Source organism: Diceros bicornis, chromosome 2 (genome assembly GCF_020826845.1).
Source record: "Diceros bicornis minor isolate mBicDic1 chromosome 2, mDicBic1.mat.cur, whole genome shotgun sequence".
Taxonomy (NCBI): Eukaryota; Metazoa; Chordata; class Mammalia; order Perissodactyla; family Rhinocerotidae; genus Diceros; species Diceros bicornis.
Window position 1 is genome coordinate 90,841,585 of NC_080741.1, and position 250,517 is coordinate 91,092,101.

At 44.8% G+C, this 250,517-nt stretch overlaps 3 protein-coding genes and 1 long non-coding RNA gene across 4 annotated transcripts; 3 read left to right on the forward strand and 1 right to left on the reverse strand.

Annotated features, from left to right (window-relative positions):
* The first annotated feature begins 33,335 nt into the window (after window positions 1-33,335).
* Window positions 33,336-34,125, forward strand: LOC131411283 (platelet glycoprotein IX-like). Its single transcript, XM_058549975.1, has one exon. It carries the CDS (start codon window positions 33,336-33,338, stop codon window positions 33,864-33,866), a length of 531 nt encoding a protein of 176 aa, XP_058405958.1. The 3' UTR covers window positions 33,867-34,125.
* Window positions 34,126-50,045: 15,920 nt separating this feature from the next.
* On the forward strand, window positions 50,046-68,808 carry LOC131421459 (complex I assembly factor ACAD9, mitochondrial-like). The gene is made up of 14 exons (XM_058568099.1): window positions 50,046-50,167; window positions 50,651-50,824; window positions 51,865-52,039; window positions 54,277-54,350; window positions 58,820-58,895; window positions 60,551-60,621; window positions 60,885-61,004; window positions 62,223-62,351; window positions 64,541-64,620; window positions 65,394-65,520; window positions 65,768-65,845; window positions 66,384-66,512; window positions 67,216-67,288; window positions 68,218-68,808. Exons 1-14 carry the CDS (start codon window positions 50,090-50,092, stop codon window positions 68,316-68,318), a joined length of 1,485 nt encoding a protein of 494 aa, XP_058424082.1. The 5' UTR covers window positions 50,046-50,089; the 3' UTR covers window positions 68,319-68,808.
* Window positions 68,809-70,592: 1,784 nt separating this feature from the next.
* Window positions 70,593-170,569, reverse strand: LOC131420529 (uncharacterized protein FLJ43738-like). The gene is made up of 12 exons (XM_058566630.1): window positions 170,252-170,569; window positions 167,413-167,603; window positions 166,621-166,825; window positions 163,380-163,466; window positions 162,384-162,459; window positions 160,868-160,992; window positions 157,800-157,946; window positions 153,699-153,883; window positions 118,243-119,129; window positions 104,453-104,647; window positions 102,393-102,690; window positions 70,593-70,943 (listed from the first exon to the last, which is right to left on the reverse strand). Exons 1-12 carry the CDS (start codon window positions 170,508-170,510, stop codon window positions 70,776-70,778), a joined length of 2,823 nt encoding a protein of 940 aa, XP_058422613.1. The 5' UTR covers window positions 170,511-170,569; the 3' UTR covers window positions 70,593-70,775.
* Window positions 170,570-188,866: 18,297 nt separating this feature from the next.
* On the forward strand, window positions 188,867-221,006 carry LOC131420534 (uncharacterized). Its single transcript, XR_009223562.1, has 3 exons — window positions 188,867-189,013; window positions 213,348-213,488; window positions 219,954-221,006. It is a non-coding gene; the product is annotated as an uncharacterized LOC131420534 (long non-coding RNA).
* Window positions 221,007-250,517: the final 29,511 nt, after the last annotated feature.

A 250,517-nucleotide genomic window follows, 5' to 3' on the forward strand; every position in this document is an offset into this window, starting at 1 on the left:
TCAGATGTTTCCTAAGCCCTTCGTGGTGGGAGGACATGGGAGTGGAGGCGCAGGGATCAATCAGACACGGTCCCAGCCCTCAGGATGCAGGTTGCAGTGAGAGGGTGACGTGCATGGAGAATAGGACCCCCCGAGATTCCTCATTCCCTGTCGGTTTATTAGTATGACTGTGTTTTGAAAAGTCCATATGAGGGCATGGAGAACAATACCTGAACTTGACAAGAGGCTGTAGGGTCAATCTCCTTCCCACCCCCAGGCTATTGTTATTGTGTAAAAAGGTAACATATCCATGAGGAGGTATAAAAAATCCAGAGGCACCCACTTTCAGCATTGTCTGGAGTGTATCCCCCTGGAAATCCATAGTCTGTACGTATTCAAGCACACAGTTCTGCATATTCCCTCATATTCTTACCATGTTAGGAACATCCACACCTGCCATTTCTGTGCCTGACTTTTGCCACTTCCTTTATCCTGAGGGTCACCTTTGTCAATCGATAGAGAGCCACGCAACCTCATCTAAGGCTGCAGAGGTTCCATATGATTCCTCTGAGCACGTGAGTGAGTTTATTGTGGAATAAATTCCTAAGATTGGAATTGTCGGGTCAAAGGGTGCGTGCATTTGAAATCTGGAGGATTCTCCAGTTGTCCTGTGAGGAGCTTGTGCCAGCTGTCACTGCAGCAGGGACTGAGAGTTAGTGCTTATTTCCCCGCGGCCCCACCCAAGTGGTGAAGACTGTCTTTCAAAAACAACAAGAAGAAGAGCTAAAAGGAGCCTCAAGTGGGCTGGGGGAGTCAGGGAGGGATCCTGGAGGGAGGTGCCACTTGGATTGGGTCTTGTAGGATGGGTAGGAGTTTGCCAGTCTGGGGAGCGTGGAGAAGGAATATCTGGAAGAAGGAGCAGCACATACAAAAGTGCAGAGGTGTGACAGCATATGATGTGTCCAAGGTAAGAAGACGCAGAGTGGGGGGGGAGGGGAGGGAACGCAGATGCCCAATCACAAGGGGCACTGGCAGCTGTACCTCGCACCCCTTTCTTCTCTGCACCCTCCATGGTAGGGTGTGAAAGCTGCCTTCGCTTCGGGGTGAGGCTTTGTGGAAAAATCAGTAAACCACTGGAAAGGATGCGGGATGGGAGAAGCAGCACACCGAGTCTGGAATTGAAGGTCAGGATCCCCTGCCTCTGGGTGGCTGAGTGGCCTTGGGCGGGTCACTCCCCTCTTTGGTCTCACCTTCCTCACCGGTACGGTGCGTCCGGCCATACACAGCTGGCTTGTTGGGAGGGGCCCCTGCCCGGGTGAGGGAAAGATGGCTGATGCCATCCAGGGGCCTAGCGGGCCATTATTGTCCCAGCACGTGGGGACTTCAGCTCTCACCTCGATCGTCTCATCTCCCACCCACCTCTGGGCCTTTCTGCTTCCTGCCGAGGCCCCTCCACGGCATCGTGGCTCTGTGTTCTACAGCGAGACTCAATTTACCAAGCAGACGCCGTGTGTTTCAACGAGGCCCGCTTGCCGGGAGTGGGAAGATGGGGCAGGAGCTCCGTGGCACCGTGTCCTCCTGGGTACGTAGGTGTGGCCACAGAAACACTAACAGCGGCAGCAGTGACAATGGAGGGCATCTGATGGTGCACGAAGGGTGGAGGGACAATGACAGCTGGGGAGACTGGTGCCTGCTGAGGGGGCTGGCTCTATGCTGCGTCCAAGGGGCCCTGGCAGCTGGGGTGTCCTGAGGATGAACCCCGTCCCTCATCCCTCCATCCCCCTGGCTCCCAGCCCTGCTAGGAGGTGGGGGGCTGTGGAGGTGATGGATGTGACCCTGAAATACAAGTCATTGCTCCCTGAGCCCCTCTCGTGAGCCTGGGACAACGTAAGCCATGATGACAAAAATGGCCCCGATTCTCCCCTTCCTCTCCTCACACCCTGTGCAATGTGGCTTGGCAGCACCTCCATCCAGAGGTGGAGTCTATTACCCGGTTTGAGCCTGAATGGCCTCACGACTTGCATTGGCCAACCGAACATGGCAGAAGTGACGATGCCGGGCCAGTTCTGCACCTGGGCCTCAGACAGCCTTGCGCCCCCCACTCCCACAGTGAGAACGGACAGTCGGCTGACCAAGTGCCAGGATCATTCTGGAGCCCCAGCAGCAGGCTCGTGGGAAACCAGGCTGGGGAACCCAGCTTCTCCTGGCACAGGGGGTGATGTGAAGGTGTGGAGGGGACCCGGCTGGCTGGGGCGGACTGGAGCGTCTATGTGCTCGTCTAACGGGAGGCAGCCCCCATCCTCCCGAGACAACTGCCACCAGGAGGGGCCTGTCCAAGGGGAGCCCCAAATTCAATTCTTTGTATGAAATCTCCTGCCCGTAAAATGTTGGCAACTGATATGCGTTATTTTCAACCCCTGCCCGTCTTGGGCTGGAAGGGCCAGCTGCCCCGTTTGCACCCTTTGTCCTGGGGTTCAGCTCAGTCATGAGGACTCAGAGCCGTGTCTCAACTGCCCCCATGGCAGTGATTCACACAGTTGCTCCTTCCACAAGAGCACGGTGATCTGTAGCTTCTCCGGGCCAGGCCCTTGGCTGGAGGCTGCGGAGAGGACCGTGGAGGCGAGGGGCAGGCCAGGCTCTCCCTGGCAGTTACATCGAGGGCCCCGACCCGGCACAGGGCTCCTGGGAGGGCTTCACGCTGAGCCTGGAGGAGTTGCTTATGCATCTCCTCACTCTCCCACCCCATCACCCCGCTCCGGACGAGCCCTGGTGGGGACACTGGAAGAAGAATGGTCAGTCTTCTTAGTTGAAGCTATTCTAGTACGTATCATAGTTTTTTATTTTAGTAGCTTTATTGAGATGTAATTAACATACCACACAATTCACTCTTTAAAAGTGTACAGTTCAATGACTTTCAGCATATTCACAGTTTTACAACCATCACCACAATCCATTTTAGAACATTTCCAGTACCCCATAAAGAAATACTCACCCTCCAATCCCAGTCGCCCAGCCACCTCAGCCTCCCAGCCCTAAGCAACCACTAATCTGCTTTCCTTCTCCATAGATTTGCCTATTCTGGACATTTCATGTGAATGGAGTGATACAATATGTGGTCCTTTGTGACTGACTTCCTCCACTTAGCGTAACATTTTCGAGATTCAACCATGTTGTAGCCGGTGTGAGTATTTTATTCCTTTTTATTACCAAATAACAGTCATTGTATGGAGATACCACATTTTATTTATCCATTGATCAATTGATGGACATTTGGGTTGTTTCTTCTTTTTGGCTATTATGAATAATGTTGCTACAAACATTCATGTACAAGTGTCTGTGTGGACACAGGTTTTCAATTCTCTTGCCCCTATACCTAGGAGTGGAATTTCTGCATCATATGGCTTAAATGTTTCAATGTTTGGGGAATTGCCAGACTATTTGCCAAAGCAGCTGCACCATTTTACGTTCCCCCCAGCAACGTAGGAGCATCCAATTTCTTTATATCTTTGCCAACACTTAATATTGTCCGTTTTTCTTGTTTGTTTGTTTTTTTTGGTGAGGAAGATCATTCCTGAGGTAACATCTGTGTCCATCTTCCTCTACTTTATATGGGACGCCACCACAGCATGGCTTGACAAGTGCTGCGTCAATGCGCGCCTGGGATATGACCCTGTGAACCCTGGGCTGCTGAAGTGGAGCGCTCACACTTACCTGCTGCACCACTGGACCAGCCCCTCCTCTTTTTATTTATGTGAGCCATCGCTACAGCACGGCCGCTGACAGAGGAGTGGTATGGTTCCATGCCCGGGAATTGAACCTGGGCCCTCGAAGTGGAGCGTGCTGAACTTTAACCACTAGGTCATCAGGGCTGGCCCTCTGTATTTTTAATTTTAGCCAACCTAGTGGGTGTGAAGTGGTAGCTCACCATGGTTTGGATTTACAGTTCCCTGATGGTTAGTGTGGTTGAGTCTCTTTCCGTGTGCTTTTATATCTTCTTTGGAGAAATGTCCATTCAGATCATTTGCCCATCTTACATTGAGTTGTTTTTTTAATTATTGAGTTGTAAGAGTTCTTTAAATATTCTAGATACAAATCTCTAGTCAAGTATAAGATTAGCAAAGACGTTTTCCCATTCTGTGGTTGCCATTTCAGTCTCTTGCTTGGTGTCTTTGAAGCACAAGCATTTTTAATTGCGGTGATGTCCAATATTCTAGTTTTTCTTTTGTTGCTTGTGGTTTTGGTGTCATGTATCAGTCACTGTGGCTTTACCTGCATTTCCCTAATGACTAATGATGTCGAGCACCTTTTTATGTGTTTGTTTGCCAATTGTATATCTTCTTTGGTAAAACGTCTGTTCAAATCTTTTGCTCATTTTTAATTGGGTTATTCGCCTTATTATGATTAAGTTGTAAGAGGTCTTTATATAGTCTACACACAAGTCCTTTGTTGAATATATTTTGCAAATACTTTCTCCTATACTCTGGTTTGCCTTTTCTTTTTCTTAACAGTATCTTTTGAAGAGCAATTTTTTGATTGTGATGAAGTCCAGTGTATTGATTTTTTTCTTTTAGTGTTCATGCTTTTGGTGTCATTCTCAAGACATCTTTGCCAAACTCAGGGCCATTAAGATTTTCTCCTTAGAAGTTTTATATATTTAGCTCACATTTAGGTCTATGATCTGTTCCAAGTTGATTTTTATAGATGCTGTGAGGTTAAGGTTTGTTCTCTTGCAGGTGGATATCCAGTTTTTCCAGCAACATTTGTTGAAAGACTATCCTTTCCCTCATTAGGCTGCCTGGGCATCTTTGTTAAACTCAGTTGACCATACATGTGTGGGTCTATTTCTGGACTCTCTTCTGTTCCATTGTCTCTCTTTACACCAGTACCACTTGTTTTGATTACTCTTGCTTTAAAATAAGTCTTGAAATCAGGTAGTGGTGAGTCCCCCAACTTTGTTCTTCTTTTCGGCAATTTGAGTGGGACAGTTTTTATTGGATGGGACTTCCCTGCACATTGTATCCCAGGCGCCTGCCCGTTGAATACCAGAGTGTCCCCAGTCATTGTGATAAGCAAAAATGCCCCCTCACCATGTTTCCAAATGTCCTGATGGGGTGCAGTACCACCTTCCCCCAAAAGAGAATCACTTCTCCAAAAGAACAAGAGTCAAATTAGCATCAGCAGCACTAGATGATAGAAGAGAATGAAGAAAACAAACCCTTCCATGTTCTGAGGAAATTGACTTTTAACCTAGAATTCTATACCCAGCTAAACTCTCAATCAACTGTGAGGGCAAAATAAATACTTTCAGACACGCAAGCACTCAAAGACCTTCCCAGAGGCTGTTTCTGGGAGAACTGCTGGAGGCTATACTTGGAAAAATAAAAAATGAATCCAAGAAACAGAATACATAGGATCCAAGAAATTGTAGACTCAATCTAGAAATGTAATGCCAAGAAATCTCTGATGATAGCCATGTAGCAGGCCAAGGAAGCGGCCAGCCCAAATCACCAAGTGAGTCAGAGTGCTCTCCGAGGAAGGTTTTTAAGGGGAAAAAAAAAAGAATGTTCTACAACAAATGGTAATATTAAAAAGATAGATGATCTTACTGAGAAGCTGAATGTGGATAATAATAGTACAAATAATAAAAGATTATAATAAGCTTTTCCTTCCCCTGTCTCCACCTCCAAATTTTTGTTATCTTTATTTTCTTTTGAGTGCATAGTTACGTCTTTTTCTCTACAGTTGAGTTCAAACTACTTGTATTTATGTAACTATGTATTATAATATTGGAAAAGCCGATTACTGGTTTTTCAGGGCTTAGAATCTTTCTATATACAAAGCAGGGAGACCTTAACTAGAGTTATGGGGCAGCACATAAATCCCATCAATCATAACGAGGCCAAAGCAGTGGTGTGAAGACAGAGTCGGGAGAGGAGGGGAAAGGAGGTTTGCACACAGGAGGTCTATTGGGGAGTCCTCTTAGGACCAGCGCCTGTGAAGAGGTGAAGACGCACGATTGGGCAGAGGGAGAAGCTGGCCTGTGATGCAATCCCTACAGAGGCCTCAGCGGATCCTCTTGGGAGCTCTGGAGCTTCAGGGATGACCCTGAAGATTTGCCCAAGTTCAGGCAAGGGGGCCGGACTTTTGTACTGCTGCGTGGACCAGTCACTGCATGAGGGCTGCCCCTGGAAGGGGGCATGATCTTGGGTGAGGCAGATTCCATCAGCACAGGGCAATTTCCCAAGAGGGAAATGGCTGTGAGCTGTCAGACGCCAACATGCCTGGCCAGTGGGAGAGAGAGTCTCGTCCTGAGGGGGGTTCTGGGCAGCCACCACCGCATCTTCTGCGGAGTCCTGATTCTTTCATCGTACGCCGTGGGAATTGAGACAAGAGGCAGTGTCTAGATGGGATGGCCTAAATTTATTCTCACAGGTTTGTTTCATCAGTCATGTTAAAGCACCATGGTTTACCCCTCCCTGGCCGACTCTGCCACTTTGCCCATCAGCGTTCTTACGTCATGGGCTCTGTAGGGAGACTGTAAGAGACATCTGGGTGGCTGAGAGTCCAGAGCCCAGCCCCTCAGCCAGAAGAGAGGTCATTACCACATCTGGGGCCCAGAGCTGGGGACCAAAGCCAGGGAGACTCGAGTATGTGGCAAGAGAGCCTGTCGAAAGGCAGGTCGTGCTGGACTGTCTTCCAAAGTCAGGCCCGTGTGGCCGAGTTGTGTAGGCATTTCAGCATCCTTCATCCACGTCCCTCCCTCCCCCGGGGCCTCCGTTTAAGGAACCCTGGGCAGGGAAGCGCTCTAGCTCTGAGCAGGGCAGGGCTGTGTGTGGAGACTTCTGTGGTGGGAATCTTTGCTCCCAGCTCTAGCTCTTAACTTCTTTGACCCAAAGGCAAAACTTCTTCCACTGATGCATTATTATGACTGTTAAGTTGAAGCTCCATCTCAAACAGGCCGAGCACTTGTCACAGGAGCTGCCACCTCCCGCACGTCCTCCGCACCGCCATCGCACCTCCTCCTGGCTCCACGTCAACTGGTACCGGCCAGGGAACAGAGGGGTCTGGTTCTCCCACAGCAGCGTGCTCCAGTGTCTGGGCCTGAGCATCACAGGCAGGGGGGTTTCCATGGCAACAGTCTGGGGGGGTTAGTGACTGTCGAGGTGACTGTTACTGTAGTCCCTGGCCATGGGACATCCAAGCTCGGTCCCCTGGTAGTCCTGGAATCTCAGTCCCAATGCCCATAAATAAATTCCCATCTGCTCAATCCAGAAAGAGAAGATTCTGTCGTCTGCAACTAATCACTGCGACCGGCACAAATTCAGATTCTGAAATCACCTCTACTGTTTGTCTTGTGTGAAAAAAATACAGGCGAGCTTAAGAAAAACGAGTAAAACTCATCTGTAACCCACCACCTGGAGGTAATCACTGTAATATTCGTGCGTGTTTCCTTCTGGGCTTTGTATTCTACCCATGTGTTCACACAGTCACAACGACACTCTGTATCATTCTACACCAGCTTTGCTCACTTCACATGGCTTGTAGAAGTGTCCCAGCTGCCTGGTCCACAGGCCTCCAGCAGCTTTCTAGACCAAGTCAGTCTCCTCTCCACCCACTCTTACTCTTTCAAACCACATTACTGAGGTGTAATTGACATACAAAAGCTGTACATATTTAACACACACAATTCGATGACTTTGGAGACAAGTATACCTCTGTGAAACCATCACCACAATCTGTGCCATAAACATATCCATCACCCCCAAAAGTTTCCTCCACCCTTTTTGTTTATTATTTTGTGCGTGTGTGCCATAAAAATACTTACCATCAGATTTACCCTCTGAGCAAAGTTTTAAGCACACAACCAAGCGTTACTAACCAGAGGCACTCTGCTGCACAGCAGATCTCTAGGACTTACTCATCCTGAGTAACTGAGACTCTGTACCCTTTGACTAATACCTCTCCCTTTCCCCTTTCCTCAGCCCCTGGCAACCATTCTACTCTCTTCTTCTAAAAGTCTGGCTATTTTATATGGCTCACGTAAGTGGTATGATGTAGTATTTATCCTTCTATGTCTGGCTTATTTCGCTTAGCATAACATCCTCCAGATTCATCCAAGTTGTTGCAAATGGCAGGATTTCCTTCTTTTTCAAGGCCAAATAATATTCCATTGTATGTGCACACCACCTTTTCTTTATCCATTCATCACACTGATACACATTTACGTTGCTCCCACGTCTTGGCTCTTGTGAATAAGGCTGCAGTGAATATGGGAGTGTAGATATATCTCTTTGAGATGCTGATTTCAATTCCATGGGGGTATAAATCCAGAAGTGGGACTGCTGGATCACTTGGTAGCACTGTTTTTAATTTTTTGTCTGACTTTGGTGTCAGGGTAATGCTGGCCTCACAGATGAGTGCAGAAGTGTTCCTTCTGTTTTTTTGAAGAGTTGAAGAAGGACTGGTATTAGTTCTTCTTTAAATGGTTGGTAGAATTCACCTGGGAAGGCATCTGGTCATGGGCACACATCTTATGTTACTGATGTCACAACTCACATCTTTTATAGTGTGCATCCACTAACAGGTCTTTGTCATTATAGTTATTCTTAATACTTTTGTCTTTTAACTTTTATACCAGGGTTAGAAGTGATTTATGCACCACCATTACAGTATTACATTGTTTTGTGTTTGTCTATATATTTACCTTTACCAGTAAGATTTGTACTTTCACGTGCTTTTGTGCTGCTGTTTAGTATCCTTTCATTTCAACTTGAAGCATTTCTCGTGAGGCAGGTGTAGTGGTGACAAACCCCCTCAGCTGTTGTTTCTCTGGAGAAGTCTCTCTCTCTCCTTTGCCAGGTATAGTATCCTTGGTTGGCAGGTTTTTTCTTTCAGCACCTTCAATATATCATCTGACTCTCTCCTGACCTTCAAGGTTTCTCTTGAAAAACATGCTGATCATCTAACAGTGTTCCCTTGTACATGATGAGTCACTCTTCTCTTGCTGTTTTCAAAATGCTCTCTTTGTCTTTGACTTTTGACAATTTAATTAAAAAGGGTCCACACCAAGACACGTTAAGTTCAACTTGTCTGGGGTCTTTTGGGCTTCATGACCCTGGATGTCCATTTCTCTCCCCCAGATTTGCAAAGTTTCCAGCTATTATTTCTTTAAGTACCTTTCTGCCCCTTTCTCTTTCTCTTCTCCTTCTGGAACATCCATTACGTCATGCTGGTTTCATGGTGTCCCCTAAGTCTTACAGTCTTTCTTCATTCTTTTTTCCTTTTGCTCCCCTGACCAGATAATTTCAAGTAACCTGTCCTTGATTTCACTGCTTCCTTCTTCTGCCTGTTCAAGTCTGATGCTGAAGCTCTCTACTGAATTTTTCAGTTCAGTCATGGTGTTCTTTTGCTCCAGAAGGTGTCTGTTTTGTTGTCTGTCTGTGTCCTCTTGTAGCTCGCTGAGCTTCTTGAAGATGACTGTTTTGAATCTCCTGTCAGGCAACCTGTAGATCTCCATTTCTTTGGGGTCAGTTACTAGAGCTTTATTTTGTTGCTTTGGTGGTGTCACGTTTCCCTGATTCTTTGTGATCCTTGTAGCCTGGGTTGGTGTCTGCACATTTGAAGAAGTAGTGACTTCTTCCAGTCTTTATGGACTGGCTTCAGGAAGGAAAGACCTTCATCCGACAGCCTAGTTAGAGATTCCGGGGATCTCTCAAACTTTTTCTACAGATGCGCCCACTTCACTCCTCTCACTCCCTCCAGGGGGTGGGGGTAGTCTTGGGATTGTGTGCCTTCTCACAATCCCACAGAGCTGTCAGGTGCTGAGAGCTGCTCATTCTTTTTCCCTAGGTCAGCGCCCTGATATGCTGTGGCAGTGGGTGCAAGCTCCATTTCCCTCCCTCCCGAAGGGTATGTGTTAGGATTGGATGCCTGCCCCCTATCCCACAGAGCCATGTCAAGTGCCAAGAGTCACCCATCCCTTTTCCCTAGGACAGTGCACTGAGATGCCAGGACAATGCGCACAAGTTCCACTTCTGTCCCTCCCTCCTGAAGGAACAGTCTCAGGGCTGTGGCCTTCTCCCAATCCTGCAGAGTCAAGTTGGTTGCTGAGATCCGTGCCGGGTGCTGTGATGCATGTGCCATCTGTGGGAGCGTGTGGGGCACCACCTGTGCAGCACTGTGGTTTTGGGGGCACAGGCGCTGGTTGCTATGAGTTTCTTAGCTGCCCTTGGACAATCCAGCCACGCTGATTCCCTCAGTGTTCTGAGTGCATTAAGACAAGCAGGCCTTTTGGACATCACCTCAAAAGGCTGGAGAGCTGAACCCTCACTTGCTCTCTCTCCTGTGAAAGAAGTAGGCTGGGGGAGCTCTCTCGGCTCTGAGTTTTGTCATCCTGGGGGAGGGCTGATGTGAGCCAAGTGAAACTCTCTTCCCACCCTTTTCAGTGCCACCGATCTTGGATTCTGAGGTCCGCTGGATTGCTGGAACCGCCCACCTGGACGCTAGAGCTCTCACAAAGGTATTCTTGTCTGTAGATAGTTGTCAGATCGGTGTTTCCGTGGGGGACGAGGGCTGGGACCTCCTATTCTGCTGTCTTCCTGACATCACACCCCCTCTCCAGCCAGTCTTGTAACACTCTGCCCTCAGAGAACAAAACCCAAAGTCTGCCCACAGCCCACAAGGCCTGAGGGGTCTGGCCCTGCTCACCTCTCCACCTCCCTCAGCCTCCAACCTCCCCCTGGCTTATCCTGTGCCAGTCACCCATTTTCCATCACATCCCTCACACGGCCAAGCTCCCCGACTCCAGCATCTTGCTAATTTCTGTTCCCTCTGCCTGGAAGATCTTCTCCTGGCTGTTCATTTTGCTGGCTCCCTCTCACCTATGGGATCTCACTTTAAATGCCAGCTCCTAGGACGGGCTTTCCCTGTATCCCCCACCCGAACAGCCCTCCCCAACCCACCATGATCCTCTCCCACATTATCCCATCCTTCCTTCTGCATACTTGTCACAGTCTGAAATCATCTCAGTTGTCCACTTGCTCACTGTCTGTCTGCCCCAGGAGAATGTCAGCTCCAAGAGGCAGGCAGTGTGTCTGTCTTGTTCATGACTATATTCCCTGCCCATCTTCTGCAAAGTTCTTTTAAAATGACATTTTAAATCGGAACATAACAGTCGACATATAATGTGCCATACTTGACTTCACCCTTTACTATTTGTAAATATGTAGTAGCTTCTGATTATAAGTAATACTGCAATGAACATCTTTGCGCATAACATTATTTGTCCCTGCCTCTGATCTCGTTAAGTAATAGTCTCAGAAGTAGAAATACCGGATCAAAGAGCATGAATATTTTTAAAGCCCCTTCATACACGTTGGTACACTGCATTCCAGAAAGTCTGAACCGAAGACCTGACCTAAGTCCTACAATTACTGAATGTGAGGGCTAAGAGACGAGTCTTTTAGACTGGTGATGCATGTGAATCATCTGGGGTCTGATTAAAATTCAGATTTTGATGCAGGAGGTCTGGAGTGGAGCTCGAGATACTCATTTCTAACCAGCTCCCAGGAGAACTCCTTAGAGGCCTCCATCCTGATACATTCTTGCCTGCTCCTTCCTATCTGTGCCTGGGCTCCGTAGTGACACAGCCCCTGGGCACCTGTGCCTCTGCCCGGCCCCCAGCCTGCCAGGCCAGCAGGAAACCCTGTGCTTGTTTCCACTCTGCGTGCCTCGGGCCCTGTCTCCGTTTGGCTCTCAGTTCCAGGCTCCGTAACCCCTGATGCAGTATGTGGCTCTTAGGGGTTTTGAGTTGGGTTTTCCACCAGCTGTAGGATGAACTTATCCCTCAGATCCCAGGATGCTCCACTGCCCTGGGTGCAGTAGTGGACATCTGTGGCTGTTTTTACTGCCTGCCCTCTCCCTCTATCTCCTCATCTTACGCCAGCAGTACTTCTTTTTCCCTTGGAAGACCCCCTCCAGCCTTTCCTAGTCCATGTGGTTTGGGGGAAGTTAACTGTCTATATACCAGAATCAAAAGGTAAGCATATGACCTAGACCTGGCCGATCAGCGCACTTCATCTCCTTTGATCCAGTAACCTGTCTGAGGATGGACAGGTGACCTGGGCCCAGCAAACCTCTGCTAGGACTTGCAACAGAACTCCTATGAATGAGACGCTCTCTCCCCTCTGAGAGGCTGCCAGGGCCACTACATGCAGTGAACTGACCCAAGAGTGAGGCCAGCATGGAAAGCAGAGCTGAGGTAACTCCTGATGACATAATTTGAGCCCCTGGGTCAAGCCAGACCTGGCACTGACCTGATTTGGATGGGGATGGGGCACAGAGGAGGAAGGACCAAAGCCATTGAAGCGAAACACTAGCTTGGGCACTGATGCTCGTGTGCGGTGGTGTGTTCAACACAAACTAAGGAGGGAAGAGGATCCAGAAAGAGGAACCCCAAGAGTGTCCATGCACACACACGCGTGTGGGCACACACACAGTCCAGGCCAGGCCAGCACAGGTCACGCGGGGGGCTTGCAGCCCAAAAAGGGGAGTGCTGGTCCCGTCGAATAGGAGGTTAGACCACGTTATTGGCATCCCTCAATGATACATAATTAGCTTTGAAACAGGAATAAAAGTGAGGACACATTAGGCAGCTGTTAAGTAGCTTAATGGGTGCGTGAGTCAGAACAGCATTTCAGTGCGGCACAGCGGCCTATTTGCAGTCTTTAAAAAGCCTCGTGCCATCATCTCGGCCATCCATCTCTGCCATTCATCTCTCCCAAGGTACAGATCCTCAGTGTTGTTATTATTACGCACGTACAGGGCCTTCAAAGGCACCATCTCCTGGGATCCATGGGAGGAGAGGTGGCCGGGTCAAGGTCACACAGCCTGTCAGCCAAGGGCAGACACGTGGATGGAGGTTTTCTTACTAAAACCCCGGCAGCAGCAGAGGCAGGTGTCCTGGGAAGCGACGGAAGCTGAAAGCGCAGGGCTCCTGACGTGTGCGAGCCCCTTAGATCCCACACACAATTCTGGGTCCTTTTTCTTACAAAGCTCCGCCCAAAACCCCACGTAAGTTCTAAGCTTCAGGCCCGCCCCACAAGGCGGGGATCAGCCGCAAGCCCCCACCGCACGGGAGGCCCTTTCCCACTTCCTTCTCCCTCACCTTCCTCTAAGAGCCTACACCCAAGGGCGTCCTCATAAACTCGAAACAGGCGCGCAGAGGCGTCTGCTCCCAGAGGCTCGGGCTCCTCCTCGTGCGCAGTGTCTTCCCTGTTACTGATGATTTAGACACTTGTTATGCAAACGACATCCACCCAGACCCATTCTGTGAAATGCTTACATGCCGCTTTTAAGGTCGTCTTCATCTTAAAAATAAAACCAACCCTCCTGCTTCTCCCCGGGGTGCTTGGGGGCCCCAGCCTGCAGAAAGAGAGCGGCTCCACGAGAACCCAGCCATCCGCCTGGTGGCCCACAGCAGCCTCCGTCATCTCTGGGCGTCCTGTGGACCCCTGACCCCGCCTTCTAACCTGTCAGGGCTGAGGAGGGCTGGCAGTCACAGTTGCAGGCTCCGTTGCTTGGCCCTGACTCAGTCTCCTCCCAGACGTCCCCTCCCTACCCCTCAGGCCTTCCCAGACTTTCAAGGGCCTCTCAGTCACCAGACTAAAGGGATGCACCTGCCCTTCCCACCCCAGGGCAGAGGAGCCCCCAAAGCTGGCAGCACTAGATAAGGGGGGGGCTGCCCCTGGGGGGATGTGGGGGGCTCCTGCCCTGCCCAGAACCACATGGGCGCTTCTCACCTTCCTGCCTGGAACAGGTGACTCAGCATCCCTACCTCTCGGGATTAGAGGACCCCCGTTTCTCTCGGAGTACATGACAGATGTTAATGATCTTGCAGAGCTGCTTGAAAAGTGATGGTGATAGCGATAATAATTTAACAATAATTATTATTATTACAGTATTATCATGACTAACATTTACTCAGCACTGACCACAGACCAGTCCCTATTCTAACCGCTTTACAAGTATTAACTCATTTAATCCTCACTACAGCCTAGGAGGAAGGTAGTACCTTTATTTAATTTAACTTTTCCGCTTTCTGGGGCTTCTTTGTTTTAATTGTAAGAGGAACACATGCTCGTTGGAGCAAATCAAACAGTAGAGAGAAGTGTAAAGAGCAAGTTCACAGTCTCCCTGTGCCTGCCGCTCTCTCCTCTCCATCCCTGCTCCATTTCCACTCTCCTGGAGCAACCAAGGCGACCGGTTTCATGCGTATTGTCCGTCCTTATGCCAACACATGCGAGCACATATCAGAAGGCTCTCTAAGACTTATCCTCCCCATTTTGTGGATAAGGAAAATGCAGCACAGAGAGGTTAAGTTACTTGCCCAAGATCACACAGCAGGCAAACGGAGGAGCTAGCACTTCCCTGACTCCCAAGTTGAACAGCAAAGCCTGTGGCCTCATCCACTAGCCTACGCTGCCTCCACAGTCGTATCAACTTTGAACAGAAGGAGTAATACTCATAACAACAGAAAACAGCAGTGCACACCGAGCGTGAGCACCATAGCGTTTCAGGTGCATTACTCACGATTGTCTAGACTTCTCCATTGCCTCATGAGTTGGTCCTGTTATTTGCACAGCCTCTCCCCCATTTCACCGATGAGGGAACCGAGGCTTCACAAGGGGAAGCCACTGGCCCAGGTCGCACAGCTATAAGCAGTGACAGTCCCGGCTTCAAACTCAAGCCCTCTGACTACAAAGTCAGCCCAGGAAGGAGGGTGAGGTGGGAAAGGCAGGGTTTGGTCCTGAGTCAATGGGCAGGATGGCCACTGTCCCCATCTTGAACTCACAGGGACATCTTACAGTGCTTCAAACCGGCCACCTCAGGGCCTTTGCACAGGTAGGTCCTCTCTGACTCTCGCCTCTCACTTGCGTGCTCCTCCTTCAGCTCTCAGCTTACTCAGTGATGAGCCCCTGGGTGCGTTTCAGCCCTTGCCGCTGTATTCCTGAAGCCCAGCAGGACATCTGGTGCACAGCAGACTTGGTATAAACATGAGTTCAGTGAATAATGTGTTCCTGCAGTGGGAAGGCTGGGCTAGGCTAAGGGGACAGCATGTGTGAAGGAACAGGGGAAAGGGTGTGCTGGGGGAGGGCACATGTCCAACAGGCCTGGACCCTGGGAAGGCAGTGGGGAGGGGTGGGGAGTGTGGCAGGGCAGGAGGCAAGGCCCACCAGAATGAACGTCACTGGAAGGCAGCTGGGCACCAAGAAGGACTACAAGTGTCTGTTATCTGGGTTCAGAGCCAGACCTCACAATTCCAAACAACAGCAGGCATCTCTAAAGCAGAACCCAATGCCTCTGTGGACGAGGCAGCTTCCTGCCGCCCCCGGTCCGCCGATCCATCCCTGCACGTCTGTCAGGGCCGCCTGGGCAGGGCTGATCCTCATGCTGGTGCTGGGTGCAGACACACACACCCGACTTGGGACAAGAGTTCTGAACCCACCTTCCCCTCCCTGCTGTGCGAAGTTAGGCAAATCCTACCCACTCTGGGCCTCGAGTTACCTATCTGTAAAATGAGGATATTAAAAACTGGAGAAGGGGACTGCCTGGTGGCATAGTGGTTAAGTTCGTGCGCTCTGCTTTGGTGGTCTGGGGTTCGCAGGTTCAGATCCCAGGCGCGGACCTACGCACTGCTTATCAATCTACGCTGTGGCAGGCATCCCGCAAATAAAGTAGAGGAAGATGGGCGGGGATGTTAGCCCAGGGCTAATCTTTCTCACCAAAAAACAAACAAAAACAAAAACAGAGAAGGAATGAGAAAAGGGCATTTTGGAATAGGACAGGTATAAGTGAAAAATAATAAGCAAACCTCCACCTCTGGGCTTGACACAAGATGAGTGGTAAAATAAATTTTTTTTGCAGGGAAAGATTCATCCTGAACTAGCATCTGTTGCCAAACTTCCTCTTTTTTTTCCCTCCTCAAAGTCCCAGTGCATATATTCTAGTTGTAGGTCCTTCTATTTCTTCTACATGAGCTGCCGCCACAGCATGGCAACTGTCAGACAGGTGGTGTGGTTCTGCGACCGGGAAAGGAATCCGGGCCACCCAAGCGGTGAGAGCACCAAACTTTAACCACTAGGCCATCAGGGCTGGGTCAAAATAAATGTTTTTGAATGAAGAAGCAGACAAATGAGTGAATGGCTGCCCTTTTTCCTCCTTTCACATCAGGACATGAGACTCAAGGTTAATGAGTCCAGATGGCATCTACTGCCTTTGCTAAAAATCTCCTCCAAAGAGCTTCCATTGCCCAACAGGACGAGGGGCCACCATGAGCACTCTGCATCTGGACCCCCCAGCAGGAACGGATGTCCTATTTCACACAACCAGGCTGGTCTGACCTACACGGCCAGGGGCCGGCCACCACGGAGGCAACAGGCACCCGGGGCCAGCGTGCGTAATGACACGGTCAGTGCGGCTTCCTGCTCCAGGGGGAAGAGGCACAAAAGGTTTCCTTCTGTAAATGTTCAATGGTAAAAGATATTTGTGGCAAAACAATCAATACGCCCTGGATGAGGCTGAAGGCAGCAAGCTGAAACCTTAGAAACGGTCCAGCCGTAGCCGCCTGCCCTCTTTAAACGCTTCTGTTGCCCCCTTGGCGAGAATTATAAACTCTTCTGGACCGATGATCTTCAGAAAGGCAGGGCGGATTTAGAACAAGAATTACGTATCCAAAAGGCTCCACCAAGTCCTGAGCGAGCGTTGGTCTTTGGCGGTGCTGAGTTGGGAGCTGAGTTCATCCCCCGCGTCAGGTCAGCTCATCCGCTGGAAACTCCCCCAGGCATTCCTCCCGGGAGCACCAGGGATGGCAGTGGGGACGGTCCCTGTCAGCCAGATCGGGAGTTCTGGAGGCTTCATTCCCCTGCGGCATTTTCTCAGCCACCAAAATGAGCCCAGCCCAGAGCTAATTATCCCACTTGCCCGAAAAATGAGACTAGTTAGGTCTCAGGTGGTGGGCAGTGGCGGGTGGAAACCAGAGTGTGTCCAGCGGAGACCCCCAGCTGTGGAGGAGTGGCGGGGGCGTAGGTGGAGTCAGGGCCCCCAGGGGAAGAACCGGCCCCATCAGGGAAGGACCCCACCAGGGAAGGTGGAGCATGGCTCTCCGCCACAACATCTGTTGAATAACTACGGGTTTCTCCAGACAGAGTGGTTGTGCCTAAATGACAGAGCTCCCTGCCCCTGGAGTTTGGGTTGGTGGAGAGGGCGAGCAGAATAAATCAGGGACTGGACTATCTCCAAGGGCACTTCAGCCATCAGGAGACGCCAGGATGCTGAGATCTGACTATTCCTCTTTGTTGAAGCAAGTCTAGAAAACTCCTCCTGGCTGGGCAGTGCCGGTCAGCTGAGCGTGGACTGTGTTTTGCAGGTAAAATAGCCCCACAGCACGTGTGCCTCTGTTTGTCGGGGCTAGTCCTTTCTCAGGGAGCATCTGCAAAGCTCAGCTGGCTGCCTGGTCCCGGGATGGACGTCAGCGAGGCTCAGCAGAGACCCACTTGCTCGGGGCTCGGTGTGTGGGAGGGGACAAAGGTGGGCTCAAGAGACCCAGGCCGCAGGGCCAAGGGAGGCAAGCAGAGAGGCTTCTGGGAGGAGACCCGAGGGCAACCGCCACCTGGATGACAGCACAAAACGTGTCTTCCCTCCTCCAGAACCTGGGATGGGATACTCAGGCCCCACCCCGGACGACTGCAGGCAGCAGAGCTGCCGCCTGTCCATGTTTGCTCGGGCGCAGGAAGCCGTGTCGGAGGGTGGGTCACATTCTTCCCATCCAAATTATGTTTCGGGAAAAAAGCTTTGACACTTTCTTCTTCCCTGTTTCCCCAGCTGAGCCCTCTGAGCCCAGCAGGGTCTCAGCCTCCAGCCTGCCGAGGTGGGTGGGGGCGGGCGGCGCCTGGGGAGCAGCCGCAGCCACGGCCAGGAGGTGCTGGAGCAGGGCGGGGCACACAGCTGCTCTGTCGTCCGGAAACAGGTGTTGAATGAAGGACAGAGGTGAGGACAGCGATGCCGGGTGTGGGACTCACACAGCGAGTGCTGAGCAAGACTGTCCAGGCCACAGGGAGCCACGGCGGGATCCGGAGCGGAGAAGTGGCGGGATCAGCACGGTGCTCCAGCCGAGCACTCTGGCACGTTCTGGGCTCTCCGTGTCAGCGACTTCATTGTTCCCTGACACGACAATGCTGCGAGGGGGGACCGCCACTGTTCCCTCTGCACAGACGAGCAAAGTGACCTGCCCGAGGTCACGGTGGGTACGCGGTGGCACAGGGCTCCCCCGGACAGCCTGCTCTGGGGCCAGGGCGTCACGCGGGATGGTGCGCTCTGCTGCTTCCCAGCCGTGTGTCTCCGAGGCGGTTCCCCAGCACCCTGGGCCTCAGCTTCCCCGTCTGTGAGCCGGGAGTGACACACGCTGTCTCTCGGGGTGGTTCTCTCTGACCCCAAAGACTACATGCGCTCTTTCCCTGCACTGTGGGCCAAGACCGCCCTTGGGGAAACCCTCACATGCCTTGTTATTGCAGAAGGAAGGAAGCAAAATCTCAAATGATTTCCTTGAAAGGCCCATTTTAACCCAACTTCGCTGACATTTTGAGGTTTTTTTTTGCTCTAAGATGAATCTGGAAAGAATTGTCTAGTGTTGACAAAATTTGGGAAACTTCCAAGGACTTTAGGGTTCACCTTACATTTCAGTTCTGAACCAGCCAATCACCTTATTGGGAATTTTTAATGCACCTCAGCCACGTTAAGTGTGTGAGGAAAAGGGGCAGACCCCCTGGCTCCGCGCCCTGTGTACCCTCCCACTGGCACGGCTGAGCCGCTGACCCTCACCCACCTCCAGACACCTAGCCCTGGGCAAAGGTAGGCCTCAGGGTGCTCAGGACCTCCCAGCCTCTGGGCACCTGCGGCCCTTCCTCCCCCAGCCCCAGCACCCAGCACCGCACAAGGCAGGGGTGGCTTCAGCTCCCAGGTCAACCCCTGTGTCTCAGGCCCTGGAGACTGGACCCAGAGCAGCCTCCCCCAGCTGGATGGGAGGCCCTCCTGCTCCAGGAGGAAGGCAAACTCCTGGAAAGGGTGGGCTTTCAGGTCCTCCTCTGGGCTAAAGACAGCCCTTGGAGCATCCCCGAGGGCTCTGAGGATAATCTCAGCAGCCTCGTGCAGGCATCTCTCACCACCAGCCGCCTTGCTGCTGCCCGACTCCAGGAAGCTTCTGTCTCCTGTTTCAACAAGAGGGTTTCAACCTCCAACGAGAATCAATGTGCACTGGAAACCAGGCATACGTAGTCAGCCCCCAGCTTTCTCCCAAACCTGAGACTGGCATATCCAGCTGCCTTCTCACACGTCCACTCGGATGTCTGACACATGACTCAGACTCACCTGGCCGAAGCTGTCTGTCTGTCTGTCCCCCGGTCTCTGCACCCTCGTCTCACCCATCAGCCAGTCCTGGTGGCTCCACCTTCAGAATCTGCTCCATCCCCATCCCTCCACTGCCCCTGGCTGGGCCAAACCACAGCCAGCCCGCCCTCTAATGGCTGTGGTCCCCTGCTGTGCCCTCACCCCCCCCCCCCACAGTCTGCTCTCCACACAGCGCAGTCAGACCACATCAGGTCACAGCCCTCCTCTGCTCCACCCCCCCACGGCCGCCCCTGAGGCCGAGCCAGGCCCCCGGCCAGGCCTTGCTGACGAGCCGACCTCATTTCCTGCCACCACCTTCCCTCTTGACGACCCCCACTCCAGCCGACCGGCCTCCCCATCTTCTCTCACGCGCCACGGCCACTCCTGCCCTTGCTCTTGCTGGTCCTTCCTCCTAGAACACTCCCCCTGATGTCCACACGGCTCCCTACTTCCTTCAGATCTTTGATCAAATGTCACCTCCTCAGTGAGGCTTTCCCTGACCTCCCCTTCTCACCACACTGACCCCTGGGCAGTCTCGGTCTGTCTGGATGTGACGTGTTCCCTCCAACCACCTGTGGGCCCCAAGGAGCTGGCCAGAATGCCAGGGTTTGAATCCTGGCTCTGCCACTTACCAGCTGTGTGCCTTTGGGCAAGGCAGTTAACCTCTCTGTGCCTCCATTTGCTCATTAGTAAAATGTACCTTCACTCTAGGCTGTTGCAGAAATTAAATGAGTTAATATGCACAAACTCTCTGGAATACAGCAGGTGTCCAATTAGCTATTATTAGAATCATTATTATGTGCTAGGGGCCAAGGGTTCCTGGCCAGTGGTCAGGAGACCTGGGCTGTAATCCACCTCTGCCCCTACTCTCCATGTGACCTTGGGCAAGTCCCTTTCTCTAAACGTTATTTCCTGTAGCTGCAAAATATGAGGATTATCCAGGAAGTGGCCTGAGCCCCTGGGGTGGTTTTAAAGCATGTCCACAAAATGTTTGACTCTGCTTTTTTCAAAGGGTGGAGCTGAATTCCCCCCTTTTTTGGACAGAGTGACTTGTTCCTAATGAACAGAACGTGGCAGAAGTGATGATGGGGGATTTCTGGTCATGACAGACACTGCTGCCTGCCCTGCCCTCTCGGACGGCTCGCTCTGGAAGAAGCCGGCCGCCATGCTGTGAGGACACTCAGGTGGCCTCTGAGGGGGACGTGTGGGGAGGACTGAGACCTCCCACCAGTGCCGAGAGGATGAGCCAGCAGAGTGTCCAGATCACGCAGCCCGCTGACAGCAGGACGCAGCCTTGTGGAGACTCAGCCAGGCCACCTCAGAAACTGTCAACACGCTAATCTTGACGAAGGTTTTAAGCCACTCAGTTTGGGTGATTTGCAGCGCAGCAACAGACTACAGTACAACGCCTTCCCCTCTGACACTGCAGACCCCTGTGAGAGCCCCCTTCCTCCACCCCCAGCCCCAGCCAGGGCCCCGGGAGCCTCCACTCAACGCCATTTTTGTGAGGTCAGCTGGGATGACCGAAAACCTTTAACGGCCTCTCTGACCAGCCTGTAAAGCAGCAGGAAAAAAAAAAATTCGAAATACAGCTTTTAGGTTCTCGTTCCTGAAGCAAACCCAAACCAAGCACCAGGTCCCGGGGTGGGGCCCAAGGGGCAGGGCGCCCCTCCCAGCAGGGCTGAGCGAGACCCGCTGATGTCCCGAGGTGCCGGGAAGCAAGGAGAGGAGGAAGCCAAGGCAAAGTAGACAAAGAGGCCGGCCGGGGCAGACCAGAGACCCAGAGGGGACGTCCTGCCTGGAACAGCAAGACGCATACGAGGAGACCTTTGTAAATGTGTCACTGAGCTATCGCAAAACTAAGGAAATAGTTGAGACAAAAATAAATCGACTGACGAATAGATTAAAACAATGTGGCCTATGCATACAATGGAATATTGTCCAGCCACACAAAGGGATGAAGGGCTGGCACCTGCGACGAGGTGGATGCGCCTTGAAAACACTGTGCTGGGTGAAAGAAGCCAGACACAACAGAGCACACGTGACATGATTCCACTTATACGGGATGTCGAGAACAGGCAGGTCTGCAGACACGGAGAGCAGATTAGTGGTTGCCAGGGGCTGAGGGAGGGAGGAATGGGGAATGACTGCTAATGGGTACAGAGTTTCTTTCTGGGGGGATGAAAACGTTCTAGAATTAGACAGTGGTGATGACTGCACAACTCTGTGAATATGCTAAAAACCACTAAATTATACACTTTAAATGGGTGGAGTTTACGGTCTGTGAGTTATATCCCAACAAAGCTATTAAAACAACAAAATGGAGGCGTGGTCGCCGCCAAAGAGGATGCTGTGCCCGGAGGCCCTGCTCAGCCGGGAGCCCAAGTGCGACGCCTGAGCGGCACCAGGCGGGCTTCGAGGACGCCTGCTTTGCCGTCTCTATGCCGGTGCTGAGCGGAGGGAGAAACAGAAATCTCTGAGGACTCAGCATGGCAGAGAGGTGAGACAGGCCAGGAGGGGTGCGGAGCAGGGCGGGGAAGGGCTCCAGAAGTGCGGCCCTCCCTGCCGTGGACCTGAGGGCTCGGGACCTCAACAGCTTCATCTCCGTTGAAGACACTAACCCTGAACCCCAGCCGTCAGCCAGGCGGCCAGCGCTGCGGTGTGGACCACGTGGGTCTCAGCCCCGAGTCCTCCGCCCCAGCTGGAAGCGCTCGGTCCCCTATCCTGAGTCTGCGGTCCCCGGGGAAGGGCCAGCGGGGCCCTCCACCGTCGGGCTTTGAGAAGACAAACATCGCAGCGACTGCCCGGCCTGGGCCGTGCGGGTCCCCTGCTGACCCTTCTGCTGGTCGAGCAGCTGTCGGGGCACACGGCCAGCCACGTTGCTGGTCATGCTGTCGGTCACTCCACAGTCCACACGACCAACCACACACTGGCCTTGCTGGTGGCCACAGGGCCTCCTCTCCGAAGGAGGCAGGCGCCTTAACAGACTGCACAGCTGCTCCTGGACAAAACCGGCCAGCTGATGCCAGAGGGGACAGACACAACCTCCACGAGTAAAGAGACAGCCTGCGTCCTACTAGGGCTGGGGCTGGGGGAGAAAGCCACCACCACACCCTGATGGCGGGGCGTCCCCTGGCCATACTGAAATGTCTGTCCTCTTGCACGCCTGCCTCCTCCACAGGTCACGAGGCCATGGGGACAGACACCGAGTGCCAGAGACCTAGGAGATTACCCAGGCTACCTGAGTCTTGGCCAATCTCTCTCTCATGCATTCATTCATTTCTTCCTATCAACAAATATCTGAGGGCCCACTATGCACCAGGTCCCCTGCCAGGCACTAGAGCTACACAGACACCTGGTCCCTGCTCTCAGGGAGCTCGCATCCTGGGCATCAAAGTCAACAAGCGAACGAATACACAAATTGCTCATTTCAGACACTGGGAAGAGCTGTGAAGCGAAGCAGCGTGGTGTGGCAGAGAGTAAGGGAGGGGCTCTTAGCTGTGGGCTGCCTCTCTGAGGATTTACATTGAGCTCTGAGAGACGAGAAGGAGTCTGACAGAGGACCATTCCAGGCAGAAGGTGATAGTTATGAGAAAACCTAATGGAGTTTGGGTGCCAGTGGGATAGACCCTCGAGGTAGAGGTCTGGGCTTACTGATGTGGAGCAGAGAAGATCTGGGAGCGCAGAGGGAGAACACATGGTCATTAAACACATGAGGAGATGCCCCACTTCACCAGCCATCAGGGCCACACACGTGAAGACATGACGAGATGCTGTCTGGCACCCACTAGACTGGCAAAGATAAGAAGTGTGATCACTCCAAGTGTTGGCATGGACATGGAGAGACCAGGACTCTTACCACCCACTGGAGAGTGGGTTTAAGTTCTAAAATCAGGTAAAGTTGAAAAATCTCCTATCTTATGACTAACTCTACTCCCAAGAACATGCTCAATGTAAATTATGCTCAAGTGCACCAGGACATGTGCACAGGAATGTTTACAGCAGCATCACTCAAATGGCTTCAAAATGGAAACATCTCCATGCCTATCGTGAGGAGAATGGACAAACAAACCACGGCCGAGTGCCCCACAGCAGTGAAGGTAAACTGACTATAGCTGTTGTGCAATAACATGGATGTAGCTCAATTATTTAATCAGGAACAAGGAATCAAAGTTCTAGAATAGAACATATGGTAAAATATATTTTTAAAAATGAGGTTAAAAACAAGACAAAGCAGGACTTCTGGCTTCTGCTTGTGTTGTAGAGAGCTGGAAAAAGTGCTATTCTCACCCTTAAAATAACAATGATAACAAGCCAGATGATATGTTAATTCACAACTTTTCTTCAACTCATCAGAGAGCTCAGACTTCAGGCAATGAATAAGCTCAAAATCCAGGAAGAGGCAGGCACTTCCAAAAAGAGAGAGGATGTGAGCACCGGCTCACCTGCAATATTTGAAAAAGTAATGGCCACGAATTTTCCAAAATTAATGTCATTCACCAAACCACAGAGCCAATAAGCTCAGAGAACACCAAGCAGCTTAAATACAAAACAAAAAGAAAAACAGAAAACCTTGGCACATCATATTCAAACTGCTGGAAGATGAAGACACAAAGTATTGAAGGCAGCAGAGTAAAAAGACACAGTACAGGAACGGCAGAGGACCACAGGTGAGAATCACAGCAGATTTCTCATCACAGCTTATACAGTCCAGAAGACAATGGAGTGACATGCTTAGAGTGTCGGAAGAAAACTGTCAATCCAGAATTCTATACTCAGTGAAAATACCATTACCCATAGACATGACATAGTGATAAAAGGGTCAATTCTCCAAGAAGACATACCTAAATGTGTGTTCACTTGACAGAGCTTCAAAGCAAATGAAGCCACAACTCATAGGAATGAAAGGAGAAATGGATAAGCCCACAATTATAGTTAGACTTTAATAATCCTTTCTCAGTAATTAATAGAGTAAGCAGAGAGAAAATCAGTACTGATATAGAAAAACCCAAACAACACTATCAACCAACGTCACCTACTGATATTTACAGATCACTCCACCCAAGAACACCAGAATGTGTCCTCATCCCTCCCTCCATCCATCCCACAGACACATACTGGGCATCTGTTACAGGCCAGGCACTGTACTAAGCAGAGATGCATCAAGTCCCTCCAGGAGCTTATGGTCCAGCCAGTAGACAGAGGTGTAGACAGGTCATTTCTCTCGCAGCATGGTTGGCGTCATGACACAGATGGATGCAGCGGGAACAGCAGGGTCACTGAGGGAGGTGAAGCCCATATTCCCAGCACCTAGCACAGCAGAAGCTCTCAGTAGATGTCTGATGAATGAATCTGTTTTATACTTGTTTTGAATGTTTTTTGAATATGCTTTTAACATGGAAAATATTCTAGAATACAAATTTTAGAATTGTGAATATACTTTATCTGCTAACACATTTATTGTCCACCTCTCCCACCAGAACGTGGCTTCCGTGACAGTAGTGACGGCTCCTGTCTTGTTCACGGCTACACCCAAGGACGTAGAGTGATGGCCAGCACACAGAAGGTGCTCAATAAACATTTATATGCTGAACAAACTTCTCTTCTGGTTCCTGACCCTCGCTTTGTCCCCTATTTGCAGCTGTTCTCTTTGCCTGGGAACATGTCAGCCACTCTTGCTCTGCAGACCCGCCTGTCAGAGCTTTCGTAGGACCTGACAATGGAATCACCTCTGGTTCTCCCTCCTTCTGTGCTCTTTCATGGGCATCTGTTGGCTTTGCCCACCCGGCTTCTATTCCCTGCCCTCTCGTAACTGTGTCCTGACCATCCTCCTCCCTTCCACCTGGAGGTTTGGGTGGGGGCTAAGCCCACTCCTCCACTCCTGGGGTGAGCATGTGATCCAGGCCCAGCCAATCAGAGCCCTGCACTCCTGAGTCACCATGACTGGTTCAGGTATGAGAACAGCAGGAGTAGTAGAAAGCATCAATGATATGCCAGGCACCATTTTAAGAACTTTTCATTTACTACCTCTTCTAATCCTTACAACAGCAGAACCTTATCAGGTCATGAGCTATTATTATCCTCATTTCACAAATGAGGAAAATGAGGTTAAGTGACTTGCCCAAGGTCACACAGCTCTTAAGTAGCAAAGCTAGGATTTGAACATTGCTGTCTGACTCCAAAGTTCATACTCTAAACTACCACGTCTTCTGAGCAAAGGCCAAAGCCACACAGACCAGAATCAGTCCCCAGACTTGGGCTCAATCTACTGAACAAGAGGTACCCTCTTTCCACTGCAAGTCTGGAGCTATCAGACCCCACAAAGAAAGAGGCTCCAGAGGAGGAAGCTCACCAGAGGCAAGCAGAGTTGACAGAGGGAAAGAAAGAGGCAGGGTGAGCCCCAAATTCCTTTACTAGAATTTTAGTGGGCCTTTAAAGTCCATTTGAGTTGGGCATCTGTCCAGACTGATAAGCTGGGTTGTTTCCACTTGCTTCAAGCCTGGGACCCAAACCTGCGCCCACCCCTCAGGAATTTAGACTTTGCATGCTGGCTTCTGTCCAGTCTCTGTCATCTACGTCCCCAAATCTTTCCATCTGTTGGCCCAGCCTGCCCAGGCCTAAGCCCACCCTGCAGCAGCCCCACCCCATCCCCAGATAGATAAGGGGAGCTGTGCTATCTGGCTCTAAACTGTCAAGTGGGGGCCCCTAGAGCCCCCAGTTCCCTACACTGCCATCTCCCTTCCTGTGCCCCATGTTACCTGCTCCCTCTGTGCTAATGATCTCCTGCCTCAGTTTCCCTTGCAGCCCAACAGCATAGCCCTGGTTTGCGGACACTTGGTGAGACTGCCCCGGGGTGGGACCCATCCCCCACTCCCCAGACACTGGCTGGAGTCCTGCCCCCAGCCCCTGGGTCCACACCTGCCCCCCTCCACAAACAGCCTGGCACAGACTTCTGAAGGCCGTGTCCCTCTCTCCTCAGTCCAGTCAGGACCCGCCCTCTCCTTTGCCAGAACAAGTCCTCCAAAGACCCCCCCAGGGCACACCCCATCAGCCGCCCCTGCACCCGCTAACAGGGACAGCGAGGCACAGGCAGCTCCGAGGAGAGGCTGTGCTGCGGCCCTTTCTTTGTCACGTGAGCACAAGGGCTCCATCGGCGCCCGCACCCTCAGCCCTGGACTTGCTCCTCCCGGGCGCCTTTGCCTGGCTGTCCCCTTGGCCTGCAATGCTCTTCCCCAGGCCCTCGCCTCCCAGTCTCAGCTCCAAGGCCACCTCCTCAGAGGCCCCGGCGCCCTAGCCGTTCCTGCTAGACCCTGAGTGATGGTCCGGGTGGCGCATCCGCTCTGCTGGAAAGAACTTCTTTTATTTGTGTGCCGACAGCTGTCTCACTCTCCCCCATTGGACTGTCAGCTCTTGAGGACAGGATCCTTATCTGCCCTATTCACAGCCTTAAACCAGCATGGATAAGGTACACAGTAGGCACTCAATAAGTACTTGCTGAATGAAAGAATGAGCTGCTCCGAGCCTGCTGCAGCGGGATAAGGAGGGGTCACTCTGGTCGGTGAGCACGCCAGGGCAGGCGCACGGAGCCCAGCATCTAGCTCGCAGATTCTGACCCCCGTCCCCCTCCTGGGCTGTCCGGGTCTCCCTGAGAGCTGCACAAACCAACAGCACCCAGACAGGCCCAGGTCCCCCAGCGCAGAGCTCAGAACAGCAACGATCACATCAGAACAAATCCCCGGCACCACGCACTGGAAGCATCCCGGGTGGCCGGCGCTGTACTGTGCACACTGCGCCCTCTCAGCAGCCCTAGTGGAGGGGCCACTGTCGCCCACACTTACAGAGACGCGAGGTGCCATGACTCTCCAGGGAGTGGCCGTGGTCACGGCCAGGGAGCCATGCAGCCTGGGGGACGCCCTGGATTGGGAAGAGGTGGTGAAACAGCCCTTGGAGGCAAAGTCGAGTCTCTCCTTCAAGGACCCTCAGCTAGACTTCACAGTTCTTCCTGTTAGAAGCATCCAAGTGACCCCGTGTCACCAGAGCTGGTGGCCAGAGCGCTAGGGAAGTTGGAGGAGAGGCTAGACAGCTGGCGCCAATCCTGGAAGAGTCTGCTCTCAGGACAGCAACATGACCATCCCAGGGACGAAGGGACACCAGGCAGCAGTGCCTCAAGCAGAAGGCTGACCCACGGCCCTGCCTGCAGCCCCCACCCAGCCCCCAAATGCCCGAGCCGGGACATGAGCGCCAGGCTGTGGCTGCCCCACTCCCACGGCGGGCAACCCGGCCTGAGGACCTGGTCTCACTCCTCGTAGGTAATTCCTGGGGGCCTGGCCCCACGGCTAACACCAGCCTCCTTTCATTTCTGTTTCCTTCTGCCCTTGACAGTCCCCGAGCCGTCCTGAGAGCCAGTTCTGAAACTGGTGGCGCAGAGCCCAGGGCGGCGCTCTGCTGGACAGGAAGCCATGCGTCCAAAGTGGGGGTCACCCATGAAGGAAAGGGAGTGACCAGGAGGGGGAGCAGCAGGCGGGAACAGGTGGCCTGGCAGACAACATGCATGTCAAAAGAGTTGGGGTTTGGAGTGAGGAAGAGAAATCACCCAGAAGCAGCAAAAAGGACAGGGTCCTGGGGGACAGCTGGGTTCCCACTCTAGAAGTGGAGGAGGAGGTCAGAGGAGAAGGTGGGGGTGAGCGTTGCTTGAGAGATGTAAGAGGGTCAGCGGAGGGAGACAGAGAGCGAGCAGAGAATGGGGCCACAGAAGAGGGTACGAAGTCCAGGGATGTGCGGAAAGCAGTCGGCCAACCTGGCGGCTGGTGGGATGCGGGAATGAGGGAGAGAGGGCCCCAGGTTTCTGGTGGGTGACCAGGTGGAGTGTGCCAGCCATCTCTAAGGTGGAGAGCGCTTGGGTGAGGGGCATGACTTTCAGGGGGCAGGAGGAGACAGAGTCCGGTCTAGGCCATGGTGAGTGTGAGGGCCCTGCAGGGCACTCAGAGGGGGTGTTCTGGATGCCTAGGTCTGGGCTGGCGTTGGAGATGGGCGGGCCAAGTGCGTGCAGCTGGACTTGAAGCCAAGAGAGAACGTACAAGACTGAGAAAGGACCTGGTGCCCGCGGCGGGTAGCAACTGTACCTGGTTTGGCTGTGAAGCAAAGGGGCAGAGTGTATTGGGTGCGGAGCGTGCTTTGGTGTTCAAAACAACACACACGCGCACACACGCTAGATTTTTCCAGACGGAGGAGGTCATAAATATGCTTACAGACTGAGAGGAAGGGGCCAGAGAGAGGGGGCCTCCATATATAGAGAGGCGGGGGTGACCTAGCCTGGAGCCTGAAGGGGCAGGAGCAGGGAATGCCTCAGTTTCCCCATAGGGAAATGGGTGTAGTAAACCAGGTCAGCCAACTTGGGCAGCCCTGGAGGAGGAGTCCCTCCCTCCCTCAGGAAGCCCGGACAGCTGCCCCCTCCCGCCCCCAGCCCCCACGAAGGCCTGTCCCACTGAGATAAGGAGAGCAGGCCTGCCCTTTATGCCCAGAGATTCCTTAAATAAAAGATGCCGCATCCACACAATGGAGCCACCTCAATGCTGGTGACACTTGCCAGTGTAGTCACAGGCGGAAAAGGAGCTTCAAAGGAGCGTGGGCCCCGAGTGACCCTATTTGGGTAAGAAAACAACACACACGGGAACAAAATGAAAGGCAGCCTTGCTTGCTTGACGTTGGGATTGAGGGACATTTTTATTGTCTCCTTCCCGCTCATCTGCACGTTCTAATTTTCCCACAATGAGAATGGTATTTTATTTGTGTAGTTTTTGTTGTTTTAAATTGTACATGCTAGAAACAAGAAGGAAATCTCAGAGGCCCGAGAGGAACTGAGAGCGTGGGCCCAATTAGGTCAGGTCAGGAGCCCGGCCTGGGGGCTGTGGGGCCCCTCTCCCTGGGGCCCTTCCACCTGCTCTGAGGCATGCCGGCAGGTGGAGGGGGGCCAGGCTGGGGCCCAGGAGGGGGGGAAGAGAAGGCCCCAGGAGGCTGAGTTCCTGCCCAGGGTCCGGGCTCCTGGGGGACCCTCACAGCGTTCCCGCCAGGTGACCCACGGGAGCAAGCAGGCTCCAGAGCAGATGTGACTCCAGGCACCGAGCGACGCCTTCCCCACCCTGCTGTGGGCCGGGCAGCAGGAGGTCGAGGAGGGCGGCCCGCCTGGACGCCTCCCGGGGCCTCACAGGATGGCGCACGCCCAGCGCCGTCCCGGAGAGCAGAGCTGGGCCGAGCGGGGGCCGGGGGAACCCGGGGGCCCTCCGAGAGCCTCCCTAGGGAGGGCCGGCCCAGCCCCGCGCCCGGGGAGGACCCAGGCCAGTCCGAGAGGAGCGCGGGACGAGAAAGAACGCACACACTCCCGACAATCGAGGGCAAGGGTGGTTTATCACAGGTTGTTTTACCAACATGGGGCATTATTTTACACTCACGTGCATTTCACTCTTATCACTCGACAGTACTTAAGGGAAATTCCTTCAGCACCATTCTCACAGTTTTGTTTAATTTTACATAATGTCTATAACACTCCGTGGTGGGATGTGCCAGTATTTACTCCTTTTGTTTCCAGTTTTGTGCTACTATTAACAATGCTGCAGTACACATCTTTGCGTATTAAGAAAACAATCCCAGGGGGGCTGGCCCGGTGGCGCAAGCAGTTAAGTGTGCGCGCTCCGCTGCGGCGGCCGGGGGTTCACTGGTTCAGATCCCAGGCGCGCACCGATGAACCGCTTGGCAAGCCATGCTGTGGCGGCGTCCCATATAAAGTGGAGGAAGATGGGCATGGATGTTAGCCCAGGGCCAGTCTTCCTCAGCAAAAAACAGGAGGATTGGCAGATGTTAGCTCAGGGCCAATCTTCCTCACAATAAAACACAAAACAATCCCAGGGGTCCTAGGAACGGAAGGGTGCTGATGGTGGCCGCTGTGGCAGGTGTGCTGAGAGGCTCAGCTAGCCAGCTCTCCCCTCTGTAGGGTAAGGGGGCGGGTTAGAAAAGGACCAGGGTCTCTCCTGCTGATGGAGTCCTTTATGGTGAAATCATTTGTTCACTCGTGCAATCACCCAGCACAAACTAACTGAGGAGCCGCGACGTGCAGGCACCAACCCAGGCACTGTGACTTGCCCCCGAGGAGGGCGGAGAGGCTCCGGCTCTCAGGGGGCTGACATCCTGGTGAGAGAAGCAGACGACAAGCACACACGAGAATGACATCCACTCTGTGCGTTGAAGAAGGCTAGGAGTTGCAGGATACCAAAACAAAGCAAAACAGAACACCCCTCTGTTGTGAACGTCAGAATAGTCCTGCGGGTCTGTGTGGACGGAGGGTGTGAAGCACCCTCGGCCCTCTGCCCGTGACTTTTCCTGCCTGGCCACTGTGACTTCTGGTGTTTCCACCCTGCTGTAAAGAACAGAGCTCAGCTGGAGAGTCTCCAGGTCCCCTCCATCCCGGCTAGGGTGACAGCTGGCCCTGCTAATGTAGCCTCAGCCGGCAGCATAGCTGCACCAGGCCTTCGTTTCGCTCTCCAGCCCTACACCCCTCCGAGTTTTAGAAGGGTGTAGAACCCTCCAGACTGGGGGCCCAGGACCCTCTGCTCAGATTGGAAATCCTTGGCTGACACTGCTGTGATCCCGGGGAATGGCCCAGGGACCCCCTTCCTCTCCTCAGCAGCACCCCTATTCTGGGCACCCTTCTGGGCGCCTCTGGCCAAGGGCTCTGTCTACTCGGGTTGCTGGCACTCCTTCCTTATGTTCCCAGGCATTGCTCTACCCAGGCCTTCCCACACTTCAGTTCCCCCTACCCACACACGGGCGCAAATTTTGCCATCTCTGCAAACCCTTTGACTTAGTTAATATTTCATAATAGTGGCATTTTTATAACTTACTATAAAATGCATATGTTAATATTTTAATTTTATAATACAGTTTACAATATTTTATTGTTAGGCTTGATTTTGATTCGTATTTTATAATATTAAAAATATAATTAAATTACAAATATGTCTCTTTTAAAGGGAAACATTTAACATAAATAACAGTAACATACATGGAAAGCTGATGTCACTCCACCAAGTAGAATGTACTATAGAATCAAATATAATGCCAATAAAACCATGGTTTTACATTCTAGCTGGAGACTAATGTCTGATGGAGGTGCTGAGCCCCAGGCCTGCAGCTCCTCGTTAAGAAGAAAGATCAGGAAATGCTAGAAGGTGCTAAAGATGCAGTGGCACCAAAAGGAGACCTTCCTTACTTATTCAGAAGGACCAAAGAGAATTAAAAATTAAGTCGCTCTCCCCTCGTAGGATTCTCAGCCCGTGGGAGCTGCCCAACCTACATCTCTGTGAGACAAGCAGGACAGGGAGCACTGCTCCCATTTACGAACAAGGAGCACAGATTCGGAGGAACAACCAGCAGAGCACTCATCTCGGGAGCCTCCTCCTCCCGGAGCCTTCCTCATCTCCTGGACCAGGCGTGGGGCCTCCTCGGCTCTCCCACACACCTGTGCTGAGGCTCCCCGAGGCACTGGCTGTACAGTGGGACACGCTGTGGGCCTCCCTCCTGTAAACGGGGGTTGACCCGCGGTTCTGTGCCAAGGCCCCGGGACCCCGAGGGCCCCTGCCTCTGCAGATAGGCCCTCCAGGGCTGCACTTGGGGGATAAGCCAGGCTATTTTCATCACTTCCTTCCTCTCACTCAAGCAGTGGCCACCCATCGGCTGCCTCACGTAGAGCTGCCACCAGGGCCTCGACAGGACAGTTCAGGCCGCAGAAGGGGTCCCTCAACCGCAGGCCTCACAGGTGAGTGGCCCTCTCACTACTCAGCACAGCCTTCCCACCATGGGCCCCTCCCAGCTGGGATGAGGGGACAAGGCCCACAGGGAGAGGGGAGGCTGGCAGTCAAGTCCTGCCTCTGTCCCTCCTTTGGCGGTGTTCCCCTTTAGAATTCGGGGTTGGGAGGGGGCGCTCGCTCTGAGACACTGGATCCTTGGCTGAGTCAAGATTCATTGGTTTATTCGACAAATATTTGTTTGATGCCTGCCGTGGGCCAGACCCTGGAGGGAGAGCTCATCTCAGGAAGGGGGAACAGCCCCCGACTGAGTTCTGGAGGAAGGCAGTGACCCAGACAGAAGACTGGGGCTCATGAAACTTGAGTTTGAGTCTAGTCCCTGACACGGACCACTGGGTGACCCTGCACAAGTCACTCTCCCTCGCTGGTGCTCGATTTCCCCAGGTCCAAGCATCAGCCTAGATCAACGCCTTTCCAGACAGAGCCCGTCCTGGGTTCACTTCCCTGTCCCTACCTCAGCACCCTCGCCCTGCTGTTTTCTACATCAGGCATCACGGAAGAGTTCACTAGCTTTGGCAAAGCTGTTTGGAATTGGTGGGGCGAGGTGTGGTCTGTAAAGTCTACACCAGCAGCCTGACCCCAGGCTCAGGCGTGGAGGCTGAGAGCAGCCTGGGAGGCCCACTCTAAGGCCTTTCCCCAGGCTCTGGGGGCCAGGGACCAGGGCTGGGGGCCGTTTAGCAGGCTTCTGCTCTCCCCACCCCTGAGCAGGGGCTGGGGTCTCTGATAGGGGCCAGGAGGTCCCTTCCCCTTCCCAAGAACACACTGACCCCGCCCCCCTCCCCCTCAGAGCCACCCTCCACATCCCGCCTTCTGAGTGTCCAGCGAGGGTCAGCCGGGCCCAGGTTGGCTACGCTTCACCTCCGTCAGTCTTCACCCCATTTCACAGAGGAGAAAGCTGAGGCCTGAGAAGGGAGGTGAGTCGTCCCTTGACCCAGGTCAGGTCCCACTGTGCCCAGTGTCCAGTGGCCCTCAGGATGAGGGGGGACCTCTCCCCCAGGATGAGGGAGAGCCAGGCCCTCCCTCATCTCATGGTCACTCTCCCCACAGCCAGCCTGCCCAATGCCTGTCTGGGGGGCCTTGTTCCTGCTCTGGGCCGCGGAGGCCGCCAAGGACTGCCCCACGCAGTGCACCTGCCAGGCCCTGGAAACCATGGGGCTGCGGGTGGACTGCGAGGGGCGGGGGCTCACCGCCCTGCCTGCTCTCCCCGCCCACACCCGCCACCTCCTGCTGGTCAATAACAGCCTGCGCTCCATACCCCCCGGCGCCTTCGACCACCTGCCCCAGCTGCAGACCCTCAGCGTGTCGCAGAACCCCTGGCACTGTGACTGCAGCCTCACCTACCTGCGCCTCTGGCTGGAGGACCGCATGCCTGAGGCCCTGCCGCTCGTTCGCTGTGCCAGCCCCGCCCTCGCCACCCACCGCCCGCTGGGCCAGCTGACGGGCTACGAGCTGGGCGACTGCGGCTGGCAGCTACAGGCGTCCTGGGCCGCCCCGGGGTTCTGGGGGGACGTGGCGCTGGTTGTCGTGGCCACGCTGGGCCTGGCTCTCCTGGCTGGCCTGCTGTGCACCGTCACAGAGCCCCTGGACTGAGCCCAGGACCCCAGGGTCCCCCCAGACCAGCGGCCAGGACATGAGCCCCTGCTCAGACCCCACCAGCCCTGGTCAGCCCGAGCCGCCAGTAGCTCAAAATAGACTCGCTGCTCAGCCGCCTTATCCAAGCTCGGAGATTTCCTCAGCACCTGAGTCTGGCTCTTTCTGGAAACCTGCGTCCATTTGTTATCACCAGATATCAAGTGGGGCTTCTCCGTCCCCCAAGTTCCTAGTAAAACGGGCTGCCCCACACCAGCCACCCCCAAGTCCACAGTCTCTGGAGCTGCTCTGCCCCGTCCCAGGACTGGGTTCTCCTGGCCCCACATGGGCCGCCCCAGACAGCCCAGGCCAATCTCACGTCGATACTCGGCCCTTCTCCAAACTCCACAAAAAGCTTGTTCTCACAACACAGCAGCGAGCAGAGCAGGAGGCACTGAAGACCCTGGGCGGGGGAGAGGAGGGGTTTCCATCTCTGCAATACACATACCTCGAAAGGCACCTCACTGTCCCCAAAATGGCCATCGGCCACTCTCCTGGCCAGGAGGCCACCTGGGCTCCCCTGGCCCCATCCTTTCTCACCTCCTCCTGCGCTACTTTCTCTCTCCTTTTCCCCCTCTCTACCCTTGTTCTTCAGAAACAAAACAACGAATTCCTCTCTCTCGCATGGAAACAACTCCCCTCCAAGTGCTGACATCAGAAACTTGCAAACTCTGGGGTCTCCCTTCTACCCCAAGCAACAGTTACCGAATTCTTCACACAAGACACTTCTCTCCCTCAGAGGAATTCTGGGGCCAGCAGTTAAAATAACAAACTTTCCTCCACCATACGAGACAGCATTTACTGGTCTGTTACTGGCCAAGTCACACCCAAATCTAGTTACACCAATGTTCCCCCCTCAAGGACCTCCATGTGGTGGGCCAGCAGACCTGTGCGCCCATAAGAACAGTGCCGACTGGAGGCAGGCCTGTGGGTCAGAGGGTGCCACAAGGAAGGCCAAGCAGGCGCAGAGAGCCACTAGAGGGCAGCTACCCACAGAGGAGAGGCTGGAACAGGAGCCCAAACTCAGGGGGAGGGAGGGGCAGTAGAGTGTGGTGGAGACTGTGGCAAACCAGAGAGCCGGTTCTATCCAAAGATGCCCAGCCGAATGCTGCCATGTGGAGATGAGGACCCAGGTGCCCAGTCTTCTGTTCTTCCAGAGATATTGGAAATCTAAATTTTTATGTGAAATCTCTAAATTATTCAAGTGTAAGCAACTAAATCAAAAAAATTTTAAATATATATCAGCAGAATAAAGAAAACATATTAATTGACGAGATGGAGTCCATAGGCTGAGAGTCTGTGATTTCTGGGTTAAGAATCACCTGTAACATGGCCGCCTAATGAGAACAATGGTAAAAGGCAGCATCTACTTACGGGACACTTCGTATGAATGAGGCCCTGCGGGAAGCACCTCACGTTGGGCATTCTGTATCCTGTGCAAACCGTGTGAGGAAGGGGCTGTTCTCTCACACTGTGTGGAGGAGGACGCAGGCCCAGGGCCCTCCACATTCACTTCACAGGAATGGTCCCAGACAGGCCCCCTTTCACACCAGAAAAGTGCTCCCTTGAAAGCTTCCTGGCCCCTGGGACCCCTTAGAACCAAGGCCCTGCAGCCCCCAAGACCCCACATGGGGTGCCCCTAAATTCTGCCCCTGCTCCTTCCTGAGGCCAGTGCATGTGGCCACAGGGCTGGTGCTACAGTGATCACCATGCCAGGCCTGGATCCTGTTGGCTGAGTGGTTCGGTCCAGTGAGAACCTGCCAGGAGCCCGGCGTCACCAATCAGACTTTCCTGAGGGTGGGGAGGAGTGGAGGGACCTTCAGCGGCCAGGCGGGGATTTCCCAAGGTGCATAATGGATCCACATGGGAGCCCCAGGAAAATAGGTCCACTGGGAAGTTCTATTCACCATCTCCGTCATCCCCACCGTCTCCATCATCCCCACCATCTCCATCCCAGGCCAGCAAGGCCACCACCAGAGAGCTGTCTCCACAGTCCCACCCGCTCCACAGCCACCAACCCCAGCATCAATACCTCCCACCACTACAACCAACCGTACCACATAAGCCACCACTGTCCCCTATAGGACAACAGTCAGCCACAGTCACCTCCCCATGGCCAGCGACACATTCTCCCTTCCCCATGGCCACCAACCCCATCTCCTCCACGACCACCAGCTCCCACCACGGCCTGCACACTAGCCTCATACTTGCCACCCCTTCCGTTCTCTCCAGCACAGCTGCAGACAGCAGCCCCATGAGTCAACACTGCCCCCGCCACTGCTGTCCCCCTACCACTTCTGTCACCACCAGCTCCAAACAACCGTGGACATCAGCCCCATTATAAACAAAACACCAACTCTGTCATCACCGTCAGTCCATCCCAACAGTCACCATGACATTATCCTCACAATCATCTCTTTAACGAGTATTTTCAAAATCCAGCTGCCCATGGAGAATTTGTCGGGGTAATTCTTACCAGCTGCTGTGACAGCCACCCTACCTGGCTCGCCGCTTACCCCAGTCAAGGTGCGTTCCCCCTCACACCTCGGTGTGCTCAGTTGTTCACCAGGAGGCCTTCTTCAAGGTTCCTGGCTCCTGCTAAGCCCATCTTCTAGGGCCTGCTCAGAGCCCTCTGCTGGCCTGCTGCATTCCTCTGGCCAGCGGGCGAGCAGAGAGAGTGGAGAGGACTGCACAGATGTTGGCGGCCAGGCCTGGAGTGGTATAGGCGACCTTCACAAGCGGTGGCTCTCTAGAACCCAGTCAGGGGCCCCACCCTAACCGCAAGGGAGGCCTGGACACCTGCTCTCCCTGCGCACCCCGCAGCAAGCAGAAGGTGGGCATCTGGCATTGTCGGCTGTGCGCTCTGTGCTAAGGTAATGCATGCTTGATCAGAAGGAGGCCACTCTGTAGAAGGGGCACTTATGAAGTGGGGGCACTCTTAGGGGCACACGCTGAGTCCTGGCCCTGAGCCACAGCCAGCCCCAGCCCAACACAGGGTGCCCATCTCATATTTTCTGCATGTACACTCGCCCAACCTCCTGTGAGCATGCGTGCACGCGCGCGCGCGCGCGCGCGCGCACACACACACACACACACACACACACACACAGTCTCCCCAGGACTCTCTGCCGGGCCCAGCCAGGACTCTCACCATCTCCAGCCCCTGAGGATGACGCCTCAAACTAGTTGAGAGCGAATTCCCTTGTCGGGCAAAGGATGCTTCCTCTCTGGAAAAGGGCCTGAGCCAGCCCCTGTGCGCGGGCCTGAGACGCCAGAGAGCAGAGGGCGGAGGGCTCTGCCCTCACTCAGCTCTGCCCGAGTTGGGGAACAGAGAGTCGATGGCCTGGGGAACCTTCTAAGCACAGGGTCTGATTCAACAGACACCCCGGCCTCTGACTGTCGGCTTTCTAGACGGCTTTGCAGCTGGAATCTGCATTTTAAATCACTCTGGATAAGAAGCAGTGATGACTTACACTTTAGGCTTTGGGAAATGTCTGAAAATCTTGGGAAAGTTTTATGTTTTTAGGTAGATCTCTGATAAAGTGGATTAAATTCAGAGAGGAAGGCTAAACTATATTGCTTTCTTAATTAAAAGAATTAAATTGGTACACCCTTCTCCAATTCTGGTGGCCACTGCTATCAGTTTGATGTGGATCCTTCCAGACCTTTTCCAGGAACTTACAGATGTGTATATGTGCCCACCGAAAATGTGATTGTCTTATGGCAGGTTTTTATGTAAATGGTGTCATATTTATATATTCTTCTGAAACTGGCTTTTTTTCATGGCCACATAATTTACAGATCTGTCCATGTTAGCCACCACTCCACCCACCTCCCTCTTAAATTGTTGCACGGTATTTCACAGTGTCAGTGTTCTACGGTTTATTTGTCCTCTGTTCATAGAGGTGCCGTTGCTCCAGTGTTCTCCTCTGCCATCAGCGCTGCAGGGAACCATCTGTGCACCTGTCTGCTTATTTCTCTAGACCACCAGTCCTCAAAGTGGGGTTCCAGGGACCCCTGGCGTCCCTGAGACTATTTCAGGGGGTCCACAAGTTCAAAACTATTTTCATAAAATGAGACACTATTAGCCTTTTTCATTCCCATTCTCTCAAATTAAAAACCCTCTTAAAATAAAAGGGAATTTTCCAGAGCCTACATGATGTATGATGTCACAATAGACAGACTGCAGTAGTAAACATGAGGTTCCAGCCAAGTCTATTAAGCCAGACACTGAAGAGATTTGCAAAAATATAAACAATGCCACATTTCTCACAATTTTTTTTATTTTGGAACATATCTATTTTTATCAAAATATTTTATTTAGGTAAACATCCTTGAAACTTAGCACATTTTGAATGAATTAACACATAAACATTTTTAAATTCTCTCAGCTTTACTTTCACATACTGTAAACTATTGACAGACATAACCCACATAAGCAAAAGCTCTTTGTGGTCCTCAAACATTTCTAAGAGCGTCAAGGAGTCTTGAGAAGGAAAAGTTCGAGAATCGCTGCTCTAGACCAAGAAGTCAATTGCTGGGCATTGGGGCTTTGACTTTCTAAGATCTGACGCGTGACGCTCCCCAAAACTTTGCCCTTTCCGCCACTCCGATAGGCGGGACATTTCAGGATGCATTTCCCGGCTTCCGGGGGAGGCTGAGGTCTCTGCGTTTTGCCTCCTTCCCCTGTAGGCAGCCGGGAGACCAGCCCTCTTTCCGTGGGCGGTGGCCCTCTTTCCTCCCGGCCTCCACAGACGGCCCGGGCCAGCCTGCTGACCCCCTCCTCGAATCCTGCCCCTCAGATGAATCCCCACAGGGCTTTTCACGCACCCAGAGCATCTCCATCCCTGAAAGCTTGTAGCAGCCTCGTGGCCGCTTTGCCAGCATTGGGAGCTAACAGCTTTTTCAAGTTTTCTTTCACTTTAGTGACTAAAAAATAGTATCCACTGCAAGGTCTTATCATTTGCATATCCCTGACCGCTAACAGGATAAACACTCCCCCGGTGGATTTGTCCTATCATTTGTGCCTTCCCCGAGGTGACCTCTGTTCAGAAGAACTGCCCTTCTATCTATTTTGTCTATACTGCTCGGAAGCTTGAATGCTTGTGTTTTCAGTACGTGTCATGAATGCTCAATGTTTTCATGTGTAGCTAGTTTCAGGGAATTCTGAATTCATTCACGGAGCGAGCTGTGGAGAGAGAGAGAAGGCCCAGAAGTGTGGATAAGACACTGATGGTCCTAACCCTGAGTAAGGAGAGAGTGGAAGAGGGGGTGGGGGTTTGAGCAGGCGGGACTCAGCTGCAGGGCTCAGCTCTGTGTCCTGCTGCATTTAGCCAGCACGCAGGTGCCAGGCACCGCTCCACATGCCTCCCCTGTGAAGGTATGTAATGCTCAGAGCAACTGCACAGCAGTGGGTGGTGGGCACCATTGTCGCCTTCCTTTGCCCTGTTTCACAGATGGGGAAACTAAGACACGGAGAGGTAAGCAGCAGAGCTGGGATTTGAAGCCAGGAAGGATGGCCCGCAAGGCCGGCCTCAGAAGCACCCCCCAGGGCTGCCCACAGGAGCTCAGACGTTGCTGAGTGGCCGGAAAAGCCTATCCGGCACGGAAAAACGATCCGGGGAGGGATGCACGAAATGGACGCATTAAATTCTGAGATGAACACAGTTGTTTTGAGGTTTAAATAAGATGCTACCCCAAAATAGTAAACTCATGCTGATTTGTCACAGATAACCACACGAAAGGGCAGTCGTCACTGTCCTATCACAGAAAAATAGTATTTATTCTAAGCTCTCCTGTTGTCCTACGCAGGAGGCCAAGCCCCTCCTTTCACTGAGGCCCTGCGCTGGTGCTGGGTCGTCATCCCCACAGGGGTTATTTAACCCTGCAGCAAGCTTCTCAAGCAAGACGTATTTTCCTGTTTTAGGCCTCCCCAAACTGCCTTGAACCACGACATCATTTCATGAGCACTCCTAGAAAGGAGGCCTGTCGCAGGAGCTTTAAAAAATTCGTATATGCAGGGATGGGTCAACATCTGCAAATCAATCGTTGTGATTCACCACATTAACAAAATGAGGAATAAAAATCACAAGATCATCTCAGTAGATGCAGAGAAAGCATTTGACAAGATCCAACACCCATTTGAATCCATGAATCTGTATGAAGAAATAAAGATCTCAGTAAAGGTAAATACAAGGGCATTATAAAAGCTAGTATTATTGTAACAATGGTTTGTAACTCCAATTTTTGTGTTCTACGTGATTTAAGAGACTGATACGTTAAAAAAACATTATTAGTCTAAAAGCTGGTATCTGTGTAACTTTGTAACTCTACAGTTTGTTTTCCATATATAAGCATAACTCAGAGATATTTATGAAGTTGGGTCCCAGACCCCTGCAATAAAGTGAATATTGCAATAAAACAAATTACATAAATTTTTTGGTTTCCCAGGGCATATAAAAGTTATGTTTACACTATACTGTAGTCTATTTAGTGTGCAATAGCATTATGTTTAAAAATGTACATACTTTAATTAAAAAATGCTTTATTGCTAAAAAATGCTAACCATCATCTGAGTGAGTTGTAATCTTTGCTGGTGGAGGATATCATAAAAACACAATATCTGCAAAGTGCAACAAAGTGAAGCATGAGGAAATGAGGTATGCCTGTAATTTAAGGGACTAGTGCATTTTAAACAATCATTAGTTTTTGGACACAGTCTACAAATATGTAATTTTGTGACATCAGGAAAAGAAAGGGAGGGGATGGAGCTGTTAAAGGAGCAGAGTTTAAAGTCTGTAGTGTCTGTAGGGACGTCCCCATTGCTGATTTCTGGAAAGTATTCCATGGTCAGAGAACATACTTGTACAGTTTGGATTCTCTTAAATTTATTGAGATTTGTTTTATGGCTCAGAATATGGTCTGTCTTTGGAAATGTTCACCCATGTGCGCTTGAAAACAATGAATATTCTCCTGTTTCGTTGAGTGTTCCATAAATGTCAATTAGGACAAATTGGTTGATAGTGTTGTTCAAATCTTCTGTATTCTGGCAAATTTTTTGTCTACTTTTTCTATCAGTTATTGAGAGAGAGATGTTGAAATTTCCAACTATAATTGTATATCTATTTTTCCTTTCCATTTCCATCAGTTTTTTCTTCGTGTGTTTTGAAGCTCTGTTACTAGGTGCATAAATGTGCAGGACGGTTAAGTCCTGGTGTTGAGTTGACCCCTTTATCACTATGAATGACCTTCTTTATCCCCGGTAATAGTCTTTGCTCAGAAATCTGCTTTGCCAGATACTCAGTTGCTCGTCCCGCTGTCTCTGTGTTAGTGTCAGCATGATAGATCTTTTCATCCTCTTGACCGATTTGTGCTTTTATATTCAAATGGAGTTTCTCTTCCACTTAACAGGAATTGTGAAAATACGCAGTTACCCTGAAGCAGACACTACAGTAAGAATCGTTGTAGGCCAGTTCCACTGATGGGTGCTAAAGTTAATATGCGCAAGTTTGAAGAGAAACAGTTTCTTTATATAATCTCAAAGTAGTTCCTCCATGGTGTTTGTTAATTACAAAGGGAAAAACAGTCACTTTACATGGAGAGTCTTGGCAGACACCACCTTAAAGAAGTGATCAAGGTTAGCAGTCCAGTAATAAGCCTTAGTGACATGATGTACCCACTGATATGGTACACTGAGAAGGGCACATCACCCCTGTAGGGTTCTTGCCCAACACACATAACCTCAGTCTCTTCATGAGAAAACATCAGGCAAATCCAAACTGAGAGACATTCTACAGAGCACCCAGTGCTTTAGAAGTGACAGGGTCAGGAGAGACAAGGAAAAACTTTTTTTTTTTTTGTGAGGAAGATTATCCCTGAGCTAACATCCGATGCCAATCCTCCTCTTTCTGCTGAGGGAGGTTGGCCCTGAGCTAACATCTGTGCCTGTCTTCCTCTACTTTTTACCGGATGCTGCCACAGCATGGCTTGACAAGCGATGCGTCAGTGCGCACCGAGGATGCGAACCCACGAACCCTGGGCCGCCAAAGCAGAGCGCATACACTTAACCGCTACACCACTGGGCTGGCCCCAGACAAGGAAAGAGTGAAGAACTATCACAGACTGGAGAACACTAAGGAGACCTGACAACTAAATACAGTGGGATCCTGGATTGGATCCTGGAACAGGAAAAGGACATTATAGACAAACTGGTGAAATTAAAACTAATTCTGTAATTTAGTTAGTAATATTGTATGGATGTCAGTTTCCTCATTTTGGTAATTTTACCATGGTTCTATAAGGTTCTGTTAGGAGGAGCTGGGTGAAGAGCATACTGTCTTTGCAACTTTTTTTTTTTTTTTTGGTGAGGAGGATTAGCCCTGAGCTAACACCTATGCCACTCTTCCTCTATTTTGTATGTGGGTCACCGCCACAGCATGGCTTGATGAGCGATGTGGGATCCAAACCCGCAAACCCAGGCCGCGGAAGTGGAGCCTGCCAGACTTAACCACTACACCAATGGGCTGGCCTCAACTTTTCTTTAAATCTGAAATTATTTCAAAATAAAAGTTTAAAATAAAAATAATAAAGTGGGTTTCTTATAGGCAGCATAGATGAATGTTGTCTTTTTTTTAAATCGAATCTGACAGTCTGTGCCTTTTAATTGATTTTTGATATATGATTATTTTAATGTGATAATTGATATAGTTGGATTTAACTCTATTGTCTAGCTGTTTGTTTTATTTGTTCCATCTCTCCTTTGTTCCCCTTTTCCTCTTTTTCTGCCTCCTTTTGGATTAATAGAGTATTTTTTATGATTCCATTTTATCTCTTTTGTCGGTTTATTAGTTATATCTTTTGTTTAAGTGGTTGCTTTAGAGTTTATAGTATATGTGGATTCAAAGTCTGCCTTCAGCTAATCTTATACCACTTGATGTATTGTATAAGAACCTTACAACATTTCCGCTTTCCTGGCCCATGTGCTGTCGCATGCACTTGATTTCCACATTCACTGTAAACCCTACAATACCGTGCTATTTTTTGTTGTAGTGGTGGTAAAATATACATAACATAAAGTATATCATTTTAATCCTTGTTAAGTGTAAAATTCAGTGGCATTAAATATATTCACAATGTTGTGCATCCATCACCGCTATCCATTTCCAGAACTTTTTCATCAGGCTATTATTTTTCTTATTTTTATTGTCATTTTTTTTTTTGAGGAAGATCAGCCCTGAGCTAACATCCATGCCAATCTTCCTCTTTTATCTTTTTGGGTTTTTTAGCTAAGGAAGACCGGCTCTGAGCTAACATCTACTGCCAATCCTCCTCCCTTTTTTCTCCAAAGTCCCAGTAGATAGCTGTATGTCATAGCTGCACATCCTTCTAGTTGCTGTATGTGGGACGCTGCCTCAGCATGGCCAGAGAAGTGATGTGTCAGTGCGCACCCGGGATCCAAACCCGGGCCGTCAGCAGCAGAGCACATGCACTTAACTGCTAAGACACGTGGCCAGGCCCCTTTAATGTCATTTTTAAAATGAAAAAACAGGTTTTATGTTTACCCATCTAGTTACTATTTCTGGTGATCTTCATTCAAGTAGGATGAGATTTCCTTTTGGTACTATCATTCTTCTGTGGGAAGGACTTCTTTTCATGTTTCTTGCAGTGCAGCTTTGCAGGGGATGAATATTTTCATCTTTTATACGCCTGGAAAAGTCTGATTCTTCAGAAAAGATTTCTGTGTTGACAACATTTTTCGTTCAGCCCTTTATGGTCCACTCTCTTCAGACTTAACATTGTTTCTGATGAGATGCTTGCTGCCATTTTATCTTGGTTCCTTTTTACAGAGTTTCTTTTGTCTCTGGCTGCTTTTAAGTGGTTTTCGGGAAATTGATTATAATGTGTATTGGTGTAGTTTTCTTCACTTTTCTTTTGCTTGGGGTTCTTTGAACTTCTTGGATCTATGTAAATTTTTGGCCATTATTTCTTTGATTATTTGTTATCACCAGCCATATGGCATTCCCCACCCCTCCTCCCCCGCCCTCCTCTGGGGACTCCAATCATATATATTAGGCTGCTTGAAGTTGTCCCACAGCTCCCTGAGGCTCTGTTTTTTGTTGTTTGTCTATTCCTTTTTATTGTGTGTAGTTTTTATTGTTATGTGTTTATGCTCACGAATCCTCTCTTCTACAGTATTCAGTCTACTGTTAATCCTACCTAGTGCTTTTCATCTCAGGCATTCTGTCTTTCATGTCTGGAAGTTCAATTCATGTCTCTCTGTGTCTTCCGTTTCTCTCCTTAACATGCTCAAATTTTCCTCCTCCTCCTTGAGCATTTGGAGTATAGTTATAACAACTCTTTTAACATCCCTGTCTGCTATCATCTGTATTATTTTGGGGTCATGTTCAGTTGATTGATTTTCTTCTCATCATCGATCATATTTTTCTGCTTCTTCACGTGCTGGGTAGTTTTCTATTGGATACCAGACAATGTGGATGTTACGTTATTGGTGCTGGATATTTGTGTGTGTGTTTAATATATGTCGTTCTCCAGCTTTGGTCTAGAGCAGTTAAGTTACTTGGGAACAGTTTGATCCTTTCAAGGCTTGCTTTTAAGTTTGGTTAGGCAGGGGCAGAGCAGCCTATAGGGCAGTGTTTCTCAACCTTTTTTCATTATTGCCCTCGCACCCCCTCAAACCCTTTTTAGACATCTTTTTTCCCTATTCCCCACCCCCCATGAAATTTTAATGCCACAGTTATACTGTATATCTGTTTATGTATTGTATGTGTTTCTGTGCTTTATGTATAAAGAATAATTTTTGCTACTCCCCCCCCCGGCCCCCAGAACCAGTTTTTACTCCCTTGGGGGTGGTATTGCCCCTGTTGAGAATGCATGGCCTAGGGCTATTTCTTTTCTACTAGTAACACGTTATTCTTCTGACTACTGTACCCAGTGCCCTGTATTTTTAATATTTTAAGGCAGGGAGATAAATCCATCTTGCTGGATTGCTCCATCTTGGCTAGAAGCAGACGTCTCCCCAGATCCTTACAGTTTGTTAAAAGTTAAATATCCCCTACAATGTAACCCAGCCATTCCATTCCCAGGTATTGACCCAAGAGAAATGAAAACATAGCTACACAAAAACTTGAATATGAATGTTTCTAGAAGCTTTATTTCTAAGAGTCTACAACTAGGAACCACCCAGTTATCCATTGAGAGGTGAATGGATAAACGATTTTACACCCATACAGTAGAATATTGAACAATAAAAAGTAATGAAGGGGCCGGCCCCGTGGTGTAGCGGTTAAGTGTGCACGCTCTGCTGCTGGTGGCCCGGGTTTGGATCCCAGGCACGCACCGCCATACTGCTTGTCAGGCCATGCTGTGGCGGAGTCCCATATAAAGTGGAGGAAGATGGGCACAGATATTAGCCCAGGGCCAGGCTTCCTCAGCAAAAAGAGGAGGATTGGCATGGATGTTCGCTCAGGGCTGATCTTCCTCACACACACACACACAAAAAAGTAATGAAGTATTTATACATGCAGCAACGTGGATGAATCTCAGAATCATTATGCTGAGTCAAAGAAGCCAGACCAAAACAATATGTACTATGTGGCTCCATTTATATAAAAGACAATAATGGAAACTAACCTGTCCATGAAAGGGAAATTGGTAGTTGCCTAGGGATGGAGGTGGAGGGGAGGACTGATCACAAAGGAATACAGGGAAACTTTTGGTGGAAAAGGAAATGTTTTTGGTTGATTGTGGTTATGGTTTTATGGGCAAATATATGTCAGAATGCAGAAAATTATATACTTTAAATATGTGCAGTTTATTGTATGTTAATTATATATGTCAGTAAAGTTGTAAAAGTAAGTAAAAAATGAAGGGTTTGGACGCCATTTAAGGAATTCATATTTCTCATTAGTGACCTGTGTGTATAAAAATGTATAAGTGTAGGTTGTGATTTTTAAAATTTATAGTAGTGATAAAGTTTGATTTGTTAGAATTTTAAAAAACACTCTAACTTGATTCATGCAAAAGTGTGCAATTAAAGACCTAATGCTAGTGATTGTTCAGTTTTACTCTAATGCATATGAGCACTGGTGTTAAACAGACCAAAGTGTTCTCAGAGCCACCATAGTGGGCGAAGGGGACAGACCTGTGGTTTCTGGACACTAGGTTGGTCTCGGCATGGATGTTGCCTGGAGGTTGGCTAGCTAGCCTAACATTTTTAGGACAGCTCTGGGAGTTGCGTACTTAACTGTCTAATTTTCTAGAAGGTACTGGTAATAAAAAAAAAAATCAAGTTTAGTAAATGCCTACAGAGGAGTTTACATCTGACAAATGTATAATTTGCTGCAGTTTTAGGCAATGAATACACTCATGTGAATAGTACCCAAAGCAAGAAACAGAACATCACCTGATAGTGGTAATTTTTTAAAATACAACTCTTGTCAGGCTAATTAGGTAAAATTGAGCACATGCTGAAGGACCATGACTAGACAATTTCCAGTTTTGAGGTTTCTGACACTGGAATTGTATCCTATACAACAGCTGTTGTTTACTTTTATTTGTATAAATGTAGCTTATGTTTTGTTTAATCAAGTTTGTTCCTCTTGGCAGTGGACTCTCAAAAAATCAACCAGGAGGGAAAAATTCCACATGACACTTTAGAGAAGTTGAAGAACCTGGGGCTTTTTGGAATGCAAGTCCCAGAAGAATATGGTAAGTAAGGGAAATCACCACCCCACTGATTGGCTCTTAAGAAAGTCTTCCATGTTTGTCCAAAAACGGGTTCTGTTCGGGAAGGGTTGTCTTTGAAGGTGTTTAAGATCGACCTGTAAAACTACTGGAATTAATGAAAACACCCATTGTGTGCTAAAGGCAGGGTGGCTGGCTGGTGAGCGTGTGTGAACTGGCTAAGGGGCTTTTAGGCAGGAAGAGCTATTGAGTTCTGCGCTCTTTGTCTGAAGTGGATAAGGACCCTGCGAGACGGCTGTGCTCTCTGGGTCCCTGTGGGCAGTGGAGGAGGGAGTGTATAACCTCAAAGCTGAATTGGCTGATTACAGCGTCATCTTCACCGGGACGCGCTTTGGTCTTCTGGCAGAGGAATTTCCCCCAGAGCCAAGAGCTGTGTGCTGGAGGGATAACCGTGTGGGGAGAGCTCAGGCGGTGGAGACCACCAGGCCTGGCTGCTCATCCCGGCGCAGAGGAATAAGGCACGTGGCTCTAGGGCACGAGGCACATCGAGACGGGAGACTCCACCAGTGGGAACCTTGGAGCCAGGCCCTTTGTCCGCATAATTCTTGGAGCATTGTTAGTATATTGCTTGGAGCGTTGTTAGTATATTTTTAGCCCCAAGTGAAAGACCTTGCCTCTCTCCCCAGAATCCCAGTGTAACTCTGCCTTATTAGACTTAGCTGATCACTGCAGCTTGTCTGTCTTTTGCCTAATCTGGAGGTGGTCATCTCAATTCTGTGGGATTAAGGGGACAAGCAGGAAGTGTGTGGGGGGGTGAGGAACAGAAACTGGTTCATGAGGACAGGACATAGTCGCGTGCGTGCGTGCACGTGCACATACACCAGTTATTTATACTCTCAGGTCCTTTTGACGTAAAAGTGTGGCTCTAGGCTCTGCAGCCTTCGCCCTGCACCACCGCTCTCTGAGCCCTCTCCCTTGAGCCTTTGCTGAGGCTACTTCCAGCTTTGATCAGCTCCGAGTCAGGGGTTCGGGGGAGAGCTGTAGGTGGTGATTTAAGGGCTAGGCGTATTTCGTGGCTGTGAGCTGGTCATTTGGAGGTTTAATATTTTGGGCATTTTCCCGACCAGGTCATGAGTTAGGTTTTACAGAGACAGTCCCAGAAGCCAGGAGCTTTTCCTGATGTTCTGTCTCCCTGCCTGGTTTATCTCCAGAAACTAAAGTTAGGCCACCTCCCCGCAGCCAAGGGTGGGGGGCCCTCGATGTCTGTAGAAAAATTTCCCTCTGGTATGTAGTGTGGAGCTGGTCCAGTCTGAGACAAAATGTGAAAATTTAGGACAAACTAGTGTGACGCCTGATTTCCTTGATTCTGAGGCATATTTTAATCAGGTTAAATCTTAGTTTACATATATGTTTATTGCAGTGTTTTAAGCTATTAGAGGATGTATCTTATTTGTCGACCTATGAAATACCTCCCACCACATTTCCGAGTTTTTAAGAGGATTAGCCTCTCTCTGCAGAATCCATGCAATAATCAGTGCTGCCGCCCCTCGTGCTGGAGCGTGGCGGCACAAACCTCTGCAGGGGAGCTATGCCTCCTGTGCTCTTCTTCATAACAGACTGCAGCCTCCCAGTGAGGTAGGGGAGACCCAGCTCCTCCCACACATCTGAGACTGGTTGGTGTTGGCAAGCGACAGGAGAGTTGTCTGCCACGACATGAGGGCCACCTCGAATATTAGAGTAGAAGGAAGGTGGGGCTGGAGCCGGAGAGTGGTGATTGGTCTGTTGTCAGCTGAGAAACATAAGTGCTTGGAGGAAACAGAAATAGCAGAGGAAACTGGCTCAGAATAGCCAGGTTAGTAGTAATATATATTCCCCCTTCAGGATCATTTTGAAATTACTTCTGGATTGATGAAAAGTACTTAATTTTCCCCCCAAACAATTTCTGTGTAAAATTGGGGTATGTCTGTTTGCATCTGCGTGTGTTTTATGCCAGCACGCATGGGGTGTGTGTGGGGGCTGTGACATTACACAGCTCTCCACCCTTATTCCTGTTTCACGTCCTGCTCTCTGGTATGAAAATCAGATGATAATGGTTTGGGCCATTTTGTTTTCTGTCTTTTCTTCTTACCCTTCCTTGAGAAATTAAGGCAACAGCAGCCTTATGTTCATGCCCAAAAAGTTGTAGGGAAATTTTCCCAGTCTGAAGCAGTCTACAGACTGGAAACTGCTACCCTGGAAAGCGGTGGCCTTTCTACCAGCTGAGCCTGGATTCCCCCCCAGCACCCTATGGGCCGCCCAGCCTGCCCCTCAACCCCCCCAGCAGTCTCCATCCACTTGTCATCTGTCCCCATGTGATTGCCGTCCTGCCATGATTTTAGTGATATTTTCTTGGGAGGAGAGCAGCAGAATTTTTTTAACAAACAAAACTGACTCCCTGCATGTATGAAACGAGTAAGAGTAAAAGTGTTTTGATTGAAACAGAGGTGGGTGGTGGTGACTGCAGAGCCCTGGCCTTCCCTTGGCACCGTCACTGAGCGCAGGGCACCATAAAGGCCAGGCAGGGCCACTGCATACCCCTGCAGGGACGCCCTTCCATTGGTGTGAACGGCGCCCTCTGCTGGTGGGTTGTGTGGTGGCTCCAGGGCCAGCGCCCAGACCCCTGAGTTGAGGACCCAGCTCTGCCACTTGTCGGCCACATGCCCTTAGGCCTCAGTTTGTCATTTGTAAGATGCACATAAGGCCACCCAATCACCCCTGGAAGTTGAAGATGAAATGCAAAATACTCAAGTTCAGTGGAGGTTTTGCTTTTTTAATCTTTTTGTCTTTTTGTTCCTGGAATAGTGATTCCCGACTAGGGCGATTTTGCCCTCCAGGGGACGTTTGGCAATGTCTGGAGACATTTTTGCTTGTCAGAACTGTGGGGGAGGGGGAACTACTGGCATTTAGTGGGTAGCGGCCAAGGATGCTGCTAAACATCATACAGTGCCCAGGATGGTGCCCCATCACAAAGTATGATCCATCCCAAAACGTGAATAGTGCCAAGGCGGAGAAACCTTGTCCTAGAGTCCACTAGATACTGGGAACGGGACACAGGACAGCTGTTACGTTTATACAGATCTATATCTGTGTCAGGACATCTTCAGGACATATTAAATGACTTAATGTATGTATAGGTTTATGTTTTTTATTAAAGATTATATTTTTATATCACAAGTGTATATCTATTATATGTTTATATGCCTATAAAAAGTCTGAAAGGATGTACACAAAAATGCTCTTTCTGAGTGATCAGTTTATGGGTAGTTTTTGTTTTCTTCGTGCCTTTCAGTATTGTGATTTTTTTTTTTAATGGTGATGTGGCGTTACTTTACAATCAGAAAAAACCCGTAAAGACACTTGCCTTTCCTGGGAGGAATTTGGGGCTGGACGGTAAGTCAAGCTGGTCTGTTTCTTCTCTAGATGGCCTGGGCCTCTCCAACACCATGTATGCGCGGCTAGGGGAAATCATCAGCCTGGATGCGTCGATCGCCGTGACCCTGGCAGAACACCAGGGTCACGGTGTTCTGCTCATTTTACAGATTAGGAACTGAGGTTCAGTGACATTGTGTGATCACCCTGAAGTCACACAGCTGGGACATAACAAGGCTGGTGCAGGACTCAGGACTTGTGATGGCAAGTCTGTTTCTTGGACCAAACTCCATCCAGCTTCCCCACACTTGGGAACCTGGGATCTCCTGAACTCCTCCTCGCAGGAGCTCAGATGGGCCTGTTTTGAGCATACATTTCCATGTTTAAACCTAAGCCCAAGTTGTTTTCACTGCCGCTTTTTTACCGGCTGTGATAAAGCGGGTGTCGGTGGAACCCAGCCCGCCACCTGTTTTTGTAAATAAAGCTGTTCTGGAGCATGCCTGTTTGTTCACAGACCGTCTGTGGCTGCCTTCCTGCCCCAGCGGCAGAGTTGAGGAGCTGGGACAGATATCTCAAGGCTGCAGAGCTGAATGTATGTATATCATCTGGCCCTTTCTTTTAAAATTTGCCGACAGTTAAATTACCACAAGCGGCCATTGCGGGGCCCTCTAAACCATTCTTCTTTATTCCCAGCATTCCTCTCCTCAACCACATCTCTGTGTCCCCGCAGCGGGAGTGATGCTGCCTCCATCCGGACCCGGGCCACGTTAAGTGAAGATAAAAGGCACTACGTGCTCAATGGCTCCAAGGTACGGCGCCACAGCCTCCAGGGCCTCGTCGGGTCTCCATCATGACCCACCCGTCACACACTGACCACTGTCCACGCACCAGGGACCCAAAGGGCGTACACGGCATCTCTGACCACCCGTTGGGGGGATGCTGCTCTCCTTTTTAGGAGGAAGAAACTGGCTCAGAGAGGTTAAGTGACTTGCCAACGTCTTGTGTCTTCTCGGTGGCAGAGCCAGGATTGGAGCCCAGGCCTTCTGGCTCCAGTGTCAGCATGCTTCCATAGTACCAGCTACCTCCCGAGCTGCTCTGTGTGTTTGTTTTTAAATTTTTTTACTATGCAAGTTTTGAAACACATATAAAATTTAGTGTAATGAGCTTCCGCGTACCCGTCGCCCAGCTGCAGCAGGTGTTAGCTCACAGCCAGTCCTGTTCCTTCGTCAGCATCGCCACTGCTGGATTGCATCCTCACGATCTCAGCATGTGTCTCTACAGGATGGGACTATTGGAAAACAAGGTCGCAATACCATCATTACATTTAAGCAACGGATAATAATTTCTTACAATCTAGTTCTCATTCAAATTTCCAATTGTCTCATACCTTGTTATTTTTCAAACAGTTGCTGTGAATCAAGATCCAAATAAGTTCTGTACGTTGCAGTTTGTTGAGATGTCTCTTTATTTCTCCCTTTCCCTCCCTCTCCTCATTCTCCCCCCTTCTTGCTCCTTTCTGCCTCCTTCCTACCCCTCGCCCCCTTTCTTGAGGAAACCCAGTTGTTTGGCGCTAGACCTGAGCTGTCTTAGTTCCATTGGCTGCTCGTCTACACGCGCGCGCACACACAGACACACACACACCTGTGTCTCTTGGACAGTCCTTGCTCTGGGGTGACTGGGTTGAGCCCCTGTCTTCTGTTCATGCAGGTTTGGCTTCCCCAGAGCCAAGGGCTTTACATTCTGGCCTGAAGTTTGACAGGGAGCTGGTGGGTCTTGTGCAAAGATGTTGCTGAGAGGTGGCCCGTGATAGTCTGGTCTTCTTCAAAGCCCCTTTGCTTCCTTTCCTCAGGTCTGGATCACCAATGGAGGGCTGGCCAGTATTTTTACTGTGTTTGCAAAGACCAGCGTTGTTGATTCCGACAACTCAGTAAAAGACAAAATTACAGCGTTCATAGTAGAGAGAGACTTCGGTGGAGTCACTAACGGGAAACCTGAAGACAAGTTAGGCACCCGTGGCTCCAACAGTAAGTAGCACACGTGTGTGTAAGAGAGAAAGAGGGAGGGAGGGAGACCCTTCAGCCCCATACAAATATCAAGATCAAATGAGATTTAAATAGTTTTGGTTCCACTGAAGCGTTTTAGCAGAATCAGATTAAGAATGCCACAATGACGTGTCGGGCTTTGGTGATTCAAGGTAAGATACCTGCAGCGTCACGGAGCTCTCGGCCTTGTGAGGAGGGCGGTAGTGGGCAGCAGGAAGGACGGTGGGCCGTCCTAGGTGAATGCTCCGTTACAGGAAAGCCCGTCCTTCCTGTCTAGGGCCTCCTCCTTCCCCTGCTCTCCCCCTACCCGCCCTGCCCGCCTGTGGCCCCCAGGTCAGCCCTCGGTTCACTGAGGCTGGCGTCCTGTCAGTGGCTCTCCACCCCCCCAGTGCTGCCGTGGAGTCCTCACCAGACTCCCCCTCGGGTCTCCTAGTTCAGATCATAGAGTGTCCGTGCTGCAGGGGACTGCCTGCCGCCCTTGGCTCCAGGGGACCCACTTCTGTTTACCACCTCGGCTTCGGGGACCCTGTGTTCATCTGCTCGACATCTGCTCCGCCTCGGGGGTCAGAGGGTCCCGAGCTCTAACCTGGCTCTGCCACTTAGAAGCTGTGTGACCTTGAACAAGCTAGTGTACTCTCTGTGCTTCAGTTCCCTCACCTGCGGGGAAGGGGTGATGACAGAACGCACCTGCGCAGGTGACACGAGAAGGGAGTGTTACGACGTGTAGTGAACGTGAAGGCACAGCAATGCTCGCTGCTGCTGTTACTGCTGTTTACATCACAACTAGTGCTGCCTATTGTTCCAGCAGAGGAAGGAGTGTGCTCTAAGGCCTTGATATGATATAGAGCTTGGCGTGCTGGTGGAGAAAGGTGGCCAGGGTGACGGAGGTCGGGGGAGGGAGCATGGCTGTGGCCACGCACCATTGCGGGGGCACTGTCCACACTGAGGTCTGGGCTGTGGTGCCCACTGGGACTGTGCAGTGGCCCTGTGAGAGGGGGTCGAGTAGCACAAGATGAGGTCAGAGAGGGAGGTGGGGTCCTGCCCATACCAGCAGCCTGTGAAGGAACAAGAGCTGTTAGCAGAAGGGCCTGGTCTCACAGCCATACATAGGACCCAGAGAGTTCACTGCATGTCACAAGCAGGCTGTTTGAACGCGGTGGTGATCGCCAAGTGAAAGGTCAGCAGACCCTGGGTGCCCACACTGGGCTTGGCTACTGCTTGGCTGCTCGAGCCGTGACCTCTCTGTCCCGGGCCTCCCTTTGCTCCGGTGTACGTTGCTGGGAGCCGCCACGTTTATAGAACATAACATGCAAAAACTCACTGTTACAGAAAACACTGTGCAGAAGCCCCTGTTCCTCCCCGCCTCTGCCCTCACCCCCGCCACGCTTATTCTGACTGCTGCTCCTTCACGCTGACCTCGGCTTCCTCCAGCCCGCCGAGCGCTTCCTCACTTTCAGGTCTGCTTGTCACCCCTCCCTGCCGTGACCCTGTCTGAGAAACCTCCCCAGGACTCGGCATTCATTCTCTCACAGGCCACGGGTGCTGGGGCAGCCTGCTTCAGGCTGGGGCTTGGGTTCAGGTCTGCCCGGGTGTGCTTGTTACTGCGCCGGGCCATGTTCTCCTCACAGCAGATGGCCAGAGCCTGAGGGGCTGGGCCAGGCCGTATCAGCACAGGCGAGGCCTCTCGGCTCATGTTGGGCTGGCTACGCGGCCCTGGCCACAGCAAGTCCCACTGTCAAACCCAGTGGGCAGGGCGGCAGTCTGCTTCTCCCGCAGAGCCAGGGCAGCTCTGTGGCTGCATTAAGGTCGAGTTCAGTGGGACCGATATTTCCATCTGGCACAGGGGCCTTAGAAAATGCCGTGCCGTCTGGCTTTGTGGTTCCGTCCCTGGCTCCTTCTCATCCTTCAGACTTCACCTTAGAGAAATCTGATGTAAACCCTTAGTAAAAATATTATCTGCCCTCCTCCAACCTCCATTCCTGTCAGCAGGCCATATTCATTTCTTCCATAGCACTCACCACAATCTCCTGTCATCTTGTTTATAGTTTATCTTCCTGACCAGAGCACGGGCTCCACGTGGACAGAACCTTGTCTTTCCACGCTGTCCTGTCAGTAGATGTAGGATGGAGGAGTGAATGAGTGGATTGCATCTCGTGCCTGCTGGTCAAGCGCAGAGTGGTTTACGTTTGTCAGGTGACGCCTTCACTTGTGTGTTCCAGCTTGTGAAGTCCGTTTTGACAACACCAGGGTGCCTGTGGGAAACGTCCTTGGAGAAGTGGGAGGCGGGTTTAAGGTGAGTTGGCAGCAGCAGCCGTGTGAGTGCCGTGCAGTTTTGCAGTGCAGTTTGCTGGCCCCCAGCTTTCTGTCCCATCCCCCCTTGCAGCAGACCAGGCTCTGCTCGCAGGTAACCGTGCGTGGTTCTCCACTGGGAGATCAGCATGGTGGAGAGTGGCAACGCTGGCTCCCCGAGGAGGGGTGTGCGTTAGAACTAGGTCTCTTCCTTCGACTGCGAGGCTTCATCTGCCTTGAGTAGCACTAGGATTCCTCTCTTCAGCGAGTGCAGGCCAGCGGGCACGGGAGAAGCTCAGGTCCTCTGAATGCACAGCCCTGGGTCCTGAGTCCCTGCCCTAATTTTTTTTTTCTTGGAGTGAGATTTAATATTATTTTTCTTGTTGACAGATAATTCACATAACATAAAATTCACCACTTCCAAATGTACACCTCAATGGTTTTTAGTATATTCACTATGTTTTGCATCCATCATCATGGTCTAATTCTGGAACATTTCCATCACCCCAGAAAGAAATGCCATACCTTCTCGTTTCCTCTTCCCCCCATCCCTTGGCAGTCGCCATTTTACTTCTGTTTCTGTGGATTTGCCTACTTTGAACATTTCCCATGAATGGAATCCAGGTGTGGTCTTTTGTGGTTGGCCTCTTTCAATGTAGCGTAATGTTTTTAAGGTTCATCCAGGTTGTAGCAGGTGTCACTCCTTTTTTGTGGCTGAGTAATATTCCATTGTATGGTAGACTGCATTTTGTTTATCTTTTCATCAGCTGATGGACATTTGGGTTGTTTCCACTTTTTGGTCATTATCAGTAATGCTCCTATGAACATTCGTGTACAAGTTTTTGTGTGAAAAATATGTTTTCAGTTCTTTGGGTATAGACCTAGAAGTGGAATTGCTGGGTCATCTGGTGACCATATGTTTAATTTTATGAGGAACTGCCAGACTGTTTTCCACAGCAGCTGTACCACTTTACGTTCCCACCAGCAATATATGAAGGTTCCAATTTCTCCACATCTCACCAACACTTGTTATTGTCTGTTTTTAAAATTATAGCCATCCTAGTGGGTGTGAAGTGGTATCTCATTGTGGTTTCCAATACTTGCATTTCCCTAATGACTAATCATGTTGAGCATCTATTCCTGTGCTTGTTGGCCATTTCTCTTTGGAGAAATGCCTTTTTAAATCCTGTGCCCATTTTTAAACTATTTGTCTTTTTATTGTTGGCCTGCCCTAATTTACTGGGTGACCTGGGTAAGTATCTTCACCCTGGGGAGCCCCCTCCCTTGCTGTGAAGTAGGGATCAAAGCAATGCCTCCCTGCTCCTGGGTATCATGAGAATCAGATAAACAGCATCAGCCAGAGCTCCTGTCACGAGGCTGCTCAGTGACTGTGGAACAAAGGCTTGTCGAGGTGGAAGTACAAACGAGGGAACAGTCTGTGTGGTGATAGGCTTGTTTATGATTCGTGTAACCCAGATGTTACATACAAATTAGAGAATACAGACAGACAGAGAGAAAAATGAAATCACCTGAAGCCTGTCCCCGAGAGAGCAGCCATTCATGTTCACATTTTGGGTGCTTATCTTTCTAGATCTTCTTAAAGTGTATGTATCGCTTAAATGTTTGGTGTGTACGTGTGATATAGCCTGCATGTCTTCACTTATCAATAAATCCTAACAGTCTCGTCATGCTAGTGAGCGTATGTTACTAATGTTTAATGTTGTATCGCATTTCTTTGTGTGGCAATGCCACAATGAATGTTACCAGGCCCAGGACCGTGCACTTAACACTGTTCTCACTTCTTCCCTGCTCAGAACCACACTGTGTGGCATATATCTTTGTACATATCTTTGCACACTTCTCTAGTTATTTCCTGAGTTTCAACACCGCTAATAAAATTACTGGGTCAGAGGATTCTTGACCCGTGTTGCCTAGATGCCTGCTGGGGAGTCAGACCAGTGTCTTCTCCTCCAGCAGTGTGTGAGAATGCCCCTCTCCCAGTCCATCCCAACACTGTGTTAAAACATTTGTTTCCATTGTGTTAGGTGAAAAATGACTTTTCTTTTTTTTTGGTGAGGAAGATTAGCCCTGAGCCAACATCTGTTGCCAATCCTCCTCTTTTTGCTGAGGAAGACTGGCCCCGGGCTAATATCCGTGCCCATCTTCCTCTAGTTTATATGGGACGCCGCCACAGCGTGGCTCAATAAACGGTACGTATGTCCGCGCCCAGGATCTGAACCCATGAACCCCGGGCTGCTGAAGCGCAGCACGCAAACTTAACCGCCACGCCACCAGGCTAGCCCCCAAAATGACTTTTAATATGCAAAAGAGAATTGATTTCTAAAGCCCTTTATTTGTTAATAGTGGGATTACTTGCCAGTTAACCCAGATACTAAGAAGTGTGATACACTTGGGTGATTCCGGAGATCATAGAGTGGTCCCAGGCCGGGTGAAAATTGAGTGGCTGATGTGAGACAAAAGTAAGAGCTTCTTCCCCTGGGAAGGCAGAAGGTTTTATCAACAGACCTCTGAAGGCGGGGAGGCAGTTCACTGACGGGCTGTTGAAGGAATGGATTGTATCTTGATCTGGGAAAACTGCGATCTAGAGTGTGGTTGTGGAAATCGTAGAAGGAAACTTTTCTGCGGTAGAGGCAGTGATAAAGCGTGGAGCTGAGGAGGCGGGAGGAGAGGATTCTGAGGTAAACAGCAAGATGAATATTTGAGCTCACGAGCCCCTCTTGAGACCAGGCTAAACCTAGTAGGTCTTTGATCCTCTGGGGAATGAGACCTAGTGTCAAATCCTTTTTGCCTTCTATTTTTTTTAATGGAGTTAAGAATAAACCGTGAAGGGGCTGTGAAGGGGATTTTGTTCACAGAACCGTGAGCTGGCGTTTGAAAGCTTGTTTGGGAAGAGGGAGTAAAGGTGGGAGGACGCAGTTCCTCTTCATAGCCTGGCAGGTCGAGAGGCCAGTGTCCTCCCATGTCCTGAGACACAGGAAGTCTGAAGCTAGAGGTCAGAGGCCCCGGGAGGAGGCAGGGCGGGGTCTGAATGTCACTCTGTGGTGTGACTTAGCCAGGCCCCCTCCCCCATCAAGTGCTGGGGGCTGGCCCGACACCCAGGGTGCCTGTGGCCTCGTCCACCACATTTCCCAGCTGCCGTGGCTGAGCGGTTAGAATCAACACTTGCCTTTCCCAGTAGTGGGCTCAGTTTCCAATCTCTCCAATCCCACAGGATCTGTTTTGAGAGATTCTCCTATTCAGGTTAACAGGTAATCGTGAGTTCAAATCCAGTTGCATGTTTTATGAGTCCAAGCCTCACATAAGCAAGCACTCAGTAAAAAGCAGTAATATATTTGAAGTTGAGCTTTTCAGGAAAACTGTGGGGTTCACAGGCTCCCTTCTGCCCTCAGACCCCAGCCCTCCTTTGAGGCCTCCTAGCTGGTAGCACGGGCTTGAGCAGAGGCTTGGCAGGTCACATTGGCCTTTAGGAGGCTCATGGTGGCGGCCTTTCCTCTCTCGATGGCCTGGTAGACCCCCTCAGGGGCTTCTTGGGAGCCTTGGCTGCCCAACATCCGCTCTGCCCACACCAGAGGACACACACACGCAACCCTTCCTGCTGAACTTGTGTGCCCCTCTTCAGTCCACCAGCACACTGCCGACCGCCTGCTGCCTCGTCAGCTGTCTGTCTCTGTGCCCCTTCGGGTGTGTAAGGAGAGGCCTCCATGGATCTGGATAGTCTAGTGAGGAAGCAGTGTGTACACAAGTGTGTGCCTGTCCCTCGTCACCAGCTGCTCTCTGTCTGCATTCCGTAGGAAGGTAGGACTGGAAAAGAGGAGAGAAGCCGACACAGCTCCCTAACAGATATCATTATTGTAGAAATTTGGTGGGGGAGGAGCATGTCATGTCAGTGTAAGGGGCTGGGTCAGTGGAGAGAGCACAGGCCTAGATGTCAGGCAGATGCTTGCTGTGTGACCTTGGGAGAGTCACCTCACCCCTCCGAACCCCAGGTTCTTCATCCGTAAAATGAGGATCCTGCTGCTGAGGCATTGTTGGGAAAGTCTAAGTAGCTGCAGCTTGTACCCAGTAAGTCTTGAGTTTCTACTCCCTTCCCTTAAAGACTAAGAGAATTGACCTGTTCTTTTGGAATAAGATTGTCATGGCTTTTTGGGGGTATGACTCCAAGGATGTTCATGAGAGTCGTTGTGGTGACTGAGTCACCTTGTTTAGAAGCACTGGGACTGTGCTCTCTCCCGGCCCAATGAGGATTAGCAGGATGATTCTCTCCGCCCAGATGCTGGCACAGAATTCTCTAGAAACTTGCTGTTTATTTTCAAGAAACCTGGTAAAAATAAATAAGCACTGTTGTGGACTGTCACCTCTGGTCTTCCGGGGCCCTGGGACCTTTCCCAGCACAGTAGGGGGAAGCAGGACGCTTGGGGGTGGGTTTCAGTGAGCCACCTCCACTCCCTGCAGGTGGCCATGAACATCCTCAACAGCGGGCGGTTCAGCATGGGCAGTGCCGTGGCCGGAATGCTCAAGAAATTGATCGGTAGGTAAGTCGGGGACAGGAGCCCTTCGTGGCACAGCCTTGCCCTGCTGCCCCCTCTCCAGCCCAGAGGCTCTGCCATGTCTCCAGGGCAGGGCTGGTGCCGAGCCAGGCCACCTGGACAAAGGGTCCAGCTGAAGTGCAGGATCTGGGCTTCCGTTTAGACCAAAGAATGTACTCAGTCTGCCCCCAAAGGTTAGTCTTCACGTTTCAACGTTCTTTTGTTTTACCTACTCAGAGGGTCAGGGGAGAGAGGGAGTGGACATTGTCAGAGGTCGAGGCAGGTTGCTGCTCTGACCACTCGGCTTCTTAGGGAACATCCAGGTGAGAGCCAGACACCGATAAACATTAGCGAGAACTCTCACAGGGTCCCCATTCTGCAGGTGACTCTGCACAGTGGGTGGGTCAGGAGTGGGATCAGGTTTGGAACCCAGCTCCCTTGGCCTCTGGATCTTCCCCACGTTTTCTCTGTTAGGATACCTGAGAGAACCCTGGACTGTCCTTGGCAGTGAACCTAAAACAGCCCTATAGAGTTTTTGTTGGGCACGAAATGTCATTACCTTCTTAGCTTTGTGGAGGTGACTGCAGGGAAATGCAGGGGGCCCTGGCTGCCGGTGGTGGGGGTTGCCCAGGGCTGGCATACCCCTGAGTGCTTAGAAGTTCCTCAGAGGTCAGGGCAAGGTGGGATGGGGGTGCTTTGTTTTAGGCTGTCACCTTCATTTTATAGATGAGGGGACTGAGGCTCAGAGAGGGTGAGTGATTCGCCCAAGGCGATGCCCCTGGGCTAAAAGCTGGCCCTTTCAGACTCCAAGCTCAGGGCTCGTCTCACTTTGCTGTGCTGCTCCCAAGGCCCTGAAGCCCTCTGGGCCTCTGCTTCCCCATCTGGAAAACTCTACAGGAGCTTCACGAGGGCCCTTATAGCCAGCCTATCCCCAAATGACGTAGAACCTCTGATGAGATCCCGAGGCCCAGAAATGTGTGAATGTGGGTTTCTGTCTTCCTTCTGAGCCATCACGGGGACCCGTTTGCACTTGGATCATGCCTGTGAAAGTGCTGACTGGAGAGCATTGACTGCAGGTGGAGGAAGGTGGGGGCGCTGCTGACCCGGGGAGGCCGCTGTGTTCACTCAGGTGCCTTTAGAGGTGCACCTGTTCACAGCTATACACCTTGAAGCCACAGGCCTGAGTTTTCAAAACAGGCTGCCCTCCTGCTTTGGTGCTGAACAGCTGTGCCAGGTGTGAGCCTGCTCCCACTTGCGTCGAGGGCGCTTCTGTGGGCCCGCTCTGTGCTGGGCGCCTTTCCCCCGCGTCTCACGTGGTCTTCCCAGCCACTCTGTGAGGTCGGTAGTGCTTCCAGGGAGGGGGAGCTGCTTGGCCCAGGCTGCTAGCTGGTGGGAAAAGTGCCCGATTCAGACCTGGGTCTGACTCCAGGGTCTGCTACTGCTCACGTCCACTGCCGCGGGCACCACCAGGAGTGGACAGTCCCTCCTCCAACCCGGCTGTGCTAGAAAAGGGCTCTGTATTTCAGGGTGTTGGGCCCAGTGGACCCGTTTCTCATGGTTCCTGCCCGAGTGTTTGAAGGGGAATGATGACAGCCTTAGGAAAGCGCCTTAGGACAGCCAGAAAACTCTTCTTTTTACTAACTCCGCTCTTCTTCAGAAATGACCGCTGAATATGCCTGCACGAGGAAACAGTTCAACAGGAACCTCAGTGAATTTGGATTAATTCAGGTACTAAGGCTAGGAGGGCTACGCCTGACGATTTCACGTGGGCATTAAAAGTGTGTGTGCTGTGTCTTTCCGGGTGCCCCTCTGCGGTGGCTCGGGAAGGAGACGCGATGTGGCCCTGTTCCGTGGGGCTCCCGCCCTTCCGTGAGTGCCGGGCTGGTTCTCTCGGGCACTGAGACTCTAGGCTTAGTCCCCTTCTCTGCTGGTGGGCAGATCTGGGTCTCAGTACGTGCAGATTGTTTCTTGTGTTTTCCTGAACACTCCAGGAGAAGTTTGCCCTGATGGCTCAGAAGGCTTACGTAATGGAAAGTATGGCCTACCTCACTGCAGGGATGCTGGACCAACCAGGGTTTCCCGACTGCTCCATCGAGGCTGCCATGGTGAAGGTAACCCCAGCACAGCCAGAGACAGACAGAAAAGCTCTTGAGCTGCCGCCTTGCAGACCCAGTGTTGCTTGCCATCTTCCTCTTCTCATTAGTTTATAGGTCAGCTTATCGTTGACCCAGTATTTATGACGTACCCGCCATGAGCAGGCTCGCCTCTAGGACGCAGCTGGGGGACCAGAATAGCCCAGGAGAAGCAGCAAAGAACAGTGCCCAGTTGAGTGCCAGTTTACAGGACAGGTCAGCATCTCCCAGTGGGTTTGTGCTAAGTTGTCACCAGCTGATTACCAGTCTGTAGCAGAAAGGGAAAATACTGGTCATGTGTTATACTTCATATTAATGTAAGATAGCAGCCTGGCTTTCTTGGGAAGGACTGTCTTTTATTCTGAGCGTATTGCCTTCCTACTTTTTTGTATCAAAACCTCCCTTTATGATATATTTGGTTGAGGTGCCCATAGTTATTTTCAAACTGGGCTCTGAATTAAACTCCTGAGAGAAATGGTGAGCAGTATGCCAGCTTAGAGAAGTGCCAGTCTAGTGTCGGGAGGAGAATGTGCCTAACCGGGTTGGAACCACGTGTAAGGCTTTACTGAGTTGCTGTGTTGAGCCTCTGTGCTGGTGCTTCTGCCTTCCCTGTAGCCCCTCGTCACCCGTCAACAATGACAGACGGTCACCGGCCCCCGTCAGCAGCTCCTCTTCTGGAGCTCAGCCCAGGGCCGAGTTTGACAGTCTCGCTGCTCTCGGGGTGTTCACGTGGGGACAGACACATAGCCTGTCCACACGGGGCCAGGTGTCCAGCCACGTAGTTCCAGTGCCGAGGAGCCAGTCGCAGGCGAGCAGGGCTGGGCGGGAGTGGGCCAGGCTTCCCAGAGAAGGTGACACCTGAGGTGGCTTCTAAAAGGACGGGCTTCCCCAGGTGGGGAGGGTGCGGAGGAGGCCCGTCCACCCCAAGGAAACCTCCCAGGTATGAAAAGTCACGGTGGCGGGGGAGCCACAGCTGGTCACTATGGTCGAGGAAGGAAAAGGACTTGCCTGAGGCCACCCAGTGAGACCGTGATAGTCAGGGCTCCTACGGGGGGTGGTCTCATCCCAAGGCCCGGTTCTCCACACCGGGCCTCCCACTCCATCCCCGGCCACCTGCCCCCATGGCTGAGGTCCTCCTGTAGGAAGGGGCTCGGCACCCTTCACCCCGTGCTCACCTTGCCCCTGGGTCCGTGGCAGGTGTTCAGCTCAGAGGGCGCCTGGCAGTGCGTGAGTGAGGCGCTGCAGATCTTCGGGGGCTCGGGCTACATGAGGGACTACCCGTTTGAGCGCATTGTGTGTGACACCCGCATCCTGCTCATCTTTGAGGTGAGTGCCCGTTCTCGAGCCTCCTGGTCCTTGGGGCTGCCGCCACGGCACATAGGCTGGCTTGTGTGTCCTCTCATTTGACCCTCCTCACAACCCTGCATAGAGCCCGTTCTGCAGAGGAGGCGGCTGAGGCTGAGAGGCCAAGCAGCTCACTCGGGGTCCCACTCCCGAGGGCCTTTTCTGCTGAGCCCACCCCCTCCTGGTGACCCTGCAGGTCTCTGCCAGTTGCCTCTGGCTGGCTGTGGTGGGACGAGCAGAGACCTTCCTGGAGGAGGCCTGGCTTCTGCCTCGGATGCTCACTCTCTGGGTCTGGGTTTCCTTCTCAGGCTATTGGGGCAGCACAGCAGGGTCATCTCTGAGGGCTTGCCCAGCCCAGCCCCTGTGAGTTCACAAGCCTAGAGTCCATTCAGTGAGCGTGTGCCAGGTGGGGATCTGAGGGCAAGGAAGAAAGAGGGGGTTGGAGCCACAGACGCCTTTGGGGCACTCGTCTGACTGGACGGCCTGACTGACCGAGGAGGACACTGGAATACTGGTGCAGTGAGGGACCGAGGTGCACCTCCTCCCAGAGGGGGTCCGAGTCTCATGAAGCAAGTGCCCTTGGCCCTTGAGGGCGGAGAGGACTTTGACCAGGCCCAGAGGAGGGCAGTTTGGGCTGAGGGCAGGGAAACAGTACGTGCCAGGCCCAGGTAGGACCCTACCTGCCAGCACTAGGCAAAAGGAGGGAGAATAAGCAAGTCTGTGTGGGAGCGGCAGCCAGTCCTGCTCAGCGGGGCTGAGGGAGGGGTGGACGGGAAGAGGAGACAAGTGGCCAGGTTGTGGAGGACGCTGGCTGGTAAGCAGAGGAATCTGGATCTCACCGTGAGGGCGGTGGAAGCCATAAGAGGGTTGTGAGCAGGGACTGACTTGGTGGCATTTGCGTTTTAGGAAACTCCCCAAGGCTCATGTGGGGGTGGCTTGCAGAGGTGAGACCAGAGGCCAGGGCGCCCAGAGGGGAAGGGAAGGGGTGGACTTAGAGGCTGTGGAGAGAGGATGGCCAGGATCTTGGGACGGATGTAGGGTGCGCAGGAGGCAGACCCTTAGGTAAGTGCGAGGCTTGGCACCTGAGCAAGTGGTGTGGTTTCCGAGGGGCACCCTCAGACTGTCTGCAGTTGGGGCTCTACTCCTGGGCTCCACCACCAAGGGGAAGGCCTCACTGGCTGCTTTTGTTCCCTGTGTGCCCCACATGTCCCAGCCCTGTGTCTTGCCCCTCAGTGGACAGAAGGGGCAGCCAGCCTGAGGGTACAAGGGGCACTTTCCCAAGGGCACTGGGACAGTCACGGCCCTGCTGTCCCAGGACAGCTTCTTCCAGGGCCCCTTTCCCTCGGCCTGGGTGGCATGGTCAGCAGGGGTTCGGGAAGCTCTGAGGGGTGCGGGGCCCTTGGCATGAAGCAGATGGTTCCGTCGAGACTGTCCAGGACGGGGCAAGGGTTAGCCTGGAGGCCTCCACGCTCCCCCTGCCTCTCCTGCAGGAGTCTCGCCGTCAGTGGCACAGCCTGGCTGGAGGACTCAGTGCCCAGCGCTGGCTGTGCGGCCTCAGGCCAGCCTCCTCCCCTCTGACCCACAGCACCATCGTGCACCATGGGCACAGGCCCCACAGCCTGCCTCCCCGAGATCAGATGAAATCCTGGGTGGTGAGGGGCGGTGGCCAGGGATGGCAGCAGGGAAGAGGTGGCCCTCTGGGTATTGACACCCGGCACTGGGGAGCAGAGCTGCCAGCTGCCCCTCCTCAGCGGTCTGTGGCTTCCCTGGGGAATTTGGCCTGGACGAGAGCCAGCAGCGTGGCCTAGCACTTGCTGTGTCCTGGGCATCAGCATCTCTCTGTAGCTGGGGAGAGCCGTTTCTGCCATTACAAAGAAGCAGAGTCTGAGGGTTGAGGAAGGAATGACCCACATGTGATTGGTCAGGGAGAGATGGTAGGCCCCAGAGGGAGGCCACGGCCATCTGCTAGCTCCCCACTCGTCCCTGTGGAGGTGGTAGCCTACGTGTTGCCCTGACCCCCTAGTCGCAGCCCCACTCCTGGCTGTTTGCAAAGCAGTGGCTTCCACGGTGCGGGTGAGCAGGCAGTGGCGTGGCCTACCCAGTCACACACACGGCGCTGCTGGGGCTGCCCCGAGGGGGGCGGCCTTTGACCTCTATACTGCTGGCCACAGGGAACCAACGAGATCCTGCGGATGTACATCGCCCTGACAGGCCTGCAGCACGCCGGCCGCGTCCTGACTGCGAGGGTCAAGTAGGTGCCATTCCCACTGTCTGCTCCTCGGGTCCCACCTGCCCAGAAGAGGCCGTGCTGGGGCGGCAAGAGGAGGGGCCGCCTTGTCCCAGGACGGGGCAGGGCAGCCTTGCTCACGAGGCTGCAGGGAGGGAAGGAGGCGGGAGACTTGGCGGTGAGTGTGGGGCCCTGAAAGCCAGGCTCCAGAGCTCGGCTTCACCTGTGGGTGAGGACAGGGCCAGCTGCCTAGGGCAGCCTTCCTGCCTTCTCCCTGGGCAGCCCCCGCCTCCCACACTGCAGGAAGCTCTGCTTTTAGAACCCGGGAGTGAGAGGTGCCCCTCACACAGGTGCCAGGCTCAGAGGCCAACGTAAGACCAGTTTGTTCTCTCCTGCTCCCCTCGACCCCCATCCTGGGGCTAGAGCAGTTAGAAATCACTGCTGGAGCCCAAGTATGGGTTGCTCAGAGCATTCTGCAGACCCCTTAACAGGAGAGGATGACCTGGAAGCTGTCTGTGACTTGGCTCCTTGTGGAGGAAGCACTTTTGTGTGGCTCCGCCTCAGAGGAGACTGGCTGCTTTCTGACCGGCTGGGAGGGCTCTGCCTGCAGCCAGGCATCCGGCAGGCCCAGGCCAGGGCGAGGGGCACGTAGGTCCTGAGTTGGCCGTTTGTGGCTCTGTAGTTGGGGAGAGGCAGCAGGTGCCCTGGAGCTTTGGGGCTACGGAGGGGGACCGTGTTGCGGGCCAGTGGGAGCTGGCAGCAGGGCCTCAGGTCATGGGGCTGGGGCCTGTCTGCAGTGAGCTTAAACGGGGCAATGTGACCACCATCATGGAGACCATTGGCCGGAGGCTTCGAGACTCCCTGGGCCGAACTGTGGACCTGGGGCTGACGGGGAAGCTTGGAGCTGTGCACCCCAGTGTTGCGGTGAGTGGGCTCAGCAGGTGTGCCCCACCTGGGTGCCCTTCTGTTGGATAACCCTTTCCCGGAATGGATGTGATGAGGGTCAGTCCAAGTGACACCTGATGCCCCCTCTCTGTGCTGTCATGATGGGGAACAGCCCGGCCCGTTAGCAGGGCCTGGGCCCCGGAGCCCCCGCCATGCCCGGTCTGGGTGGGACGGGACGGGCACTGTGGGGAGGTACTGAGCCGAGTCCTCCCTTCTGGTCTCCTAGGACAGTGCCAGCAAGCTCGAGGAGAACGTGTATTACTTTGGCCGAACCGTGGAGACGTTGCTGCTCCGCTTTGGCAAGGTGCTCGGGCCCCTGCCAGACCTGGGGCCGCAGCAGGCCCTCCAAGATGTTTTGCTAAGTGTCCACCTTCGGGACCAGGCCTAGAAAGAACTCTTGGCCACTGTGGAGGGGGGCCTGGGGAGGCGAGGCTGGCTGTGGCTGCCTGTCCTGGGGGCCACTCAGCTAGCTGGGTGGGCACCTCCTAGGTGAAGGGGGGGCTCCCTGGAGTTGGGAGGAGCAGCCCCACCTGGGCCTGAATCTTGGGACCTGATGTCCGAGGATCTTGCTGCTGAAGGGGATATGAGGCACCGGCCTCTGGTCTCAGCCAGGGTTCTGGGACCTGGTCCTGCCTTAACCGCTGCCCAAATCTAGACAGAGCAAAGGGAAAAGAGAAGGCAGCCGTGAGCCAGCCTCGCCCAACGCGAAGGGCAGGGCAGCATTAGCCCCTCCCCGAGGCATAGAGCGAGGCGCAGAGATGGGTGAGGACGTACCCAGGGGAGGAACTGTGTGTGTGCGGGGTCCAAGGCAGCAAGTCTTCACCCTGGGCCTCTGTTCCCAGACCATCGTGGAGGAGCAGATGGTCTTGAAGCGGGTGGCTAACATCCTCATCAACCTGTATGGCATGACGGCCGTGCTGTCGCGTGCCAGCCGCTCAATCCGAGTGGGGCTCCGGAACCACGACCACGAGGTGAGCCCATCCCACCCGGCCCCACAGGAAACCTCCCTGCCAGCTTTGTCCTGTTGCACTTTAATGAGGCTGCTGGGGTGGGGGTGGTCATTGGGCGGCACGGCACAGCCAGGGAGTCTGGGGGGCGAATCAAGGGCCTTGGCGCCTAGCGGCGGTCCCAGAGGGAGTGGAGCGCAAGGTCGGCGCAGCAGCTGACCCGGATGCTGGCGAGTTTGTCGGGTTGTGGCCCGTGGTGAGGTCATGGGAGGGTCCGTGCTGCTCAGGACAGGGGCCACGCGCTTTCGTCTTCCAACCTGAGAGAAGAAGGTGGGTGAGTGATGGGTCCCAAACCCAGCGTCCTCACCCTGTGTGCCTTCCTCACCCTGCTGGAGGGGTGGATGCAGACATTGAGTGCCTACTGTGTACCGGATCTTTACATGCACTGTCGCCCAGTAGCCTGTGGCCACGGGGATTATGATGTCCCTCTCACAGAGGAGGCAACTGAGGCTACGTTGGGACAGAGCTAGTTTGGCTCAGGGCTGGAATTAGAGCCTAAGACTGTGTGACTTCTGAGCCAGGCCTCCTGACCCTGGCCAAGCTCACAGTCTGGCTGCCAGACTGAGTTCTTTGAACTCAGAGGTCAGACACTGAGGGGGAGTGTGCCCTATGGTGCAGAGATCCCAGGGTTCTCAGTGGTCGTCCTCTCTGACGTTGCTTCTGGCAGGTTCTATTGGCCACCATGTTCTGCACGGAAGCTTATTATCAGAATCTCTCCGCCCTGTCTCAGCTGGACAAGTGTAAGTGGGGTGGTTTGGGGGAGGGAGGAGAGGGCCCTATTCCAGGCGACTGTTGACGGCCGTTTCTGGACCGTCAGGCTCCCAGGGCCTGCTGGCTGCTCACAAACTTCTGCCTGGAGAGAAGGCTGGTAAGGCCTGCGCTTCCCTGCAGCAGGGCCTGCTGGGCAGGAGCACAGCGGCAGATGAGGGCGGTCAGAGCCCCCGGGCGGGCCCTGCTGGCGTCTGCCCAGTGAGGTTCGCAAAGGAAGGAGGCACTTGCCCTGCCGCCTCGCTGCCTGCGCTGCAGCTGAAGTGAACCTGCCCTTCTCGCAGGGCCTCAGGCTCCGGCCTGGGCCGCGCAGGGGCTCTGCTCCTACTGCTCAGCTTGTCTGGAGTTGCTCCTCCTCCTCCACGGCCACCTGGCCACGGCTGAGAACATCCAGCTCAATTTCTCCTCCTGACCCTCACAGGCCCCGGTGGCCCCAAGGCTCTGTACCGTGTCTGCTGCAGAGCCCAGCCCTTCGCCAGGAGATGGCGGAGAGACTGCCAGCGCTACCGCACTCGCTGAGCAGAGGGCTGCACGATCCCGTGTAGCTCCGGCCCTGGCTGCTGCCATGACTGCCACATGCTGGGGAGGCTGAAGAAGCGGTTTCTCCTCCAGCAGACTTAAATCGCAGAGGAGTCTTTCCTTGAGCAAGTGCCCTCTCCCCACCCCTTCTCCCACGAGATCTGGCGCTTTTAGGGACGAGCCCTTGGTTATTTGGAACGAAGCCTCCGTCCCTTCCTCTCCCTGCAGCCCAGGATCACTTCCGGGGGCTTGAGGAGGGGATCATCTCCCGCTCCTTCACAGCGGGTGGGCAGACCTAACTGGAAAGAAGTGCTCCAGCCGCAGCCATATTTCTATTACCACACTGCAGACGCATCACTTCCTCTCTCTTTTTCCCCCCCAGATGCTCCAGAAAACCTAGATGAACAGATTAGGAAAGTGTCCCAACAGGTGTTAGAGAAGCGAGCCTATGTCTGTGCCCACCCTCTGGACAGGACATCCTGAAGCAGAAGGACGGTGTTCCCTCCTGCCCCCAGGCCAACTCACTCTTTTTCCAGAAGGCGGAGAACTTGGGGTTATTACAAGTTGAATCGTCTCTTCCCAGTCTTCGCCAGGAGGGCTTTCTTCTGACCTGAGGGAGCCTCTTCTAGCCTGTGACCCGCAGGCACTGCTGCCTGACAGGACCCCAGGTTCTCCACAGAGACGGAGAGCGCGTGGAATTGCTGAGACCTGGGATTGGAGGTTCTTCTGCCAGTTGAGGAGACGTCACCGTAGAAACTGGGGCTTGTGCTGCTGCCTCCGTGGCCTGAGGCTGGTGGGGACCTGTTTCAGGCATAGATAGCCATTTCTCCTAGACCATGTATTCTCCGAGAAACAGCCTGAGTGCTGCGTCCATGTCACTCTTTCAAACTAAGAGCAAAATGCACTTAAAACACATGCCAGGAACGATTTAACAAAAAAGAACATAAAACGGCAGTTTGTCTATACCCTTCTAGCCTCTGCTGTATTGTCACGTTTTCCTCGGCCAGCCTTTAATGGACAGCAGCGTGAGCCTGAGGTCCAGCCTTTGGTGGTGACTTCCAGTGCCCTTTGTCCTCGCTCCATGAGAAAAGGGCCGAGAGAGCCAGCCAAAGGGCAGGTACCCAGTCCAGGGCCACGGTGCTGTGGGGGGTCGGGTCGTGAGCCCTGTCCTGGATCCCTCTCAGGTGATGGGTGGAAAACCGCATGGCCTGGTCTATGGCAGCACATGCTCACTCCTGCCTGGGCTTTGCTCTTTGCTTTCTTTACAAGGATCGGTCTCCACTCTTGAAGTGAGGACACAAAGGTGTCTTTGGGTGGCACTAACAGGCCTTTGCACTTCTCTTGTCTGTTGTTAGTCGCTAGATACACTGGGTCCCAGTGTGCTCATGCTGGCAGGCTTCAAGCTATGGTCTGGTTCCTGGGTGGTCTGGGGCTCCAAAAAGCCCCTTGTAGATGTTGCCTTGAGGTGGGAGGGGGAGGCCAGGCTATCTTGTTTCCCTCCAAGTATAAGTTACTGGTGTGATCTGGTGTGATGACAGAAATAGTCAGAGAGGAGGTTGGGAACGCTGACAGCTGAGCTGGCTTAGGGTGTTGGCCTGAGCATTCTGCCAGGGTTCTGGTAACTTATCTTCAAAAGGCAAAAGTTTACAGATATCGTGACTTTAGAAATAACTTTCCAGTGAAACACAAAGTTCTTAAAGTATTTTGTTAGCAAGGAGGCATTTTGCAAAAAATGGAGAGTACATATCTTCTTGCACAGTGCCGGGGACAGGAGGCCACACAGAGCTCCTTTGCAGGCGAAAGCTTAGGAAGTGGCCATTCAGACCCTGCCCCCTCTGGGCAGCCCTCAGGAAAGAGGGCTTCCGCTGTAGGCCTGGTGGCATATAAGTCCCCTGTCAGCAGCAGATTCTCTCTTCATCCAGCTGAGTTTACAAGGCTGAGGCCACCAGTTCAAGTCTCCCCTTCTCACCTGCCATTTCTGAGTTTTTCTTACACAACACGTGGGGAGGAGGCCCCAGCATGGGTTTGTGATACCTGTTCAGCAGTATGGACAGGCTGCTTGAGATGCCCAGGGAACTCGTGCTGGGAAGGCCTGTGGTGGGGCCCCCGACCAGGAGCACTCTGGCCAGGGAGGCAGGCCTGGGCTGGACTCCAGCAGTGACTCTGAGCCTGGGGCCTGTCCTGAAGGGAAGCAGCAAGGTCCAGGCGAGGGGAGAGCAATTTCAGCAGCTTGTCAGCACTTCTTCTGTTGCATGGAGCTGTTACCAGCTGCCCTCGGGAGTCGGGAGAGAAAGATCCCGCTTTCTGGGAAGGTTTCTCTGGCAAACCTTGTTGCCAGATAAACTTCTCTCTCTCTATCCCTGAATGAAGGTTCTGGCTCTGTTAACCAACAGATTTGGGTTCTCTATTGACCTATAAATGATTTTGTGGTCCCTCTTCATAAACAGAGGGATAAAGAGGACTCCGAGGGATTGGTGGCAAGACTCAGGCTTCCAGACTCCCTCCCCCACAGAGGGACAATTGGCAGTGTCTTGGAGCTGGAAGGGAGTTGGAAGGTCCCAGTAAAGCCCAGAGCCTCTGCCCCCATCTGTTGGCTGACCGTCGAGAGGCCAGTCTGGGTTGAAGCTCAGAAAGCCCTTAGACTTGTCTTCCGACTTCCCCATTTTATACCTGAGCAACCAGGCCCCGAGCAGTGAAGGGACCTGGCCAAAGTCACACAGCAATTTCTTATTATAGCTGGAACTAGAATGGGGTAGAACTAGAATCGGGTCTCCTAGGTTCCAGCCCAGCCTGCAATCTGTTATACCAGGCACATTCTGAATCTTGACTTCCTGTCACGGAAAGTTTGGACATCTAGAACAAAACAGCTACTGCTGAAGATACCAAGTGGCCAACTTCCTGCCTGCTGACAGCCTCAGGAGGCACAGCTTTGTAAAGGTCTCATCTGTTACCTGTTACAGGCTTCGGTGACAGAGAAGGGAGCAGCTTGGGGAGAGGCGGTGGCTTCCTACAGAGATCGAAGTCCTGGTGGCGCCGGTCCCAGCTCCACCTCTCTCGATCCAGCCCAGGCTTCAGCGCGTTGGCAGCTGGTGCGTCTTCCCTCCGCTCCTAAATCAGGGGAACAGTAAGTTGAGAGAGAGGTCCCTGTGGACACCCCACCTCAGCCCCTGCTCCTCCCTATGGACATCATTCAGCTCTGTGATGGGGCCAGTGGGTGGCAGCTTGTGGTGACGGTCACTTTTAATGCTGCTATGAAGACCTGTCTCTTGGACTCGTTAGCCATGAACCAGGCCTGCTGGGATTTCTTCTCTGCTTCCTTTGAGTCCTGAGGTTCCACCACGGCTGAGATAATTGTGTATGTGACTCTCCTCCTCGGTTCCTGGAAATGAGGGGCAAACGTGGATGGCAGGGCTGGTAGCAGACTTGGATCGGGTGACTGACCCTCAGGTTTCCAGGCAGGTGTCAGAAACAGCTGGGGGCATAATGATCATCTGAATGCACTGTTTACGTTGTCAGAAACTAACTGAACTGTGCAGCAGCCCTGTGAGTGTCACATTATTGTTCCCTTTGACAGAAGAAACCCTTTTCTCAAGTTACTGTGCGCCAGAAGCCTAAGCCAAGGCTTGTCTACCTTTTCCAAGGGTGACAGCTGACGTTCATAAGCAGCAACAGAATGCGCCCTAGAGGTGAGGAACCTGTGGTTGTTTTCAGCCATGTACATCTGAGCACACGCTGAGGATCTCTCGGGTCCCCCTTGCATGTGCGGGATTCACACTTAGTGTGGGAACAGAACACCCCTCTCTCCCAGCACCTGATCCCCTGTCTACTTCCCCTAGCTGCTTGGCTTTCGTCCACAACAGGAGATCGCCTGCTGACACCCAGGCAGTATGTTCAGAGAGGAAAGAGGTCACTGGTTTAGCCAACTGCTATCATCCTATCTGGAGTATAAGCATTTGACTGCTTCCCTCTCTCGGGGCCTCTCACTCACCTTGGCCATCTCTCGATACAGCGCCTCCTTGGAACTCAGGGTCTGAATACTGTAGTTATAGACAGCATTTTTGGCAGGGGCTGAAATCCCAATCACCTTCACCATAGACTGGGGAGGCTTATTGCTGACCTGGTAGGCTGCCATGATTTTATGTGTGTATGTGTGAGGAAGACTGGCCCTGAGCTAACATCTGTGCCAATCTTTCTCTACTTTGTTTATGGGACGCCACCACAGCATGGCGTGATGAGCTGTGCTTAGGTCTGCACCCGGGATCTGAACTTGTGAACCTCGGGCCGCCGAATCCGAGCGTGTGAAATTAAGCACTATGCCACTGGGCCGGCCCCATGCCATGATATTTTTCTGAAGAAAGACACACCAGTCATCACCTACACGAGGCCCCCTTACCACCAACTGCCAGCCTGTGTTCAGTGCGGTGATCTCTGGCACATGGCTGCAGTGCAGGTACCAATTCTCCAATTCTGGAGCTGCCGTTTCATCACAGAACCCTGCCAAAGGACCATCTAGTCCAACCCCTCACTGTCCACAGCAGGATTCAGAGGACTGGAAACTTGAGATCTGCCTACGGTCACTGTAGCTGGAACAGCATGGGCTACAGGTGGAATTGAAGTGTGAGAGGCTTGAGGCTTTCATGGTAGACGGGAGGTTATGGCCTAAAGCAGCAAGAACTGCCTGCCTTTACCGTGGTCGCCTTTCGGTGCTGAGTGCAGGGGGAGTGTTACCTTCTCTCCACAGCCCCCAGGTGATCTGTCGGTTTCCTTTCTGAATGAAAATAGCGATGAGGAAGAAATAGGGGATAAAACAGAATGTTGCAGAGAAAGGTGGCTGAGACCCAAAAATAAGGCAGAGGAAGAGCTGCCACTCTACATTGTTCAGTGTTGGGCACTGTGGCTTACCCGTCATGTGCACATGAACTTCAGCAAAAGAACCACCCTTCGGGGCCGGCCTGGTGGTGCAAGCGGTTAAGTGCGTGCTCTCCGCTGCGGCAGCCCAGGGTTCGCCGGTTCGGACCCTGGGTGCGCATTGACGCACCGCTTGTCAGGCCATGCTATGGCGGCATCCCATATAAAGTAGAGGAAGATGGGCATGGATGTTAGCCCAGGGCCAGTCTTCCTTAGCAAAAAAAAAAAAAAAAAAGAGGAAGATTGACAGATGTTAGCTCAGGGCCGATCTTCCTCACAAAAATAAAAAAAAGAACCATCCTTTGCTTTAAAAAATAAAGAAAAAAGCTCATCTCAAAATGGTGACCTTGACGTACATATTAACCATGTCTTCAGGCCAAGCCCAGTGTCTTGTCTTTGGAATTTTTGAGGAATTTCCACAAGAGAGTGCAAAGTAATCAAGGGAAGGACTAAATAAATGTGTGGTTCATACACACGAGAGAAGAGACTGTCTAGGCAACAAGACCCCTGTGGCTTGGAGCACTGGAGACTGAAGGCAAAGGCAGGCCAACGGTCATTGGATGAGGGACAAAGCTCAGGCCTCGAGCACCTTCCATAGGACTGTGGTAGAGAGGCTATCGAAGCTAGGATCTTGTCACGGCCCACACGTAGCTTCACCCAGAATATTTAATATTGTGTCCAGTGTTTCTAGTTGTCCTCAGTGGGAGGGTTGATCTGAATTGATAAAAGTAGAAGTCCCCTGCTCCTTCCAAACCCTAGAGCTGGTGGAGTGCAACCTAGGGAGACAGATTCCTCCTCCTCTGCTACTTCTGCCTAGAGTTTAGAGTTGAAGTTCTGACCAAAAGAGCTACTTGGTGAAGTGAAAACAAATAGTGGTCAACAGTTGTTCTGGAGGCCTGGGATTCTCTGCCCTGGGGCTGAGGTCTGCAGGTGAACTTGGACTCACAGCCAGAGTGACTAGCTGCTTGAGAAGTATATCCAATATAAGACAGACCACAAGCTGGACAGCTGAAGCCATTCTTCACTGGAAAGAGTGAGATAAGGGTTTAAGATGAGTGTAACAATCATTCTGAAAAGATATAAGTGAAGATATTGGCAATATGAAGCAGAAGTAAGACCAAAGAAAAAGCAATATTAGGTATAAAAAATTATAGTTGAAATAAAGAACACAAGTGAATGAGATACACTGCAGAAGTGAGACAGCTGTAGAATGAATTGGTGATCTGAAAAATCAGCTTGAGATATGCTCCCAGAAGGCAGCCCTGGATGAAAAGGTAAACTTAGAAAACCTGAGTTTAGAGGATGGAAATAGAAGTAGCAATATCCAAAAAACAGAAGTCCCCAAAGGAGGGGGAAAGTGAGAATAGGAAAATTTGAAGAAATGAGTGTCAGAACAGATAAGGAAAATTCCAAGCCTGGACACACTATTAGTGAGATCTAAGACAACAAAGGCAAAAATAAATTCTGAAAACTTCCAGAGAAAATGAGCAGGCTACCTGTAAAGGAAAAAGTCTCAGATTCTCATCAGACTCCACAATAGCAGGTGCTGTAAGCAAGAAGATAACTTGAACCTAGAAGTTTATATCCGGGTAAAATGTCCATGTAATTGGGAGGGCATACTCTCAGGTTTACAAGGCCTTAGGAGGTTTCACCTCCTTTTGAAAATACGCTTGGAAGAAAATTCAAAATGGAGGAGGACAATCCAGGGCTAGTTAAACAAAGTTAGCAAGTGATGGTGTCCAAGATCCTAGTAAAGTTTTCCTGTCTAAAAAGGACCGGGAAAGGTAAAGTATCATCATAACCTAGAACTGAAATTCTAGAGACATATATAAAAGGGCTGGTGGGGTGTGGGTAGGAGAAGAGAGAAAAGGCTTATAAGTGTTATTTGTCTTAGAAAGGAAATTTATATAAATTAAAAGTTTCGGAATTCAATAGGGATATGTAAAAATGCATATGGTCTTTAGGATGACCATCTTAGAAACAAAGATAGAATGTTTAACTTTTTAATCAGCAGAAGAAAACCTGATCTATCCAAAGGAAGCAGGAAAGGGTAAGATGAGGTGGCCAAAAAAAGCCTAATCTAATAGTTATCAGTAAATGGGTTCAGCTCGCCAATTAAAGAAACTCACATTGGATTTTTTTAAGCTAACAGTATGCTGTCTATAAAAAGTGCTTTAGACAAAAAGATACAGATTTGAAATTAAAGGAAGGAAGAATATAAACTAGGCAGAAGGGGATCAGAAACCTAGAGTGGCATTCTTAACATCTGACCTCACAATTCAAGATAAAAATCTATCAAAAGAGGCCAAAAGGGATATTATATGTTGAGAAAAAAGCACAAGACAGCAAGAAGATAATTATTGTGAACACTGATGCACCTAACAATATCGTCTCAAAACATTAAGCACCAGCTGACAGGATTGCGGAGAAAGGGACATCTGTTTGGCGTCCTTGGAGAGCAGTCAAAGCTGCAGCCAGGCTTCCAGGGGCCAAGAATCGGGCCAAGAGAAGGGAAACACATTGAGTCCTTTTTTTTTCTTTTTTGCACAGTTTTCTCTCAAGGTATTTGCTGATTCCTAAGTTGCACATGAGTGAGATGAGTGGAGCAGATAAGACCCCAAATGGAAAAAGCAACTAAGAGGTTCAAAAGTTAAGTAGATATTTGGGGAAATGTCACTGTACTAGGGAAACAAAAACCAGATTTCAGAGTGTGCCAAGGAGGAAGGGCCCTGGTAACATCCTAGGTTTTCAGTTCAGAATTCAGAAAATCTATGCTTTAGAAGTAAGGGCAAATCAGGAACCAATTTGTTTAAGAGAATTTATCCTTTATTTGACTGCTAGAAGAAAATGAAATCCTCTCTAGAGGAAGATATCATCAAGAGCCTCTACAATTTTTCCTACACATTGTTCACCATTTAATAAAAATTAACACCCCACAGCAATCTACAGTTTCAATACAATCCCCATCAACATTCCAAAGGCATTTTTCACAGAAATAGAACAAACAATCCTAAACTTTGTATGGAACCACACAAGACCCCAAATAGCCAAAGCAATCTTGAGAAAGAAGGCATCACACTTCCTGATTTCACAGTATATTACAAAGCTATAGTAATCAAAACAGTATGGTGTTAAAATAGACACAACAGTATTGGCATTAAAATAGACACAAAGATCAATGGAATAAAACAGAGCACCCAGAAATAAACCGGCACATATGTGGTCAATTAATTTATGACAAAAGGAGCCAAGAATACACAATTGGGAAAGGAAAATCTCTTCAATAATTGGTGCTGGGAAAATTGGACCGCTATCTTACACCATACACAAAAACTAACTCAAAATGGATTAAAGACTTGAACGTAAGACTTGAAACCATAAAACTCCTAGAGGAAAACAAAGGCAAGAAGCTTCTTGACATTGGTCTTGGTGATGGTTTTTTTGATTTGACACTAAGCAAAAGGAACAAAAGCAAAAACAAACAAGTGGGACTACATTAAACTAAAAAGCTTCTGTAGAACAAAGGAAACCATCAACAAAATGAAAAGGCAACCTACCGAATGGGAGAAAATATTTGCAAATCATGTATCTGATAAGGGGTTAATATCCAAAATATATCAAGAACTCATATAACTCAATAGCAAAAAAATAATCCAACTGAAAAATGGGTAGAGGATCTGAATAGACATTTTTCCAAACAAGACTTAACAGACGGCCAACAACTACATGAAAAGGTGCTCAACATCACTAATCATCAGGGAAATGCAAATGAAAACCATAATGAGACACCACCTCACCTCACATAGTAGAAGGACTGTTATCAAAAAGACAAGAAATAACAAGTGTTGGTGAGGATGAGGAGAAAAGGGAATCCTTGTGCACTGTTGGTAGGAATGTAAATTGGTGCAGCCACTATGGAAAACAGTATGGAGTTTCCTCAAAAAACTAAAATAGAACCATATGATCCAGCAATTCTGTTTCTGGGTATTTAACTGAAGGACATAAAGACACTAACTCAAAAAGATTTATGCACCCCCATGTTTCTTACACCATTATTTACAATAGCCAAGACATGGAAGCAACCTTACTGCCCATCAATGGGTGAATAGATAAAGAAGATTGGTGTGTGAGTGTGTGTGTGTGTGTGTGTGTGTGTGTGTATGTACACCATGGTATAGTCAGCCATAAAAAAGAAGGAAATCTTGCTGTTTGTGACAACATGGATGGACCCTGAGGGCATTATGCTAAGTGAAATAAGTCAGACAAAGAAAAACAAATACCATATGATTTCACTCACCCATGGAAACTTTAAAAAAAGAGCTCAGAGATACAGAGAACAGATTGGTAGTTGCCAGAGGTGGCAGGGGGCGTGTGAAATGGGTGAAGGGGGTCAAAAGGTACAAACTTGCAGTTATAAAATAAATAAGTCACAGGAATGTAATTTACAGCATAGTGACTATAGTTAATAATACTGTATTGTACATTTGAAAGTTGCTAAGAGAGTAGATCTTAAAACTTCTTATCACAAGAAAAAACGTTAACTGTGGGGTGAAGGATGTTAACTAGACTTATTGTGATCGTTTCACAATTTATACAAATATCAAATCATCATGTTGCACACCTGAAACTAATATAATGTTACATGTCAATTACCTCAATAAAAAAAATTAACAGACATGCCAGGAGACGGGACCAAATAATGAAAACCAAGAGAAAAGGCAGACAACAGAAATAGACCCAACGTAATTCATATACTGGAATTATCAGACAAGAACATTAAAATAATTGTGGTTAATATAATGAAAAAATAAATGAAAAGATGGGGAAATTGAACCAGATATCTGGACTCTATAGAAAAATTAAATGGAAATCTTAGACTTTAAAAAATCATCATTAAAATTATAATTCACGGGATGGGTTTAATAGCAGACTAGACATACAGCAGAAGAAAAGATTAATGAGTCAGAAGATAGATTGCTTGAAAATATCCAGATTGAAGCACACACACAAAAAGGATGGACAATAAAAAGCATGAGATGTGTAAGTGATGTAAGACCTAAGTCATAGTGAAAATCTCTAACTTGCCATTAGAATCCCAGGAGGAGAGGGAGAGTATGAATAGAACAGAAGTAATGTCTGGAGAGAAATACTGGCCCAGAATTTTAAAAACTTAGATAAGCCACGGATTCAACAAACTATACAAACCCATAGAAAGATAAATACAAAGAAAAACACACCTATGAAATCATAGTAACACTGTTGAAAACCAAAGAAAAGGAGAAAAATTTTAAAGGCAACCAGAGAAAGGCACGTTATCTTTAAAAGACCAAGAATAAGACTGAAAGGTGACTTCAATAATGGAAGTCAAAAGACAATGTTATGACATGTTTAAAGCATTAAAACACCTGCCAAACTAGCATTCTGCCAGGAAAATATATATTTAGAAAAATCTGATCAGAGAAAAATGAGGAATTAGAACTCATTAATGTTAAACACTTCTCATCAAAATACAACATTAAAACAATGAAAAAGCAAGCCACAGACTGGGGAAAGATATTTGTAATACATGTAACTGACAACTCATCTAGATTTTTTTAAAAACCTACAAACCAGTAAGAAAAATACAACTAAGTTTCTTTTAAATGGAGGAAAAATATACATTTGAACAGGCGGTTCACAAAAGGAGATACCCAAATAGCCAATAATATGTGAAAAGGTGCTCTACATTATTATTCCTCAGGGAAGGCGACATTAAAACTAGAATGTAATACCAGTGCACCTCACCAGAGTGGTTAAGATTATAAAGATGGATAAATCCAAGTGTTTGCAGCACAAATGGAACTCCCATATATTTGCTAGTGGGAGTATAAAGTGGTACAACCACTTTGGAAATGTGGCAGTGAAAGCTGAACATATGCCTACCCTATGGCCCAGAAATTTTACTCCTACGTATGAGGATATAGGTCCAACAAAGAGGATCTGTGCAAAAATGTTCATAGCAGCTTTATCCATAATAGTCTCTTCCCCCCCAAAACCTGGAAAACAACACAAATGAAAACCAACAGGAGACTAGGTAAATTAATTGTGGCATATACACAACGGAAAACCTCTCAACAATAAATATATATATATAATAACATGAATCTTTAAAAATAGTTATGTGTAGCAAAAGAAGCTAGTGCAAGAATACATGCTGTATGGTTCCATTATGTGAAGTTGAACCACGAGCAAAACTATTACATGGTGATAGAATTCAGGACAGTAGTTAACGGAGAAGGAACACGATACTTTCTGGGGGGACAAATGTTCTACATCCTGATCTAATAGTAATAGTTTAGTAATAGTTTCACAGGTACATACATAGATAAAAATAAATGAGGCCATACACTTCAGATGTGTGCATTTTACTAACTTCAATGTATTTCATCTAAAAAACATTACCAGAGATAAGAAGAGGCCCATCATATTTATAAAAGGGTTGAATCAACAGGATAAAACACTCCTAATTATATATGTTTATCTAAAACATAATCTTCACATATATAAAGCAAAACAAGACACAAAAGAGGAGAAAAAAAATCCATAATCATATTTAGATATTTTAAGACTTTCCCTAGTAACTGACAGAAGAAACAGAATTTAAAGATAAGTAAGGATATGGGAGATTTGAATAAAACAATGAAGTTGACATAATTGATATATATAGAACACTGTGTCAACAACTAAAGGATACACATTTTTTCAAGTACATGGAACATTTACCAAAATTGACATATGCTGGACCATAAAGCAAATATCAACAAAGGACAGAAATTATACAAAATATATTCTCTGATAACAATGACATTAAAGTAGAACTCAGTAACAAAAAGATATGGGTAACTAAAAGATTGTCAAGTATTTGGAAATTAAACAATGTACTATTAAATAACCCATGGATAAAAGAAGAAATTAAAATGGAAATTAGAAAATATTTTCAACTGTGTCATCATGAAAATAAGATGTATACAAATTTGGGGGATACACTTAATGTTCATAGGAAACTTATAGCCAAATGATTACAGTATAATAAAATGACAAACGCCTGAAAATCAATATCTAAACAACCATCTGAAGAAGTTAGAAAAAGAAGAGAAAATTAAATCCTAAGAAAGTAAAAGGAAATTAATGAGAGCAGAAATCAATGAAATAGAAAATAAATGTACAACATGGAAATCAAAAAAGCAACAAAGAACCCTGGTTCTTTGAAGAGACTGATACCTTCATAAATGCAACTTCAGTAAAGTTCTCAATCACCCATAAACAGACTCATGCATAAATGGCAACTTGATCTGACAGATTTGGCAATACAGATCATTGGAAAAGGGATGGACTTTTTAACAAAGAGTGCTGGTACCACTGATCACATGCAAGAAATGAAATTAGATCCTACACTCATACAAAAAATAAATTCCAGATGGATTAAAAATCTAAATATGATGAGCAAAAATTTAAATCTTTTAGAAGAAAACACAGAATCGTTTTATGACCTTGGAGTAGGAGAAGATTTCTTATCTAAGGCAAAAAACTTAAGTTGTAAGGGAAGAAATGAAAAATTCTGAAAATTTAAACTAATTTTTGTCCATTAAAGACACCATTAACAGAGAGAAAAGACAAGTCTGACACCAGAAGATATTTGCCACATACATAAAATGCCACTGAGTTAGCATTGAGAACTTTAAAATAACACTTAAAATTCAAGGGAAAAAACGTCATAAAAGAAGAAATTAGCAAATTTATGAAAAGATATTCAACTTCACTAGTAAACAATGAAATGCAAGTTAAAACCTCCATGAGATAATATTACACATCAGGTTAGCATAATTTACGTCTGGCTATAACACACGCGAGCATGGAAGTAGGGTAATGGGAAGCAGGATAATGCGGAGCAGGGAAGTAGCATCCAGGCAAGTGGAAACACCACTTAGCAATTCTAATCCTAGATGTGTATCTTAGAAAAAAATCTTGCTTCTTTTTTAGGAGAAGACATGTTAACGCAGGTTTGCAATTATATTGTTTAAATAGCAAAATGTGGGAAACAGTCCAAATACCCACCAATAAATTGTGGCATGTTCCTACAGCTAGATACAAAAACATGGTTGAATCTCATTACTACTGAGCAAAAATAAAAACTACAGGAGATTATATACAGTATCATTCCATTTATAACAAAGATGCAAATCTAGACAAAATGTTTATGAATATATACGTATGCAGTAAAACTAGAGAAAAGCAAGTAAAAGATGAATATATACATATGCAGTAAAACTAGAGAAAAGCAAGTAAAAGGGATAGTGGTCACTTTTGGGTAAGGGATAGGAGAAGGGAGAGGGCACACAGAAAACTATAAAAGTATTGATAATCTTTGATTTCTTAAGTTGGATAGTGTGTATAAGATTGGTTTTATTATTTTTGATAGTACACACACATTCTCTTATAGGTATATTAATAAAATATTAACAAAACTATATCAGTCATGAAAATAGAACAGGAAGTCATGAGAATTTCTGGAAAATAAAACATGACCGGTGCAATTTACAATTATAAATGGTTCACTAACATAATGGTCACAGTGGACGATCAAATTAGTGAAATGGAAGATACAGCAGAACTCAATGCAAAAGACCAACAAGTACAAATTAAGAGGGAAAAATATGGAGGAAGGCTCTTAAAATTCTGGTGAAAAACAAAAACCCCCATCTGGACACCTAGATAGCAACACTAAGGATTAAGAGAAAGTTTTAAAAGACTAGAGGGAATCACAGTTTAGCTACAAAGAAAAATGCATCAGATGGGCATCAGACTTATCTGCAACTCTTGATTTTAGAAAGCAATGGATTTTGGGGTGGGAGGATGCAGGGATTTGAGTCTATAATCCTAAAAACAGCTCAGCTGCTATTCAAGTGCAAAGACAGAATGAAGACCTTGGACCTGCAAGCATCTGAAAGTTTATTATCCACAAAAAAATTTCTAAAAGAAAAAAATAGCAAAACAAAGGATAAAGTAGACGTGGGCCCAAAAAACATGAGCAAACATGTAAAAAACTAAACCATGTAGTGGGGCAGGAGGAAGATAGGACATCTAGTATGGTGGGGTAAAGAGCTCAATTCTTTCCTCAAAAAGCAATGATAAAACTGCACAAAATTATCAAAAGAAACCACTGGAAATTGTCCAAGGTATAGGACACACTGAGAAGTGTTTATTCATACAATTATAGTGAACCTCGGGTAAGAACAGTAAGAGTCAGTGTCATTCCTGCCATCCTAGTGCAGTCAGAGCAGTAGTTCTTCTAGGGTGGGGCAAGTCATGAAAATCCGCAGCACTTGAGCACAGGCTCATTTGAGTGGGAGTGGAACTTGAGGAAGCCCACGTGCATGGCTATTGTAAGTAACAATAGCAACCTCGGCAGCAAACACACAGGGACGGCCAGCTGCTAAGGAGACAGCTTGCAATCCTAGATGGGGCAAGCATCAGGCCAGCAGATTAATCAGAATTTAACAGGGCGATACAGGAAATGAGATAGCCACAGGGAACCTGGATAAGCTCTTCACACATCCCTTGCTGAGAGGTTGCCTGCACACGTAGGGCCCAGTGGAAAGTGAAAGCTAGAGCAGACTGAATGTGTTCCCCTACCCAGACACAGATCCACTGGTAAAGGTTGGAAGCCTCACTGGCTTGAGGTGTTAGAGCACAACTTCTGACCAGTTATTGGTTGATCACTATGTGATGCAGACACAGAGGTGACCCCAAGGAAGCCAGGCTTAAAAATAAAAACAATTTGAAAAACAGCAGAGATATCAGCAGCCACGCACCACTGAGGAGACAGATTCCACAGATTTAGTCAGGCAAGTTATTAAACAGCAACAACACACCTCCTCCCCCAGGGGGAGAAATCAGAATTCAGAGTTGCTGCAACGTATTTTAGATGTCCAGTTTTTTAATCAAAAATTAGGAGACATGCAAAGAAATAAGAAAGTGTAACCTTATTCAGGAAAATAAAGCTGTCAATAGAAACGGAGTGGGTCCAGCTTGATGACTTAGTAGTCAAACACTTCAAAGCAGCTATTATTTAAAAAAAAAAAACTAAAGGAAATTATTTTTAAAGTTCAAGACAGATATACAACCTGAATAAAAAGAAATTATTTTTAAAAAGAGCGAAATGAAAATTCTGGAGTTAAAAAGTACAGTAACTGAAATGAAAAATTCACTAGAGGGACTCAACAGCAGATTTAAGCTGACAAAGAACTTGAAAACAGGTCAACAGATTATCCAATCTGAAGAACAGAAGCACACACACAAAAAAGGAATTTCAAAAGACGAATAGAGCCTCAAAACCTGTAGGATATCATCTAGTGAACCAACAAAAATATAATGGGAGCCTGAGAAGGGAAGAGAGAGGAAGGAGCAGAAAAAAGTATTTGGAGAAATAATGACCCAAAACATTATTCTACCAATCTAGGAAGATCAGTGAATCTCAAGTAGGATAAACATAAAGAGATCCACACCTGGACATATCAGAGCCAAACGGATAAAAGAAAACGATAACCAGAAAATCTTAGAAACAGCAAGAACAAAAGAACTCATCACGTACAAGGGAACAACAATATGACTAATGGCTAAATACTCATCAGAAACAAGAGAACAGGGCACAATGTAATGATATTTTCAAAGTGCTACAAGAAAAAAATAGTGTAAACCAAGAATTCTATATTTAGCAAAAACTATCCTTCAAAAATGAAGGTAAAATAAAGATATTCTCTAATAAAGACAGAATTTGTTGGTGGTGACCTGCCTTACCAGATATACTAAAGGAGGTCCTTAGGTGGAAAAGAAATGACACCAGATTGTAACTAGAATCTACATAAAGAAATGGCATGGGAAAGATAAACATATGGGTAAATGTAAAAGATTATGGAAATGTATTTTTTCTTTTAACTTTTAATTTAAAAGACACGATTGAATAAAAAAATAATTATAGAACAATATTTTTGAGCTTATTGCACATATAGATGTCATATAATATGACAGTAGCACAAAGGAGGGGGAGGGAATGGAACTACATTGTAGAATAGTTTCTACATTTTACCCAAATTAAGTTGATAATAATCTGAAGTAGACTGTGATAAATTAAGATGCATATCATAGAAGAAACCTAGAGAAACCACTAAGAAATTTTTTAAGGTAAAAATTAACAAAGGGATTAAAATGGTACACTACAAATATCTGTTCAGTACAAAAGGAGGCAATAAAGGAGTAAAAGAGGAACAAAATCCAGATGACATATCTAGAAAAAATAGAAAACATAAGACATAAATCCAACCATATCAATAATTGCATTATATATACATGGACAATCAAAAGGCAGAGACTGTCAGACTGGACTGAAAAAAAAGATAAGATCCAACTACATGCTGTCTACAGAAGACACACTTTAGATTCAAAGACACAAATAATTGGCATGTAAAAGGATGGAAAAAATATACAGTATGCATACCAGAAGAGAGCTGGAATCTGGACATTAATATAAGACAAATTGGTCTTTAAGAAATGTTACTAGAAACAAAGAAGGATATTTTATAATGATTAAAGGGTCAATTCATCAGTAAGATATAACAATTATAAACACAAACATACCTAACAACAGAGCCCCAAAATACAACAAGCAAAAATGGACAGAATTGAAAGCAGAAATAGATAATTCAATCATTAATAGAGACTTCAATACCTTAATCTCAATAACTGATAGAACAACTAGAAAGAAAATCAGCAAATGATATAGAAGACTTGAACAACACTATTAACCAACTTGACTTGCCATTTAAATAACACTCCTCCCAATATCAGAAGAATACATATCCCTGTAAAGTCTGAGGATGGATCATATGCTAGGCCATAAAACAAATGGCAATAAATTTCATAGGACAGAAATCATACAAAGTATCTTCTCCAGTAACAACAAAATTAAACTAAAATTAAGAATAATAAGACACTTGAGAAATCTCCAAATATTTGGATATTAAATAACATACTTCTAAAAACCACAATGAAAATTATAAAATATTTTGAGGTTAATGAAAACACAACATACTAATTTTATGGAATGTAGCTAAAATAGTGCTTAGGGGGAAGTCTGTAGCTGTAAATACATATATGAAGAAAGATCTCAAATCAAAACCTAACTTTCCTCAAGAAACAAGAGTTACAAATTGAATCCAATGTAAGCAGAAGGAAGAAAATTATAATACAGTTTAGAATGGAAATAAATTAAATAGAAAAATCAATGACCTCCAAAACTGTCTTTGAACAGACCACCAAAGTTGACAAACCTTTAGCTAGACTGACCAAGAAAAAAAGAGAAAAGACATAAGTTAGTAAAATTAGGAATGAAAGAGGAGACATTCTATGGGCTTTACAGAGATTAAAAGGATTATATGGGATCAGAAAGGATCATAAGAGAATACTGTGAATAGCTATATGCCAACAAACTAGATGACTTAGATGAAATGGACAAATTCCTAGAAAGACACAAATTAACAAACCTGCCTTAAAAAGAAATAGATATCTGGGGCTGGCCTGGTGGTGCAAGCGGTTAAGTGCGCGCACTCCGCTGCGGTGGCCCAGGGTTCGCCAGTTCCGATCCCGGGCACGCACCTACGCATCGCTTGTCAAGCCATGCTGTGGCGGCATCCCATATAAAGTAGAGGAAGATGGACATGGATGTTAGCCCAGGGCCAGTCTTCCTCAGCAAAAAAAAGAGGAGGATTGGCAGATGTTAGCTCAGGGCCGATCTTCCTCACAAAAAAAAAAGAGAAAGAAATAGATAGCTGAACAGACTTATAACAAGTAGAGAAATCAAATTAGTAATTTAAAATTTTCCCACCAGGCATAGATGGCTTCACTGGTTAGGTCTACCAAACGTTGAAAGAATGAATACCAACCTTTCACAAATTTCCAGAAAGCAGAAGAGGAGGGAACACTTCCCAACTCACTCTACAGGGCCAACATTACACTGACACCAAAGTCAGACAATTATATCACAAGAAAAATACAAACTATTAGCAAACCAAATTGAGCAACATATAGATAAAGGATTATACATCATGACCAAGGGGGGTTTATCCCGGGAATGCAAGGTTGTTTTAACATCCAAACATCAAGTAATATAATACACCATATTAATAGAAGACAAGAACAAGAACCACCTCAATACATGCAGAGAAAAGCATTTGACAAAATCTAACATTTATTCATGATAGAAACTCTCAGCAAACTAAGACTACAAGGAGGAGTTCCCTATAAGGGAACTTCCTCAACCTCATAAAGTGCATCTCCTGAAGACCTGCAGTTAGGATCCAATTTAATGGTAAAAGACTGAATGCTTTCCCTCTTAAGATCAGAAACAAGTATGTCTCCTCTCACCAGCTTATTTGACACTGTACACTTGATAGAGGTTCTAGGCAATGCAAATGGGAAGGGAAAGGGGGAGAAAGGTTATGGGCTGAATGTTTGTGTCCCCCCAAATTCATATGCTGAATCCTTAAGCCCCAGTGTGGCTGTATTTGGAGTAAGGAAGTGATTAAGATTAAACGAGGTCATAAAAGTGGGTCATAAAAGTCATCAAACTCTGATCTGATAGGATTAACATCCTTATAAGAAGAGGTGCCAGAGAGCTCACTCTTCCTCTCCCCACACCTGCACACAAAGGAGAGGTCATGTGTGCACACAGTGAGCTGACAGCTACCTACAAGCCAAGAGAAGAGGCCTCAAAATGAAAACTACTTCACCACACCTTAATCTTGGACTTCCCAGCCTCCAGAACTGTGAGAAAATTAATTTCTGATGTTTAAGACACCCAGTGTGTGGTATTTTGTATGGCAGCATGAGTAGACTAATATAAAAAAGGAAAAGAAGGAAGGGTATCCAGAATGGGAAGAAAGAAGGATAATGATCTTTATCCATGGATGACATGATCCAATTTCAAAAGGTTGCAGGACACAAGATCAGCATACAAAAATCAATTGTATCTCTATGTTCTGGCAACAAACAATACAAAAATTAAATAAAACAATTCAATTCCTAACAGCATTAATTTCACAAAAGTATAAGATTTGTATGCTGACAACTATAGAAATTACTAAGGGAAATTAAAGAAAACTTACATAAAAGCATAGACATTCCATGTTTATGAATTAATAGCTTCAAAATTGTTATAATAACAATTCTCCCCAAATTGATCTATAGATTCAATACAATCCTTATGAAAATCCCCACAAACTTTTTTACAGAAATTGGCAAGCTGATCCTAAAGTTTATATGGAAATGTAGAGGACGCAACATAGTCTAACAATTTTGAAAAAGAACTTAAAGGACTTAATTCAAATTCAAAACTGACTATAAAGCTACAGTAATCAAGATGAGTGACATCAGCATCATGGTGGAGAGTTGTTCCCTTAGTCTCTCCTCTCTAGGTTACAAGCAATCGGACATCCATTGACCAACAGAAGATTTCCTACACAGCACAACAGGACGCATAAGAGATCCATGCATCTTGGTACTGGTACAAAAACAGACACACAGATCAATGGAACAGAATTGAAAGCCCAGAAATAAAACCACACGTATACGGACAGCTAATTTTCGACAAAGGTGCTAAGAACATGCAATGGAGAAAGGAAAGTCTCTTCAATAAATGGTGTTGGGAAAACTGGACAGCCACACGCAAAAGAATGAAAGTGGACCATGTGCTATCGTCATTCACAAAAATTAACTCAAAATGGATCAAAGACCTGAAGGTGAGACCTGAAACTATAAAACTCATAGAAGAAAATATAGGCAACACACTATTTGACATTGGTTTTAAAGGAATCTTTTCGGGTGACATGCCTACCCAGACTAGGGAAACTAAAGAAAAAATAAACAAGTGGGACTTTATCAGATTAAAGAGCTTTTATAAGACAAATGAAACCAGAATCAAGATGAACAGACAACCAATCAGCTGGGAGAGAATATTTGCAGAACATACATCTGACAAGGGGTTGATCTCCATAATATATAAAGAACTCACACAACTGAACAACAAAAAAACAAACAACCCGATCAAAAAATGGGCAGAGGAAATGAACAGACACTTTTCCAAGGAAGATATACAGATGGCCAATAGGCACATGAAAAGATGCTCAACATCACTAATCATCAGGGAAACGCAAATCAAAACAACACTAAGATACCACCTCACGCCCGTTAGAATGGCTATAATCACCAAGACAAAAAACAACAAATGTTGGAGAGGATGTGGAGAAACAGGAACCCTCATACACAGCTGGTGGGAATGCAAATTGGTGCAGCCTCTATGGAAAATGGTATGGAGATTCCTCAAAGAATTAAAAATAGAGATGCCCTATGATCTAGCCATCCCACTACTGGGAATCTATCCAACAAACCTGAAATCAACAATTCAAAGAGGCTTATGCACCCCTATGTTCATTGCAGCATTATTCACCATAGCCAAGAAGTGGAAGCAACCTAAGTGTCCCTCGACTGACGATTGGATTAAGAAAATGTGGTGTATATATACAATGGAATACTACTCAGCCATAAAAAAAGACAAAATCGTCCCATTTGCAACAACATGGATGGGCCTGGAGCGTATTATGTTAAGTGAAATAAGCCAGAAAGAGAAAGACAAACACTGTATGATCTCACTCATATGTGGAATATAAACCAACACATGGACAGAGAAAACTGGACTGTGGTTACCAGGGGCAGCGGAGGTGGGGGGTGGGGGGTGGGGGGTGGGCACAAGGGGTGAAGGGAGTCATATATATGGTGATGGACAAACAAAAATGTACAACCCAAAATTTCACAATGTTAGAAACCATTAAAACATCAATAAAAAAATATCATTTTCAAAAAAAAAAAAAGATCCATGCATCTATACATCTGAAGGTGGGTGGACTGGACCCGCAGGAGGCAGTACAATTTGGGGAGCCGCCCCCCCCCCCAGCAGCAGCGATCCAGGGTGCAGATGCTCATGCAGAAGCTCACGTGACTGCAAGTAGAGGCAGTGGGCGCTCCAGCCTGTACAACTGCCAGTAGAGTGGGGCGGTGGGCCCCTGGCCCATGTGACTGTGAGCGGACGTGGTGGGAGCTGAAAAAGCAGCCCCTCATCCCCCTCCAAGTGATGGCCGGTGGAACCTGTGATCAGAGGCTTCAGGAACCACAGCAAAACTGGTGATCCAGCCCCCAGTGGCGGCACTTCTGACACCAGCTCCACCAGCAGTGGGGGCTGCATACAAGTCTCTGGGTCACTGGGCCCCCAGCAGTGACAGCAACACTCCTGAACCCAGCAGCCCTGGCATCAGTCTAACCAGCACTCCCAGATAAGCTGGGAGCAGCAGTGCAGGTGGTGCACGGGGCAGCAGCATCCGAGCCCGTGGAGAGCCCATGAAGAGCCAGTGGAGGACCACGAGACCCAGGTACCCCAGAAGTAGCAGAAATGCTCACAGCCGTGTGACCCTTGTGGCAACACCTGAGACTGCAAAGACATCATAAGCAACAAGGCACCAGCAACCTCAGAGGCACAAGCAGCAGAAGGAGGGCACTGATAGCGCCTCTAATAGAGGCAGTGGAGGGTGGAAAGTGCAGGCTCTCAAATACAACCAGAAGCAGCCCAGAACCAAAGTAACTAAAGCCATACCCAAATAAGAAAAGGTGGTTACTACCAAAAATGCGCTGGCAGAGGATCAATTCATCAAACACCATGAAGAACTACAGTAATGGCAGAACAGAAAGAGAATGACAAGTCTCCAGAAACCAAACTTGAAGTCACAGAAGATTACAATCTAAATGACAGAGAATTCAAAATAGCTGTCAGAAAGAAACTCGACAAGTGATAAGAAAACTCAGAAAGACAGTTCAATGAGCTCAGGAACAAAATTAATGAACAGAAGGAGTACATCACCAAAGAGATTGAAACTCTAAAAAGAAAACAAAAAAAAAGAGCCAGCCCTGATGGCCTAGTGGTTAAAGTTCAGAGTGCCCTGCTTTGGCAGCCTGGGTTTGGTTCCTGGGCATGGAGCCACACCACTTGTCTGTCAGTACCCATGCTGTGGTGGCAGCTCACACAGAAGAACTAGAAGGACCTACAACTAGAATATACAACTATGTACTGGGGCTTTGGGGAGCGAAAAAAAAGAGAGAGAGGGAGATTGGCAACAGATGTTAGCTCAGGATGAATCATTCTCAGCAAAAAAAGTAAAAATAAAAATAAATTTAAAAAAAACAAACAAATTCTAGAGATGAAGAACACAATGAGATGAAAAATAATGTAGAAAGCATTAAAAATAGAGCTGACTATATGGAGGAGAGAATTCATGAGCTTGAAGATAGAAACTTAGAAATGATTCAGGTGGAGGAGAAGAGAGAAATAAGATTTTTAAAAAATGAAAAAATTCTTAAAGAAATACCTGACTCAATTAGGAAAAATAACATAAGGATTATAGGTATCCCAGAAGAAGCAGAGAGCTTATTCAAAGAAATAATAGCTGAGAACTTCCCAAACCTGGGGAAGGAACTGGACATGCAAGTACATGAGGCTAATAGAACTCCTAATTATCTCAATGCAAAAAGACCTCCTCCAAGGCATATAATATTAAAACTGTCAAAAGTCAATGACAAAGAAAAGTATTAAGGGCAGCAAGAGAGAAGAAAATAACCTACAAAGGAACCCTCATCAGGCTTTCAGCTGATTTCTCAGGCTAGGAGAGAGTGGAATGATATGTTCAAAATACTGAAAGAAAAAAACTATCAGCCAAGAATACTTTATTCGATGAAATTACCCTTCAGATATGACAGAGAAATAACAGGTTTCCCAGAGAAACAAAAGCTGAGGGAGTTCATCGCCACTAGACGTGCCTTACAAGAAATGTTGAAAGGAGCCCTTCTACCTGAAACACAAAGGCAAAGGTTTACAAAGCTTTGAGCAAGGAGGTAAACAGAATTAGAAAATTGCAACTGTATATCAGAATAGGTTAGTAAACAATTATAAAGGATAAATGGAAAGAAAGCATCAAAAATAACAATAAACACTTCAGTTTGGTCACAAACTCTCAAAACAAAAAAGCATAATTTGTGACAACAATAACATAGAAAGGGAAGAGGAAAAGGATGGAACCTGCATAGGCTAATGGAGATAAGAGGCTATCAGAAAAAGGACTATCTCATCTATGAGATCTTTTATACAAACCTCATGGTAACCACTAAACAAAAAATCAAAGCAGAGTCACAAATCATAAATAAAGAGAAAACAGAAAAACATCACAGAAAACCACCAAACTGAAATTGTAAACAGAAATATATAGAAAAAGAAACAATGGAAATACAGAGCATCCAGAAATGCCATTTACAGAATACTGTAAAATGGCAGTATTAAGCCTCATATATCAATAATCACTCTAAATGTTAATGGATTGAATTCACCAATCAAAACACACAGAGTGGCTGGATGGATTAAAAAAACAAGAGCCAACAATATGCTGCCTCCAGGAAACACAGCTCTAAAGACAAACACAGGCTCAGAATGAAGAGATGGAAGATGATACTCAAAGCAAATGGCAAGCAAAAGAAAGTGAGTGTAGCCATACCTATATCAGACAAAACAGACTTCAAGTCAAAAAAAGATAACAAGAGACAAAGATGGGCATTAAATAATGATAAAAAGGACATTCCACCAAGAAGACATAACATTTATGAACATATATGCACCTACCACAGGAGCACCAAAGTATATAAAACAACTATTAACAGACCTAAAGGGAAAAATTGACAGCAACAAAATAATAATATGGGACCTGCACACCCCACTTACATCAATGGATAGATCATCCAGACAGAAAGTCAACAAGGAAACAGTAGCCTTAAATGAAACAATAGATCAGATGGGCTTAATAGAAATATATAGAACATTCCATCCCCAAACAGCAGAATACATATTCTTCTCAAGTGCACATGGAACATTCTCAAAGATAGACCATATGTTGGGAAACAAAGCAAGTCTCAATAAATTTAAGAACATTGAAATCATATCAAGCATCTTTTCTGACCACAATGGTATGAAATTAGAAATCAACTATAAGAAAAAAGCTGGAAAAGTCACAAATATGTGGAGACTAAACTATATGCTAGTCAATTACTATCAGATCAATGAAGAAATCAAAATATACCTGAAGACAAATGAAAATGAAAACACAACATACCAAAACTTATGAGATGCAGCAAAAGCAGGAGTAAGAGGGACATTTATAGCAGTACAGGCCTACCTCAAGAAAGAAGAAAAATCTCAAATAAACAATCTTACACTATACCTAAAACAATAGAAAAAGAAGAACAAACAAAGCCCAAAGTCAGCAGAAGGGAGGAAATAATAAAAATCAGAGCAGAAATAAATGAATTAGAGACTAGAAAATAATAGAAAGGATCAGTGAAACTAAGGGCTGGTTCTTTGAGAAGACAAACAGAATTGACAAACCTGGGCCAGCCCTGTGGCTTAGCAGTTAAGTGTGCACGCTCCGCTACTGGCGGCTGGGGTTCGGATCCTGGGTGTGCACCAACACACTGCTTCTCCGGCCATGCTGAGGCTGCATCCCACATACAGCAACTAGAAGGATGTGCAACTATGACATACAACTATCTACTGGGGCTTTGAGGAAAAAAAAAAAACGAGGAGGATTGGCAATAGATGTTAGCTCAGAGCCAGTCTTCCTTAGCAAAAAGAGGAGGATTAGCATGGATGTTAGCTCAGGGCTGATCTTCCTCACAAAAAAAAAAAAAAGGATTGACAAACCTTTAGCTAGACTCACTAAGACAAAAAGAGAAAAGACTCAAATAAATAAAATCAGAAATGAAAGAGGAGAAATTACAATGGACGCCACAGAAATACAAAGGATCATGAGAATACTATGAAAAGCTATATACCAACAAATTGGAAAACCTAGATGAAATGGATAAATTCTGAGAATCATACCACCCCTCAAAACTGAACCAAGAAGAAATAGAGAATCCGAATAGACCAATCATAAGTAAAGAAGTTGAAACAGTAATCAAAAACCTCCCCCAAAACAAAAATCCAGGACCAGACAGCTTCTCTGGTGAATTCTACCAAACATTCAGAGATTTAATATCTAATCTTCTCAAACACTTCCAAAAAACTGAGGAGGATGGGACACTTCCTAACTCATTTTATGAGGCCAACATTACCCTGATATCAAAACCAGACAAGGACAACACAAAAAAGGAAAATTTAAAGGACATCACTGATGAACATAGATGCAAAAATCCTCAACAAAATATTAGCAAATTGAATACAACAATATATTAAAAGGATCATACATCGCGATCAAGTGGGATTTATTTATTATCTAAAGTGCGGTTCAACATCCACAAATCAATTGATATGATACACCACGTTAACAAAATGAAGAATAAAAATCACATGGTCGTCTCAATAGATGCAGAGAAAGCATTTAACAAGATCCAACATCCATTTATGATAAAAACTCTCAATAAAATGGGTATACAAGGAAAGTACCTCAACATAATAAAGGCCATATATGACAAACCCACAGCTAACATCATACTCAATGGTGAAAAATGGAAATCTATTCCTCTGAGAATAGGAACAAGATGAGGGTGCCCACTCTCACCACTCGTACTCAACATGGTACCAGAAGTTTTAGAGAGAGCAATTAGGCAAGAAAGAGAAAAAAAAAAAAAGGATCCAAATTGGAAAGGAAGAATTAAAACTGTCACTATTTGCAGATGACATGATGCTATATATAGAAAACTCTAAAGAATCCACCAAAGAACTATTAGAAATAATCAACAATTACAGTAAAGTTGCAGGGTACAAAATTAACACACAAAAATCAGTTACATTTCTACAGACTAATAACAAACTAGCAGAAAAAGAAATCAAGAATACAATCCCATTTACAATTGCAACAAAAAGAGTAAAATACCTAGGAATAAATTGAACCAAGGAGGTGAAAACCTATACACTGAAAACTATAAGATGTTATTCAAAGAAATCGAAGAAGACATAAAGAAATGGAAAGATATTCCATGCTTGTGGATCAGAAGAATAAACATAGCTAAAATGCCCATATTACCCAAAGCAATCTACAGATTCAATGCAATCCCAATCAGAATCCCAATGGCACTCTTCACAGAAATAGAAAAAAGAATCCTAAAATTTATATGGAACAACAAAAGACCCTGAATAGCCAAAGCAATCCTGAGCAAAAAGAACAAAGTTAGAGGTATCACACTCCCTGATTTCAAAATATACTACAAGCTATAGCAATCAAAACAGCATGGTACTGGCACAAAAACAGACACACAGATTAATGGAACAGAACTGAGAGCCCAGAAATAAAACCACATATCTATGGACAGCTGATCTTCGACAAAGGAGCCAAGAACATACAACGGAGAAAGGGAAGTCTCTTCAATAAATGGTGCTGGGAAAACTGGACAGCCACGTGCTAAAGAATGATAATACACCATTGTCTCACACCATACACAAAATTTAACTCAAAATGGATTGAAGACTTGAATATAAGACCTGAAACCATAAAACTTCTAGAAGAAAACATAGGCAGTATGCTCTTTGACATTGGTCTTAGCAGTATGTTTTCAAATACCACGTCTACTCAGGCACGGGAAACAAGAGAAAAAATAAACAAAGGGGACTACATCAGATTAAAACACTTCTGCACGGGAAAGGAAACCATCAACAAAATGAAAAGACAACCCATCAACTGGGAGAAAATACTTGCAAATCATATATCCGACAAGCAATTAACTTCCAAATTATATAAAGAACTCATACAACTCAACAACAGAGAAATGAACAACTTGATCAGAAAATGGGAAATGGATATGAATAGACATTTTTCCAAAGAAGATATACAGGTGGCCACAGACATATGAAAAGATGTTCAACATCACTAATTATTAGTGAAATGCAAATCAAAACTACAAGGAGATACCACCTCACACTCATCAGAATGGCTTTAATTAACAAGACAAGAAATAATGAGTGTTGGAGAGGATGCGGAGAAAAGGGAACCCTCATACACTACTGCTGGGAATGCAAACTGGTGCAACCAATAGGGAAAACAGTGTGGAGATTCCTCAAAAAGTTAAAAACAGAAATACCATATGATTCAGCTATCCCACTACTGGATATTTATCCAAAGAGCATGAAATCAATAATTCAAAAAGATTTACGTATCCCTATGTTCATCGCAGCATTATCTCCAATAGCCAAGACATGGAAGCCACCCAAGTGCCCATCGACTGATGAATGGATAAAGAAGATGTGGTGTATATATATATACAATGGAGTACTACTCAGCCATAAAAAAGATAGAATCTTACCATTTGGGACAATATGATGAGTCTTAAAGGTATTATGCTAAGCAAAATGTCAGACAGAGAAAGGGTGATACCGTATGGTCTCACTCATATGTGGAAGATAAACACATACATGAGGAGAACAGATTAGTGGTTACCGGGGGCGGGGGGCAGCAAGGGAAAAAGGGTAAAGGGGTACATATGTATGGTGATGGATGAAAACTAGACCATTGGTGGTGAACACGATGCAGTCTATATAGAAACTGATATATAATAATGTACACCTGAAATTTACGCAATGTTATAAGCCAATATGACCTCAATAAAATAATTAAAAAAAAAAAAAGTTAAGCTACAGTAACCAAGACAATGTGGGGCTGGTAAGGACAGGCATATAAGTCAATGAAACATTAAAGAGCCCAAATATAAACTCTTAAATTTACAGTCAATTGATTCTTGACAAAGGTGCCAAGGCAATCCAATGGGGGAATAGCTTTTTTGAGAAACAGTGCTAGAACAATTAGATATCCACCTGCAAAAAGATGAATTTAGATTCCTCCCTTACATCATACACAAACAAAATTGGTCAAAATAGTTCATGGACCTAAATGTAAGGTAAAATTAAAAATCTCCTAGAAGAAGACATAGGAGAAAATCTTTGTGATTTTAGGTTAGGCATAGTTTTAGCTATGACATCAAAAGCATGATCAATAAAAGAAAAAACTGATAAACTTGAATTCATCAAAATTAAAAACTCTACACTTCAAGAGTTCAATAAAATGGCAAATATGGAGAAAATATTTGCAAATCATGCAAGCATATCTCAGAGATATAGCAGGCTTGATTCCAAGCCACCACAATAAAGCAATTATCACAACAAAGCAAGTTACACAAATTTTTTGCTTTCTCAGTACATGTAAAAGTTATGTTTACAGTATACTGCAGTGTATTTTGTGCAATAGCATTATGTCTAAAAAACCAACGTACATACCTTAATTAAAAAATGCTTTATTGCTTAAAAATGCTAACTATCGTCTGAGCCTTCAGCAAGTTGTAATCTTTTTCCTTTCCTCAAAGTCGATGGCTGCTGACTGATCAGGGCAGCAGCTGCTGAAGGCTGGGGTGGCTGCGGCAATTTCTTAAAATAAGACAACAATGAAGTTGGGCACCAACAGACTTACTTGTCACAGGGTTACCACAAATCTTCAATTTGTGAATAATGCAATACCTGGGAAGCGCAATAAAATGAGATACACCTATATTTCTGATTAAGAAATTGTATCCAGAATATATAAAGAACTCTTACAACTCAACAGTTAGAAGACAAGCAACCCGATTTTAAAATGGGTAAAAGATATGAATAGATACTGCACCAAAGAAGATTAACAAATTGCTAATAAGCACACTGAAAGATAACAAACATCATTAGTGAATACAAAATGCAACTTAAAACCACAATGAAGAACTATTACACACACACTAGACTGGTTATAACAAAAAAGACTGACGATAAGTGTTTGTGAGAATATGGAGAAACTGGAACCCTCGTGCATCGCTGGTGGCGGTGTAAAATGGTGCAACTACATTGTAAAACTGCTTGACAATTTCTTAAAATGTTAAACATAAACGTACCATATGACCCAGCAATTCTACTTCTGGGTTTCTACCCAAGAGAAATGAGAACACAATTTCATTTGTACACAAATGTTCACAGTGGCAATATTCATAATATCCTCAAACCAAAAACAATGCAAATTCCACCAAGTGATGAATGGATAAACAAAATGTGGTACATTCAATCAATGAAATACTATTCAGCAATTTTAAAAAAAGAAACAAACTACTGATACATTCTGCAACATGGATGAACCTCAGAAACATTATGCTCAGTGAAAGAAGTGAGAAGGTTGAAATCATATCAAGCATTTTTTCTGACCACAATAGTATGAAACTAGAAATTGATTACAGAAAAAAAAGGAAAAAATTCACTAATATGTGGAATTTAAACAACATGCTACTGAACAACCAATGCATCAACAAAGACATCAAAATATATATACAATGGAATACTACTCAGCCATAAAAAAGACAAAATCATCCCCTTTGCAACAACATGGATGGGCCTGGAGCATATTATGTTAAGTGAAATAAGCCAGGAAGAGAAAGACAAACACTGTATGATCTCACTCACATGTGGAATATAAACCAACACATGGACAGAGAAAACTGTACTGTGGTTACCAGGGGCAGTGGGGGTGGGGGGTGGGCACAAGGGGTGAAGGGAGACATATATATGGTGATGGACAAACAAAAATGCACAACCCAAAATTTCACAATGTTAAAAACCATTAAAACATCAATAAAAAAATAATAATAACAATTAAAAAAAAAAGAGAAATCAAAAAATATCTTGAGGGGCCAGCCCAGTGGCATAGCGGTTAAGTTCACGTGCTCCACTTCGGTGGCCTGGGGTTCACAGGTTTGGATCCTGGGTGTGGACCTACACACCGCTTATAAAGCCATGCCGTGGCAGGTGTCCCACATATAAAGTAGAGGAAGATGGGCACGGATGTTAGCCCAGGGCTAATCTTCTTCACACACATACACACACAACAAATACCTTGAGGCATATGAAAATGGAAATACAATATAACAAACCTTATGCGATGCAGCAAAAGCAGTTCTAAGAGGAAAGTTCATACTGATAAATGCCTACCCGCAAGAGATAAGGAAAAAATCTCATATAAACAACCGAAATTTACACCTCAAGGAACTAGAAAAAGAAGAACAAATGAAGCCCAAAGTTAGCAGAAGAAGAGAAATAAAGATCAGAGTGTAAATAAATAAAACAGAGACTAAAAATACAATAGAAAAGATCAGTGAAACAGCTGGTTCTTTGAAAAGATAAAATTGACAAACCTTTAGCTAGACTCACCAAGAGAAAAAGAGGGCTCGAATAAATAAAATCAGAAATGAAAGAGGAGATGTTACAACTGATACCACAGAAATACAAAGGATCATAAGAGACTACTATGAACAACTATATGCCAACAAATTGGAAAACCTAGAAGAAATGAATAAATTCCTAGAAACATACTACCTTCAAAGACTGAATCATGAAGAAATAGAAAATCTGAATAGGCTGATTACTAGTACGGAGATTGAATCAGTATCCAAAACCTCTAAACAAACAAAACTCCAGGACCAGATGGCTTCACTGGTGACTTCCACCCAACATTCCTAAAATAATTAATACTAATCTTTTTCAAACTCTTCCGATAAAAAACAGAAGAGAAGGGAATGCTGCCACACTCATTTTATGATGCTACCATTACTGATACCAAAACCAGACAAGAACATTACAAGAAAAACAAATTACAGGCTAATATCCCTGATGAACATAGATGCAAAAATCCTCAGCAAAATATTAGCAAACTGAATTCAACAATACATTAAAAGAATCATACATCATGATCAAGTGGGATTTATTCCAGGATTGCAAGTATGGTTCAACATCCGCAAATCGATTGATGTGATACACCACATTAACAAAATGAAGTATGAAAATCATATGATCATCTCAATAGATGTAGAAAAGCATTTGACAAAATTCAACATTCATTTATGATAAAAACTCTCAACAAAGTGTGTATAGAGGAAATGTGCCTCAAAATAATGAAGGCCACGTATGACAAACCCACAGCTAACATACTCATTGGTGAAAAGATGAAAGCTTTTCCTCTAAGACCAGGAACAAGGCAAGGATGCCCACTCTCACCACTTTCATTCAACATAGTACTGGAAGTACCAGCCAGAATAATCAGGCAAGAAAAAGATATAAAGGCATCCAAATCAGAAAGGAAGAAGTAAAACTGTTACTATTTGCAGATGACATGATATTATACATAGAAAACCCTACCTAAAGACTCTACCAAAAAACTGTTAGAACTAATAAATGAATTCAGTAAAGTTGCAGGATACAAAATCAATATACAAAAATCAGTTGTGTTTCTATACAGTAAGAATGAGCTATCACAAAGAGAAATTAAGCAAACAATGCCATTACAATTGCATCAAAAAGAATAAAATACCTAACGAAGGAGTTGAAAGACCTGTACACTGAAACTGTAAGACATTGATGAAGAAACTGAAGAAGACACAAATAAATGGAAAGATATTCTGTGCTCCTGGATTGGAAAAATTAAATATTGTTAAAATGTCCATACTACCCAAAGCAATATACAGCTTCAATGCAATTGCTATCAAAATTCCAAAGGTATTTTTCACAGAAATAGAACAAGCAATCATAAAATTTGTATGGAACCACAAAAGACCCCAAATAGCCAAAGCAATCTTGAGAAAGCAGAACAAAGCTGGAGGCAGTATGCTCCCTAATTTCAAACTATATTACAAAGCAATAGTAATGAAAACAGCATGGTATTGGCATAAAAACAGACACATAGATCAATGGACCTGACTAGGGTGCCCAGAAATAAACCCACTCATATTTGGTCAATTAATTTATGACATAGGAGCCAAGAATATAAAATGGGGAAAGGACAATCTCTTCAATAAATGGTGCTTGGAAAACTGGACAGGCACATTCAAAAGAATGAAACTAGACTCCTGTCTTACATCATACACAAAAATTAACTCAAAATGGATGAAGACTTGAATATAAGACCTGAAACCATAAAACTCTTAGGAGAAAACACAGGTAGTAAGCTCTTTGACATCAGTCTTGGCAATGATTCTTTGGATCTGACACCAAAAGCAAAGGTAACGAAAGCAAAACTAAACAAGTGGAAGTACATCAAACTAAAAAGCTTCTGTACAGCAAAGGAAATCAACAAAATGAAAAGGCAAGCTACCAAACGGGAGAAAATATTTGCAAATCATGTATCTGTTAAGGGGTTAATATACAAAATATATAAAGAACTCACACAACTCAATAACAAAAAAATCCCAAATAACCCAATTTTAAAGTGGGCAAAAACCTGAACAGATATTTTTCCAAAGAAGATATACGAATGGCCAACAAGTACATGTAAAGATCACTGGTCATGAGATCAAAGGTCAACACCACTGGTCATCAGGGAAATGCAAATCAAACCCATAATGAGATATCACCTCACTCCTTTTAGAATGGCTATCGTCAAAAAGACAAGAGTTAACAAATGCTGGCGAGGATGTGGAGAAAAGGGAACACTTGTGCACAGCTGGTGAGAATGTAAATTGGTGCAGCCACTAGGGAAAACAGTATGGAGGATTCTTAAAAAATTAAAAATAGAACCACAATATGATCCAGCAATTCCACTTCTGGGAATATATCCAAAGGAAACAAAAACACTAACTCAAAAAGCTATCTGCACCCCCATGTTCAAAGCAGCATTATTTACAATAGCCAAGATATGAAAACAACCTGTGTGTCCAACAATGGATGAGTGGATAAAGAAAATGTGGTGTATGTATATATACACACACACAATGGAATACAAGCATACCTTGTTTTATTGCACTTCACTTTATTGTGCTTCGCAGATATTGTGTCTTTTACAAGACCCTCTACCAGCAAAAATATTAGAACTCACTGAATGCTCAGATGATGGTTAGCATTTTTTAGCAATAAGGTATTTTTTAAATAAGGCATGTACATTGTTATTTTAGACATAATGCTATTGTACACTTAGACTACTGAATAGTGTAAACATAACTGTCGTATGCCTTGGGAAACCAAATAATTCTTGTGACTCACTGTATTGTGATATTCGCTTTATTGTGGTGGTCTGGAACTGAAACCACAATATCTCTGAGGTATGCCTGTATTATTCAGCCATAAAAAATGAGGAAATTCTACCATTTGTGACATCATGGATAGATCTTGAAGGCATTATGCTGAATGAGATAAATCAGACAGAGAAAGATCTCACTTATATGAGGAATCTAAAAAAACCCCACAAAACTCAAACTCAGAAAAAGAGATCAGATTTTTGGTTACCAGAGATGGGGTAGAGGGATGGGAATTGCAGGAAGGGGGTCAAAAGGTTCAAACTTCCAGTTATAAGATAAATAAGTACTGGGGATGTAACGTACATGATGCCCATAGTTAACATGCTGTGTGAGAGATACGAAAGTGGTTAAGAGAGTAAATCCTAAGAGTTCTTATCATGAGGAAAACATGTTTTATTTTTCTCCTTTTTCTTTTTACTGTATCTATATGAGATGATGGATGCTAACTAAACTTTTTGTGGTAATCATTTCACAATATACGTAAGTCAAACCATTATGCTGTACATCTTAAAACTTATAAGGTGACATATGTCAATTATATCTCAATAAAATTGGAAAAAAGAAATAAAATAATTTATAAAGGAATAAAAATGAATGAAATAGTCAACTCAAGAAGTTAGAAAGGAGAAAAATATAAGTTTTAAAGTATCATAAAAAATAAAATCTGAAGTTAATGAATTAGAAAAACCGAAAAAGCAGATTGATAAATAAATCCAAGAACTGGTTCTTTTGAAAAAAACTAACAACCTGAACACTAACGGCAGCTTCTTCATTAGTTTTCATAAAGTATGTACACATACAAAGCTTACAAACTTCTAAGAGACTTGTTACTAGAGATCAGGGTTTGGGGGTCAGGTGGCTTCACCCAGACAGACCAGGGGCAAACAACTTCAAGTCAGGCCTTGGATGTCGGCGTCTTGACGTCCTTTTGGTTGGTGTGGGCTGAGGGAGGTTCTTGGCCATTCAGGCCACATAGCACCCAGCCTTCCGTCACCTCACGAGCTTCTCAGTCTCCTGTTCTCTTTCTCTCTACTCACATTTTCTCATGCAGATTAGTTTATCTCCAGTGTTGCTTGAACATCTCAATATGCATGCCCTTAACAGCTTAAGCAGGATGTTACACACACACACACACACACACACACACACACACACACACACACACACTACAGTTCTTTCTCTAAGAGGATCTCTGTGGTCAAGGTAAAGGTGATAAACCTAAGAGCGTTCCTTTTCACCTTTCAGGAAGAATGAGGTACGCCAGGGCTGGAGTGAGATCAGATACAGGCCAGAGGCAGATGCCCCGCTCAAGAACTGGCCATCTGCCCTGTATCTCCCAGCAGGTAACTGGACAGCCCAGGTGTGGTGAAGGCCTGGGACCCCTGACCTGGGGGAGAGAATGCCCACCTGGATCAGGCTGTGCTTCTGGCCTCTCTTCTTCAGCAGCCTGGTGTTCTGCCACTGCGGGTACTTCTCCTGGTGGGCACGGATCTCATTAGGGAGGGTGGAACCCCAACTTTGTAAATCCTCGAGATTGGGGGCGGGATGAGGCGGCATAGCCAACAGTTTGGCACCTCTGAGTTGTTCCCATGAAACAGGCAACCCAAACTCTTGGCTCAAGGCTTTGATCATGTCAGAGGAAGGCAGCAGGTCTCCCGTGATCACCTCCCTGAGACTGGTGCTGTAATAGCAGATCCAGTGGATCCTGGAATGCAGAAGGGCCACCCACTCAGCTTCGCCTACCTTGCAAGATAGGTCAAACCACCCCAACTTTACAAGAGGAAATGGAACCCCAGAGAGGTTGATTAGCTGATTCCGGGTCACAGAGCTCCTACATGAGGAGCTTAGATTCCAGTCTGATGAGCCCACAAAGGGGAATGCCTCCTTCCCTCTCTCCACCAAGCCCCCAGAAGTTAAAGGCTTCCCACATTCTGCTCTGGTTATTTTCCTGTTACGGTGGCCTTAGTCTATGCCTCTCACTAACTCATACCCCACCAGGGAGTGGCCCCAACAAGCTGGCTGTCAGGGGTGTCAATCTGAGAGCCTCCTGCCCCAGGGAGAGGGCACTAGGCACATAGCTTTGTACCCTAGCAAAGCTCAAGGACTGAGCGGTCACCCCCACCCCCCACCCCGAGGACTCCCCCTCATTGCCATCTCCTAAGGCCCAGCGTGCCGTGGGCACTTGATTCACTCTGACGGTCTCCAGAGTACATGTCAGGGACCATCATCTGCTGCTCACTATCTCAGCTGTTTCCGACGTTCCGCGTGAGGCCGATGCCTGAGGACAGTGGGCTCTGCCTCTCCCTAGCTGAGTTCCCTGGCCCACCACTTGGCCTTTCTGAGCTTGTTTCCTGACCTTTCAGATAGGAATAAAGCCATAATGGATGTAGCCTACTAGGATGCAGTGAGCACTTAATAAATAGTTTTCCTCCCTTTCCCTAAGAGAGCTCTCCAGCTACTTCCTATCACTCACCAGGCAGGATAGGGTCCAGCCTCCCCCCACTGATCGCTGAGGCTCTGGACACCGAAATGCTCCAGCACCTCCCCAACACAAGCCTCCCGCTGCACCCTTTCCTGATTTGCAGCTTTGGTCACTGTTTTGGGGTTACTCAGTCTACACCTGCCCGGCCCCTCACGCAGAGCTGTGGCTGGAGGGGTGGGAATAAAAGGAAAGCCTCTCAGGCCTGACCAAGTTCTCCTTCCCGTGGAGAACATGGTCCTGGTGTACCCCCCTGCACTATTCTTTGCCAGTCTCCGCTTCTAAACTGGGTCTGCCTCTCTCGGCCCTCCTCCTAGAGCAGGTGCTAGGCAGTGGCCGTTCTATACACGACTGGAGGAGACTCTTGGGCCAGCACGAGCAGCACTCCACTCAGCAGGAGGAGCACCCAGCTTCCCAGGGTGGGAGCACCCACTGCCAGAGGCCTGGGAGGTCACCACTTCGGAGCAGATGTAACAGCACAGGTGAAGGTGTGCAAGTAGTGAAAGATCCAGATCTTTGGAGAATGGCTTTCTGAGGAATAGGGAGGGAAGGTGGAACAGGGGATTAGGGAGGAGGCAGATGGAAAAGAAACATTGAGTTGGGAGAGAAAGCCGTTGTTGGCCTGCGGATCTGGCGGTTCCAGCCTCGCTGTCCCCATCGCTCACCGGGAAAGGGGGTTCTAACCGTGGCTCACTCCCAGGCTCTTCTAGGATATTCCCAAGGACAGCAGATAGCTTCATGTGACGTGTTTGAGTAAACTGTCCTTTCACTGGTATGTTTCTGAAACTGTCTTGGGAGAGCATGTGGAATAGTAGGAATGACACGGGCACGGGGCCCCTCGGCACTGGCCTCCACTCCTGACCTGGCTTCTTCGGGCATAAAGAATAATAAAAACTGCACCTCGAAGGGCCACTGCGCCACCCCTCAGTGGCCGCCAAGAGGGCTGGCGGCCCACTCCCACCCCCGCAGCAGGCCCAGGGTGCCGCACCTGCTCAGGGCCTGGAAGGCGTCCCATGGCACAGCGTCGTGGATGTAGAGTGACGGCTGTTTCATGAGCCACGACAGGGTCTCGGAAAGGTGCACGCGGTACAGGATGGTCTCCAGGTCTGCATAGAGGCGGTGGCGAAACAGCAGCTGGGAGTTGTAGAGCACCTTGCACTTCCCGTGGTCTAATTCGGAAATCCTGCAAGAGGAGGCCACAGGGCAGGGTCTTACTACTGCTTTGCGGGCTCTTGGAACACTTTGTGGTTTTGCACCATCTGGCAGAGCTTTTTTAAAAACACACAAACAAAAGGAATGTATTAATAATAAATGTCATCTGGTAGACAAATCTTTCAAAACATGGGCTATTGGAAGGAAGGTTAGCAGTGAAAACACTGAAACCAGCCTCATCTTGCTTGTGTCCTGCCCTCCCCCAGCCCCTGCCCCAGCACTCACACTTTGCATGCTGGCAATACCAGCCTGGCCCAGCAGAGTTTCTAAACACACCCTGCTGTGTGCCCTATCCCCCAGCTGTGTTAGGCTCACATTGTTCCTGCACCTCGTTGAACCCGGTCAAGTCTACACATAGTCCGCACATCCTGCTGCTGGGTCTGTATGTTTGCACACGGGCTCTCCTTTTTCGTGAAGTACCTGTTCAAGTCTTTTGCCCATCCTTCCACTGGGATGTTTTGATTGTTTTCTTATTGATTCACAGGCTGTAGGGGCACTAGCCTGCATGCCCTTTAAGAGCCATGTGACCTTGAGGCTCCTTGTCTGGGCTACACTCCAGCACTCACGATGGTAACAGTCGTGGGCTTGGCTAAACCAGCTGTTTTCTCATGGGAGAGTTAACACAGAGACCCTCACGGTCTGAGGGAACATGCAGGGCCCCCGGGGGGGGCCTCTGGTCCTTGGAATACAGGTCACATAAGGACAGTCCCCCTTGGCAAGCATGCAGGCTTTATTCCTCTGCCTACTTAAGCAAGCTTCTCTCAGGGGACAGTTGCTGGTGCACATTTCTGGTCCAGCTGACCTTCCCCGTAAATAACTCCCAATAAACCCATATGTCTCGTTCACTGTCTCTGGGTCTTTTCTTTGGTCTCTCGGCAATCCTGCACTGCTCACCCAGCTGGGTGTGTGGTGCAACACAGGCATTTGTATATATTCAGGATACTAGCTCCACACATTGCAAATAATTTTTTCTCAGTTTGTGGCTTGGTTTTCACAATGTTTATGGTGTCTTCTAGATAAACAGAAGTTGTTAATTTTAATAGCCAAAGTTTAGTAGCCAAATCTATAATTCTTTTCCTTTACTCTTTGTACTTCTGCCTCCTACAAGAAATCTTTATTCTGAAGTCATGAATATGTTCTCCTATATTGTCATCTAAAAGGTTTATAATTTTGCTTTTCAAAAATAGATTTTTCTGGTGAAACCTGAGTAAGACCAGATAATTGTGGTCTACTTAATTGTACTGTGTCCATCAATATGGCACTTTAGTTATGTCAGATGTCACCATTGGGGAAAACTGAGTATTGGGTACATGGAACCTCTCTGTTATTTTTGCAATTTATTGTCAGTCTATAATTATTTCAAATAGGTTTTTAATCTACCTGGAATTGATTTTTGTGAATTGTGTAAGCCAGCAAATTAGGTAACTCTCAGCAAAGTAGGAATAGAGTGGAACTTCCTCAAATTGATAAACAAAAAGACTATACCTAACATCATATGGAATAGGGAAAGACTTAATGTGTTCCACCAAAGATCAGAGACAAGGCAAGGATGTCACCATTCGTGTATAAAATAGTACCACAATTCCTAGCCAGCACAGTAAGAAAATAAAGACATACATATTGGAAAGGAAGAAATTGAACTCTCTCTATTTGCAGATGACATGATGGTCTATGTAGAAAAGCTCAAGGAATTTACCAAAAACAAACAAACAATCCAGAAAAACTCCTCAAACCTATAAGTGAGCTTACCAAGGCTGCAGGATCAACATAGAAAAATCAGTCATATTTCTATATGCAAGCAATGAACACTTGGAAACAGAAATTAAAAATACAATACCATTTAAAATCACTCAAAAAATAAAATATTTAGATGTAAATCTACCAGAACATGCACAGGACTTGTATGTTGAAAGCTATAGAACACAGATGAAAGAAATCAAAGATCTAAATAAATGGAAAAACACACCATATTCACGGATTGGAAGACTCAACATAGCAATGATATCAGATTTCTCCAAAATGATACATAAGTTTAGCACAATTCCTATCAACATTCTAGCAAGACTTTTTGTAGATACAGACAGTTTATTGTAAAATTTATATGAAAACGCAAAGGAACTAGAATAGCTAAAACAATTTTGAAAAAAAAGAATAATGTGGAAGGAATCACACTACCTGACTCTGATTATATAGCTACAGGAATCAAGACTGTGTGGTATTGGTTAAGGGATAGACGCATAGATCAATGGAACAGAAGAGAGAACCAAGAAATAGATCCATACAATTATGACCAACAGATTTTTTACAAAGACGCAAAAGCGATTCCATAAAGAAAGACAGTGTTGTCAACAAATAGTGCTACAGCAATTGATGTGAAGGTTAAAAGACAAAAGTAGTAAAACTAACTAAAACTACAATAACTAGTTAAGGGATCCACAAGACAAAATGATGTAAAATGTGACATCAAAAACCTAAAACATGGGGGCCAGCCCAGTGGCGCAAGCAGTTAAGTGCACGCGCTCCACTGTGGCGGCCTGGGGTTCGCCGGTTGGGATCCCGGGTGCGCACCAATGCACTGCTTGTTGAACCATGCTATGGCAGCATCACATACAAAGTAGAGGAAGATGGGCATGGATGTTAGCCCAGGGCCAGTCTTCCTCAGCAAAAAGAGGAGGATTGGCAGATGTTAGCCCAGGGCCGATCTTCCTCACACACACAAAAAAAAACCCTAAAACATGGAGGGACAAGAGCAAAAGTGTAGAGCTTTAGAACACATTCAAACTTAAGTTGTTGTCAAGTTAAAATAAATTGTTATAAATATAAGTTTTTATATGTAAACTTCATAGTAACCACAAAGCAAAAACCTATAGTAGACACACAAAAGATAATGAGAAAGGAATGTAAGCATACCACTAAAAAAAGACATCAAGCCACAAGGGAAGAGAGTAAGAGAAGAAGAACAGAACAGAGGAACTACAAAACAGCCAGAAAACAATTAACAAAATGGCAATAAGTACATATCTATCAATAATTACTTTAAATGCAAATGGACTAAATACTCCAATCAAAAGACATAGAGTAGCTGAATGGATTTAAAAAACAAGACCCATCCATATGCTGCCTACAAGAGACTCACGACAGACATAAGGACACACACAGACTGAAAGTGAAGGTATGGAAAGATATTCCATGCAAATGGAAAGCAAAAGAAAGCTGGGCAGTTATACTTATATCAGACAAAACTGACTTTAAAACAGACTGTAGGGGCTGGCCCGGTGGTGTAGCGGTTAAGTTCACGTGCTCCACTTGGACGGCCCGGGGTTCGCAGGTTCAGATCCTGGGTGCGGACATATGCAGCACTTGTCAAACCATGCTGTGGCAGGAGTCGCACATAAAATAGAGGAAGATGGGCACAGATGTTAGCGCAGGGCCAATCTTCCTCAACAAAAAGAGGAGGATTGGCAATAGATGTTAGCTCAGGGCTAATCTTCCTTATCAAACAAACAAAATAGACCTAAAGGGAGAAATAGACAGCAATTCAATAATAGAATGGGACTTTAATACTCCACTGACATCAATGGATAAATCACCCAGACAGAAAATCAATAAGGCAATTTCAGCCTTAAATGACACATTAGACCAGACAGATTCAACATATATATGATATATACAGAATGTTCCATCCAAAAACAACAGAGTACACATTACACTCAAGTGTACATGGAACATTCTTCAGGATAGATCATATGTTAGGCCACAAAAAAAGTCTTAAAAATTTTAAGAAGATTGAAATCATATCGAGGATCTTTTCTGACCACAATGGTATGAAACTAGAATTCAACTACAAGAAGAAAACTAGAAAATTCAGTCACGTGGAGATTAGACAATATGCTACTGAACAACAAATGGGTCAATGAAGAAATCAAAAGAGAAATCAAAAAATACCTTGAGACAAATGAAAACAGAAATACAACAAAGCAAAATTTATGGGATGCAGCAAAAGCAGTTCTAAGAGGGACATTCCTACCAATAAATGCCTACCTCAAGAAACTAGAAAAATCTCAAATAAATAACCTAACTTTACACCACAAGGAACTAGAAAAAGAAGAACAAACAAAGCCCAAAGTTAGTAGAAGGAAGGAAATAACAAAGACCAGAGTGGAAATAAATGAAATAGAAACTAAAAAGACAATAGAAAAGATCAATGACACCAAGAGCTGGTTCTTTGGAAAGATAAACAAAATTGACAAACTTTTGGCTAGATTCACCAAGGGAAAAAAGAAAGAGGATTCAGATAAATAAAATCAGAAATGAAAGAGAAGATGTTACAATTTGTCAACTTAAAAAGCAAATTCATCTATTATTTTACCCTCAAAATGAGTTTAATTGGGAATAGCCAAAAGAATTGCAATTCAGGATGTGCATGCTATGGTGAACCATAGGCAAACCTGAAAAACAAAGGAGGGGAGCTTGCCTTCATAGAGAAAAAGCTAGAGCAGGGAAGGGCTGTTCTAAACGAAAGTTCTCTGGGGGAAGCAACTGTTCAGGGTGGCAACAGCTTCTCATTGGCTGAGCTGCAATGTTTCTCATTGGCTGGGCTGTAGCTCCATAGGCAGAGAAATCTTTCTTTAGTAGTAAAGTAGTTTTACTTCCTGTTGAAGATACAAGCATATCTCTCTTCCTGTTTGGTGTAATTGATGATGTATGATAGGGAGTGAGAGCTCCCCACAGGGGCCTTCCTGACTCCAATTTAGTTAAGGTTTCTCTATTAACTTCCACAAACCAATACCATAGAAATACAAAGGATCATAGCAGACTATGAACAATTACACACCAACAAATTGGACAAGCTAGAAGAAATGAATAAATTCCTAGAAACATACAACCTACCAAGACTGAATCATGAAGAAATAGAAAATCTCAAGAGACCTATTACTAGTAAGGAGATGGAATCAGTAATCAAAAACCTCCCAACAAACAAAAGTCCAGGACCAGACAGTTTCAATGGTGACTTCTACCAAACATTCAAAGAAGAATGAGTACCAATCCTCTCAAACTCTTCCAAAAAAAGAGAAGGGGAGGGAATACTTCCAAACTCATGTTATGAGGCCAGAATTACCCTGATAGCAAAACCAAACAAGGACATCAGAAGAAAAGAAAATTACAGGCCAATATCCCTGATGAACATAGATGCAAAAGTCCTCAACAAAATATTAGCAAACCAAATTCAACAATACATTAAAAGGATCATACACCATGATCAGTGGAATTTATTACAGATCGCAAGGATGGTTCAATATCCGCAAATCAATCAATGTGATAGACCACATTAACAAAATGAGGAATAAAAATTATATGATATTAATAGATGAAGAAAAAGTATCTGACAAAATTCAACATCTATGTACAATAAAAACTCTGAATAAAGTGTATACAGAGGGAAAATACCTCAACATAAGAAACGCCATATATGACAAGCCCATAGCTAACATGATACTCAGTGGTGAAAAGATGAAAGCTTTTCCTCTAAGACCAGGAACAAGACAAGGATGCCCACTCTCACCACTTTCATTCAACATGGTATTGTAAGTCCTAGACAGAGCAATTAGGCAGAAAAAAAAGGCATCCAAATTGGAAAGGAAGAACTAAAACTGTCACTATTTGCAGACGACATGATTTTATATATAGAATATCCTGAAGATTCCACCAAAAAAACTGTTAGAACTAATAAATGAATTCAGTAAAGTTGCAGGATACAAAATCAATATACAAAAATCAGTTGCATTTCTATACTCTAATAACAAACTATTAGAAAGAGAAATTAAGCAAACATTGCCATTTACAATTGCACCAAAAAGAATAAAATGCCTAGGAATAAACTTTACTAAGGACTGAAAGACCTGTACACTGAAACTATAAGACACTGATGCAAGAAATTGAAGATGATGCAAATAAATGGAAAGATAATTCTGTGCTCATGGATTGGAAGAATATTGTTAAAATGTCCATACTACCCAATGCAATCTACAGATTCAATGCAATGCCTATCAAAATTCCAATGCTACTTTTCACAGAAATAAAACAATCACAAAATTTGTGTGAAACCACAAAAGACCCGAAATAGCCAAAACAATCCTGAGAGAGAACAACAAACCTGGAGGCATCATGCTCTCTGATTTCAAACTATATTGCAAAGCTATAGTAATCAAAATAGTATGGTATTGGCATAAAAACAGACACAGAGAACAATGGTATAGAATCAAGAGCCCAGAAAAAGACCTACTTGTATACGTAAATTAATTTACAACAAAGGGACCAAGAATACAATGAGGAAAGGAGAGTCTCTTCGATAAATGGTGCTGGGAAAACTGGACAGCCACAGGCAAAAGACTGAAACTGGACTATCATCTTACACCATACACAAAAATTAACTCAAAATGGATTAAAACTTGAATGTAAGACCTGAAACCATAAAACTCTTAGAAGAAAACATAGGTGGTAAGCTCCTTGACATCGGTCTTGGCAATGATTTTTTGCATCTGACACTAAAAGTAAAGGTAACAAAAGCAAAAACAAACAAATGGGACTACATCAAACTAAAAAGCTTCTGCACAACAAAGGAAGTCATCAACATAATGAAAAAGCAACCTACTACATGGGAGAAAACATTTGCGAATCACATATCTAATGGGTTAATATCAAAAATATATAAAGAACTCATACAACTCAACAGCAAAAAAACCCCAAAGAATCTGATTAAAAAATGGGCAGAAGATTTGAACAGACATTTTCCAAAGAGAACATACAGATGGCCAACAGGTACATGAAAAGATACTGAACGTCACTAATCAGGGAAATGCAAATCAGAACAACCATAAGATATCACCTCACATCTGTCAGAATGGCTATTATCAAAACGACAAGAAATAACAAGTCTTGGCAAGGATGTGGAGAAAAGGGAACCTTTCTGCGCTGTTGGTGGGAATGTAAATTGGTGCAGCCACCATGGAAAATAGTATGGAGGTTCCTCAAAAAATTAAAAATAGATCTACTATATGATCCAGCAAGTCCTCTTCTGGGTACTTATCTGAAGGAAACAAAAACGCTAACTCGAAGAGATAGCTGCATCCCCATGTTCACTGCAGCATTATTTATAATAGCCAAGATACGAAAACAACCCAAGTGTCCATCGATGGATAAATGAATAAAGAAAATCTGCATACACACACACACACACACACACACACACACACACACAAAATGCAATATTATTCAGCCATAAATAAAGAAGGAAATCTTGCCATTTGTGACAACGTGGATGGAACTTGAAGACATTACGCTAAGTGAAATAAGTCAGAGAAAGACAAATATCGTATGATCTCACTTATATGTGGAATCTAACAACAAACAAACAAAAAACCAAACCAAGCTCATTGACACGGAGAACAGATTGGTGGTGGCCAGAGGTGGGGCGGGGGGTAGGCCTAATGAGTGAAAGTGGTCAAAAGGTACAAAATTCCAGTTACAAAATAAATAAGTCATGGAGATGTAATTTACAGCATGGCAACTATAGTTAATAATACTGTATCGCACATTTGAAAGTTGCTAAAGAGAGTAGGTCTTAAAAGTTTTCATCACAAGAAAAGACATCTGTATGTATGGTGACAAATGTTAACTAGACTTATTGTGGTGATCATTTCACAATATGCACAAACATCAAATCATTATGCTGTACATCTGAAACTAACATATCAAGTATATCTCAATAAAAAAATAATAAAGAAAAAAACCTCTACCTAAACCTTGCACCTTATACAAAAATTAACTCAAAATGGATCATAGATTTAAATGTAAATCATAAAACTATGAAACTTTTAGAAGAAAATACTCAGGACATAAGGCTTTATGAAGAATTCTTAAACATGGCTCCAAAAGCATAATCCATAAGAGAAAAAAATCAATAAATTGGACTGCATGAAAATTTAAAACTTTTTCTTTAGAAAAGTCCTTTTTAAGACAATGAAAAGACAACCTACAAAGTGGAGAAATATGATATGCTAACCACATATCTGACAAAGGACTCACACCTAGAAAATATGAAGAACACTCATATGATGGCACCTAGCACATGAAAAGATGTTCCACATCACTAGCCATTAGGGAAATGCTAATTAAGACCACAATGAGACATGACTACACACTTATTAGAGCAGCTAAAATAAAAAATACTGACAATATCAAAAGCTGGCAAGGATACAAAGAAACTGCATCTCTCCTACATTGCTAGTAGAAATGTAAAATGTTATAGCCACTCTGGAAAATAACTTGGTAGTTTCTTTAAAAACTTAATGTATTAGTTTTCTATTGCTGTGTAACAAATTACCACAAATTAGCAGCTTAAGACAATGTATTAGCCCACACAGTTCTGCAAATCCAAAGCCCAGCACAGCGTGACAGGGTTCTTAGCTCAGGGTATCACAAGGCTGAAACCAAGGGGTCAGCCAGAAGGAGTTCTGATCTGGATGCCCTGCAAAAATCCACTTTCAAGCTCATTCTTATTGCTGGCAGAATTCAGTCCTCTGTGGTTTTAGGACTGAGGTCCCCACTTTCTTGCTCGAGGTCAGCAGGGCTGCTCTCAGTTCCTACAGGTTACCTGCATTCCTTGACACGTGGCCCCCTCCATCTTCAAGCCAGCAACAATGCATTTAGTCCTTCTTGAGCTTTGAACCCCTGACTTTCTCTGTCTCTCACATCTAGACCAACCTGAGAAAACTGTCTGTTTTTATGGGGCTCACCTGATTAGATCAGGCCCACCTTCCTATCTTAAAGTGAATCAATTTGGGACCTTAATTGCTGGAAAATCCCTCCACAGAAGTACCTAGATTGGTTGAATAACTGGGAGAAGGTGTGTGCACACCAGGGGCAGGAATCTTGGGGGCCAAGTTAGAATTTTGCCTACCACACTACACATACACTTACCATATCACCCAGCAATCACACTCTCAGGGGTACATCCCAGGGAAATGAAAACTTTTGTCCACACAAAAACTTGGACATTATTGTTCATCGCAGCTTCATTTGTAATAATCAAAAAACTGGAAACAACCAAAATGTCCCTCAATAGGTGGTTGGTTAAATTGTGGCACTTCCATACCATTAAATACTACTCAGCAATAAAAATGAACAAACTATTGACACACACAACTCAGGGTATTATGCTGACTGGAAAAAAAAATCTCAAAAAATCATACACTTTATGATTCCATTTATGTGTAACATTCTCCAGATGACAAAATGATGGAAATGGAAAACAGATTAATGGTTGCCAGTGGTTAAGGACGGTTAAAGCATGAGGGAGATCTTTGTGGTGAGATAATAGTTCTGTATCTTCATTGTAGTAGTGCTCACACAAATTTACATCTGATAAACTGTCACAAACAACACACACACATTGTACCAATGTCAATTTCCTGGTTTAGATATTGTTGTGTATAGTGTATCAATATAACTGTGGATAGTTAAGTAGGTTGCAACCATTGGGTGGAATTGGGTGAAAGGTCCATGGGACCTCTCTGTAATATTCTTTAAATTTCCTGTGACTCCACAGTTATTTCAAAATGAAAAGTTAAAAATGTACATAGGTTTTTCATCCAGCTAGAATTGATTTTTGTGAATGGTTTGATGTAGGAAGTTCTTTTCCATTTTTCCTACGGATAAACAATTATCCCAACACCATTTATTTAAAAGTTTACCCTTTCCTTACTGAAATTTTTTTGTCCACTAGAGGAATTTTTAAATTGAGATATAATTCACATGCCTTACGATTCACTCACTTAAAGTGTAAAATTCAATAGTTTTTAATCTATTCACAGATATATGCAACTATCACCACAATCAATTTTAGGACATTTTCATCACCTAAAAAAGAAACTTTGTACCCCTTACCTATCTACCCCTATATCCATACCCCTGACCCACAGCCCTAAGTATCCACTAATCTACCTTCTGTCTCTATAGATTTGCCCATTCTGGACATTTAATACAAATGAATCATATAACATGTGGTCTTTTGTGACTGACTTCATTCACTTAGAATAATGTTTTCAAGGTTCATCCATGTTGTAGCATCTATAAGTATTGCATTCCTTTTTACGTCCAAATAATAGTTCATTGTATTTATATGCCACAAGTTCTTTACCCATTTATCAATTAATGGACATCTGAGTTGTTTCTACCTAATGGCTACTATGAACAATGCTGTTACAAACATTTGCGTACTAGTTTAGTGTGGACATATGTTTTCATTTATCTTGGGCATTTACCTAGGAGTGGGATTGCTGAGTCAAACAGTAACCCTGTTTAACCATTTGAGGAACTGCCACACTGTTTTCCAAAGTGACTAATTCCCACCAGCAGTGAATGACAATTCTGATTTCTCCACATCCTTGCTAACACTTGTTATTATCTAACTTTTGATTCTAGCCATCCTAGTGGGTGTGAAGTGATATCACATTGTGCGAATTCACCCTTTTAAAGTGTACAATTCAATGATTTTACTATGTTCATTTCCCACTGATTTTGCAATGTCACTTATTCGTATGTCAAGTGACCACTTAAGTATAGGTCTGTTTTTGAGTTTTTATTATATTCCATAGGTCTGCTTGTCTGTCCCTGAACCAATACCACACTGTCTTAATTACTATAGTTTTATAATGAGTCTTGATATCTAGTAGAGCAAGTTCTTCCATCTTCTTCTTATTCAAGAGTGTCTTTTTTAAAACATCTACATGTTGATATAAATTTTTAAATCAGCTTTTCAAGTTCCACACTTTTAAAAAAGTTGGTATTTTAAAATTGAGATTGCATTGAATCTATAGATCCAATTTAGGGATAACTGACACTTACAACATTTAGTATTCCAATCCATGAACATGATATGTCTCTTCCTTTATTTCGGTTTTCTTTACTGTTTCTAAAAGTTCTATGATATTCATGATACAAGTCTTTCACACCTTTCTGTTGAATTTACTCCCACGAATTTCATATTTTTATGATTTTTAAAGTATTCCTTTTAAAAATTATTTTTTGTATGTACATAGTATTCAGAAATTCAATAGATTTTTACATTAATTTTTGTATCCAGAAACCTAAACTATCTTATCTGAAAATATTTTTGGTATTATCTTTTGAATTTCTTGTAATTTTTTTAATTTATTGACATAGTTTAAAACACTAATTTCAATGTCTGAAATATCTACAGTTATGTCTCAGTAATTTTCATCCTTTCTTCTTTTCTAATATAAGCATTTAAGGCTATAAAGTTTTCTCTAAATAATGCTTTAACATCACCCCACAAATTTAGATAATACACTATTCTCATTATTTTCAAAACAAAAATGTCTAATTTCCATTACAGTTTCTCTTTGACCCATGGGTTATTTGGAAGTATTTGTTAATTTACAAGCACGTGAATTTTTTCTTCTGGTTAATGATTTGTTTTTTATTTCTAACTAAGTTGAACTGGGTCAGTGAACCTACCTTATGTTATTTCTGCCATTGGAAAAAAAGTTTTAATTGAGATATAATTCCCACACCATATGCACCGAGTTAGCCAAACTGCACAGTCCCCTAAAATGCCCTGACTTCTGACACCAACTGCAAGTTTAGGGGGTTCCTAAAACCACCCTCAGGTTTGTCAATTTGCTAGAAGAACTCACAGAATTACTAAAAGCTGTAATGCTCACACTCATGGCTTATTACAGAGAAAGAATAGAGATTAAAATCAGCTAAAGGAAGAGATACATACGGCACGGTCCAGGGTGCTTCCACAAAGCTTCCACTGCTCTTTCCTCATGGAGTCAGGATGTGTTACCCTTAGGACATTGATGACCTATAACATGCAAAGTAGCGCCCCCAAGCCTTGATGTCCAGAGGTTTTATGGCGGCTGCATTACAGAAAGCATGACTGACTGACTGCCCACACAGCTATCTCAGTCTCCAGGTCCACTGACATGGCATGACCCAAAGCCTCCACCCTAACTCACATTGTTGGTCCTTCTGGTACGGCCAACCTCCATCCTATGACTATCAGCTAAGGCAGGTCCCATCCTAAGACCCTGTGTGGTCAGCGCCCAACCTAAAAAATGACATTCTTGCTAGGTATGACACAGATCACCTCCCGGAAGCCAAGGGCAAAGGCCAGACTTCTCTTGGGCAAGGCCAAATTCTTTACCACACACCATCAAGGTCACCCTTTTAAAGTGTACAGTTTAGTGGTTTTTTAGTATACTCACAATGTTGTGCAACCATAAACACTGTCTAATTCTAGAACATGTTCATCACCCCAAAAAGAAACTGTACCCGTTGGCAGTCACTCCCCACTTCTCCTTCATCTCTCCCCTGAGACCTTGGCAACCACTCATCTTCTTCTATCTCTATGCATTTGACTATGCTAGACATTTCATATAAAGGGAATCATATAATATGTGGCCTTTTATGTCTGGCTTCTTTTACTTAGCATAATGGTTTCAAGGTTCATCCATGTTGACATATGTGTATCAATACTGTATTCCTTTTTCATGGCTGAATATTCTTCCATTGTATGAATATATCACATTTTGGAAAAAAATATATATTACATTTTGTTCTTCAGTTGATGGACCTTTGGGTTGTTTCCACTTTTGACTACTATGAATAATGCTGCTATGAACATTCATGTGCACATTTTTGTGTGGACATGTTTTCAGTTCTCTTGGGCAAATAACTAGCCATAAGGCCAGCTCCTCACCAGTGCCTCTTGGCCCATCAGCACATAAAGACAGGCCCCCACAGTGCTGCACTCCCCTCCTGTGTGGACAGAGTCAACTTCTGACTCCCTGCCGATGTTGTCAGCGCCTGGGGCCTGGGGCATCTGAGCTCTGAGGACACAGACGGGACCTGCAGACTAAACGACAGAGGTCCTATTTACCCAAACTAGGATACTTGCAAATCATGAAAGGAAAAGAGAAGTACCATGTCACCAAAAGTAAAGAATGGAAGGACCATGAGGGGCCACTTGCTCCAGCCCAGAATCGGACACTTTAATTGCCTTTACAACGTCCCCACTGAGCAGCCATCAGTTGCTCCTGAAAGCCTCCAGGAAAGGGGCACTTTCTGTAGTCTAGGCAGCCTCTCAAGCTTCAAAATAATCAGATATGTCTTACTTGGGCAGAGTTAGAATCTATTTCCTTGTGGTGTCCATCTTAGGGCCATAAGAACATTCTCCTCCCTATTAACCGAGTAGGCCCTTCAGAAGTCTGAAGGCAGGACCCATTTTCCTGAACCACCTTCTCTTCCATACCATCCCTAAAGTTTTCCCTTCAACCAAAGGCAAGCAATTTTTCCTGTTATCAAGTCCAGTTACTGAGCTCTGCAAAGTGTCTTATACAAACCCCAAGAGGAACTGAATCAATATATCCCTCTCATAGATGAGGACACTGAACTTGAGCTTGGCTTGGAAAGATCTCTCCACTCACTCCACAACCAAATGCCATCACTTTTCCATGAAACACAAAACAAACCACTTACTGGCTTTCGTGGCGCTCCCATAGACACTTCAAGCCTTGGTCAGCCAAGCCTTCCAGAACGAGGAGGTGGATCTTCCCATCCAGCAGATGGAAGCCCGTGAGCACATCCAGGTCCTCCCTTTCCTGGATCTTCACCCACATCTTAAAGCCTGACAGGATCTGCTGGATGTTTTCAATAGGGTAGGAGTCCAGATCAAGGGCCTTGGCGTTGATCATGGTGATGTCCTGCAGGAGGCTGTGTAGGAGGATCTCCCTGGAGCCAAACATGAAAATCATGCGACCAAACCGGGTGCCTGTGAGGTCTGGATTGGGGGCTTCAGCCCCAGCCTGCAGTGGCACTGCGATGTCCACTCGCAGCTTGAGTGTGGAGTTGGCCTCTAGGTAGTTGCCCATGGGCATTGGGCCACGCTGGAGGCCGTCTGTGGGAACCCTAAACCCCACCACCTTCCTGCTCCTGCTGTCCGGGCCACAGTCTGCGGGCTTAGGCTTGCAGTTTTGGATGGGGACCGCCAGGTTCAAGAACTTGTGGCCGAGAAGGAGGTCGGCAAAACTGACGTGGGCAACCCCATAAGGGTCCCACATCTTGTTTTGTGATTCTGTCTCTTTGGGAGAGAAGAGGGCCTGGAAGTTGAGGTATGAATCCAGGGGGTCCTCCCCAAACAGGGTGGGTTTCTGGGAATACTCCTCTGACTTGCGGTCCCGGTCGTGGACTTCCACCACCATGGGGGGGCCCTCCAGGTATTCCCTCAGGTCACTGGGGTGCATCAGCCCAAGGAAGATGACATTGATGTCCTCAAAGTAGATACGGACCCCATGGGGCTGCCCCTCAGTCTTGTGAACCGGAGTCTTATGGAACTGGTACTTGCAGTACACAGGTGTGCACAGCCTCTACAAGAGAGCAAGGTGACAGCAGGTCACTGGGCTGCAACAGCAATCACTCTGCCTTCCCTCTAAAGGAAGGCTACCAGCACAGGGGGCTCAAATCCCAGTGCCAAACTCACTACCTGTAGCCCCTGCGCCTGGGTTTCCACATCCACAAAATTCCTACGAGAAAGCCTGCTCTGCAAGGTCATTCCTAGGACTGAGTGACAAATGTGAAAGCACCACAATGGTGGCTAGCACAAGACAAGGGCTCAATAAATATTAGTGACTATTTCTTCCTCCCAAACTCACAGTGTCAGGAAGAAAGGCCACGTGCCTTTTTCACATCTGTATTTCTAGTTCCTCAGCCCAAGGCTAGGCACAGAAAAGGTGGAAATAAGTGGTTTTCAGAAAAAGTAATCCATATTTTCCAGACACATACATCTGGAAAGTTGGTGCAGGCTCACCTTTAGCATACTAAGTATCCACGTGGAAAGGTGCAACAAGGCAAAAAAGACTCAGAGGTCTGGGGCTTAAGAGGGCATGGAGAAGGAGATGGAAAGGAGGGGCAGAGCTGTTTTGAGGCAGAAAACAGGGACCTTTGCATGTTTTAACCTTAGTGTTAAGATTTTATAATCGAAAGCTAACCCTTACACAGGTCTGTGGTTCAAATTCTTACTCTAAGTGTACTGTTTATTTTATAAGGAAGCTGAAAATTTATTTAAAAATAATGCTGGCTTGGTAGCACTCCCAGGTACCTGGTGGAAGTAATTAAGAAACCTTCTGGAGAAATCCACTTTCAACCTAGGTCTCAAAGAATTCCCACAATTTCCATTGAATATGAGATCACAGTAAAAATCACAAAACACCTAAGGGGAAAAGGTACTACCAGCAAAATCAGATGCACAAAGGCATAAGATATCAGAATGATCAGATACATAAAGTAAATATATTTTTTAGCTTAAAAAAATAAAAATATTATCAAGGTCAAATCTATTGTAACTGTACTTACTAGCAACAAATAATTTAAAAATGAAATTTTAAAAATATGACCTACAGTAGTATAAAAACATAAACTACTTAGGGAGAAATTAAATGGAAGATGTGTAAGACTCGTACACTGAAAACTACAATACATCACAGAGAGAAGTTAAAGAAATATAGAAATTTTCATGGCCAGCAAAATGCAATTAATCCTAGATGAATCATAGACCTAAACATCAAAGACAAAATTATGTATCTTCTAGAAGAAAACATAAGAGAGTATCTTCATGAACTTGAGGTGGGAAAAGATTTCTTTGACAGGACACAAAAAGCACTAATCATAACAGAAAAAGTTGATAAAATGGACTTCATCAAGATGCTATTAAAAAAATTAAAGTCAAGCCCCAGACTGGCAGAAAATACATATAATACATATATATCTGACAAAGGACTTGTATCCAGAATATAAAAATCAATAATAAAAAAGAAAAAAATTAAAAATAGTCAAAGAGGAACACTCAAATCTGGTTAAATGGAGTAAGCACACCCCACCCTGCATTTCCCAGTGAATGTAACTAAAACTCTAGACAGAATGCATGAGCAGCTATCAGAGGACTCTGAAAAGTAAAAGGAAGTGGGCGGATTGGGGAAGGAGACCAAACTCAAAGTACAACCAACCTAGCAATGAGTGTCCTGGGTTTTATTTTCCTCCTGTGTGCCACAGACTGGACTCAAAGGAAGCCCGAATCCCAGAATCATGCACCAGAGCGAGCACTAAGAGAAGCCCTCTCTCTCTGTTCCAAGGAATGGGAGAGGGGACCTCTATGGGACAGAGAGGGTGGGGTGAAATCCCCTGATTTTTCTTTCCTGGCCCTGCCCTCAGGCAAGTTCAAGTTCCAAAGCTGCCATCTGTGGCAATGGCAGCAGCAGGGTGGGCACCTAACAGTCTGCGAGGAGAATCCTCTTTGACCAGAGGAACTGTGATCCGAAGAGAATGTGGAGAATCCCCATTGTTTTTTCTCTATATATCTTCCCACCACTGTCCTCAGAGGCCGACCCAGTCTCAGGAAATGCATGTTAGACGAGGAACACTAAAGTTACACCTTTCAAGCCAAAGGCCCAGGATGGGGACTCCTTAGGAGTTGAAGAGTGTGGAAAGGGGGGAAAACAAGAAAGGGATCCCAAAAAGTTACATGTAAACTCATGGGCTTATCCCTGAACTGTGCATGTATGGATCTCACCTTAAGCAGCATACCAGAGGTTTTGAGAACTGAACTACAGAGTAGACCACTGCACAGGTCTCAGACTGGCCCCTGAGTGGTGCACGTGCAGAACAGATTTTAATATCACTACAAAATCTTTGAAAATGAACCTGCTTTAAAACCACAGCACACAGAAGGTGAGTTGGAACTTGCAGCTTGACCTTAACAGAGTCTATTGTCTAATAAAACAAAAAAGCCACATTCTCATAGGATTTAAACAAGACCCAGAGTCTCATAACATAATATTCAAAATGTCTAAGATACAATCCAAAATTACGTGACATACAAAGAACCAGGAATGTGACCAGTTATCAAAGGGAGAGACAACCAAGAGATGCCAACTCTGAGGTGACTCAATATTGAAATTATCAGATGAAGACTTTAAAATCACTGTTATAACCACGCTCCAAGAAGTAACAGCAAACACTCATCAAACAAGTGGAAGGTAGCCAGCCTCAGCAAACAGAAGTAGAGTGAAGGTATATGGACCAAATGGAAATTTTAGAACTGAAAATATAATAACTGAAATAAAAAATTCACTCGGTGGCCCAAAGAACTAAATGGAGATGGCAGAGGAAAGAGTAAGTAAACTTGAAGATAGATCAAAAGAAAGTATGCAATCTGAACACACAGAGAAAAAAGATTGAAAATTAAAAAGTAAACAGAGCCTCAGGCACTTGTGAGACAACATCAAAAGGTCTAACATTTGTATCATCAGAGTCCCAGGAGGAGAGGAGAAAAGATATTCGTAGAAAAAAATATTTGAAGAAATAATGGCTGAAAATCTCCTAAATTTGGCAAAAGGCATAAACTTACAGATTCAAGAAACTTAGTCCCAATCAGGATAAAGTCGAAAGAAACACATGCCGAGACACATCCTCTTGAACTGGTGAAAACCAAAGACAAACAATGCGACTTGAAAGCAGGCAGAGAAAAATGACGTGTTACTCTTGGGAGAACAACAATTTGAATAACTATGGATTTCTCAACAGAAACTAAGGAGGCCATAATAAACTTGAACAAAATGTTTACAGTGCTGAAAAAGAAAGAAATTTTCACCCAGAATTCTAAATCCAGTGTAAATATACTTTAGGGAAGAAGGTGATATAAAAGTCATTCTCATATGAAACACAACTATGAGGGAATTTGCTGCTAGCAGACTATAAAATGTTATTACTGTATGATTCCATTTATATGACATTGTGGAAAAGGAAAAACTACAGAGGTGGAGAACAGATCAGTGGTTTCCAGGGGCTAAGGGTGGTGGTGGAGTTAACTAGAAAGGGGGAGTGTGAGGGAAGGATTAGAGATTATGAAGTGGTATGAGAAGACTTCTGGTGTGTTATGAGTAGTGTTATACCTCAGTGAGAAAATATTTTTAAAAACTTAATCTTCATCCCATTCCAAAAAAAATCTCAATACCAGATTAGAAAAAGTTGAAGAGAGAATTAGTGAACTAGAATACAGAGCTGAATGGATTACCCATGTTGACATAAAAAGACAAAGATATCAGAAATATAAAAGAAAGGTTAAGAGAAAATGGGGAAAAATATAAGATCTGACATATATCTAATTGGAGTTCCAGAAGACAATTACAAATAGAATTGCAGAGAGGTAAAAATAGAAAAGATAAGGACAGAGCTTTTTTGTGTGTGTGTGAGGAAGATCAGCCCTGAGCTAACATCCATGCCAATCCTCCTCTTTTTGCTGAGAAAGACTGGCCCTGAGCTAACATCTGTGCCCATCTTCCTCCACTTTATTTGGGACGCCGCCACAGTATGGCCTGACAAGTGGTGCGTTGGTGCATGCCCAGTATCTGAACCCAGGCCACCAGCAGCAGAGCGTGCACACTTAACCACTACACCACGGGGCCAGCCCCAAGGACAGAGCATTTTTAAGAACACATCAAAGACAAGAATCATAGGCTGAAGAGGCACGTGTCACAGAATAATGAACAGAAGAAACCACACCTACATATCACAGTGAAATTTCAGAACACCGAAGATGGAGTGATCTTGAAATCACCTTGAGAGAAAAACAGCTTATATTCAAAAGAACAATTAGACTGAGAGGAACAAAGAAAGCCTGAAGAAACTGAAATAATATCTTCTGAACGCTAAGAGAAGATAACTTTTCGATCTATCTTTCAAGAACAAGAGTGAAATAAAGCCATTTTCAGGCAAACAGAAATTGAGAGAGTTTACCACCAATACAGATGGCCAAGAGATACATGAGAAGGTGATCAGTATCATGAATCATTAGGGAAATGCACATCAAAACCACAATGAGATATCACCTCACACCTGGTAGAATGGCTGTCACGAAAAAGAAAAGAGATAACTAATGCTGGTGAGGATGTGGAGAAAAGGGAACCTTTGTGCACTGCGGGTGGGACTGTAAATTGGTACAGCCATTATGGAAAACTGTGTGGAGGTTCCTCAAAAAATTATAAATAAAACTACTATATGATCCAGCAATTCTACTTCTAGGAATATATCCGAAGGAAACGAAAATACTAATTCAAAAAGATATATACACCCTCATGTTCATAGCAGCGTTATTTACAATAGCCAAGACATGAAAACGACCTAAACGTCCATCAATGGATAAATGGATAAAGAAAATATGGTGTGTAAGTACACATACACACCATATCTTCTCTGAATATTATTCAGCCATACAAAAGAAGGAAATCCTGCCATTTGCAACAATATGGATGAACCCTGAGGCATTATGCTAAGTGAAAAAAGTCAGACAGAGAAAGACAAACACGGTATGATCTCACTTACATGTGGAATCTAAAAAACCAAACAAACTCATAGAAAAAGAGATAAGATTTGTAGTTACCGGAGGCCGGGGGTGTGGGAGGGGGAACTGGATGAAGTGGTCAAAAGGTACAAACTTCCGGTTATAAAATAAATTAGTACTGGGGATGTAATGTACAACATTTTTAAAAAGATAACAGACTTCCAGTAACAGCAGAACAGATAATCAAAACTAATCTTCCTGATAAAGGCAACCAGAAAAAAAGAGACAAAATATCCAAAGTATTTCCTTAATGTCACTGGAGATCCGTAAAGATGGTGGAAAAATTAAATTCCTGACCCACGAGTCTGAGGAAGAAAGAAATCCAGAGACCTGACTCTAGCAGTTGATACTACATCTGCCATTTCCAGAACAGATTTCTGAGATGCTGAGCATCATTTTTGACTCCAAAGACAAAAAGATGCAAGTGTCAAAGAGGAGACAGCCAGAGCAGGATGTGGGCAGCTGCCAGCTCCAGGGGCCTACTGAAAAACAAACTCTTTACCCTAAGAGTTCTCATCATAAGTATCTATATGAGATGATGGATGTTAACTAGGCTTACTGTGGTAACCGTTTCACAGTATATGTGGGTCAAGTCATTATGCTGTACACCTTAAAGTTACACAGTACTGTATGTCAATTACATCTCAATAAAACTGAAATTGGATTAAGTCCCTAGCACCTGTCAGAAGAAAAAAAATCTTCTCTGAAGGAAGATAAATACTAGGCTGCAAATTATTTCTATAAATTATTTTTCGAATACAATGTCAAGTTCACAAAGATAAACAGGCATACTAAACAAGACACCATGAATAAGAACCAGTAGAAACAATAAAGCATATAAACAATCTGACAGGCTCCAGAAATTAGAATTATCAGACGCAGACATTAAAATAACCATGCTTATTGTGGTAGGCAGAATAATACCCACCCCCCCCAAAGACATTCACATCCTAATCCCCAAAACCTGTGAATATGTTACATGGTGAAAGGGAATTTTTACAGGTTGAATTATGTCACCCCAAAAGGTCTGTTGAAGTTCTAACCCCTGGTACCTGGAAGTGTGACCTTGTTTGGAAATAGGGTCTTTGCAAACGTAATCAAGTTAAGACAAGGTCATTAGGGTGGGCTGTAATCCAATATGACATGTCTTTAGCCCACTGATGTGATGGATTTTATTACTTGAATTTCAAATGTTCAACTAGCCTTGCATAATTGGAATAAATCCTACTAAGATTGTAGGCATGTATAACTCTTGTTATACATGTTGGGTTTGATTTGCTAATATCTTATTGAGGGTTTTGCATCAATGTTCATGACGGATATTGCTCTACGCTTCTCCTTTCTTGCAATTTCTTTGTTGGGTTTCGGTATTAGAGTAACGCTGACTTCATATAATGAGTTAGGAAGTACTCCCTCTGCCTCTGTTTTCTGCAGAAGATTGTAGAGAATTTGTATAATTTCTTCCTTAAATGTTTGGTAGAATTCACCACTGAACCCATCTGGGCCTGGTGCTTTCTATTTTGGCAGGTTATTAATTAGTGATTCAATTTCTTTAATAGAGATAAGCCTATTCAGATCATCTATTTCTTCATGTGTGGGTTTGGTAAATTTTGTCTTTCAAGGAATTGGTCCATTTCATCTAGGTTATCAGATTTGTGGGCACTGAGTTGTTAATAATATTCCTTTATTATCCTTTTAATGTCCCTGGAATCTGAGGTAGTGATCCTTTTTTCATTTCTTTTCCCCCCAGGTTTATTGAGGTATAACTGACAAATAAATATTTCATATGTTTAAGATGTACAATGTGATGGTTTGGTATATATATACATTGTGAAATTATTATCACAAACAAGTTAATTCACACACCCATCACCTCACATAGTAACCTCTTTTGTTGGTGGTATGTTGAGAACACTTAAGATTATTCTCTTAGCAAATTTCAAGTATACAATACGGTATTATTAACTATAGTCACCATGCTCAACATTAGATCCTTAGGAACTTATTCATGTTATAACTGACAGTTTGTACCTTTTGACCAATATCTCCCCATTTTCACCACCTCCTGGCTCGTGGTAACCACCATTCTACTCTCTGTTCTCTATGAGAACCAGACCATAAAGTATCTTTCTCTGTCTGACTTATTTCACTTAGCATAATATCTTCCAAGTTCATCCATGTTGTTGCAAATGGCAGGATTTCCTTCTTTTTATGGCTGAATAATATTCCACTGTATACGTGTGTATGTATGTCTGTGTGTGTGTGTGTGTGTACATGCCTCACATTTTCTTTATCCATTCCTCTGTCAACACTTAGGTTGCTTCCATATCTTGGCTATTGTGAATAATGCTGCAATTAACATGGGAGCAGATATCTCTTCAAGATGCTGACTTCATCACCCAGGAGTAGGATTGCTGAATCATATGATAGCTATTTTTAATTTTTTTGAGGAACATCCATACTGTTTTCCATAATGGCTGTAGCAATTTACATTCCCCCCAACAATGTACAAGGGTTGTCTTTTCTCCATACCCTTGCTAACACTTGTTATCTCTTGTCTTCTTGATAACAGCCATCCTAACAGGTATGAGGTGATATCTCATGGTGGGTTTGATTTCCATTTCCCTGATGATTAGTGATGATGAGCACTTTTTAATATACCTTTTGGCCATTTGTATGTCTTCGTGGAAAAATGTCTATTCAGGTCCTTTGCCCATTTTTTAAATTGGGTTATTTAGGTTTTTTGCTGTTGAGTTGTATGAGTTACTGATATATTTTGAACATTAACCCCTTATCAGACATATTATTTGCAAATACTTTCTCCCATTTCTTAGGTTGCCTTTTCTTTTTTAAAAAAATGGTTTCCTTTCCTGTGCAGAAGCTATTTAGTTTGATGTAGCCCCAGTTGTTTGTTTTTGCTTTCACTGCCTGTGCTTTTGGTGTCATATCCAAAAAAATCATTCCCAAGACCAATGTCAAGGAGCTTTCTCCCTAGGTTTTCTTCTATGAGTTTTATGGTTTCATATCTTTTGTTTAAGTCTCTAATCCATTTTGAGTTGATTTTTATATATGGTGTAAGGCCCACTGTGTATTCTTGGTGCCCTTGTCATAGATCAGTTGACCATATATGTGTGGGTTTATTTCTTGGTTCTCTATTCTGTTTCATTGGTCTACATGTCTGTTTTTATGCCAGCACCATACTGGTTTGATTACAATAGCTTTGTAATACAGTTTGAAGTCAGGAAGTGTGATGGCTCCAGCCTTGTTCTTTCTCAAGGTTTCTTTGGCTATTTGAGGTCTTTTGTGGTTCTATACTAATTTTAGGATTGTTTTTGACATGTCTGTGAAAAACACCATTGGAATTTTGATAGGGATTGCATTGAATCTGCAGATTGCTTTGGGTAGTATGGACATTTTGATAATATTAAGTCTTCCAGTCCATGAGCATGCTATGTCTTCCCATTTTTTTTTAAAGATTGTTTTTTTTGAGGAAGATTTGCCCTGAGCTAACATCTGTTGCCAATCTTCCTCCTTTTTTCTCCCCAAAACCCCAGTAGATAGTTGTATGTCATAGTTGTACATCCTTCTGGTTGCTCTATGTGGGACGCCACCTCTGCATGGCTTGACGAGTGGTGTGTACATCTGTGCCCAGGATCCGAACCTGCGAACCCCGGGCTGCCAAAGCGGAATGTGCTAACTTAACGGCTACACCACCGGGCCAGCCCCCTTGTCTTTCCATTTATTTGCTTCTCTATTTCAGCAATGTTTTGCAGCTGTCAGTGTGTGGCTCTTTCACCTCTTTGTTTAAATTTATTCCTAATATTTTATTCTACTTGATGCTATTGTAAATGGGATTGCTTTCTTATTTTCCAGATAACTAGTTGTTGTGTAGAAATGCAACCGATTTTTGTACATTGACTTTGCATTCTGCAAACAGTTTCTTGGTAGAACCGTTAGTTTTCTACATATAAGATCATGTTATCTGCAAACAGAGACAATTTAACTTCTGCTTTTCTGATTTGGATGTCTTTTCTTTTTCTTGCCTAATTGCTCCAGCTAGATCTCGCAGGACTGTGTTGAATGAAAGTGGTGCAAGTGGGTACCTTGTCTTTCCTGGTCTTAGAGGAAAAGCTTTCATCTCTTCACCACTGACCAGGATGTTAGTGGTGGGCTTGTCACATATGGCCTTTATTATGTTGAGGTACATTCCTTTTATACCTAACTTCTTGAGAGTTGTTATCATGAAAGGATGTTGAATTTTGTCAAATGATTTTTCTGCATCTATTGAGATGATCATATAATTTTTATCCTTTGTTTTGTTAACGTGGTATATCACATTTATTGATTTGTATATGGTAAGCCATCCTTGCATCCCAGGATGAATCCCACTTGATCATGGTGTATGATCCTCTTAATATGCTATTGAATTTGGTTTACTAGTATTTGGGTGAGGATTTCTGCATCCATGTTCATGAGGGATACTGCCCTGTAATTTTCTTTTCTTGCACATCCTTATTTGGCTTTGGTATAAAGGTAATTCTGGCCTCATAAAATAAGTTTGCAAGTGTTCCCTCTTCAATTTTTTGGGAAGAGTTTGAAAAGGATTGGTGTTAATTCTTCTTTAAATGTTTGGTAGAATTTACACATGAAGCTGTCTGGTCCTGGGCTTTTCTTTGTTCTGAGGTTTTTGATTACTAACCCAACCCCCTTACTTGTTATTGGTCTGTTCAGATTTTATATTTCTTCATAATTCAGTCTTATAGGTAGGAATTTATCCATTTCTTCTAGGTTATCCAATTTATTGGTGTATAATTACTCATAGTAGTCTCTTATGATTCTTTTTATTTCGTTGGTATCAGTTGTAACGTCTCCTCTGTCACTTATAATTTTATTCATTTGAGTCCTCTCTCTTTTTTCTTGGTGAGTCTAGCTAAACATTTGTCAATTTTATTTTTTTAAAAACCCAACTCTTAGTTTCACTTATTTTTTGTTATTGTTTCTCTAGTACCTATTTCATTTATTTCTGATCTAACCTTTATTATTTCCTTCTTAATGTAGGCATTTATCACAACAAATGTCTTAGAATTGTTTTTGTCGCATCTCCTAAGTTTTGGTATGTTGTGTTTCCATTTTTATTTGTCTCAAGATACTTTCTGATTTCTATTTTGATTTCTTCTTTCACCCACTGGTTGTTCAGGAGTGTGTTGCTTAAAATTTCCACATATTTGTGAATTTTCCAATTTTCCTCCTGTTATTGATTTCTAGTTTCATACCAATGTGGTCAGAACAGATACTTGATATGATTTCAATCTTCTTAAATTTGATACGACTTGCTTTGTGGCCCAACATATGATCTATCCTGGAGAAAGTTCTGTGTCTGCTTGAGAAGAATGTGTATTCAGGTGCTGTTGGATGGAATGTTCTGCGTGTCTGTTAGATCCATTTGGTCTATTGTGTTATTCAAGTCTGCTGTTTCCATATTGATTTTCTGTCTGGATAACCTATCCATTGTTGAAAGTGGGGAGAAGTCCCATAGAAGTCCCATAGTATTATTGCATTGTTGTCTATTTCTCTCTTTAGTTCTATTAATATTGGCTTTAAATATTTAGGTGCTCCCCAATGCTGTGTGCATATATATTGACTATTGATGAATTGACCTCTTTATCACTATATAATGACCTTTTTTGTGTCTTGTGACCAATTTTGACTGAAAGTCTATTTTGTCTGCTATTCACCTTCTCTCTTTTGGTTACCATTTGCATGGAATACCTTTTCCATTCCTTCACTTTCAGCTTGAAGCTAAAGTGAGTCCCTTGCGGCAGCACACTGTTGGATCTTGTTTTTTGATCCATTCAGCCACTCTGCGTCTTTTAATTGGAGAATTCAACCCATTTACCTTTAAAGTAATTACCGATAAGTAACGACTTTCTATTGCCCTTTTGTTAATTGTTTTCTGACTGTCATATTTCCCTTGTTCCTTTCTTCCTCTCTTGATGTCTTCCTTTGTGACTGATATTTTGTAGTGGATTAATTTCTTTCTCTTTCTCTTTTGTTTATCTACTAGAGGTTTTTTCTTTGTAGTTACCATGAGGGTTACATAAAACATCTTATAAGTCTTCTTTAAGCTGATAACAGCTTACTTTCAATTGCATTCAAAACTCTACACTTTTACTTCTCCTCCCCTCACATTTTATGCTAGTGACATCATAATTTACATCTTTTTATATTGTGCATCTATTAACAAATTATTGTAGCTACAGTTATTTTTAATACTACTGCCTTTTAACTTTTACACTAGAAATAGAAGTGATTTACGTTTGCACATCACCATTGAGTATTATAGCATGCTGAATTTATTTACTGTTTATTATATATTTACCTTTACCAGTAAGTTTTATACTTTCATATGTTTTCCTATTGTTACTTAGCATCCTTTAATTTCAACTTGAAGAACTCCCTTTAGCGTTTCTTGTAAGATAGGTCTAGTGATGATGAACTCCCTCAGGTTTTTTTTTGGTCTAGGAATGTCTTTATCTCCCCTTCATTCCCAAGGACAATTTTGCCAGGTACAGTATTCTTGGTTAGCAAGTTTTTTCCTTTCAGCACTTTGAATATATCATCTCACTCTCTCCTGGCCTGTAAGGTTTCTCCTGAGAAATACACTGATAGCCTTATGGAGAGTCCCTTGTATGTGATGAGTCATTTTTCTTTTGCTGCTTTCAAAATTCTCCCTTTGTCTTTGAGTTTTAACAGTCTTTTTATAATGTGTCTTGGGGTAATCTTCTTTGGATTGATCTTGCTTGGGATCCTTTGAGCTTCTGTACCTGAATATCCATATCTCTCCCAAGATTTGGGAAGTTCTAAGCTATTGTTTCTTTAAATAAGCTTCTGTCTCCTTCCCTTTCTTCTCCTCCTGAGACTCCCATGATCTGCATATTTGTCTGCTTGATAGTCTCCCATAATTCATGTAGGCTTTCTTCACTCTTTTTTATTCTTTTCTCTTTTTGTCCTCTAACTGGCTAAATTCAAATGACTTGTCTTTGAGCTCACTGATTCCTTCTTCTGCATGATCAAGTCTGATGTTGAAGCTCTCTATTGAATTTTTCAGTTCTGTCACTGTATTTTTCAGCTCCAGGATTTCTGTTTGGCTCTTTTTACGGTTTCTACTTCTTTATTAAACTTCTTTTCTGCATGCATTGTTTTCCTGATTTCACTTTGTTGTCTATCTGTGTTCTCTTGCATTTCACTGAGTTTCTTTAAGATGATTATTTTAAATTCTTTGTCAGACAATTCAGAGATCTCTATTTCTTTGGGGTCAGTCACTGGTGCTTTATTAATCTCCTTTGGTGGTATCATTTTTTGTCTGAGTCCTCATGATCAATGCAGCCTTGTGTTGGTGTCTGTGCATTTGAAGGAGCAAACACCTCTTCCAGTCTTTACAGAGCTGTTTCAACAAGTAAAGACCTTCTCCTGTCTGTTCCCCCGGCTGATAGTATTAGCTTGAGAATCACAGTTAAGCTGAGTTGGAGCCAGTTACATAGATGTTGCTGGGTCTGCAGTGTGGTCTGCAATTGTGGGCGTGTTACCAGGGGTTTGGGTGGGCATGGATCTTGTCTAATCCCCAGTGGATGAGATTGCCTCAAGAACCTTGTTCAAGAGGTCTGGAACTGGGACAAGAGTCCACCTCAGAGGCCACAGTTGGGTCCACAGACAGTGGGCCAGTTACCAGGTACAAAGACAGATGTAGCTCTCGCGAGGTCCCTGGGAGGGCTCCTGCTGGACCACTGGGTAGGTCCCTGGGTGGGCAGGACTGGCCTCAGACTGGGGCCAGGAGGGGCTGGAACCGAGTTCCAGTACTGCTTCAGGGTCCATAGCTGGGACTGAGGTCTACAGACCTGGCTCTGGAAGCACAGACAGACCTGTCTCCTGCCAGGTCCCTGGGCAGGCAGGACTGCTTGTAGATTGCTGCTGGGAGGGACTAGAGCCAAGTCACAAGGCCATTTCTGGATATGCTGGGAGACAAAGGTTGGCTGGCCTGCCTCTGGGGGCACTAACAGGCATGTCCCCTGCTGTGTCCCTAGCTGGAAGGACAGCTTGTAGATTCCTGACAGGGGCAAGAGCTGAATTATAGGGCCACTTCAGGATCTGAGGGCACAGGTGGGAGTGTCTCCCACTGGGTCCCTGGGCTGGCAGGATTGCTTGCAGACTGCAGCTGGGAGAGTCTGGAGCCGATTTACAGGGCCATTTCAGGATCTCAAGTCAGACTGAGTTTGGCAGCTTGCCTCCAGGGACTTCTGGACCATGGCTGAGAGGAGCTGGAGCCGGGTCATGGTCAACTTCAGGGTCCACAGCTGGAACTGAGGTCTGCAGGCCTATTACCCAAGGCATGGGTGTGACTCCTCCAAGGTCCCTTGGCATATGATGTTGGTGGCAAGACCAAGGCCAAACAGGGCTGTAGCTGAGTCCACAGGGAGATGGAATGGTTTCTGGGTCTGTAGCCAGGACCACACAGTCAGCGAGTCTGGGTGTGGGTCTGCCTTCTCAAAACGGCCATCCTTGGTTCTTGGACTCCACCAAGGTTTCACAATCTCCCACTCAAATCTCAATGTTCCGTAAGGGAACTTTTTGCACACAGGTGGCTGCCAAAGTATTGTTGCTGAGGGGGAATATGAATGGGGGACCTCCTATTCTGCCACCTTGCTGACCCCTCTTTTCCTCTCTGGTATTAGTAATTTGTGTCTCCTCTCTTTTTTCTTAGCTTAGGTAGAGATTTATCAATTTTATTGATCTTTTCAAAAGCAGCTTTTGGTTTCGTTTTGATTTTCTCTATTGATTTTCTGTTTTCAATTTCATCGATTTCTGCTCTAATTTTTATTATTTCTTTTCTTCTGCTTGCTTTGGATTTAATTTGCTCTTCTTTTTCTAGTTTCCTAAGGAGGAAGTTTAGATGATTGATTTTAGATCTTTCTTCCATTCTAATATATACATTCAATGCTACAAATTTCCCTCTAAGCACTGCTTCTGCTGCACGCCACAAATTTTGATAAGTTGTACTTTCATTTTTATTTAGTTCAAAATATTTGATTTATTTAAAAGACTTTGTTTTTTATGACAATTTTAGGTTCACAGCAAAACTGAGTGGAAGGTACGAAGAGTGCCCATATACTCCCCGTCCCCACACATGTATAGCATATCTCACCATAAACATCCCCCACCAGAGTGGTATATTTGTTACAACCGATGGACCTGCACTGACACATCATTATCACCCAAAGTCCATAGTTCAATTAGGATTCACTCTTGGTGTTATACCTTCTATGGTTTTTGACAAATGTATAATGACATGTATCTACCATTACAGTGTCATACGGAGTAGTTTCAATAACCTAAAAATCCTCTACACTCTGCCTAACCCTCTCCTCTAACCCCTGATCTTTTTGCAATCTCCAGAGTTTTGTCTTTTCCAGAATGTCATATAGTTGGAATCATACAGTATGCAGCCTTTTCAGATCAGCTTCTTTCACTTAGTAATATGCATTTAAGATTCCTCCATGTCTTTTTGTGGCATAACAGCTCATTTCTTTTTAGTGCTGAATAATATTCCATTGCCTGGATGTATTGCAGTTTATTTATCCATTCACTTACTGAAGGACGTCTTGGTTGCTTCCAAGTTCTGGCAATTATGAATAAAGCTGCCACAAACATCTGTGTGCAGGTTTTTCTGTGGAAGTAAGTTTTCAGCTCATTTGGATAAATACCAAGGAGCACGATTGCTGGATTACACATTAAGAGTATCTTTAGTTTTCTAAGAAACTGCCAAACTGTTCTCCAAAGTGGCTGTACCATTTTGCCTTCCCACCAGCAAGAAATGAGAGTTTCTGTTAATCCACATCCTCGCCAGCATTTGTTGTTGTCAGTGTTTTGGATTTTGGCCATTCTAATAGGTGTGTAGTGGTATCTCACTGTTTTAATTTGCAGTTCCCTAATGACAAGATGATGTTGAGCATCTCTTCATTTGCTTATTTGCCATCTGTATATCTTCTTTGGTGAAGTGTCTATTCAGATGTCTTGACCGTTTTTAAAAAATCAAGTTGTTAGTTTTCTTATTGTTGAGTTTTAAGAGTTCTATGTATATTTAAAATATTTTCTAATTTCTCTTGAGACTTGATATTTGACCCGTGTGGTATTTAATCTCCAAGTATTTTGAGGCTTTCCAGTTATCTTTGTATTGATTCCTGGTGTAATACCATTGTGGTCTGACAGCATACTTTGTATGATTTCTATTCTTTCAAATTTGTTAAGGTTTTGTTTTATGACCCAGAATGTGGTCTTGGTGAATGATCCAAGTGAACTTGAAAAGAATATGTATTCTGCATTTTTCGGACGAAGATGCAAAATGATCTTAGATCTATAGACGTCAATTAGATCCCATTGATGGATGGTGCTGTTGAATTAAAATATCTCCTTTCTGATTTTCTGCCTGCTGGATCTGTTAATTACTGGTAAAGGGGTGTTAAAGTCTCCAAATATAATAGTGAATTCATCTATTTCCACTTGCAGTTCTATCAGTTTTTGCCTCATATATTTGACACTCTTGTTGTTAGGTACGTACACACTAAGGATCGTTATGTCTTCTTGGAGAATTGACCCCTTTATCATTATGTAATGCCTCTTCTTATTCCTGATAATTTCCCTTGCTCTGAAGTCTGCTTCGTCTGTAATTAATATAGCCACTGCAGTTTTCTTTTCGTTAGTGTTAGAATGGTATATCTCTGTCCATCCCTTTACTTTTAATCTGTATCTTTATATTTAAAGTGGATTTCTTGTAGACAACATATAGTTGAGTCTTGGCTTTTTAATCTGCTCTGACAGTCTGTATCTTTTAATTGTTATATTTAGACCATAGCCATTTAAGGTGATTATTGATATAGCTGAATTAACATCTACCACATTTTTTACCATTTTATATTCATTGCCCTTGTTCTTTGTTCCTATTTTTGTCTTCTACTCTTTTTCTGCTTTTGTGGTTTTAATTGAGCATTGTTTCTCCTCTCTTAGCATATTCCTTTTTAGCTTTCCTTTTAGCATTCTTCCTTGTTTTCCTTTTTAAAGTTGTTGTTCTGAAATTTGCAATATGGATTTACAACTAATCTAAGTCAATTTTCACATGACACTATACCACTTCACAGGTAGTACAAATACCTCATAAAAACAAAATATTTCTAATTCCTCTCTCTCATCCCTTGTATCATTGTTATCATTAATTTCACATATATACGTGTGAAATGTGTGTGTATATATATACACACCACCAAATACACTGTTGGTGTATTTGCACAACCATCAAATACATTGTTGCTATGTTATTTTGAACAAACTGTTACTGTTAGATCAATTAATGCTCTTCTTTTCTTTACATAGATCTGAGTTTCTCACCTATATCATGTTTCTTCTCTCTGAGGAAACTTTTTTTAACATTTTAACACTTCACTTTCTTCTTGCTTGCATGGTTTCTGAGAAATCAGGTGTAATTCTTATCTTTGCTTCTCTACAGATAAGGTGTTTTTTTCACTGGATTCTTTCAAGATTTTTTATCTTTGATTTTCTACAGTTTGACTATGATATGCCTAGGTGTCTTTTTTAGGGGCATTTATCCTGCCCGGTGTTCTCTGAGCTTCCTGCATCTGTGGTTTGGTGTCTGACATTAAACTGGGGAAAATTCTCAGTCATTATTATTCAAATATTTCTTCTGTTCCTTTCTCTCTTCTCTTTCTGGTATTCCCATTACAAGCCTGTTACACTTTTTGTAGTTGTCCCATAGTTCTTGGATATGCTCTTCTCTTTTCTTAGTCATTTTTTCCCCATTTGCTTTACAGTTTTGGGTGTTTCTATTGACATATGCTGAAGCTCAGAGAATGTTTCCTCATCTGTGTCTGTTCTACTAATGAGCTCATCAAAGACATTCTTCATTTCTGTTACAATTTTTTTATCTCTAGTATTTCTTTTTGATTCTTTGTTAGACTTGCCATCTCTCTGCTTATATTACCCATATGTTCCCACATATTGTCTGCTTTCTTCATTAGAAGCCTTAATATATTAATCATAGTTCTATAAAATTCCAAGTCTGATAATTCCAACATCCCTGCCATAGCTGAGTCTGGTTCTGGGGCTTGCTCTGACTCTTCAAACTGTTTTCATTTTTCTTTGCCTTTTAGTATGCCTTGTAATTTTTTGTTGAAAGGCAGACATGATGTACTGGGTAAAAGGAACTCCAATAAATAGGTCTTTGGTGGTGTGGGGGTGAGGTGTGAGAGGAGGGGAGCATTCCATAGTCCTATGATTACTCTTTTAGTGAGCCTGTGCCCTGGGCTGTGACTTTCACAAGTGCTTCTCAGCTCCCCCACTCCATGCCATAGGTGGGACAGGATGTCTAGAGCAGGCTGGAGTTGAGTAATTCTCTTCTGCCAGGTTGGTTAGTCTCTGATAAAATTCCAATAATTTAGGATCTGGTAAAAAATAGTTGATCTTGAGGGCAGGCCTCCTTAAGAAGAACAGAATGCTCTTGCGTATTTTTAAATGGCTACTTTTTCCCTATGAAACCCAAGGGGATATTTCTCTGATCTTCCCTGTGATGACCTGGTAGGGCACCTGGAGGTAAAACTCACAAAAGCATAGGGGCACCCCTAAGACTGTGTCCCCCTGGGAGTTTTTACCCCTCAATCTTGTTTAGATGAGCCTCCACAAATTTGTCAATTATGGTTTGACTTTTCCTCCCCTGTACTGGTTCCCCCAGAGGTTTCCTATGGAGAAATTGGAAGCCTCATCCATCGCTGATAGAAATATAAAATGGTGCTGCCACTTCAGAAAACAATTTGGCAGTCCCTTAAAAGGTTAAACATAGAATAACCACATGACCCGGCAATTCCATTCCTTGGTATATGCCCAAGAGAAATGAAAACATATGTCCACAAAAAACTTTGTCCACGAAGGTTCACTGCAGCACTATTCATAATGGCACAGAGGTGGAAACAACCCAAATGTCTGTCAACTGATGAATCAAATAAACAAAATGTGATATATACATACAGTGGAATATAACTGGACAATAAAAAGCAATAGAGTATTGATGCACTCTACAACATGGATGAACCTTGAAAACATCATGCTAAATGAAAGAAGCCAATCACAAAAGGCCATAAATTATATAATTCCATTTATATGAAATGTCTAGAATAGGCAAATGTAAAGAGACAGAAAGGAGATAAGTGGCTGCCAGGGGCTAGGAGGAGTGACTGCTAATGGGTATGAGGTTTAAACTTAGATTGTGGTGATGGATGCACAACTCCGTGAATAAGCTAAAACCACTGAATTGTACACTTTAAGTGGGAGGATTTATGGTATAAGAATTATGTCTCAATAAAGATGTTTTAAATACTGGTGTTTGGGCCCTCCCTCAGACCAATCAAATCTGTCCGAGTTTCCCCAAGAGGGCCTAACGTGTAGTTAAAGTTGAAAGCTATCACCATGGAGGAGCTCTTGCAAAGTGCATAAGGAAATATGTACAAGAGTGTTCACCGTATCATTGTTTGTAATAACAAAAACCCGGAAACCACCAGCATGTATACTGACAGGAGAGTGGCTAAAAAACTATGGAGTATGACAGTGAGTGAAAATAAATGAGTTACAGCCCCCACATCAACATGGATGACTCTCACAAGCAAGATGATGACTGAACTGAAGGACACACATTTCCACATTAAAAGAGCCCACTGAGTGGATAAAGACAGACCCACACCAAGGCACATTAATACAAAATTTCCAAACACTGGAGAAGAAAAGATCCTAGTAGTTCCCGGAGGGGAGAAAACAGGCTCCACCTGAAGGAGCCATGCGTTAGGCATCAGGGTGTCTGAGAGACGCTCAGGCTCCCATTTACACCTTTTCCTGGGACTGTCCATCTGCACAACTGTGTCTGCCTGCACCACCGTCACCCCTTGGCAGCCTTGAGATTTTAAAAGATCCAACAAATTTCCTAAGTTTTCTTTCTCCAAACTAAACAACCCAGTTCCTCTGGCTGTCCCTCATGTAAGGAATGCAGCAGGAAGAAAATCCATCTGCTGAAGCATAAATGGATGCGGCTGCTTTGCCTTCTAGAGGAGAAGCAGAAGTTATTTCAGCTTAGACAATTCCCTTGTTCAGGAAAATACCTGATGGGGTTTCTTGGCTGAGAAAAGTACCTCCCTGAATCACCGTCCCCGTAGCATGGTTAGGACGGGCAAAAGAAAAGTGAACAGAGAAGTGACTTCACTGAAGAACAGGCAAGGATGTTTACCTTGTGTGGGTAATGCAGAGAAGAGGAAGTGAGAATCCCCGGAAACTGAGAGAAGAGATGTGAGGATGGTCTGGGTACAGAGATGGGATCCAAGGCAAACGGTTGGAGGCAAAAGTCGTCCGGTGAAACAGTCCCTGAGATGAATGTGGCCGACAAAATTTGGTATCGTGATGTCTAACACTCAGTGATAGGTTGTCTGCTCTATGTCACCCTCACTTAACTTTTTATGTTACCACCTTTATACATGAGCAGACAACCAAAGATCATCAGTCATTTGAAGAAGGCCTCCAGTATGAAGGTGACCAAGATAAGAAGAAAGATTATTATAAAAGAAACAAATGGTGCAAGAAAGAAGGAAATCAAAATGGTAGACTACCAAAGAAAATTGACTAAATATCCAAAAATGCAATAATGAACGAACTGAGAAACAAAAACCGTGTAAGACATACAGAAAACAGGTAAATGGCAGAAATAAATCCTTCTTTTTCAGCAATCACATTAAAAGTAAACTAAACTCTCCTTTAAAAGGTAGAGATTGGCAGACTGGATATAAAAAAAACAGGATCCATTCATATGCTATCTGCAAGAGACTCACTTTAGATATAAGGACACAAAGAGGTTGCAGGTAAAAGAATGTGAAAAGATGTCCCAAGCAAATAGTAACCAAAAGAGACCTGGGGTGGCTACATTATTGCCAAATAGACTTTAAATCAAAAAACTTTATAAAAGATAAAGAAAGACATTATACACTGATAAAAGGTTCCATATGGCAAGAATACATAACAATTATAAATATATGCACACCTAACAACAGAGTCCCAAAATATATGAAGCAAAAACTAACAGAATTGAAGCAAGAAATTGTTCAACAATCACAGTTGGAGACTTCAATACCCCATTTCCATAATGCATAGAACAAACAGGTGGAAAATCAATGAGAAAATAGAGGACTTGAACAACAGTATAAACAAATTAGATCTAACAGACATGTGAGAACACTCCACACCAACAGCTTACAAAATATCTTTTCTGATCATGACGAAATGAAAATACAGATCAATAGCAGAAGGAAAACTGGAAAATTCATAAATATGTAGGAATTAAACAACACACTTTTAATCAACAAATAGGTCAAAGAAGAAATCACAAGGGAAACTAGAAAATGCCTAGAGACTAATGAAAAAGAAAAAACAACATACCAAAACTTATGGGAGACAGCAAAAAGAGTGCTAAGAGGGAAATTTATAGCTGTAAATGCATATACGAAAAAGAAAGGTCTCAAATCAATAATCTAACTGTATACCTTAAGAAAGTAGAAAAAGAAGAGCAAACTAAACCCAAAGCTAGCAGAATTAAAGACATAATAAAGATAAGAGCAGATATAAATGAAAGAGAGAATAGAAATAGAGAAAATCAACCAAACCAAAAGTTGGTTCTTTGAGAAGAACAACAAAATCGACAAACCTTTAGCTATATTTAGTAAAAAAAAAAAAAAAAGAGAGAGAGAAAATACTCAAATTACTAAAATCTGAAATGTCTGTGGGAATATTACTAATGATTTTACAGAGAAAAAAAGGATTATAAAATAATACTATGAACAACTATACACCAACAAATTGGATAACCTAGATGAAATGGACAAATTCCTAGAAACACACAATTCTTTAAAACTAACTCACGAAGAAATAGAAGTTTTGAATAGACTCGTTTTGAATAGACTCATAACAAGTAAGGAGATTGAATCAGTAATCAAAAACCTCCCAATAGGTGCCGGGCCCCTGGCCCAGTGCTTAAAGTTCTGCACACTCCGCTTCAGCAGCCCACGTTCATGGGTTTGGATCCCAGGCGCAGACCTACTCCACTCATCAGCCATGCTATGGAGGCATCCCACATACAAAATAGAGGAGGACTGGGACGGATGTTAGCTCAGGGCTAATCTTCCTCAAGCAAACAAAGAGGAAGATTGCCAATGGATGTTAGCTCAGTGACAATATTCCTCACCAAAAAAAAAAAAAAAACCTCCCAACAAAGAGAATCCTAGGACCAGATGGCTTCACTGGTGAATTCTACCAAATATTTAAAGAAGAATTAGAACCAATCTTAGTCAAACTCGTCCCAAAAATTGAAAAGGAGGGAATATTTCTTACCTCATTCTCTGAGGCATCACCCTGATACCAAAGCCAGACAAAGACACTACGAGAAAACTACAGACCAATATTCATTATGAATATACATGCAAAAATCCTCAACAAAATATGAGCAAACCAAATTTAGCAGCATATTCAAAAGATTATACACCACGACCAAGTGGGATTTATTCCTAGAATGAAGGATGGTTTTATATATGAAAAGCAATCAATGTAATATACTATATTAATAGAATGAAGGAGAAAAAACACATGATCATCTCAAATGTGGCAGAAAAACCATCCGACAAAATTCAATGCCATTTCATGATAAAAAAAAAAAAAAAGCAACAACACTCAAACTGGGAATAGAAAGGAACTTCTTTAACATAATAAAAACCATATATGAAAAACCCATAGCTAGCCTCATATTCAATGGTAAAAGCTTTTGGCTAAAATCAGCAACAAGACAAGGATGCCCACTTTCACCAATTCTGTTCCATATAGTATTGGAAGTACTAGCCAGAGCAATTAGGCAAGAAGAAATTAAAGGCATCCTTGGAAATTAAAGGCAAATTGGAAAGGAAGAAGTAAATTCTGTTTGCACATGACATGATCTCATATGTAGAAAACCCTAAAGATTCCATACAATAAAACTGTTAGAGCTAATAAATTCAGCAAAGCTGCAAGATACAAAATCAACACACAAAAATTAGTTGCATTTCTGTATACTATCGAGGAACAATCTAAAAAGGAAATTAAGAAAGTAATTCCATTTACAATCACATGAAAAAGAATAAAATATTTAGGAATGAATTTAACCAATGAGTGAAAGTCTTGCCCACTGAAAACTACAAAACATTGCTGAATGAAATGAAAGAAGACCTAAAAAAAAAGGAATAACATCCTATGTTCACGGATTGAAGACTTAATATTGTTAAGACAACAAAATGACCTACAGATTCAATGCAATACCTGTCAAAATCCCAAGGGTGTTATTTTGTAGAACTAGAAAAACCCATCCTAAAACTCATATGGAATCTTAAGGAACTCCATATAGCTCAACAATCCTGAAAAATAACAAAGTTGGAAGACTCACACTTCCTGATTTCAAAACCTCCTCCAAAACTATAGTAATTAAAACAGCATGGTACTGGTATAATAACAGATATATAGACCAATGAAATAGAATGCAAACCCCTGAAACAAACACTTACATATATTGATCAACTGATTTTTGGCAAGGGTGCCACGACCATTCAATGGGTAAACGACAGTCTTTTCAACAAAGACTGGTGCTGGGAAAACTGGATATGCACATGCAAAAGGATGAAGTTGGACTCTTACCTTATACCATATGCAAAAATGAACTCAAAATGGATCAAAGACCTAAACTTAAGAGGTAAAATTATAAAACTCTTAGAAGAAAACATATGGGAAAGCTTCACAACATTGGATTTGGCAATGATTTCTTGGATATGACACCAGAAGCACGGGCAACAACAACAAACAGATAAACTAGACTCTATGAAAATTTAAAAATTTGGTGCATCAAAGGGCACCATCAAGAGAGTAAAAAGATAACCCGTAAAATGGTAGAAAATATTTCCAAATGATATATCTGATAAGGGATTAATATCAAGAATATACAAAGAACTCCTATAACTCAACAAGAAACAAACAACCCAACTCAAAAATGGGCAAATTACTTGAATAGACATTTCTCCAAAGAAGATAAACAAATGGCCAAGAAGCACATGAAAAGATGCTCAACATCATTAGTCATTAAGGAAATGTAAACCAAAGCCATGAGATACTACTTCACATCCATCAGGATGGTTCTTATTTTTTAAAAATGGAAAACAGCAAGTGTTGACAAGAATGCGGAACATTGGAAAAGTTGTGCATTGCCAACAGGGATGTAAAACGGTGCAACCTCTATGGAACAGTTGGGCAATTCCTCAAAAAGTTAAACATAGAATTACCACATGATCCAGCAATTCCACTTCCAGGTATATATCCAAAATAACTGAAAACAGGTACCGAAACAGATAACTGTACACCAGTGTTCACAGCAGCATTATTCACAATAGGCAAAAGGTAGAAACAACCCAAATGTCCATCAACAGATGAATGGATAAACAAAATGTGGTATATCCATACAATGGATTATTATTCAGCGATAAAATGGAATGAAATTCTGATACATGCTCCAACATAGATGAACCTTAAAAACATTATGCTGAGTGAAATAATACAGACACAACAAGACAAATATTATATGATTCCACTTATATGAGAGACCTAGAAGGTCAATTCATAGGGACAGAAAATAGACTAGAGGTTACCAGTGGCTGTGTGGAGCAGGGCATAGGAAGTTATTGTTTAATGTTTGGGATGATGAAAAAGTTCTGGAAATAGGTAGTGGTAATGGTTACATAACATTGTGAATGGACCTAATGCCACTTAAAAACGGTTAAATTAGTCAATTTTGTTATATATATTTTACCACAATAAAAAGTAGCTAAACATTAAAATTTAAAAAAATTAAAAGTGTAAGAAAATCTGAATAAATTATGGACTTCAGTTAATAATAATGTATCAACATTGGTTCATTAATGGTCACAAACATACCATACTACTGTAAGATGTTAACAATAGGGGGAACTGTGGGGGGAGGTATATGGGAACTCTGTACCATCTGCTCAGTTTTTCCATCAATCTAAAACTGTTCCAAAAAATAAAGTCTATCAATTAAATTTAAAGACCCTCACCCAGATCCATCACTGAGTATGTATGTGTGCGTGTGTTCATTTACAAAATGACTATCTGATCCTTTGCACAGCAACCTGTTCTCGTTTCAGGAATTTGATGTCCATTCATCTCTCTAAAAATATTAATATCACCTTTTCAAAGTCTTTATCTGTTTGTTTTATTAATTCTATTTCTTCAGAAGTTAGTTCTTCTGAGTGTTGAGTATGATACCTCTTTCATGGTGCTATATCTTGGTTTTTGGTGGTGGTGTTTTTTTTTTTTTTTTTGGTCAAATATCTGGCTGTTCTTGGTGATGTCCATATATGAGTCTAAGACTTCCTATTAACTGGTCTATGTTTTATCTATTTTCTGCAGCTGGTCTCCAGTGAATGCGGAGAGGGGCAGGACGTGCTTCCCAGTGCAGCGTGCCAGTAACTAGGCTTCTGGGCTTAGGGGCTCCTACTCCTTTCTGGATGTTGCTAGATAGGAGGGTTAGCCTCTGGCTCTTATACTCACTGCTTCTGTCTAAGGGAGTGGAAGCAGCTGGTGAGATGAGGGATGGAGGAGAACGGCTTAGCTGCCCCAAGGCTATCTCTTGCCCCTCTCCTGCCTTACTGCCTTGAAGACATCTCCACCTTCTGTAGATGCTTTCCTCTTCTAGAAAACTATTTTGAGCTATAATTTCCTACTTTGATTCAAATCCATCTGCCTTCTGTTGGAAATTCCTCATAAATTTCTTGACCACAGAGAATACCCTTTCTTATTTTCCCACCTTATTATGAATTCAGACTCCACCATTTACAAATGATATGTCTTTGGGCAAATCACACCACCTCTCCGTGCTTCCGTGTGCTACTCTATCAAATACGGTAGAGATAAGACTGCCTGCCTGGCATGGTTTTTGTGAGGATGACTTGTGAAAACATTGGCATGCACCCTGGTTGCCCACCTGAAGACTGCCACCTGGACGGAAGTGGCAGTCAACGGAGAGGCTGGGTCTTGGGGCAGACACCCAATGAGTTGTCCCCAGCTCTACACTTCTCTAGGCTGAGACATCCACAATGAATGGTGCTCTTTAGCCTCTTTCCTCGTTTGAACCTAGTGCCAAGGAGAAAGGAACCCACTAGTCTGCGTGCTGAAATCATGACCTAATCTAGATGAGGAGGGGCTCCCGCAGACCCTTCCGCTGCCGAACACGACCAGGGCAAGGCAGACAAAGAGCAGCCAGGCTGGACCAGCAGAGAACAGGGAGCAGACAGGGGCATGGGAGCCCTGCTTCCAGTCCGGGCTACAGGAAGGAACCAGCTGCAAAGGATACCCACGTGGGCCACTGACACTACTGTGTTCATCCAGGGCCCCCTGCCTGTCCACCCAAGGGGAAAGACACTGGCTGTGAAAATCCTGGCTCTGCCACTAACTAGCTGTGTGATCTTGGGTCAGCCACTCAATCTCATGAGCCTCAGAGTACTGGGCTGTAAAAGAAGGGTAGCAATATCTACAAAATCGCTGAATGGATTGAGAGAGGGTCTGACAGATAGTAGGTAGTACAGATAGCACTTCTCTTCCCTCTTTTGTGTGTTGTGTCATTACACTGGCACAACTCACTAGGCAAACTGCCTGCTCATTCATTCCTGCATTTGACTGATGTTCTCTGAGCTCCAGTTCTATACCAGGCCCTTGCTGGGCACTGGGGATGCTGACAGGGTGGTAACTTGTCCAGAGGGGACATGAGCTAAACATCAGATCATGCTGATTTAAGTGGAGATTGAACACATACATCTAATGTCACTCCTCACCTGAACTCCACTAAAACCAAAGGGGATTCTCTAAAAGGACATAAACGTACAGGACAAGAAGAGGACAGAAGACAACATGAACACTAGAAGAGCAACAGGCGAGTGGTAACAGACTCAGCATAGTCGGGAAAGCCAAATCCCCAGCATGTACCAGAGAAGGTGAGAACCAACCAGATTTTCTCTGTGAAACCCTCAAAAGGCTCAGGAACTGGCACAACCCAGTATCTCTGGATCAGGGAGTCACAGGGACTGGAAGAGCCAGGAGAAGTGGGTGCAAGTCCCCTGAGATGCAATTTGATCCCTCAGTGCCTCTCTCACTGCTTGGCAGAAGTCTGCTAGTTTGTTCTCTCAGAAACATGAAAATGGAGGGTCCTGAAAGCTTCAAAACATCAATGAAAGAAATAAAAGAAGACCCAAGTAAATGCAGAGAAACACTGAATTCAGGACTGTATTCAGACTCAATATAGTAAAGATGTTAACTGTGCCCAAAGTGATCTATGGATTTAATGCAATAACAGTCAAAATCTCAGCACCATGTTTTGTAGATATAGACAAATTGATTCTGAAATTTATATGGAAGAGCAAAGAAACTGGAAGACCTAACACAATTTTGAAAAAGAAGAATAAAGAACCCAGGGACAGACCTACACAAGTATGGCCAATTGATTTTTGTTGGAAGTCCAAAGGAAATTTCAATGAAAAAAAAACTTTTCCACAAATGGTGTTGGAATAATTAGTCATGCATATGCAAAAAAAAAATGAACCTCAACCTAAACCTTTTACAAAAATTAACTCAAAATTGATCATAGATCTAAATGTAAAATGTAAAACTAGAAAAATATAGAAGAAAACAGGGAAAAAAAATCTTTGTGACCCGGGGTTAGGCAAAGAGTTCTTAGATGTGACATAAAACACAGTCTATAGAAGAAAAAAATATGTAATTTGGACTTCATCAAAATTAAAAACTTTTGCTCCTCAAAAGACATCATTAAGAGAATGAAAAGACAAACTACCAACTAGGAGAAAATATTTGCAAATAGTATGTCCAGCAGAAGACTTATATCCAGAATAGATTTTTCAAACTCTCAAAACTCAACAATAAAAAAACCAACAATCCAACTAAAAAGTGGGCAAAAACTTGAATAGACGCTTCACCAAAGGGGATAAAAAATGGGAAAGAAGCACATTAAGAGATGTTCAACATCTTCATGCATCTGGGAAATGCAAATTAAAACCATGATGAGGTAACACTCCATAATTATTAGAATGGCTAAAATTTAAAAAAAAATACTTACTATACCAATTTTTGGAGAGAAAGGAGCAACTTGAACCCTCATACACTGCTGGTGAGAATGAAAAATGATACAGCCACTCTGGAAAATGTTTTGGCAGTCTCTCACGAAGTCAAACATACACACGCCATATAGCCCAGCAATCCCATTTGTGGGCATTTATGCTAAAGAACTGAGAACTTATGTTCACACAAGAACACATATGCAGATGTTTTTAGCAGCTCTATTCATAACTGCCAAAAACAGTTGGCATAGAAACAAGCTCAATGTCCTTCAATGGGTGAATGGATAGACAAACTGTGGTACATCCTTGTAATGGAAAAGGACTCAGCAAGAAAAAGGAATGAATTCTTGATAGACACAACAATTTGGATGAATCTCAAAGGCATATGCTAAGAGAAAGAGGTCATACATACTGTTACATGCTGAAACAGAGGTTAATAGTGTATGACGTTACAAAATACATAACTCCACTTATATGACATTATTCAAAAGTTAAAACTATACAGATGGAGAACACATCAGTGGTTCCCAGAGGGCGTAGGTGGAGGGATGATGTGGTTATAAAGGGCTAATACAAAAGAGTTTTTTGGGAAGATAGAACTGTTCTGTATCCTAATTGTGGTGGTGAGAACACTGATCTACACATGAATTAAAATTTATAGAACTGGAAACCAAAAGAAAATAAGTTGATTTTACTATAGGACATTTTTACATTTTTGCTTTTGTTTTTTGTTTTTTTTTTAAAAAAAGAGGGTCTCTGGAATGGGGAAAGTTGAAGGTATTTGGCTCACACCCAAACCAGACGGATTAGGTGACCAAATGCTCACTGACAATTCAAGGCAGACCCTCAGTCCCTTTCCATAACTTGGCTATCAGGCCCTTAACCTCCAAGCAGGCGACTGGGAAAGATCTCTAGATACTGCCCTCGGGGTTTCCCCACCAATGACTCACCCAGACCACCCCATGATGAAGCTCAGAGCTGACAAGCCCACTGCACATCCAGAGCTTGCCTTTTCGGTCTCTGCTCTTAACTATGAGCAACAAGCCGGGGGATCAACAGACACCTGAGGAGAACTTCTGACATGAAAGATAAAGAAGAAACAAACACAAAGGTCAACCTGAGGAAAGCACAGACTATGAAAACGGGCACAGCGACCCACGAAGCAGGAGGCTATGCTGTGTCAGGGGCCCCCAAGACCACCTTAAATCCAGTGATGCTCTAGGAGAACTCTCAGGACTCGGCATATGGTGGTACCCACAGCTATGCTTCATTACAGCAAGAGGAGGCCAAGCAAAATCAGCAAAGGGAAAAGGCACATGAGGCAAAGCCAGGAGGACACAGGCACGAGTGTCCAATGTCCTCTTTCCGTGGAGTCCCAGTACACGCTTCGTTCCTCCACAACATATTGTGATGACTTGGGGGACATGCTGTCTCCCAGGGAAGCTCATTAGAGACTCAGTGCCCAGAGTTTTTATTGGGGTCGGTCATGTAGGCACCCTCTGCCTAGTGTGTACCAAAATTCCAGACTCCCCAACAGAAAACAGGTGTTCAGCATAAACCACACTGTTTGCATAAACAGTTTAGGAACAGAGAGCCATTCTTATCAGGGAATGATGGGAACTCTCCTGAAATACAAGTTCCCAGATGCCAACCAAGGGCCGACTGTGCAAGCAGGCCTTTCTAGTAGCTGCAGGCCTGCTGTGTTAACTTTTCTGTGCATATGCTATAAAAAAGAACAACCAGGGAAGAAAAAGCAACAAAAGCAATTAGAGGAACAGTTCAGGAGAGGCAAAATCTAAGTAACAGGAACTTCGAAATAAGAGGCAAAGAGGAGGAAAGAGTGAGGGAAATAATTCAAGACAATTTCGCACAGCTGAAGGACATGAGCTTCTGAGGTTGAAAGGGCTCACAGAGTCCCCCTGCTCAGTGGATAAAGATACACCTAGAGACTTCCTGTTCCGAACTAAAATGAAATAGACAAACCTTTTCCTATTTCTCCTGATAAGTACAGATCTTTAAAACCATGGACTTTATACATAAAACAAACACAAGAGGGCTCTGAAAGGTGGAGAGAAGAAAGCTAGGACTGTGGGATCTGAGGAACAACATGTGATGAGTTCTCTGGAGTTTCTACTTGCCCCATATATTCTGGACTAGGTGCTAGAGAAGACAGCAATCCAGAAACACTAATGGGAGCATGCAGGAAAAATCCCAAGAAAAGTCTTCTCTCTCCAGCCAAAGGACCAAGAAAGGGGCAGCCTAGCAAGCCAGAAAACGTTTAGACAAGTAGCCACCCTACCCCAGCCCAAGCACCATAAAGAAAACCCAGCTCCAATCCAGTCCCATAAGCAAACGCCAAGTGAGCGCCTGCACTCCCACCCTCGCCCAACTGTAACAAGTGCCCTTTGCTGTCCTCCTCACTTGGGTGGTACCGGAAAAGACCAAGTGGGGAGTCGGGACTTTCATCCTGCCCAGCAGTAACAAGGCAACAGAGGAGGCTGAGTGGGAAGCCAACATCTTTCACCACCATCCAGTGGTAATGAGGCCTCCCCACCACCATGGTGTCAGTGAAGGTCATGTGGGGAGCAGCAGCAAGGTCCCCCTCCCCCCAGAGTGCAGTGGCCATGCGGTGGCCAAGTGGGGAACCTGGACTTCCACCTCCACCTGGCAGGAATCAGATGGCATCCCCCTCCCTCCACTGGCAGGGTGTCAGAGGAGATCTGCTAAAACAGAAGGTTTAAACAAGATCCAGAGTCTCATAACTTAATAACCAATTGTGTCCAAGATACAATTTAAAAAATCACTTATCTCACCAAGAACCAGGAAAATTTCAACTTGAATGAGAACAGACAATCAACAAATGCCAACACCATGATGACACATCTTGGAATTGTCTGACAAGAATTTTAAAGCAATTATGAATACACTTGAAACAAACGAAAAAAATTAAAAGTCTCGGCAAAGAAAAAGAAGTAAAAAAGAACCAAATGGAATTTTAGAAGTGAAAAATACAATAACTGAAATTTAAAAACTCAATGGATGGGCTCAACAGCAGAATAGAAGGGATGGAGAAAAGAATCGGTGAACTTGAAGATAAATGAATAGAAATTATCCAATCTGAAGAACATAGAGAAAAATAGACTAAAAACAAGTGAATAGAACTTCAGGGACCTGTGGGACTATAACAAAAGAACTAACATTCATGTCATTGCAGTCCCAGAAGGAGAGAAGAAAGAGTGGTTTGAAAAGTATTCAAAGAAATAATGGCTGAATTTCCCCCAAATTTGGCAAAAGACATAAGACAACAGATTCAAAAAGCTGAGTGAACCCCACAGGATAAACTCAAAGAAATCTACACTAAGACACATCATAGTCAAACTTCAGAAAACCAGAGACAAAGAAAAAAATCTTGAAAGCAGCAACAGATAAATGCCTCCTTGCCTATAGGAAAAAAACAACTCAAATGACATTGGATTTCTCATCAAAATCCATATAAGCCAAAAGGAAGTGACATAACACTTTTCAAGTGCTGAAGAAAATAAGAACTGTCAACCCCAAATTCTAAATCAAGTGAAACTATCCTTTGGGAATGAAGGAGAAATAAAGACATCCTCAGACAAAGAAAAACTAAGAGAATTTGTCATCAGCAGATCTAGCCTAAAAGAATGACTAAAGGAAGTTCTTGAAACAGAAAGGCTATGATTAAAAAAAAGAAAGAAAAGGAAGGAAGGAAGGAAGGGAGGGAGGGAGGGAGGGAGGGAGGGAGGAAGGAAGGAAGGAAGGGAGGAAGGTGGAGGGAGGGAGGGAGGGAGGGAGGAAGGACAAAAGAATGAAAGAACTCTTGGCACCTCGGGAAGGAAGAACAATGGAAAGAGCAAAGGTATGGATAAGTACAATACACTTTCCTTCTCCTCTTGAATTTTCTAAATTACATTTGACAACTGAGGCAAAAAGTATACATCATCTGATGTGGTTCTCAGCCTATAGAGAGGAAACATTTAAGATAATTATATTATAAATGAGGGAGGGTCAAAGGATTTAAAGGAAGATAAGGTTTCTAAACTTCATTGAAACTGGTAAAATGTCAACACAAGTAGACTGTGATAAGTTATGGATGCATAATGTAATTCCTAGAGTAACCACTAAAAATTTATACAGAGATACATTCAAAAATACTATAGATAGATCAAAATAGAATTCTAAAAATTGTTCAAGTAACCCACAGGAAGGCAGGAAAAAGAAAAGAGAGAAACAAAAAACAGACAGAAAACAAAAATTTTAATGGCAGACTTCAGCTCTAACATATCAATAATTACATTACATGTAAATGGCCTAAATACACCAACTAAAAGAACTGGTGAATAAAGAAACATGACTCAACTATATGCAAGGGCATTATGCTGTGTGGGGGGAAAAAGCCAATTTCAAAATGTCACATACTGGATGTTTCCATTTATATAACTATATTAGTTTCCTAGGGCTGCCATAATAAATTACCACAAACTGAATGGCTCGGAACAAGAGAAATTTATTGTCTCACAGTTCTAGAGGCTAGAAGTGTGAAATCAAGGTGTCAGCAGGGCTGCGCTCCCTCTGCAGGTGCTAAGGAAGGATCTTTCCTTGCCTCTTCCAGCTTCTGGTAGCCCCAGACGCTTCTTGGCTTGTGACAACATAACTTCACTCCTCACATGGCATTCTCCCTTTGTCTCTTCTTTTTTTTTTTAATGGAATGTTATTGTAATGTCTTTATTTACATGTCATTTTATAGTTTTCAAAGCATATTATTCTAATTCAAATACATATCAACAGCAGTAGGTGCTGGCAAAACGTATTTTATTTTTCCCATGCAGATACTATAGGGTCTTTAAAATTGAGACCTGCTGAAATTAATATATTTTAAATGCTTCTGGAATTAGAATCTCTGTTCTGTCTTTTTTAAAATTTTAGAGTAGTCTAGTAGCCTGAAAATATATCTGGACTTTAATGTTTTTCAAATTTTTGGTCAATGGTTATTCCTGATTAGAATCATTTAGGAAATCAGTATAATAATGAAATAATTTTGGCCTAAATTTAGGAGCTAGGTATCATAAGTCAATTCTGACCCTTATATTGCCATTAAGTGGCTTTTAAAGTAGATTATTATCATCTTGCTTAGATTCTAATTGCTATGAAAAAATTTTTAAGAGTCATAAACGTAAATCACTTTATCATAGGGAATTGTTAATTCACCATTTTTGTTGTTGTTGTTTATTGCGGTAATATTGGTTTATAACATTGTAAGAATTTCAGGTGTACATCATTATACTTCTATTTCTGCATGAATTACATCATGTTTTCATGTTCACCACCCAAATACTAATTACGACCCATCACCACACGCATGTGCCTAATTATCCCTTTTGCCCCCCTCCCTTCTCCTCTGGTAACCACCAATCCAATCTGTCTCTATGTATTTGTTTGTGGTTGTTATTATCTACTACTTAATGAGTGAGATCATATGGTATTTGACCTTCTCCCTCTGACTTATTTCACTTTGCATAGTACCCTCAATGTCCATCCACGTTGTCACAAATGGCTGGGTTTCATCATTTCTTATGGCTGAGTAGTATTCCATGGTGTACATATACCACATCTTCTTTATCCATTCGTCCCTTGATGGGCACTTAGGTTGCTTACAAGTCTTGGTTATTGTAAATAATGCTGCAATGAACACAGGGGTGCATGTATCTTTACACATTGGTGTTTTCATGTTCCTTGGATAAATACCCAGCAATGGAATAGCTGGATCGTATGGTAGTTCTATCCTTAATTTTTTGAGGAATCTCCATACTGTTTTCCATAGTGGCTGCACCAGTTTGCAATCCCACCAGCAGTATATGAGAGTTCTCTCCACATCTTCTCCAACACTTGTTGTTTCCTTTTGTCTCTTCATATAGTCTTCCCTCTCTGCATGCCTGTCTCTATGTCCAAATTTCCCTTTTTTTAAGGACACCAGTCCTATTAGCTTAGGGCCCATCCCAATGACCTCATATTAACTTGATTACCTCTGTAAAGACCCTATTTCCAAATAAGGTCACATTCTGAGGTACTAAGGGTTAGGAATTCAACATACCTTTTTGAGGGAACACAATTCAACCCATAACAATAACATTCTCAAACTGACAAAATTATAAAGATGGAAAACAAATTAGTGGTTATGGATGGTGGGAGATAAGGAGGAGGCCGTGACCATAAAGGGGTAGTGTGAGAGAGGTCTTTGTGGTGAGGGAATAGTTCTGTGTCTTGAGTGCAATGACAGTTACATAAATCTACATGTGTGATAAAATGACACAGAAGTATACACACATGTTGGACCACCATCTATCCTGATTTTGATATTGTGCTATACTTATATAAGGTAGAACCACCAGGGAAAACTGAGTGAAGGGTACATGGGACCTCTCTGTACTATTTTAGCAACTTCCTGTGAACCTATATTTCAAAATATAAGTCCCATAAATATGTATATGGATGTGCCCACACTAAGAAACATAATTAAGCAGTTTCAGAAGACAAAAAACAAGATTCCACAAGCTATGAGAGAAGTAAAAACACATACAAAGCACATACAAAATTTCAACGTGGAACATAAAAAGATGATGGAACGATGCCTTCAAAACTGTGAAGGAAAAAATTTTTAACCTAGAATTCTATACCCAGCCAAACCATTAATCAAGTGTATGGGTAGAATAAAGATGTTTTCAGACATAGGAGATCTCAAAACTAGTATCTCCCATCAACTTTTTCTCAAGAAGCTATAGGAGGATGTGCTCCAGCAAAACCAGGGAGCAAACAAAGCAAGAGGAAGACACAGAATCCAGGAGACAGGAGTCCCCCCCCGGGAGAGGGGAAGGGAATTCCCAGGATAAACAGCAGTGCTAAACCTGGTTGGTTCAAAATGAGGAGCATCTCAGTGAGCACTGCTTCGGCAACATGGAAGCCTAGGGGCTCCTTCTGAAGGGAGGATCACTGTCTGCATTTGGAGAACACCTTGGTGTAGTGGAGAGACCTCACACTTGGTAGCTCCTAGTCCCAGGAACCAAATCTCTTTCACGTCTTGCTGTGAGATCCTAAATGGTGGAATGTGGATGATGATTATACTTCTCCCTAAGGGCCATTGGGGGCATTAGGGATGACACGCAACAGGCAACTGGCTGGGAAAAGGAGGTCTTCAATCAGTTCACCTGGCTCATTCTTACCTCTAGTTCATGGATGGGCAGAGGTTGTGACGGAAGGCAGGAGACACACTTGATCTTTATGGTCAGAGGGTTTAAGTCCCGCTTTTGCTCCTCAGTCATGAGAGGAACTTCTGTTTTCAAAGTCAAAAGACAGTCTAAGATGTTGGCAGACATCCCACTGCCACGACTCACAACAGTTTCACATCCTGGGGGAAAACACACACAGCATTAGACCTTGATGCGTGACAGCCCCAAGATGAGCACAGAGGGATCAGGCAACCTGTGAAGAGCCAATGAGAAAACTACACCTAAAAGAGGAAAACTTAAAAAAAAAAAAGAATTGGGAATTTCCTACAGGCAGCCTGTGTTATACACCACTTTCTCAAACTGAGGTCCCATAGGTTCTCTAAGAGAATTTAATTTTTATGATTTAATCTTGATGCTCATCTTATAATACAAGCATTTCCTGAATCATCTATAGGATACAATAAGGAATACTCATGCTTGGGTGCCACCCCCAAACAGTCTGATTTACTTGGTCCAGGGTATCGCCTCCACACGGGGATTTGTGAAAGCTCCCCAGGCAATTCTAGAACCACCATCCTAGACTTGTGCTGTCCAGTCCAGTAGCTACTGGCCAACGTGGCTAGTTAAACATAAATTAATTAAAATTAATTAAAATTTAAAATGCAGTTCCTTCACCACATTAGTCACACTTCAAATGCTCAGTAGCCACGTGTAGCTATGAGCAGATAGAGAACATTTCCATCACTGCAGAGAGCTCTATTGGAGAATGCTGCTTCAGGCAATTATTTTAGAATAGAACGCATTCAAGAACAAATAATGCCAGTGTCTACATTTGGTGCCCAGTGGTTCATTTTAACTGTCGTGGCCTAATGATAAAAACATAGATATTGACATAGAACATAACTGGTACATTTGAGCCAAATCAAGCATGGCACATCTTGTGCAAGGATGGTTGCAATAGTGTGACTAGAGAGAGGTGTAGGTGAATTGAGCCACTGCATGGCACACAGGCAGCTGTGAGAACACTTTGCTCATAAAAGGGGTCCATACATTTCACCAGGTGGAGACATAGTAGTGTAGGCAAAAAAAAATAAAAATAAAAAAAGTAAAGCTCCAGATTTGGAAGCAGAAAGGCAGGCCTAGGTTCAAATCCCAGATCTCTGACTCTTAGTAGTCATGTGACCTACAAGTTAGAGGCTCTTTGAGGCTGTTTCCTCATGTGCAAAATGGGCACAGATACAACCTTTCTTAGGGTTAAGGGGATCAAGAGGGATTCTGTATGTGAAGGTGCTGGGAACACTGCTTAGCACATAGTATATGTTCAAAGAGATCAATTCTATTCCCTTCAAAATGCCTATAATTATATTTCCAGGGCACAAAAAAGCCCACACTTAGAAAGAGTACTCACTTGTGGGCCTGGTGTGTGCAGCTGTCTGCACGGCCATGAACGTGGGGCCATGTGCGTCTCCTGGGGGCAGCCCTCACTACTCCCACATGATTCTCTTCTATAAAGCCAACTCATTAAGGCCATAACTAATTATGACTTGTGTTCTAGAATTTTGTAAGCCTTTTCATGTAAAATTTGCCCAGTTTAGAAGAAATCTCCAGTGCAAACACATACTCAAATCATCATTCAGGGAAACTTAGGGAAGTGTCAGCCATAATTCCAGGGCAGGCCTCTCAACCTCAGCACTATTGACATTTGGGGACAGATAATTCTTTGTTGTGGGGATCATTCTGTGCGTTGTGGGACATTTAGCAGCATCCCACTAGGTGCCAACAGCGCCCCGCTCCCACTCATGACAACCAAAAATTCCTCCACATTCTGCCAAATGTTCCCTGGGGGCACGAGTGCCCGAGTTGAGAACCAGGGTTCCAGAGTAAGGGAAAAGGTGCAGGGAACTGACACCATGCAATGTATGCACCAGCTGCCAGACTTGAACGTGCCTTAGTGCCATTTAATGTTCAGAATGACCCTGTGTGGTTGCTATCATCTCTGCTCTACAGATGGGGAAACGGAGGCCCAGAGATGTTAAGGAATCGTCCAGGGTCTCTTGGCTAATATGTGGTGGAACCAGCGTCCAAACATGTCCTGCCTGGCTAAGTTTGGCCCCTCTGTTATGCAATAAAAATAAGAGTTCATTCAAAACACAGAATCTTTCTAGAATCTTACTGGGTTACTAGCCAACCAATATTTACCACTAAGGTATTCAAAGCCGATGGCCTAATTTGAAATTGAAGATGATTACCAAAAGTAATCATGATAGTTTTGGAATAGATAATCTTACGCTATTATTTTATGGCAAAAACATACATAGAATTGGCCTGCTGAGCCAAGGCCATTCTCGGTTTGTGACCGTAAGCCACGACATGGGTATAACGGAGGAGGTTTATCTTTCTGTTTTCCTTGCTGGAGCCCCAGTGTCTGCATCGAGCCCACCCTAATGTCCTGACAGAAGCAGCTGCCACCTCTGCACCAGCAACACTTCTGAGTCCTGCTGTGTGCAACGTTCCATGCTAAGCAGTTTACGTACATTTTCTCATGTCATCCTTCCTACAGCCCTCTGGAGTGGGAATTACCACCCCTGTTTTACAGATGAGGAAACTGAGACTCAGAGAAAGCAGGTAACTTGCTGCTAAGTGGCTGAGCCAGGATTCAAAGTCTGTTTGTCACCGGAACTCTTGCAGTAACTGTCACATTACCCGGCATGACAACACATGTTAAAGAGAGGGGAGGGCCAGACACCTCTCAGCTTCACCCTGCTGGAAATGGTCGTTCCAGGCAGGCCAAGACCATCTGAGCTTCTCCCGCCCCTCACAGCAAAACTGAGGAGCAAAGCCCGGCAGGTCACCGGAGCTCACCCGCCTAGAGGAGCACTGGTTCCTCTCGGGATTCGAGGACCATGAAGCATGTACCAAGGACATCTGCTCCAAGCAGAAGCATGCGACCGCTGTGTGAGGGGCCCAGTCCTCCTGGAGCACAGCAGGAGAGTGGGCAAGAGTCTCTGAAAATTCACTTCTCTAGAAAAGACTCCAATAAGGCGGGAAAGCTAAGGCAGTCTGAAAGGCCCAACTGTAGGCGAAAGCTGATTTTCAAAAATCCATTTTAAAGTGCAAACTAAAAAGTTAATATATCAACATCAACCCAAGAGCTTGTGAGAATTACGCTTTTCCTGGCACCCGTGGAACTCGACACTGACTTTCTGGGGTTTTACCCTGCACATCTGCAAAACACGGTTCCGTTTCAGAAAAGCTCGATGCCTAAGTTTCTGCAGATTGGCCAGTAGAAGGCGCACCTTCACCCCGATGGCCAAAAAACCCACAATGAAATAGGTATGAAATTATTTTCTCTAAAAAGAAAAAGAAGAGGGTTCAACTCTCATATTACCCTTTTTAAAGCAAAGTCACATAACGTTACCCAAAATATATTCTGACCTTTCCACCATCAAAACATGGATATAACAGGTACCTATTTACTATTTATCAAAACGTAGAAAACCTAGTTTATAAATTGTGATAGATCTTACGAAGCAAAAGAATCAGACCCCTGTCCTGCCACTGAGCTATGTGACCTCAGGTAAGTTACCTGATTTCTCTAAGTTTTGATCCTTCACTGAAAAAAATGGTGACAATGATAACCACCCCCAACACCACCACCACATATTCACTGGGAGGATCTGAGTTGGTCATGAGAAGTAAATGATGGGACACAGATACTGGTGCCCTTTGCTCATTTCCTGTGCTAGATGTTTTTGTAAAGATCTGTAGGAACACGTTTATAAAAAGCAGCATCTTATTTAGCAAACAAAATTGTGACTTTTATTATTCTCACAGGTTTCCTTGGACTTTGGAATCAGATCTGGGTTCCAATCCTGGCTTGACACTTACTCGCTGTGTGATCTTGGACTATGCATTTAACCTCTCTGTGCCTCCATTTCCTCCTCTGTATAAGGTTCCTCCACTTTGCTGAGGTGGCTAGGAGCATGAAATGAGGTTGCCCAGAGCAGGGGCTCTGTGACTGTGAGCATCCTATTTATGGACATTATAGCCACATGTGACAAGACAACCAGAAACTGTTGGAACAGGTGTAGCTACCTGCGAGGAGCGGCGTCAGCACCAGTTGGATGGAGAAGGTGCATTGCTTCCCATGGCCTGCCAGCATGGGATCAGTTTCCTCTTCTGCTTGAGACTTGTTCCTTCCTTTCTGGCTTTTCTTTCTCCCCTCTGATTTTTCCTGTTTAACTGTGAAATCAAAGGAAGGAAATAAGCATGAAGAGGAGCTCGTATCTGCTGCCATATATGAATGCATACATGCTGTAGGGATTTGGGAAAGTTCTGGAAGCCCCTTGAAGGCAGAAGTTGTTCTTTATGCTGCTGACCCTTCCCAGCAACCAGAAGAGGCGTTTAAATGTGGACAGCAGACCAGTTGCCAGTCATCCTTCCAGTTGCAGGAAGAAAGTGAGGGGCGTCCTGACCTCCCAGCCGCTACTACCCGAGAACGTGGGCAGAGGGGGCTAAGGGTGCCATGATGACAACAGCACTACGACGTATCACAGTTCTCCTCTAAGTCGGCTCTTACCCACAGTGTAGGGTTGTGGTTTGGGCTTTGGAGTTGAACCACCAAAGTTCCAGAACCGGCTCTACCCTCCTAAAATGTAACCCTGGGAAAGCATCTTAACCATTCTGAGCCTCAACTACCTCATCTGTCGAATGGGGGCAACAGCACTTGCCTTCTAGGGTGCTGAGAAGAGTAAATGAGCAAAGGTACATTAAATGCTCAGCTCGGTGCCAAGCTCAGATCAAGAAGAAAAAGGAGACAATAAGACATATAAATCTATGGTAATTAAAACCATGAGCTATTGGTTCCATGATTTAAAGACCAATGGGACAGACTAGAAAGCCCAGAAATAGATCCACACACATAAGGCGACTTATCGTAGATGCCAGAAGTGTCATTTCAAATCAGTGGGAAAAAATGGACTAGTCGATTAATTATATTCATTATCCATTTGGAGGCAAATGAAATTACTGGGCACCTCATGCCATATGCAAAATGAACTGCAGACTAAAGGTAGAAAACAAACACTTCAAAACCACGAGAAGAATACATAGCAGACTGTACTGCCATCCAGAGGAGGAAGGATTTCTTCAACATCACCAAAAGCACAAACTAGAAAGGAATAGTTAAATAATTGGTGCACAAAACCAGACACCACACATAAAGTGAAAGGACAAGTTACAGTCCCCAGTCTGTGAGGTTTACAAGGCAAGCAACTGACAATGCACAATTACCCAGAAGATGTAGAAAATAAAGCTCACAGATCAGTAAGAAAAGATTTAAAACCCAACAAAAAAATAAGCAAAGAAATAGAAACAGGCAAATCACATAAGAGTGTGATCAACTAAGCATATGAGATGCTCTCAACCCCTCTAGGATTCAGGAATTAGGGCCCCGACCGTGCGAAGCATGGGTGATGACGTGGAGAAACAGGAGTTCTCGGGACTGCTGTCCGGAGGGCAAACGGGTACAACCCGGAGAGGAACCCGGCAGCATCTCCTAAGAGGCCAAGGCGTGCTTCCTACACCCGGTGATCCCGCCGGCCTGGCAAACGCCCTCGCCTCTGCCGCACATGCGCACGGAGACTTGAAAAAAGATGCTCGCTATCGCAGCGCTGATGGCAGCGGGAAATTGGAGACAACTCAAATGTCCCCCTTGGGGGACTGCATGGATGAAGGACGGTCCATCCCTCTGATGGGGTACTCTACAGAAGTTAGATTGAAGGAGCTGCGCTTACATATACTGACACAAATAAATCTCGAAATAAAGTTGAGTGCAGGAAGATATGGACGGTATGAAATCACTTCTCTAACTGATGAAAACAAAAACCAATACAATGTTGTATGAATGTGTGAGAAAGAAGGGGGAGGCAGGGGAGGATCACACCCATTTCTATGTCAGGATAGGGATGCTTCTTAAATCACAGGATGCAAAGGTACCTAACCTGTATCTGTAACCTTCTATTTCTTAAAAAAAAAAAAAAAAAGAAAGAAAGAAAAAAGGAACAAGAGAGAAATGAAGGAAATATTTCAAAATATTAATACCTAAATTGTTATATTTTTCTGTGCACTTTTCTCTCTTTATTTCAAAATAAAGAGAATGGTTTGAAAACCTCATTAAAATGCTTAAAGAACATAAAAAAGGAAGGAGGCTGTTTAATCGGAAAAAGAGAAAACTCAGGAGCTGAGAGGTGTTCAGATTTGAAAGTGTGGACTAGTCTCTTAGTACCTTAAACATAGGAATGATTCTTATTCAGCTGTCTCCAACACCCAGTAGAGAGCCTAACTCAAGCAGTCACCCCTCTCTGCAGCTTCAGAGAGGTGAACTAGAACCAGGAAAAGCAGACTAATTGAGAGTTAAGGAAAGCATGTGTAGCAGTCACAGTTGAACAAACAGGAAATGGGCCATCCCAGGAGGCAGCAAGTGCACTGGCTCTAGAATTTTCCACCTCATACTGAAAACCCAACTGCTTGCTGAAAAACTGGTGAGGAGATCTAGGCCAAGAATGAGAAGGTAGATTTAGTGGCTTCTGAGGATCCTTACCTCTCAGCAGTCTGTCACTAGGATTACATGCTTCTGCAAGAATGGTACCCGCAACCTGGGATGCTATTTCCCTCATGCCACCATAGGAAGCAAATAGCTATCTTCCAAAGAGTCTTTCCATACCCCCCTTTTGTGCTTCCCCAACACATCATGCACCCACCTCTACCACAGCATCTAACACATAGAATTGTAATTATTTGTTTGAAAGTCTCCAGTCAACATTAGAGATTTTCATGTTCCCTATATTCACAACACTATGGATCAGGAGCACAGAAATATTGGTGGAGGGGGAAGGGATGTGATAAAAAGAGTGGATGGATGGGATGATACGGGTAAGCAAATGGGATGAGATGGGGTGGAATGGATGGATGGGTGGTGGGGGTAGAATGGATGAGGTGAGATAGAATAGATAAGTTGCAAGTGTACGTAGTGCTCTTTTACTTTTGAGTAACGTTTGGTCAGATATCAAAGAATATTATTGATGTATTCTGAATTTGAAATATTTCATAATTCTTCCAAGTCTAGTTATATTATAAAATTCCAAAATCCCATCCTAACTCACCTTGAAATGTTAGCTTTTCTAATATGTTTGGTAAGCTGCTAAACGATGATCTCTCAGTTAATTCCTTCCTCTCCATCTCCTTTTCCCCTCCAAAAGAAATGCCTTGTGCTCTTGAAGTACTCCATCTAGAAAATTCACAAAGAGAAAAATAAACGAAGGTGAAAAAAATCAGGACCAGATCTAAGAACCTATTTACTGGCCTAAATGTGAGCCAATTAAAAAAAAAAAGATATTGCATTCTTTAACCCAATGCTTCTCAAATTTCAAGGTGCATATGAATCACCTGGGAATGTTGTTAAATAAAATGCAGATTGTAGTTCAGTAAGCCTGCGGTGGGCCTGAGATTCTGCATTTCTAACAAGCTCCCAGTAATGCTAATGTTGTTGGTCTGCAGACCACACCCGTATGATCAATTTCTAACCAACTAGAAAATATGATGGAAACTAATATTTTTTTTTATAAAAGCAACCCAAACTCTAAAACATCCAGGAATTCATTTACAGGAATTATCCACAACATCTATAGGAATAAAAACATTAACTCTATTAAAAGTCATAAAGGAGGAATTGAATTAAGTAAAAAGATATACCATGATCATGGATGGGAGAACTTCACAATGTAAAAATGTCCATTCTTCCCAGATTAATCTATACATTCAATGCAAAAACAATATTTTACTTTTTTATTTTATTTATTTATATATTTATTTTTTTTGCTGAGGAAGACTCACCCTGAGTTAACATCTGTTGCCAATCTTCCACTTTTTGCTTGAGGAAGATTTGCCCTGAGCTAACATCTGTGCCAATCTTCCTCTATTTTGTATGTGGGTTGCCACCACAGCATGGCCTCTGATGAGTGGTGTAGGTCTGCGCCCAAGAACCGAACCCAGGCCACTGAAGTGGAGCATTCCGAACTTAACAACTAGGCCACGGGGCCGGCCCCAAAAACAATCAAGTCAAGATTTTTTAATGACATGTGCTTTTGTTCTCCCCATCCCATTCCCCCAGAGCCACCAGCTGGGCCTCCATTCTACCCATAGTCCCCACAGCATCAAAGGAATCTCCCTCTCCAGACCCTTCTTAGGCCCCAAGAGGCCCCAAAAGCAACTACACTCACAGCAAGAAATGCCGTAGACTCAGTAATCTGAAGATGTGGGTCGGGATCCTAGCTTTACCAACACTTCCAAGACTCCCAAGAAGAACAGTTGTATAATTTTGTGCAAATTGGTTAACCACTCAGTACCTTGTGCAGAAAAGGGAGATAGTAATACCACCTCATAGAGTGATCATTATGAGGGTTAAATGAGAGAAACTAATGCATGCAAAAGTACAATGCCCGAAGTATAACATGTGCTCATAAACACAAGCATTCCTTTCTCTGTTCCTTTAATTTCACCTGGGTTGCATGAACTCTAAGTGAAGTTACTAAAAATATACACAACTCTTGGTGGGAGTCTGCAGGGCTGGTACATGAGGGGGCTCCACTCCCTCCCAAAATAACATGAGGCCATCCTTACCCAACTGTGGCAAGATCCTCCGTTCTGACCAGCTTTGGAAATCCTTCAGCGTTCTTGGAAAAAGCCTCAGGCCCTGCTGGGTGAGAAGCTGATATTTATTCGCAAACATCTCCAAACTTCTTCCCCACTAGTTCACTAAGAAACGAGGGCTCTTTACACATTTTGTAATGCCAGTCCCCTGGCAGAAGGCCTGGAATGTGCTAAGCATTCAGTAAAAAGGTTTGTTAATAAAACATGAGTAATAAATGAATCTACAGACTAATTAAGATTATTTGGACAAACGGAGGCAGGAGGAGGCCTCTAGCTCCTTATATAATACCCCACAGAGAAAACAGAAGAAGAAAAGTCTATTTATCTATTCAATTGTCCACTTCAGCACTGTTTACATTAGAGATTACTGAAAACACTCCCAAAATTCCTAAGTTCCCACCTATAGGGAATGGTTAAGCAAATTATGGTACTACAAGCAGATAAAATATGTAGTCACCAAAAAATGAAGTTTATGGGAAGTTTTTAAGGAAACAGAAAAGTGCATGTGATGATATATTAATCTCAGAATACAAAATTATGTATCCAAGATAAGGTCATCTATGTAAAAACAAAAAATCTTCGAACAAAAACAAAAGAATTTGCCAAGATATGATAACCAAACTATTACAGTGTTTGTTCCTGGTGACAGAATTACAGATTATTTTCTCTGTTTGTTTTATCTTTTTCTATAGTCACTGAATTTTCTTTAAAAACACATATGTAACTTCTACGGTTAGAAAGGTTTTTTATTGTAAGTCACAAAATAAACAAAGGAAAAGAATCAACAACAAAAAGTGAGGCATACAGTGAGAGCAGTGCTGGCTTGGGCAGGGTAAACCAGCACCAGCGGAAGCTGCTTGTACACATGAAGGACACCAGTCCATGCGCACTACATCGGCAACATCATCCATCACTTCCCAACACAGTCTTGCACTCAGCTTGTCCTCAAAGGTCGTCTCCACTCACCATGCAAAGACTCCTCATTCCACTTCTCTTTGTGCCTGCCCTGTTCAAATAACCTCCTCTGCCTCAGAAGCACATCTCTCACTTCCTCTAGAATGCAGGAGAAGAAAGAATCGTTGAGTCAATCAAACAGAAATACTTACAGAATACCTACTATGCGACAATCACTCTCCTGGTGCTGGAGATGGATTAGATAGGCAAGGCCCCTGTCTTCCCGGAGTTGTTGCCGAGGGGGCTGCTTCAACATACCAGGAAACTCAGACCTCAACTGGCAATGGCTTCTTCCAAATAAGACCATTAAGTACTTGACATATGTCTTTCTGTTCAATCACACTTGACTTTAAGGAAGCCATTACCAATTGGACACTAACTTTCCTGTGGTCAGAGAGCTGGTCCTTAAGCCAGGACCACACCCAGAGCTCCTTGTCCCCAGCTAGGGAGATGACCCCTCCATGTCTTTCACTTCTATCAATGTGGGGCTTTGCACGCACATGGCAGCAACCATGTGTGGAATAAGGAATGAGCAGAGGTAGTGAGTGAATGAATAGAGATTACAGAAGCTACAAGAAGGACGCGCGAAAAAAAGATGGAATTGGATTCAGTGTCCAAGGATAGATAAATTTTGGAGAAAGAGATGAGGCTAAGAGCCCCCCAAACGCCTAAAGGCAGGCCCTACAATGAGGAAAACTCTAGCATCTTCAAGGACCAGGGGCTGGACCAGGTGTGAAGGTTGGGGTGGCAATGAGAAAGAAGCCTTGGGGAACAAATAATAAGATGGCTTCAAGGCAGGACTCAGAAGTCAGACTCGGTTCCCCAAGGCACTGGGCAGCCATGAAAAGTTGCAGAGCGATGAAGTGCCAAGGTCAAAGGGGTGATAGAGAAAGGTCAAGGAGCAATGGTAGGAGAGAAGAGACAGGAGAAAACCTGGGTGCAGAGAGAGGAGCCAGCTGAGGGATAGAGAGCTCCAGAGAGCGACACACAGGCAGAGACACCAACTAGGTGTTGGGTGGGGGGATGGCCAAGAGTGGAGGGCAGAGCCAGAGTCAACTGAGACGTGGGAGGCTTCCAGAATGAGGCAGTCTTTGTCCGATCCTGAGAAGCCAAGAGGCTGAGCAGATTCAACAGAAGAGAAATGCTGACTCTTGATTGGGATGTTCCATGTAAGACGAGCAGGCTGAAAGCTAACAGGTTCCAGCTCACGACCTACGGTGCATCCCTATAAATCTCCTATCCCCTTGTAACATGAAACAAACCTCTGATGGTGTTTCTGCACTCCCAAGAAACAAGAGTTGCAAGAAGATATCTTTCTAGATGAAAAAGGCAGGACTTAAGACAACATGCACACTAGATACATTTTTATTAAAATTATGTATCCACATAAAATGCACAGGGAAACGTTAGCAATAACTATCTCTGGTCAGGCATCATGTGATTTGATTTTTTTCTAGTCTAGTTTGATATTTGTGCTAGTCTATTTCTAAACTGTTTTACAAAGTGAACATACCCTGCTTTTACTAATGGAAGAAGATGATTTAACATGAGAGCCAGCGACGCCAGGCTTGGGATGGGGCTCGAGGAAGAGCAGGTGCTGTCATTTCAAGGACACTCACAGCAAAAGGCCCACGGGCCCTCCCTGCAGGGCCTAGAACACCCTTCCTCCTTCCTGGTCTGGCCGGCTGGTTCCATTTACCCTTCCAAACTTGGATCCCGTGGACCCCCCCCCAGGAAGCCTTCCTGATACACCCCCCCCCCAGCACCACTGCTCCAATGTGAGCCCATCGCAGGGCAGATGTTCACCAGGAATTCTGGCTCAGCAGCTCTGGGGCAGGCCCTGGAGTCCGCATTTAGGTGGCACTCCAAGTGCATCTGATGCAGGTGGTTTAGAGCCCACACTTTGAGGACATGGGTCTTTCCTTTGGTCCAAATGAGAAGAGTCACCTTAAATCCCACTTTCCCACACAGGAACCCTTCAATGAGTAGTTTAGATATAAACCAGTGATTCTCAGCCTGGGGCGATTTTTGCTACCTGCCTCCCCCAGCCCCAGGGGACACTCGTCAGCATCTGCAGAAACTGTTGAAGGTCGCAGCTGGGAGCCTACCACTGGCGTCTAGTGGGTAGAGGTCAGGGGTCCTGCTAAACGTCCTACAGAGCACAGGACAGCCCCCCCCAACAAGGAATGGTCCGACCCAAAATGCCAGTGGTGCCCGGGGTAAGAAACCCTGGATATACATGAAAGAGTGAAAATCGGAAGCCCCAAGCCCCCAATTCAGAAAGGCTCCTGGAGAAGACAGGCTGGAAAACCGGAGAAAGCAGAGGTTTCCCAGTCACAGAAGACTGGGCTCTGACTCTGGCACTGGCACTCACCTCAAGCAAGCGACATCCTCACTGTAAGATGGGGATAACCGTACTTGCTGGAAGCGGCTGGCAACAGCAATGAGAGCGCCACAAGCCATCAATTCCAAGATGCGCATTGCTTTTACCCCAACTTCTCTAAAACTGGGATGAATCTTACGACTAACACCCTGGCATAGTTTAATTGGCAGCATTTTATTACAGTTTTTAAATTGTCTACAGACAAGGCACACCCTCCTTATTGCTTATGCCTGGGGGGACGGTGCCCACCGCCCTGCCTCGGGGGCAGATGACCAGAGGAGGCAGGACCGTGAGGTCACCAGCTAGTTCAAGATGGACACGGGATTGAATTCAACTGTCTAGCTTCAAAGCCTGGGTCTTTCCACTCCTCCCAGCTCTCTCCTTGGGAGTTCAAAAGGAGACTTCTGGCATTGATAAAATTTTTACACAAGTAAGAATCTAGAGGGTCTATAAGAAAATATTAACATGGTTGTCTCGGGATGGTGGGGTTTTGCAGTTTCCCTTTGTTTCTTGGTATCCTCTCATTTTTTTCAGTGAATACACAGTACTCGCCCAGGGAGACAGGCCAGTGGTGGGTGCTCACATCGGCGCTGCCCAGGGACAGGGGGTCCCAAAAGGCGGCAGAGGAGGAGGTGACGGGCACTGTGCACGCACACAACCCTGCTCACTCTCAGCCACAACTCCACCGCGTGGCACGTCCTAACACCCGTGCACATCCTGGAGGGATGATGGGTCACTGACACGGAAACCAATGTGTGCTTGGGAAACTCAGATGAAGGAAACGAGGGGACGCTGGCTTTTATCCCGTTACTGAAGAGAAGCCACGAGCCTCCAGAGACATTTCAAATAAAACACGAATACCTGACTTACCAAGAGCTCCTGCATCTTCCGAAAACCCAAAAGTCTCTGATCGATACTTCCTAATTTTTTTCAAAATCTTCTCCTTAGTGTCCCAGAGCCTCAAAGTTATTCTGTGAAAATTTATTTTCTTTAGTAACTCCTTTGTCATGTTGATGTTAAAAGTCTGGGTCCATGACACCCAGACTTTGTCTCCTTCATGCCACGGCCTCACGGTCTGTGTAAAAGAACGACACCAAGAGACGTTCAGTGTGGAAGGTGAGGAGGATCAGCAGTGTGAGTTGAACTGCCGCCACCAGCCTCGCCCTCACTGGCAAGGAAGCCAGGCCCTGCTCTCCACCTGCTGACTTCTGTGCCTGTCTCTCTCCCAGCTCCCAGCTCACATCAGGAAATGGGTGTCATGGACCGGGCCCATCACACCTCTGGGCTCCTCGGCGAAAACAGAGTCAAAGCAATTACCTGCAGATAGTGTGCCTTCCAATGACTTCCAAGCACCGATCCAGAGCCAGGCCACAGGCAAGGACATGCATGCATGTGGGTAGACGGGTGTGCACACACGTGCACTCACACAAAGACATCACAAGAGCTCCAAAATATTTTGAAACATCAAAGAAATTACTAGGTAAAAATATCTAAATCGAAAGTCATGTAACTGGTATTATTAGGTCAGTGCAGATTCTCATTTAGTAGGTCAGGGGTGGGGCCCAAGAGCCTGCATTTCTAACAAGCTCCAGGGGAAGCAAACACACTTCGTAGACTGACTATTAGACTCTATGCTATATGCAAGGCTACACACACACACACCTTTACTTCTGAATCCAGGAACACTTTGGCCACCGCTGGAAACAGCACAATGTCAACTTTTTTAGGCTCTCCATCATGCGGCAGAAGAAAATACTCAATGTGGTAGAAACGGCGAAGCTTTGCAGCAGGTTTGCCCGTTTTAGGGCATTTCTTACGTTTTTCAATCAAACTTGTACATTTTCCTTTATCACCTAGAAGATATAGATTTAATAATGAGTCTTGTTTTAACCTCACATGGAAAAGCAGACCTGTCTCCACAGTTCCCTGGAACCAAGAAAGAGCCCGGTGCTGTGGGAGGCCGCATACACCCATGCTGCTTGCCTGACTTGGGGGTAAGATGCAGGGCCAGTCCTCCCAGCCAGCAGAGTAGTGTTACCCAGCCCACCGACCCCATAAGCTAGGAACTGCAGCCCTGCTCAGAACAAGCCTGACGTGTTCTCTTCAGCTTACAGGAAGCCACGACAAGAGGAGGGAGGAGGTGGCTGAGACATCCAGTCAAAACCATTTAACACCAGTTGAAGGCAACATGGCAGCCTGACTTGACCTGACAGAGACCCTGCAGCTCAATATACGCTCATTGTAATTCATTACCATGCTACATAACACACCCACCAGCGCCATGACAGTTTACAATTGCCAGGGCAACGGCAGGATATGACCAAATAAGGAAAGAAAAGAGGTGGCACCCTTGATCCCCTGGCAAGCCTGCCCAGTTCTCTGAAAACTATGAATTTTCCTCCCCTTCATTACCTGGACCCCTTATAACAGCTGCTTATGCGCCCCACGAGCTGAGAAGTTGATTTGTGAACCTGGTTCCCACTTCTCCATTCTTTGGCCATTGAAAAAGCTTCTGCCATTGACTGCTCAGCTTCGATTTCATTTCAAATCCGCAACTCCAAACAGAAAAGAACCCTCCAGGTAGGGGACGGATTGCGGGTACAAGGCCCACCCATGGGTCCCTCCTTGGAGCTCCTCCGAATATGGGTTGGAGGTCACCAGAGTGAGGTCAATTTGGTAACAGTAGCAGGACTGGGATGGAACACCAGGGTGCAAAATTCAGTGCATGACTCTGAGAGTGAGCATCTCCTTAAACTTTTCACCTTAGGTGATTCTGCCTCACCTGCCTCACCCTAGACAGTAAGAAGCTGGTTAAAGAAAAAAATCACGGCACAATGTGATTTGTGTAACAGCAGCAACATAAACAAGGTTCCGAGGTGCAACAGAGGAGGCAGGAGTAAACTCTGCCCCGGAGTGCTGGGAAAGCTGCCCAGGGGACCTCAGCAGAGTAACTTGTAGGAGCAAAGCAGGCAGACCTTCCCCGCAGAGGGCAGAGGGATGTCTATTGCAGAACTGTAACAGAAAGAACTTGGAAACAACTTAAATGTCCACCAATAAGGGGTAGGATAAATTAGAGACAGACAATAGAACACCATATGGGTGTTTAAAACAAAACAGCCAAGTAAAAACAAGTATGCTCATATCCTCTAAGATACCTAAGACATACTGTCAAATTTTTGTAAAGCAAGTTGTAGAACAGAATGTGTAGGATCTCATTTCTCCTAACTAAACAATTTATATAAACATTTATAAACAAACCCATAAATATTTAGGTATTGAAGGAAAAAACCTTGAACCTAGAATTCTATATCCAGCCAAAGACACGTCCTTCAAATGTATTGGCGTGATAAAATCACTCCCAGGCAAGCAAAGTCTGCTCAAGTTTTGCTGCACAGAGATCTATTTTGTAAATGCCTTTGGAGGAAGTACCAAAACAAGAAAACAAGCCCAGCAGATGCTGCAAGAGATGTGAGGATCAAAGAGGATCAAATAAGCACCGCTTTTCTTTTGGTTGGTATTTGCCAGATGTCTTTTTCCAGGATCTTTTGCTTGAAAGCAAAAGACCCAAGATAAAAAGCATCATGATGGATAGAGGAGGTCAGACATAATGACAAAAAGTTCAATTCACCAAGAAGATAGGTCAATTCTAAACATGGTATACACCTAACCGATAGTCTCCAAAATAGCTGGGGCAGCAATCGACAGAACTACTAGGAGAAGCTGAAATTAATCATCATGGGGAGGGGGCGGGGACAGTTCAAGGAGACCAAAGAAAAATCGGATCAAAAAGTGGAGTACTTTTCTCTGCCCCTCATCTTGGGCAACCACGTGACCCGCTTTGACCAATCAAACATTAACAAGTGGGAGGCGCCCAGAGCCTTGAAGGATGCTTGGGTGACTGGGCTTGCCCTCTTGTGTGCCTCTGCCTTGCTATAAGAATGTGTCTGGGCCAGCCCACACATCCCGAGGAGGATGAGAGGCACATGAGCCCAACCTGGATCAGCCCAGTCGCTCATCCAGGAGAACAAGGGATTCCTGTTTGAAGCCACTGAACTGGGGAGCTAGTTTGGGTTCATTACACAGTATTTTTGTGGCTATAGCTAATTGATATACCTTTACACTCAGAGATTTTGCTTCAATACATCTGAGAATCTGTATTTTAAACAAGGAATTAAGTGATGCACAACCAGCTTTTGGGAAGCAATGCCTTAACCTCTCCATGGTTTATTCATCTGTAAAAGGCAGAAATAACACCACCTACTTCTTAGAGTTGTGGAGACGATTAAGTATGGGGAGCCCATACTACCACTTACTTGCCTGGCCCATAGAAGGCCCCCTAAACTTGCAATTTCTTTTCTGACCTCTGCTCCTGGGCATCAGCCACCCCACTTGGGGGAGCCAGTGGAGGGTGGAAGGAGCACAGGTGCCCTAAGCTCCTGGGAGGAGGTCATTAGCGCACCCTCTTTCTGCAGAGGGTGTGGGAATCTGCTCCAGCACTTACCGACATTCACCGGGAAGGCCAGGGAGATGCTGAAATGCCAGGGGATGACCCGGGGCACGTCAGAGTCGACAGTGCTGGCAGGCCCGTCTGAGGACTCGACGCCGCTGCACTGGTGGCCAGAACCTGACGCCTGCTCTCTGGCCTTCAGGTGCTGCTCCACGCCACCCTCGCTCCCGGACTGGTAAAAGCTGCCCGTGGAGACCATGGGCCCCATGCTGGCCCTGTCCTCGTCCTCCCACTCCCTGGAGCGCACTGACATGCTGCAGAGCACCCCCAGGCCCGGCACTCCTGGCTGGAAGAAAATAAGAGCACTGCTGTCACCGCCCTCTGCTCCCAGGAGGTAAGCCTGCCTCTTTCCCCACCACCCACCCTCCTCTTCCTCCTCCTCCTCCCCCTCCTCCTCCTCCTCCCTCCCTTCCCTTCCCTTCCCTTCCCTTATCCTCTTCTCGGTTGAACCGCCAAGGCCTCAGACGCTGCCTGGCACACAGCAGGCAATCAATCAACTTCGAGAATGAAGGGATGACTCACAGAGAACAGTGGCTGTCAGGAATCATGATAATGAGCAACCCCAGTTTCTCCAGCTTGAGTCTCTGGCCTCCCCCCAGCCCCCGCTGCTCCTCTTTTCACAATCGGAAGTCAGTCATCTGGCACTTCTGGAATGCCTCCCCCAGGCGAGTGCGTTCCCCAGGAGCCACAAGGGGCGGGGGGAGAATCCCCAGAGCTTCCACTCAGAGAGGCCTCGGCGACCTGCGCCAAAGCACAGGACGCGTTTGCCATTTGGGGACAGGCGAAGCAGGCCAGGGGTCAACATGTGCAAGCGCCCGGTGAGGTCAAGGAGGGTGAGAACCCCCGAGCGAGACACGCACGGGCATTGAGTGCAGGGCTCAGGGCACAAGCTCAGGGTCCGTGGAGGCGGAGCCCGGGCTAGACGGCCGGCTGGAGCGGCGGGGCGCGGGGTGGGGCCGCGCGGTGCTCTCAATGCGCCGGCGGTACCTGCGGGCGGATGCGCTGGGCAGCAGCCCGAGCTCAGGCCACGGCGTCGGTACTCACACACGGGCTGCGCAGCCGCCCGGGCGAGGAGGCCCCGAGGACGCGGTCCGTCCTCGGGGCGAGGAGGCCGGCCGACCGTTTGACGGTTCAACTTGGCAGTTGACCGGTTGCTAGGAGACGGGCGGGGCTCCGGCCCCGGGGGCGGGGCTCCGGGGGGCGGGGCTTCCTGTCTCTGCTGCTGGTCTCAGACCAGTGCACAGATGAGGTCCGGCAAATAGGTGTATCCAAATCCGATAGCTGCCTTCATTCATTCACTCATTCATTCATCCACTCACTCATTCATCCACTCATTCATTCACCACTCACTCATTCATCCACTCGTTCATTCATCCACTCATTCATTCATCCACTCAATCTTTAAGGAATTCCCGCTCTGAACCTGAGCACCTATTATACTCCTGACCCTGACCTACAGAACGGAGAAGAGGGGTTGCTATCCTTGTTAGGAGCAGTGAATTAGGCCTTAGAAAAGAGAAGACCTGGTCTAATCATTGACCTAAAGGAAGTTAGTTCAGCGTTTGGGGGGGGTTTAGCATTAGATTAGGTTTTAGGTATTAGTATTGGTTTTGAGGCTTTGGTATTAGAATAATAATCCTAAATAGAGGAACTTATTTTAATAATGAAAGTTTTCTTTCCATTGTATATGGCTAATTGTCTCGGGGGAATACATTTTTTATGGTTATATCTTTGTGGATGTTACCATTTATTATCCTTTCAAGGGCAGTATCTTTAGGCCTGGGCTGTTGTTTCAGGGAGATGATCTTGTACATGTGTGTATGTATTAAATATTATTTTATTAAAATATTCAGAGATAGGAGTTAGATTAAATAAGAGGAAAATGTTCATGAATTAATTCTTCATAAATCATTTCACTCCAAAACTTTGAGTTTTTATTCTCCTTCACTCCACTCCTCCTCACAAGTAACAATCCACAGCCTCATCTCCTCCTGTAGCTCGGTTTAAGTGTTCTAGGTTGAGTGAAAATGAGGAGAGGGGTCAGATCCCTTCTGCTTGGTGAATGTTTTTCACCCCCGTTGTCACCACCAACCAGCTGTGTGAGAGGCTCCATCGTTAATCTTTTCTGTTCCCTGTGAACTTGCCCTGTGACTTCCTTAGCTGAAAAATGCTGGCATTGCAGCACTGTGGATTTTGCATTGGTTTAGCTGTTTCTTAGAACTGGCTCAGGATCTTAGCCGTCGGAAAGCCCACTTCCTTGAGTAGATGGACCTGGTGTTTCGTGGGTTGTGTGCTTCTCTCTGTCTCCTCCGCCTCATGTTGGCAGTTGCTTTGAGAGAAGCCGCAGGTGGTATTGCAGCATGTTCTGAAAGGGCTGATTTTCCCGTGTCCTCCGTTTCTGATTCTCGCATTTACAGTTGAGGTTCTGCTGCGCCTCTTTGCTGCTTCTCACCTTTGCCCCCAGCCCGTTCTTCCTCCCGTAGGTGTCATGCTCCTTCCTCGATCAACCTGTGTTGGCTTCTCCATTGCCTGCAGGATAAAAGCTTCTTCTAGACCTGGCTTCCCTCTGTCTTGATACTCTTCCTCAGGGCGCCTGCCTCCTCCAGACAGGAACAGCTGACATACGGGGAAGCACGTTTGCACTCCGGCTTCCAGTGTTGTTGAGCCTATGCCCTGCCTGTCCCCCCACTAGCTTGAGCACTTTACAGGCAGAATCTCTGTCAGTTATCGTTGTATCCCTGACATCCTATTTACTTTGTCATGTGCGTAATTAATTCTTATTTATGTTAATATCTTGTGTAGGGTTAGAACTTACCTAGAATATAAACCTTATACTTTGCCGTCTTCAGTATTGATGGGAATATATAACTACCCAGCCAAACGAAAAAGGAATGGTGATAGTATGTGCTGACCAAGTTCTCTGCCTCCATCCCTTCCCTCTCCACTCCATTCCTCCGCAACACACTATAGCTATGGCCTTTGACCTAATACTTAAAAGCATGTTTTTCCTCTGAGATCTACACTAAAAGCTTTAAAATCCTCACAACAATCTTGAAATTCCTCTACAATTTACAGATGAGGAACCTGAAGCTTAAAATATTAATGGTCTTGTCCAGATCACCCAGCTGGTATCACCAGAGCTGAGATTTGAAACCTGGTCTTCACCCCATATCACGTTGTTGAAGATGAGTGCATTTCTTCCCTAAAGCATAGCAAGTCAAACTTTCATCCCAACATCCTGTAAAATAAGCAGATAAAATTTAGACTTGGCTATTCTACCACTGATCATTAATCTACTCTGTAACACAATATAGAGAAGAAGATGATTTGCTTTTTCCTGAGTTTTTGGCCTTGACACAAGAAAGAACAGAGCAAAGGTCTCCACAATTTTTGAATTTGCACACCTATCGGGAAACAAATTTTGCATACATTGCTAATGTATGCTGTTTGTGTATTCGTTTATTCATTTAGAAAGAAGATATGTATGTATTAACATATATAATATCTTATAATAAATAGTAGATAAGAATATAGTACATGATATAAAATATAATCATAATATTCTAGTATGTTATAGAGTACATGACTACATAAGAGACACCAATACTAGTAAATCTTGTGCGTTCCACACATGATATGGAGACTACTGACTTTAAGTTTCATGAACTTAATTCATAACTTCAGCTACTCCTCCTGCGATACCTCCTGACCCTCATTGACATCAGAATGGAGAGTCTGAGGAATGTAGTATAAAGATCAGATAAAGGAAAAACAAGCAGTTTTGGTCCCCCATCCCTCATCTCTTATTTGGACTTGAATGATCTGAAACAGCTTCTTAATGTCCTTGGAACTGAAAATAGCAAGGTACATCTCTAGACTAATTTTATGATTTCATTGTCACAAACTAAGGATGACCTAGGAAACAATATATGTAGATACTTATTTATTGCTGAAGAAAATAGCTTAGTAAAATCTAAGCAAGCCCAAAGTACTGTGTTTGGTATATAGTATTTACTGATGCTTGATTAACTTATATCCAAAAATATCAACCCACGATATCAGCCAATTATATAATTGTACATTTGCACTAATTTATTGTGGAGGTACACTAGGAAATCACATAACTTAAAAATAATCATTCCATGGATGCTTAATTAAAAGTATCAAATTGTACTGCTTTAATAAATATCTAAGCTAAAGTTATGGTGGCTCTGCTCTATGGTACATAATTTTGTCATATTGAGCAATATTTTGTCTGTATAATGGAGTAGATCCAGTATATTTTCTAGTAGATATTTGCAGAGGTGAGATGACTTCGGTGATGTGATGTTGAACTCCTTCTCCCAAAATAAAGGGAAAAAAGTCCTAATTTGTGCCATGTTCCAATTCCATGGCCAACCAAGCTACCAACATGCTGTCACTGAACACGGATTTGTAAAGAGATGTGCAGAATCAGTTCTCACAAGCTCGTACCATCAGGCTCCAGCTCACCACTGGATGGCTTATCTTGCTTGTTCTTCTATTAATAACCCTTCCTCAATAGCTTAGTTTCATCCTGTTGTATTAGTGATACGAGTATCAAATACTTTTGGAGAGTGAGGTGGAGCTTAAATAAATCATTTATAAAGAAATGTCTTTTTAAAGAATTTCATTTTGTGTAACTTGTTTATTATCCTTTTTTCCTCATGAGTTGCTTGCTTTGTAAAAAATGTTAAGTAGATTAGACATTAAACAGAACAACAAAATTCAAAACCAAACAATTTATATGTGTTTTTTAGCAAAATGGATAAAATGGGGCCTTATTGATGCATATTAATTGTATTCATGAATTTATTTTTAATTTAATTCACCAATTCAAGGACTGCTTAAGGTTAAGTAGTTACCTAAACTACCTAACAATGTTTGAGGATGAAGACAAAGCAAATGGGATAATGTAAAACTCTTGAAATGATTTTAGAATGTACTGATTATAATAAGCCTCTGCCATCGTAGTTATAATGGATAATATGGTTTAAGCAATGAATTTTAGACAACTCCTTTAACATATTGCAAAATGTAACAGTACTTAGCAGCCTATTAATATGCCATTTTCAATTTATGATTATTATAATATTACACTTATTTATATTTACTTTGCTTTAAAAATCTATAAACATAAATTACACCTAAAGGAAGTAGGATATCTTCAACTGAACAAACTCAGTGGAAGAATGTTTGGTTTGTAGGCACTTGTTTCCAACAAATAGAGAGGTGAAAATGCTGCGACAGGGATCGGCAGTTTGTGGACTGATTTATTGAGAACAGCGGGTGGCTACAACCAAACTTAGAAGCTGGTGTCCCTGAACACTGTGCCTGTTCTCTAGGTCAGGGCTTTGATTTTCAAAGGGGACCAAGTGTAGAAGTAGTGAGTCCGACATGAATTGAGTTATGATTTCATCAGCAAATTAAGTAGTAAGTCTGATATTGCAGTAAAACATTATATAGTAAACATTGGGAATGCTATTTTTAGTATTAAATGTAATATCTATTTTAAATCAATATAGTTTCCAAATGAATATCCATGCAGTGAGCATATGCTTCGAATAAATAACATTTCCTCACAGCAATTATTACAGAACCAACACAGCAATTGTTACAGAACCAAGAGGGCTCACCTCCTGGTGAGTTAAATAAGACTCTACACCAGTGGAATTTGTCTCCGAAAGTAAAGTGTATTGTGGGAGATCAAGATTTGGCCACCCTGAAATATATCTCTTTACCTTGATTATTTTCTCTGAGGGACATTTGACCTCCCCCACTAACTGCCTAAAGAATTTGACATGGTGGCTCCTTCCTGGAACAGATCTTCTATCATGATGGCTATAAAGATAATGTAGGATAGAGGTTACAATAGCAAAGGCACCAAGCCTCTTTTATCAAAAAACTCTGTCTCTCCTCGATCACATTATCCATAGATGACTCCAGAAAGAATTGTCCTCCTGCCCTCTGAAGTCCCAGGCCACTACCCACCCCCAACACGCTCCTCACCTTTAGCTGCAATACTTAAGCAAGCAGCTTAGACAGAGGGACGAGTTGCTCATTTCTGAGTTTCTCCCATGTATACATGTTATTAAACTTGGTATTATTTTCTCCTGCTAACCTGTCTTGTTGATTATTTGGCCAGCCATAAGAACCTTAAGGGAAAGGGCAGAGGGAGATTCTCCCTCTTCCCCCGACAGTTTTGGCGTAGTCGCCAGGAGCCACACTGGCTGGCAAGTTGCCTTCTCTGGCTGGAAGACCTGCCTTCTCCCTGGACTACTGCAGATGATGAGATACGGGAACGCCTGACGAAAGCCGGCAAAGGGTAAGACTTCTTACCACGTCAGCCTCCCGGAATCTCTATCTGCAGAGTCCGGCGGAAGGAAATGGTGAGAATTTTTTCTCTTTCTAAATTTAGATTGGCAGGAGAAAATATTTGGGAAACTAGTTTCTTGTGCTTTTAGTTACTCTTGGTTTAAATTTGGTAGAGTACTCTTGGTTTTGATCTTGATCCTTTTTCCTCCCAGATAGTCTCTGTCTTGTTCTTTGTCCTGAGAACTTGGCTTTGTGACCAGTGAGAATATTCTCCTTGGTCTCCACCGTACGGAAGGTGCATTTACCGGAGTGCCCCTTGGTGGCCAGTCGAGTAGACTGGGGTTCCGAACTGTCTCTTTGTCCGGCTGTGGCAAGCTCTCAGGGGAGTTTGTCATAAAGGGCCCAGTCCATAAGGGCTTTTGTCGTCTTAACCTTTGTTGCTTGTTAGTGCTGGAAAAATCCCATTCCAGTATCGCCTGCCCGGTGTCACAGATTAGCGGGTCTGTGACTGGAGGCGTCCCACGCTATTGTGGGAGACCGGAGACACCGTTTTCACTACACCATCCTTACCGCCTGTGCAACGAAGGTCTTTACTTTCTCTGAATATCTTTGGGAGTGAATTCTGTGGATCACGGGGGCTACATCATCTGCGCCCTCACCAGGGACGCCTCTTGCGTCCATGGTAGATTTATTCTAAGCGTGGAAAGTTACCTCCGGGTCTTTCCTTAAAAAGGCTTATTGGTTCGAGTCACTATTGGAATAAATATACAAATGAAGATCCTACTCGTCAATGGCCAGACGACGGATCCTTTGAATTGGAAAAACTTCTAAATTAGGGGAAAAAATCGTTTTGAAAGCTCTCACATAATTATTTATTTGGTACCTAAAAAAAGGCCAGAAAAAGGAAGGGAAAAATTTGACTAGCCTTAAGACCTTGACTCAGGTTACAGCTGAATTGAGAACATGTAAAAGTGTAAGTGTTGATAAGATTATAAAGGTTGGAATGTTTGAGCTAATTTTATATAAAGAGGTTACATCAACTTTGCCTGAGTATGTTTTAAAATGTCTGACTGGGAATGCTTCTCTTGTCCAAAATTAGAAGACCAAGACCTATTGATAAAAATCTTAATGATAACTATGCTTAAAGGTATAAGAGGTGATGAAATTTACATAAAATTTTGTAGAAAAAAACTGATGTTATTTCTATTACAGAACTGGTTAACAAAAATAGTAATTTAAATGATGGCTAATTTTATCTGAAGTCTTATGAAGTCTTGTAGGCAATCTAAATAATTATTGGGAATAAGTAACTAAATAGTTGTGAAAAAGATGAATGGGTGAACTTTAAACAATAATTATGTGTTATGGTGGTTACAGCTTCCAAACTCTTTTTGGTGACTTTTAGAGTTTTGCTAAATTTTATGAAAAAAATTCTCTGAGTATCATCATTTCCAAATAAGATAAGATATTAGACATTGATTGCTAAATGTACATTTGTCTACTTTTGGCTTTTCATTACACGAAAACTAAAAGGTGTTTTGGGTCTATTGGTAAACATGTGTTTTATTAAAAGATTGTACTATAAAGTAACATATTTCTAAAAGTTATGAAGTGTTTATAAATTTTCCAAGCCACAAGATACTAATGTAAAAGAAAGTTTATAATTGTTTACTTAGTTTTTACTTAGAAATTAAGGTTTCTAAAGGTTAAAATTTCTAATTAATATATATGATTGAAGCTACTAAAAAATTAAGAAAAATATGTCTGTGTACAAGGAAAGTAAGATGTATAAAGGTACAAAGAATGGAAATGTTTTGTTTGGTCGATTAAGAAACATAATTTGTCCTCAAGTACTAGGAGGGAAAAGAAAGACATGGGACAAATTCTGAATGTAAAAAGAAAGCTATAGAAGGTTTGTGGAGGGAATTCTGGAAAAGGAGTTTTATGCATAGTCAAGTTGGCTAAGATTGAAATGAATTTAATTAAGTAAATGAGTTTTAATAGCAGAAGTAAGCTGGTGCAAAATTATAATTTGGTCTTATTTCTCTTAAAAGGATGATTTTCTTAAACTTGATAAAGAGGTTACAAAAAATTTTTCTTTACCTTTGAGTAAGTCTACCTAAAAGACAGAAAAAAAAAAAAAACCTGTTAAAATAATTTCCTACGTTCAAAAGACTGAGGTCTCTCTATTAAGGCTTTTTGGACTGTTAATGCTCTGTTTGCTTTGATTGTTTATATTTTTGACAAGCTCCACCAAAATTCATATCTTAAAATAAGTCTTTTTTTCTTTGAGAATTTTCAAAGGGCCCTAGAGCTTCTCAAAGAAATTTGCTGTCTTCCTATAAGGGGAAAGATACTAAACTTATTAGGCTTATTCAGTATGTTAAATTACATGGAAAGCATTGTCAGACAAGTGATGATAAGCCTGCTTAGGTGGTATTTTGTGGGTTAATGTTATTGATATAGGCGTTTTAAAATTGTATAACATTACTGAAATTCTGATCTGTCCTGGTTATCAGTCATAATTCTGGTTATTATTATTTTAAAGTGTTGTATGTCACAAAATTAACCAAATTTCCTTGTCAATTGCCATTTTGAGGTCTTGTTGTTTACAGACTTGTTTCTTTGCACTAATGCTTTTGCAAAATATGTTTCATCTTCAGAGAAGTTCATGGAAAGGACTTCAACACTTACTCTAGAATACAAGTTTCTGACAAACTTTCTGATCATAAAACTGAACTTGGTAAAAAAATTACAGAAATCCGATGGAGAAACTGATGACTTCATGAAGCTGCTAACAAAAAGATTGGGATCAAGAATGGATTACACAGGACTGAATGAACTGATAAGGATGTTTATAATTTTTATGATTTTTCATTTGAAGTATTGCTGAATTTTTAATGTTTTGTTTTTTCAGATTTAAGGAAAACTTTTTCTCTTTTCTCCTGAGCTAGCTATGACTTATAGCAATTTGGTAAATCATACTTTTGTAAGTAAAATTAAAATATTTATCTTTTTCTCTCTATCTGATCCCTCAAATTTGGAAACTCTTAGTGAGTGAGTATTGTTGTTTTCATGGCAATATAGTTATCTGCATAAGTTCAATAAGAATCTGTTCTCCTTATAACAGGACACAATTGGAAACACTGGTTATGTTGCCAGGGTTGTGACTGGAACATCATATTTGCGATATAACCATACAGCTTTTGAGGAATGAAGATTGGACTTTATGGAATAAAGCTACGTGGAAATATTGGCCTGGTACCTTATGTTCCAAGCAGCACTTACCAGGATAAGTAAAGAATGTCACTTATCTGGCAGGCACAAGGAACCTCGAAATATTTTGGGGGAACCTCGGAAGAGAGGAATTCACCCAAATCTGGAGGTATTACAGGCGAAGTCTGATGACAAAATCCTTGGCTTGGCTTTCCTGGCCTCGAGAGGCCTTTAAAGTTCAATCTGAGATTCCTTATAAAAAGTTCCAGCAAAGCAGATTTAAAAGAGCCTATGTGATCAACTGTTATTCTTGCTGTACTTATGTAAATAATTGGGCCAACTTTATTGGAACTAGACTTATTTTGCAAACTAGTTAGTTTTAATTTGGCCATCTTAATGAAAATGAGGGTGATTTTAGAGAGAAAAATTATATTTCAGTAAAAACTCTAATATACATTTGCGGATATTAGATCCTAGTTTTGTTGTCTTTTGAGGTTGTTGGTTTATATCTGTTGACTGGACTGGATCCTGATTTATTCTAGTCTCCTAAAATATCTGACTACAGATCTCCAAACTAACGTTTTTGATTTTTTCCATCATTTTCATTTGGAATCACTGAGAACTGAACCTGCCCTTTTTCCTGAAGCCTTACAAACTGAAGCTGATGGACTTGATATAAACTTAAGAGATGACCTGACGACACCATCAGAGACATTTTAAACTGCAAAAGACACTTTGAGGCTGACATCTAAAAATCATTTTAACTGGCTGTCCTCTGACCTCAGAAACTGGTTTACAATTTGCTCCAACCATTAACCTTGTTTTTCTTTTGTTTCCATAGAAATGCTTCTATTAAATACTTGATTGCTTGCTTCCACAATATAGGCATAACCTTGAGAGCCCATCTGCATCACCACCTTCTGAAATGAACTTAATTGAACTGATCTATTATCAGGACTAAGAAATGTGTTCAGTGAGATGAAACAATCTACCAACTCAGCATCTGGACTATGAAACTTCTTTAAGTTTCAAAAGGACTGTCAAACTTTTAGTTTCAAAGGCGGGACTGTGGGAGATCAAGATTTGGCCACCCTGAAATATATCTCTTTACCTTGATTGTTTTCTCTGAGGGACATTTGACCTCCCCCACTAACTGCCTAAAGAATTTGACATGGTGGCTCCTTCCTGGAACAGATCTTCTATCATGATGGCTATAAAGATAATGTAGGATAGAGGTTACAAAGGCACCAAGCCTCTTTTATCAAAAAACTCTGTCTCTCCCTGACCACATTATCTATAGATGACCCCAAAAAGAATTGTCCTCCTGCCCTCTGAAGTCCCAGGCCACTACCCACCCCCAACACGCTCCTCACCTTTAGCTGCAATACTTAAGCAAGCAGCTTAGACAGAGGGACGTGTTGCTCATTTCTGAGTTTCTCCCATGTATACATGTTATTAAACTTGGTATTATTTTCTCCTGCTAACCTGTCTTGTTGATTATTTGGCCAGCCATAAGAACCTTAAGGAAAAGGGCAGAGGGAGATTCTCCCTCTTCCCCCGACAGTATTTACACCAAATAGGAGGCCATGAGGAATCATTTCCAAAGTCATGGCGTCCCTGAACAAAGGGAAGCAGGAAGTTTTATTTTGGTTGGGGAATAAATATTCAAAAGGGAGAGGCGGGTATTCGCTTGCACAGGCTCAGTTGGAGAACATGCTTCCACATAATGAGGCCAAAGCTACACCTGGAGAGATCTTAGCATTAAAAATAAGGCAAAGGTCATGGGGCTAGCTCTTGTGGAGAGGGTTGGTCAGTTTCAGGGTGGTTGTGTCCCCTTAACATAAAAAAAGGGAAAAAAACAACTTGGAAAAACAAACCAACCCTTGAGTTTCTCAGGGCTCACCTGGTCGGTGACACAATGCCCTCATATTAGTTGGATCGAAAGTATGATGGAAGAAGGCAGAATGTTCAATTCTTATAGTGCAAATTGAAAAGATATCAGGAAATCTGAATTCTAATCTCAATTTATCACTATAGTGTATATAATTTTGTTTTCTTTTGCCTTTTATTTTTCTAGTCAGATTCTTTACTAAAAAAGTTAAAGGAAAACTTCAAATGACTGAAACACTTGAATTCCTTCTGAAAAAGGAAAAAATGTTTATGTAAATAGTCAAAATTATTACTCAAATTAGTTCTTACTTGTAAGTTGGCCTTTAACAAAATGACAGTCAGAAATCACTAAATCTATAATAAAATATAACTCCTTTCATATTTACATGTGTAAACCACGCCCCAAAGCAGAAAGTACTTTGGTGTAGTTTTAGATGAATTCAGTGATGGTATAAATGTAGCTTTGCAAAACAAATTCCCAGACAATAGGTTTGGGAGTTAGTTTCAATATGTACGTATGCAACCAATGAAATGTCAATGGATAAACAATGAAAGTTGTTCGTGTAAAAACAGTTGAAATGCTTTCGGAAAACTTAATAAGGACAGATCACTAAAAATTCCTGTAAATTAGGTATGAATAAGATACCTTTAAAGATAGGAAGACAGTAACAAAATAATTAAAAGAAAGTGTAGAAAAATAGTAGAAATAATAATAGAACAAGTAAGAGAAGAATTTTGAAGCTGAGATTGTTTGATAGATATCTTTAATTCTTATTCAACTTTAAAGAAATTGGAATGGTAAGAAATTAAACCACATGAATTATATATAAAGAAGATATAAGGAATTAATTATAATTGCAATTATTAATCGTTTACTTAAAGAAAAATTCTTGAGTTTATATCAGAAGATTGGTGAATGAGTATACCTCTCCGTATCTGAAGATAAAGTATTTAAATAACTTATTCATCCTTTTACAGTGTTGGATACCCTGCTTTAATCTCTTTTTAAATTAACTTATCATTTATGTGTCTCAGTAACATTGAATAAAGTGCTTTTACTGTAAAACATGAATGTAATTCTAGAAGCATAAATTCTAGAGCTACAGCAATCAAATATCAAAAATATGTGGAGGACTAAACCAGCTTTTAAAATCAAAACAACTTTATAAGAAAAGTCCATTTGAAATGTGAATGGTTAATTCCATCTATTCCTTTCCTATCATTAATTCCAAAATACAGGAAAATATCAGCTTGTTTTTTTCCCCTCTCAGCCTCATATTTCCTTTCCTGCTCTAATCCAGTATCCAGGTCATGTTCCTAGGACCTCACCTAGGACTTCAGTTTCCAACTCATGAATTTGCTCTGCATTATGATTCAAACAATTATCTTGGATGACTTTAGTGTCTGTTTGTGTGATGATCCCTCCTCTAACACTCTTGTACAGTCTGTTTGACACCAAGGCTCACTCTTTACATAAAGCTGATGTAGAAATCTTTGAAGTAGCTAAGGTTTTCAGGGAGAGTGTACCTTCCAAAACACAAGAATCATGAGCAGGGGATTCCAAACAACACTAGAGGGCAGGGAAATACAGGACCATAAAGGACCTGAGGGGAAGCAGCCACAGAGATGGAAAGAGAGACCAGAGTTACAGCCTCATGAAAGAGAAGGGCCGTGGGGGGCGGTGTTCCGGGGGGCCGACTGCGCAGGGTGTGCAGTATCTTGTGATATAACCCCCTTTCCTCCTTAGCTGTTTTTTTTCTTGAAAACAAGTATAACTGAATGACATTTGTTTATAATATGTAGTACTTCTTATGAAATATATGAATACCATAGCTTAAAAGCAAAGATTTTAAATAAGCACAAATAGAAGGGAGACGAATCACTATTTTTGCTTCTGTCGTTATGGTATTTTGTCACCAGTTAAGGAAGCTCAGGGGTTCTTTCCCAAGGACCTGCAGCTCTCAGAGGCCCGCATAAACCTTGGCGTGAAAACAAGGCCCTGCAGCGCTCAGAACCTACTGCTAGGTTAATTGCCCTTAATTAACTGGTATATCTTACTAAAAGAAAAAAAGTGTTACACTTGACTTGATCTTCTGCTGAGTCTCTAGCTCCTTCCCAGAAATGTCTTCTGCTTTCCTCTGCAGTTCAAACAGAAAATCCCTGGGGCCTTCTTTTCCAACCCAAATGTTTCCAATGAAAATCCAGAAGCAAAGGTGGCAGCCCGTGTCTAAATCCCTATCTTCCTTTCTTCTTTGTTCCCAATAGATCAGACTTTCTTAAGAATAACTGGTGTTTCCAAAGTGATTCATGGTTCTAAAACTCAGTTAGTAAGCACTACCTGCATCTTCCATACAACCTCAGAATCTTTTTAACATTTTAGCCCAAAGCCACTTTTAGAATTTATCCAGAGACAAAGCACATTTAAATATAGTTTTAAGCAGTAGTTTCCTTTTAGTGAATCAGTAGTTAGCAAAAATATCAGCATGGAAAATTGTATCTGTTTTATGTGTTGGCGTTTATTGTCCTATAGATAAAGGCGGTATCTAAAAAGTAGGAGAGAAAATGGGTAGACGGGGGACTGTGGAAGTAAGGGGCAATAATTAAAGGGCTGCTGTTATCAGGGCACTATGCTTGGATAGTTCAAATCAGAGACAAATCTTTCCTTTCTTTCCCATTTGCCAGGTGCTGTATTTATGTCTCAAAATACAAGTCTAAAAGATTTTGTTTCACGAAGTGAGGGAATGTAAATTTGGGCTTATAAAATGTAACGCAAAATAACATCATCCAGATTGCTTTGAGTTGCCTAGAGATGAGCCGTTGTATGTATTTTTACTGTCAATTTCTAAACTGTTTAGATCTTAATCATTATGAATGTCTTTGGGGAGTCATGAGTAGACTTTGTGCTGTGTATTGTAAAACATTAATGTTGCCTTATGTAATTTCTTGAATAAATTTGCTAATTTCCAGATGATTATAGCACCACTCACCTTTTGCCACGCTAGCTATCATGTGATTTGTTAGTTATTAAGAATACTTATAAATCATTTATTGAAGTCTATATTGTCTCCAATATGCTTTTTTTGAATTTTATTTGATTGTGTAGGATTTTTTTAGTAGGTGACATTGGATTTTTAAATTAAAAACCAACCGTAGAGCAAAAGTATAATTTTGGCTCTTTCAGCATTTTCCAATAAGTGAAGCCATGAGATGATGCTGGGTTACAGGTATCACTAGGGAAGCTGCTTCTTTAGATTTATGAAACAATTTTAATTCAAGGAGAAACAGTACCTAAGGGAGCATTTGAGTACAAAATTGCAATATAAATATTTCCATGTTATATTTTATCAGCTCAGCATCTTTAAGTATATCATTTTAGTTATTCATGTTTTTAACATAGGGGTTGAAATGGAAAGAGGTGAATTGACATATTCTAGATCATATATCAATGTTAGACAAACTGAACTTAACGCAAGGGCTTTATTTCCAACATTTTTCTGTGTTATCCTGGATTAGAGGTTAATATTTTTCCTTGTTGGTTTGAAAGAAAAAAACCTCACAGACTGATGAAAATTTTAATATTTTACTCAAAATCTTTTACACACATAATATTTAAATTTTATCTAAAGCATAGATAGTTCATTAAATTTTAGCTGGAAATATTTAAAGCTCAGGCCTTGTTCTAATGGAACACATACTACTGATTTGTGTCTACTCAACTGGCTGATATTCACTGGAAAGTAGTTGACTAATGAAAAGCAACAATAAATTCAAAAAAAGTTAGATCATGATTTTCAAAAGTTTTCTGTAAAAAAGTGATAAAATTTATTTAAAAGGTTGTGTACCTCGTAATGTGAAATTTCTATGGAATTTTAATGTTTCAAATAAAATATTTCCATATCAATGTGTTCATTTTATCAAGAACAATGAGTTCAATTTAAAGAAATCCCTTTCAAATCATTAAAATGCTGTCTTTAATATATAAAAATGGCTGATATTTTTCTTCAGTGATTCCTTAATAGGAAAAACAAAATGTTTGAGGAAATTCTATTTAGTTTTTTAATTTAAGATGTGTTGAAAAAATGTGTATTAGTTCATTACTTAAGCTATAAACCAAGATGAGCACTGTTTTATTAAAAAAAAAAGTTTCACGTCCTACGTACCCAACTTTGGAGTACTTAATTCTGTTCATTCCATAGCATCTAAAAGTAGCAGTTGTTTTGAAGCCAATAACTGTATAAGGAAGAGGATAGAATTTAAAAAAGAAAATAACTTTCCATTTTAGTTGTAAAATATTGGAGTGTTGGTTGCTGTCATATGTAAATATTTTCTTTCATCTCTATTAATACTACTTATAACTGAAAATTCTCTCATGACTATTTCTAATGAAATTATTTATTGATAACTTCATTGTGTGGGTTTTCTAATTTGTGATTTGAATAATAGTGCATAATAACCATGGCCAAAATTATAATACCATTAATGTTTATGAGTTGTTCTAAATCCATATTCTGCTAACTTAGATTATAAAGGGCCTTGTATTAGTGTCCCAGAATGCCTGATGGATACTTTTTTTTTTTTTTTGGCTGAAACAGAAGAGCTAAATTTTCTTTTATAAATATAAATTGATATTAAGGTTTCTGTTCAATCCAGTTTTCAGGAATGAGTTTGAATTGGACTCTATACTATTCTACAGTTCTCAGATCAATTGGTGACCAAGATAGACAAGGTCTCTGCTTGCATGGATCCAGTATTCTAAGTGCAAAGGCCAGGTGGTGAAAAAAAGTTTCCCATGTTTAAGGAAAAAGAAATGTCAGTGTGCCTAGAGTGTGGTGAAGGTAAAGTTGTTTCATATGAGATGAGGGAGGAGAGTAGACAAAGATGAGAATTTCCAGGCTTTGTAAGGTCTAGGTAAGAAGTCCGGATTTAATTCCAAGTTTAATGAGAAGTTAAGCATGGTAGTGACATGTAGGTTGGAAAAAGAACACTCCAGCTACTGGGTAAAAAGCAATTTGTAGGGGTGCTCAGTAGAATCAGAGGAAGAGACTATCGCAGGGTTTAGTCGAGACCATGGGGGCCTTGCTAGTATGATAGGAGCGACAATAAAGAAAACTGAACAGATTCAGGATACATTTTACAAGCAGCAGATTTACAAGTGGATTGGGCTTCTGGGAGCGAGGAGAATAGAAACTTCAGAGATGGTTCTTGAAAGTTTGAGCAACTGGTGTGTGATAGTGCCATTTGATGTGACGTATCGAAGAATAGAAGAACATAGTTGTGGAAGGGAGATCAAAATTCTGATTTAGACATTCTGAGTTTGAGACACCTATTCGATACCCAAGTAGAGATGCTGAGTAGATCATTTGGCTCTATTGTGTAGCCTTGAAAACCAGGCAACACTTAGACACGGACAAGAAGAAACTTGCTTTAGTCTCTGCTCTGGTGTACTGCTACGTGATATCCAGCACGCTGCTGAGTCTCTGCTGTCACTGAGGGTTTTCTTTCTGACAGTGGCATTCAGTAGTTTTTGATGTCTGCACAACGGGTTCATACTACCTGGGTGTTCTACACTGATGGCCTTTGCTACTTGGGTGTTCTTAGTGTAGGCTTTGTGTGCCCCCAAACACTGTTTGCTCTGCTCTGGATTTAAGGTATGGCAGAGCATCAGAGATGAGGTGCATATTCCCTGATGCCCCACAAGAGGCATGAACGTTATAATGTTTGGAGATATTTTCCTCTTAATCATCTGTAAAAGCTCTCCTAGGACAACACTCTGAGATCCTCCTTGAGGATCTTGGGAACCTCACAGTCCTTTTCTGTGCTCTCCTGCCCTTTTCATCGTACCCTCTCCTCTCAGCCCTCACGGTTCTTTAACCCAGCTTCACGTAAGGCCTCGTGTGTTGCCAGTCTTTGCTTGGTGTTTGATAAGACTCACTCTCAACTGTGGGAGCAGTGCTTTCAGGGCTCTCAACTCCAGAAATAACGCCAAATGAGGATAGAGGGACAACTACTTAAGTAATAAACTCTTCTACTTATCCCTTTTATAAGCCCTTTTATATCATTATAAATGCCGTCTATTTTTTCAAGTCTTGCTCTGAACTTGAAACTTGAGAGAAAAATAACATTATCCCTTTCTCATATTTAAATCTGTTCTGGCAGTAACCTCTAAGATGTAGAAAAAATGATTTGAACATACAGTTCGCATTAGAATTTTACATAAGTGTGAAGCTCACAGAAAAAATGAGGATTGCAGGTTATAGACTTGGTAGTCAACATAATATGGATGATATTTGAAGCCTGGGGACTTGGTGAGATCACTTGGGTTAAGAGTGCATACTCAGAAAATAAGGTGTCCATGACTAAGGCTCAGGACGCTGGTCCCAAATATTTTATAATGGGAGAAGGAGCTGGCAAATCACATTAAAAATGATGGGCAATGGAGCAGAAGAAAATCTAGAGAGTGTGGAATGATAGGATCCCGCGAAGCACTTCTCAAAGACGACGTGTAAAATTGTATTGATACTGCTCAGGGGTTGAATAATATTAGGATGAGACGGGAATTGGGCAGGGTTGGAGTTCAACTTACTAACTTTTTGTTACAAGGAACTGTTATAGGAGATGATAAGAGTTGTGAATAAAACTTATAATGTTTGGTGTGATAGATAAACAAATTAAGGAGAATAGGATTTCTTCTGCATGGCGGCAGCGCCAGCACCTGGTTGGCGCGGTCAGCCCTGTGCTAACATCTGCCAATCCTCCTCTTTTTTTTTTTTTTTTTGCTGAGGAAGACTGGGCTAACATCTGTGCCCATCTTCCTCCACTTTATATGGGACCCCGCCACAGCATGGCTTGCCAAGCAGTGCATCTATGCGTGCCCAGGATCCAAACCCGAGAACCCCGGGGCTGCCGCAGCGAGCGCGCGCACTTAACCGCTTGCACCACCGGCCCCCCTCCCCACCCAGCGCTTCTGATGGAGCCGCTGTCAGCGGAAGCCGCCGACCCTCCCCTCCCCGCAGGTCTCTGTCGTGTGGGAGGGCAGCGGGGATGGACTGGAGCTCGCGGCGCTCCTGCTCGCGCAGCCGCGCTTGGAGAGGGCGCCGCAGCCGCCCCGAGGCCCCGCCGGCCCGGCTCCTGTCCGCCCGCGCCCCGCTCGGGCCGAGCGCGCCTCCGGCAGAGTCCCCTCGCGGCGGCACATGTGTGCGGGGTCAGCCCGCGGCGGGGACGATGGTGAAATTCCCGGCGCGCACGCACTACGGGCCCCTGATCCGGTTCCTGGTGCCCCTGGGCATCGCCAACAGAGCCATCGACTTCGGGGAGCAGGTAAGGCCCGGCCGCACCCCCCGCGTGGCCCGGGCAACGCCGCCCCGCGCCCCAAACCCCGCGCCCCTCGCCCTGCGCCCCGCTCGCTCTGCCTCGGCCTTAGACGCCCCCTGGGCGCCGAGGGTTGGGGGCAGAGGGGAGTCACCTGCTCCGCGTCCCTGTTTATCCTGGGACATTTGGCGCGGTTTGCAGCTTGTCAAGGAGGACTTTTACAGCACTTCATTTCCCCTTTCCCCCCAGTTATGCAGCCGACTTTTCCAGCTCTCTCTGGAAAATGTTAGAAGACCAGAGGGTTTGGAGCTTCACCTATAGAAGGGTTTTTAGTGCACAGCAGGAGTATTATGTAATTTATTATGTAAACCTCAGGTCGGTGAGTAAAATGAAGTTTCTACTAGCGCAAAAAAATTAAGTGAAATATAAAATATTCCATGTGGTTATAAGTTTATGAAGGAAAATAAAGCAGGAAAAGGTGACAGATAGTGCAGGGAGGAGATAAGTTAAATATCGTGGTCAGGGTAGCTTTTACACCCAAAGGTGTGGTGAGGAAAGAGGGAGAGAGCCATGCAGATGTCTCAGAGGTGTCCCAGGATGAGGGGTCACGAAGTGCAAGAACCTTGGCCACCTTTAGAGCCATTTCGGTCAAGTGGATAGAAGCCCTTGGGGAGTGAGAGGAAGAGGAGAAGTTAGCTGAGGAAGTGAAGACAGTGTGTGCAAAGAGTTCTTTCCAGAAGTGTCACTTTGAGGGGAAGAAAAGAAGTGCGGCAGTTGCTGGAGGAAAGCATGGTGTGGTGGGGTCTCTCAAAAAGAGTATAAATAATTTGATGGAGATGAAATAGTTTTGTATAATGAGAGTAAAAATGAATATTATATGATAATATTTTAGTATAAGATTCCTAAAATACTTCTTTATTGTTAACCTGTTCCAAGGTGACTCAGGTAAATGTCCCCCAAACCTTCTCTTGTAGTCATTACAATGCAGGATATTTACATTTGCAAAGCCATAATATCCAAACCCTATTAATAGATACTGAAGTAAATTTTGACAACTTACCAGAAACAGATCCCCAAATTCACTTGGTGAAAAGTGAAGGTAAATTTAGAGTGAAGTCCTTAAAAAAATCCCCTCTTTCCACAGTTTGTTATTGATATATTTTGTCACATTTGCCCTTTTCCCTGATGGGAGAAAGTGATGGCATTTTCTTGAAGGTTAGGTGTTGACATTTAGTGCAATTCAGCGTGCAGTTACTGAGCACCTGTTATGTGCTTGTCCTCTAAGCACAGTGAAGAATTTCAGATGAAGACCTGACCTTCAGGAAATTATAATATAGTTCGGTGGCCAAAGTGGTCGGTAGTGTCTCTTATCAGAAGTGCAGCATTTTTGTTGAAGTTAGTGAATGAGCCCTTAAAATTCTTCAAGTATATATTTGCATTGTGTGCTGTGGTATATAGTAGGTGGCCAATAAACATCTGCTGATAAATCTATGTATAAAACTTTTTTGTGCTTAAAGTTGAGTAACTGAAGAAGATTCAAAGAGGAAGTGAAATGTAAGAATCTGCCAACAGAGCTTTTCAGAAAAAAATTAATTTAATTCCCTTCTTTAACATGAAAAAATAATCTCTCTCTGTAGAAAACCCTTAGTTTTGACATAATGAGGAGACTTGAAATTCGTATATGTTTTGACAGATGCCCAAGGTATCAATTTTGGAGATATCAACAAGTTTGTTTACAAAATTACCTCATTTGGAAGTTAGAGATAGAACAGGCAATAGTTGGTCTATCCAGATTATGTGCTACTCTCACTGGAAGCAGTAGGTGGAATGAAGTGACTCTTAGAATAGCCTTCCAAGCTAATGTAACCAACGTTGACAATAGCACATTTTTCAATATAAGTCAGAAATACAGCATTTACTTAGCAAAAAACATCAGCTTCAAAAGAATTACGGTACTTTGAGTACATTGTGGGAAAACTGTTAGACTGTTTTTCACTTCTGATGTTGAATTTTTGCTAAATTGTTGAAATTGGAAGATGACAATTTGGAAATAATCTCAATTCACAACTCCCCCTTGCTCACTTCCTTTCTCCCAGCAAATGTTACATCACTGTTTCTAGATGTGGAAGCTTGACTTTTTTGCAGGATTTTAAATTGCTAAAAAATGAGAATGTATAATTCTATCCCAAATTATACAGTTAAAAGAATAAGTAATATGAATCTCTACATAAAAGTATTTTGATATCTATGAGATGTTTGGATCGGTTCACATGCCTAACACTTTATATTGAAAATGACTTCATGCATATTTATTTAAACTGAATTGTCCCTTAAACAACCACATTCAGAGAGTAGACGCTCTTGGGCACAAGTCATGGATCTAAAAATGCTCTTTCAGATTTGAAAAACTTAAATATATAAATAGGTACAAATATGTGTTTTAAAAATGTTTCTTTTCTTTAATTTTTGGCAATGCTCTGTAAAGCTTGATATGAACTTACTCTGGCTTTGACGTGTGATTTTTACATCACTGCAAGAGTTTGCTAATTTTTTTTTTTTTTTTGTGAGGAAGACCAGCCCTGAGCTAACATCCGATGCCAATCCTCCTCTTTTTTGCTGAGGAAGACTGGCCCTGGGCTAAGATCCGTGCCCATCTTCCTCTACGTTATATAGGACGGCGCCACAGCATGGCTTAACAAGCGGTGTGTCGGTGCGTGCTCGGGATCCGAACCAGCGAACCCCGGGCCGCTGCAGCGGAGCACACGCACTTAACCACTGCGCCACCGGGCCGGCCCCTTTTAATTTCTGCTTTTTAAAAGTATATAAAAGAATATGCTGAGTTTCTTCCTTGGGATTTCCCATCTCTGTGGTCGTACAATCATATTTGCCTAATTTTATATCATAGCTTTATCCTCCAGAATTCTTCATTTTTATCCAAATTTAAGTCTAGGATAGTATAACTCAACATGGTTATACTTGATCATACTCTTGGTGTTTGTGGTTCAGATTCTCAGCATGTTCCTGCTCTTGCTTTAGCTCAAGTTTTGCCATCTAGTCTACTGAGAATCACATTTAATAGGAAAACATTTTTTGAGAATAATTCTGTTAGGCAAAGCCCTAACCAGTATGGGAGAGAAAGGGAGACAGGGAGACTGGGAGAGAGACTCCCATTCTAAAGTTTCTTATACAGTGTGATAAATGTTATGACCAAAGGATAGTGAAGGTATTGTGGGAGCTCTGAAGAGGAGCAGTTGACACAGACTGGAGGATCTCTGGAAATATTTCCGTTGTGATGATGCTTAACCCAAGTCTCTAAAAACAAGTTATTGGAAAATAGAGAAGAGTCACAGAAGGCATTCCGGGAAGAGGAAAAAGCATGTTCAGAGGCGTGGCTATGACAGAGCACATGTCTTCATGAAAGTGCAAGAAATTTATTGTAGCAAGAACAAGGTAAGGAGGGGAAGGAATTGAGAAACTGAGATTTAAGAGATAAATGAGTCTGATCTTACAGAACTCTGGATGTGTATATTCTGTATGTGTTTGAGTACGACTGAAGATTTTAAGCAAGAGATTGATATGACAGGTTAGGTTTTTCTTTAGCCACGAATACTACAGTGGCAACATGTAGGATAAAGTGACGAGAAATTTGTCTGGAGATAGTGAAACTAGTTAGGAAGCTGTTGTAATAATTTTGATTATATATGTTGAGGATCTGCTCTAAATCCTGATAGTTCAGAAGGAGAATATTTAGGAAGTAACAGTAAACAAAAATTGATGATAAATTAGAAGTAGGTAGATATAAAGATTCTGAAGTGATTCCCAAATTGCTGGCTTGAGGAACAGTGTAGAGATTGGCTCCCTTCATCCGGTTAGAGGCTGGATTAGGAGCAGCAAGTTTAAGCTCCAGATGGCTGAGTGATCTGTGATATTTTCCTTCAGCAGTCTTAGTTCCCTTTCCTTCTACTTCTCTATTCGATGGAAAGTTCCCAGCTCCAGTGTATCCCTGTATTTGTATTTAAAAGTATACATGATTTAACATTGTTCTAGAAGTTCTGGTTAAAGAAATAAAATGTGAAATTGAACCTTTTTTTAATTTAAAAGGAAAAGACATAAATCTAGGAAAGCTAGGAAAATTAAGTCAAGAACACAGAATTAATGAGACAGCAAGAAACTAACTAGACATAAGGGAAATACACAAAATTCATTAGAAGAAACAAGCAGAAGATAGGAGGGCAAAATAGCAAACTCTTTAAAATGTAAAATAAAGAGGGTTATCTTAAAAAGAAATGTGAAGCAGCTGTGAGGAAAACAACAACTTCATTGAGAGAGATCAAAGAAGACAGAGATAACTGCATCAGGCTGGTACTTTTTTTGTCTGTTCTAATTGACTTGTGATTCTGCTGTACCAGTTAACTATTTTTAACCATGGTCCAGACTGTTAATTCTTTACAAATGAGTATAATAAAATTCTAATCAGAACCTCAAAATTATTTTTCAGAAATCTGACCATAAGTTTGGAAACAAATACAGGTGGAAATAACTAAAACTTTTAAGATGGATGTAATAATGAGGCTGGACCTTCATACTAGCCATGAATGTAGAAGTACTAAGAGACATAATCACTAAAACAGCGTTGTAGGCACACAGGAAAACAGATGCAGTCAATGAAACTAAGTAGAAATTCTAGGATATATTGGAACATAAGGTTTGATAAAGCAAACATCTTCTAAGAAAGTGGAGAATAGAGTATTTTCAAATGGTACCGGGAAAGTTGGCAGCTGTATGGGAAAAGAATTCAATCTATATGTCACCTCCACATTGCACCAAAATATATCTCAAATGGATTAAAAGATTTAAATGCATAAAATGGAGACAAAACTATATTGTAGGAGGTACACATGAAAATTCCATTTAATTTCTGAATAGAAATGGCTTTCTAAATATGAATACAATTTAGAATATCACAATGAAATAATACATAACTACAAAATTTTTCTCAGAAGACTAAAAACAAAGTGAGGGAAAATAAAACGGAGATTCAATATTATTAATATAAAAATAATTTATACGAATTGATAAAAATAATACGCTTCAAAGTTAGACTGTGTGAGTTGACACCCAACTCGACCAACTCTTGAGATTTGGAATGGAGGGAGGGCAAAAGCCTCCCCAAGGTTAGTGGTCCTCACCTGTTTTTCACAAAGCCTCACTTGCAGCTGAGGTCTAAGGGACAACTCTGTGTCATGTTAGCAAGAACAAGGTAAGGAGGAGGAGGAATTGAGGAATTGCTCCCTGTGTAGAAGCAGCACACTGACGTCCCAAGGCAAGAGGGAATGAAAAGTGAGAGCAGAATTCTAAGATCTGCCTTCCTGTTTTTATTCTCACCCTCCAACCTGGCTGCTCCACTCCCTAACAGAAAGATTCAAGGCAGGACTTGCCTATTCCATTCTTGGAGAAAACTTTCTCAAAGTTCTTCCATCTTTCCCTCTATAATTCCTCTGGGGTTGACCTTGGGGGATAGAACCAGAGGCAGAGTGAAGTCTTGGTCTTCTCTTCTCTGTTTGCACTCATTCTCTTGGTGCCTCTATCTAGAAATGTGGCTTTAATTGCCATATGTATCTACTAGTGACTCCTGTATCCAACTGAGTATTTGATAGCTCTGCTTGGACTTTTCATAAGCATTGCAAACTTCACGTGTCCAAAACTGCTTGACTCTGTGTGTATACATGTGCGAGAAGGTATACAAATTATGTGTTTTTTTTGTGAATATATTTCTCACATGAACTCATAAGCTAATTGTGTACCACAATTTAACTTTCTTCTAAAAGCGAAGTAAATAATCCATTTACTTGAGGTTGTTATTTAATATTGTGCGTCTGAAATTTGTCTATATAATGTAACATTATAAATATAAATATTTATAAGATGCTAAATATAAATGCCTATATTCATCTTCATAAACACATATGTTATCTTTAACTCAAACTGATAGAAGGGAAAATGTAGATACAGTATGCTTAAATTTGTTTTACTCTGGTATTTATTTGATAAGCATTACTTATTCAAAGATATTCATAGAGCTATATACCATGAAATGTTTCTACTATGATATTAATTCAGCGAACACTCCTAATTCAAGGGATTTTATAGATCACTATACCATAAAAGATCAGTTGTAAAATACATTCTATTTTTTAAATTAAATTTATAGAACTCTTGAGGAACAAAATTGTGTCTGAGCTGAAAAATGACATAGAAGAGGAGAAGCCATTCCCAGTTGGTCATGTTAATAGTTGTCAGCTTTAAAATTGTCTAAGAAGATAAAATGGCATGAACAAAAGGAAATATCCAAAAAGAAAAGCAATCATTTTCTGACTCTAACCATTAAATATTCTGTCCTTTTAGAGATCTATTTTTAGGGGAAACTCCAGAGACAAATGCATGTTGAGAAGGAGGAGTTTTCTGGTATGTCTCCCCAGAGTTGTTTTTCTCACAAGGGCTCCTTTCCTTTTGTGGGAGCCCAGCTTTGCTGTGGAGACTTCTGCTGGACACTTCCCAGAGCTGCTGGAGAGCACGCACTCACCCCATCAGGTGTCCTCCACGAAGAGTATAAGGGGGGGTGAGAAGTAGGCCATGCACCCCTTAATTGCCCAGTCCTTTTATTCTCCTCTGCTTCGTTATGCACAGATTTACCGTTTCTTCTGTTAATCTGGCTAAAATCTATTATATGATAGTCCTTCACTACAGTGAAAGAGCTGGCCCTGAGTTCACTGATGTATCCCCAGCAAGAGTGCTTGGTGTGTAGCAGACTCTTGGCAATTATTTGTTGAATGGCTTCTTAGCTTAGGAAAAAAGACCTCTCTAGAAGCATTATTTATCCTTATGTGGTAGTTTTTAATGTTATCTTTATGAATGTTTGACTTTAAGTATTCTAGTACATACATATTCTGTATCTGGACTACGGTTTTCTTCTGTTGTTACTAGACTTGCACCTTTGGTGTCTTTAAATAAACTGTGAGCATGTTGGTAAGTGTGCTGTTACTGTCTGCCCCTTCCCTTTGCCCCAGTCCACATTCACCTACCCTGCTCTGCCTTGTTCTCTGCAGACGCCCTTGCCCTCTGACTTCCTTTTGAGTTTAGCCGTAGAAGGAACTGATTTTGTCCCCTGTAACAGTCCCAGCACCAGCTCTCATTGTCTGCAGCTGTCCCCATTTTTCACAGGGTGGAAATCAATTCCCATGGGGACTGTGGTCCTTAATATGGACACCTGTTACCTTTGGCACCACAGCATTCCATTCTGGTTCCTGTCCCACAACTCTTAAACGGTTCCTTTATTACATTTTCTATAGAATTCTCCCTGAGTATGCTTGCATTTTTTTGCTGGGAAATTAATAAAATGTGGTTTTATGTTTTGTTTCATTTAATAATAATAAACTATTTAATAAACTGGTACTTTCCTGATGTCCTAAGCAGAGGTAACTTGAGATCTTGGAGTTTGGCGGTTTTATATGTATTGATGCACAATTAATATTAAAATTAAAGACATAGTAAAGAAAAAAAGAGATATAGTCATGGCTCTAAAGGAATCCCAGTATATTTGTTAATTTTTTCAAATAGAGTCATAATCATATCAGAAAGTCTTCAGTGTAGTAGAGGACACTGTACTTGAAGTAATCTAAAACTAGGCTCTGCTTGAAAAATGAATTGAGAGGAAGAAAAATCACTGAACCTAATAGAGGTAGATAATGTAGAAAATCACATTTCTTTTATCAGGCATTCTTTGAGCGGTCCCAGGCTTGACATGATATAAGTAAAAGGAAAACAAAAGTAATAATATATAAAATAAAAAAACAACATTGAACATATACTAAAGTAATTACATTGAATAGTAAAGGTATGTATTAGTGAGTTCAAGCTTTTTGAGAGCTGATTATAAGCCTAGTCTTAAACTATCATACACCAGATGAGTAAAATAAATGTTTAATACACACTGGATGACGTCACTATAAATTGTAATGCCCTCTTCTCTTAGAATGACTGGAGTAAACACTGTGATGGTTTTCCAGTTAATAAAATAGCAGTATTTACAATATTTATCATTTCACAGCAATCCACCATAATAAAAGCCTCTGCTTCCATTGTATTTTATCCTGTATAGGTACTATTTTCTGGAACTAAATAAAATGAGTATGCTTAGAATAGTATGCACTTAGAATACAATAGTAAGTAGCCCTCAATAAATATTGTACATTATTATTATTGATATTAACCTGGCAAAAGGTATGAATAGTTCAGTTGTTAAAATCTCTACTTAAATGTTGTAGGTAGAGAAGTGAGAAAATCAGAATTTGTGAAAATTTATTAGCTGCTATAAATCATATTTAACAAGTTTTGCAGATTATGTATTTGTCTACGTACTTATTGATAACTATGGGAACCTAAATTTGAAATAGAGAGACGCTGCCAAAATAGAAGTAATATTGTGCTCTGTTTAAATAAACTCTATTCCAAAAGTTTCTGTTTCATTTTAATTTGTTTCTGTGATTTTAAGAGGGGGGGAGGGAAAGGGAAGTGGAATGGAGTTGATATACCCCTTCTCTTAGATTTATCAGCCATATCCTTTCTCGACACATATTTTCCCACAATAATCTTTAAAATTTCACACATTTCCTTAGAAATAATTTACGTATAGATGGTATTTGGAGAAATAGATCAGTGGTGCTCTTGAGTAGGTATTTGAAGATACTTACGTCTAACTTTGAGTAAATCTGAAGCTGTTCAAGTTCTATTCCTAGAAATGTAGAAATAAGAGCTCTGTTTAGTGATGAAGGTAGAGATGTTTAAAATTCAATTGTTAATTCAGAAGTACTCATATATTGTTGTGCTTAATATGAAAACAGTTATGGGAGAGTTAGGACTTATACTTGAACCACCCCTTGAGTGAGTATACACTGGTCATTTATATTTAACATTTCCTATGTGCTTTAACTGCAGTGGTTCTAAAAATTATGAAATGAGAAAAAATGAAGTCTAGGTCCAACATAACTGTTTATTTTATTTAGTCAGGTCATTCAAAAAGACATGAAATTATTGGACTCAAGTGGATAAAGGAAATGGCTGGCTTATTTACATTTTTTGTTTTCAAATGTTTGTTTTTTAGATCATTCTCTTGAGGTCAGTATTGCTTCAAGAGGCTTCAAGGAGTCATTGTAAGCAATAATATAGTTATGGAAATGGAAATATATTGGGAATGTAATTATGGGAAAATGATGAAAGTATTTGCCTACTGTGCAAGGATAAGCAATTTAGAATATTTATAGTTTGAATGTATATTTGCACATATATAGTAATAGTTGATGTTTAATTCTTCAAAAATTAAGGAGGATGATCTGTTTTAGAGAATTTAAAATGACTTCGTATCCTTTCCTTTGAAAGAGTAAGTTTATTTTGTTTGTATCTTATGCTTCCAAGCACAAGAAATATACATATTATCCTCTTCATGTTATTGACAGGCAAGCCAAAATGTCTTAAAATTATTTTTGTTTTCTTGAAGTCAGTTTGTTGAAGTGTCATTTATAGTAAAATTCACCCTTCTTAGGTGAGCCATTTTATGTATTTTGATGAACATATACACTCTTGTAGCCACAAGAAGGATATTGAATGCTTCCCTCACCCCCAAAAGTTGCCTTGTGTCCCTTTGTAGTTCCTTCCCCCTCCTCACTCCCAGCCCTTGGCAGCCATAGTTGTGATTCCTCTGTATAGTCTTTCCTTTTCTCAGAATGTCATGTAGAAAAATCATACACTATGCAGTCATGTAGTTTGTGGTGGGGGATTCTTTCTGTTACGGCATTTTTGAGATTCCTCTATGTTGTTGCATGTAGCAGTTTGTTCCTTTTTATTGGTGAAGAATGCATAATTGTATGACTCTATCAAATTTATTCACCATTTGTCAGTTTTTGGTGATTATGAGTGAAGTGTCATAAACATTTGTGTACAAGTCTTTGTGTGAACGTTTGTTTCACTTAGGTGAGTAACTAGGAGTGCAATTGCTGAGTTAAGTGGTAAGTGCATCTTTAATTTTCTGAGAAGTTGCTGGACTGTTTTCCAGCGTGGCTGTAGCACATTGCATTCCACCAGCAATGTGTAAAAATTCCAATTACTCTTCATCCTGGCCTGACTTGCAACTTGCAGTTTTTTAAATAATAACCATTTTAATATAGGTGTATCAGTTCTCAGTGTGATATTGTAATTAGTCATTCTCCTAAGTGGATAGTGATACCTCATTTTAATTTGCATTTCCCTAAGGATCAGCGATGTTGAGCATCTTCTTGTATTCTTGTTTTCTGTATCTCCTCAGTGAAGTGTTCAGTAACTTTTTGCCTATTTTTATTGTCATCTGTTTTCTTATTACTGAGTTGTGAAAATTTTAATACCAGGATGACATTCTTATTTGAACATACTTTCTCATGGTGCAGTCTTGAAGTTTATAGTTGCAAAGCCGCTTCAGAGCATTTTGTTGGGAGTCAAGGGGCCCATGTTTAAACATCAGTTTTGTCAATGATTTGACAGTGGGCTTGAGCAAGGCACTTCCATAGATAGGCCTAAATTTCCTCATCCTTATATGGAAGTGTTGGAGTAGATGATAATCAAGATCCTGTTCTGCTCTAATGGACTATAATATATTTAAAACTGCTAATGGTACATATTTATTTTTAAAGTGAGTTTCCTTTGGTGGGCCTCTGTGTTTTGACTGCCCAACATGTGTTCACCTTGTCACTGGCTTAGTTGGAAGAGGAGAGGAGACCTAGGGGAGTTCCTTAAGTAGATTTTTATAAGTTTTTGTTATGGACTGAATTTTTTGCTCCCCCTCCCCCTGCCCCAATTCATGCGTTGAAATGCTAACCCCCAATGTGATGGTATTAGGAGGTGAGGCCTTTGGGAGATGATGAAGTCATGAGAGTGGAAACTTCATGAATGGGATTAGTGCTTTTTTAAAAGGGACCCCAAAGAGCTCTCTTATACTTTCTACCATGTGAGGACACAGGGGAGGATGGCCATTTGTGAACTAGGAAGTGGGCCCTCACCAGACACCGAATCTGCCGGTGTCTTGATCTTGGAGTTTCCAGCCTCCAGAACCGGGAGGAATAAATATTGTTTAAGCCACCCAGTCTCTGGTATCTTGGTTACAGCTGCTTGAACAGATTAAGCCAGTCCTCTTCTTTTCAACTGAATCATCCATCCCTGCTTTTCCTCTTGGCAGTTCAAATTTTTTTTTTCCCTTTTTCTCCCCAAAGCCCCAGTAGATAGTTGTATGTCATAGCTGCACATCCTTCTAGTTGCTGTATGTGGGACGCCGCCTCAGCATGGCCGGAGAAGCGGTGTGTCGATGCGCACCCAGGATCCAAACCCGGGCTGCCAGCAGTGGGGCGCGCGCTCTTAACCGCTAAGCCACGGGGCCAGCCCCTTGGCAGTTCAATTAAGTGAGACTTGCTGAGATTCTGACTGGCATCTCTCCCCCGCACCCCTTAGGTGCTCATGTTCAGTGCTCTGTGAAGTCAGATGTCTCCTCACTGGTGGGCATCTCTCCTCTGCTGTTTTCTCTTCCTGTTTTCATTGTCCTTGCTGGTTATGTTTTTTGAAATGTCTTTACTGTCCTTTTAATACGGTTTCAGGAAGTCATGGAGATAAACACATGTATTCGGTTTGCCAGGTTTAACCGGAGACGTCACCTCTGTGACATCTGATTAAAGAAATGAACTGGAAAATGTTGGGGGACATTATTTTGGCAGCCATGTGTGAATTATGTAGGAGAATAGGTCAGGAACCAGAGACAGGGAATCAAAGAAGGCTGTTTCCCTAAGTATAAGGTAAGGGGATGAAATAGGGGTTTCCTGATAAGAACAGCTTGAATCAGAAATTTATATTTGGAGGAAGAATAAAGTAGGGTTTAATAACTTTTAAGGTGCTGCATAACCATGGTCAAAGGGGAGAGAAAGTGAAGTAAACTCTGTAATTTGGAGCTGGTGGAGTCCTGTTGATGGGAGTCAGGTAGACTGTGTTAGTATTAAAATGAAGCCAGACTTAGAGGAATTGTTGAGAAGTTGAACTCTGAAAGGAAAAAGCACTAGGGCAAGAATTAAAGGCATAGGAAGGAATTCAGAGCAAGATTTTTCTTTTCAGGCAAGTGAGACCTGACCTGAGCCTAAAACCAGTGAAGAGAGAGAAGATTTGGGTATGTGGGAGGAAGTGGGTATTTGGTGGGAGGACTCCTGGTTAGGCAACCCAGAGCTCTTCCCAAAGCGTGTACTTGGATGCCGGTGAAGGCTGGTTTGCCTACAGGATACTTTCTGAATTTGATGGTTGCATGCTGATCATAGTAGCCTTGAAACAAAGCTGTAGTAAACCCTTGGGATCATCTCTCTTCTTCCTGGCTGGTCCCCTTTGGGTTTGCCAGCAATTAGTCCCTGCTGTTAAAATGATCAGAGCCACCTAATTAGGTGCTTACAACTAGTTATACGTTATCTAAGCTATGTTTCTTGCACATGAGCTCTGCTCCTCTATACAGATTTTTGCGGGGCTCCGGGAACACCACCCTCCCCGCTCCCCGCAGAGGCGAACGTGAGCTTGGGCGGCCGAGCTGCAGCTCAGGGGCGGGCAGAGCAGAGGACGCAGTTCGCCTGGGCGGGCGAGTGCTGCGCGCTCTCCCCTCGTCCTCGCCGCCTTCCCCGCGCTCTGCCGCCTGCGCCGGGCTGTCGCGCTCCCCGCTGTCCGGCTGCCGAGGTGGACACCGCACCTGTCCTGCTCTCCCTGGGCTCGCGGGCCGGGCTGGTGGCGGCGGGGCCGGGGGCGGGAGACGCGTTCCCGGCTGGTGCAGGAGCCCCGCGCCCTCAGCCTGTCACTGCGGGGAGTTGGGGCTCGGGCTGGGGGCGAGGGCGGCGGGGCCGGAGGAGCGGCGGGTCAGCCGGATGGGGTGTCGGGGAGGGCGTGTGGTTTCTGGCCCCCTTGGCTAAATCTAGTGCGCCCCCCGCCCCGCAGCCCGGGCGCCCCGCTCCGCCGGTGCTGGTCTATTGGCTGTTTGCCGATTCTTGGAACTTACTGTAGAACTTAAGCACGGTGGTACAACTTATAACTGTAAGTTTTCTTTCAATTAAAAACGGGGCGTCACGTGAATTTCATATTTCCACCTTCTATACGCAAGAATAAGTACTAGCCACAGACTAGCCTGGTAGCGTAAATAGAAGTTGAGGATTAAAAAAAAAAAATACTGGAGAGGCCGGCCCCGTGGCTTAGCAGTTGGGTGCGCGCGCTCCGCTACTGATGGCCCCGGTTCGGATGCCCGGGCGCCACGATGCGTCGCCTCTCCCGCCATGCTGCAGCCGCGTCCCACATACAGCAACTAGAAGGATGTGCAGCTGTGACACAACTATCTACTGGGGCTTTGGGGAGAAAAAGGGAAAAAAAGGAGAAGGATTGGCAATAGATGTTAGCTCAGGGCCAGTCTTCCTCAGCAAAAAGAGGAGGATTGGCATGGATGTTAGCTCAGGGCTGATCTTCCTCACCAAAAAAAAAAAAAAAAAATTGGAGTGTCTGAACCACATTACTTATGTTTAGTGATTTTTCAAGAGGAGGACTATATTAGATTTTAAGTAGTTATAAAATTGAATATATATCATTTCTTACTAAATTGGTCTAATTCCATTTTAAACTTTTGGATCTTGCATATTCCTAGTATGTAAGTCTCTATAAATGAATTTTTGAAAAGTAATTTTTCAGTGCTTTTGAACATATTTAGTTGCTATTTTTCTCATCAAATAGTGGTCAGTATAATTTTTCTTCTTTTATTTTATTTATTTTTTGTGAGGAAGATTGGCCCTGAGCTAACATCTGTTGCCAATCCTCCTCTTTTTGCTGAGGAAGACTGGCCCTGGGCTAACATCCGTGCCCATCTTCCTCTACTTTATATGGGAAGCCACCACAGCATGGCTTGACAAGTGGTGCGTGGGTGTGCTCCCAGGATCCGAACCAGCAAACCCCGGGCGGCTGCGGCGGAGTGCATGCACTTAACACCTTGCGCCACCAGGCCAACCCCTCTTCTTTTATTTTAATATATTGTGAAGTAAAATATTTTTCACAGATTCAGGAGCCTCTGGCTAATATGCTGCTGAATCTGTTATGAGTTTTTACTGTGTAATCCAGAAACATGATCTAATTGCAGTATACTTCTAGTCACTTTTTAAAACTACACTGCAGAAACATTTTTAAAGCAAATATTCTTTTCTCAGAAATTCGTATCCAGTGGTAAACCTTACCTGAAAGATGGTAAAGCAGACACCACAGCTATAGTACCTAGCTTTTATTCTGGTATCAGTGTAGTTTCTTGATCTTTCTTCTAAGGATGATATGGAAGGAGTGACCATTTAGCAGCGTCCATGCTAAATATGTTCTGAAGAAGTGTTCTGTTGTGCCAGTACAGGATGTAGAAAAAAGTCTTAAATTCTAATGTTTATAGGGCTGTAACATGGAGCCTCCATTTACTTTTAAACGAAGAAATGAACAAAATTATCCTCATAACACAGTTATGTCAAACTTAAAAAGCAATAAATAACAATAAAAATGAATGGAAATTGTTTAGCGCGTGAAAAGCAGAATAAAACAAAGGAAATAGCTCCTTGTGTGTATGTCTACATGTCTTACATTTAATGAAAGTTGTTAAAAATTTATTAGAGCATGCATAGTTTTTATGTGTTCAAAAATAGCTTTACACATGAAAGTGCTTCATCTTGAACATTCATTCTTCTATTACTTCCTCCTTTTCTAATTCATAATTAAGAAAGGAAGTCCTCCCAACCAAATGCCATTAGTTAAATGAGCCAGAATCGACAAGATTGCATCTGTTCATTCAATCATAGACTCATATGACAAGTACTGTAGGAGTATACTACTATCCCTGCCTTTGAGAAGCCCGCAGGACAGTGGAAGGAATGGACGCAGACGATGTCTTGGAACATTTTCTTAACCTGTAGGAAAGACCACAACATAGTTTAATTTATCTCTGATGAAAGAAGTTTTACATGCTTATTACTGAAACATACTTGTTAAAAAGATCAGGTTAATTTTGTAAGTTAAATATGGTCACTAGAAGCACTTATTGCTTGATGGCATGTTGGCAGTTAATGCATATACCTTGTAATACGTAATGTTTTAATGTTTTTATAAATTGACAAATTTGTATTTTTATGGCACCTACTTGAATTTAACATTTCTTTGGTAGGTGATTTAGAGCAGGGTCTTGCAGTTGGTGCTTGTGATACCTGTCCTTTCAGTTTGTTCATAGAGAAATACACAGTGTGTGTTCTTTCTCTTGGAAGTACAGAAAGATCTAAAGTGTGTGTGTACCGTTAACGTATTTTAAAATTTTTTGTGAATTTAAATTTTATATTATGTTCCATTCACTCCTTTTTATCTCCTAAAATGGATATTCTCCTGGCCTTCTATCTTCTGCATCTGTATTACAATTATTATACTTTTTACTTTCAAAAAATATGGTTTTTTTCCTTCATTTTAAATTGCTAAATAGATGCTTTAGAAAAAAAGGCTTAGGTCCCTTTAGAACCAGGGAACTCTTTACAACTCCTTGGTTTGAGGTGACACTTTCTTAGCTAGGTGTATAAATCAATAGCAGTTTATAGAAATTCTCTGCCTTACTGTTCACAGAGATATTATAAATTTTGAAAGAAGCCCTTCATGATACAACATCTGACTTCTAAAATGACAGACTGATAGTAAATAAAATTAGTTATTGTAAATTACATGTTCTTACTTTCTTACAAGAGTATACTGTTAGCATCATTATTTTTATTCAATTCCAAATCCTCTAAAGAAATGAGTTTATAATTTAACAAAAATAATTCATTATAGTTATATCAGAAAAGTATTTTACCTATGTGTGTATTGACTTGTATATATATGTATATACACATTATACTGTTATACATCTGTATAACAGTAAATGACACAAATTGAGCAGTTACATCAATTATCAAGAAAGAAATTTGGAGCTTGTATGTTATCAAATATTTTAAAGTGTTATAATTTTAAGATATGATTTTTACATTTTGTTAAATTTGAGAATACTAATCCAAAAATAGCAGATATCAGTAGGAAATCATTGATCAAATTGGGTTACCCATTTGGAAAGCACTAAATAGTTCATTTGAAAGTATTTAGCTGTATAATTGTTCTAGTTTTTGGGTTGAGAACATATTTTCAAGATTGATACTGTTAGTTTTTAGAGAAAGTAAATAGTGCTGCAGTATTTTTTTCATATATTAACTATTGGATACATTTTGGAGAGAATGACATTTTCCTATAATAGAAAATAGAAACAGAAAAGTTGTCGGATGAAATTATTCTGACACATTACACTTCATCATGTCAGCATGAAATAAAAGTTAAATGTTTGCAGACTTAAATATTAGGTTTACTACCTTTCTTCCTAATATTTTTATCTGGCGAATATACTTATTTTGGAATTCTAGGTAGAATTATAAGCTATGACTGTTTCACTCTTTCCTTATTTTGGCTACACAAATGTTATTCTATATGCTGCATGCTTCAGACTTTCAGATGTCCTGGGAAATTCAGGCTGTCTGTACTAAAATATCTAAGATTTATCATGGCATTAAGATGTACGTAACTCTCTGTACTTGGTATATTGCCTTAGTATACAAATACATTATTTTCATAGTTCTTGTATAGGGGTTATGAGGGTGAACAGGAAAGGAAATGTAGACATAATAGTGTATCTGTGGGAAAAAATCCTTGATTTAAAAAAATATATTTTTATTTAAGAATATTTGCTTTAAAATTGTCAGAAAAGTTGAGGCAAAAAAAAGTTAATCATGAAGCAAAAAATGTTAGTTTATGTCGTAATTTTAAAACAAATTTTGCATTTATCCAGATAAAAAATACTCTTGTACTTTTTTATTTTTATTTTTGAATATAAATAATACCACTTTAACCAAAACAAATTATTTTTACCAATTTTGTCATAGTCACAAAATAACAAGCCAACATCATTTTAAATTTAATTTTATTACAATTTTTCTCAAACATTTGGCATCTAGCTTCAAAAATATATTCTCTATGGTTGTTTATAGAAAAGGGTTATATTGTTTTAATTTCTATCATTATTATATATCTATTGTCAAGTAAGCATTTGGGTATTCATCTCTTTATCATTTATTTAACACAGGGTCAAATAATTTTTTTTCTTTTTTTTTATTGTGAAATTTTTGTTGTACATTTTTGTTTGTCAGTCACCATATAAGTGCATCACTCTACCCCTTTTGCCCACCCCCCACCCTCCTAGCCTCTGGTAACCACCAAACAGTTCTATCTGTCCGTGTGTTGGTTTATCTTCCACATATGAGTGAAATCATGCACTGTTTGTCTTTCTCTCTCTGGCTTATTTCACTTAACATAATACCCTTCAGGTCCATCCATGTTGTTGCAAATGGGGCAATTTTGTCTTTTTTTATGGCTGAGTAGTATTCCATGGTATATATATACCACATCTTCTTTATCCAGTCATCAGTCGAGGGACATAGGTTGCTTCCATGTCTTGGCTATAGTGAATAATGCTGCGATGAACACAGGGGTGCATAAGCCTCTTTGGATTGTTGATTTCAGGTTTGTTGGGTAGATGCCCAGTAGTGGGATAGCTGGATCATAAAGTATTTCTATTTTCTATTTTTAATTTTTTGAGGAATCTCCATACTGTTTTCCATAGAGGCTGCGCCAGTTTGCATTCCCACCAGCAGTGGATTAGGGTTCCCATTTCTCCACAGCCTCTCCAGCGTTTGTTGCTTTTTGTCTTGGTGATTATAGCCATTCTAACGGGTGTAAGATGATATCTTAGTGTGGTTTTGATTTGCATTTCCCTGATGGTTAGTGATGTTGAACATCTTTTCATGTGCCTATTGGCCATCTGTATATCTTCTTTGGAGAAGTGTCTGTTTATTTCCTCAGCCCATTTTTTTGATTGGGTTGTTTGTTTTTTTGTTACTCATTGGTGTGTGTTCTTTATATATTATGGAGATTAACCCCTTGTCAGATACATGGTTTGCAAATATTTTTTCCCAGCTAGTGGGTTCCCTATTCATTTTGATCCTGGTTTCATTTGCCTTGTAGAAGCTCTTTAATCTGATGATGTCCCATTTGTTTACTTTTTCTTTTGTTTCCCTTGTCTGAGTAGACATGGAAGTCAAAAAGATCCTTTTATGGCTGATGACAAGTAGTGTACTACCTATATTTTCCTCCAGGAGTTTTATGGTTTCAGGTCTCATCTCACCTTCAGGTCTTTGATCCATTTTGAGTTAATTTTCGTGTATGGTGAAAGAAGATGGTCTACTTTCATTCTTTTGCACGTGGCTGTCCATTTTTCCCAGCACCATTTGTTGAAGAGACTTGCCTTTCTCCACTGTATGTCCTTAGCTCCTTTGTCAAGGAGTAGCTGCCCATAGATACGAGGTTTTATTTCAGGACTTTCAATTCTGTTCCATTGGTCTATGTGTCTGTTTTTGTACCAGCACCATGCTGTTTTAATTACTATCGCTTTGTAGTATGTTTTGAAGTCAGGGATTGTTGATGCCTCCAGCCTTGTTGTTCTTTTTCAGGATTGCTTTAGTTATACGAGGTCTCTTGAACTAACATTCTCATATGAACGTTAGTATTCTTTGTGAAGAATGTCTTTGGGATTCTGATTGGGTTTGCATTGAATCTTTAGGTAGTATGGATGTTTTAACAATTTTTATTCTTCCAATCCAAGTGCATGGAATATTTTTCCATTTCTTTATGTCATCATTGATTTCACTCAGTAATGTCTTATAGTTTTCATTGTATAGGTCTTTCACTTCCTTGGTTAAAATTACTCCTAGATATTTTATTCTTTTTGTTGCAATTGTAAATGGGATTGTCTTCTGAAGTTCTCTTTGTATTAGTTCGTTGTTGGTATATAGAAATGCAACTCATTTCTGTAAGTTGATTTTGTACCCTGCCACTTGGCTGTAGTTGTTGATTATTTCTAATAGTTTTCCAATGGATTCTTTAGGGTTTTCTATATATAAGATCATGTCATCTGCAAACAGTCAGAGTTTCACCTCTTCATTGCCTATTTGGATTCCTTTTATTCCTTTTTCTTGCCTAATTGGTCTGGCCAGAACCTCTAGTACTGTGTTGAATAAGAGTGGCAAGAGTGGGCACCCTTGTCTTGTTCCTGTTCTCAGAGGGATGGCTTACAGTTTTTCCCCATTGAGTATGATGTTGGCTGTGGGTTTGTCATATACGGCCTTTATTATGTTAAGGTACTTTCCTTCTGTACCCATTTTGTTGAGAGTTTTTATCATAAATCGATGTTGGATCTTGTCAAAAGCCTTCTCTGCATCTCTTGAGATGATCATATGGTTTTTATTCCTCGTCTTGTTAATGTGGTGTATCACATTGATTGATTTGCAGATGTTGAACCATCCCTGTGTACCTGGTATAAATCCCACTTGATCATGGTGTATGATCTTTTTAATGTATTGCTGTATTCGGTTTGCCAATATTTTCTTGAGGATTTTTGCATCTATGTTTATCAGGGATATTGGTCTGTAGTTTTCCTCCTTAGTATTGTCCTTGTCTGGCTTTGGTATCAGGGTGATGTTGGCCTCGTAGAATGTGTTGGGAAGTGTTCCATCTTCCTCTATTTTTTGGAATAGTTTGAGAAGGATAGGTATTAAGTCTTCTTTGAATGTTTGGTAAAATTATGCAGAGAAGCCATCTGGTCCTGGACTTTTATTTTTTGGGAGGTTTTTGATTACTGTTTCAATCTCTTTACTTGTGATTGGTCTATTCAGGTTCTCTATTTCTTCTTGATTCAGTTTTGGGAGGTTGTATGAGTCTAGGAATTCATCTTTTTCTTCTAGATTGTCCAATTTGTTGGCATATAGTTTTTCATAGTATTCTCTTATAATCTTTTGTATTTCTGTGGTATCCAGTGTAATTTCTCCTTTTTCATTTCTAATTTCCTTTATTTGAGCCTTTTCTCTTTTTTTCTTGATGAGTCTGACTAAGGGTTTGTCAATTTTGTTTATTTTCTCAAAGAACCAGCTCTTTGTTTCATTGATCCTTTCTACTGTTTTTTAAATTTCAATTTCATTTATTTCTGCTTTGTTTTTTATTATTTCCCTCCTTATGCTGACTTTAGGCTTTGTTTGTTCTTTTTCTAATTCTGTTAGGCGTAGTTTGAGGTTGCTTATTTGGGCTTTTTCTTGTTTGTTAAGGTGGGCCTGTATTGCTATGAGTTTCCCTCTCAGGACCACTTTTGCTGCATCCCATATGAGTTGGTATGGTGTATTTTCATTTTCATTTGTCTCCAGAAATGATCTGATTTCTCCTTTAATTTCATCAATGATCCATTGGTTGTTTAGTAGTATGTTGTTGAGTCTCCACAGCTTTGTCACTTTCCCGGATTTTTCCTTGTAGTTGATTTCTAACTTCATGGCATTATGGTCTGAAAAGATGCTTGTTATGATTTCAATGTTCTTAAATTTATATAAGCATGCCTTGTTTCCCAACATATGGTCTATTCTTGAGAATGTTCCATGGGCACTTGAGAAGAATGTGTCATCTGCTGTGTTTGGATGGAGTGCTCTATATATATCTGTTAAGTCCATCTCATCTAGTTTTTCATTTAGGCCCATTATTTCCTTATTGATTTTCTGTCTGGATGATCTGTCCATTGATGAGAGTGGGGTGTTAAGATCCCCTACTACTATTGTGTTGTTAATATCTCCTTTTAGGTTTGTTAATAGCTGCTTTATGTACCTTGGTGCTCCTGTATTAGGTGCGTATGTATTTAAAAGTCTTCTTGGTGGAGTGTCCCTTTTATCATTATATATTGCCCCTCTTTGTCTCTCATTACCTGTTTTATCTTGGAGTCAACTTTGTCTGATATAAGTATGGCAACACCTGCTTTCTTTTGTTTGCCATTAGCTTGGAGTATTGTCTTCCATCCTTTCACTCTGAGCCTGTGTTTGTCTTTAGAGCTGAGATGTGTTTCCTGGAGGCAGCATATTGTTGGGTCTTGTTTTTTAATCCATCCCATCACTCTGTGTCTTTTGATTGGAGAGTTCAATCCATTTACATTTAGGGTAATTATTGATATATGGGGGCTTGTTGTTATTTTATCACTCTTTTTCTGGTTCTTTAGCATTTCTTTTGTTTCTTGTCCTGTGTGTTTTGGACTACCAATTTAGTTTGGTAGCTCTGTATGGGGGTTCTCTTAGTTTTCTCTTTCTTTATTGTGTGTGATTCTGTTCTGATTGTTTGGTTAATGGTTACCATGAGGTTTGAATAAAAAATCTCGTGGATGTCTTAGTCCATTTTTTGATGGCTTCTTATTCCCTTAGACTAGGTTGATTTGATCCCTTACCTCTTCCCCTTCTAAGTTATTGTTGTCACATCTCATTCCTTCTTGTGTTGTGAGTTCGTGTTTAACATGATGAGGTTATATTTATGCTTGGTGCTTACCTTCTCTTGATCTTTGGTTTTATATTTAAGTGTTTGCTGATCTATTTTGATAGAGGGCTGCAATTTTTCTGGTTTTGGTGGTATTTTCCACCTTGTTCAAAACTTTGAATCCTCTTTCTCTTTTTTTCCTCAGACATGAGGGCCTTCTGAGCACTTCTTGTAGTGAATGTCTTGTGGCAATGAACTCCCTAGCTTTTGTTTATCTGGGATAGTTATTATTTCTCCATCATATCTGAAGAATGTTTTTGCTGGATAGAGTATTCTTGGCTGCAAGTTTTTGTCCTTTAGAATTTTGAATATATTGTTCCACTCTCTCCTAGCCTGTAAAGTTTCTGTTGAGAAATCGGCTGAAAGCCTGGTAGGAAATCCTTTGTATGTTGTTTTTTTTTTTTTTTTGTCTAGCTTCCCTCAATATTTTTTCTTTGTTGTTGACTTTTGCCAGCTTTACTACTATATGCCTTGGGGAGGGTCTTTTCGTGTTGATATATTTAGGAGATCTATTTATTTCATTCACTGGTATTTCCATCTCCTTCCCCAGGTTTGAGAAGTTCTCAGATATTATTTCTTTGAACAAGTTCTCTCCTCCTTTTTCCCTCTCTTCTCCCTCTGGAATACCTATAATCCTTATGTTGGCTTTCGTAATTGAGTTGGATATTTCTCGGGGAGTTTCTTCATTTCTTTTTTAGTCTTAGTTCTCTTTCCTCCGCCATCTGGAGCATTTCTGCAATGCTGCCCTCAATATTGCTAATTCTTTCCTTCATATTGTCAGCTCTGATGCTTCAGGCTTCCAGATATGTCTTTATCTCCTCTATTGCATTTTTCATCTCTAAGATTTCTGATTGTTTTTTTTTATACTTTCAATCTCTTTTGTGAAGAAACTCCTGATTTTACTGAATTGTCTGTCTGTGTTTTCTTGTATTTCATTAAGCTTTTTTATGATGGCTAATTTGAATTCTCTGTCATTAAGCTTATACATTTCTGTTCTTTCCAGGTTGACTTCTGGGTGCTTGTCATTTTCCTTTTGGTCCGGAGATTTAATATATTTTTGCATGGTGCCTGTCGGTGTTGGCTTACTTTTCCTGATAGTGAAAATGTATGGTCGCAGTTTCCTCTTGCTGCCGCTGGGTGGGGGTCAAGGGCTGTGTATTCTGGCCCGCCTCAATCCTCTGGCACTCTCATGGGCCCCTGGCTGATCTGAGGCGTGGCTGAGTGGAGGCTGCTCGGGGGAAGCCTGGGAGCAGGTGGAGCTGGAGTGTGGGAACAGCTGAGACTGGAGCGCAGCTAGGCCGAAGCAGCTGGGGCTTGGGTGCGGGTGGGTTGAAGCAGCTGCAGCTGGAGTGACGCTGAGCCAAAGAAGGAGGGGCTGGAGTGCCCCTGGGCCAGAGAAGCTGGAACTGGTGTGGGCTGGGCCAGAGAAGCTGGAACTGGAGTGCGCTGGGCCGGAGAAGCTGGAACTGGAGTGCGCTGGGCCGGAGAAGCTGGAACTGGAGTGCGCTGGGCCGGAGAAGCTGGAACTGGAGTGTGCTGGGTCGAAGTTGCTGGTGCCAAGTCAGCTGGAGCCTCAGCACAGGCCAAGCTGGAGTGGCTGGAGCCAGGGGTGGGGGACAGTCAAGCTAAAGGAGCTGGGGCCATGGCACGGTGGAGCCGGGGAAGCTGGGGCCGTGGGTTGGTCCAGCTGGAGCAGCTGGGGCTGTGGCGTGGTGGGCCTGAGCTGTTGCTGCCTCTGGTGTGGGGGTGCAGGCTCGCCCCACTGCTGGTCCGGCCGGGCATCTGGGGGCTGCTGCCCGTGGGGGTGGGGGATGGTCACGCGGCCCCCGCTGGTGGGGCCCCTGCCTCTGGGAACGGCGCTCAGCTGAAGCGCCGGTTGGGTGGGCTGGGTGGGGGAGGGGCGCTCACTCTCCCCTCCCGGATCTCGGAGGTTTCTCCCTCACTGTGGCTCTCTGCTCTCCTGAGGGGCTAGCTTGTTGAAACTACCCTCGCAGCAGTTCCGCTCCGTCTCTGCTCCTTGGTAGGGGATCCCCTCGGGCTGTGGAGAGCACTGTTTTTCAGCAGGGAGCCGCTCCTCCCCCTCCTCTGAGAGCCACGTGGTCTCAGTCTCTGGGTCACAGTCCTTGGGGAATGAAGGGAGCTCCTCTTGCCTCCTTCCAGTTTCTCTGGGGATTCCAGCACCTCCATCCTCGGGTGTACGGCTGCCTGGGTGCCTCAGACCTCCCCCGTATTGTGTGAATCGCTTCTGTTGGAATATGCATGTCCTTTTTGTTGTGTCTTGGAGGGGGAGAGTTCAATGGGGGAAGCTCACTCCACCATGATGCTGATGTCACCAGGGCCAAATAATTTTACAAGGAGACAACATTTATCTGACATTTACTTTTCAAATGAAAAAATAAATAAATAAAGCTTGTGTTCTTTGAAAAAAACAGTTGTATTACTGGAACTGTCAGAAGCAAGCATAAGTGTGGAGGATATGAGCACCTTTAAAGTTTAACTAAGAAACAAATTAATAAGAGATTCAGGAAGCTGCATAGAGTTTATAGGGAACGTTTGATTTTTATATTTTAAACAAGTTTTATATCTATAAACAAGTTTTTATGTTTTATAATGTTGAACTTAGTGAACTAGTACTCTTGCCAGATTTTCTACTGGGCTACTCTAGAATCTTAAAGTGGAATTATAAAGAAACTGGGAGTTTCCATAATGAATTGGATTTTTTTTATTTCTTCTTTTTCAAATCCGTGCTTTCGTTCATTCATATTATCCATTCACTCCACAGTTCTATTTGAACTACTTCTCCATGGCAGCACCATGCTAGGCTAAGAAGGTGAAAGAGTGAATAAAACAGTCTCAGCCAGCACGCATCCAACATTTTATTGGGACTCTAAATGACTTGAGGCAACTCTTTGTAGAATATAAGGTTAGTATACGATAACGTTCTGTCAACATCCATGATGTTTGAGTTCAGAATAAGATCCAAAAGCAGTGTATTTTGTAAGGTGTTAGAAAAATTTTAAATCTAATGTAAAAAATCTAAGAAAGGTAGCAATGTAACCAGCTAGGTGGGGTTAATGTGGAGGTGACTTTTAGTCAGAATCTACTTATTTTACTTTTAGAGTAAATTATGTGCAGAGTAGAATATTTACCAAAGATATTTTCAATTCTCTATAGGATACTAATCCATATAATTTTTCTATTGTACTATTGGTAAAACATCAGTAATTTAATTTTGTTTATCTTCTTAAAATAATTTTTTCACTTTTTATCTGTTGTTAATAAAAGAAAACCATTTCCAATTTTTCCATTTAAAAATAATCTTTTGACATTGAGACTGAAAGAAGTAAAAGAGAAAGAAAAATACTAATATGTGGGTTTAGATCTTCTTTAAACTATAAACACCACACCACAGTTTCCTGTATTAGTGTCCGATAGTCCTCAGAATGAAAATTCAGTTTTTATTGGATTTTTAAAAATTTCAAAAACTTCAGATTTTTAATGGATTTTAGTCTGCTTTTGCCACCTACTGTGTGGGAGACCTTGTGCAGGTCACATGAATTATTCGAGCTCAATTTCCGTATCTGTAAAATAGCATCATAGTATTTCGTGAGGGCTGTTTTGAGGATTAAACACGATATTGGGTGGAAGTGCGAAACAATCGTATTTTCTCCCAGTGGAAAGATAAAACCAAATTGCCCACCATACTGGTTAGTTTTGAGGTCAGAGAGCTGGGCTGAGTCTCACTCTGCCCCTTGTTAGCTGTATGATCTTGAGCAATAACTTCAACTCGGAAAGCCGCAACTTCGTAGTAACTGAGAATACCTGCCTCAGAGGGAGTTGTGTGAAAAAATTGAGCACAGTTGCTGACTTGTGTTCAGCAAATACTAATTATGATTATTTTTATTATTATTTACCAAATATGTTTTAACTCTTGCTATGTGCATGACATTGTACTATAGTAGGAGTATAAAAATGAACAATTCAGGCTGTGCCAGTGAGTAGTGTATATATTGATTTTAAAAAAGAGTAATTACAAATTTATTAAGAGAAAAACTGCCGTAGCAGTATTTTTGAAATGTTATTGAAGTAAGGTAGAGGGACTGACTGCCTCTAAAACGTAAAAGTCAAGGAAGGCTGCACAGAGGGTGTTTGGACTAATTCTTGAAAGATGAATAAAAGTTTCAGTCTAGTCGAGTGTGTTTATATCACTAAGATGCACAGAGAATGATTTGAGTAGGTGCTTGTGCTGAATAGAAATATGTTGAGTAAATAAAGTGTTCAGCTAGGCCTAAAGGAAGATTTACATTCGTATAAATAAACCTAAAAGCAATTGATGCTTTTAGTTTGCAAAATATCCAGATGTTTAAAATTAGATAACGTAATACCTAGTGACATTTTAAATTTCATCAGAATAGTTTGTAGCTTTAACTGTAAGATCTCTTTTGAAATTTTTTCTTAATATTTACTTGAAGTACCTTTTTCAATAATCTCTAAACCCCATAGTTTGATATTACAGCTCTAAGAGATTTCAACTCAAAGTTGACTTAAAATATCAGGACTTATGTAATAATATGATTAAAAAATTATAAGTGGCGTGTCCTGTATTTCTAGAATTATGTATTTTAAAATTAGATGGAATCTTTCAGATTGTCTAACACAACACCATTATTTTATAGAGGAAATTGTGATCTGGCAGAGGCCATGTGGAAAGCCAGTCTTTGTGTTGCTAGACTAGTATTCATTCCTTCTTTCATTTATTTAAGATTCATAAGCGTCTAATGTATCAAAGCCTTGTATTAGGTGATATTAAGATTAAAATAATATACATGATAAGCACAATTGAGTTTTCTTCCTCAAGAAGTTTATAGTCATACCATTTTTAAAATAATCATTAAAATGTGTTTACTCCAGGTAATTTATTGTAACATTGTTTTTCTTGTATGTTGTAGTAGAATGATAGTTCTTTTTTTTTCAATATGTAAACAAGTTCAGTCAGCTGTTAATGAGCAGCCTTGGTAGTGGCTCTTTTCAAGTATAAAATGTGAATATATTCTTCTGGAAAGGTTCCCAGGTACATATATAATAATTACAATCTCTCTTTTATTGTTCTTCCTAGTGGAAACTTAACTGAGATGACTGTAACATCTTGTGGAGTCAAATATGTGTTATGAGCGTTTACAGCAATTGCCGCTGTTTGTTTTGACAGAGTGTAGTCAGTTCTTTGATAGTATGTTCAACAGCTTAGGACCATATCAACAGGGTCAGGCAGGGTTTTAGTTTAGTTTATAGAGTGACATGGAATTATGTTGAACTGAAATTGACTATGATGTAGACTTCCCTCCTCAAAAGAGAAGCTTAAAAGAAAACCTGTTTTAATCATCAGTTTTTATATAGAACTTTTTTACTATTTTCAGCTTTATGATAAGAATGGTTAATTCAGCATAAAACTAGTCATTTTTAGGTCAGCGCTTTTACTCCGAACAAAAGCAGGAATTTTTTTCATTTTTAGCGTAAGCAATATTTTTTTCAAGTAAGCTCATCTGAACGTTTACATTGCTCAACAAAAAAGGGAAAACAGCAGACTATCAGATACATATCCAAACTAAATTTGCAGTTTATTTCAGAAGGCAAATTCTGTGATATGTAAGAACTTTGTTCCAAAAACTGGACTGTAACATGACAAAAACTCTTATTGTGTGGAAGTAACAGTTTTTGGATGCCTACTATATACGTTTCACTGATAGACCATTTGGCCACATGTAAAATATATTTTAAATATTTTCAAGAGTTTGCGAGAAACTAATACTATTTTCAAAAATTCTGTTAATGCTTTTATAGGATATAAATCTGTAAATCCAAAGCATGTTTTTTTTTTTTAATCTTCAAAGCCATATCACAATGAGGAAGTTAATTTATGGGTGGTTACTTAGATCTTTGTGAATACTGATATTTGTCCATCAAGTATCAGTATTTTATTGAGCGTATTATTTCTGTGCTAAGCATGTGATGAATTCAAAAGAAGTATAAGATATAGTCTCTGTTTTCAAAGGAAAAATCATAGAGATGAGACTACAGAGAAAAGTTATTGGTCAAGTCTAAGAGAATTACTACAGAATGAGTATGATATGTGAGTGGGGATGAATCATAGCTGTCTTCATATGTGTGATGTGTTGTTATCTGTAAGAGAGATTAAACCTGTCCCGGCATGGGTTGTAGAACTTAGTGTATGGAACCTCAGGAAGATACAAAATAGTTTATTGTAAAGAAGACTGTTCTAATATTGAGTTTTTTCAAATATACACTGTATGCTTCAGAAAGCAGTAACTTCTTAAATCACTAATAAGATATTCAGGAAAATTGGATATTTAGAAAGCATTAAGCATCAAAGAGTGTCGCAATGATATGATTATTACTGTCCCTTCTGATCCTAAGTGTCTGTGAATCTATCCAGAGATATCGTATATTAATGTATTTATCATCTATTTTCTCTTGATGTTTGAGTTGACATGCACTTATCTTTATGGTTATCCAATTGTATAGCCAATGTTAAAACGAGTATAGAAGTATCCAACGCTGCCATCGTGAAAGTTAGAGATGGGCACTCTCCTTATCCCAGTAAATGGGAACTCAGCCACGTATACATTTCTCCCAGAGCCTGGGGCCTACATATATGCCTTCAATTTCAAAATCTCTGTTTGAGGATCTCACTCTAGGTTGTCTTTTAGGTGGTGTCCAAGATGACGGAGTTACTTTCTTCAAGACCTCTCTCTCTTTCTTTTTTCTCTCTCTTTCTTCCCTTATTTTCTTTCTGAGTGTTTTTATTTTTCCTTTGATTCTGTTTCTTTTCTCCTTTTCTTTCTCCTTCCTTCTGTCTTTGATTCCTTTTTTCCTTCCTTCTTTTCCTTCCTGCTTCCTTTCTTGTTTCTTTCTTCAGCAGACGTTCACTGAATACTTACACTCCAGACTTTCTTCTGCTTCTTGAGTGTACAGCGTTGAACAAAGCTTAGTAGACCCTGTTTCATTGAGTTTATATTCAAGTGGGGAGAAAAAGACAACAAACAAGTGTATAACTAACTGATGGTAGCCAGGGCTGTGCAGAAAATTAGAACAAGCTCTGTGATGTATGGGTGACTACCTTAGTTTGGATGGTCAGTAAAGGATTCTTTGAGGAGTTAAAATTTAAACTGAGACCTGAATAACGGGAAGGAGACAGCCACACTAAGATCAGAGGAAAAAGCACACCCAGCAGAGAAAACAACGAGCTAGAAAAAGCTTGAGTTGCGCTTGAGAAAAAGAAAGCCCAGTGTGCCTGGAGTTGTGGCCAAGGAGAATGGTGGAGATGAGGCAGGACACGGGCAGGAACCAGGCCTGTGGGATCTGAGGCCTCGGTGAAGAGCTTTCTTTTAATCTAAATGAGGTAGGAAGCCACGGGTGGGCTTTAGCAGAGAAGTGATATTATCTCATGGAACTTTTTCTGAATTCATTTTAGCAAGAAATTTTAAGTAAATAGGAGCAGGCAGACAAATTAGCTATACAGAGGTGCAGTTAACAGTTGATAGAGACTTGGAGTCTGAGTCTTAGAGGCTGCGTCTCAAACTTGAACGTGAACAAGTCCCCCGCAGTCTTGTTCAAATGCAGCTTGTGACTTGATGGGATTGGAGTGGGATCTGAGATTCCGCGTTTCTAACAAGACTGCAGGTTATACTGATACACTGAATAGCGAGAACCTACATGAGGATGATTATCGTGGACAGAGACCAGTACGTATCACACAGTAGCTGCCCTCTGTCCACTTTCCATGAGATCTTGTCCTCCACTAGAATCATCACAGTGCTGATAAGCTACATCAGATAACGTAGCAAAAGCTAAACTTTAGTTCTGTAAGAATGACTCTAATGGCGGGAAACTCTTGCGTGGAAGGGATATTTTAGGGCAGATGGATTTTCTGGGTCAACCTTAATGACAATAATTAATTATGCCAGCACTTAAGAATGACTGAGCTGATTATATTAGTTATGACTTTACTGGAAAGGTCAATGAATGTGTGAATAAAGGATGAAAGCATTCCCAAGTGAAGTTTTAACTCATTTATTGCTTTTAATTTGTACCCTAAATTCTATACCTTGAAATGATTTTATTTAATGTGTTATCAAAGAACAGAAAGAAAAAACAAGGTTTTAGTTTTCTCTACTAACCATGTTTCATTTCTCTGAAAGGCTGACTGATAGGTGGAGGTAAACCATAGTGGAAGGAAGGATACAAAAATTGATTTTTTCCAAAATGAATTTCAAATCAAAGATTTTTATGATTGAATAATTAAGCGTTATCTTCTATTTTATTCAAATGGCAAAATTGCATTTGCCTGCTTGAATTCCCAGGTCCTTCTTTATGAGACTAACTGATGTACTGATTTTCATGCATGTTTAGCATAAATAATAAAAGAATGGAGAATTTATAACTTTTAAAAAATTATTTGGCTACATATGATTCTTGTGAAATATTTTCATTTATTAAATTAATTATTAATTTTTTATGTAAGAACTTCGATATTGGTAGAGTAAATACATATTTCATAGATGGGGAATTGTTAACATTTAGGTGGATATCCTACGTATAAATACTGACTGTTGCATTCTTTATCACTATCTTGTCTTTTTTGTTGTTTTTTCATTGTTCTCTTGATTTTTTCCTAATTATATTATTTTGCGGAAAATTGTGTTCAGTGTTGAGATTTGTAGCAATTTAAAAATCCATGTCCAGAAATATACCAATTTATAATTTAAATACGTATTTATTGAATATCATCCTCATTTTCTATTCTATTGGCATATTTCATCACATCTGTGAAATTGTCAAAACTGTGTCATTCATAACAGTAAATATATTTCTCATTCTTTTACATATTGTTGAATAAACTGCATTAGGCAGAAAGAAGAGAAAAAATAAAATGTTAAAATTTACTTGGTAAGAGGTTTATGCATTTTTAAAAGATATTAGATAAAAGTAAATACTCTGAATGCCTGAGGACTTTTATGGCAATATTAAGCAATGAAAATTTCTTTTTCACAAATGACAAATCTGAAGTAACCATTTTAACATTTTTATCCACTGCTACCCACCTCAAGCCATGCTTTTGAGTTATTCTTATGCAGAGATTTTAAGAATTTCTGATGACCCAATGTTTTTGTTCTCCTTTGAGTAGATCTTAGGAGGCATACATCTTTTCATATTAACTGGAACCATCATCTCATAACAGTGGTCTTATTTCATAAAGGCTATTTTTTCAGATTTTGAACCTCATTGTTATGCTCACCAGTAATCGTTAATCAGATATCTTGGAAGCTTATTCTTTATATTAACATACTATTTCTCATTTTTTATGGACTAGGCAAACAAGGGAAGATGATGATAACACATACTGCCCTGCGTAAAAAGGAAAGCTTTACTTCAAAGATCAGCGGTGAAAATGAGTTTGTGTAACTGATTTCCCCAAATGGTTACCACAGCTAATTATTTTATCTGTGAATGAGATGGTCACAGGGAATGTGACGTTTGTGACTTTTCAAATTTTCCTTGTTAAAATATTTTGAAGGGGCTAGACTTCCTGTGTTCAAAGCTGACGCCAAAGTGGACTCCTCTGCCTTGGGAGTATGAAGAAACGGTCCTATGTTAGAGACATTTTTATCTTGTTCAGAATTATTTCAGGGCATTTTCACCCACTTTGCAACAAGCTGCTTCCCTTGCATGTAGTTTTCTAGAGCATATGGCTGCCCTGCTGTGCACAGAATGAAATCGCAAAGTTAAGCTTTACAATTTTAGGAAGAGAGAAACTTCGTGTATGGCAGAACAGCATGGTGTTAGCTTTAGGGTGCATCGCAGAGAATATGTTTCTCTTCATAATTACATCATTTGTGCTCTACATCATGGACTTTAAAAATTAGTGTTGATGCTTGATTTTTCTTTGTTTAAAATATTCTTGAAATGGCAATTCTTCATAATACCAAGTGGGATTAAAGTGACAAAAATTTCTAGATGGATTTTATCCAGAGCCCAAAGAGGATAGAAATTTTTCATTTAGTAGGCTTACATTAAGGAAAAAAAAAAGGTCATCAACTTTTCTAGACTTTCCCATTAGAAAGGAATGGAGCCAAAGATGATTTTACTAAAAAGACTACATGATGATTTGAATTTCATACAGCAGTTAGCTTTTCTACACCATTTTTATTCATCTATTCACACCTTTAAAATAAAGTATTTCAGACGCTTCAAGCCGTGGTATTATGCTTGGCACTATCAGTAAATAACGTCTTTATTCAGTATGAAATTCAGTTAATGAAGCCGATTCTGTTCTGTACTAATGTGAAACGTGCTTAAAGTCAGATACTGTCGACTACTTAAAATTTTATATTAGCTTTGCATTAAAAAGAATAAATGAAGATAAAATACACTAATCCCATCTGTGTGTTTGTGGTCTTCCGAGATGTATACTTGGCAGTTCTGATTGAATATATGGAATGTTATTATTCGTAGTCAGGTGGTGGTGTAGATGCTAGGATTGAAGTTTCAGAATCAAACAGATGAATGTATTTTACTAACATATTTATGACCTTAGGCAATCTCCATAGCCCTTCTCCATTTTTACATCTGTAGAGAGGAGGGACATAATCCCATTTTGAATGGGTATTTTGTGGTTTAAATAAGACAGTGGGCATAGACTACCTTGTCCTTTAGACATACAACCAGTCAATGATACTTGCCGCCTTCTGGAGCACTTATAAGGAGGAAATATACTCTAGTTATATAAAAATCTCATAAGGTAAAGAAAGATGTGTGAACAAATTAAGAAAACAGCCTAGAGTTTTAAATTTCTTAGGTAGCTAATTTCCTTAGAAATAAAATACATAGTTGAATGCAATATTGATAGAGAACAACGGAAACAACTGATATATTCAGCTCTATTTAGCACTATTCATACTGAGCTCATGTGTAAGTTATACCAAAGTAATGTGTAACATTCAGTTCATCTCAAGTTTCTATTAGCCTCGTATTTTTTCTTGCCAGTTTTACCCTTAATTCAATTACTCTCCAACTGTAATGTAGCCAACTCACAACTTTTCATCTACTCCGCCCGCGTCCCCTCCCCCGCCCCGCTCCCAACCCCCGCGGAGGCGAACGTGCGCGGGAGGTGGGGGGGGCAGGGGGGCAGGTGAGGGGGCGGGGGGGGCAGGTGTGGGGGCGGGGGGGGCAGGTTGGGGGGCGGGGGGGGCTGGAGGACGCAGGTCTGGTGGGCGGCACTGCTGCGAGCGCTCGCCTCGGCCTCCTGGCTCCCCGCGCCCTGCCGGCGGTGCTGAGCCGTCGCGCTCCCTGCTGTCCAGCCGGCGGGCGGAGGGCCGCGGGCGCGCAGACGTGGACGCCGACGTGTGCTGCCCTCTGTCGGTGAGTGCTGCGGCCCGGCGGCGGGGACGGGGCGGCGGGGACGGGGCGGGAGGCGCGTTCGCGGCTGGGGCGGGAGCCCGGCGCCCCGGGCCCGTTCTGGTGGAGTTGGGGCCCCGGGTCCGGGCAGCGGGACGGGGTCGGGGGTGGCCGGAGGAGCGGCACGTCGGCCGGAGCGGGGCGAGGGCAGCGGGCGGGAGGCGCGTTCCCGGCTGGGGCAGGAGCCCGGCGCCCTCGGCCTGTTCTGCCGGGAGTTGGGGCTCCCGGGCGGGGCCCGGCAAGGGCGGTGGGCGGGTGGCGGGGCCGGAGGAGCTGCAGGTCGGCGGGACAGGGCTGGTGGCTCCTGTCCCCCTGCTAAGTTTAGTGGCCCCCCGGCCCGCAGCCCGAGTGCCCAGCTCCGCCGGGCGGCGCAGGGACGGGCCTGTGCGGGCAGAGCCACTAGTGCGCTCCCGGCCTCCAGGCGCCCTGGCGTCGGGGCGGCCGGGGGCCTGAGTCAACTCTTGATCTGCAAGGATATGAGCCCATGAATAAATGCATCCTCTTTTCTCTACAGTGCCTTCTTTTCTGAGGCATTTTACAAGTTTCATCAGAAAATTTATAAAGGGTCTAATACCAGTTATCCATAGTGGTAGCCCATTGGATGACACATCCTGCATTGACTCCTGTGTTCCAGGCCTGTTTCACTCCCGCCCGTTCCTCATTTCTGCTCCTGGAGACCACATTACCAACTAAACGTCTCAGGCATAGTTTCTGGGTAACATAGTCTGAGCTGTAATTTCGTGGCTGTCCTCCTTTAGTGCCACTTTGGCCTTCCGTCTACATCAGATACCTCTAATCAACCCCTACTAGACCTTGGGCTTGGGATCATATAATTAGATTACCCAATCTTGGGGAATATTCAGAAATTTATATCCCCAGAGAATGATCTTACGGGAAACTCAGGGATAGCAGACACCTCTGTTTCATTTCTCCCTGGCTCTGCATGTGGCTGAAATCCCAGAGGAAATTCAGAGTATTTCCCTAACTCCTGTACAGGGGCATTGTTTGTGCTAATCTCCAGGAAGTGATAGAATCACTGATATGTTTCTAGGGAATAGACATTGAAGTCAATTTCTTTAGAAGATTTATAGTTGTGTTTTGGTTTGGCTTCACTTTGGGTTTATGATTTTGGTGGTATTTTTCCCCCCTTTTCTGTGGTTATATATACACATAGGGGAAAAGAGCGGTTGTTGTGGCTTACTACAGAGGTGAAAATGTCACACAGCTTCCCCCCACCCAGGAGTGCGTTGTGTACACATTTGTCTCGGATTAACAGAATGTCATTACCAGGTAGAATGCTAATTGTTTGAACTGATTTATGGACTAAACAAATATGATGTCATTACTGTCACCTTGCTAATAATGGTCTGTATGCTGTGGGAAATTCATGATGATCCTGAGTTCTTGAACATGCAGGCTATTGTTCTATGTAAAGACTTTTACCAGTTTATTAGGTAATCTACTGTTCAATCTTTGTAGGCCACATGATCTTTAAAATTTTATTAAATGCACTGTCCATATCATAAAAATAATTGCAGAAAATGTGGAAAGAATTACACATTATCTATTCATAAGGCTTTAGTCTTCAAGGATCAGGGGATTAAAAAGTGGGTCTAAGTATTGGAATAAACAGCATATGTATTCATTAGAAATCTTCAAGTATTCAAACATGAAAAAATTGACATACTATAAATGTGCATAAATAATGGTATAGTATTTGTACTAAAATATATTCATATACTCAAATAAACAGGGCTACAGTGGCTAATTGGAATATTTTCTCAGTGATATTCTATTATAATTTTACCTCAAAAATAAACCAAAACTGGGGGCCAGCCCCGTGGCTTAGTGGTTAAGTGCACGCGCTGTGCTGCTGGCGGCCCAGGTTCGGATCCTGGGTGCGCACCAACACACTGCTTGTCCCGCCATGCTGAGGCCACGTCCCACATACAGCAACTAGAGGGATGTGCAACTATGATGTACAGCTATCTACTGGGGCTTTGGGGAGAAAAGGAGGAAAAAAAAAGGAAGAGGATTGGTAATAGATGTTAGCTCAGGGCCGGTCTTCCTCAGCAAAAAGAGGAGGATTAGCATGGATGTTAGCTCAGGGCTGATCTTCCTCACAAATAAATAAATAAATAAATAAACCCAAACTGACAAAAATGTAACAAATATTTATAGCGTATTAGATAAGACTTAGACTTTACCATCTAGCTGCTGTGGATTCAAGTAAACTTGGGTGAATAACTTAAATTCTCTAATATTCGTTTCATCCTTTGTAAAATTCAAATAATAATAATTATGGCAGCTAACACTTAGAGCTTCCTATATGTTAGACAAGCTTTAAGTGTATTGATTCATTTGATCTTCTCAATCTTTAGGACATACTATATTATCATTTCCCTCTTACAAATGAGGAAATTGAGGCACAGAGAAATGCAGTGATTCACTGTAGGCAAATTGATACTAAACAATAGAGTTAGCATTTGAACTGTTGATGTATTTATTTACTATAGTAATGTTAGACAAAGAATCAGAGGCTTAAGTAATGACACAGTTTGTGCATAAATTACTTCATTTTCTCCTTTAAGTTAGTTAATTTGTCGTCAACGCACTATACAATAAAGGGTAAGAATACGCCACTAAGGTGGCTGGAGCTGGGAGAGGTGGTAATGTGGGAGAGGAGGCTGGAGAGAGACAGCGCCCAGGAGAGGGCCCGGGGTGCTGGGTCAGGTGTGTGGGGGCTGGGGGGCCATGGGGGCTGTGGGCATGTGTGATGATGTTCATAATTGGAATTAGGCCTCCAGCTCTGTGCAGACGGTGGGCTGGAGGCAGGAAAGGCTGGAAGAAAGGAGTCCCAGGGAGGCCTGGAGCCTGCCTTGGCAGGTGCCCCTATGAGTGGGCTGTTCTCCCTGCCCCGGCTGGGCCACTCAGCACAGCAGCCAGGGCTGGGGGCCGTGACTCCAAGTGGCTTCCTGGGGGTCAGGCTGGACTGCTGGGCTGGGCTGGGGATCTCCACCTTCCCTGAGTGTGGGTTGGGAGAGGACACCCCCTGCCCCCAGGCCTGGCTCTCCTTCTGTCGCCTTCTCCCTTTCAGGCCCTCATACCCTCGGCCTGTCCTTGGAGAGATGCCTCAGGACTTGGGGCACTAGTGGCTCCAGTGAGGGGGCCTTGGGGTCTCTGGGAAAGGTGATGGAACATCTGGCAGTCAAGAAGGCCCAAGCCGAGGCCTGGGAAGGATGCACCAGGCTCAGAGCACTGGATGAAGTTGTAGGGACAGGCTCTCCATGGGGGACAGGGCAGCTGGGCCTCCTGGGGTCAGGGCAGGGACCTGAGGGCCATGGTGGGGCCTGGCCTTGGGGCTGAGGAATGGGACATTGGGGGGCCCTTGTGGGGCTGGAGCCACTGAAGGCCCTGGTGTGAGGCATTACCTTGGGGTCTTCTTTCCAAAGGCAGTCACAATTGGCCCTTGGCTCCGAGTTCCTGAGACAGGTGGCCCAGAGCTCTGTCCTCTGTGGCTAGGGATGCAGCGGGGAGCCCTCGGTCTGCTTGTGGGCTGACCCGGAGTCTGTTCCTGGCCTCCGTGAGCCTCTGGCCCATCTGAGCAAGAGAGGTTTCCAGCTGTGCCTCAGATTCCCTGACTATGGGAGGGAATCTGGTGGTGATGGGTCTTGGCAAAGGATGCAACTGGCCGTCCTGCGTCTGGAGGCTCCCGCACTGCGGGGAGGGAAGGAGAGGAGGGGATACTGATTGGGCCCAGGCCAGGCCATGTGTAAATCTTCCAGCCGCCAAACTCCTCGGAGTTTGAATCCAGCCCTGAGTGTGGCCGCAGGGCTGTAACGAGGTTACTAATTTGGCTGGCTTCCTGGTGCTGCCGCCCAGAACTGCCTAGAACAGGGGAAGAGTGTAAGTATCCCTTAGTTACCAGTTTAGTTAAGTATTGGCCCTGGCCCCAGGCAGAGGTCAGGTGGTGACAGCCCAGGAGGCCAGAGTCGCTGTGCTCGTGGGCTCCCGATGGATGGCCGCCTTGTCCAAAGCCCTCCGGAGCGGGAGCCCCTTGGGCCTGGCTGGTCCTGTGCCTCCACCGGGAACTCCCTCTCCCGTCTCCCGTGTGTCTCCGCCTGTCTGCAGGGTCAGCTCTAAAGCCAGGTCCTCCCGGAAGCCTGCTTCCTTCCCCAGCGGGAGCCAGCCTGGCCGTCCTCAGTCGTTTGTGCACGGTGTGGAGTGTGGGGCGGTGGGCACCATTTTGGACTTGGTGCTGGGCTGCCTGTGTTCACGCCCCACCGTCAGATCCTCTGGTCCTTCGCCTTCTTGCTTCCTTGTCTGTACTGTGGGGTAACCCCCCCCGCTGCCTCATAGGGACACGTGAGGATTAGCTGATTCGGCACACGGGGTGGGCTTTGAGGCCATCCTGGTGGAGCAGGTGCTTGGCCAGCGCGGGCTCACGATGGTGTGCGGGTCGCGCACTCCGCCGTCTCGTTTCCGAGGCCTCTCGAGGGTGGAGCCGGTCGGAAGTGTGTGCAGCCCTGCAGCACCCAGCGCAGGTGTCCAGGAGATGCTTGCTTGACGGAGTGGGGTGGAGGAGACCCCACGGCTGGCTGTGGGGGCAGCTCCATACCCACGCTGTGGAGGATGTGCCCAGCGCCGTGGCGAGGGGCTGGCGGGCCAGTCCAGTCCCCTGCTTTCCAGTAAACCCAGGCCTTGTGTCCCGAGCACTCGCCTTGCTGGCCGTTTGGCTCTCAGAGGCAGGGCCGGGGGTTGGGCAGCACTGCTGAGTGGTGGCCCTGTGCTGAGCTGTTCTCGAGCTCAGCTCTCCACATGGACAGGCCCCTGAGGTGTGGGGGCTGTCGTGTCCTCGTTTTCAGGATGAGGGTTTCAGGCTTGAGGAGCTTGCGTGATGTGCCTAAGGTGCCCTGGCTGGTGAGGGCCCAGAAGGCCAGCAGACGAACCAGTTGTGGCTCGTACCCCCAGGAGTCCCCAGATCTTGGCAGCCTCAGACAGGTGGGCTGGGGGCACCCTGTGGCATGATGAGCGCTCTCGGGGCTGTGTAGTGGAAGAGGCCCCTACACTGACTGGGAAGATCAGGAGTGCTTCCTGGAGGAGGTCTGTTTAAACTGGGTTGGAGTGAGCCAGCAGATGTGGAGGGGGAGTTTCAGGCCCAGGGAACTGCCCATCCAAGCCTAGAGGTTAGAGAACTGGTATGCTTCTGGAAATGACCTGGTTTCCAAGGCTAGGAGTGGAGAGCATGGGGCAGTGTGGGGGGGGCCGGGAGCCCCCTGGGTGGGTGAGGAGGAGGGCAGGTGGTGGCTGGGCACCCCAGAAGACCTTCCTGCTTCCAGAATCACGGTGGCTTCTGGGCACTCGGCTGTCCGGTCAGGGTGTAGGAGATGGGAGAGCTTCTGGAGGGAGGCTGAGGGGTACCTTGGTGGGCCTCGGCCCTTTCTGGAGCTCTGGGGTTGGGACACCATGAGAGGTTGGTCCCAGGCAGCTGGCCAAGGCTTCTAGGCAGGCCCTGGCCCAGAGTAAAGCCGAGTTCATCTCGGGCTCAGCCCAGGGACCCTTCAGCAGGGCTGGCATTAGAGTTTGGACGAGCGATGCTGGGTCAGCCGTCTCATCCTCAGCCAAGGACACAGGCCGGGCAGCGGATGCAGGGCTGGGCAGCCCCTGGCCCTCCTGGGGCTCCTTCCAGCTGACACTAGGGGAGAGGTGGGGGCTCTGCGGTGGTGGGGATTTGGAGAAGATCAAATCTGTGTTTGGCTTGGAGAGTGCTTTTCGTGGGCGAGTTTGTGCAAGTGGCTGATCAGGGAAATGCTGCGATTCTGTAAAACAGCCTCCCCCCCAAAGGACAAAACAAAACACCAACCACCCTGCGACTCTGTTCCCAATGCCAAACAGAGGAAGTAAAAACCACCTGCTGGCTCCCTCCCACCCAAGGTTAGTGCCGCAGGCGCCTTGCTCGGGCCCAGCCTTTTTCCTCCACGTGCAGATAGATGATGGCGTATTGTGGTATTTATTATTTTTTAAACAAAAGCAGAATACAGATTTTAGGTGTCTGTCAAAGTTGGGATGTCCTATACGAAGGAGGGCTCCCCCCTTCTTTTGGGAGAAGAAGTTGGCCACTGGCCAGGCTTTCTCGTGGCGGGAGGAGCAGAGAACCCGAGCATTCTGGGAGACTTTGGATGCAGGACTTGGGGTTCTGCTCTGGTCACGGTCTCCAGCCTGGAACACTGCCAACTACCCTGAGGGCATGGCCCGGAGTTGGGGGGACTCTGGGGGCATCTGGGCCCACGGGAGGGTGTGTACTGGGTGTATATGCCGACGTCGGTCTGTCTGCGAGACCCTATCTAAGTGGTCCGCATCCCTCTGTGGGGGAGGAGGGTCCCGCTGCTGCCCTGCTCTGCTCGCCTCCCCTTCCCGTCCACGGCTGCCGCCCCTGCCCTCCCCCCTGCACCTTGTGCTCAGGAGGCCTCGGGTCCTGCTCTCACCTGCCGCTGACCAGCCGTGTGGCCTTGGGCAGGTTAAACTTCGTGTCTCCGAGCCTCACTTTCCCTTCTGTAGAAAGAGTGATGCTTGTAGAGTTTTTGCAAGAGCCAGATGAGGTCCCTGTTTCAGGGTGCCCAGCGCAGGGTCCCATGCGTTGAGGACAATCCGAAAACGCTGAGTGCCCCCCTAGGTGCCATTAGGTAGACGTTGGGGCATCGGGCACCTTTTTCTCATCCATAGATGGCAGGCTTGGGGAGGGCCCTGCCTCGCTCCCGGCACCTGAGACCAACGAGGGGTCTGGGCACTGAGGAGCTGGCAGGGCCTGTGTGGCCTGGGGAACTGCAGCGAGGGGGCGAGGGCACTGGGGTCTCTGCTGGCACTGGTGGGTGCATGATGTGGCCGGGCAGGTGAGCTGGGCTGGGCTGACCTCCTGGTGAGTGTGGTCTTTGTGTCCTGGCCCCACGCCCTCCCTCCATAGCAAGCAGGTTCCCTGCTGTGCTTCCTGCCCTGTGCTGTGTGGGTCCTTCTGGTGGCCCTTGGCCCCTGGCCTAGGGGTGAGCCCGGTGAGGGGCTGGCACTGGGGAGCAGGGACCCCAGCCAGTCTGATTTAGCCTCTGGGGCCCAGTGAGGGCTGAAATGTGAGGCTTAGTGCTTCTGAGCTATGGGACCAAGGGAGCCGCACCCTCCCTTCCAGGGGTCCCCAGGCAGTGTGGGCAGTTACTCGTGGTTATTGGGTCACCTACCTTACCACAGAGCAGGCGAGACTGGGGGGTATCGGCCCCGCTCACTCTTGGGCCGGCGGCTGGAGACCCCGAGCGGTGCAGGGTCTCCCGTGTCGTGGTCCCGCCGTGGGCGTGCCCGTGTCCGGAGCTGGCCCTGTGCCCGAGGTGGAAGGTGCTCGCAGTAAACTGCAGCATCGCCCATGTGCCCAGAGCAGGAGCCAGCTGCCCTGGCCCGTGGGGGCCCCGCCTGGCCCTAGTCAACCCCAGATCACCCTTGTCCTGGCTTCTGTCGCCGTCAGTTGGTCTCTCCTTGGACCGCACAGGAGCGGGGCTGGCAGGGCCTGCTCTTGAGCGGCTCCTCCTCCCTGCAGCCTGGCCTGTGGGGGGTGTCCATGTTATCGTTTGGTCCTCCGAGGCGGGACTCTGCTCTGTGTCACGTGCACTGTGTGGAGGGGCTCCGGGAATCCATCCTTATTGTTGCTGGCCTGAGGCTGCAGGCCTGAGGTCCATGGCTGCTCTTGCGTGCTCTCCTGGTTGGAGCTGGGAGCGGGGCCGCCACGTGGGAGGCCTGTTCCAGGGGTGGTGGTTTCCCCAGGGGTGTCCAGGTTCCTCTCCATGGGCTGAGGGCTTCACATCCTTGTTACACCTGTGGGGAGCCCACCCCCCGATTTCGTGAGTGGTGGGACGAAGGCCCAGGTGTTGAGTGCTCAAGTGGAGCTGGGGTCTCGGCCCCCTTCTGCACCTACCATCTCCACCCTGTGTTGGACTTTGTGGGGAGTGAGGGGCACCCTGTTCCTCCCGAGATTTAAAACCTTTATCCCAGAGTCTGATGTCCATGTGAGTTCAAGATGGGGACAGTGGCCATCCTGCCCGTTGACTCGGGACGAAACCCTGTCCTTTCCCACCCCAACCTCCTTCCTGGGCTGACTTTGTAGTCAGAGGGCTTGAGTCTGAATCTGGGACTGTCACTGCTTATAGCTGTCTGACCTGGGCCAGTGGCTTCCCCTTGTGAAGCCTCAGTTCTCTCATCTGTGAAATGGGGGAGAGGCTGTGCAAGTAACAGGACCAACTCACAAGGCACTGGAGAAGTCTAGATGATCGTGAGCAATGCACCTGAAACGCTACCGTGCTCATGCTCGGTGTGCACTGCTGTTTTCTGTTGTTGTGATTGTTACTCCTTCTGTTCACAGCTGATATGACTGTGGAGGCAGCGTAGGCTAGTGGATGAGGCCACAGGCTTTGCTGTTCCACTTGGGAGTCAGGGAAGTGCCGGGTGCCCCGCTTGCCTGCTGTGTGACCTCGGGAGCCGTGGAGGCGGGACCGGGTGGGCCTGGGGGGTGTGGGAGGAGCCCCGTACGGGCCGAGAGCTCTGCGTGGCGTCGCTTCTTGGAGGGCTGTTTCTTCCGGTTGTCTGAGGTCTTGTCGCCCATCCTGGCTTTGCTGAGAGGACGCAGATCCACGTCAGGCTGCTGAAGTTTAAAAATCAAAGTGAAGAGAAGCTGAGAAGTGGGTGGGGAGGGCTGGTCTGGAGCCCTGGCCTGGCCTGGGTGGGGTGGGCGTGGCCCTCCACCTTGCACAGTTGAGGCCTCTGGGTGTTGCTCTGACCTGGGGTCCCGGCGGCACCTGTCACATTCTAGGTGCTCACAGTTTTGCATTTCTATCTTCGTGAGAAGTGTGCGGTTTTCTTGCTCTTGCAGAGCACGTGATTCACTTCACAGTTAACTTGGCCGAGTTAGCGGGCTTTTGACAGGTCGAGGAGGTTTCTTGCAGGGAGACAGCGGGCAGTCTCCACCCTTCTCAGACTGATGGGTCTGGGGTCTGGGGTTTCGCTTCAGAGTCTACAGAGGCCTCAGTCTCCACCACCCAGGCCGCTGCCAGCAGCTCCAGGGAGCCGCCTCCATGCCCCACCAGTGTTGTGTTGGTAAAACAGACTGGACGTCAGGGATTGCTGGAGATGACCCACGCCTGGGGATGGGGGCGTGGGGAAGTGGCTCGCCCAAGGACACTTAGCCCTGTGTGGCCTCTATGGCCTGTGGCGGAGTCAGGGGCCCTGCTGCGAGCCATGCCCATTCTGCCAACCACAGGAGGGGCCCTCAGCCCAGGCTGGGGTGGTCATCTACTTCTCAGCTTCAGGGGAGGACTCCTCTGTCTTGTCCCTTATGGCCAATGAGGGGAAGCTTCCTTGGATGTCTTTGGGCCTTAGTCTCCTGGCTGAGTCAGGGTCTTCTGGGCTCCGGATGGAGGCTGAACACATTATTCACTGAACACGTGTTTATGCCGAGTCTGCCGTGCACCAGATGCCCCTCTGAGCTTCAGGAATACAGCGGCAAGGGCTGAAACTCACCCAGGGGCTCGTCGCTGAGTAAGCTGAGAGCTGAAGGAGGAGCACGCGGTACCCAGGCCAAGTGAGAGGCGAGAGTTGGAGAGGACGCACCTGTGCAAGGGCCCTGAGGTGGCCGGTTTGAAGCACTGTGAGATGTCCCTGTGAGTTCAAGATGGGGACAGTGGCCATCCTGCCCATTGACTCAGGACCAAACCCTGTCCTTTCCCACCCCACCCTCCTTCCTGGGCTGACTTTGTAGTCAGAGGGCTTGAGTTTGAATCCGGGTCTGTCACCGCTTATGTGTGACCTGGGCCAGTGGCTTCCCCTCATGAAGCCTCGGTTATCTCATCTGCAAAATGGGGGAGAGGCTGTGCAAATAACAGGACCATCTCACAACTCCTGAGATTTAAAACCTTTATCCCAGAGTCTGATTTCTTCCCTTTTTTAAGTCCTCCGTGTGTGTGTTTTAATCCGTCACAGCGTCCTGCTGCCCAGACCTGCTTGCATCTCCAGGAGCCTGTCGTCCCCCTCAGGTCCAGGGAGGGGCTGTTTTGAGGGGACGGGGTGCTGAGTGAGGCCCCTGCTCCATCTGTCCCTTGGGCTGAGAAAATGCCGAGTGGTGGGGCCAGCTGGGGGCTGGGCAGGGCCACGAGGTGTCTGGCCACCGGAGGGGTTGAAGCCTGGTGGTCCTGTCTCCGTGCACGTGTGCGGAAGGTCACGGGGGCCTGGGCTTTGTTCTCCTGGTTTGTGGCCCTGTTTATAGGTTCCCCTGAGCTGCTGTCTTCAGACACGTGGGGCTTAGTGACTCCGGTGTTGGCTGTGGTTGCTGCTGTTGCTCTGAATCTTTTTTGATTCCGTCATCGTGTAGCCAACAAATACATGTTAGGTGCCCAGCCTCACGCTAGGCCCCGGAGCCGTTCATGGATGAGACAGCTCAGTCCTTTCCCACGGAGCTCTCAGCGAAGGTGGAGAGGGAACAGGCCATGCCAGCATCCTAATGGGAAGGGCCCAGCGCCACGGGAGCCCTGCGGAAGGGCCCCAGCACAGACCTGCAGACTCCGGGGTGGTGGGAAGGAGCCCCGCCCAGGAGGATGCTCCACTCGCCTGTCCCCGTGAGGAGGCCCCCGCCACAGTGCAGCTTGTAGGCATCCTCTTCTGGGCCCCACCCCTTGATTTTGTTCTTGCAGCTGTGTCGACCTCTCTGTCCCCAAATCAGGCACATGGAGATGGCTTTAGGGCAACTCAAATGTTCATTCCAAGGGCTGCCCCATTTTCCTAGGCCAGCAGCTTCCCGGTTGTGCTCCAAAGAGGGCTCCGGGTCAGAGAAGTGCTTCAGGGCTGCCCAGCAGGGCTTCACCCCAGCCGCCTGCTTTGATCTGATTACATACTGGGGTTCCAGTGTGGTTTTGTTTGAGAAAAGAAAGGGACTACCCAAGTGTCCATTGAGGGATGGATAGCAAAATCTCGTCTATCTCTGCAGTGGAGTATGACTCAGCCTTAAAAAGGAAGGAAATTCTGAAAAACGCTACAACATGGATGATTATGCTGGTGAAGTAAGCCAGTGGCAAAAGGAGAAATATTGTATGATTCCACTTATATGAGGTCCCCAGAGTCGTCAGATTGAGAGAGACAGTAGAATGGTGACTGCCAGGAATGGGGAGGGAGGGGAGATGGGGAGTTACTGTTTAATGGCGACAGAGTTTCTGTTTGAGAAGATGAGAAAGTTCTGGAGATGGATGGCAGTGATGGTTGCACAACAATGTCAGTGTACTTGATGCCACAGGACTGTACACTTAAAACTGGTTAAATGGTAAATTTTATGTTACATGTATTTTACCACAATAAAAATTCAGAAGTAAAGGTACTGATGGTTTGGGGAGTAGGGAGGAGAATCGCAGACTCAGGCCAAAGCCCCCAGAATACAACTGTGGTTCCTGCAGCCCAGAGAGTAGAAGGATCTCGCCCAAGGTCACTCACACTCAGAGCCCAGCTGCCTAGAACCCAGGTGGACAGGTTCCGGGTGTACTGCTCACTCACAGATGTCTGGCTCGGTGACCGAGTACAGAGCAAGGGACGTGAGCCGCAGTTGCACGGGCCCTCAGGGAGGAGGTGGCAGGGCACTCGCTCACCACACCATGCCTGCTGGCTGGCCAGAGGGGTGGGGCCTCCGCCAGCCGGTGCCCCTCGCAGCAGCTGACCTGTGTCTCTGTTGCAGATCACCTCCCTGCTCAAGGACGTTGAGCACATCCAGTCCACGCAGACCATCAGCCCCAATGACGGAGACAATGACATTGAGGAAATGAAGAAGGTCTGCACCGTCCCTCTGGGCTGGCAAAACTGCCCCAGCCTTTAGAGAGCCTCCTGGCACAGCCCAGTGTCGCCAGTGTGCACCCCCTGTCCCACGGCCCCCGGGGCCTGCCAGCTCCACCTCAGCTCCAAAGACAGAACCCACAGCCCCTAAGCCCTGAACTGCACCTTGTCAAGCCATTTTCCTGCTTGTCCCGGTGCAGTAGGGGCATTCAGCCCCATTTTGTAGATGAGAAAACTGAGGCTCCCAGAGAGGAAGGAGTGGATAGAGGCGGGACAGGAACCAAGGCCGTGAGAGTCCCAGCTGAGGGCTCTCCTCAGAACACGGGGCGGCCTCCATAAGACCCCCCAGGCGACCTATGCACTGTCACGGGCACACTTCCTCTCACACCTGCCCCCTGCAGTCCCCAGCAGACCTCGGCATGGGAACCCGTCCTGATAAGACCCCACGGTGGGCCCCGCTGCTTTTGTCCTGTTAGGGTCCGGAGGGGGCACACGTCTCAGAAGGTCCCAGGGATCTACCCCGTGGCCGGGGTGCTGACCAGTGCCGTGGCCGCCCGTCAGGGTGTGCAGGGAGAGAACGTGGTTTGTGTTCGCAGCTCCCAGACTTGAAGTGGGGGAGTCAGACTCACCCTGAAAACCAGAGAAAGCAGAGAATCCTGCTTGTTGAGAGGGCAGAAGGACCCCAGTACGTGGAGACCAGAAGCTGCAGACTGGCACCCCACAGTGTGTGTGGGATTTTTAGCCCACACGGTAGTTTGTTTTTTCTTTTTAATTTCTTGCCAGTGCTTTAAAAGCTGAATCTTTCATAAAAATCTGGTTTTCTGGTTTCTGAAAAATAGAAATAGCTAACATTTATCAGCACTTTGTGTGTGCCAGACACTGTTCTAGAAGCTTCCTGACTAAAACCCTCGGAGGTTCCATTGTCATTTGCATTTCACATACCGGGAAGCTGAGACGCAGAGCGGCAGAGTGACACACCTGGGTCACAGAGCTGAGGGTTTCAGGGTGACATTTACGCCCTGGCTGCCAAGCTCCAGAGCCCACGTCCTTGGTCACTGGGACACACTGCCTCCTGGAAAAGCAGAAGGTCCCTCAGCCCCGGGCCAACCTTCCACACTTGGTGACGCTTGGTGACACTTGGCCCCAGGAGAGGAGGTGCTGCCCCCTTAGTCCCTACCCAGCTGGCTTCATGCATCTGTAGGACCTGCCAGGCCCCCACGGGCGTTGGAACTTGCCACCAGGTCTGAACCAAGCCCACCCAGGCAGGGCTGCCCTGGCCTTCCTTCTCTGCTGTGACCCGCTGGCCTTCTGGTCCATTTGGAGAAGCCGTTCTGGTTGGTCAGTTTGTTAAGTACTAGCTGAAATGCACCTCCTTGCCTCTCTTTTCACCCTCCTGGAGCCTCAAAGCAGGCCCCTCCCTCGTCGAGAAAGCCTTCCTATCTTCAGAGAGCTGTCTGGGCTCAGGTCTGGCCTCTCCCCTCCAGGCCCCCCCGAAACACCAGATCCTCTCGAGGTGTTCACGGCGAGGCCACCCTCAGAGAAGCTTCCCTGAGCCCGGGCTGCAGAGCCTGCCGATGGCACACGCTCCCATCGCGCTCTCCGTGCAGAACCCGGTCTGCTCACACCCGCCCGCTCCCGTCTCCCCTCCACCCAGGAGCAGTTCTTATCCCGTGTTGTAGATGCGGAACCAAGACACTGACCCTGGATACCGCCCTCGGTCGCCTGGCCCTCCGTCACGTTGTTCTAAGGCCCGTCTCTCCGAGGGAAGTCATCTCCTAGATTTTACTGATGATTTGTCTGTGTCTTCATCAGCCTTTCTGCCCCATTCACCGTAATGTCAGCTCCGTGCGCACGGGGACCGTGACTGTGGTTGTCGTTCCAGTTGGTTATTCCCAGCTGTTGTAGACCTATTCAGGGAGGGAAGCTAGCGTCTGGGAGCCTGCTGTGTGCCAGCCTGGCTCGGGGGTCAGCAGGGAGACACGGCGTCTGCTCACCAGACTCCATGGTGGTGTTCCCACTTATAGGGAATTATTTCCAGATCCACAGGATAGTCTTGTAAGGCGACTGTCCACTGAGCACTGAGGTTGTTTCCCAGTGTTCAGACTCTTGTTTGGTTTGCTCAGTGGGGGGTGTGTGGCGGTCCCCACCCTCAGATCGTCGTGCTCCTGTTAGAGGGGCCTCGCTGGGCCCCATCTCTCCTCCGGGTCTGAAGGTGGTGGAGACTGCCCGCCTCGACTCTGTGCGTCTGGGACAGAGCCCGGGTGAGGAGCCGCAGCTTTGGCTTCTGGTCCCAGCTCTGCCTCTTGGGGTGGCTCCAGAGAGTAAGTTCTCCTCTTCTCCCTGCAGGCCCTCGACCCGGCCGGAGGTGGCCAGCACTGAGCCGCTGGGCCCGGACGAGCAGCAGTGCTCCCAGGAGGGGGTGGTGCAGGCTCGCCTGTCCCTGCCCGCCTGCCTGAAGGGCTTCGAGTGTTGTGTGACCCCTGGTGGGGACAAGAGATGGGAAATACCCCCTTGAGACCTCGGGCCACAGGCCTGCCCGAGCCCGTGGCAGTGCTTTCTCTGTCTCTTGTTGGGTTGGAGGCCGCCCAGGGGGGGGGTGGGGGCGCCAAGCAAGCAGCACCCTCCCTGGTCCCTCCTGCCAGCACTTTGTGCTGGTTTCTCTCTCACGGAGGCTGGCTTTCACGTCTAAATTACTGTTTATCACCCAAAACACTCTTTAGTGGGTAGCCAATCAAATTGAAGAGGGTTATTGCAATCCTTTCACTTCTCCACATTAATTTACCATATTGTGGTTGTAAAATGCTTAAGAAACAGTGAAGAAAATTTCTCATCATGCTTTTTCCCCACTAACGTGATATGAAAAGCTTTCCATTTCATCATGGAATTTCTTTTAGTGGCTGAATACTTGTCTTCACAGCAGGTTGTCCTTGAAGCATTCTCTTGTTTGGGCATTTACATTGTTTTCACATATTTGTTTCAGTGTTCTATGGAAAAATAAATATTTTTATACGTAGAAGAGTTTGAGTTTTTTAAGGTTATGTCCTGCCAAAGAAGGATCCCAGTGTTACTGGGTCACGACATATGAATATTTTTAAGGCTTTTGACAAATGGGGCTGCATTGCTCTCTAACAAGATCCCATTAACAGTGCACAGGTAGTTTTATGTGGGGCCTGGAGAGTGGTCAGAATGATTTTGTGTCACATGCTGTTACTTTCACGCTAGAGAATCCTCCAGATGATGTATCCATTTATGTGTCTTCTTTATGCAGCGAGTGAAGGCTCTGGGCGCATGCCCTTCTGTTCTGTAGTGTGGTTGACAGTCTTGTGTGGAAACTCCAGTGAGAACAAGCTCCGGCTGTAGTTCCTGATCTCGGTGTCGGGACAGGCTTCAGAACAGTGTTACCTGTTTGGATGCTGACTCGTCACACTGGAGCCCTCGTTATTTAACTCAGTGGTTACCCCCTGAACAAAGCTCGATTTTCCGGGAGGAGTGTTTTGGGCACAGCTGTAAATGCTGCTGCTCATGTCGGAAAAGTACAAGATGGGCAGTGACTTTGCCTCTGAAGCCCCTGCTTTCCGGAGTCTGGCTAACCTGCAGAAGGGCTGTGCGTGACCAGCAACTTGGCTCCTGGGTTAATTGGCTCTTCCCGCCCCGTGTTGGGGGTTTTGTTGATCACTCTAGTCTTTGCCAGAGTATAAGACAGCCTGGCCTGTGAGGCCCTGGAGGTGGGATGGCGGTCGGGGGCCGCCCTCGGTGCTGACCCCTCCATTCCCGTCCCTCCAGCCACTGGCCAGGTCCTGCGCTGTGACGCCATCGTCGACCTCATCCATGGCATTCAGATCGTCTCCACCACCCGCGAACTCTACCTGGAGGACTCTCCGCTGGAGCTGAAGGTCCGGGCTCTGGACGCTGAAGGTGGGATATCCACCTGGCAGTCTCTGTTTCTCTCTCCCCTCGTGTCTGGCCCTGCTGTTCTCCACGGAGCGCTGCGTCAGCCAGGATGGTGCAGTTGGTGCCAGGGGGAGACGTGGACGAGGTCGAGACCACCTCTGAGGTGGACCCCCGGCCCTCCGTGGCAGCAAGGCCGTGACCACTTCTCGGGTGCACTGGCCTCTGCGGCAGGGCCTGCGTGTTGTGAGCGTTAGCAGCCCCTGGAGGCCAGCTCCGTGCCTGTGCACAGGGCTCTGCGTGGTCAAACACGTCTTTGAGAAGCCAACATCTGGGTGTCTGGGCAGTGACAGGACGCTGGGAGGGGCTCACTGGGTCACACGCTGTAACAGTGAGAGGCGTTCTCCTTGCTCGGCCTTGACAGCTGGTGTTGTCCTCCGGATCCAGACTGCAGAGTGTGTGGGGGGAGGGGGCACGACATGGCTGTGGGCCCTTGCACCATCCCTCGCTTCTCCACCAGAGTCGAATGTCGGCTTCTTCAGGCTGGGGTTCTTCTTAGAAACCTGTTCTGGTGGTAGGAGTGTCTTGGCTGTAGGCTGACCTGTTGGTAACGGAACAAAGGGAAAGTGTGTAGGTTAAGATTCTTGTTGAAGAAAGTAAGTCAGGCAAAAGACGTCTTTCAGACGAGGGGTCTTCCAAAACTTTGAGTCCACTCCTTGTCTTTGAAATCTTCCCTGACCACTCTAGGCCCATCCCACTTTTAAAAGAAGATTTTTTGAATCAGGGTGTCTTAGCCTAGGTAGTATGTGAATTTGGGGCCAGATAATTCTCTGTGGTAGGCTGCCACTATGGTACAGGATGTTTCGCAGCATCCCTGGCCTCTACCCACTAGATGCCAGTGGAACTCCCCAAGTCGTGACAACCAAAAATATCTGCAGCCACTGCCAATGTCCCTTGGGGGCAAAATCACTGTTGTGGAGCGTCTGTCAGATCCTTTCTTCCTCTGTGTATTTGTTCATCAGAGAAACTGCCTGACTCTGGGAACCGTTTTCTGATCTGTGAAATTCAGACAGTGATGCTTACCTGAGAGTTGTGAGGATTTGGTGATAAGTGTGTAGAGGCTTTTGTACTGTGTGGCCCATGGTGGGTGCACAGAAAGCCAGGTCACGTTTGAGCACTTTCTACCTCCTGGGCGTTCTGCCGGGTCCTGGGGGTGCTGCAGGGGAAGGAAGGGCCTGGCCTCTGCCCCCAGAATCTCAGGCTGTGGAGGAGGTCCACTGCATGTGACTCAGTAGATGCCGTTCGTAATCAAATGGGATGCAAAGTGTGAAGGGACCGCAGAGTTGGGGGGAGTCAGCCCCCGGGAAGGTTGGAGGTGGGATGTGGAGGACAGAGGTCAGGACAGTTTCTCGGGAGACGTGATGTTTGACTGAGGCTTGAGTCGTGGGGTTTTCCAGGCAGGGAAGGCATTTTATTCTGCAGGAGACTGAAGCTTAGAGAGGGGGTGGGATGCGGGCTGTCAAGGGCCCTGCGTGTCCCATGTGGGATCTGTACTTGGTCTGAAAGCAGAGGGAGCTGAGGAAGGGGTTTGTGCACTGGGGTGATGGGGGTTCCTCTGCAGGACTTGGGGGAATCGCTCGCTGTTTTTGGCAACAAGAGACCAAAGTCTGAGGCCACACTGGTGCCAGGCACTCCTTATGTGTTCTGACTCATTTCATGCCAGACAATGAGACTGAGGCACAGGGAGTGTGTACCCACACAGACGCGCACGTGTGGGAAAAGACATGTAATCAGTATACAGCAGGGCTGGAACCTGAGCTCCAGCTGGTCCCAGAGTTCCCCCTCTTGGCCAGCGGTCGGCGAACTTTTTCTGTGAAGGGTCAGATAGTAAATATCCTGGGCTTTGCTGGCTCCACAGTCTTTGCTGCACCTACCCAGCTCTGCCCTTGTCGCTCTAAAGCAGAGGAAATGAATGCGAGTGGCTGTGTCCTAATGAAACTTTATTTACAAAAACAGGTGGTGGGCCAGACATGGCCGGGGACGCAGTCTGCCAGCCCCTGCTCTCGATCTCTCTGTTCTACAGTTTCCACCTTAAGTCACATTTTAAAACAGATTACTTTATCAAGATTTACACCATGATATTTACCCGTTTAAAGTGTACATTTCAGTGGTTTTTAATATATTCACAAAGTTGTGCCACCATTACCACTGTCTCATTTTAGAAATCTTCGTCATTACTAAAAGAAACCCAGTACCCGTTAGCAGTCACTTCCCATTCCCTACTGCCTCCAGCTCCTGGCAGTCACTCATCTACTTTCTGTGTCTAGATGTGCCTGGTGTGGACGTTTCGTATAAATGGAATCACACGATAATGTCTTCTGTGACTGGCTGTTACTGGGCACCGTGTTCTCAAGGTTTGTCCACGTGGCAGCATGTATCAGTACTTCGTTCCTTGTCCTGATCAGATAACATTCCGTTATGCGAGTACTCCCCGTTTTGTTATCCATTCATCCGTCAGTGGACACCTGAGTTGTTCCCCCTTTTGGCTGTTGTGAATAATGCTGCTGTGAACACTCTTGTACAAGTGTTTGTCTGAACGTAGGTGCTTGTTTCTCTTGGGTACACCCCTAGGAGTGGAATTGCTAGGTCACAGGTAACTCTACGTTTAGTTTTTTTGAGGAACTTGCAGACTGTTTTCCACAGCGGCTGCGTTATTTTACTTCTCACCAGCAGTGCGTGAAGGTTCCGGTTTCTCCACATCCTTACCACCACTTGTGATTGTCCATCTTTTCTGTTACAGTTAAGTCATTTTTAAGTCACTTCTATTTTTCACCTGGGCGCTCGTCCTTTTCCTAAGGCGGTTGGTGGAGATGTCAGGATTGGGGGCATGGCCGCTCCAGGCTTCCTGTGCAGGACAGATGCTCAGTGGCCCTGGACAGGCCCTTGGGCATCCGTTTCATCCTCCTCCCACTCCTCAGGTTTCGGTAGCACGTGCGGCGAATTCCGGAGCAGAAGGTCATTGTGTTGCCTGTCTCCGTCCCAGCGGGGGGATTACAGGGGGCCACAGGTGTCGTCTGGAGAACCCCGTGTCCTTAGGTGGACAGAGACAGGGGGAAGGCTGGTGGGCCGGGTTGGTGGCCCTAGGGTGGGCTTGTCAAGGGCTCTCCGTAACGCGTCCCCCTCCTCTAACAGAACTGGAGGCAGTGTGGCATTGAACTTTTTACACCCTGCCCATTAAGAATCCTGTGTGGTCACTCGGCCCCTCTGAGGTCTGTCCCTAAATTAGCCCCGGGCACCCCTGGGCGGTGGGGGTGGGAGCCTGGAGAGCCTGAGATGGCCTGGGCCTCAGCCTGGGCTGGTGCACGGGCCCAGCTGGTTGCTGGGCGGCTGGGGAGAGAGTCCAGCTGGAGTGGACTCAGCACTGAGGCGTGTTCTTGGGGCATTGGGAAAGTGAGGCAGGGCTCATTCTCTCTAGGAGAGTGAGACAGGGGTGCAGGATGCCTTATGCCCCCAATGATGGAGTGCCAGCCACGTGCCAGGCACTGCTCTAGGCTCTGGTGTACAGCCAGACAGGACACAGCCCTGCCCTGGTGAAGTGGGAGAGACAGGTGATAAACATCCAGCCTGCCGGGAGTGGCAGGTTCTGTGAAGGCATAAGGAGGGGACAGAGAGGGGCCCGCTCTGAGGAGGCAAGGACATCTAAACAGAGGCCTGGAGGAAGTGAGAGGGGAGCCATGGGTGTGTCTGGGGAGACCGTCCCTGGCAGAGGGAACGGCGAGTGGAAGGGCCCTGAGGCAGGGACTCGGGCTGCAGGAACCTATGCCAGGGGAGGGGGGGAGGGCCGGACATGAGGGTCTGGGGTGTGTGGTCTGGACTTGGAGTTTTGTCTGTGAGACAAGGACCGTTGTGGATGCATGGAGGAGTGGCGGGCTCCTGCGTGTGTCTTGAAAGACCCAGGAGGGGAGAGCAGATGGGCAGTGTCTGTTGTGGCGGCTCCTGAGGTGGGGTCAGTACCCAATCTTCCAGATGAGCACGTGGAGCTGCAGAAAGGTCCGGCTGGTTGCTCGGGACACACAGTGGGGGCCACGGTTGGTGGAGGCCCGCCCAGCTGCAGACCACTGTTGTCCCGTCTGCACGCGGACGCTCAGCTCACCGGTGCCCCAGATGCACCAGGGCGGGAGCAGCAGGGCCCCTGCACAGCGCTCCCCACGGCAGGTCTGGGGGTGACTGAGAAAGTGCAGCAGGGAGCTCCCGGTGCTGGGGGTCCGTGCTGGGCTCCTGGTCTCCTCCTCAAAGCTGAGCTGGGCTCCAAAACCCGTGGGAGGTGCTGCCTTTAGCTGATTTCCACTGAGCGCTTGCCTTTGGGGCAGCTGCCAACCCATTTCACAGATAAGGAGACTGACCCAGAGCTGAGCAGCTTTCCCAAACACACACGTCTCCAGGGCCGGGGCTGCGGCCCAGACCCGGGTCTGCTAGTGTGAAACCCTGTGCTCTCCACCGAGTTCTGTCACATGGCTGTGGAGCAGTTTTGTGGCAGAAGATGCGGCTGACGTGCACACAGTCCAGCATCGCGGCCCAGCACGTGGGCCAGGCCCTGCAGCTGGTCCAGGGCGTCCTCTCATGTTCACTCTCCTCGCCCAATGGCTCTGTCATCTGCGTGCACTCGCTCGGAGGTGATTGGTGGTGGAGGACCGAAGGGGTCAGCAAAGCTTGTTGGAGGAACAGTTCACCACGGGGGACAGTTTTGCGTTTGCTCCATGTGTCCTGACACTGTAGGGAAGGCCAGCAGTACTCGGTTCTGTGTAGATGGGGGGCCGCAGGAGGGTGAGGGGGTGCTGACTGTCCTCCACGGTGCCTTTGCTGTCAGCCCAGCGACTCTGTTCTGAGCCACCCTTGGCTCAGGGCCCGGCAGCCCCACACAAACGGATCTTTCGTGGCACTGGTTCTCAGACGTGTTATCTCTTTAAGTTTTTCTCAGCAGAACCCTCCTTCCAAACGAAATCTTCTGTGTGGAACCAGGATGTATAAATCAGAGAAGAGCACAGATGCTCCTTATCGGTGTGGGGAGACAGGGCAAGGCCACCCCGAGGCAGCCCCACCCCTGGGCCCGGTGTCTGGGGGATCACCGTGGGCATCTCCCCACCACCAGGAAGCTGCTCTCTGGGCGGGAGCATCAGGGGTTGTGAGCAAGGTGTGAGGCAGCATGGGCTGCGTCCAGTGGAGGCCAGAGGCCCCAGGTGCAGGAAGCCAATCCAGGAAGCTGATAGCAGCAACCCTACCCATTTTGCTGCGTCCCAAACCCCAGCCCAGGTCCCACATGGAGCTGGCAGCTTCACAGGCCCGCATCTCTGCAGGGGGGTCTCCGGCAGAGGGAGCAGGTGTTCTCACCTTGAGAAGGCAGAGGCGGATGTCAGCTCACTGGGAAAGGTTCTGCAATTTGGAAGTGTCTGGAAATGGGGCAGGGGCCGTGGTCAGGTAGAACACCTCCCGTCACTGGAGTGTGTGTGAGCAGGGCTCTCATGAGGTCACGGTCAGGACGTCGGCTGGGGCTGCATCGTCCCAGGGATTGGCAAATCTGTCTGTCTGCTCACGTGTGTGGCTGGTGGCAGGAGGCATGAGGTCGTCTCCACGTGGGCCTCTCCACAGGGCCGCTCACAGGCAGGGCAGCTGGCTTCCCAGGGGGAGAGACGGAGATGGAGATGGAGAGTGAGGTACACACACGCGCGTGCACACACACACACGCATATGCACGAGAGCCCCCGCCTGCCTTCCTTCCACATGGCTGTGATGAAATGGGAAACAAAACAAGGAACCAGCACCCTCTCCCTCTGCTCCAGGCTGCCCTTCCTCACCGCCCGTGGCTTGCTTTCCTTCAGGCTTCCTGGGGATGGCCTTGGAGAGTCGTCCAGCTGACAGAGGGCTGTCTGCACCTTGTCCCTGTCCCCTGGGGCAGGGAACAGCACAAGTTTCTGCCGGCCATTCCAGTCTTCCGTCACTTGCCAGCACAGGGGGCAGTGTGGCGGGCACCAATGCCCGCTTGGAATTGCTGGACAGGGAGCCCACTGTCCCTCTAGAACAAGGGGTTTACATTAAGGCAGCCGCAACACACATTGCTGGGAACTGCCTGCTCTGGGTCTTATTTGCTGCTGGCGAGAGCGCGATGGAGATTGGGCACTGCCAGGGGATGCTGGGTGGACCCCCTGGAACAACGGGCCTGGGTGTTCGAGGAGCAAAGTGGGGGCTCTCTCTCCCCCTTTAAAATAGCAATCCATCACTATGTTGACCAATTGCTCATTTTTTCCGTTTTAGAGTTGTGACATTCCCACAGAAGACACATACAAGATATATATGCATACATATGTGTGTGTGTGTGTGTATACAGTTCACAGATTCACATTGCAGACATCTGTATTCACCACCCAAGTTAGTAAGTGGGACATTTCCAGTAGCCCAGAAGCACTTGTGTCCCTCCTGACAACAGCCCCTCCCCCCGGGGGTTCCCAGTGCCCTGACTTTTGTGACGGTCATGTCCTTGCTTGGCCTCCCAGTCTCCTTCACCGGTGGGCACCTCTCGGATGAGGCGTTGCATTTTGCCAGTTTTTCTCCCTTCACATGGATTGTGATGCGTGCCCCCTTTGGGGACTGGCTGCTGGGGGCAGCCAGGGTGCATGTGTTCCCGTGGCTGTTTAGTGTCCCTTGTGTGGATGGGCCACATTCATCTATTGTGTGGTTAAGACACACTGGGCCCATTCGAGCTCGGTGCTCCGGGAGCGCACCGCCCCCGGGCCATGTCCCCCACTTCCCTGGCGTCTAGAAGAAGGAGCAGAACTTCTGGCTCAGAAGGTGCCCTCACCTTCCGGAGCAGTGCCACTGTCCCTTCTACAGGGGAGCACTTGTGTGTGCCAGGTCCTGTGCTGAGCTCAGGGCGGGCAGCGTTCCCCCAGGCATCTCAGCTGCAGACTGGCCTGTGCTTTGCGGGGGACAGGCTGCTTGGAGAGGATGAACGGGGAGGGAGGCCTGGCCGAGTGTGTGGAGGGCGGTCAGAGATGCCCCCCTGCGTCAGAGACACGGTTGCTGAGAGTGACCAATGGTCAGACGTTAAGCACGTGGAGCGTTCCAGGCAGGAGGAGTGTGTGCAGAGGCTTTGAGGTGGGGGTGACCCGTCAGCTCAGCTGCCACAAGAAAGTGCCAGAGACTGGGTGGCATGAGCAGCAGAAGTTCCTTTTCCCACAGTTCTGGAGGCTGCAAGTCCCAGGTCAGCGTCTGGCAGGGTGGGCTCCTGGTGGGACCCCTCTTCCTGGTGGCGCCTTGTCCCCTCGTCCTCACATGGGGGAGAGAGCTCTCGTGTCTCTTCCTCTCATGAGGGCACTAGTCCTGCCGAGTCGGGGCCCCACCCTTATGGCCTCATTTTGCCTTTAGCACCTCCTCACAGGCCCTGTCTCCAGACACAGCCACCCTGGGCGTTAGGGCTTCAACATATGAATTTGGGGGGCCACACCATTCAGTCTGTAATGGGGTGAGGGGGATTTGAAGAACTGGAGTGTGCATGGGCCAAGGGGTGAGGTGGTGTCTTAGTTATCAGTCGTTGTGTAAGAAACCACCCCTAAACTTAGTGGTTTAAAATGAGAATCATCACTTATTTACTCAAGATTTCAGTTTGGGCAGGGCCCGGGGGGACAGCTCCTCTCTGCCCTGTGTGACATCAGCTGAGGCCTTGCTCACAATGGCTGGCACGTTGGTGCTGGCTGACAGCTGGGAGCTCAGCTGGGCTCATGGCCGGGGCCTTGGTCCTCCTGCCCGTGGCTCCGTGGCCTTCCTCACAGCCTGGTGGCTGGTCTCTAAGAGTGAGAAAGCACAAGTTGCCAGTCCTTTCAAAGGTTGGGCCTGAGCCTGGCAGGAGTGTCATTCCTGTCATTGTAGAAGTCCAGGTACAGCTACTGGCCGTTCATATCATAGACCTGGTCTTTTGTGGGGTGTTTTTGAATACAAATGATGGATATTTAAGACGTACAACATGTTTTGATATATAGACACATAGTGAAATGACTGCTACAATAAAGCTAATTAACGTGTCCGTCTCTTCACATAATTGTTTTTTTCCCCATGGTGCAAGCACCTGAGATCTCTTAGCAAATTTCCAGTATACGAAGCTGCATTAACTCTAGTCATCGTGCTGCATGTTAGATCTCTGGACTTATTTATCCTCCCTCATGGCGGCTGTGTGCACTTTGACCGCCCTCCCCCCGTCTCCTCCCCACCCCGACCTAGCCCCTGCTGACCACACAGACCTCGTCTTCTCTGGGCCACACGCTGCAGGAAACCTGCTCCCTTTTGTGTTGGGCGTCACCTCCTAGGCTATGTAGCTCCTTGTCCTTGAAGCGCATGTTGGCCGGCTCTTGCCCCAAGCCAGCACAACCTCAGATGGTCAGATACGGGGCGGGAGCACACCAAAGCCGAGAAAGTCAGGGCTAGTTGGAAGAAAAGAGAAAAGTGGACCGTTCACCCTGCTCAACAGAGAAACTTCCCCTGTCCCCCCTTCCACAGCAAGCCCTTCTCAAATTAGTGGGCAGAGGGGCTGCATTTGATGACTCAGAAAGGTGATGTGTGGATTTCATTAGCTTGGCGCACTAAGGTATTGATGGACGCCACGAGCTGGTGGTCTTTGCCAAATGTGAAGGAAATGAACCCTGAGAGTCCCTCCTGTGCCCCACCGCCTACCCCGGGGTCCCTGCTTGCTGAGGTTATTTTTCTTTAGACGCAAGTGATCCTAGCTGCCACCTTTCTGGTTGGCTGTTCCAGCCTCCCGGGGCAGCAGGGAACTGTTTTTACCAGAGAAGCCTGTTTGTGAATTCGTGTGCACTCTTTTCCCTGAGGTGAGCCATTTGCAAGATCAGATGTGTGCATTTTCCACAAAGAAACTGTTACCTAACCGGAAGTGGGTTTGCTCACCCCTCGCACAGCAAGCCGATCTCTGACTCGGGGTCTAGTGGAAGAAAGTAGGAATTGTATTGGAAAGTGCTGAGCAAGGGGAACGGGCAGCCAACGCTGTAATCCCGAACTCCCTGAAAAGCCACACGCAAGGGTTTTTATTTGGGGTTTTAGGTGGGGGAGGGGGAGCATCCACGTGGCCTTGGGGGTGAAGTTTTAAGAGTCCTCTGCAGGCACGACTGTCTTTCATATTTCTTCATGGGTCGCCTTGCAAATTCGAGGGGGTTCTATGTGTTGCATGCAGTGGATTTTTAGTCTGTGACATCTGAAGTTTGCGATCAATCATTGTAGCTTATATCTTCCTGCTGTATTGAACCTCTTATTAATAGATGATGCCCTTCTTTGTCTCCTGTAAACTTTTGATTTAAAGTCTATTTCGCCTCATATTAATATAGGAACCCCAGCTCTCTTTTGGTTACTATTTGCGTGGACTATCTTTTTCCACTCTTTTGTGCTCAACTTTTTTGTGTTGTTGGGTCTAAAGTAAGTCTCTTGTAGACAGCAAATAGTTGGAGAATGTTTTCCTATCCGTTCTGCCAATCTGTCTTCTGATTGGAGAGTTTAATGCATTTACATTTAAAGTAATTTCTGACAAGGAGGGACGTACCTTTGTCATTCTGCTGTTTGTGTTCTATACGCCTTATAGCTTTTTTGTCATTCCCACATGACTGTCGTCTTTTACATTCAGTTGACTTCGGGTAGTGAACATTTCAATTACCTGCTCATTTTCTTTTGTGTATATTCTATAGTTTTTTTCTTTGTGGTTACATTGGGATTACACTTAACATCCTAAAGTTACAGCACTCTAGTGTCCATTCACACCAGCTTAACTTCAGTAACCTACAGAAACTCGGCTCCTATAGAGCTCTGACTCCACCCCACTTCCGTTATTAATGTCACAAAATTATGTCTTTAGGCATCGTGTGTCCAAAAACATGTACTAATAATTGGGTTTTTCATACTTTAGTCTCTTAACGTAGAAAACAGAAAGGGGAGCTACGCACCAAAGTTCCCGTAGCCCTCACTTCTGTAATCGCCCACGTGCCTGCTTTGACCAGAGAGCTTCATTTCTTCATAAGGCCTTGAGTTACTGTCCCCTGTCCTTTCGTTTCAACCTGAAGGACTCCCATCATGGGAGGGCAGGTCTAGTGGCAAGAACTCTCTCGGCTTTGGTTTATACGGGAATGTCTTAATTTCTCCCTCATTTTTGAAGGACAGTTTTGCCAGATACAGGATTCTCGGTTGGATTCTTTTTTCCTTCAGCACTTTGAATACATCACCCCATGCCATCTGGCCTCCAAGGTTTCTGATGAGAAATCTGCTCATGATCTTCCTGGGGAAGAGATGATGAAAGCTCTCTTCCTCTCAGCTTTATAAATGCTGGTGATGTCCCTTCTCGAGTCTTATGCAGCAGAACGCTTTCCTACAGTATTCTAGTATCAGATGTAGGATCATTTTGAGACTAATCAGAGTTTAAGGAAAAGGAATTGAATATTTTAAGTATAGACGTTATGAGGTCTTTAAAAGCCGAAAATTATTAGTTTTTTAATTTAGAAATGAAAAGGCCACTGAAGTATCCTATAGGTTTTCCTTTCTAATAAAGTAAATATCACTCTCTAATGTCCCACATAAGAAAAAGGACCCCAAGGGGCTTTTTATTTAAGAGTAGTAAAGGCGTCTTGAGACCAGACACTGAGAAAACCACTGTGGGTCACCCCCTGCCATGACTGGCCCATTTCTTGCTCTGACCTCAAAAGGAGCCACTGTGATGGAATTTACAAATCCCTATATAAGTGTCTGGCCGGGCCTAGGTTTTTGGTCCTTATAGTGGAGGAAGCACGGTGGTGGTGACCTCTAGCGCTTGGACTGTGGTTAGCTTGTTTTCTTTATTGTTAGTACAGTTAGTATAGTGAGTATCGTTGGTATACTATATATTAGTATAGTTAGCATATTTGGTATAGTTAGCACATTTGGTATAGTTAGCATATTTGGTATAGTTAGCATATTTGGTATAGTTAGCATATTTAGTATAGTTAGTATTATTTGTTAGCATAGTAAGCATAGGTGGCATTGTTAGTATCATTAGTTAGCATTAGTTAGCATACTATAGTTTTGTTTGTTAGCATAGTTAGCATTGTTCGTATTGTCAGTGTAGTTAGCGGGTCACCATGCTTCCGGACCGTGCGGCCACCGCTGCTGTTGACGTGCCGACCCATATTAACAACTATGAGTTCATGGAGACCATGGGTGAGGGGGCCTTCGGCACGGTGTGGTTAGCCCGCCACATCCCGACCAGGGCAGAGGTGGCCGTTAAAGTCATTGAAAAGATGCGACAGACCCCCTCCAGAATCAAGAAACTTTGCCGTGAAGTGCAGATTCTGAAGGCTATGAATCATCCGAATATCATTCAATTGTTTGAGGTGATTGACACTGAGGAGTTGTTACTCCTCGTTATGGAGTACGTTCCTGGAAGAGACCTGGATGGTTATATAGAAACCCATCGCCACGGCTACATGGCAGAGGAAGAGGCCCGAGTGATGTTCCGGCAGTTGGTTTCTGCCGTCCACTACTGCCACCAGAAAGGCATCGTCCACCGGGACCTGAAGCCGGAGAACATTCTTCTGGATGAGGACCTGAACGTGAAACTCGCAGACTTCGGTCTGAGCACTGTGTTCCTGGGCCGCAAGCTGGGGTCCTTCTGCGGTACCATCTCTTACACCGCCCCAGAAATCTTGCTGCGCTGGAAGTACCACGGCCCCCCAGTCGACGTCTGGAGCCTCAGTGTCGTGCTCTATGTTATGCTCACAGGTTGCCTGCCTTTCCCAGGAGATGACGTGGGTACACTGACGAGACAGGTACTGAGAGGGCGAATCCAGTTCCCTTATCTAGCCTTAACACCTGACTGTATTCAACTCCTGCGCAGAATGATGACCTTCACCCCCAGCCAGAGAATAACTTTAGAAGATCTCATGAACGACCCTTGGGTCAACATGGGCCAGGAGGAACTCAGGCCTTACAGGGAGCTTCGTTGTGATTACAGGGACCCCTGGGTGATAGAGGAAATGATGAACATGGGCTTCGAGTGGGGCGGGATCTGACGTTCATTAAGAAGAAGGCAGTTTGATGAGGTAATGGGCACGTACCTAATATTAAGGTCTCAGAAACCCCTGGAGGAGTTCATCACTGTAAGGTCCCTCCCCCCACCTGTCCCCAACACCCGGCCTTCTCTCCAGATCCTGGAGGTGCAGCCAGAGGTCTCTGTGCCCACTGGAACCGGCAGTCAGAGTGCGCGGGTTCTGCCCACCTGGTTCCGCCAGGCAGATGAGCGGCCTGAAGAGAAGCAGGAGTCAGGGCTGAAGGCCACAGAGCCTGCCAGTCCCCTCCCCAGCCTGGAGTCGAGGACAGCCACCCCCAGCCCAGCCCCCCAGCGTGGCCCCGGGGCCTTCCCCTCCACCCACGGCCCCGGCAACCGTGGTGGAGGCCCGGGGAAAACCAAGTGCCCCCACGGTGGGTGCGGCAGCGGAGACTCCGCCGACGCTGGGCAGCCTGATGGGGCGACCCTGGCCTCTCCCTCTGGCCCCAGCCAGGGCCGATGGGGGGCCGCTGGGAGATTCCTAAACTTGATAAGTCGGTTCTGTTTTTGCCTGCCCAGCAAGAAGCATGGCAAACGCAACAGAGTGAAGCCGCTGTGATCTCTGGCAGGGTTCGGATCACGGACTGGGGGGAGGTCAAGCCGCCCTCCTGCAGTTGCAATGGAGAGCAAGAT

What these genes read in the sequence shown, in the direction of transcription:
- LOC131421459 (XM_058568099.1), top strand. Translation starts at nt 50,090, where the DNA reads ATGTATGCGCGGCTAGGGGAAATCATCAGCCTGGATGCGTCGATCGCC. An exon ending in ACGTGCTCAATGGCTCCAAG is followed by an intron (nt 50,825 to 51,864) that starts GTACGGCGCCAC and finishes TCCTTTCCTCAG; the next exon opens with GTCTGGATCACCAATGGAGG. An exon ending in AGGCACCCGTGGCTCCAACA is followed by an intron (nt 52,040 to 54,276) that starts GTAAGTAGCACA and finishes TGTGTGTTCCAG; the next exon opens with CTTGTGAAGTCCGTTTTGAC.
- LOC131420529 (XM_058566630.1), bottom strand. Translation starts at nt 170,510, where the DNA reads ATGTCAGTGCGCTCCAGGGAGTGGGAGGACGAGGACAGGGCCAGCATG. An exon ending in TCCTGGATTCAGAAGTAAAG is followed by an intron (nt 166,826 to 167,412) that starts GTGTGTGTGTGT and finishes TCTTTTACACAG; the next exon opens with ACCGTGAGGCCGTGGCATGA. An exon ending in GCTGACGCCGCTCCTCGCAG is followed by an intron (nt 153,884 to 157,799) that starts GTAGCTACACCT and finishes GTTTTCCCCCAG; the next exon opens with GATGTGAAACTGTTGTGAGT.
- LOC131411283 (XM_058549975.1), top strand. Translation starts at nt 33,336, where the DNA reads ATGCCTGTCTGGGGGGCCTTGTTCCTGCTCTGGGCCGCGGAGGCCGCC.